The sequence below is a fragment of the Pelodiscus sinensis genome, chromosome 14, assembly GCF_049634645.1.
Source record: "Pelodiscus sinensis isolate JC-2024 chromosome 14, ASM4963464v1, whole genome shotgun sequence".
Lineage (NCBI taxonomy): Eukaryota > Metazoa > Chordata > Testudines > Trionychidae > Pelodiscus > Pelodiscus sinensis.
The window spans coordinates 6,581,467-6,827,331 of record NC_134724.1 but is presented as its reverse complement, the minus strand read 5'-3'; the positions used below and the strand labels follow the sequence as shown (position 1 = coordinate 6,827,331).

The 245,865-nt window shown below is 46.4% G+C and overlaps 4 protein-coding genes, 2 long non-coding RNA genes and 1 other non-coding gene across 11 annotated transcripts; 4 read left to right on the top strand and 3 right to left on the bottom strand.

Moving 5' to 3' along the window:
* Nucleotides 1-14,635: 14,635 nt before the first annotated feature.
* Nucleotides 14,636-21,177, bottom strand: LOC112546825 (uncharacterized). The gene is made up of 3 exons (XR_012895697.1): nucleotides 20,489-21,177; nucleotides 18,973-19,919; nucleotides 14,636-14,869 (listed from the first exon to the last, which is right to left on the bottom strand). It is a non-coding gene; the product is annotated as an uncharacterized LOC112546825 (long non-coding RNA).
* Nucleotides 21,178-21,495: 318 nt separating this feature from the next.
* Nucleotides 21,496-79,078, top strand: PLEKHO2 (pleckstrin homology domain containing O2). The gene is made up of 6 exons (XM_075896920.1): nucleotides 21,496-21,792; nucleotides 37,096-37,248; nucleotides 47,417-47,533; nucleotides 61,124-61,228; nucleotides 66,591-66,689; nucleotides 72,435-79,078. Exons 1-6 carry the CDS (start codon nucleotides 21,784-21,786, stop codon nucleotides 73,653-73,655), a joined length of 1,704 nt encoding a protein of 567 aa, XP_075753035.1. The 5' UTR covers nucleotides 21,496-21,783; the 3' UTR covers nucleotides 73,656-79,078.
* On the bottom strand, nucleotides 33,239-46,043 carry LOC142818292 (uncharacterized). The gene is made up of 2 exons (XR_012895698.1): nucleotides 45,039-46,043; nucleotides 33,239-37,385 (listed from the first exon to the last, which is right to left on the bottom strand). It is a non-coding gene; the product is annotated as an uncharacterized LOC142818292 (long non-coding RNA).
* A 34,982-nt stretch (nucleotides 79,079-114,060) lies between the features above and the next one.
* Nucleotides 114,061-114,458, top strand: LOC142818369 (small nucleolar RNA snR86). Its single transcript, XR_012895873.1, has one exon. It is a non-coding gene; the product is annotated as a small nucleolar RNA snR86 (small nucleolar RNA).
* A 6,909-nt stretch (nucleotides 114,459-121,367) lies between these two features.
* On the top strand, nucleotides 121,368-168,586 carry ANKDD1A (ankyrin repeat and death domain containing 1A). Of its 3 annotated transcripts, XM_075896914.1 has the most exons (15): nucleotides 121,370-121,827; nucleotides 136,676-136,779; nucleotides 139,090-139,188; nucleotides 139,721-139,819; nucleotides 144,217-144,321; nucleotides 145,448-145,546; nucleotides 147,624-147,722; nucleotides 150,596-150,694; nucleotides 152,394-152,492; nucleotides 153,738-153,836; nucleotides 157,613-157,711; nucleotides 162,013-162,108; nucleotides 164,601-164,802; nucleotides 166,811-166,942; nucleotides 167,373-168,586. In XM_075896914.1, exons 1-15 carry the CDS (start codon nucleotides 121,794-121,796, stop codon nucleotides 167,432-167,434), a joined length of 1,527 nt encoding a protein of 508 aa, XP_075753029.1. In that variant the 5' UTR covers nucleotides 121,370-121,793; the 3' UTR covers nucleotides 167,435-168,586. The 3 variants fall into 3 exon arrangements, with proteins under 3 accessions (XP_075753030.1, XP_075753029.1, XP_075753031.1); XM_075896915.1 differs by lacking the exon at nucleotides 139,721-139,819 and having other exon boundaries at nucleotides 121,368-121,827; XM_075896916.1 differs by lacking the exons at nucleotides 121,370-121,827; nucleotides 136,676-136,779; nucleotides 139,721-139,819 and having other exon boundaries at nucleotides 139,176-139,223.
* Nucleotides 168,587-168,870: 284 nt separating this feature from the next.
* SPG21 (SPG21 abhydrolase domain containing, maspardin) lies at nucleotides 168,871-186,764 on the bottom strand. Of its 2 annotated transcripts, none has more exons than XM_075896918.1 (10): nucleotides 186,606-186,764; nucleotides 182,435-182,635; nucleotides 182,227-182,320; nucleotides 175,676-175,837; nucleotides 174,095-174,175; nucleotides 173,189-173,334; nucleotides 172,472-172,580; nucleotides 171,486-171,593; nucleotides 170,309-170,449; nucleotides 168,871-169,539 (listed from the first exon to the last, which is right to left on the bottom strand). In XM_075896918.1, the coding sequence occupies exons 3-10, from the start codon at nucleotides 182,287-182,289 to the stop codon at nucleotides 169,417-169,419; spliced, it is 933 nt and encodes a 310-aa protein (XP_075753033.1). In that variant the 5' UTR covers nucleotides 182,290-182,320; nucleotides 182,435-182,635; nucleotides 186,606-186,764; the 3' UTR covers nucleotides 168,871-169,416. The 2 variants fall into 2 exon arrangements, with proteins under 2 accessions (XP_075753033.1, XP_075753032.1); XM_075896917.1 differs by having other exon boundaries at nucleotides 182,521-182,635.
* Nucleotides 186,765-197,095: 10,331 nt separating this feature from the next.
* On the top strand, nucleotides 197,096-244,816 carry CLPX (caseinolytic mitochondrial matrix peptidase chaperone subunit X). 2 transcript variants are annotated; one of them, XM_075896912.1, is made up of 14 exons: nucleotides 197,096-197,256; nucleotides 205,845-206,005; nucleotides 210,287-210,404; nucleotides 218,497-218,651; nucleotides 222,498-222,657; nucleotides 228,616-228,657; nucleotides 230,128-230,304; nucleotides 233,705-233,869; nucleotides 234,215-234,303; nucleotides 234,893-235,057; nucleotides 237,043-237,342; nucleotides 239,321-239,413; nucleotides 239,709-239,815; nucleotides 243,591-244,816. In XM_075896912.1, the coding sequence occupies exons 1-14, from the start codon at nucleotides 197,187-197,189 to the stop codon at nucleotides 243,679-243,681; spliced, it is 1,893 nt and encodes a 630-aa protein (XP_075753027.1). In that variant the 5' UTR covers nucleotides 197,096-197,186; the 3' UTR covers nucleotides 243,682-244,816. The 2 variants fall into 2 exon arrangements, with proteins under 2 accessions (XP_075753027.1, XP_075753028.1); XM_075896913.1 differs by lacking the exon at nucleotides 228,616-228,657.
* Nucleotides 244,817-245,865: the final 1,049 nt, after the last annotated feature.

The window sequence follows — 245,865 nt, the reverse complement described above, 5'->3', positions numbered from 1 at the left end:
TCCCCCAGCTGGGGCAGGTCCAGGTTCGTCTGCCCCCTGCGCTCCCCAGCCACAGTGAGGAATGCAGGAAACTGTGCGCTCCATTATTCAGGAATGTGGCCCAGCTCGCCCAGTGCTTGGGCCCGTATTTCCAGTGCTGTCCCATCTGTAGAATGGACCTGGGCAACCACCCTAGGCCTTGCACTTTGGAGAACCCGTGCTTCAGGGGATGCAGGGTCTACGGCAGCCTGCGGGGTTAGCAGGGGACATGACACCACCAGCACCGAGCAACCTAGTCCTAGCCCGCCCACTCCACCCTGCCCCCACTCTGGCTTTGCCCCACCCCAACCCTGACTCTTCCTGCCCCTCCTCCATCCCCTTCCCACCCTCCATTCCTCCCCTTCTCCCAAGCCCCTGCCCTCCTCTTTCTGACTTCTGCCACTTCCCCTTGTGATGCTGCGAGCTAGTGGGGTGGAGTGGACCAGAGCAAAGCAGGGGAGGCAGGGACCAGGAACCCCTGCAAGCCCCTCAAGCCAACCTGCACCCCATGTTCCCCTGGAGCATGGGGCCCTCCAAAACGCAGGGCCCAGGACAGCTGCCCCATCCATCCTATGGATGGGTCGACTCTGCTTAGACCCATTCTGGACACCACCAAAATTATGCAAACCTGGCACCTATGAGGAGCACCTAGAGGCCCCAGCCAAGCTCAAGGCTCTATCCCAAAGAGTTTAGACAAGATGGATGAAGAGTGAGAAGTAGCCCTTAGGTGGGAAGTGAGTAAGTACCAGAACTGGAAATAAAACCCAGTTCTCTTAGCTGTAGGCACGCGTCCAGTGAAGTACTGCATGTGGGCACGTGCCATCAGGCAAGCTAGCTTCAATTTAAAACACCAGGGCAAAACAATGTTATGCAACCTTTCCGGGAAATTCACTCCTGCAAAACACATTGAGGCTCGTTGGCCTTGCCAGCTCACGATGGACATTCCGTGCAAATCAAACCACAGCCACTGACCTGCCCAGCAGCAAAGCACCCTCATTCCCCTTACGTCATGTAACCTCCTGACATTCTATAACCTCAACGGAGCATCCTGGTAGCTTGGAGACCAAGCTCCTCCGTGTCGGTCGTGTTTAAAAAGTCACAGGGCACATCCTCTGCTTCATTTTACTAGATTTCAGCTCGCCAACACCCTGTTAAGAAGTTTCTTCACAAATATCTTTCAAGAACCTACCCATACTTTCAGGCTAAAATTAAATATCTGAGACGGAGAGCTGGGACCTCGACGCTTGGATTGCACACACTGCAGATTGAGAAAAAATAACCACAAACTCTATGCATTGTCAAATTGCAAGACACTCACTTCCTTTGCTATTTTTTTTTTTTTTTTGGAGGCTGCATTTCCTAAATTAAACGCTTGTAATAATGTTCACCGCCATGGACACGCTTTGAGCAGCTCATGTGAAAGTGGTTTTGATACAGAAAGAACTTTCGTGTGAGTGCTTTTCTATGATCTCCTGTAAATTTGGCAGGCACTGGATTGTACAGAGACAGGAGCGGCGTTCAAACCTGACACTCGTAGCTGTGGTTAGCCAAAGTCACCTTAACTTTTCTCTTTGTTAGTCTCTCCCCCATGAAGTTTGGGTAAAGCCTTCATTGCTCTGAGTACTAGGAAACCCCTCCCCCTGCAGACATTGTGGGATTATTTATTTATTATTAATAAACTGGACAAACTGGAGACGTGGTCTGAAGTAAACAGGATGAAATCCAATAAGGACAAATGCAAGGTACTCCATTTAAGGAAGGACCAGTAACTTGCACACATACAAAATGGGAAATGAGTGCCTAAGAAGGAGCATTGCGGAAAGGGTTCCGGGGGTCAGAGTGGATCACAAGGTAAATATGAGTCAATAGTGTAACACTTGCAAAAAAAAGTAACCATCATTCTGGGACGTCTCAGCAGGAGTGTTGTAAGCCAGACACAAGAAGCAATGCTTCTATTCTACTCCATGCTGATGAGGCCTAAGCTGGAGTTTTAGGTCTAGTTCTGAGCACCACACTTCAGGAAAAATGTGGGCAAATTAGAGAAAGTCCAGAGAAGAGCAACAAAAATGATTAAAGGTCTAGAAAATATGGCCCATGAGGGAACATTGAAAAAACTGGGTTTGTTTGGTCTGAAAAAGAGAAGACTGAGGGGGAGACACGCTAACCAGTTTTCAAGGCTATAAAGAATTGTGACTAGGAGGTAGGAGACAACATGTTCTCCGTAACGTCTGATAATAGGACAAGAAGCAATGGGCTTAAGTTGCAGCAAGGGTGGTTTAGGTTGGGCATTAGGAGCAACTGCACAACTATCGGGGTAGAAAAGCTCTGGAACAAATTGCCTAGGGATGTTGTGCAATCTCCCTTGTTGGAGGGTATTCGACAGTGGGTCAGACCAACACCTGTCAGCAGGGCCGGCTTTAGGAAATGCGGGGCCCAATTCAAACAATTTCAACGGGACCCCACAGCAATTTTGGTGGAGCAAAAAAAAAAAAAAAAATTCACACAATAGTTTCAATAGGGGGGCCCAGAAAAAAAAACCCACACACAACTCACACCTCCTGTGGCGCAGGCAGCCACCACACTCCTCCTCCAGGGCTGACGCCCCCTCCCGCAGCACGCACGGCACACTTCCTTTAGGCGCGGGGGAATTGGACAAATCGGCCTAAGGCCGGTCCTGCTTGTCAGGGATGGGTTATAATACTTAGTCCTGCCTTGAGTGCCAGGGGCTGGACTAGATGACCTCTTGAAGTCCCTTCCAGTCCTACAATTCTATAATTCATTTACCAACCCTGTAAATGAAACCTGAACCGTGGATTCCTGGCTTTGGGACATGCTCTTGCTCAACTCACCTGCCATTTTGGTAGCATCCAGATTGCGTGGGATTCTGAGGAAGCGATCACAAGATCCACTCTATACGAAAATGGGAGAGGGGTAAGAGAAAGAAAGCGAGTCAATAGGTGACTTTTTTTGGCAAAAAATCAAGTGCTACACTGCACATGGAAATGTGCATCCCTACAGTAATGCTCACACAGCACTTGGCAATGAGCAAATAAATATCATTCTCCCATGTTGCCGATGGGGAAACTCAGATGCAGAGAGATGAAGTGACTTGTCCAAGCCCACACAGTATGTCAGGGAAATTGTTGACTGCAGAGCTCAGGTGCCCAGACCTCCTCCCCCATCATCCTGCCCTGCTGGATCTAAACCCTTCATAGACATTTTCCAAACATGTTAGAGAATATACTTTAAAGTTCAGGCACAAATATAGGCATACCCACAGCACAGTCACCCAGACAAATTTCCTCTCGGGGTACATGGCTGGAAGGGGAACGATGCCTCCTTTCACTGTGACAAGGGAGTGGATAAACCTTGGCACATTTGTACATTTTCTCAACCATCCTAGGTCCCAGGCTTCCTGCCACCGATGTCCATGGTGGCCCCAAATGAGCACAGATCTCCCTCTCTCCATAACACTGTTCACCTGCCCTCTAGTCCTGCTAGAAACAGGAGCAAGATCCCCCGTGATCCTGCCACACAACTAGCTGTGCTGGAGAGAAGGGTGTTTGTATACAACTGCACCCGTTTGTGTCCCTTTCCCGGGAGCTCTTGCACAGACAAGACCCTTTGATTCTCAGAACCTGTGGGGCTTTGGCTTCACTTTGGAAAAAGGCGTGATTTTACCATGGGATAGCTTCCCTCGTGCAGAGGTTTTTCAGCCAAACGTAGTACAGAAAGAGCACAAAGTGGCCAAACGAAAGGAGAGAAATGTCTTGGCCAGGAGAGGTGGTGGTGGTCCAGCAAAGAAGGAGAAGGAAAGGTTTAAGTGATGGAAGAAAGTCACAAGAGTGGAAAGTTCTGAGAAATACAAGCTGGTAAAAAATGCCGAGAAAAGCCCAATTGCAGAAACTAAAGTCAGACTCTGAAGGCCTACTAATGAAGAAATATTAAATTAGGAATATACAATGAAGGAATGTACAAATTTGACAGGTTTAGATGAAGAAGCGCAGAGGGCTTGGGAGCTGTGAAGTGTATGAGGCACTGAGACGGCTGAGAAAGGAGATGAAGTTTGCTCTACAACCTTTGCAATGAGGAAGTTGGCTTTTCGCTCATGTGAAAAAGGCTCACGACTTTAGCCCTAAAGGTTGCAGGTTCACTCCCAACGACTGGGACCATTGGCTTTAAAAGTGGAGGCTCAATCAGGATGAACTGCATGCGTGTTTGCCAATAGTTGAGTTGGCAATAGAGCCAGGGAATCCAGCATACTCCTCTTCTGTTTTAACTGCTAGCAACACTAATTCCCTCTGAGGTGTGGGAGCAGCATCACAGACCTTGGTAAATGATTTTAAATGAAATTGAAAAACAGCCCTGTGCTAATTCTCTCCTCTGTCCGCTGGCATCTTACATTCTTAGCTGGGGCTGCATTTCCATGTGTTGAAACACTGTCTTGTACAATGGGGTCTTGACTGGAGGCTTTCTTAGTCACATAATCAGCAAAGATAGCAACCTATGCCAGGGATAGATCCAGCTCGCCAAGCATTTCTCTCTGGCCTCCCCAGCTGATTAGCAGAGCAAGCAAACATACAGCCGGCAGCCTGTGTTTCCCCTCCGCCCACCTTGCTCATCCCAGGATTCTCCTGCCAGCCGTGCAGAGGCAACACAAGGGCTAACGTCAGGATGTCTCTCTGCCCCATCTCTGCAGAGCAGAGGTGGGGGAAAGGGAGACACGCAGCAGAGCTGCCCCAATCTAAAGCATAGATGTTAAGTGACTCAGTGAAGTGCAGAGCAGGGGTAGGGGGACACAACAGACCAGGACAGATTTCCCTTAAAGGGGCAGAGCATGGCTTCTGTCAGAAATGTACCAAGCACACATGCTCTGTGTCACTGTCACACAGATAACTGCTACCAGACAGATTTGAACCTAGGCCCTCTGGAGCTTACTGTAGGAACCTCTACTGCTAGAGCTAATAGTCAGTGGGTACTTAGCCTCTATTGTAGAGGTCTCTTGTTCTTATCTGTTGTGGTCTAAGTGCCACTGTATGGGACAGCAAAATAAGTGTGTGGGCTACACATACACACTGCCACACACACTCGCCCACTCTCTGTGCCGCACATACTCAATCTGTGTCACAAAGTCCAGCTCTCATACACAGAGTGCCTCTCTTTCACACTCACACACTTTCTCTCTGGAGCCCCCAGCGCCACCTCTTCTGCCTAAGGCCACGCCCTTTCTGGGGGGCCCAGAGCCGGCCTATGACCATATACCAAAATTTGGGAAGTGCCCCCCCTGTGAAAAATGTTCCCCACCCCCCATCGAGACTACTATACTGCGACCTAAACTAAGGTAGGAGAGGCAAAAAGACAAAGTGATCAGCATTGCACCAGTAAAGGCCTTTTCTCCACGCCCCTCCCCACCAGGGAAAGTTGCAGGTGGTGGTTTGTAATAAATATGAACAAAGTCTACGTGCTGCGCAGGGAGAGAGGCACAGCTGGAGAGGGAAGTGTTGCATTTGGATCAGACAGCATTGTTAAGGGTGCAGCTGAAACCCACACAAAGCCCGGAGCTATAAAAATGACCAGCCCAGCAGCAGCACGCGTCTCTGTCACACTCCACATCCTGTGTGATTTCTGCTGTCCAGTGCTCGACGGGCAGCCGCGCCTTCAGACAGAAAACACAGGAACAGAAAATAGAAATGACTCCCTAGGGGCCATGCTGCGGAGCTAGGGCTGCAGCTTAGCTGGGCTGGTTTCAAGGGGGAGGCTGCTGGGAGCCTCACGCCAGCTGTCCCTACGCAGCCCTGGGGCCGGTCAGAGAGGCTGCGCTGGGCTCTCTGCGGCCTATTCTGGTGCTAGCTGTGGTCAAGAGAAAGTTTCCGGCTGAGGTCACCGGATCAGGTCCCAGGCCTGGACTTTGCCAAGCAGCTGGACAGCTCCCGTAGGCGCCTTTGGCAATCCCACCTCGGCTTGGAATGCCCAAGACACCTGCAGCGCCTGTTCCGCCCGGCGTTAGCTTTAATCTCACACTCAGTTAAGAACTGGTGCCGAGTTTCAGATTTCCAGAGGGTTTGCTCCAGCTCCGGCCAGGGAAGCCTGGATAGAACAGTGTGTACCACCACGGGAAGGTGGCCCTGCCCATCGCCAAGGCAACCGCAGGGTCTTTGCTCAAAACTGTAGAAACCATTTCATATTTAGCTAGAAGCCATCTTGTATAACAGAAACCATTTCAGCTTTTCTCTCAAGCACGGAGACCAGAGTGAACTTTCTGTCACCCTGTGAGAAGAGGCCTGCAGGATGGGCTATTGGAATGTGTTAATTGGGCTGGCTGGGACAGGAGATGTACTCCCTCGTACCTGTCCGCCATCTTGCTGATAAAGCTTTGTTATTCCAAGTTTAATTGAGGATTTCTGTAATTGGATGCCCTGACGTTGGACTGTTTGGTTAAGGGTATAAAGATACTGGGATTGATTGTATTAAGCAGCCTTACTGGGCCTGGCTTTGCTGGGACCACGTTTGGCTCATGCTGTGCTTTATTCATTAATAAAGCTGTTGGTTAGCTGCCTAAACAGAGAGGAGCGTTTTTGCTTTTAGAGAGAGCCCCAACGGCTGAGTGAGTTGCGAAGCCCCTTCTGTGCGGACCTGCAGAGGGGAGGCGCTGTTACAGCCCCATCCTTGGAGAAGGTCTAGAAAACACCCTGCCTAAAACACTGGCCGCATCTCCATCTGTCCCCAGAGCCTGCAGTGTGTTGGCTCTTTCACTCCATCTACAGGCATTCCTGCTTTCAGCTCTGGAGATCCCTGGTGTGTTGGCCAAGCTATCCCCCGTGCAGCGATAATTTCAGCTCCCAGTTCCCCAGGGCATTAGGACCCTGTGAAAAGAAAACATGCTTCGCACCTGTAAGCACAGGGTGGTCACCGCCCATGCTCATCCATCCAGGGATCTAATTGGGTGTGAAATTACACCTTTGGGAGGTTGCTCCCTGACCGACTGGCCTAATGTTGGGGTTTAGGACAAGCAAGTGGTACAGATACCAAAGGGATTCATCCGGCATCTGTGGAGTCCAAAGTGCACTCCCCCCCCATTTGAATAGGGGTCTTTCCCTGACTTTCCCCACTGCAGATGCTCTGGGGACAGATGGAGATGCGGCCAGTGTTTTAGGCAGGGTGTTTTCTAGACCTTCTCCAAGGATGGGGCATGGTGGTTCAAAGGCCAATGGCTGGTGCTCCTGTTTGGAGAAGCTACCCTGTAATGGGGGGAAAGTGTCACAAAGACAAGGACTTTGAGGGTTTGTATTTACGATGGGACCCGGCCTGTGCTCCCAGGCGTGCTGCTCAGAAACAAGGGCTCTACAGTGCTTAGCATAGGTGGGGCTAAGGCACGCACAGGGCTGGCTGCTCTGGCACAGGGCTGGCGTGATAAAGGTTTTAGGGGAGGGAGAAATACAGCAGAGGGAGGAAACCTAGGAGTCATGGATCAAGGAAAAATAAACCGCCGTGCCGAGGAAGGATATGGAGAGAGGACGTACTGACTTTCAAAGATAGAAAAACTCAGTTAAAATAACATTGTACATTTGAAACAGCGTCGGAGACATAGGAAATTCATTAATTCGGAATTGAGTTTGCCCCAGTAGGTCCTTTCCAGTTCCTCTTGGTGACAATGGGAGTTGGCGATTAACTTCTCTGGGAGCAGGACTGGGCCCCTCTCCCCTAGAAGGGTGTCTTTTTGCATCAGAGATTGGACAGAGGCAGCCTTCTCAGCATATGAAACCAACCTCTATTCGTGCTCGGGTAAAGATCTCTTTCCTGCATCTCTTGCCTGCCTGATGCCTCATGTATTTCCAGTAAACCTGCGAGGACTAGGCTTTTTAGATCACCTACTCAACACATTGGTAAAAAACCAAGAGGCGGCTGTACACTGCAGCACACACAGGATCAGATGGTGCTTGCGGATGGGCCTATCACACTGATGTCCTCGCTTGTGAAAACAGCAAGAATGGGCGCTCTGAATCGGATTTCAAAGGAAATCTGACGCGGACAGTAGCATGTGTATTTGGGATAGGTCCTGCCTTGGGCAGGGGGCTGGACTTGATGACCTCCTGAGGTCTCTTCCACCTCTAGGATTCTATGATGTAATAGCCAGGACCTTCTACTACAAGCAGGGCCACTGACCTACAAGGTAAAAGGAGTAGTTGCCCCAGGGCCTCGTGATGTAGAAGGGCCAAGGGCTCCAGGCCACCACTGCTGCTACCACGGCAACAGCAGCAGCCGGAGCCCTGTGCAGGATGGTCTAGGCGGCTGGGCTGGGGAGGCTAATCTCAGCCCCGCCTCTCCCACTGCAGGCCCTGCCCCTTTTACGGAGAAGGGGGCTTGGATCTAAGATCCCCCATCTTGCCCGGGGCCCAGCAAAGTCTGTCACCAGCCTTGACTACAAGGGTGTATATATGGGGACCCTGAAGCAGGTCAGAAACAACAGTAATCATCCACTGGACAACACCATCACCATGTTAAGGGTTCCATGATCTTCATACTTTAAACAAGTATTTCGCTGATCTGACATTTTAGGGATTTGTGCAGGTCCCTCTGAGTGACAGACGTGTTGTCTTCATGGCTACATTGAGGCTGGAGCTTCATTTTAGATTAGAAACGAGGCTGAAACAGGAAAATTCCCTTTGACGACTTGAATTCCAATGAACGACGACTTGAATTTGGTTATGATGGTGCTGATCTGCACCTCAGACACTGAGTGACAGAATAAATGAAAACGGAATTGCAAGAGAGTATTAGAAAATTAGAAAAGAGAAAAACTCAAGTGTATTGATTTACACTCCAGTATCAGTTTATTCCGTTTATTACTTACACGGTTCCCAGTGTATTAGGCTAAATGGCAGTATAAAATATGGGTTGGGACAATTTAAATGGTCAGTTTAGCCAAAATATTTATGATCAACACTTCCAGCCCAATTACCATATGGACCAGGTGGGGGTACGCAGAGATATTCCACAGGAACCATCAACTCTTCTGGATATTTGCCTATTTTACAAAAGGCTACATAAAAAGCACTAGCAAAGTCAGTACAATCTAACATTTCATATGGACCATGACTTATTTATACCGCTCAATATCCTATATACTGAAATATAAGAACAATATTTGCATCCCATTTGATTGATTTTATAATTATACTAGCAGATGTACCCAGCGTTCCTCGGGTCCTTAACTGTAGTAAATGTGGGTTTTGGGGGGAAATCAAAAGGAAAATATACCTGCTGTATTTAAACGATTGTATAGAGGAGGGAGGGGGTGGAGTGGGGAGCTTAGGGCAAGGGGTGGGGTGCAGGAGTCAGGGCAGAGGACTAGGAGAATTGGAGGGCTCAGGGAAGAGGGTGATGGGTGAAGGAGTTGGGGCAGGAGTTGGGGGGCTGAGGGCAGGGTGTGGGGAGCAGGAGTCAGGGAGGGGTAGGGAACTCAGGGCAAGCGGAGGGGTGTGAGGAGTCAGGGAAGGGGTTGGATTTGTGCATGGCTCAGGGCAGGGGTAGAAGGTGGAGGCAGGGGCTGGGGATGCAAGGGTCAGGGCAAGGGGCTCGGAGGTGTGGGGAGGCTTAGGGCAGGGAGTGGGGGTGCAGGAGCTGGGGTAGGGGTTTGGTCATGGGAGGACTCAGGACGGGGTGAGGTGGAGGAGCCAGGGCAGGGGTGGGAGCTCAGAGCAGGGGGTGGAGGCACAGGAAGTAATCAGGGCAGGAAGGGGGGCTCAGGGAGGGGGCTGGGAAGTGGGGGTGCTTACTGGAGCTGCCGATGGCTGTGAGGGTAGTGCAGCCCTCCTTCCCAGGGGAGCCGCAATGGCAGGGTCACTGGCCAGTGGTATTCCCCCACCCCTCCTCCATCTGGCACTATGACCGGGGGAGGGGGGGTTTGGCATGAGGTTTTCGGGAGAGGGGCCACTTACCTGCTAGTAGCTGGCCACTCTCTTACTGGTGCAGCCACCCCCTGTGGTCACTCTGCAGTATGACTGTCCCTTGTGCTCGCTGCCACCTATGGTCATTGTGTCCCTACTCTCAGACCCCTCTCTTTCTGTGTTAGGGAAAACAGTTCCATTCCAGGCACATCCTATTTTCCTGGCACAACCAAACCCTGACCTTGCTTTAAGTTAGGATAAGAGGAAGCTGTATACCAAACTTAGTGGCCTTAGCTCTTACGTTTTGAAGGAATTCTTGCTCAAACAGACTCATGGACAGACAGACAGACTGACTAATGGCAGATAGACATGTACAAACTCTCTAAGGGTACGTCTACGCGGCGGCGCTATTTCAGGATACTTCCAGTATCCTGAAATAGCTATTCCAGATCTTTTAAGCAAGCTCGTTATTTCGAAATAGAACAGACTCGCTAATTTGATGTCCTTGTAAACCTCATTCCACAAGGATTAAGGGACCTTTTGGAATAGTGGTTTAGTTTGAAATTTGGCACTGTGTAGACAGCGCCAAATTGCGAGATAAGCTATTTTGAAATTGAGTTGAAATAAGCTACTCAATTTGCATTGCTCAAATTGCGTAGCTTATTTCAAGCCAAGGGTGCAGTGTAGACACACCCTAAGATAGATAGATAGATAGATAGATAGATAGATAGATAGATAGATAGATAGATAGATAGATAGATAGATAGATAGATAGATCATCAGCACTTTTTCAGTAAGTGTGGCTGTGATACTTTGGTAATTTTGTGTCTGATTTTGTAAGCAAGTAGTTTTAAGTCAACATGAATCTTGGGGCAAGCAAGACAAATTGGGCAAGGGGTGTAGTAATCTGGAAAGGCAGAGGACCACTGACACAGATTATTCAGCCTCCACATCCCTCCCATGCCCACTGAAATCAGTGAGATTCCTGCCTGTAGAAAAGCAAGAAAGTTTCCATTTGTTAAGCATTGTATGCTGTGGGCCAAACCCTCCTCCAGTTTACACAGGTGCAACACTATTGACTTCACTGAAGCTGCACTGGTGTAACTGAGAGTGGAATTTGCCCCGGGCATAGAGAGCTGGAGGGTGGACAGGCTGGTGTGAAGACAAAGGGAAGGAGGCTTCACAGTGAACAGAAACATACGTACCTGCTGTAATAGTATCTCAGTGGCAGAGTCATACTATCCGAGCTGGGCAGTGTCGCTTATGCCAAATTGCACTTTAAGTGAGGATTTTCTTCTTGCAGTGCCAGCCAGAACTGCCTTCCAATGGCATTATGACTGGGAACATTGCAAAACAGCTCCCTCCTTTTGCTACGGCTTGGAGAACCTGCAATTGCACAATAAGAAGGAAACCGCATATACCTGCTCTTCAGACACATTCCGTATATGCTGTGTACATGCTGCGCCTCCTACCCAGTCCTCATCCTTCGCTCCCTCCCTGCTAGGTTTTGACGCTGCCAACCGGCACATTCTCTTCTCAGCTTCCTATGAGCCTTTTGTGATATTGTCCTCTCCTGGTTCTCTGCCTCTCTCAGCACTGCCTGGCTTCCCCTTCTCCATCCAACCTGGCATCTCAGACCATATGCCCAACTCTCCTCCCCTTTTCTCTGTCATTTTGGGCTGTCATTTCCCGGGGATGGGGCCCAGACTCTCCCATATGCTCAGTGCCCAGCTGCTGTGGCAATGCCAAGAATAAAGACAATTGTTTTTCTCTAGAGAGCGGGCCTGGCCAAGAAGCTCAGAGGAGAGCTACCGGGAAGTTTTGCGAGTGACCTGTGTTATGCAGCAGGTCAGACCAGGATCTTCTGGCATCAAAGTTAGGAATGTATGCAAAGGAGAGACACTGCTTTGCAGACGATACAAATATAAACTCCTGGGTTACTTCTCCAAGGTCAAACACTTAGCCCAAGAGCGGGGAACCTTTTTTGGGTTCAGAAGTCACTGACCCGCAGAAAAATCAGTCAGGGGCTGCACACGAGTGGGAAAGACACAAAAAAACCCAACCCCATTCACTGGAATGGGCTCCCCAATACTAGGGGGGAGCCCCAAACCTCAGGGGCCAGATCCAGGCAAGCTGGGGACTTCATCTGGCCACTGAGCCTTAGGTTCCCCACCCCTGACTTAGCCTAAGGAACAGCCAGAAGCCAACTGCCTGAACTATAACCTTCCTCTTACCTTGCCAGCAGGTCAAACGATGCCTCTAATTTGTGTAGAATGGATCAGCTTGTACCTCCACCTGCTTTCATAGGGGGTACAGGGCAACCTGAATGGATTATGGCATCTAGGCAGCTCAGATGAAGATGTAACATTCTACAATCAAGCCTGCCATATCTGCAGCCAGGGCCGTCCTTACTCCTATGCAAGACTATGCGGCTGCGTAGGGCATCTGAAAATGTGGGGCACCGCTGGGTCTTAATGTCCACCCATCTGCCTCTTCCTATCCCTTGTATGCGGGTCTTCTTCCTCCGGAGAGGATCTTGTTAACTTGCAAGTGACATAGCCTGACAGAGCGATTAGCAGCACACCGGACCTGGGAAAGAGCCGTTCCAGTGGTAATGAAGCCACTTAACAGGCATTTGCCAACTCTAAGTAGATACTGTCCGGTTCTCAATTTACTGTGTTAGTTTACAGGAGCCGAGTTTAAAAATGTGCGTTGATATATTGCATTAGTGTGCTGCTGAAGATGATGAAATAACATCTCTAAAAAACTGTCACATCCCCCTCCTTGGGTTGCCATGGCACACAGGGGCACCAGTTTCATAGTAAAGCCGAGGGCCCCGTCCGTCCTGAGAAAGTTCCTGTCTGCAGCTCTGCGGATGATGCAGACGGTCACCACAGTCTTGCGGAGCAGTATTTGGCCATTCACATAGTGTGGGTTATCTTGTACATGTGAAGTAATATAGTTGGAATGATAAACTGACCAGAAACCACTTCTCTGTGCATCTGTGCTCCCAGTTCCACACTCATGTTCCTGGCGGTATCCCAAAATACCTATTCCGCCTCTTTTGAGTGCGCCCGTAATTTTGAAATAGAAGGGGCTCACTATTCCGCCGTCCCTGTCAATCTCATTCCACGAGGAGCAAGGGACGTTTCGGAATAGCACTTTATTTTGAAATAAGTGCTGTGTAGACAGCCCCAAATTTCGAAATAAGCTACGCAGTCTGCATAGCTCAAATTGCGTAGCCTATTTCGAGCTCCGAGTGCAGCGGAGATGCACCCTTAGAGAGCCGTGTCATTAATTAACATGCTCTGGTTAAACCCATGTGGGAGATGTCCGAGGCATCCCCTGGAACAAGTGTTGTTCATTAATTCTCACCAGGATCCATCTTCATTCATTCGTTGTCTTGGGGCCACTCACACGTGGCCCAATTCTGAAAGGTGCTGTCACCTGCAGGATGCACAGCAGCAGGTAATGACGGTGGAGAGTGCTCAGCACTGCACCAGACTGGACTTTGCTAGGCACCAAATACACCGGCAGTGCTTTGGCACAGAAGGGGTTAAATCAGCACAGGGCCATTTCCCTTGCAAAGTAACTTCCTTGGTTTTGTGACTCACCTTCCTCCCCCTCCCACCCAGCACAGACACATTAGCCTCCCTTGTAACTGCATTTCAGTTTATTGAAGAAACATTTACATCATGTATATCAATGAATAGGACAAGAGTCTGGAAATATAAAGGGCAGAGAGCACTTCCCTGCCTGTCTAAAAGTCTGGCCTAGGAGCTCCTGGCTGTCTCAGGATGTTGCAGGGAGTAATTAATATTTATAACGGCCTTTAAAGACATATGTATTATTATTGTCACACCCCCTCTCAATTTTCTTGCAAACTATTAAACACTGGGGCCTATGCACAATTATGACCAAATATACATAGATCTTTCCTCCCACAGGTTTGCAGTGCAAGCAATGCCATATCTTACGCTTGGGACAGTCTCCATCTTCATGTGACCACATCAAATATGCCTTCAAACTATCGTTCTTCCAAAAAGTCTATAAAAAAATAGCCACTGCTAAACGTCTACCATCCCCCCCCACTCGTATGGACGTCCAAAGTGCTGTCTCCTTGGCTTAGTCTGTGCCTGTCTACAAACTTCTGGGGGCTGTGACTTCAGATGTTTGCAGCAGGGGTGGTGCTCCATAAATAATAACGTAGCCGTTGCAACATAGAGTATGTCTCGCATACGGGAATATATGCAACGGGGGAACCCACGCACTGAAATAGCTCATGTGCAAGTCTCAGCAGTTGCACGCATCCACTGACAGCGTGCTAAAAGTACGCTGCACTTTTTCACTGATAATCATTTCCCAGGAAAGCCATTGTTATCGCCAACCCTCTATCTTTAAGGTCAGTGAGCCTTTATACCTTATCAGTTAAGCAGCAGTGTAAAAGACTCCACTCTTCATGATATGGTATTTGGTGGGATTGATTGATTGTTTGATTGGCACAATAGCAGGGTGGGTAAATAGAGATTATTTTAAAATAATTAATTGTATGATAGATGCCTTCTTGCTTTATCTGAGCAAACTGGCTGCTCAGCATTTTGTGCATTCACCGCTTATTGGCCTTTCATCATCCCCAAAAGAAAGAAAACTGGAGGTGAGTTGGGATTGTTCTAACTTTATTGTCATGGTTAAGAAGATTCAACAAACAGAACAGTCCACAGGTCCTGAGCCAGCTCCAATCTGAGATTACGCAACGCTGAATTAACCTGTATGTGGTTAGAGGAATGAGGAGTTACAATGGCCATCCATAGTTTCCTGGCCCCATCTTTGAGGCGTGCATGTTGTGAAGGGCGTCTGAAAAATCTTAAGCTCTGGAATGGTCACACCAAGCGAATGCATCTTCCAAGGATTTCATTGTAGTAGTGTCTGCAGTGGCAACACAACGTTGTCTTTGCACTGTTTCACTGAGAGCATTGAAAGGAAAGCATAAGAAATAGTCCATAAAATAGTTTATATGACAGAGAAACTGAGTGGCCAGAAACTCGCCCATCTGCTAAGTTGTAAAAATTGGAAGCCACCTTCCATTACAACACTGCTTACTCATTACAGGTTGAACCTTCCTGGTTCGGCATCCTCGGAATCTGACTGGTCCTGGACCAAGGAGTTTGCTGGACAAGGGGAGGTCAATGCAACGGGGTCTCCACATTTCCTTCCAGCCACCCCGCTACCACTTAGGGCTCTGGTCTCCCTGTGGGGGGATGGACTCTGCTTCCCCCACCAAGTTCCTCCATGGCTTTGCTGCCATCCAGAATTCCACGGCTCTGCGGCCCCCTGAGGGGGGGGATGTCCCTATACTCTCCCTAGCAGCCCTGCTGCAGCTGGGGACTCCACACTGCACCTGCCCTAGTCTGGCAGTGCTCCTGGCTCAATGGGGTCACCCCAATGATGCCAGACCAGGGGTGTTGCTGGACTAGGGAAGTCTGGATTACAGAGTGTCAACCTGTATTTGTATTGTAGCACAGCAGGTCCAGTCATGGACCAGAACTCCACTGTGCTAGGTGCTGCACACACATAATAAAAAGATGGCCCCTGCCCAAGGAGCTTCCAGTCTAAGGGTCAGACAAGAGACAAGTAGATCCAGGTAGGCAGATGGGGAAATGTAAGGCAACAAGGAGACAATCTTGGTTAGCAGGCGAGGCAGAGGTCTGAGCACACTAGCTGCCTAACCACTGTCAAGAGTTATGTAGACATCATGGAAAAGGAGAGTTTTAAGAAGCAATTTGAACAGGGTGGTGAGTATTGAAGGCTAGGGAGGTTAAGTCTCCCCTCACCTAGTCTGTCCTGCCCATGCTCTGCTCTGAGGCCCCGCCCACGCTCCCCCTCTCCTGAAGTTGGCAGGGGGTCAGCTCCAGCAAGAGCTTTGGGCTGGTACTCGGGCCAGCCAGAGGACTGGGATTGCTGAGTCAGCTGGCTTGGGCTGGCCAGAGCGCCTCTGGCCATGTAGCAGGGGTGGGATGCGCAGGGCTCAGCCAGGGGGAGAGGGGTGCTTTGGGTGAGGGCGGGGCCAGTGGCTGGCCTCCCCAAAGAGGGGTTCACCCACCACCCCTGAATTTGAAGGTGGACAATACAGTAGCTTGCTGAGGAAGCTCATATCATGACTATACCTAGTGCCCCAACCAGCACTGGATCAGCTGGAGCAAGAATTCCAAGGACAGGGAAGAATGGCCTACAGACCACCAGCAGGGCCAGTGCCTCTGGGAGCAAGAAGTTGCTTGGGACAAGAATGAGGGACCGAGCTGATGAAAGATGACAAGCTGCGTGAGAAGGTTTTTATCTGAAATACTTCAAGAAACTAAAACCGCCAAGAGCTTATATTAAAATCAGCCCTCGTGTCACACGGAAGTCAGGATGGTCTCCAAAAAGCAAAAGGGATTTTCCCAGTCTTGAGGAAATCTTGTCAATCTGTCCAACTTCAATGTCATTTTTCTGAGTATTTTTCTTTTATTCCACAGATTTGAAATCCACAGAGTAAACGTCCTTCCTGCACCTTCTGCAGTTACGCGTAGGGAAAAGCATACACAGGAGTGAAGCAAAACGAACTCTCCTGAATTAAACATAGAATTTTGGACCCTAGTGTCACTGGACCATAAAAAATTGGTGCAAAAATAGGAAAGGGAGAAAGATCAATTGTTTAAAGGATCTAGCTGGGCTTGTCTTGAAATGATCAGTCCCAATTTTCATATACCAGTTCCTCTGTGCTTGGCACTTGAGCTAAGATGTGTTAATGGAGTATTAACAGGGGTTTCCCTACTCCAGGGGGTCCTCACTATAAGTCCAAGATACATTCCAAAAAACGTGGACTTATAGCAAAACAGCTTAAAGCGGGGAATTTTTTTCCCACAGATAACTTCCATTTAAGCAAATTGGGGGGAGCGTTTTGCACGACTTATAGTGGGGAATGAGAGGACTTACAACGCATCAGCTCCTACAAATGTCAACGACTTTAGTGTGGAATGGATGAATACCGGAGTGACTTATAGTGGGGACCCCCTGTACAGGGAGAAAAATGTGGCTTTGTGGTCTGAGTATAAATAGGATGCAGGATTTCCTCATTTCTCACCTGTCTCTGACAGTAACTCCCTCTGGAGCCCTGACCAAGTCCCTGCAAACCATACCTCACAGAGTCCATTTTCTTTGCAGCCACCTTCTCAAGATGATCATGGAAGGTGAAGGTCCAGTCAACTGTCACTCTGCTGCATGGTGGGGCATTATCATGTTGCACCTTTTAATCCCAGAAAACTACATTCAGGGTATTTTTGGGTCTCCTAATAGCAAGAGGAAATGGTGCATCCCTTTGTTTTTCCAGGGTTTGGTTTGGGCTTCCATTTCCAGAAGTAGTGTTCCATAATCTGACGGTCCTCAGCTAATGCTTGTTCAATGTCGTGAAAGTTAGGTGCTTGGATTGTCATGGCAAGATTAACACATATCTCAATGTAAGTGATTTAGTTAGAAGCATGTCACTTATGTAAATACCAGCAGCTGTACCTGGCCCCTTAACGCTTTTTGGGGGAGGATGCAGGTGTCAGGGCATGGTGTGGAAGGTGTAGGAGTCAGGACGGGGGCTTGGAGGTGTGAAGGGATGGAGGGCAAGGGGCGGGGGAGAAGGAGTCAGGGCAGGAGTTGGGGATTCTGGGTTGGGAGTGTGGGTACAGGAATCAGGGCAGGGGTTGGGGGACTAGGGAAGAGGGCTAGGAGGTGTGGGAGCTCAGGGCAGGGTGTGAGATATGGGGAGCTCTGGGCAAGGGATAGCAGTATAGGATTCAGGACAAGAAGTGAGGGGCTCAGGGCTGGGAGGTCGTGGGGGGGCTCACTGGGACCACTTGCAGTGGCAAGGGTGACGGCGACTGCCCAGGGGCCCCAGGGCCATGCTGCTGAGGCAGTGGCAGCACGCTGGGCTGATGGCAGCAGCTCCCTGGGGCACCCAAGGGTGGTGGGGGGCCATGCAGGCCTCCCACCAGTGCTCCCCGGGACCAGACAGGAGGCCGGGACATGCAGGGGCCAGCAACTGCTCCCAGGGGCAGGCTAGGGTTTTCAGTGCTGCCAGCCAGTGGCGTCCACTGGGGCACCTGCTGCCCCACTGTGATCATGCCACAGTATAACTCTTCCTGCTCCCAGACCCCACCCTTTCCATTGTATGAGAAACAACCGAACTCCAGGTCCATCCCAACCCCTGACCTTGCTTTAAGTGATGATAAGAGGAAGCTGCATACATATGTGGGGGTCCTAGCTCTTATCACTTAGGAGGTGTTCTAGAACAAACGGACTCGCAGATGGACAAACAAACAGACGCACATTTCTAAACTATAGACATAGGAGACTGAAAGGAGTTGGTGCAAGTACAGAGCCTTGTGGTGGCCTATGGTATATGGTACAAGGTAGGTTGGGTCTTATTAACTAGGTTACCTGTAGGCATCTGTTACTGGTCATGGTCCACAGCAGGCAAAGTGTCTGGTAGCAGAATATAATTTTGCAAGTTTCAGCATCGTGCCCTTTATCCATACACCGATAACAAGGTGATAAATATTGTGTGGGTTTTTAGTTTTTTCTGATTGCCACCCTCAGTGTAAATTGTGAGTGCCAGAACTCGGCTGCAACAAGTATGTTTTGGCCAGAAGTCTGCCTGTCTGACAGGGAAAACTGGCTCAGTACAGTAACAGGGCGTATTCTTTGGAGGATGATATGGTCAAGAAACGTATAGGTTGCGCTTAGTAGAGCAAACAGCCTATAGCCTCCTGTTTCATTTGTGGGCTTCTCAGGCTTTGGAGTGGGACTCACCATTGCTGCAAAGACTCATTGGAGCCCTTAAATTGACTTAAGCACCATGGCAACCGCTTCTACCATTGTTCCCCTACCAATCCACTGATCTGCTGTGACATTCCATCTTCCTGTCCACCAAGACTTGGACAACACTACCCCCAACATCTTGAATCCTGCGAGGCTTTCTGGGAACATTTGTTTAGCCTTGTGCAATCAAGTCTGGGCTAAACAAGAGTTAAAAAATTAGTACCTTGTGCCAGATCCCATGCAGGGGGTTCGATTTTCCCTGGACATCTTGGTCAACTCTGAACTGAATCCGAACCAACCATGGTAGATGCAGACATCGAATGCACCAACGGAATATGAAGCACTCCCTGGGGTACAAGTGTGACTCCCCCGACGGGCCATCAAATAAATCACACCAGCCGCTGCCCAATTTATAAGTTTGAAGGAGGCATCACTGCAATGAATTCTGCCACTTCAGGGGGAGCCATTGGACTCGATCAACGTCAGGTGAAATTGTAGTTGCTGCTCTACACCAGCCGGCCGAAAGAAGAAGTCCATCTGCAAACAAGGTGAAACACCTAAGAGGGCATGTGGTGAGCAACGTACCAGGAAATCAATGATCATTTCAGCACCGATCCCAGCAAACATGTTCACACCACAAAAGCTCCCCTGGAAACTGGCGCCTGGTCTCATCACAGAAGCCATGGATGGGTTGCGGGCTGGTGACTGAAGTGCTGGACCATCAGGAATACCACCAGGCCCTCAGCTGGGGTTTACAAAGGAGCTCATATTGGCATTGCTCATGCTATGGGTTAAAAAGGGTTTTATTTTCCACGTCCGTCAGCCCAGCATTTTTCACCATCACTCCATTCACACAACAATGAGCCAAACTGTTATTTAGGGGTTACTGTCTTTGTATCTTGGGGGTTGCTGGAAAGAGGGGCCAACTTTTCCAGGGGATGACCTACATCCCAAACTCCAGCAAGTCACCCCATTATACGATAAAGTCACTCCTGCATCGGTTCAGTGGGTTGTTTTATCGAAGCAGTCAGAAAGCCCAGGAGCTGTACCGTCTGCCCAGCTCAACTCCAAGGGCTCAGCCCAATAAGGGTGCCTCAGCTCCTGTGTTTGGTGACATCTGCTCTTTCCAAGTGCTGTGTCTGGACCTGACAGGCGCTCAGCACCATTTCTCTGGTGAAAATAAAAATAAAATTATTTGTAACCAATCAGTTAACAACTGCCTGCATGTCTCTGTGGACATGCAACAGAATTTCTCCTGAGCTGCTGGCTGTTTCATGGCTCACATTGCTTGATGGCACTAGGCCTTTCCATCTCACCTTCTCCCCCGTCTGTTTCCTCTAGTGACTGGTGCTCCATTAACTCATACCTCTGCATAAGGATGGAGGCTGAAATCATCTTTGGTTAGTAGAACCTGTTTTCTCTCATTGTTTCCAGCATTGGAATGGACCAACTGATGTCATTCCCTTGTGTACTTTCCTCCCCACATTTGTTATCTTCTCTGATATGAGTCATGGAGTTACCCTGCAATATGGCCGATCCTTTTGTTCCCCTTGCTGGAAACAAAGGCCTGCATCCACTTTTGCTTTGCTCTTTGCCTTCAAAATAGCAGGATCTGCTTTTCTCCTTCCCTGAAACTATACCAGCCCCAATGATGCAGCTCTGAAGCTTCACAAAGCGAGATCCGCCTCTTCCCCGTTATCTAGAACTTCCCTGAGAATAGGCAACTATTTCAACCCTACCTTTTGCTGATCCATTTGATTGTGGATGCCCTGGCCTTGCAGTGGGATGCCAGATCTTGTATTTATTATTTGTCGTATTACAGTATCTCCTAGTAGCATTAACCCAGATCGGATCCTCACTTGGCACCCTTTAGCACAAAACATTTTGTTAGCCAATTCTTTGGGGGAAAGGGGTGTCTCCTACTCAAACCGTTTCCTGTCTGACCTCATTTTGCAAAGATGGCTTGGATCCTTTTCCCAGTTCTACTGGCTGGCTCTGGGAGGCCCATAGGGTGGGGCTGGAGAAAAGAGAGTGACAATGACAATTATTGGGTGCACTGGGGCAACTCTTAGGAAAGGCAATCAGGAACCAGCTCCCTTCAAGGTTAGGTGCAACATGTGCACACACACACACACTCTCACATACAGCCAGTCGCAGCCTGGGTTCCCTCTAATTTTTTCCATCCACGTGCAGAATAAACATTGTTATGTGCACCAAAGCATGTGTGGATGTGCACCACCACCTGCTGCCCACTCTGTGGGCTGTGGGGGAGTGCTGCCTAAGGGCTCAGCTTACAGGGCACACGGGTCTCTGCCCCCAAAGAGTTGCCACAGGGGGGGGGGGAAAGGGGGGGCTTTGGGATCTTAGCCCAAGCACCAGTTACAAGGAGGAGGAAGAGAAATTGTTCTCCTTGACCTGTGAGGATAGAACAAGAGAAGGGAGGTTTAGGTTGGACATTAGGAAAAACTTCCTGCCTGTCGGGGAAGGGGTTAAGCACTGGAATAAGTTGCCTGGGGGGGCTGTGGAATCTCCATCGCTGGGGATATTTCAGAGCAGGTCGGACAGGGATCGAGCTGGTGCGCGGTCCTTCCATGACCCCGAGGTCCCCGCCCGTGGTAGGAGCCTCTGATTCCCAGGGCTGGGGGGCGGCTAGCCTTGACCCCTAGGCAGAGAGGCGCGCAGGGGCCCCGCCCTGCCCCCGGGGAGGCCCGCCCCGCGCAGGCAGGGGAAGCAGCTGGGTGGGGCGGGCTGGAGGCGGCGGAGCCCCCGGGAGGAGGGTGCCCGGGTCGCAGCAGCCGGAGCCACCGGAAACCCGCGCGGCCAAGTTGCTGCGAAGCGGCGCTCGGCGGAGCACGCAGGGGGCAGGCGCTGGAGCCGGGCTGGCGGCGCGTCCCGCTCCCCGGCCAGGCGGATCCGGACCCTCGCCGCCCCCCCGGCCCGGCATGCTGGCGCGCCCGGAGCCGGAGTCTGCAGCAGCCGCGGGGCGCCTGCCGGGGGCGAGCCCGTGAGCCGGGGACGCCAGCGGGCTCCGACCATGGAAGAGGTGAGGCACTTGGGGCGGGATCCGCCCGCAGAGCCCCACTTTGCAGAGGGCAGGTCGGGCTGGGGGGAGCCCTGCAGAGCCGCAGCCCGGGGGAGCAGGGCAAAGACCCCCCCCGGGAAGAGGGGGAGATGCGCCCGGTCCCCTCCCTCGCTGGGGCGGCACCAACTGTTGAGCCCCCTTGTGCCGCCCCGGGAAGTTGGCCCGGGCGCGTCGAGGAGCGGGATGGATGGAGGGGGAGGCTAGTCCCTGCCCCTTGGCCTCCCCCCGGCGGGCGGCTGGAACCCGCGGGGCCGAACAGAGGCAGCTCGGAGAAGGGCCAGGCCTGGCCTGAAGGCTTTTTCTTCCCCCGTCTTGTTTTTCTGGCAGGGCCGTGGCAGTGGGCCCGGAAAGTGGAGGGCGAGCGGATTGGGGGGTGGGCTTGGGAATAAGGGGTCAGGGAGAACTGGCTTCAGCGACAGCTGCTCTCTCTGCTTGGACTGTGCCCGTCCCCAGACCCTGGTCCAAAAAGGCACCTTGCCGGGCACGGTGCCTCCTGGCTGGCGCTGGAAGATGCTGGCCCCCTCTGCGTGTACCCCCAGAGCTCCCTGCCAAGGCCAGGGTGAACGCTAAAGAGGAAACCCCACAGGGCGCCAGGCATGGCAGCTGCCCAACAGCGCCTGTTATCACATGTAACAGACCTGAGAATGGCCGCCCCACCCAGACAAGCCCAACACTTAGGGTATGTTGCTGCTTCGGCTGTATCTGTAGGGTAGCAGGTGCAAGAGGTTCGCACTGCTGTGAGGAGGGCAGCACAAATGGCTACATGGATAGACAGTATAAAAGTCTCTGTTTTTTAAGTAAGAGTCTTGCTGACTTTGGGTTTCTCCGCCAACAAGTTACAGAAGAGCAGTAATTCAGTGCACACAGTTTTCCTTCTGGCTTTTAAATTAAGAGCAGCCATACTGGGTCAGATCAGTGTCCATCTAGCCTAGTATCCTGTCGGTGGCCAATGCCAGATGTACCAGAGGGAATGAACAGACCAAGGCAATTTATGGAGTGATCCATCCTGTGTGGAGCAGTTCCAGCCTCTAGCAGCCAGTGGCTTAGGGACATGTACAGCCTGGGGTTGCATCCCTGACCATCTTGGCTAATAGCCACTGATGGAGCTTTGTTTCAGGAACTTATCTAATTTCTTTTTCTGAACCCAGTTATACTTTTGGCCTTCACTCCGTGCCCTGGCCACAAGTTTGACGGCTTGACTGTGTGTTGGGAGAAGAAATGCTTCCTTTTGTTTGTTTAAAAACTGCTGCCTATTAATTTCATTGGGTGTCTCTGGTTCTTGTGTTATTTGAAAGGGTAAATAACACTTCCTTATTCGCTTTCTCCAGACCAGTCATGATTGTATAGACTTCTGTTGAATCCTCTCTTCATCGTCTTTTTTTCTAAGCTGCATCATTCCAGTCTTTTTAATGTGTCCTTGTGTGGAAGCTGTTCCATACCCCTAATCATTTTTGTTGCCCCTCTCCTGCACTTTTTTTATTTTATATATATGTGTGTGTGGGAGGGGTGTATCATTGTAACCATTTAAACAGCATTTAAACAGTTAAACAATAAGCACGAGTTTATCGGTTACCGTAACGGCTACACACCAGCTCCCAGGGAGCCGGCTCCCACCCTGTGCTGCTGGCTCTGTATCAGAGCCTGCAGTGCAGGGCAGCTCCTGGCTTAAAAGCTGGCTCCCGAGGAGCCAACTACCACCCTGCGCAGCATTGCAGCCAGCTCCCTGGGAGTAGGGCTGGGAGCTGGCTGCTGGACCTGTGTCTGGGGAGCTGGCTATGCTGCAGACTCTACATGAAAGCTTTATACAGTAATTCCTCATTTAACACTATCGATATGTTTCAGAAAATGATCGTGTTAAGTGAAAACGTGTTATGCCGGGTCAATATTCCCATTGAAAATAATGGAAAAGGTGGGGGTTTTATTTCAAGTGGTGGTGTCTGTTGAGACCGGGACATAAAGTTGGGGGAGAAAGTGGACTGGGTTACAGCAGGGAGGGGTGATGTTTGTCTCTGGGGAAGGGAAGGGAAGGGAAGGGAGGAGAGGGGAGGGGGATTGGGTTGGGAGTATGCCCCTGTGACGGGTCTGCAGACCCGCACTGCGTCCGGCGAGGGGGGTCGCCGGGGAATGGCACGGTGAATGGTGAACCCTCTGCCACTTTGCAGGGAGGCGGGGGAAGCCCCGCGCAGCCGCCGGCAACAGGCCGGTTGGGGATATCGTGTTATTCCAGGGACAGTTGTGTAATTCAAAAAACGTTCCCTAAAAAAAAAAATCGTGCTGTTGCGAAAAAGTGTTAAGCAGGCACGTGTTAAATGAGGAATTACAGTACTGCAGAGCCCACGTCACGTAGCCATGTAACCTCTACGATGTTGAATGGTTAGACCGTCACCTACTTAACTGCTTTTTAACATTCCTAATATAATATATGAATGTATGTAAAAGATCAGAACTGCATGCAGTATTCAAAGTGTGGGCATACCATGGATTTATTCAGCAGCACTGATATTTTCTATCCTATTATGTGCCCCTTATGGTTCCTAATATTTGGCTAGCTTTTGGGAACTGCTGCTGCACATTGAACAGATGTTTTCAAAGACCTTTCCATGATGACTCCAAGATCTTTTCCTTGGGCAATAACAGCTACGTGAGCCGCCATCATTTTGCACAGATCGTTGGAATTATGTTTTCCAACTTGTGTCACGTTTCACTTACCAACGTTGAATTTCATCTGCTATTTTCTTGACAGTCACCCAGTTTAGGGAGACCCCTTTGTAACTCTTTGCGGTCAGCTACTGAAATTGTCCACAGTGTTTAGATGACACCGGTCTATCCCCATTTTCTACCCATAGTCTAAGTAGGGGTATGGAGAAACCCAGTTGCTTAAAATGAACCCTTATTTATGCCATCTTGCTGCCCAATTCTTATTGTTTAAGGATTTTGTACTGGTGCCCATCGTCATAATGCCTGAGCCCCTGCCAGTGACAAAGTGTCTTGCAGACTTCATGGGGGCTTCTTATCTTCTTCCATCTCAGGCTCTGGGAGGTTCTGCTTGGGAAGGGATTGGATTGGGGGAAATGGGTGTGACAGTTGTTTCTCTTTCTATGCACTGTTGGTGTTAAGAACATTAGAACATAAGAACGGCCATACTTGGTCAGACCAAAGGTCCATCTAACCCAGTATACTGTCTGCCAGCAGTGGTCAATACCAGATGCCCCAGAGAGAGGGAACACAACAGGTAATCATCACATGATCCCTTTCCTATCATCCATTTCCAGACAAACAGAGGCTAGAGACCCAGTTCCTACCCATCCTGGCTAATAGCCATTGATGGACCTAACCTCCATTAATCTAGCTAGCTCTTTTTTGAACCCTGTTAAAGTCATAGTCTTCACCACATCCTCTGTCAAGGAGTTCCACAAGTTGACTGAGTACTGAGTGAAGAAAAAATTCCTTTTGTTTGTTTTAAACCTGCTGCCTATTAATTTCATTTGGTGATCCCTAGTTCTCATATTGTGGGAATAAGTAAATAACTTTTCCTTATTCACTTTTTCCATACCAGTCATGATTTTTAGACCTCTATCATATCCTCCCCTAGTCTCCTGTTTTCTAGATATCCTGAAAAGTCCAAGGTTTTTTAATCTCTCTTCATATGGGACCCGTTCCAAACCCCTAATCATTATTGTTGCCCTTTTCTGAACCTTTTCCAATGCCAATATATCTTTTTTGAAATGAGGTGGCCACATCTGTACGCAATATTCAAGATGTGGGCACACCATGGTTTTATATAGAGGCATGGTTTTATATAGAGGCAATGAGATATTCTCTGTCTTGTTCTCTATCCCTTTTTTAATGATTCCTAACATTCTATTTGCTTTTTTGACTGCTGCTGCACACTGAGTGGATGTTTTCCACAATGACTGCAAGATCTCTCTCTTGAGTAGCTGTAGCCAAATTAGGCCCCATCATGTTGTATGTATAGTTGGGATATTTTTTCCAATGTGCATTACTTTACATTTATCAACATTAAATGTGTTCATGCACCTTTGGCCTATTGCGTGGTAATCCATCTCTGCCAGAGCTATTCTAACACTGCCGACTTGCAAGCAACTTAAAGAAAAAGCATGGCTTCTGTTAAATCAACTGGCCACAGCATTACTTCCTCTTTTCCCAAATGGGAGGCTGCTGCCCTTGGTCCGGCAAAGTTTCTGTTGCTACCTGGATTGGGGGTTCACTCTGCTTGAGGACTTTGGAATTGGGCCTTTGATGTTAAACATTCAAGTTGTGCCTCCCTCTGCCCGTTAATTTCAAGCTACAAAACTGGCAAAGCCCAGGGTGTCTGAAAACTGGCAATAAGACAGCCCAAGTGGGTAGTGACGGCAAGTTGTTGTCCACTGGCCTACATGAAATGATTCCACCTTACAAAAGCTTCCTTCCAGCTGGCAACCTACTTAGCTGTGGGAGGCCTGAATGGGCTGGGGTACTGAATCGGACTGGGAATGGGTCACCCTGTTTCGGGAGTGAGGCATATTGGTAAGGTGCTGGGAGGACGGCTTTCACTCCTGCTGCCCAGGCTGTCCCTTCTGTATCCTCGTGACTTACATTTGCCATTCTGCTCGCTCTTCCCTTTTTATTAATGGTAAATGATCACAGACCACTTTTTCAAAGACACCCACTGGTAATTGTCAAACTAGTTTCATGAGCACGATCGACTGTAGGTGGCAAAGATTAGAGTCAATTGTCTAGTTACCTGTTTTGACACTATAGCTTTGACAAAGCACTAAATTAGAACAGTTCGGTCTGCAGTGTTTGATTTTTGTCAGCAAGCAGGTTTTCAGTGAGTGCCAGTGGGGGTACGCAAGACAGATCAGAGTCTTGAAAGGGGTACGGCAATCTGGAAAGGTTGAGAGTTTCTGCACTTGGGTATTCATCAGAAGGAGAAGGGACTAGTTCTTGTTATGTTACAGGAATACTTTTGATTAGTCATATTTAGTTACAGTTGCTATCTATGTGCTTCAAATGAGGTTTGTGAAACTGATCAGGGAACTTCAATTACTGTATGTATAGTTAGTTCATAAACCACCATAGCGACTTAAACACTTCTTTCTCAGAAGTAATGAAACTTGCGGTTTTGTGAGCCCAAAAATACTGGGAGAGGAGGCTCGGGGGAAGGGAGGGCTGGTTGCTTAATGTCTAAAAAAAATAAAAAGCATCTGAAGTTTACATCCTTGCTAAGTGTGACCAAGCTGCATACATGAAACTCGTGTTTCGCTGGTAAAGTGGCTATAATGTAAATTGTAGTAGTGTAATGCTGAGCATATGTCCAGCTCCTAGGGTTGATTCTCTTGATTTAAATTAGTGACAGAATTGCCAGATTCTTGTCTTACACTGGGCGTGGAGCCACTGATCCACAGAAATATCAGTCAGGGGCAGGGGGCGCACACAAGTGAGAAGTAACCCCCCCCCCCAAAAAAAAACCTCACTGTTGTGGCCCCTGTCTGAGAAGGAGACACACTGCCCACATTCTCCTCCCACATCAGAGCCCAGGGGGCCCAGCCTAGTAGATTTTGTGTGATCCAGCCCTGAGGTGGGACAGTGGGGGATTGGAGTGCCAGCACAGGCTCTCCAATGTTGGGGTCTCCTGAGCCTCGAGTGCCGGATCCAGGCAAGCCGGGGGCCACATCTGGACCTCAGGCCTGAGGTTCCCCACCCCGTCTTACACTATCAAATCTTGACAGATGTCAACGGAGTAGGGATGCAAAATCCTGTTTAATCAATTAACCAGTTAAATGTTACATTTAACCAGTGAATTGCTTACATGAGGGTGGCCGCTTCAGCCAGATAGGCCACTGGTTAACTGGTCACAGGTAAGCATCACCTGGTAAAAGTGATGCTTACCAGTTAACTGGTTAACCACTGACATCCCTACAATGGCGTTTCTCCGGATTTGCGAGAGGAGTACCTAGCACAGAAATCTCTTGGAAAGGACGCAACGTATCTTCCTTCAACAGACAAATACCAACATAACCCTGGAGTAAAACAGGAGTCAGTTGAGCCCAGTGAGAGCAAGATTTATCTTGCTCTGGTATTTTTATAACTTGTATTTTACTGTCTATGTTTCTTATGCTCCTATCCGAGAGCTGCGTACCAGGCCTGAGAGCTGCGTACCAGGCCTGAGGGTCCTATCCTGCAGTCCCTTGCTTTGACGAAGATCCCATGAACGTTATATTCTAATGTTATCTCTTCTGGCAAGGACCAACTTCATTGCCACAAAAATGTCAGCCACTGTTTCTGAACAGACCCTTCCCCTATTTCACTGCAACAAACAGGAATGTTTAGTTATATTGACTTTCATACCTGTACTATAGCTTGTTTCCTTTACTCATTTTCACCTCTCTCTTCAGACAGGGTAAGACTAGAAGCCAGATCCTGGGCTTGAATAACCTGGTTTACGCTAGCAAAGGATCACGCCCAATGGGTGTGAGTCTATATTCCTGGTGCAGACAGAACTCTTAGACCATAGAACCAAAGAGCTGGAAGAGCCCTCAGAAGATCATCAAGTCCAGCCCCCTGCTCTAGGCAGGACCAATCCCAACTAAATCAACCCGGCCAGGGCTTTGTCAAGCCGAGACTTAAACACCTGTAGGGATGGAGACTCCACTACTTCCCTAGGTAACCCATTCCAGTGCTTCACCACCCTCCTAGTGAAATAGTTTTTCCTAATATCCAGCCTGGACCTCACCCACCACAACTTGAGACCATTGTTCCTTGTTCTGCCATCTGTCACTTGAGGAGCCGTTCCTTGGGTCTGGTCAAGGTTCTCTCAATGCCGTCCTGAGGGATGGGAGACTAAGAAGTGACACAAAGACGATCAAACCCTGCTCTAAGGCTGATCTAAATTCTGCCAGTTTGTGATGGCTCCAAAGGATCCATTGGTGGGCTGGGGATTTCCAGAGGACACCGGCCCTGCTCCCTCACTGAGACTTGCCATTGACACTTGGGGGGCTAGGATGAGGCTAATGAAAGGCCTTATTTAGCCAGCTTGACTTCCCTGTGCACCACTGCGTCTAGACTGGAATGATTTTCCACAAATGCTTTTAATGGAAAAGTTTTCCGTTAAAAGCATTTGCGGAAAAGAGCATCTAGATTGGCACGGTCGCTTTTCTGCAAAAGCACTTTTTGTGGAAAAGCGTCCATGCCAATCTAGACGTGCTTTTGCGCAAAAAAGCCCCAATCGCCATTTTCGCAATCGGGGCTTTTTTTGCTCAAAACAAATCTGAGCTGTCTACCCCGGCCCTTTTGCGCAAAAGAACTTTTGCCCAAACGGGAGCAGCGTAGCATTTCCGCAAGAAGCACTGATTTCAGACAGTAGGAAGTCAGTGTTCTTGCGGAAATTCAAGCGGCCAGTGTAGACAGCTGGCAAGTTTTTCTACAAAAGCAGCTGCTTTTGCGGAAAAACTTGCCAGTCTAGACGCAGCCCCTGTGTTTAAGTTTTAGGAGAGGCCAAGGGGCTTGGTGGCAAGTTCAGGCCTAGATAATGTCCCTCCATATTAGCAAGGAAGGATGGGTCTCCCTGCCTGCTTGGAAGGAGACCTGGGGATGGCAGGCTGCACAGCCCCGTTCTACCACCTTTTTCTGGGAGCCTGCTCTGTAGGGTCAGGATCTGGCTGGCAGGGTGCAAAGCTGGCCCAGGGTTGGTGGGCACCACATCATCCCCTCCCGTCATTCGCTGGGGATTAGACAGAAACAGTCTCACAGCCCCAAGCCTTATTGCATCTGCCCCAGACGCTGCTAGCACTGGGGAATCCTATTTTAAGGGGGTAGGTCTAGTGTCCTGGATCCACTGTTCCACGTGGCCAGGCAGCGGGAGGTTGTGGTGCCAACAGCCAGACGCCAGGATGACTCCTGCAGATCCCCTGGGCAATATGTAGATCCTGGACGCTCTGCAATGTAGAGGCAGAACCATATTTGTCTTATTCTATCCCCTGCGCGACTGGAGGGGAAGCTCCACAAAGGAGTCCTTATAGGAGTCGTCTTCTCTCATATTATCTCCCTGTCCTGAAATGGTAAAGCCGTACAGTGAATATCACCGAGGATCCACAGGGAGCACGTAGGATCAGGACTGGTCCTAAATATAAACCAAGAAAGAGTACGGTCTGCAATGCTATGGCTCTTACAGTGTCGTCTCAGCGCCAAGATAGCTTTGCACTAGGGATGTTAGAGTTTAACCGATTAACCGTCAGGGGCGGTTTCGCTGCAGGCTCTGCAGTATAAAGCGTATTTAACGATGTAACCGCTAAGATTTTCAGGAGGGAGGGTGCAGAGTGTGGCCAGAAGGGAGGGTGTAGGAGCAAGCTGGGGATGTGGAGTCTTGGCAGGAGGAGCAGGGAGAGTGAGGGGAATTGCAGTGAGGGGGTCTGAGCACAAGGGGAGGATGCTTATCTGGCTTTGTGCCCTGTTCCCATTGGCCGGTGGTTTGCAGAGAGTTGCTTCCTTTAAGACTGTGCTACCAGTAGCAGGAACTGCTCCTATAATATATTGCTACCAGAAGCAGCACAATCCTACAGGCAGTTGTTTCTAAACGGAAAACCAAAATTATGGTTTTCTACATAAAGGGTAAAATTTCTACCCTTTTCAGTGCTGGGGGGGGGAGGGGGCTCCTCTGTTGTCCTCTGTGCTGGCTTTGTTTTTATGGCCACCTACATGGTACCTTGTCAGCACAGGAAATCCTGAGATTCCAGATAAAGTTTTTCACGGTGGTACAGAGCAAGCCAGGGCATGGGGTGCACTGGGCACAGTGCAATGCAGAAGTGTTTCTCGGTTCATACCAGCTCTTCGGTGAGGGGTGAAGATGGGGGACAGAGTCCCCTCATAGTCCTGCTCCCTCTGGCTGTACTCCCCCCCACCCTCCCGCCCCAACCTACACCGGAGACAAGCAGCCCCCTCCCTACAGAGCAGCCCTCCCCGCCTCAGAAATGCAGTGGCCTGCACTGCCGAGTGGAAGGCAGGATGAGCAGGAGCCCCAAGGCCTTTCCCCCTTGGGACCTCTGGATGCTTCTCCAGCCCTGCAGTGCAACAGTGCCAGCCCTGCCACTTCAGGGCTTCGCCAGTGGCTGGCACAGCCCCTCCCCCCGCAGTACAGTAATTACTCGTTTAACACGTGCCTGCTTAATACGTTTTCGCAATAGCATGATTTTGGGGGGGGAACGTTTTTCGAATAATGCGACTGTCCCCGAAATAACACGAAAATAATCAAGCGGCGGACTACTTCACGCGGCAGTATAAGTTGGCGAAAACAGTGGTAATACGCGTGAGCGGATGAACACACATGGTCACAGCGCTCCTCCGCTCACTCACGTGTTTGTCTTTGTGCTTTAACAAACCGCGGCAACGTGTCTTGCTAGAGATCTAATGTTGACGTTGACCACCCAGCACCAACAAAAAATTGACTTTGCCACCACCACCTGAAACTCAACCTCCACCTTTTCCATTATTTTTAATGGGAAAATTGACCCCGCATAGCATGTTTTCGCTTAGCACGGTCATTTTCAGAAACGCATCTATCGTGTTAAATGAGGAATTACAATACCTGGAGGCAGCAGAGCCCGCAGGCAATGCCAAGGCACGGCACAGGGAGACGGAGGCCGATCTCCCGTCAAGAGGAGCCAGCTCCCTGCGGGTGGGGGTGGATGCCAGGCTGTGGTGGCGCTAGAGAGCTCGTGGCAGCGGTGCGGCGTGCAAGCTGCTGCTGCTTCCCTGCTGGGCACCGCTGAGCCTCCGGCTAGCTCGTCATCGCTGCTGTTACCTCAGCGAGGTGGGGGGAGCTCGGCTCTGTCTCCTCCCCCACACAGCAGGGAGGTGGGGAGATGGGGAAGGAGGTTGAGCTCGAGCTGCGGACCACCTAAGAGGCAGCCATAGACCACACTTTGGCTACAGCTACACTGTAGTCTTCTTCCAGAAAAGCTTATGCAAATGAAGCACGGCGGGGAATATCACCGCGCTTCATTTGCATCATTAATTAGCAGCCGCTCTTGCGCAAGACGCTTTTGCACAAAAAGGAGCTGTGCAGACGGCTCCTTTTTGTACAAAAAAACCCTCGTGCGCAAGAGCCGGTCTTCCTGAAAAAATGAGGAAGACCGGCTCTTGCGCAGGAGGGGTTTTTTTGCGCAAAAAGGAGCCGTCTACACAGCTCCTTTGTGCACAAAAGCCTCTTGTGCAAAAGCGGCTGCTAATTAATTATGCAAATGGAATGTGGCGATATTGCACACCGTGCTTCATTTGCATAAGCTTTTCCAGAAGAAGGCTACGGTGTAGCCGTAGCCTTGGAGAACCACTGATATAAGAGATCTCTTGATCATGAAAATGAACTAAAACATAAGGGGTAACAGGGCTGGCAGGTTTCTAGGCGTATAAGCTAATAGTGTATGTTTTTACATTGACTACTTTTATTTAAAACCACAGAAACAACAGGAAATGGAGAGTTTTCACTCTGCAGAGCTAAATCAGAGGTCTGGCATGTACATCCTGATCTGTATTTCCTGACATTATTTCTGCCATCTGATGGGTTAAGTGGAGATGGTGCCTGCTGTAATATTCTCATGCAAAAAGCTTTTAGAACTATTCAGATTTTTGTAAATTTAAGCTCTTGGGCCTGACAGATTCCTTCCTCCCCCATATAAATCCAGAGCCGCTCCAGTGAACCCAGCAGAATTACCCCCGTGTACAACTGCTGTCAGTGGGATTGGTAATAGGCCCCAAGGAGCTATGAATGACATCAAAAGGCAGCTCATTCAGGAAACCAGCATGTCTATATTTGTGCACTAGCTGGTGTTTGCTGAAGTGGCAGATCACAACTTCCTGGCAATGAAAAAGTTAGGTAAAACAAACAAGAGCTACTATACTGCCTCATTTCCATGAAAAGCTTTGCATGCGGTGCTACCCTGCACTGCAGCATTTTCTGTCGCTATTTAGTGTGATCGAGATGGCACCTACCTAGTGACCCAACCATCACAGGTAAATCGCTCTATAAATGTATGCCGAGATACATAATTTTTTAATCTTGGTCTGCTCCAAAAGCCCATTAACATGAATAGGAACCTTTCCAGTCACTTCACTGGGCATTATATAAGGCCGTATATACAGAACTCAGTCACTTTCTCTGCCTCTCTTTATTGGCCTGGCTGCCTTCCCTGCAGATCCAATTCAAACAAATGGCAGTACAATCCAAGGGTGTGTTTGTTGTGAGTTGGATGCATGGAAACAGCGTTGTTATCCAGGCTCACCCTATCTGACAGTGAGCTTCATACTCAGTTTTTGGAACTCCTCCTGCGCTAGCTCTATCTTTAATCCGTTCTGGCCATAGGGATGCCTGCTTTTGATGCCTGTCACTGCCCATTGAATGTCCTCGTTTGGAAAAAAAAACAACAACTGGTGGCCAAGTGACAGTTTCTTTGATGAACTTCTTTCCTACAAGCAGAGTTGCAATCAGTAACTAATCAGGACCATCTTGGGAAGGTTTGGGATTCTGCCTTCATATTACATACTACGTACAGCACAAAGCTTCTCATGATTTACCTAAGCCAGAACAAGCCTCATGTCTCAATAGAGTTTGGATGTAACTGAGCCTGTGTTTAAAGTGTCATTCTTTGAAATACACCTGGAGAGTTCGGGGTCAGCCTGCTGGAGCTGTCACGAGTTTGGTGAAGCACCGTTTACAGGGGAGTTGGCTCAGCTGGAGGTAGAGTGAGGGAGACTCTGCCTATTCCTGAAGAAGAGCGTTATAAAAGCATCAGCACTCCAAAAGCAGCATAGATGATTGACATAGACATTGTTGCAAAAAAAAGCAAACATGATTCTGGGAGGCATTAACGGGAGGGTTGTGAGCAAAACACGAGAAGTCATTCTTCCGCTCTACTCAGCACGGATTAGGCCTTCATTGGAATATTGTGTCCGGGCACCACATTTCAAGAAAGATGTGGAGAAATTGGAGAGGGTCCAGAGAAGAACAACAAAAATGATTAAAGGTCTAGAAAAAAAATGACCTATGAGGCAAGACTGAAAGAATTGGGCTTTGTTTACTTTGGAAAAGAAAAGACTGTGAGGGGACATGATCAGTTTTCAAATACCTAAAAGGGTGTTACAAGGAGAAGGGAGAAAAATTGTTCTCCTTGACATCTGATGATAGGCCAAGAAGCAATGGGCTTAAATTGCAGCAACGGAGGTTTAAGTTGGACATTAGGAAAAACTTCCTAACTGTCGGGGTGGTTAAACACTGAAATAAATTGCCTGCATAAGTTGTGGAATCTCCAGCACTGGAGATATTTAAGAACAGGTTGGTTAGATCATCCCTGGTAGATGTCTAGCTGGTGCTTGGTCCTGCCATGAGGGCAGGGGACTGGACTTGATGACCTCTTGAGGTCCCTTCCAGTTCTAGTGTTCTGTGATTCTAAGAAACAGTGAAGAGCATTGGGGAAGGATGGATTCTGTTTGTGTGGAAGCCTCATCTTCTGTTGCACTCATTCTTGAAGTGCATGTCCTGATGTTTGAAAAGAGCTTGTGCTGGATGTGTTTTGTATTTAAGGGGAATTTGCTGACCACAGCTTCTTTGTTTCTTTCTTCCATCTGAAAAGATGATTGGCATCGGATACGTTTCACCTTATTTTTTAAATCATGAGCGTCGTCTGTCCCGCCACTGTGAGTGAAGCTGGAAAACGATGGGGATCGATAATACAAAATGTGTGTTCCTTGTAGCTCCCCTGCTGGGATTCTCCTCAATGTGCCTGCAGCGAGCCGATGGCTGTGGGACCTGTCCCCCCCAGCCCGAGATTTTTTGAGATGATCCTAAAACCAGTGTTCCCTCTAGTTCCCTCTAAACTGCGCAGCTTCACAGATGATTAATCAGCCCTGCCCAGTCAGCCAACTCCTTGCATGGAGCCCTGAGCCTCTGACGGGGCAGGGCTGACTGTGAAGCTGTGCTGCCTGGCACCTTAGAGGGAACACTGCCTATGACCCTCAAAAACTCCACTTGAGACAAAGCAGGGGTAGTTCTGGGTGGGCTATTGTGCTGCAACCTGTGTATGAACTCTTGGGCAAGAGGCTGGGTTCAAAGCCACGGTCCTGATTCTGCTCTCACGCCCCGCAATGGGAATCAGGAGTAACTTCCCTGTGACCAGTGGAAAGCCACTCTCGTGCGTGGGAGATCAGAGGCAGGCCCTGGAGCAGAGCAGTTCTATGTCTGATAAACCCCTGCAGCCAGCAGCTGTCTGGGAGCCGCCTGCACTCGCCTACCGTAGCATCTGCCTGTCTAGCCAGTGGATCATGAGGATGGAAACCAAAACCAACCTGGGGAAGGAGCAAAAACCAGAAGATGAATGTAGCAGCAGGGACTAGAGAACGGAAACTGATTGGTTCACCCAGTTTGTGCCACGTTACTGAAACAAAGCAGGGCTGCACAGCCAACATTGGTCACTGATTTTCCTCTGCTATAGTCTCAGCTCCTTTGCCGAGGATGGGCTGTTAACTGGACAGGCCCTTATAGTCAACTCCCAAATGACATCAAAAGCTAAGTATCGAGCACTCACAGACCACCCTATTGGCCTCATTTAGCACGGACACTTTAATTGACAAGGTTTTGTTGTTTTTTTCCCCTTTCCCTCCCCATCTCCCCTGTTTTTCTGCTATTTATTTGTACCTCTGGACCCCTTGCTCCGTTCCTCTGAAGAAGTGGGTTGTGCCCACGAAAGCTCATAATATCATTGGCATTTTTGGTTAGTTTCTTAGGTGTGGCAGGACCATTCCTTGTTTTTAATTTTGTTTCAGTTACAGACTAACACGGCTATGCCTCTGAGCTCCTTTGCATGGACTTAACCCCCCCCCCCCCCTGCTTTCCACAGTTTCAATGCCAGGACTCTGACTGACAAGGAGATTTGCCTGACACCAGCTTCCCTATGATGCTGTGTTGTCTTTGCAGCATATTCTGCTGGGGACTGTCACGGAGACAACGGGCAGTCCCACGGAGGACTTCCATGATGCCATGGAGATAACTGGCTTTCCTCCTTTTCCCTGTGGGCGGGGGAGATTCATGTGCAGAGGGTGCTCTCAGGATGATCCAGGTCCTTGAAGCCGCTCCAGCAATGCACTGGAGGTCTGGAAGCGGTGGCGAAGGGGAGAAGAGGCTGTAGGAGAGGCCAGGGTTGACAGTTAGATGAAGACGGGGTGGGGGAGGGAGACAGAAGACTTGGCTTGCGACAGCTATAAACGTCCCAAAGAAAAGGAACTGTTGCTTTAAACTTCCTCCTTTGCCTGCTAGCCCTTTCCACTCAAGTTAAAACCAGCACCCTGCAGAAGTTGGTGTGAATGCAGGGACTGAGTCGGTGTGAGGGACAAGAGAGCGCAGAGAACTGAACCCGTAGGCCCTGCTACCCTCCCGTCATTCGGTGCAATTCAGCCTAGCATGGATAACACAGAACACTCTGCCCAGCATTACAGAGGGGCGCAGGAGTCTGTGGCTTACAGCCCAGAGGTGACAGCATCACGTGTGTCGAAGAAATGGCCCAAGTAGGAATAACACTGGGCCTGGCAGATTCTTCCTCGGGGTAGCGGTGACCTGGATCCTGGGAGTTGTGGCGCTGACGTCAGTGGGAGCAGGCGTATGCCCAGGAGGTTTTCCAGGTTTCCCAGAGCGGCTTAGGAGCAGAGCTGAGTCGCACGCCCGTCGCACTCGAGACGGGGGTGATGTTTTTCAAACGCTGTGGTGCAGGATGCCCCAGCGATCGTGGGGCTCTAAAAGGGGGCCCAGGAGTGCAGCAGTAAGGAAACCCCAGCGGCGCGGCTACACCACTAGGCCAAAACACGGCAAGCACTCCTCAGGCCTGGTTCTGAAGTGCATTCTGCCGAGCCCCTCCCTGGCGGGGTGCTGCATGAGAGGACCCTGGCTGAGTTGTCCTTTCCTGTGCAGAGGCTTTCCCTGCGAGGGGGAAGAGTGACCCCAGTTTTTTTCTTCAGAATTGGCAAAGGGTGAGGAGACGATGTGTCTGGCCAGATTGGGAATCCCAGTAAGAGACACATGTGACTGGCCAAACTCAAACAAAGGGATTGTAAGAGCTCACGTGGGCCTGGGCCCTACGTCCTGCCAGTGGCCTCAGGGCGAGAGGCGGGCAGCCCCGCACTTCTCCTCCGCAGGCCCTTGGGAATCCGTCGCTTCTGACGGGGTGTGGGAAGTGCAACCGACACTAATCTTCCTTCCCTTTGCTTTCCGTGGTGTCTCTGCAGGGTGTGAAAGAGGAGGTCACGGAGAAACCAAAACGCGCTCCGACCGCAGACAAAGCCGGCTGGGTAAAGAAAAGCAGCGGAGGGCTCTTGGGATTATGGAAAGATCGGTACATCCTGATATGTAAAACGCAGCTGCTGGTGTTTGAAGATGAGGTATGGTCTCCTGAGGCTTTCCTGAACCAGGGCCCTACCCTGCATGGTGTGGCATGGGATCAGGCCTGTAGGTGACACAGGAAGTTTGTCTCTTTCCTCCAATTCATTCAGTTCCATTTAGTTTCTCAAGAAAAACCCTGAAAGGTTAAAAGTAATAGAGAGGAGACAGCTGGTGAGTTTAAGAGTATACTATAAATATTTGCACCCGTGACAGGAAACGGCTAAAGCTGTTGCCAAATTTGGAAAAAAAATAGGTTCTTTAAGAAACGGAGCAGCTTATCAATTTAGGAGCAAGGGGACAGGATGGTGGGACAGCGATTTTTTTTTTTCTGTTTAAATTATAAAACTGGATTGCAGCCGTCTGACTTGCCACCTGCTACTTAAGTGAATGACACAGCCTTGCAGCTGTTTGGCAGCCTTCTGATATCTGGCCTGCAATGTTTCTAGCTCCTCAGGGTTTCACTTACCCATTCATGGGTGTGGAGTGTTTTTGTGAGTGTTTGCAGTGATCCTTAAATGCGGGCACAAGGCAGATTTTACTTGGCTTTTCCCTTCTATTTGATCCAAAGCAGGAATGAATTGCACTGGAGTAGGACTGATCCTTCAGCCTTACTTCTGGGAGCCATTCTGTGCCCTTCCCTGGGATTACTGGCATGTGAAAAGTGATCAGTCGAGGCTCAATTTTATTATTGTTTTCAATCAACTGAGAAGTTAAGAGCCAAATGAAACCTGCCTTGCCTCTGCATTCAGTGAGGATTATAAATGTATGAAAATATAGGGTCTTTTCCCGCAGGGCTTCAACAAGACTGCATCCATGATAGTCCAGAAGTATAAGAAAATAATAACACAGAATCTACAAAGTCTGCATGTGTTGTGTCAAGGGCCCCAGAATGGGGAAATACTTCACTAGTTGCATTATTGTGCTGATTTGAGGAAGAGCAACCCTGACACATACTTTTGGTTCTCTCTCCTCCCTCCCCCTCAGTGTTACCTGATGGAAAAGGGTTAACACAAAACAGTCAAATCAAATGCCACTGGGCACGGCCCCCAGTAGTCACCACTAGGGATGTTACATTTAGATTAATTGACTAATCGAATAGTTGATGGGATTTCCATCGACTATTCGATTAGTCTATAAGGGTGCCTCTGCCTTTGAAATGTAGCAAGAGCAGTCAGCATGGGGCTTCCTTTTGAAATGTACAAGAACCCCAGTAGGGCTCTTGTACATTTCAAAGGCTGAGGTGCGGCAGGGAGCCCATTTGGGGGTATTGTATATTTCACAGGTAGAATCGCAGCAGAAGCAGCGCAAGCGGGGACCGCGTCAGTCCCACTCCCGCCACGTCCACTGGGCCTCTACTTCCGCTGCCCCCCACAGAGATGGTGCTGGGGGGAACCACCAGCTCCCCCCAGCACCGACTCCTGCTCTCCACCCTTTGCTGCCTCTTTCTGAGCAGGAGGTGGGGGGAGCAACTAGTCACATCACTTCTGCTTGTCAGATAGTCGACTAGTCTTTTACATCTCTAGTCGCCACTGTCCCTTAGAGGCCATTTGTCCTGGGCAGACCTGGCCAAGAAATGCAAATCCACTCCTGTAAAAAATGACATGTCTTTAAAAGACTGTTCATCCCAAACGGGGTGGGTGGGAGACACATTCCAAAATGTGAAAATATTTACAGGAAGGGATTTATTGAAAAACATCCTTTTTGAGAGAACCAAATCTGAATTTTTTGGCTGGCTGGAGGCGGAGGACCTCCATTCTCTGCCTCTTCTCAAGCTTAGCTGCATCCTCCCGGAAGACTCTTGGCAACTTCCCGCCCTCTCTTTATGGGCCAAAAGGGAAATTGCCAGGAGCCTTCCAGGAGGGAAGCTGAGGAGTGGGAGCCACCATTTTGGCTGGGGAGCCTGATGGAAAACAGAAAAGTTATTCTGCAACATCGAAATTTTCTCATGGGGAATTTTGATTTTGCAAAAAGGGCATTTTCCATTGGAAATCCAACTGGATGTGAAACTACCAGGTAGCTCTGAAACTGCCAGCACCGTGATGTCCTTTTCTGAGCATTTAAATTAGGAGTCAAAATAAAATGCTTGACGACAGCTAGGAAGTTAGGCATACGTTTATTAGCTTGAGTATAGAGGGGAGCCCCTAGGCCTACAGCCACGTGGCAAGACATGGGACCAATTCTACAAATTGCTGAGCCTCTTCTGAGAGTTGCAAAGTACCCCGGACTCCTGTTGACCCCAGATGAAGTTTCAGATGCTCAGAACCGTGCCAATTCAGGGCTATGAGCAAAAACAGAGGCTTTAAAATGGGGATACCTTTAGAAACTAGATATATTGAGGTTATCTTCACGGTAGGGAATGAGGCATTTTGAAGTAAGATTAATCTCCACAGACATTCAGGGGAAGGAAAAACCCCAGTCATTTAAAGAGGTATTTTATTTTCTCCACAGGGAAAATGACATTTATAACAACCAGGCACACTATTTTCTGGTAGTTTGCCGGTTGTGTTAACATCCTGTAATAAATTGCATGTGTAAGCTGGTTAGCTGGCTCGTCCCACTATTGTAAATACTGGGTCATGGTATAGGCTATTAAAATGACATATAGTGGAAATCGCTGCGAAGTTCTGGTAGGGTAATAAGACTGCATATGCTTGTGCAGATTTGCTGCTGGGGTACTGAAGGAAATGGATATTTTTAGCGAGGCACTTATAAAATGGTCCCTATCCCTGAAGCCCTCCCTATGTGTGGTCTCCACAGTGACCCTGTGAAATAGGGAAGTGGTATTTTCTCCGTTTTTGAGAGAGGGAACCGAGTCCCAGAGAAATGAAATGATTTGCTCAGGGTCACACAAGAATGCTGCAGCACTGGGGGAACTAAACATGCCTCTTCTGCTTCCTAGTGCCCAACCTGAACCACAGTGACAACCTACATCCCTTTCCAGTAGCCCTCTCTGCAGGCTTAGAGAGGAATGCAGCGTCCCTGGCTCTGTTCTAAATGGAATTGTTTGTGCTTTTGAAAGGTGGCGTTAATGGCCTTCGGAGTTGAGGGCTTCTCCTCACAGGCCTGTGCAACAAAAGCACACAATTCCTTCCTGATGTGTCCCCAGCCTGACCCGAAGGGAGGTCAGCTTCCAAGGCCTCTCTGCTCAGACTGCTGACAAGGACACGGTTTTAGGATGGGCATGGCTATCTATAAAGCAGTGGACTAGGTCCCACCAGTTCACTGGACTTGAACTAGTGTCCACGAGACAAAAAGCACCATATCCTACTACCAGCCTCCCACCCCTCTCTTGCCCTGCAGGAAGAGATGTCAGCAGCGGGCTAGGTTTTCTAATGCTGGGCCCTAACTCTTGCTACCTCTGTAGGTCTGAATGTCACACTCGTTTTTCCAAGTGCCAAAGTTTGCAAGCTGAACATGGAAACATTCTTGTGTACAAAGTTAGTGCATACACAGTTGGAGGCAAGGCTAAGAGCAGCTTAAAATCTAGCCACATCAGATTGTATCATTGGCAAAATATAGCATAAGACTGGCACAAATACTGTGTTAGCATAATTTGTGGTTATCGTCTATAAATCGTCTTAGATCAAGATTTTTGGCAGTCAGGACTTGCCAGTCCACATGTTCATTATCTCTTAGCCAGGCTTTAGGGTTGTTTTAAAGGGCAGTGGTCTATCCAAAGCAAACTGTAATTGGCTATCGTATTACACTGAGCAGATGGTTGGTGAAAATCTTTGGAACTTTTAATACGCTTCAAATTCCCTTCAGTTGATGTGGTAAGAAGTTTGGTGTATTTCCTATACTCCATTTTGGCTTCACCTACTTTACCACAGAGCCTAATCCTTACAGGAACTAAAGAATCATAGAATCATAGACTCATAGGGTGTGTCTAAACTACATGGCTCCATTGATGGAGCCATGTAGATTAGGCTGATTGGCAGAGGGAAATGAAGCTGCGATTTAAATAATCGTGGCTTCATTTAAATTTAAATGGCTGCCGCGCTGAGCCGACAAACAGCTGATCAGCTGTTTGTCGGCTCAGCGTGCTAGTCTGGACGTTCCCACACCGACCTGAAAGCCCTTTATTGACCTCCCTGTTATGCCTCGTAGGATGAGGTTTACCAGGGAGGTCGATAAAGGGCTTTCATGTCGACAGGGGAGCGTCCAGACTGCCCCAATCTGCCGACAAACAGCTGATCGGCAGAGCGGGGCAGCCATTTAAATTTAAATAAAGCCATGATTATTTAAATCGCGGCTTCATTTCCTTTTGCCGAACAAACAAATCTACATGGCTCCATCGTCTAGACGTACCCATAGGGTTGGAAGAGACCTCAGGAGGTCATCAAGTCCAGCCCCCTACCCAAAGCTGGACCAACCCCAACTAAATCATCCCAGCCAGGGCTTTATCAAGCTGGGACTTAAAAATCTCTAGGGATGGAGATGCTACCCTGCAGTACCTGAGATGCATTTATAGTATGTAGGGTGCACACCCAACAACTGTAACTTTGGCTGCACACATACTTATACTAATATACAGGGCTTGACAGATAATGTAATCTACTCACATGTGGCGAGTAGATTACAACCCGGAAGAGCCAGCGCAGAACCGCACGGCTGGCGAGCGGGGCTCGCTGCCGCTTGGCAAGCCCTACTAATATATACACATATATAGCACTCACATGCTACAGTGATAAACACGGTATAAAAGCCTATAGAGAATAGAATAGAGTTGTTATGAGCTAATGGTTCTGCCTGGCTTCAAGAGAACTGTTTATCCTCACCTGAATGAAAATGAAAACTCAGAGAATTACACAGAATATCTGAAGAGCAAGGACTCCTGCCCAGAAGGAGGTTAAACATCAACATTGGTACAGTCCCAGTACTAATTAGACAGAATCATTCACTCTTGAAATTACCTCTGATCCTTTTTGGTCCAAAGTAAGGGAACTCATTTTAAAGGTTGGTTAGTTATGTTATTAAATGCATATAATTTAAGGTATCAAGGAACGTAATCCAGGGTGGAAGGAATAGGATTGGAGTTCAGGTCACCTGGATTCTCTCTCTGGTTCTGCAGTAGACTCTCTGTGTGACCTTAGTAAAATGCTTACCTTCTCTGCCTGAATTTTCTCCTCTTGTAAAGTGGAGGTAATGCATTCCCTATTCAAGGCTTAGTTAATTAAATTAATTGGAGAGCCTCAGAAATGGAAATTATTATTACAGCCAATATATCCATATAGTTAGTGCATAGCCACACCTGGCACTGGTCAAGATTTTACAATCTACACCTTTATTTTTATTTATTTATTTTTAAACGGAGAAATGGCATTGTCAGCTTCATGAAAATTGTTATGCAAAGGGACAACTTTTGTAGAAACGTTTTGATTATTATGTTGGAATATCATAAAACCAAACTGTTATGGTTTCTCAACTGCCAAACTAAACACAATTTCAGTTTTTGTTTTTTCAACAAACATGCAAAAGGTTTTTTTTGGGAGGAGCCATCAGTTTTCCAACCAGCTGTACCCACATTATTTTTTCATGTACAGTGCTTTGAATACGTAGATTAATATGTACAAAAGGGTCCTAGTTTTCTATTTAAGGCCCCAATCTAGCAAAGCACTTAAAGATACATGCATGCTTAAACAGTCAGTAGTCTAGTACAGCCGGTCCCCGAGTTGCGAACGGTCGACTTATGACCGTTCGCAGCTGCGACCAAAGCTGTCGTAAATGGCAGTACCCGATTATCCGCTCTTACGAACAGCACAATCGCGTGTAACTCAATGGGGTCCAACTTACGAACGAACCGAGTTACGACCAATTGCTTGGTCCGTAACCGGTTTGTAAGTTGGGAAGAGGCTGTACCCGACTGATCAATGAGTCTGTTTTCATGCTTTAAGATACACACATGCATACTAGCTTTCGTGCATCAGGGCTTTAAGGGCATGTCTACTCCATGTGGAAGATCAACACTCCAAAGATCGATCTTCTGGCATTCGATTTTAGTGGATCAAGTATGGACCTGGACATCAGACGCTAAGGGCAGCTCCAGCCAGTATCCGGTACTCTTCCTTTTGTGGGGAGTAAGGGAAGCCGATGGAAGTGTTTTGCTCCCGTCAGCCTCCCAGTGTGTGGATGGTGCGGAAATGTAATTAACAAAGCTGGAGTTACATATCTTATTTCAACCTTCCACTGTAGTGTAAACCAGGCCTGAGGTGTTTTATTAATACCCCAACCCTAGCCAGAGAAAAGTGATTTAACGAGATGTCAAGAAAAACATAGAAAGAGGACCGAATAAAAGTCACAATCTTGCTGTCACCTCTCCACAGTTCTGTGTAATGCTCCTGGACCGATAACTGAAGAGTATTTGAAATGTCATGGGACTCTTCACCCCTCCTCCCCCCGAAACAGCTGTGCTACAATATAAAGTGAAACCCTTGATGGCCCACTTAGGCAGCTGCTGAATTAAACCTTTGTATCTTAGCACAATCTAAATGATTATTGTAACTCCCTGTGACACAAGAGAAGACCAGAACCCAAGCAGGTGCGGGGACTGACTGGCGAGTCCTGTGTATAAGAGCAGGCCTGCAGAACTCAGAGCTAAAGTTATAGCTGAAGATACAACTTTCGTTATAATAATTTACTGGGGAAACGCCAGTTTCTGAAATCCCCTCTCCGCCATGAGGGCATGGCCTAGAAATCAGGACTGTGTCGTAGGACAGGGCTTGTACACAGGGAGTCAACCCTCCTGCAGTCCTCTGTGAATCTCAACAGTACTGCACTGGAGGCAGATGTATTGCCACATATTCCCTGGCTGGAAATAGTGAGGGTTAAATGCTGCAGTGAGCAGCATATTTCCAGCGCTTTAAGGAGAGTGAGCATCTGGTCCCTCACCTACCATGTCCTTCCACTCCCTCCCTTCACCTCCCCCAGATCCTCATCACCACCAACCATTTTTAAAAAGGAGAAGGGCTTCTCTGGGGTCTGGGGAAGGGTGCCTGTCAAACGCTTGAGTCAGGAAAGAAGGATGGAAGTTTTGAGGAGTTTTACATGGACCTGAGAGACATGCCAGGAACACAGCGGCTGGCATGCAGTAGACCCAGACCTATTGCCAACAGGCTCTTTGAGCAAACCTCCCTGCAAAGCTCTGCCAATCCACCCCGGTCTTCACCCACCACAGAGGCGACTGACTGGGTGGCAATTTTATGATGTGGGCAGCTGTCCCCTAACAACCGAGCTGGGATCACCCAGCATAAAGGCACATGTGTGTGACCTCATTCTCCTCGGGCATTTCCTGGCTTATAGGGTTTCTGAAACGTTCTATTTCCATCCCGTACACGTTTGTAATTATACGGCAAGGAAAGGCAGCACGAGCCCTGTCAGAGTGCATGCCGCCTGCCACACAGACAGCAGGGCTTGCACGAGTGCTTCTACTGAGTGCCAGGGCTGAGCCCCGGCACCTCTGGGCCTGGCCGTTCAGGGCCCCGGCACCTCTGGGCCTGGCCGTTCAGGGCCCCAGCACCTCTGGGCCTGGCCGTTCAGGGCCCCGGTACCTCTGGCCTTGCTGCACTAGTTGTGAATGTACAAAAAATTGCTGGATCCTCAGCACCTCTTTCATAACAAATTAAGCACTGACTTGACCCTGCACATTTGGAGTGAGTTGGTTTCAGTGTGAGCGGGAGCAGGGTCGCGCTGCACACCAGACCCAGAGGCATGCGCTCCCCGTTCTCCCCTTGCACTCTTCTCCTCTGTTCAAAAAAGGGAAAAATGTTACTTGAATTTTAAAAATCCAAACCTGAACTAGGTCCTGGCCCCTTCGCGTTGCTCGTCCCCAGCACTGCAGCTCAGCTAGGGCCTCGCTGGCAAATCCAAAGCAATGAAAGAAATTGCAACACTGCCGGAGCTGACCTAGAGACTTAAATGTCAGATGGTAAACCAAGGAAATTCCCTTCAGCCCACTTCCTTGTGACTATTCCCTGCTTCTAAGAGTTCAGCAGCTTCCTGGCTAGGGCATGTAGCCCACACCCACCACTCCTCCTCTGCACTTTTCCCCTGGCGTTAGCTATCCAGAGGAAGAGGCAGGTCTGAGCCATAAAGCGCAGAGCTGAGACTGAACCTCGCAATTTGTGAGTTTTAGTGGAGTTTTAGTTTGGGCCAGTGACTAGGGTTGCCAGATGGTTTCAGAAAAAATACCAAGGTCTAGGTTCTTGTCCCTGTTCTGCCAAACTCCGTCTCTTTGTGATCGTGAATAGTTGTGGTCTGTGCCTCAGTTTCTCCCTGGGTAGAACAGGGATAACATTTCCCTAACTCACTGGAGGGCTGTGAGGCTAAGTTAAGGCTTGTGGAGTAAGGCTTTGAGATCCCAATAGAAAGCACTTCAACCAAAATAAAAAGCACAACAACCAAAATAAACCGTGCCAAGAAAAAAAGTTTGTTGAGCCAAAAAAAGCACCATGGCTCCTTTAAAAACTACGTGTGAGGCTTTTTAACAGGCTGCCAGCGGCCACCTGCCATCTTGCCTCCCTGCGCTGGGCTAGACAGCTCCCCTGCGGAACCCAGTAAGCACTAGGGTTGCCATCCTGCCTCCGTATTGAGTCAGACAGCCTGGGATTTTCACCTCCTGGCTGGGAAGAAATGAGAAAGTACCGGACATTTTAGGTGTCTGGTATTTTCTGAATTTTTTTACCAGACAGGAGGTGAAAGTACGGAACTGTCTGGTTCAATACCGGACACCTGGCAATCCTACCAGTGACAGAGACAGGCCTGAGCCACAATGTCGAGATCCGGATCCCCACCTTCTGTAAAGTTCAGGGAAGTTGATGGCCAAAGCCCATGTCCAAGTAGAAGACCGCTTGGTTCGCATCTGAGGGCATGTCTACACTAGCAAATTATTTTGAAATAATAGCTCCTGAAATAACTATTTTGAAATAAGCTTATTCCCCAAGGAAAGCAGGAGTTGTTATTTCGAAATAACCAGCCCCCTTTCAAAATAACGGGCTTCGTAGTGTAGCTGTTCCGTTTGTTATTTCAAAATAAGGAGAGTTATTTCGAAATAACTTCCTAGTGTAGACCAGGGCCAAGAGACCTCTGTGTTGCTTCTCTCCCTCCTGTGGCTGTCCTGGTTTGCTACCCTGTTTTCCACTTCTGTACCATCAGGATTTGCAACAGTAATGTGAGAAAAGATCAATATATATATGAACCCTGAGCTAACTGTGAACTCTTCAGAGAAGGGATCCCTTCCTCCAAACAGGCATTTGGGTCCCTGTATGACACTGTGGTATAAGCAATAATAATATCCCCTCTATGTGATGCTGCATTCCCTACCAAATGGACCAGTTGAAAACGATGCTGTTTCTATGTGACTAGGTTGAACTGTGGCACTGTGTGCATGAAATTTTAGCTATGCCATTAGGAAGAATGGGTCAAGTTCATCTGCTTGAAATAATCACTGACTTCAGTTGTATTACCCTGGGGATAGATAGGCCCCTAACGAGGCACTGGCATCGATAGTGCTGCTTTGTTTGTAAGAAAATGATTCCGTTTTTGACAGACCAAACGTGCAGACAGGAAAAAATGTGCTTAAACGTGGAAGTTAAAAATAGGCTACGGCCACCACTGACTTTGGTCTTATCGAGAGGAAGAGTGAAATGAGCTCGTAGCACAAGAGATCCTGGAGATCTAGGTTCTTGTCCCTGTTCTGCCAAACTCCGTCTCTGTGTGATCATGAGTAGTCATGGTCTGTGCCTCAGTTTCCCCATGGGTAGAACAGGGATAACATTTCCCTAACTCACTAGAGGACTGTGAGGTTAAGTTAAGGCTTATGAAGTGCTTTGAGATCCCAATAGAAAGCATTAGTGAAATGCAAAGTTTTGTCATGTCTGCTCAGAGCAGCAAGACTCCCCTGAGTTAGCGCCTTTACTGATTGACCTGTAGCCTACAGGGCAGCGGATTTTCTTCCATGAGGTGTTGTCTGATCTCTGGAGGCTGGCTCCCCATGTAACTATAATTGCACATGGATTGTTTTAAAGGAGAACCAACACTGGGATCACTTAAAGGTGGGATGAAAATGCAGACATTATTGGTATGCATTTGATTTAGAGGTATAACGTTACAGATAAATGTTTCCTTCCCCTCTTCTCTCCCTCGCCCCCTCTCTCCCCCCGTGATCTGCAGGAAGAACAGAAGTGTTTAGAAACAGTGGAACTGGAGAGCTATGACAGGTGCCAGGATCTGCGTGCACTCTTGAAAAGGAAAAACCGTTTCATTTTAATTCGATCGCCGGGTAAGAAGGTAGGATTATCCTCTTTCCCTTAAACGCCACTGCCTATGAAAGTATCGATGTGTATGCGCACACCTAAGGACACCAAAATCCTCATTCTGGTGTTACAGTGATTTACAGTAATGAACTTGCTAATGTGTATCTACAATCCCTGCCCTGTTTTGCCCCTCCACCTGGACTCTCCTGTGTCTCATAGAGCCTAGATTGCTAACAAACAAGGGAGATTCTCCCTCGAATGAAATACCAACCTATGCTTTTGGAGTGGTAGGCTCTAAGGTTTATCCCCCAAAGAGCAGGAACGTTCTGAGCAGCAAAGGAACAACCAAGTATAACGTGCCTGTGAGTTCTTTACAAGAGGTGCGGAGGAGGGAATGCCCTAATTGTCTTACAGGGAAGTGAGGCAAGGTGGGGGAATTCTGTCTTCACTGCTACTTTTCCGCTGGAGAAGTGTTTCCTCATGAATTTTTCAGCTGTAGAGACTTCTGTTCTTCTGTCGCAGCTACTGTTTCATCAGTGGAGAATGAAAAAACCCGCTTCCTTCTGCATCCATCTGTTCTCCCTGGAGCCCTGATTTAGGACAGCACTTAATCTAAACCTGCGCTTGAATCCCATTGAAGTCAGTGAGAGTTAGGCATGTGGCTTATGTGTTTTCCTGAATTGGGGCTCTGGGTTGGAGCAATTTTTTGCCTTCACTGAAATAACAGTGCCAAGAACCAGGACTCAAAAGAGTGTCCTTAAAATAATTCACATATTTGAGAGAGTTTGTCTGGGTGTCTGTGCGTGAGTCTGTCTGTCTATCTGTCTGTCTGTCTGTCTGTTCGAGAACTCCTAAACAGTAAGAGGTAGGACCACCAAATTCAGTATGCAGCTTCCTCTTATTATAACGTAAACCAAGGGCTGGGTTTGGTTGTGCCAGGAAAACGGGATGTACCTGGAATGAGATTGCTTCTCATAAAACTATACAGAAAATAGATGGATTCACCGTGCAAGTGAAAGGGACTGGCTGGGAAGGGGCGCCTCCTCCATCCAGGACTGCCCCAGCCCTGAGCCTCCCTTCCCACCCCCCCCCGGCGCCCTATAGGGAGGGAAGAGGGGGCTGAAGCTGCTCCCCACTCCGATTCTTACAGGAACATTTCTGGCTGTTTCCCCAGGGGACAGCACAGGCTGTTGCATTCCTCACTCTGGCTGGGGCGTGCTGGGGGCAGATGAACCTGGACCTGCCTCATCTGGAGGACATGCACCCCTCCCCCAGCTGTACCTGCAGCAGCCATTGAGGTGCTTCTCACCTGGCCTCAAGCTGCTGCACTGAGAGAGGGCTGAGGTGGTCCTCTCTCCCCTAGGCTGCTTGCATCCTGAACCCCTCCGGCCCAGCCCCCCCATTGTATTTTCCGAAAAACAAAAATAAATTGAGTTAAGGACCTGAGCCACGTCGGGTAAATCTTCCAGTCTAGTTTTATATACACAGGAAACAAAATGGCTGAGTGGCCAGAGATTGGACAGGGACTCCAGTTATCTAGATTCTATTTCTGGCTCTGCCATTGACCTCTGTTTGATGTGGGGCAAGAAATTTCAGCTCTTCGTGCCTCTGTTTCCCCCTGTGTAAAATGGGAGCAATGATACTGATCTCCTTTGAAGCTAGTGTGATTTTGGCAAATCCCCCACACTCCACAAGCTGGAGTTCCTGTGTCATGATCTGGTTCTACCCAAGCCCTAATATCAGAGTAGGAGTCAAAATGCCTTTATTAATGTGCGGTCTCCCTGCTTGCCTCGCTCGCCCACCCAAGCCTCACTGCTTCCCACGTAAGACTGTTGTGCATAGGGAGAGCAGGATTGTGCCTCCCATTTTGATGTTCTCCTGTCATAAACATCACAGCTAGCTATTTTGTCCCCAGGGTTTCATTCAGCAAAATTCTTGGCACGTCACAGTTGGATGTATGAATAGGGATTGTTTTACAGTTCTGCTTAGGGGTTTACCATTCTTCCCTAGCCACAGGCGGCACAGTGAGATATCTTTATGGGACAGAACTTTGCTATCATAGAAATGTAGAGTTGAAGGGGCTTTCAGAGGCTTTCAGTGCCCACCCCTGCACTGAGGTAGGACCAATACACCTACACCATCTCTGACATGGTTCTTAGACACCTCCAGTGATGGGAATTCCACAGCCTTCCTTACAAGGCTCTTCCAGGTTAGCTGTCCTTATAGTTTTTCCTAATAGCTAATCTAAATCTCTCTGGCTGTAGATTAAGCCTGTTACTTTTTGTCCTGCCGTCAGTGGATTTGGAGAACAATTGACCATGGTCCTCTTTATAACAGCCATTAACATAGTTGAATGTTATCAGATTGCCCCCTCAGTCTTCATCTTTCCTTATATCCCAGGTGGTTTTAAACCTTTGTTGTGCTCATCTGGACTCCCTCCAGTTTATTCACTGCTGAGTGGGGGATTACCTCCTATGTCTGATATACGACACTCCTGTTAATATGCCCCAGAAAGATCTTAGCCTTTTTTGCAAGTGCATTGCATTGTTAACACATATTCCGTTTGGGATCCACTATAATCTTTTCACCAATACTACCCGCTGACCACTTATTCCCCTTTGTGTAGTTGTGCATTTGCATTAGTGTCTACCTCAGAGAAGTACTTTGCACTTACATATTTAAAAGGCAGAGCCACAGCTGGGTTAGCTCCTGGAACCAAGAGCTAACCCTGCTGCAGCTCCCCTGCTTATCGACTAATGGACTAGTCAATGGAAAATCCATTGACTAGTCAATTAGTTGATTAAACTATATTTAACATCCCTAATGCTTACAAATTGAATATGTAACTACAGGCAGTCCCCGGATTACGTACAAGATAGGGACTGTAGGTTTGATCTTAAGTTGAATTTGTATGTAAGTCGGAACTGGTACATATTGTAGGGGAAACTCTAGCCAAACATTTCTCCAGAGCTCAGTTTTATTCTCCCACACCTCACTTCCCTCAGTCCTTTATTCTCAAGCTGAGGTGTCTGCTGAGAAAAGCCGCTCCGCATCTCCCTGGTCTGCTGAGGGGGGGGGGGGGGGCGCTAGCTTCGCGTCTCCCTGGTCTGCTGGGGGGAAGCAGCTAGTGCGGGGTTGCCTCACCCCGTTTGTAGGTAGGGATTCGATGTAAGTCGGATCCATGTAACCCAGGGACTGCCTGTATTAGTTCCAGAATCTTTGTTTTGGTTGCATCAGGATAGCTCACGTCTATTTTTATTCTGTTTTCTAATTTTTTTGGCCTAAAACTGAGAACATGTCACTGAATTATGTCTCTGAGTTCAGCTCTGACAGGCTGGGGGAAGGAGGACTGACCAAAACAAATCATGCAGCCGAAAACATCAGCATCTCAGCTCTGCATATTTTACCTGAATGAGAACTGTTCATTCATTGTAAGGTTTTCTGCACACGCTCAGTATTTCTTATTGCAGCAGTGCTGAGAAATCTCAGCTGAGTTCAAGGCCTAGCAGCGCTAAATCCTCTACAAACATAGACTAGAGACAGGCCTTCCAGCTAAGAGCCTGCCTCCAGACCAGACAAAAGGAAGTATCGCTGTATTCATTTTGCAGATGGGAAGTGGAGATAGCGATTCACCCGTGACACAGGAACTCCATGACAGAGCTGAGCTCCTGAGAGCCACACCAGAGCTGCCTTTCTCTCTTAGTTGTGGGGTTTCTTGCAATGAATAAAATGAATAGCAGCTTAATCTAATATTTAAGGTCCTAAGACCCTGCCTCCATGAGGGGCTGTGCACCATCTGCTAAGCACCAAGCACCACAACTCCAGTTGCCTGGTCCCATTAGGTATTTTGGGCCATTCATTTTTAAGCCAAAAATCCCAACGGCAGGGAATGGAGATAAGTCTGCCTAGAAATGAAAGTCCGAGTAGGAAGCTAGTGCACATTATTTAGACAGTAAAGGGTCAAATCCTGCTCAATTTACTCATTCCAGGAGCTGTGTACATTTCAGCGGCACTATGTGCATGCATATGGGTGCAAGATGTAACCCCAGATATTTCATACCTTACCATAAGGGTCATGATTTCCACCACTGAAGGTTACTTACACACATCCCCGCCCCATTTCTCTGCCCTGTGTAATCCCAGGCCCCTCGTTAAATGGAGACGCAGAGAGAGACCACTTGTTAATAATGCTGTTTTGATAAATGAAAAGTTCACTGTTGGCAGCAGTTTCCCCTTCTTTGGCTGGGAACATAGGGAGGGTGTTGACACACAATATACTTTCACAGATGTCAGAATGGGCTTCTTCGAGCAGGCCAACGTACACAACTGTTGGCTTTCTGTTTTGAAATTGCAGATGGGGGCGATATTTATCGATGAAATATTTTCCATTTGGAAACCTTGCTGCCATCCCCCGTATGTGCAGCACATGAAAAACAAACACGCGCGCGCACGCACACACACACACACAATCTAGATCTTGGCACTCTTCAGGTCTAGCTCATTTTTCTTTGCCACGTTCTCTGATTGTAGTCTAAATGAGTGTCAAAAGTTTGACAGGGTGCTCAGTTTATGGGATCTGTGGGCTCTTGGCCCTACTGAAAAGAAATAACAGGACCCTTTTATTTAGAGTTATAAATATGGATTTTTGTGTTGAATGATAAGAGACCCATAATTGAACATCCTTGCCATGGTATCTGCAAATAGCAAATACCGGAATACTACCCGAGATGCTCAATTCGCTTTACAGACCATCCATAGCATGTTAAAGTACAGTGCATGCTGTAAACATTTATCATGGATCTATTGAGTATCTGTCAATTGGAAAAAAAACCCAACAACTATCCAATTTGTCCTGATTTTAGACACACACTTACAGTTCCTGCCCATTGCCTTGCTAGAGATAGGCCTCTTACAAAAATAACTTTTATTTATCCTGGTCTCCAGGACTGAGGCTGTGTTATTCTGGGAGAATGTTTGAGCATACACATTTTCATGCAGCCTTTACTCTCGTCTTGCTCTGTTGTTGGTTTACTTACTTATATGGAACTGAAACAAAGTACAATTAAAGAGAAGTGAGTCCAGCAGTTTGCTGAAGACTTGTGTCCAGGAGAGAGAAAGTTGGAAGCATGTGAAGAATTTGTTCTGTTTAGACATCGCCAAATGAGTCAACCCAGCCTCATCAGTTAAATTAGGAAAGTCAAACAGAGCTGAGCCTGTAGTTGAGGACAGTAACCTTGGAAGTCTCTGGGCCAAATGTTCTGGTGTAAAATTTGTCTGGTGTAGGTCACTCAGAAAGGGACTCTGCAAGGCAGAGTACAGTAACTTGCATCCGTTTAACGTTCAGTGGTTGTTAAAGCCTACCCCTCGGGGGAGGAGCGACAAATGCAGAAAGAAAGGCAACTACAAAGATGCAGCTACTGTTTCAGGTTATGTCTCTCTATTTCCAACACTACCAGGCTCCAATACAGCCCAGGCTCCATCCATTTAGGGCTGCTGCCAGAGCAGCCTCTGTCCACGGAGGAACCAGGCTCACTGCGGACAGAGACAGCTCCGTGGGATGCAGAGCAGCCTCTGTCCGCGGGGAGTTCAGACCCTCCCACGGACAGGGGCTGTTGCCACCCGTGCTGCTGCCTCTGTATCAGAGGCAGCAGCATGGGGCGGCAGGCAGCCAGTCTGCACAGGGAGCTGGTTTTTAAACTGGCTCCCTTTGTGAACCAGCTCCTTCCTGGCACCCCACGCTGCTGTCTCCGATACAGAGGCAGACGTGTCGGGTGCCAGGGGGCTCCCTGGGAATGGGGCCGGAGTGCACTGGCTGCCGGCCCCGCCCCTGGGGGCTATAGAAATAGTTGAGTAACCAATTAGAATTCATGCGGTTACTCGACGATTCAGTTACCCGATATCTAACATCCCTTGTTTTGAGCAGGCAGCCAGGCTAGGAGCTGCACCTCTCCATGATAAACCTCTTCCCAGGTGGCCTGTGCCTGCTCAGTGTCATTCTCTGCACGTCTTTCATATTCAGACTGGGAACAACTATCCCTTGACCTGCAAACACGCAGAGAAGCAACTCTGTTTGCTGTTCCTAGGTTCCACTTTAAAGTCTGGTGCCAGGAGCAAGACTAGATTATAGACCCATTTTTGGGGTCAGACTTAGGCTCTAAATCTCCCAGGATGACTCTTGTTTCTCCTCTTACCCTATTTTCAAAATGCAGGCATTGCAAAGTGCTTTTCTCATCAAAAATGGCTGGTCTTTATGTCTCTCTCAAAGGGCATGTCTTTGACAAATGCAACGCAGCTTAACACTCCAGCCTCCGATCTCTGCAGAGCCACAGGGTGTGTGGATTTTCATCAAGAAAACATATCCCAGGCAGCCCATCCTCTTCCTTCTGTCGGAGGTAGTCAGCCTTTAACTTTGATTTAAAACAGAGTTGTCAGGAACTCCGCTTCCCTGTGCTAAGAATGCTTAGGTACAGAGCCAGAAGGTGGTAACCATCTTCATAAGAACAGCCACAGTGGGTCAAACTAAAGGTCCATCTAGCCAAGTGTCTAGTGTTCCAGCAGTGGCCAATGCCAGGTGCACCAGAGAGAATGAACCAAATAGGGAATCATCAAGTGATTCCCTCCCCTGTCACCCATTCCCAGCTTCTGACAAACAGAGGCTAGGGAAACCAGTCCTTCCCATTCTGGCTAATAGTCATTGATGGACCTAACCTCCATGAATTTATCTAGTTCTTTTTTGAACCCTGTTAAAGTCTTGACCTTCACAGCATCCTCTGGCAAGGAGTTCCATGGGTTAACTGTGTGTTGTGCGGAGAAAAAAATACTTCCTTTTGTTGGTTTTAAACCTGCTGCCTATTCATTTCCTTTGATGACCCCTAATTCTTGTGTTATGAGGAGAGGTAAATAGCACTTCGTTATTTTTTTTCTCCACACCTGTCATGATTTTATAGACCTCATCCCCCATTCTTAGTCGTTTCTTTTAGTTGCACTGCTCCCACCCCCAGCACAATCTCGCAGCTCCCATTGGCCAGAAAGGAAGTGTGTGACGTCTCTCCCCCCCCCCCCCCCCCCTTCCCAGGGTCATGTGGCACAGAGATGCACATGGACACAGCAGCTGGCTGCTTTGAGTGGTGGGGGGGCACAGCAGGCAGGGAGCCTGCCTGAGGGTCCTGCTGAGCTGCTGGCCGGGAGCTGCTCATGTAAGCATCTCCCAGCCAGAGCCTGCACCTGGCAGCCCACCCTCTCCCTCTCCCAATGTCAGTGCCCTTGATCACAACCCAAACCCTCCATCATGCACTCCTGCCCCTGGTCATAGCTCCCTCCCTGACCTTGCATCTCTTCCTACACACCTCCCCAGGCCAGAATCATTTCCTTCGCCAGTGCTCCCTCCTGTACCCCACTTCTCTGCTCCAAACTCTCTTCTGCAGCCTACCTCCATCACAGACCCTGAACCACCTTCATTATCGTAGAAGAGTGTGGCCCGTGACCACTTACCAAATTCTTCAAATAACTCCCCCACCCCTCAATAATTATTGTCCACCCCGATTTAGAGCCTTTGGTGAGGGACCTAATCAAAGGCTTTCTGAAAATCTAAGTACACGAGAGCCACTGGATCCCCTTTGTCCTCAGGCGTGTTGACCGCCCCCTCTAAGAATTCTAGTAGATTAGTGAGGCAAGATTTCCCTTTACAAAAACAATGTCCACTCTTCCCCCACAAATTATGTTCATTTTTGTGTCTGACAGTTATGTTCTTTACTATAATTTCTATCAGTTTTCCCGGTACTAACGTCAGGTTTACAGGCCTGTAATTGCCAGGATCACCTGTGGAGCCCTTTTTAAAAAATTGGCATCACATTAGCTACCTCCCGTCATTTGATACCGAAGCTGATTTACATGATTATAGGCTACAGCTAGCCGTTCTGTAATTTCACAGAACCCTGCTCACGGCCCAGGTGATATTTATTCCTGTTTGGTTTCAGTTTGTTCCAAAACCTTCTCTATTGACACTTCAATCTGGGAAAGTTCCTCAGATTTGTCGCCTAAAAAGAATGGCTTAGGTTTGGGAATCTCCTGCATGTCCTCAGCCATGAAGACCAATGCAGAGAATGGTCATTTAGTTTCTCCATAATGGTCTTACCATCCTTAAGCACTCTTGATTGTCCATTGGCCCTGCTGGTTGTTGAACAGCTTCTGATGCACTCATCATAAAGAGTTACCAGGGAGACTTTACTTGTGCGGGGACCATTAAGTCCACAGTGCCTGTGAAAATACGTAACACCTACGCAGCATTGTGCCTGTTAAAGCCAATAGATAACCTTCAGCTACTCGGGGCATAAGGTACCTGTGTTATCTGGTGAGAAAAGAGTCAGTTCCCCGCACATGGCTGTTTGTGTTAAGTAAGGAAGGTTGGTCCAGGCATCGACTTATGAGTGGATGGAAGGCTAGTATAAATGGCTGAAACTCTGCCTTCCAAATCCATGTGCTTCTACAAGAAGGCCTATGACCTGACGAAGAGACCAAGGGCCATAAGAAGTATCATCTGTGTTAGTAGTGAGGATTCATGGTATTTTGGGATGAGCAGAATTATTGCAAATTCTTTAAAATACTTGCTACTTTTATGCAAGGATCTCAAAATGCTTTACAGATATTAGGGTGAAATTTACTGCATGTAGAGGGCCAGTCCAAGGCCTGTACATCACTCAACTTCCCAGAATAGGGTTCAGATGGGGCCAAGACTTTTTATGTGGGTCTCTGGTCATCAGTTCATGAATTTAGCCTTAAATCCCCCTGGGTGTGTCTAGACTACAGACTTTTGTCGACAAAACTATACTTGCGTCTACACTGCTGCTGAGTTCTGTTGACATAACGTCGACAGAACTCAGCAGTTTTGTCAACGGCTGCAAACCTCATTTTACGAGGAATAACGCCTTTTGTCGACAGAGTTCTGTCGACAGAAGGCGTTATTGCAGCTACACTGTCCTTTGCGTCTACACTGTCATGTCGACAAAGCGGCCTGCTTTCTCGACAGAACTGGATGCAGTCTAGACACTCTTTGTCGACAGAAGCTTTGTCGGCGGTATCTGTCGACAAATTTCTGTCGACAAAAGCCTGTAGTCTAGACATACCCCCTGTGACCACATGGGTTTTAAGGCCAAAAGGGTCTGTTGTAGTTATCTAATCTGCCCTCCTCTGAACAAGACTGCGGCAGGACCCTGTCTGACCCAGTCCAGTGTGCTACCCACAGGAGTACAAAGCTGGCTCTGACAATACGACCCCCATTTTACAAATTAGGGACCCCTAGCACAAAGCACGACTTGTCCCATATTACACAGCAAGTCTCTGGCAGACCTAGGGAGAAAACACAGGTCTCCTCCCTCCCAGTCTCTTACTGGAGCCTCATGGGCATCCTTTCGTAATCGCCCAACCCACCTGCGACAGGGTGGCGGGGAGGGGACTAGAATTGCTGTAGGTACCTGTGACTTTGAGTCAGCATTAAATGGTGCAACCCACAGTTACATACCAGAGGGCCACCTCCACTTCTCCTTAGCAATGCACAGTCCACTGATCCTTCTCTCAGCCCTGCCACACAATCACAGACTGACACCAACACTTCGTCACGCTCACTCTCGGAGCCATGGGGCTTTGTCAGAGACCCAGAAACGAGGCCCATCAAGCGGCAGTAGAGAGGGAAGCTTGAAAGCAGGGGATCCTTTCCCTGAAGAGCGTGTCCAGAGTTCTCTGTGCTCCCGGGGTAAGCTGCCAGGCCTTCGCCAGGCAGCCCAACAGCTGAGCTGTGCACAAGGAAATCTTTCTCTCAGGCTTTTCTAATCGCGGAGCTTAAGAGCAAAACTGTTTCCAAACAAAGAGGCTTTTAAGCATGCACAAAAATAGGCCCTTTTGGGCTGAAACAAAACCTGCCTGGCACTGCGTTTTGGAGACTTGTGCTCCGTGAGGTTCCCTGGTTAGCCTGACCTCTGGGCCTCCCGGACAGAGAGCTGTTTGTAAAAAGCTCGGGCCTTTACCTCTCAGTCGAGCTATGCGGGAGCAGCTCAACCTCATCACCGCATCTTTTGCAATGGTTTGCAGGTGGGACGCAGGGCATTCTGGGAAGGAGTAATTCCCTGTTTGCTAGGTGGAAGTTACGGGGCTTGGGCTGGTTACGTTCATCTTCGTGGCTTTGGTTAATGATGTACAAACTTTTAAAGGGGGGGGGGGCGAATTAGAAACCAAGGCTGGTGACATCCCATCCCTCATAATGAAGGGCTGCTACAGAGAGGAAGGGGTGATGGCCAAGTAGCTAAAGCTCAGGAGAGGGAAGGAGGAGGACTCGCTTGACGGCCTCTCAGCCTTTTTTATGACAATGAATGTTTCAGCCCTGGTGATCTGCCTAGAACAAGGCTGGGTAATAAGCCAGTGACGGTTCACCAGGGTTCGCCCCTTTATTTACCTGTGCATCCGCAGGTACAGCTCCCATTGGCCACGGATTGCCATTCACAACCAAAGGGGGCTTCAGGAAACAGCATGGACTGTGACACCATTTTCCGCAGCTCTCATTGGCCATGAACAGTGAGCCACATCTAACAGGATCTAAGAACAGCCACACTGAGTCAGACCAAAGGTCCGTTTAGCCCAGTGTCCTGTCTTCCGACAGTGGCCAATGCCAGATGCCCTAGACGGAGCAAAAAGAACAGGTCATCAACAAGTGATCCCTCTCCTGTCATCCATTTCCAGCCTCTGACAAACAGAGGCTGAGAACACCATTCCTACCCATCCTAGCTAATAAGTATTGATGGACCTATCCTGCATGAATTTATCTAGTTCTTTTTTGAACCCTTTTTAAAGTCTTGGTCTTTACAACATCCTCTGGCAAGGAGTTCCACAGGTTGACTTTGCGTTGTGTGAAGAAAACTTCCTTTTGTTTGTTTGTTTGTTTGTTTTAAACCTGTTCCTGCAGATGCACAGGTAAATAAAATGCTGGCATCCCACCACGAGCTAACCCTGGCGAACCATACTGTGATTCATCCGCTGCTTATTGTCTACCCCTAGCCTGGAGAGAGTTTGCCTGTTTGATAGTTACCTAAATAAAAAGGATCTGATTTTCAGAGGATGCCAAGAACCCATCTTTCCTTTTAACCTCTGTGCAGGTGGTGGGTAGTCAGAACATCAACCCCCTTTTAGGTGCCTCTGTAAGCATAGGTGGAATCAGTAACCCTGTGCGTTAAGGACGCCTAACACTTCTTCACATTATTAGAGAGGGAAAGATGCAGCATTGTTATCCCACTCCAAAAGGCAAACTCTGGGGGGATTTAGAGACTCTAACTTGGAGTCACACACACCACTCCAAGCTTTCCAGGCCAGTATCCGCTTTAGGCTGAATTTGCTTTAGGCATGCTTAAATTGCAGCAAGGGAGGTTTAGGTTCAACATTAGGAAAAACTTCCTACCTGTCAGGGTGGTTAAACACTGGAATAAATTGCCCAGGGGGAGTTGTGGTATCTCCGTCATTGGAAATTTTAAAGGATTGAGTTAGGCAAACACCTGTCAGGGATGATCTTGATGGTGCTTGGTCCTACCATGAAGGCAGGGGACTGGACTTGATGGCTTCTCCAGCAGTGTTCCCTCCTAAGCTCTTCAAGGAGCAGGCTGACTGGGCGGTGCTGATTAATCACCTGTGAAACTATTCTGCTGTGCAGCTTAGAGGGAACCCAGTTCTCGAGGTCCCTTCCTGTCCTATGATTTTATCATTTTTCAGCCAAAACAGTTCAACCATTGCCAAGAACGAGGCTAGGGAAAAATACCGGGGGTTTCCCTGATTAAAATTCTGGTAACCTGTCCTTTGAGAAGCTTTGCACCTCTAGGCTTTGCAACAGGGAGCTATGAAGTCAGGGCGCTTAGGTTCTGTTCCCAGCTCTGCTGTGTTAGATGAAGTCACTTAAGCTCTCTTTGCCTCAGTTTCCCTCTCTGTATGCTTGAGGAAACTTATTTCATAAGCTAACGGGATCTCTGTCAGGAAGCTTTTTCAGATACGTAGCCTAATTTTTTCCTTGCTTATCTTCCCCCCATTGCTCCTAACAGAAATAAAAACCCCACAGTGAAGAATGTCCATTAGGTCATTTCATTGTAGCCCAATTGGGAAACCTGAGTAATTCCTCCACAAACAGACAACTGTGTCATCATTTTAGTTACATTCCAACATCTGGATGCATGAGAGGATGTTTCATATGCCAATGGCAAAGGCCAATTTTTGAACAAATGCACTGTTTTAGAGCAGGCCTTAGGAGAATTTCCATGCCATATACTTTTAGCTGTTGCCAAGAATTGTCCCCATCGGGTTCATACTCATCATAATGTTTAATGAGGAAAGATATTTCTCATGCAGAGATCACAAAACACTGATCTTTCTGGCATGGACGTTATCAGGAGTCCATCCAGTTAAGCACAGAGTTCAGACCGTTGCTTATCCGTTCACTAGAGACATTACATCCCGCCTATGATTTCCTTCAAGAAGTGCTGTCGGGGGTTTGTCAAGGCAGAACACCGGGAATTCCTAGGAAAAGTCAGAGCTGGATGGGAAACTGGCACCCTCACTGCAGGCAATTTCAATTACAAGTTTTAATTAAAATTTTCTGAGGAAATCAAAAAGTGAAATATTCAAATGCGGCCATGGTCCAACATGGGAGTTGTAGTTTATATGCCTTGTGCACTCATTCTTCTCTATAGACTGGGCTCCCAGCTCCAACTACATCTCCCATGAGGCATCATAGCCTCAGCTTGTGGTAAGCAGAACAGCTGCATCATGGGAGTCCTTGGGCCTCATGCACAGTCGGAGAGAGGCACAGTCGAAAGAGAGTCTGTGTGTGGCTCTCCTCCTCTCCTCTAGGCTTCAGCACAGCCTTTCTCTGGCCATAGCAGTGCATCATATCTATACCTGGTACTACAGTTTCAGGGCTTCTGAGCCCCTTCTCTGTCACAGTGAGAAGGAGGGAAAATTATGGCAGGTGGATCCATGTGGCTCTACCATTTTATCCTTTTGAACCGTCATATCCTGTGCCTCTGGAGAACTCCCCACCGCCCTGTAGGCCTGTCTGTCCACTGGAAAGCCAAAGCATGCATATCCCTGTGCACAGTCCCACAACCCTGCCCCAGTCCTATGCAACTGCAACATACAAGAGCAGGCAGAGTTTGTTCCTCACAGATTTCACAATGATTTCTGCCTGCAGCACTGGGGGAAATTGGAGATACAGCATCTTATTGCACCTGAAAACACCACCACATGGGTTGGTCATTTGGGCAAGTCCCTTACGCGCAGTCCATCCATTCCCAAAGTAAAGAGGCATCTGTTGCTCCAGAAACTTTTCATCATTCATTGTGAGAGGAAGAAACTGTCACTTGCTTTATTAATTGAATTGCTGGTTGCAAAAATAAAAACTATAGCAACAAACTGTCTCGCATAACAAAGCTTGGTTCATTGCAGCTGGGGAGTGAAGTGCAGAGCCAAAGGGCAAAGGAATGTCTAGTTTAAACATGGGCTCAGCTAGAGATGAAGTTTAGAACGCTAATGACGTATAGGCTACTTGTCTGTCCTTGGCAAGCAACACTAAGATGAAAGCATCTCTCTACCCTTGCAGGTCCATGATATCAAATTTCTGGCTCAGAGTTTGGAAGAGAAAGAGTCATGGATGAAAGCCCTGAATGAAGGGATCGGCAGAGGCAAAAATAAGATACTTGATGAGGTAAGAAAAGTGGGTTTCAAGTTGTATGCGTTTGTATGTCAGTCCTTGTTTACTACCACCTAGAGTGACACTGAGATCCCCTGCTTCCCACACCCCCAGGCTTTGAGAGCATTCCAGGTCCAGGTCCAAGGTGTGCATCTGGAGTCCAGTACTGCTGTTGGGAGGTTCATATTATAGCAATACTCTTGATCTGGTGGCTGTGTGTAATGTGTTTTCCTTCCCTCCTACCCATCTACCTACCTACCGACCGACGTAAATACTACACAAAGGTCAAAGCAAAAAAAGAAAACTCTTGTGGCCAGATTCAGAGGTGGTGTAAGGAGGAGTGAGTTACACACCTGTTACCCGCACAGATTTCTCTATCCCTTCCGCAGTGTAGGGATACACATCTTTACCCAGTTCCTAGGGCTCAAGGTGCGACCCTGTTAATTTAAACACCCATCCTCACCGAATTCCTAAGGCTCAGGGTGCATCTTCCTGCGGGTTTAGCAGGATCTTTAGCCACTGAAAGAGCTGGCACAGTAATATCCTTATCCTCTATTTACTGACAATTCCCAAATAAGCAGAATACACATGCTAAGCACACAGTGTCAGGCTCACCAATCCTGCTACAGGCAGACTTCCCCTGTTGGCCAGGCAATATCAGTCTCTCTGGTCTTAGGCTGTCTCTCAGAAGTAAGTTCTTCCTTTCCAGGTCTTCTTCCTTCTTGGTGTTCCTGGTCTTCCAGCCTTTTGCTTCTTTCCTTCTGCTTCTGTTACTTCCGATCTTCTTCCTCCCTGTCTCTTTCTTGGACCCCAGTTTATATAATGAAACCTGAGTCTTGCTTAGTTATACCTTAACCAATTATTTTAGTATAATTTTACTAACCAATCATAACAGAATTACCTAACTAATCCTACCCCACCACCTTAATTGATTTACACCTAGCAAAATTAATGATAAAGCAGACAGAAACAGTTACAAACCAGACAGAGATCACACAGTCGAACAATAGGAAAGTGTAATGACAATGATCATAGGATGAGGATTCTATTGATATGCAGTTTCTTGCCAGGCAGAATGGTGTGACTTCAGTTTTATTTACCCATCTTGAGATCTGTTTCTTTATCTGGTGACAGTAGGGGAGCTATCAGGACAAAGCCCCCTCCTCACAGCCTGGTGTGACACTTTTTAATACTGTTTAGATGGATGTGAGTATGTCTCTCCAGGCCTTACAGCTAATGGCTGCTGCTCTTCAGTCTGGCTGCAGAAGGCGGCTTTGGTTCAGGCCTAGCACAAGCTTTCCAACATGGCTACAGAAAAGCAGTTACACCACTTATGATGCAAGGCTAAGGGTGTGTCTACACTGCACTGTTATTTCGGAATAACTAGCTTTATTCCGAAATAACAATGTGAGCATCTACACAGCAATTCCTTTATTTTGAAATCACATCGAAATAATGGACGGCTTATTCCGACTTCTGTAAACCTCATTCCATGAGGAATAACTTCTCTTCCGAAATAGCTATTTTGAAATAGCTGTAGTGTGGATGCTCCACTGGTGCTATTTCGAAATCGCTCCTATCCCATGGCCATTCTGAGTAATTTCTCCCCAATGATTCCTGGGGCTCTAACTCAAGGTAGCACGTCCACATTAAGGGAGCCTGCCTTGGACTAATTTTGAGGCTTCCCTGTAGTGTAGAATATATCTTCCGGAATAGCTTATTCTGAAATAAGCGTGCAGTGTAGACATACCCTTAGTCACAGCAGCTTGCATTCTGGAGCCAGAACATCTAAGAAGTTAAAGAAGCCGCTGGTTCACACCTTCTCGGGTCCTGCTGCCAGTTGCTTTTCTCCTCTGGGGCTGTGTATGGAGAGTGATAGGGGTATGTTATGTTGTGAAATGGGAAAGACTGTGATTTGGCATCATGTGCATGCAGAAGGGCCCAGAGGTGGTGTGTGTGACTCCTAAGTTAGAGTCTCATTGGCCTCCACCAGAGTTTGCCCCTTGAGGTGGAATAACAATGCTGCTCTCTACTAACGTACCTCTGAATAAAAACGAGAAGTCCTGTGGCGCCTCAGGGTATGTCTAGACTACATGGCTCTGTCGCCAGAGCCATGTAGATTAGTTTACTAGACATACCCAAATGAAGCGACGATTTAAATAATCGCCGCTTCATTTAAATTAAAATGGTTGCCGCGCTGTGCCGATCAGCTGTTTGGCGGCACAGCGCTGTCGTCTGGACGCTCCGCGGTCGACATCAAAGGCATTGGTCGACCTCCCCAGTAAACTTCATCCCACTGGCGACAGAGCCACGTAGTCTAGACATACCTTCAGAGACTAGCAAAAAATAATCTTGAGCATTTGTGGGCAAAACCCAGTGGCATTAGCGTAGCTCAGAATGTGGGATTTGTGTGTTTTAGCAGCATTTTATGGAATACTCTTTAGGATGATGACTCCACCACCCACGAGGTCCTGCATTTCCCATATACGCCATTTTCCCCCTGCCTATAATGCTGGGCTTCTCAAGGACAAAAGAGGGGAGTAGAAGAAATTGTCTGACATCCTGGGATTGGCCTGAGCTACAAAGCAACTAAGAGCCTGATCCAGAACCCATTGAAGTCAATGGGGGATGTTCTAGCGACCTGAGAAGGCTTTGGGTCAGACCCTAAATTAACCCACTGGTATTTCTATCCATCCCTGTGGGAGGAACTTGGGCTCTGGCGCTGCTGCGGCTCTGAGTGTGCTGAGTGGCCACTCTGCCCCATGGAAGGGCTTTTCCTCCCCTTCGCCCCCCTGGCTCTCTGCAGCACACAGTCATGTGACTTCCAATCCGGACACTCATGTGAGGGGACACAGTCCACCAGCTTTTCAGGCTGCCCAGAGAGACATCTAGTGGAAAGTTCACACGCGGCCTGTGAGCACGACCTGATGCCGCACCAAAGAGGCTTCAGGGGAGCCACCTCCCACACACTCCACATGCGCTCTGAAACGGCGTCCAAACCCAGACTTTCGACAAAGCAAGGACTGAAACCGCACAGCACCGGGTTCGACGTGGAGCTAACCTCAATCCCTCACCAGAAAGGGCAGTATCTGCTATGCGTTACTTCAGTAGTAGGAAGGAAGTGCATAAACTCCACCAAGCTAAGGAGAAGAAGCCATCACCAATGGCATGGGACATGAAGAAAAAGGAGTGGGAGTGACTTGGAAACTAAGAAACCCACACAATCTGATTAGTGAAAGACAGGCCAGCCATTAGGGAAGTGGAAACTAGAGCGCTTGTGTAACAATCTTTGAGAGAAAGGCAAGGGATAAAAATGCCTTTATCAAGTGAGGATTTTGCTTTTTCAAATCTCCCCAATCTTTATTCATTTAGGAAAATTGAACCCACGGGCCTGGTCAGTCTTTCTACTCCAGAGCACTCTGTTTTCTCTGGGGAGCTGGGACGGGTGAACAGAAAGTGATGCATTCACTTCATTGGCATTTCCAAAGCCCCTATTTGGTGCTGCCCCATGTGCCTTCAGACCCTGGAGAACTAATCCCTCACTGTGGCCAATTAATAGAGCCCTCTGTGGATACAACATTTTGTATCTACATCTGTATCTGCAAAAATGAACCACGGATATCTGCAGCCACCTCTGGATGCCGGTATAACGTGGATATCTGCAGATTTGCAAGGTTCTAAATACAAAATTTGTATCCGCACCTACATCCATATCCACAAAAGTGAGCCGGTATAACGTGGATATCTGCAGATTTGCAAGGTTCTAAATACAAAATTTGTATCCGCACCTACATCCATATCCACAAAAGTGAGCCGCAGATATTCGCATCCACAGATGCAGATCCCTGTGGGTAGAAAGTGGATATCCGTGGATTTGCAGGGCTCTACCAATGCACGCTGAGTGCAGCTGGTACAAGGGGGGATGCAAAGGAGACATTCATGGCCCCATCCCTGAGGGGTCAGCTCTGTGACGCGTTGGCTCCAACGTAGTTTACAGCAGCCCCAGGGACACCGAACGATATCAGTTTAGGCCAGCTGAGATCACTAGAACGTGGTAAGCTGCAGCAGCACCTCAGCATGCCCCCTTCACGCGGTAGGTGAAAGGGGTGTCAGGAGTGCTAGGCATAGAGCCAGAGTAGTAAAGGGGCTTAGCATTGGCTCTCATTTGCCATGTGCGAGGCAACAGATTTTAAATCGGATTCCATAAGTGAATGTGTCAATTCAGCCACTGTTGCAATTAATTCAGGTCATCGCTCGCACCTTCTGTTCAGCTCCTGAGAGCATTCGAGCTGTACAAGGAAAGGTCTGTTAACAAGCCCTGCTGATACAGTTCACCGTCAGGTCAGGATTATTAACGTGCCTTCACCTCTTACATTTGTTACACTGCATCTGGCCACATTCCCAGCCCTGCCTGGGTGTAGAACAACAAAAAGTCTCTTGTGCCCTCCTTTTCCTGCCCTGTAGGTACCTAGGGATTGGCAAACTTCAGAAAGCTTCATGGCTAAGCCAGACTCTCTCCATTTCACTTGTGGGCTTGCAGAAATAGCGCAGCGCCCTGTAGTTGAAGTCAATTCCACCTTCATATAGAGCCAACATGAACGTGCAGGCTGAAAACCAAGCTGAAAAGACAGAGCTAGCGCTGCATTCCCAGGGCCCCTGGCTATGGTTCTGAGTGCAGCTCGGCCAAATCACAACTGGATTTGCTTTGAAAACACTCTATAGATGATGTAGCCACGCAGAGTGATGTTTTGTCACTGTGCAAGTTCACGTGGCTGGCAGCCCGCAGTAAGGAATGGAGGATGGCGTTTAAGTCTTCCCCCACCTTTTAATTTTCCAAGAGCAAATCCTGCAGATTGCAAATGCGCGAAGAGGGTGAAGGAGCCTATTCCACTAATGTCCGCCTAAGAAAGCACTGCGTAACCTTCCGGCTTACATAGAAGAGCCAGAGTCGTAAAGGGGCTTAGCATTGGCTCTCATTTGCCATGAGCGAGGCAACGGATTTTAACTTGGATTCTGTAAGTAAATGTGACAACTCAGCAACTCTTTCGGTGCTCAAGCGTCAGATACGCACGGCTATCAATGAGGCTGCAGCATTGAGCTATACTGTTGGTGCTTCTGAAAGGCATTGCACATTTGAAGGCAATGTAATGGTGCTGGTGAGCAAAGCCCCAGGGAAAACAAGCATTAGAGCTTTGGTTTCAAGTCTAGGATCTGATTGTAAGGGTGACACCTTGAAAAGCCATCTTGGATACAAGGGCACCCTTGGCAAAAATGACGGAGAAAGACTCACATCTCTTTCCAGGGGATGGTTTTAGGCATGTACTGATAAGTCAGTGATGTTCTCCTTTTTCTCCCCCCATGATCCCTCCATTTAAAGGTGAAGGTAGATGAGAGCCTATCGCTGGAACATGTGACTCGAGACAGAGTCAGATTGGGTCATGGGCGCAGACCGCCTACGAGGATTCATCTGAAAGAGGTAAGAGTGCACCCCTGGGGCTGCATGCTGAAATCACACATAGGTGTATGCAATCTCCCTCTGGTCAGGGTCCCCGGCAGGCATTAGTGAGAGCAATTCCTAGCTGTGACGTCATGCTGATTCCATGCGAAACACAAGCCGCTATGTGACCACTCACAGGTAGAACCAGCTCGTAACAGGAGTAAGGGAAAGCAGGTTTTAATCTGGGGGAAGGTGGACAGCAGCTATTTGAGATTAAGCCTCCTACAGATCAGTAGTTGCTGCAACATAGTCAACTTGTGGAACTCCTTGCCAGAGGAGGCTGTGAAGGTTAGGACTATAACAGAGTTTAAAGAGAAGCTAGATAATTTCATGGAGGTTAGGTCCATAAAAGGCTATTAGCCAGGGTATAGAAATGGTGTCCCTGGCCTCTGTTTGTCAGAAGCTGGAGAAGGATGGCAGGAGACAAATTGCTTGATCATTGTCTTCGGTCCACCCCCTCTGGGGCACCTGGTGCTGGCCACTGTCGGCAGACAGGCTACTAGGCTAGATGGACCTTTGGTCTGACCCAGTACGGCCATTCTTATGTTCTAACATATTGTGATATAGTTGTTGAGCCTTTTGGTAGTTCTTGAGCTGCTTCCTTGTTTTGCCAGTGCCATTACTGCTTAATTAAAAACAAAGCAAATAACGAAGTGCTGAGCATGGGTTATACCCAGAGTTCCCTGTAAGCTGAGTGCTTGTGCAGCTGCTTGGGAGAGATTCCGATGCCACCCAGCTGATTAGCAGAGTGCCACAGCTAGGTTTTGTTTCTACCAGTGGTGCACATTCGCACATGCTTCAGTGCACACAGAAAAAATTATTTTGCACATGGATGGTAAAAACCCGCCCATGGATGGAAAAGATAGAGGGAACATTGGTTATAACTGTTTTTTTTCTATTATGGTTTTATAGAGCAACCTGCCTATTCTCAATTCTCAGTGGCTTTTCTGTAGCTAGCATGTAAAACAAACATATGTGCCCAAGGTTCTCTCATATAAGAACTGCTAATAAAATATTAGGATCCTATGAATTCTCAGGGAACTTCTGCACTGAAGAAGTATTGATATTTTAATGAATGGGTTTACGGCTAAACCTCTTTCTGCAAATATCATAGCTTGCTGACTCTGACCTTCTGCGCAGCTCTCAATGATCTTAGTGCAGACAAAATGCTTCAGTGCTTTTTACTTTCATGCACAGAAATCCTGCAGCATCCACTGGATAATCTTTAATAAGAGAAAAGAGGAGACCAAGGAGGGGATATAATAGAGATCTATAAAATCATGACTGGTATGGAGAAAGTGATTAAGGAAAAGTTATTTACTTGTTCCCATAAAATAAGAACTAGGTGTCACCAAATTAAATTAATAGGTAGCATGTTTAAAACAAACAAAAGGAAGTACTTCTTCATGCAACACACAGTTAACCTATGGAACTCCTTGCCAGAGGATATGGTGAAGGCCAACAGGGTTCAAGAAAGAGCTAGATAAATTCATGGAGGATAGGTCCATCAATGGCTATTAGCAGGAATAGCATCCCTAGCCTCTGTTTGCCAGAAACTGGGAATAGGTGACAGGGGAGGGATCACTTGATGATTCCCTGTTCAGTTCTTTCTCTCAGGGGGCATCTGGCATTGGCCACTCTTGGAAGACAAGACACTAGAGTAGATGGACCTTTGGTCTGATCCACTATGCCTGTTTTTATGTCAAATACACAGAAATCACTGGAGAGCCAGAAATTCCCTCCCTCCCCCTCAAAGATCACCGGAGATTTCTGGGAATTGTATCCACTAGTATTCCCCTTATGCCTTGTGAGCTGTGCCTGAAATCGGAGCTCTTGTTTTTGCTAGTGCCCTCCTCTTGAAGGGGACAATATTTAGAGCGTAATGAAGGTCTGCTGGGGGCATCGGAGGCAGAGGGTACACCTGAGTGGATGTAATTTTGGACAGAGACCCCGGGTACATGCCACACGGATCAGTATTAGGGGCAGATGTATAGGTGCTGCGTGAAAGAGAAATCACATGCAGTCATGCTGGGCAATCACATTCCTGGTGAATTAGCTGGCGAAGGAAGTGTTGACACATTTCACTCCCCAGAAATGTAAGGTCATGAGGCTGAACCAGAAGCCTGAAAAGAGCCATTTTGTCTGAGACGTCATGGGAACGGGTGTTGGTGCTGAATGAAGGCCAGAGCGCTTCAGCACTGCTGAACAGTGGCTGGCCACACAGCGCTGAAGGGAATAGGAAGGGAGATCTCTTGGGCTAGTTTCACACAGGAGACCTGGGGCACATACTGAGAAGTGAGGGTCTGGCGGCATGAGTGAAATTTGCCCGGGGTAGAGAGGTCTTTTGAAAGAACTCAAGTGGGAGGGAGGCCAGCCTCCTTGCATGGAGGGAGTGTCAGGCTACGTCTAGACTATGGGATTTTTGCGGGATACCAGAGGTTTCCCACAAAAACCCCACCGTGTCCAAGGAACGCGTTTGCTCTTCCGCTTTTTTTCACGGAAGAGCAAATGTGCTCTTTCAGGGAGCCCTGTATACCTCCTTTCACGAGGCATAAGGGCTCCTCCGAAAGAGGAGGCTTTTCTGGAAAAAAAGCAGAAAAAGTTATGCAAAATGCAGAGCGCACTTTGCAGAGCTTTTTCCGCAAAAATGTTGCAGTCTAGACCTAACCTGAGCCTGAAGGCATTCAGACATTGTCTGTCCTAAGGGCTCCCTCACAGAGAGACTCTCTCCTCATTGCTCCTTCTGGGATGGAAAGAAACTGTGTCTACACTGGCAGCTGAACAACAAAACTTTTGCTGTTCAGAGGATTTAAAACGACACCTCCCTGAAAGACAAAAGTGTTGATGACGAGAGACACGAGTCTGTCAGAGCTAGCACAGCTCATTGGGGGGTGGAAGTGCTTTGCTGAGGAACAGCAGCTCCCCTGCCCAACTTTTAGCAACACGGCTGTCGCGACTCAGCCATTACAAGATGCTTAGTGTAGACAATGCCCAAGGAAAGTGTGGGCTTCAGTATAAAAATAATGCAGTTTTGAGTGGCCATTCCTTCTAAGCCAGCCACTGCGGCTGAGCAGTTTTGTTTGGAGCTTGTGGTGTGAAGGACTTGCTAGCGGAGGCACAACCCAGCTAAGACAAATGACATGAGGAGGGTGAAGGAAGCTGCCAAAAGTAAGGGACGTTACATTAGCACCTCTGACTGAAGGATACAATAGATGAACTAACAGACTGTATGTTTTATCAGTCTAAGGAAATGCAAAAAGTTAGGGAAGGAGGGCAGAAATAGGCATGCCTATCCTTATATGTGTGTGTGGACGGGCTGCAACTTGAAGGGAATAAAATATTCCGGGGTACCTCAACAGCTGTTCCTAGGACATGACAGAACAAGATGATCCGTCTCCATAGCTCTAGTTTATATGCAGTGTTCTAGCCATGTCAGTCCCCGGGATGTTAGAGACAAAGTGAGGGAGGTAATTTTATTGGACAAACTTCTGATGGTGAGACAGACAAGTGTTTGTGCTACACAGAGATCTTCTTTGGGTCTCGGAAAGATACTTAGAGGCTGTGTCTAGACCGGCAAGTTTTTCCGCAAAAGCAGCTGCTTTTGTGGAAAAACTTGCCAGCTGTCTACATTGGCCGCTTGAATTTCCGTAAGAACACTGACGAGCTCATGTAAGATTGTCAGTGTTCTTGCGGAAATACTGTGCTGCTCCCGTTCAGGCAAAAGCCCTCTTGCGCAAATCATTTGCGCAAGAGGGCCAGTGTAGACAGCACAGTACTGTTTTGTGCAAAAAAGCCCCGATGGCTAAAATGGCGATCGGGGCTTTTTTGTGCAAAAGCGCATCTAGATTGGCACGGATGCTTTTCCGCAAAAAGTGCTTTTGTGGAAAAGCATCCGTGCCAATCTAGATGCTCTTTTCCGAAAATGCTTTTAACGGAAAACTTTTCCGTTAAAAGCATTTCCGGAAAATCATGCCAGTGTAGACGTAGCCAGAGTGTCACAGCTATATACAAGGTGGAGTGGATTGTTTCACATAAGTAGTTAGCACATGCTCTTAGGGACCATTCCAGGTGAAGTGGCCCATTAATAGTAAGGCCTTGTCTATACTAACTCCTTCCATCGATCTAATCTTCATCACTTCTCGTATGCTGTGACATACTTACCGCGGCATCGTGTGTGTGGTAAGGTCAGTGGAGGCTGCTCTCCCATCAATGCTGGCTACTCTTCTCATCCTGATGAAGTACCTGTGTCGATGGGAGAATGCTTGGAGATCAATTTATTGTGTCTAAGCAGACATGATGAATAGACGGCTGGTGAATCGATCGCTACAGCATTGATCCCCAGCATAGTGGAGACAAACCCTAAGATTGTTTACATAGAGGAGCTCTGTGTAGCAAGCTCGAAAGCTTGTCTCTCTTTCTCTCCAACGGAAGTTGGTCCAGTAAAAGATATGAACTCACCCATCTGGTCTCAACTTTGAATTTATCAGTTCAAAAACCATTCACATCAGAACTGTAAAGCTCAGTGATTATAACTTCTAAAGGAAGGACTTTTTGATAGATTGATCGCATGACAGCTTTGGACCAGTTCTTGAACTCTTGTGGTTATTGTCTTTGATGCTTTCCTGACTGTCGCTCTACTACTGGAGAGAAAATAACTCAGGCTATGTCTACACTTGCACCCTCTTTTGAGAGAGGGATGCAAATGAAGACATTCAAAATTGCAAATGAAGCTGGGATTTAAATATCCTGTGCTATTTCGAAATAACAGACCCTGTTAAGACACGGTTATTTTGAGAGAAAACCCTTCTCAAAATAATTCGTAAACCTCATTGTCTGAGGAATAAGGGTTATTTTGAGAGAAGGGTTTTCTCTCGAAATAACCGCGTCTTAACAGCGTCTTTTATTTCGAAATAGCTCTATTTCCAAATAGCGCCATAACGCGAGTATGCAAATGAAGCACAGGATATTTAAATCCTGGCTTCATTTGCAATTTTGAATGTCTTCCTTTGCATCCCTTTTTCGAAAGAGGGTGCAAGTGTAGACATACCCTCAGTGACAAGTACGTTTGCACTGAATTGTAGGCTAGTATAAAGCCCTGCAAGGTGTTAAGCTGAGTTAGAAGTGGGGATGCAGAGGAGAGAAAAAACCGGACGTGTTCAGTCTCATGTGTAAAAGCTGCCCTGAGGAGCACGAACTTGTCCATACTGTCCTTCATGTGGGACGAAAGATTTGTAGTCAAGATGCTGGACTCAGGGCTTGTCTACGCTACCCCTTAAATTGATGTAATTACATCGCTCAGGGGTGTGAAAAAGCCACCCTGCTGACATGACGTGACATGACACATTCCGTGCTGGCTGCTTCTGGCCCCGCCCTTTCCACCCATGGCCCTGCCCTTCGGGGAGCACAGAGCCAACCCCCCCTCCTGTTGTCCAGCGGCCCAGCGTGGTTGTCAGCTCCCCTGCTGCTGACATAGCTTTCACCTCTCACTGAGGTGGAGTAATTATACCAGTGAGAGAGTGCTCTCCCATCATCATAGCTCATCTCCACCAGAGGCGCTACAGCTGCAGCGCTGTAGCACAGTAGTGTAGACTAGCCCTCCACTTCTCCCCTCTATCCACTTCTCGATTTAAACGACTTGTCAAGACTGGTTTCAGGCCGGGGCAGTTCCGGGGAATGACAATGGGACGTATTCTAAAGAAATCTTTTTCACATTACTTTTCTTAGGTTGCCAAATCTACCTCCGATGGAATCTTGAGGCTGGATCTGGACGTAGTGGATAATGGCCCTCCAGACTTCACCATGACTGTCAGTGATAATGAGAACATCCCGCCTCCGAAGGAAACGCCAAAGCCACCGATGCCGCCCACAAAACCTAGCGGCTTGTCAGAGAAGCAGCATGCTGAGGAAAACGTTGCTGATCAAGAGCTTAAAAAGCCTTTGTTGCCTCCAGCTAAGAAGCTGGACGAGCACACGCCATCAGAGGACAAGGGGTCAGTCAGTCAGGGTGAGGATGGTGAAGAATACAAAGCATCCGCTGAGGACAATAAAGAGAACCTCATGGAGGTCAGCAATAGCAGCACGGCAAAGGCTCCGATTCCACCTCCTAAAATCTTATCAGACAAGCTGAAAGGGGTCAGCTGGGAGGAATCAACCCCTCACTCCGAAAGCACAAAAGAATTGAAACCTTCCAGGGATGACAGTAAAGAAAACCTCACGGATGTGGTCGCAATAGCTACTGAGAAACCTCCAATTCCACCTAAGATTTTATCAGAAAAATTGACAGCAGGTTTGAATTCCACCCCAGGCAGTCCAGAGGCGAAGAGTTCGGAAGGCGAGGAGCCCAGTGATTCAGACCTCCCTGGGGCTGGAATGGAAGATGGGGAAACGACAGAATCTGCTTCCCAAAATGTAGAGGTTGAAGAAGGAAGTGAGAGAGCTGCTGACAAGCAAAAGGAGCCACAAACAATACAGGGACAAACAAAGACTTCCTTAGAGACAGAGGCGAAGCAAGAAAGTACAAAGGTTCCTAGTAAAGAGAAAACACTTTTATCACCGTCCATAGTAAATTCCTTACCTCTCAGAACTCGCTGTGCCTCTCTCGGAGACCTGCTGGATGAATCGAAAAATGCACAAAAAGCACTTCAGGTTCCAGGCTTCCACAAGCCGCCCCAATCCTGCCTGGCTAAAATGGAGGCGAAAGTGGCCTGCGAAAGGGAGAAGACAGAGAAACTTCTGCAAAAGGTTTTAGGTGGAGAGTTAGAACAAGCCCAGAAGGGGAATGGTCCCCCAGTAGATGCAAAGACCATACTCAATGAAGCAGTAGAACAGCTTCGGCAAGCAACACAAGTCTTACAGGAAATTAAAGAACTGAATAAGGAACCGAGAGAGAAACAGAAAGGAAAGCAGAAGGATCTAGTGACTCTTTATAGGAGAAGTGCTCCCTGAGATGTACTTTAGAAGACACATTTCTTACAATCAAGCTAAACATTTGCTATTTACAATTTACACCATTGCTAGGCCAGTGTTAAGTAAGGTTACGTTTTGCAATGCACATGCTACCTAGGAAGAGCAGGGCATTTCAGCTGTAGGGTGTATTTTTTGTTTTGTTTTGTTTTTTTGTTTATTGTGTCTTCATGCCATATTCCCATCCCTGATCACAATAGGAAGTTAGAGGGCATTGAACATCAGTTGCGAAAATGTGAATATTCTTTAAGGTCTTGATCGAGCGCACATTGATGTCAGTGGAAAAACACCAATGGGCTCTGGATCTGGCCCTAAAAGAGGAAAAAAAAAACTCACAACACTGGTAATCAGACAAAAGGTCAGTTTTTCAAAGGAGGGCAATGGATATTCCAGCAAAAATTCATGCGTGCTAGGGATGTTAAATATCAGTTAATTCAATAGTCGATTAATCTAATCTAATGAATTCTTATCGGTTACTTGACTATTCTATAGTCCCTGGGGGTGGGACCGACAGCCAGTTTAAAAGCCAGCTCCCCTCATGGACCAGTGGCAGCAGCACAGGGTGGCAGCAACCCCTGTCCAGAGGGGTCTGAGCTTCCAGAACCGGCGCAAGCCAGAACTGAGCTGGGCTGCCTGCCCGTCCGGCTCCTAATACGCTTTAAATGCAGAGCTGCAGCAGGGCCAGATCCCGGACCTGGCACAAGCTGGGACTGAGCCGGGCTGTTGGCCAGCTTGCTAAAAAATTTACTGATGAGGCTGGGGGAAGGAGAAATGCGAGTAATCAATAGCATTAACTGATAACCTTTTGCTAATCAGTTAATCGACTACACTATTACATCCTTAATGTGTGCATGTATAAATTAGCATGTAGGACATGCAATTACCCAGTTTGCACTGGCACCCAGAGAGTTTTGCTGATGAAACCGTTCCCCTGGGGAATTTGGCCACAATGTATATAGATTTTGCTCTATTCACTTGCTGACAAGTTTTGAGGTCTTGGCCCAGTCACACTCTGAAACAAATGGTTAACAGAAGGGGAGCTGCCAGGATGGAGCTCAGCTCCTTGCTCCAGGAAGGGGAGGGCTGGGTCAGCCAGCTCCCCCTGAATGGTGCAGTAGCAGCAGCGCTGGCCGGGATCCCTGGGCCCTTTAGATTCACTGAGCCGTGGGGCAATTGCCCCATTTCCCCCTCCTCCCAGTTGGCAGGCCTGGTTAACAGTCTTGAAAGAAACTTCTTAAACACACCGAAATCCACACAAAACTGGCTCCTTGGTGATGGCAAGTAATTGTTTTCAGCTCTAGACCAGACTTAAACACAACAATCCCTCCATGTTCTAAGCACTGTTCAAGTATTAATTAAGGCTTAAACGACCACTGCCAAGCAGGTGTTATTTTGCCAGAGGGGAAACTGAGGCAGTGATGTGGCTTGCCCACAGAAAGAGTCCATTTCAGAACCAGGGATAGAATTTAACGATCCTTCGCCTAACCCTGTGCTCACTTTCCTAGACAGGGCTGCTGCATGTGAAAGCCCTACTCCTGGTGGAAGCAGCCCAAAATCTTCATTTTTAAGCAACACATTGACCTGGTTACTAGAGTTTCCTGTAGAAGTAAACAGTCAGCTGCTTGGAGAGTCAAAGGAGGGGTTGGCTCGAAAGTAGAGTCTCCCCCTGCTGTGAGCCAAGCCGTCTTGTCTTGGACTGTTGACTAACAACATGCATTATTGCAGCTGATTTTGATGGGTCATCTAATATCGTTTTAACAGGTTTTTGCCTGTCATGCTCTGTCTATTCTGAGAGCTGTTTGCTTGGCAGGAATGGCCCCTCTGTGAACAAATATTTAAATGGGTTGCAGGAAATGCATTTCGCATTTTAATCACCGGGGGGGGGGGGAGGTGGGTTGAATTCAACACTCTGAAAGAAGAAGGTTTTACTACATAAAGGCCCACGCTGGTTCCCATGGAAATCAATGGCAAAATTCCCCTGATTCTTGGTCCACCTGTTAAAAGCAGTTGCATCTGCCTAAGCATCCAGTGAGAGAGAAATGTGATAAATGGGAGTAGTCCTGGTGACAAAAAAAGCCTAAGCACCCTTTGTACCCGCAGACAACACGTGGATGTAACTAGGTCACCTCCGTGCCAGTCCAAGTTCAGTGATGCTCTGTTACCACACCAGGCCATAACAGGGTGCAGGTACCACCTTTGATTCCTCCTTTCAGAGTTTTGCCCTAACACATTCATTCTCAGTGGCCCCCACATCAACTGCCCAGGGATTCCAAGGGCCACCCAATCTCTTGGCTTTATCTAGGCATCAGCAGCCAAGGAAGGACTGGATCTTTGTATGCTGAACTCCAGGGGATGCAGCTGAATAGCTGAGACCTAGCAGAATAGGGTGAATTTCTGAGCCAGAAGGGAGAGTTTGACTTGGCAGTTTCCATTGCTAAAATATCTATACTGCCCAATAGTATGTGCCATCTATCCTTGACAAATACAAAGCCAGGACAATGGATGGTCTCCACCATCTTTATCTCAGGTTCCTTCTCCTTTAGATGACTGTGGCTCTGGTATCCCAAGCGACGTACATCTACCATAACAGCAGCAAAGTAAAACTCAAACTATTGTCTTTTTCCCCTCCTTCCTAGTTCAGCTGATGAGTGCTCCTTGCCTTCTATGGCCCAGTCCTAACCTAAGGCATTTCAGGAACTGAAGAATGGGAAAATATCCCAAATAAGAGACAGGTAGTCACTCAGCCAGACACTTCCAAATCACGTGCTTCCAAACCTTGCTTTAGCTGCCTCCTTTTCAAACCCAGCATGTCTTCACTATGGGCCGGAATGATGGGGCAGTGATTGATTCCATAGAGGTCAATTTATCGTGTCTGGTATAGACACGATAAATTGACCACCGATCGCTCTCCCATTGATTCTGGTACACCACCAGAATGAAAAGAGTAAGCGGAGTTGACAGCAGGTTTTTTTTCTGTCTAACCAGCTCGGAGTAGACTCTGCGGTAAGTAGATCTAAGCTCCATCGATCTGAGTTACACTACTAATGTAACACAAATTGCATAGTTTAGATCAACCTGTTCCTGTAGTGCAGATCTGGAGTTATATTGGAAGTCTCTCATTATTCCATCACCCATGGGCTACATCTACACTGGCATGATTTTCCGAAAATGCTTTTAACGGAAAAGTTTTCCATTAAAAGCATTTTTGGAAAAGCACATCTAAATTGGCAGGATGCTTTTCCACAAAAGCACTTTTTGCGGAAAAGCGTCTGTGGCCAATATAGACGCGGTTTTCCGCAAAAAAGCCCCGATCGCCATTTTCGCGATCGGGGCTTTTTTGCGGAAAACAGTACTATGCTGTCTACACTGGCCCTCTTGTGCAAATGATTTGTGCAAGAGGGCTTTTGCCCGAACGGGAGCAGCACAGTATTTCTGCAAGAACACTGACAATCTTACATGAGATCGTCAGTGTTCTTGCGGAAATTCAAACGGCCAGCGTAGACAGCTGGCAAGTTTTTCCGCAAAAGCAGATGATTTTGCAGAAAAACTTGCCAGTCTAGACACAGCCATGAAGTTTCTGCATAGTAGGATTTGCTTGACTTTCAGGTGCCAAAACATCCTGGGTTTTAGGTACCAGATTTCCAAATAGATAAGTCTATCAAGTCCCCTTGATGCAGGTCGGGATGAACTCTGGTTCTGCCTAATTTACTGCTGTAGATCAATGTGAACTGAGGTATCTTGTTTTTCTATGATGTGTACTTATAAGACAAGGGCTAACAATACAGACCTAGTCTATTCAGTGCCTACCAACTATCAAATATGTATTTTTTTGCATGTGCACTTTTGTTTACTGAACACTGTGCGATGTGAACATGCACTGTACAAACCTGGTGTGTACAGAATGTCTTGAGACATCAGCCTTCAAGGAGCAGGGGACACTTGTGAAATAAAATTGTACAACAAAGAATAAAGGGATGGCTAACGAAGATGCATATGTAATAGGATGTGCCCAGACCAGAACTCTGTGGACAAGAGTTTGGATGCAGATTCAGAGTCCAGTGCTGAAGCTGTCCTATTAGGATCAAACCAAACCCCTGCATCTGAATACCCTTGAACACCAGGGAAGGTCTGACTCCATCTCAGACTCATATCTGAGATACATGGATGCTTTTGATCTTAAAAGTATTTTGTCATCACAGTGTGCCACTGATTAACTATCTGCCTACTGTAGTGCTGATATCTATCCCCAATATCTATTACAGCAAAAATCTATAGGGGGTGTTTATATTTACTGTATTTTTTTAATTATACTGAATATTTTAATGAGCTGTCTGACATTTTACTGAAACCCCAGTAGGAATCTTAGCTGCAGATACCAGAATCAGGAGATGAGAGAGCAAAATCTTTTTACAAGCCAAGGCTAAATATTGTATGCACTAATGTCACTTACTTTTATGTACTGTCTTGTAATTAAGTATAACTTAAGAGAACTCTCTTTTTAACTCTCAGGGTATGTCTAGACTGCATCCCTCTGTCAGCAGGAGGCGTAAGGGATCTGTCGAAAAAGGCTTTCTTTCTCAACAGATCCCCCTCTAGACTGCTGCTTTTTGCCGACAAAATGCTGAGTTGGCAAAACGCAGTGGCCATTTTTATGCAAATTAGGCACGGGATATTTAAATCTCTGCCTCATTTGCAATGTCGACCTGCCTAATTTGCATCTCTCTGCCGACAGATGGATGCAGTCTAGACATACCCCCAGTGTCTCTATGGCTGAAAATATTATGTTAATTCAGAAAAAATAGCCCTTTGCATTTTTTTCCCCAATAGGTTTAGCAGTTAACATTTGAAAGTGATTACTCCACCTGGAATTTTTCAGTTGGGCTTTTATAATCTAAACAAAGCTATCTATCTTGTTTCAAACATTTAATTCTGAAGTTTTCACCCATGTTGTTCTTATTCAGGGCAAAAGCCAATATCTGCCTAATGAAGGAGGGCAGGTTGTTCCATAGCTATCTTCTGTGTTTCTTGCACTTTCCTCTTAAACAGCAAGTACTAGCCATTTTCAAAATCAGGTCTGAGTTGAAGGCGCATTACGTTGATCTTGCAGGACAGTTCCTGCCTTTTTACCTACCACCATTGGTAGGTAAAAGCCAGTTCCCCAGCTACACTAAGCTTGCTTTCTCATGTCTGAAGACTCTGTGGGCATGTCGAGATGGGGCATGACTCAATTTCAGATTTGTACGAGGCCTGCCAGAGCGGCATGCTTCAGACAGGAAGGAAGTAAATGTGCTTGCAAGCAGCAGTGAATGTATCTGAAAATCAGCTGTCATGGTAGGTGGAAAGGCAAAGCTGTCTTTTGCTTGTAAAGAGCTTTGAGATTTGGCAATAAAAGTCTCCTTTAAGCACACTCCGCTTCAGAAGTTTGTTGGGAACAAGAACCAAAGAGCTGGAATTGGGAGGAAGCACTAAATCGTTGCTCGGATAAGTTCCGTCACAGCCAAAGATGGTTGCGCAGACTCTGTCCAGCCTAGTCTCTGGGCTAGATCATGGAGTAACCAAAGAACAGCTGTGCTGGAGGGGCAGTCGCACCCCTGTAGCAGCAGCTTTCCCTCCCTCACCACAAAACACGGAGCTTGTGGGGGATCTCACACCTCTTCCTCTCCTGCACCGGTGCATCAGTCATGTCATGACACTGAGATTGTCAGTGTTGAATTATGGGAGCAGGAGCAGGTCCTAAATAGGGATGTTAAATTACGATTAATTGACTAATCAAATGTCGATGCAATTTGCATCGACTATTTGATTAGTCGATGAGGGCGCCTCCGCCTTTGAAGTGTAGCAACAACCCTAGGGCTGCTGCTACACTTCAAAGGTGAAAGCACAGCAGGGAGCCCGGGGCCAGGGGGACAGTCCCCTACTGGCCCTGTGCTCCCTATGGCGTTTCAAAGCAGCAGTACCAGGTAGAGCCTGGGATCAGCTGGGGACTCCCCTGCTGACCCTAGGCTCCGTGCGGCACTGCCTATTTGAAATGCCATGGGGAGCCCAGCATCAGGCTCCATGCGGCACTTCAAAGTGGCAGTGCCACACGGAGCCTAGGGTCAGTGGGGGAATCCTTAGCTTATCCTGGGCTCCATGCAGCGCTGCCGCTTTGAAACACTGCGTGCAGATTGGGGACTCCCCAGCTGGCCCCAGGCTGCACACGGTGTTTCAAAGCAGCAGCACCACGTGGAGCTTGGGGTCTGTCCTCAGCCTCCACGCGGCGCTGCCACTTTGAAGCACCCTCTCCTCTTTCCCCCACTTGCTGCCTCTTTCTGATAGAGACAGCGGGGGTAGGGGGAATGACTAGTTGACTACTGTGTTGACTATCCAATATGCATTTGCTTATCAAATAGTCGTTCACATCAAGTGTCTGATTTAAGGGCAGTGCTTCCTAGTGGTTGCAGCTTGGGATGTAAAAGTAATGGTTAATAGATAAGCATGAGTTTATCGCTTACCATAACAGTTACAAGTCAGCTTCCAACTCCACTCTCGGGGAGCCAGCTGTCACCTAGCGCTGCTATCTGTATCAGAGCACACAGCACAGGGTGGCTCCCTGGGAGTGGGGCTGGTGGCTTAAAATCAGGCTTCTGGCATGCATTGGCTGCTGGCAGTATTCATACTGCAGAGCCCACAGCGCATAACGGTACTACTGCTAAGATTTTTCACGGTTGCACAGTTACCTAATTAACCACTTTTTAACATCCTTAGTAGCAGCAGACACCAGAGCTTTGTTTTTCTATACCCGAGACTACCACCAATTATCTGGATTTCTTTGGGAAAGTCACTTATTCACCAAGCATTTTATTCAGTTATAAGAGTGACTATAACAGCTTCTATGATTCAGGATAGGGATGAAGGATTATTTATGAGGCACCCACCTGCAGGTCACTTTTTATTGGCAGCTGTCCACACACCAGTTTTCTTAAGCACTAGGGTTGCCAGATGGTTTAACCAAAAATACCAAACACCGCTTCTCCCACCCCCACCGCCCCCAAAAAAAAACACTGGGGAAAAAATTCTGCTGAGGAAAAAAAGGGGGGAGACCAAAGTTGTTGAGGGGAAAAAAAAAAGGACCCCAAGAGTTAAGCAAAAAAAATAAAACAGCATTATAACATCATGGCGCCTTCTTTAAGAAAAGTCTTTATGCTTTTTGCTGGTGGGCATCTTGTTTTCTTGATTGGAACCAGAAGGCAGCTTCCCTGCAGAACCAGGTAAGCGGGAGGGGGTCCAGGGTCCCCGGGGGGTGGGATGGGGTGGAGGGAGGAGGGGGAGGGCTGGGCCCGGTTACCAAGTGTATGTAGGATTGCCAGGTGTTTGGTATTTTCACCTCCTGGCAGGGAAAAAAAATCAGAAAATACTGTACATTTTAGGTGTCCAGTATTTTCTGAATGTTTTTACCAGACAGGAGGTGAAAATACCGGGCTGTCGGGGTCAATACCTCGCAACCTTATAAAAGCACTGTTTTTGGAGTACTGATAAAATAAAGCCGATCAACCTTTGATATACAACTTACTTTAAACAAGATTTAATCACTTCCTTCTTTAATAAGTGGCCTTTAACTGCATCACAGATTTATATATAAAATTGATGTTGGTAAAATTAAATATGTAGATTGAATGAAGTACGTGGAGCATGTCTTAATTATTTTAAATACACATTTAGACCAGATGTAGAATTGAAATATGAAATATTTCCTCTATTGCTGTTCCTTCCTTCCAATGGTGTAGATTTACGGTGCAAAGTAGATCTGAACAAAATGTTTCAGACAAAACCTTTCCCCTCTCCAAAGAAACACAGATTTGAATGCAGAAATATTTCCTGCAATAACACATTTATTTTTGATGAATAACAAAATGTTTTGTTCTGACAATTTCAAAATGAAATGTTTTGATTTTTATTCAGAATTGCCTGTCAAATTTTGCCTTAAGCCAGTTAAACTAAAAAAAAAAAAAAAAAAAAAAAAAAAAAAAATTATAGTGTTTCAGATTAAACAAACTATTGTTAGACCTGAAACAATTTTCTCAACTTTTTTGAGGTCACTGCCGAATTTGAAAAGTGTGCATTTGGGGTCAACCCAGGGGCGGCAACGGGATTTCTAGGCCCCTAGGCAAAGTGTGTGGGAGGGGGGCTGGGCCTGGGGTGGAAGGGAAGGGCTAGAGCAGCCAGCCTTCAGCACCACCTGGACCACACGGTAGACCTTCCCCCACCAGCCCTCAGAGGCAGCTGGAGGGGCTCCAGCAGCCATTATAAAGGGCCTGGGGCCTTTAGAATAGCCAGACCCCTGAGCAACTGCCCCCTTTGCTCCTCCACTCCCCTTCAGCTGGCCTGGGTCAACCTGAAACTATTTTTTTTCAATTCAGCCAGTGAACTGGAAAAAAAGTCAGTTTTTCGCACAGCTCTAGTCAGAAGGGACCATTATGATCACCTAATCTGACTTCCTGCATATAAACAGGCCCTGGGCTTCACCCAATGATTCCTACCAAGTCCAACAATTTGTGGAGGAACTAGAGCATATCTTTCAGGAAGACTTCCAAGCTCCAAGTGATGGAGAATTTGCTACATCCCTGGCTGATCTGATCCAACGGTTAATTACCCTCATTTTACTGTAAAACTAAACCATAAACTACAAAGTGCTCCAAGATTTTTCCTTTCAGTTCAAAGAAGTGTTGCCCCCCTCGGGCACTGTGTGCCGGCAACAGAAGGATCCAAGTTATTAACCAAAGGCACAGAACATGTCCACACTATTTGGAGACAGAAGAACCCTGTTTCATTCTGCTATGCAAGCCCACACACTTTGGAAAGCCAAGTTTTGATTTGTTCCTGGAAACTTAGTCACGATTTCCCCTCAGTGCTTTACCTCATGGCTATGCAAATTGCATTATTCTCGTGACAGCTGCTGACCGTTAATGGTTTTGTGTTTGGCAAGAGCATTCTTGCTCTCCGAGGAGCATCTAAAGTATTTTTAAGCAGTTGGTTTCCCACCCACCCTCCTGCCCTTAGGACCCAATTCTGCAAAATGGAACTAGCCCAGGATTAGCCCTGAAATCACCTGCTGTCCGTTTTATGGTTCTCTCTGGTCATGCTTGCCTGTCTTGCTAGTGTTTACAAGGCCAACAGTGGGAATCTTCTATGGTTCCATAAGATGTTGGCTGGGTCCCAGCAGCCTGGCTACACAACCCCACCCAACAGTCATCAGTTTTAAAATATTTAACCTTGTTTTCTCTCGCACGGGGAATTCAGAGGCCTGCATTGCATCTGGAGCTGCAGGGAGACAGTTACAACACAGAGCACCTCCACACTGTAGAAATTCCTCCCTAACCATTGCCTCCTGCCCCCATCTCCTGCACCTCCCGCTTCCTCAGCTCAGACCAGAGTCTTTCCTTTCCCACCTCTCGGAGTCCCAAGATCACCCCTTTTCTTCTGCTTGGAAAAGCCTCTATATTAATGTCCACTGCCTCCTATTCTCTCCACCAGACTCCCTCCCAAACTACCCACTCCCAAGAAGCATATCAATGTCCTATGCCATCTCGTGTGCCTATACACTACAACCTCTTTCAGGGAACAACACACAGAGAGAAGGACAGACAGATATACACTCAGGCTATGTCTACAATGCACTGCTCTTCTGAAAAAAGCTACGGAAATTGCAAACCGCAATTTGCGTAGCTTTTTTTGCTTCTTTTTTTCAGAAGAGGCTTTTCTAACATTTGGCCTGTCTACACTGGGCCAAATTTTGGGGAAAAAAAACTTTTTTGGAACATCCCTTTTTCCTCGTAAAATGAGGTTTACAGGGATGCCAAAAAAGCACGTCTGCTCTTCTGGAAAAAAAATTTCAGAAGAGCACACGCATTCCCTGGATGCAGCAGAGTTTTTCCAGATACCTCTGATATCCCGGAAAAACTCTGCAGTGTAGACATACCCTCAGCTTTGTGTAGAGAAAGTACCCGCTGATATAAATACATTTTTTTCTTCTGCAGCTGCCAGTTGTCCTCTTTCCTGTTCATCTCATCTGGATTCAAATAATTATGACCTCACCTCCCAGAGGTTTACATGTTGGAATGCACCCCAGAATTTGGAAGCTGCAAAGAAAGGAGATAACTTTTAAATGGTTTACTTAAAAATAAAGCAAGTGAATCAAAATGACCAGGGTTGGAAAACAGAAAGTTAAAACTCAGTCCCTACCAATGACTCTCATCATAAGAACGATGCTGCGCTCCTATAGCATCTTCCACATCAGGATCTCAAAGCACTTTCTGGACATTTACTATTCATTGTACTAGTGTAGTGCCCCCCGTTCCCAAAAATCATTGATCTCACCACCAAATCACCATTTTTAGCACAACAATAGTAGAGGGGTTTCCTGAAGTGTTGTATGATCCTGCTCAGTCACATTACAACAACTCTGCTGAACTGCGGAGACGGCTCAGCCAGCTGAGATGAGGCCTTTGGCTGGGCTGCTCCATCGGATTTGAGAAGGCATTCCCAGCCCTCCAGCCAGGATTCTCCCATTCCCCGCCACAGGCCCTTAAATCTCCCAATTGGCGGGCAGCAGGAGCACAAGAGGCAGCTATTCCCCACCATTACCCTGGAGCTCTCATGATACCCAGGCAGCTTCTTCCAGCAGCTCTCACATCTTGTATTGCCACTGGGGCCCCCAATCTTGCAGTGACCTCCAGATGGAGAGACCCGGTACCCACACAGAGCCCCATTAATGCCTACAAGTTCCACACAGACTTGGAGGGCTGAAAACACAAGGGCAGGGCCTCAAGCCTGGGCTACACCTAAAACTTTAGGCTATGTCTACACTGGGAAGGTTTGGCGATAGAAGTGCTGTCGACATGCAGAAGTCTCCAAAAGTGAAAACTAGTCAAACCAGTTTTTCTACCTCCCATTGTCAATACTACATGGCCACACTGGTAGCACCCTGTCGACAGAGCAAAGCACTGTGGGTGAGCATCCCACAGCGCAGTGTTGTGGGAAGGCAGAGCGGATCCCTGCACTTCTTGGGCTTCCCTCAGAGCTCGTGATGAGGAATGTCAAAACAGCACAGCCGTCTCTCCAGCCCTCCCGCTGTAGCTGCAGTCTGCCTGCTGCTGTGTTCCTAGCAGGGCAGAACAGGAGCATTCCAATGATTTGCTCTTTGTTTGTTCACCAATCGGAGCACCTCACTCATCTGTCAGATACTTCTTGGAGCTTTGAAATGGGAGGGCCACATGCCTGCAGAGCAGCAGAGATCACAAAACACTGATCCCAGCCATCAGGGCAGGCATTGTGGGCTACTGGTGGATGCCAGTTCTCTCGATGAAACAGACAACAGAGTCCACACTGGCTCTTTGTGAACAATAAAGGGAGTGGAAAAGACAAAAGTCTCTTGCAGGGGTGGAAGTTTTTTGTTGCCAAAACTGGGTGCTTTTTCCAACAAAAGTTGCATTGTAGTGTAAATACTTTCACTGTTTAATGCGCCAGTGTAGACAAGACCTAACTAGCTGCATCATTCAGGCCCGTGACAGATTTCACACCCTATAGTGTGACTCTTACATCAGCTCAGAATTCTTCTGTTGGCCTAGGTACTGCCTCTAGTGGGGGTGTGCTTACAACAGAGCTGGGAAAACCCCTTCCTTCACTGTCATTAACAGCTCTACAGCAATACAGTTGCAACAAATGTCACTGCAGTGCTCGTCACCCAGATATCCCCTCAAATTGTTACTGCTCAGAGGCACTCGGGATGCTACGATACCTTTGGTTTTTTTTCCTGCTCGCTTCAACAACTAACAAGAAGTGGGGGAGGTGGAACTGAACCATTTATTATGCTGCAGAGACAGTGTGAAATTGCATGGTCCTGATAAACCTGGCACAGCTAGAGTACCCTGAGACTAAGTTGCATGCTTCAAATTAGTACTGCAGTCATCTCCACCCAGCAGGCAGTGAAGCAAACAAGATCACAGAGCTTTCCCTTTTAAGGAGAACTACATTGTCGTGATGAAACCAACTGGCGGCGGCTGCCTATTAGGATGCTGGCCTCTCAGGGGCCCTGGTTGTAGTATCTGCTAACAGCTGATAGGAGCAAGTCAGCTGATGCTTGATGCTCAGAGGCTGGAGGAGCCCTGGTCTGCTTCAACCACACTTCCTTCTTCTAGTGCAGAGCAGCACTGTACACATTTGGCTCCAGCGTGTCATCATAACCTCCAAAAGGCCACATAGTGCTGGGCCAACCATCACCGTCCTGTGCAGGGGGAAGTAGAGCAGCGTAGAAGGACTGCACCCGGGTGACTGGAAATCAAAATAAACTCTGCCAAGCACTGGTCACCAAGACCTTGGATCAATGGGCAAGTTTCCCCAGAGAACGAGCAGGTAGCTGGGGTGTGGGCTGTTTTAGCCCAGAGCTTTGTGGTTTCTGAATCAAAACAAGGCTTTCTGCAGGCTGCTCGGGTGCGAAATATTTTCACATCTGACTGATGCTCACACGGCCCCCTCTGTTGCAAAGCCTGCCTTTGCGTTCTTGTTTGGGGGGTTGCTGCCACAAGCGAGGGAACCTTCCCTTCACTCATGAGAAGATACCAGCATGGCTCAGCAGGGAGAGGCGTGGGGGAGCAGGGAGGCACAGACAGGCCCACGAGGCAGTTTGCAGTCCAGAGGTTTCATTGAATTGCTGACGCCGGGGCTGCCACCCCACAAGGTTCAGCTGCCCCAGGAACTGTCTACTTCTTCCTGCTTCAGGCTAGTTCAGAAATACATGCTGGACTTCCCTGTACCAGCACCCTTGGAACCTGAGTGGTCCCAAACCAGGGAGTTTGCTGGACCAGAGGAAGTCAACTCCTAGCCCTTAGTCCCAGCCACTGGGCTCCACTGCCCGCTTTTCCATAGTGGTGTGAGGTACACTTCAGATCTCCTGCACTGCAGTCCAGCTGTGCCATCCTCCTTCCTACCTGCCAACTGAGAGGGGCAGTGTTTGGGACCACTCAAGCAGTGATGGCATGAAGCCAAGCCCCAGCACCATTAAGGATAAACACTCAGTGCCAAAGGGAGTCCAGCTTTCACTCAGCCTCCCTATCCTAAGGAATCCTCTGGTTTAGGCACAGATTGCACAAATTAACACAAGGATTCGTTCTCCTGGGCTCCTCCCCCTTCCTGGGCCTTGACATCTGTCTGCCCCCTTCCAGAGGTGTGTGACACTGCAGTGCACATGCTACTGACTGGGAAGGAGGGGGGATGACTATAACCTTGAATACTTTGCAGGACTTTATCAAGTTGTATTACACTCGCTCCAGGCTGTGCCAGCCCCTGTACAAACATATAAAATACATTCTCTGCTCTGATGTGTACCCCATGCCACTCTGGAAAGGCAGAAAATATTTCTCTCATTGGACAGAATTGAAGCCCAGAGACATTGGAGCCAGATTTCCAGAACTGCCGCACTCTAGCAAACCAGTGACTGCCGTGAATCTCCCAGTGCCCAATGCCTCAGGTGGTTAGTGACTTGTCCAAGGCAGAAGGAGTGAGTGTGCTGGCTGAGTACGCAGCAGCTCCTGGCTCCCTGGCCTGTGCTCCCACCACTCAACCGCAATTTATTGCAGCAATTGTGAAGTGACTGAAAGAGAACTATTAAGTTCATGCTTCAAGGGCAGCTGTAAAGATTTAGTGTACTTCCTCCGCACTTGGGTATAAAAAGAATTTCCTTTCTAATCTGTCTCTCCAAGACAGGGGAGGGGGAAAACTCCCAATTTCTCCTTAAACAGGAAAATCCTGTTAGTTCTGATAAATAGAAATACCATCCCACCAGACTAAGTACCAGGCAGACAGCAGAAAGGACAAGGAATATGGCAGTAAAGAGTGATACAGAGGTGTCTAAGGAGGCAAACTGTGATCATGTTAAAAAAAGAGAAAGTGCAGTGACAAACTGCATGGATCTCCAGTGTGTATGTGTATGTGTATGTGTGTGTGAGAGAGAGAGAGACTTCACATATGGATGCTAGCACTAGGAAAACCTGTGTGTGTGTACATGCAGAGTGTGTGCATGTATGTGACTTCATGCATGGATGCTAGCAGTAGGAGAAGTGTGTGTGTGTGTGAAAGAGAGAGATCTATAAATGATTGCATACACTATAAATACATTGCTCTGTATGCAGTGCAAACCCTGCCTTGAGGCCCAAGATCTGCAAGCCAGCCACGGCAGGGAAACCAGCGTGTCTGTGTGGTGGAAACATTTGATAAACATATGACATCTGTCTTCTGTATCCGGTGCTCTGTACAGAATTATCAGGCAGAAATAATCTCTCACAGCTTGGAGAAAAGTTGACTTAAAAAAAACCCCCAATCTGCTGAGACTTACTAAAACTCAAATCATCTCAGTTTGCACAAATCAGGTCAGTACCTTCTGAGTACTTTCTGGATTCAAGTGCTTTTTCCTTCATGAACTGAGCAAGATTCACACCCAAATAAATTCAAACCACCGGTGGAGGCGTAATTATTTTCCATCTGCACTTGCTGTGCCAAAACCCAGTATTCCCACTGGATTTCTGCTTCTCTGAAAGGGGTCATTTCTGTCCCAAAGGCCACAGAATTTAGCAGCAATCTTAAAAACCTGCTGGGCCACAATGAAAACATGAAATTTTGTACCAGTAAAGTTCCTTGCAGACCATACAATTCCAGATGCTGTGTGTTCCATCCCCCCTCTCTGAGCCCAAGAGCATGGAATTACTCATTAGCCCTGGAACAGAATCATTTCTGTGAACATGGCCACAGACAAAGACAGATGTGACAGACCGAAAAACAGAGTCAAAAGAAACACTTCCAGTGTTGCGCTTAAGCCTCCTTCTGACACAGGGTATTGCTCCTCATTAAACCATCCGTGGGCTAAAAGAGAATGATTTGCTAGAACCCATGCATCTTCTTTCATCTTATTTAACTTAGAGTCTATTAAATGCTAAGATACAGTTTAATTATTTTTTCTGCAAAATGTAGCATCAACTCTCGCCCATTACAGAAATTAACAAGAGCTTCGATGGATCCTGTCTTTTTTCAATGACTAACATTAGGCTTAAATTGCCATAAATGTGCATCTTATTTGTATGTTGTCCTGAAAAGATAAGTCTTTACAAGTTGTATTAGCCAATCAAGTCTCTCAACCATGCAGGTGTAGAGTATCACCCCTTTTTTATATGAAGTACATGTGTCGGCCAAGGCAGTGAATGTCTGACGGGATGAAGAATTTATGGAGCTCCTGAGTTTGGTATTATGATTACACCATTAAACCACACTCCTCCCTCTCAGATAATCAGATACAAACTCAGCTGAACTAAGGATACGTCTACACTGCACGGCTATTTCAGGATACCAGAGGAATAGCTACCCAGCGTCTTCACAAGCCGCCCAATATTTCAAAATATTTTTTGAAATAACGGGAGTGATATTTCGGCATCCCAGTAACCCTTGTTCCGTGAGGGTAAGGGATGTGCTGAAACAACGTGTTATTTTGAAATTTGGCGCTGTGTAGATGTGCAATATTATTGAAATAGCCCATTTCGAAATTCAACCATAATTTGCGTATCTTATTTCAAGTTTAGAGTGGTGTGGAGACGCACCCTAAGTGACTGAACCAGTGACTTTAGGAAGCAGAGCCTCACCAGGGCATGCCTTAGCAGTTTACTTTGTCACCATATCTCTGAGAGATCTTTGGTCTATATTTTTTCACACGGTTTGAGACACTTTCCTTAAAATTACTGATATTGGTTTAAGTGCATTGAACTTATGAGTTGTCAGCATTTTTAAAAGTGTCGGATTTAGCTAACATAAGAACATAGGAATGGACATACTGGGTCAGATCAAAGGTCCATCTAGCCCAGTATCCTGTCTTCCAATAATGGCCAATGCCAGGTGCCCCAGAAGGCATGAACAGAACAGGGAATCATCAAGTGATCCATCCCTTGTCGCTCATTCCCAGCTTCTGGCAAACAGAGGTTAAGGACATCATCCCTGCTCATCCTGGCTAATAGCCATTGATGGACCTATCCTCCATGAATATATCTAGTTCTTTTCTGAACCCAGTTGAAGTCTTGGCCTTCACAGCATCCTCTGGCAAGGAGTTCCACAAGTTGTCTGGCTACTAAAGAATGTGGTTCAGTATGGGACTAGGGCTGCTTTGGTTAGCTGGTTCTCACTGAAGCTGAGACTCTGGGCTGGGTGGTCTTTATGCGTGAGGTCAACAGACCAAACAATTTGATGGATTTCAATCACCTTGTGCAGATAGCTGGCCACAGAAGGTTGTAACAGGACTACTGGTTTTCCCTCACACCAGTTAGTATACTAGAGTTCCTCTGGGACGGATTTTACTGGGCAATTTTTGATTTGTTGTTTTCATGCATTCCTGAGGGCTGGGCTCATGATTATCTTTCTACAATAGAATATTACATTGTGTTAGAAAACATGTTAACTCATGCATGTCGACAACAGCATGAAACAGGGATGTCAAACTTCCTCCACCTCTCCCACAGCTCCTGTTATTGCGAGAAGCCAGAGGGGCCCGACTGATACTACTGCATGGTGCGAGGCTCCCCCCTCGGTGATGTCCAAAGCCATGCTCTTGGGAATGAGGGTGCGATGGGGGGAGAGGGCGGAGCAATGGCAGGAAGGGTCTGGGTTTGGTGGCTGGTAACAGAGAGATTTCACAATCATTCTCTCTGGGGATGACCCACAGGTCAGGAGTTCGAGACTCCTGGTGTAAAACACACATGGAAGACTCGGACTGTCATGATTACTGTGCCAGCGGGGGCATGGTTAACCCTTGTCACCACACTTAACCCTAGTCGCTCGAGGCATGTTTTCAGAAATAGCTTAGGCACCTGCGTTCCATTCATTTTCAGTGAGATTTAGGCTCTCAAATGCTTCAGCTATTTTTGAAAACCCTTATCACTTTTTACATGATGGAATTAACACAGTCCACGCAACGTCAGCCCTACAGAGCTGTTGTAGAACCACAGCCTTGTTCCTATTGGAGACTGTGTAAAAATTCATCTCCCGAGGACCTCGAGATCACTTCCGAGCGGCTTGGTTCACTGCCATGTGGGCCTGCTTCAGAGCTTAACTCCATGCCCTCGTGACAGATTAGGTCTGGGCATGGTTCCATTTTTGCTGGCCGTTCTGGTTTCAGAATAAGATGCTCCCATACAAGCGAGCAGCGCTTGTGTTTTTAAACCAGCCCGTTCGCTCAGAGCCACTGACACTAGCTACAAGCTGAGGCAGTCAGGCGAGTAGCACAGCAGGAGCGAAGTAAGCAGGCTAGGCTGGGCCACTCAGCAGAAAGGACATCTCATAATCTGCAGCGCTAGTATTTTGGATTCCTGCCAAGCCAAGATTTCCTTGCTTCAGGGGAGACTTCACACCAGCTGCACGGCCTTGCCTTTATCTGCAGTAGGGATTTCTGCTACAAGCTGCCATAAATTACAAAACCCCCCCGAACAAGATTAATTGGGTGTGAATTGACAATTATAGTGGCGAAGGACTGAACCGCATCTACTTTCCTATTGCATGCGTGTTTAGACAACTTTATTTATGGGGCAGCCACAGATGCTGTTCTGTGGAGAAACCTTGCTGCAGAGCGCGGAGGGGAAGGAGGGGGGAGCGAGGAGCAATTAGCACACACAGAGGAAATCTTTGTCAGCAGAGATCTAACTCAGCATCAGACCCACCCCCTTGTGCATTTGAGAGGGAAACTGAGGCCATAAAATGAAGGGCCCAGTCCTGCTCCAACTGAAGACAGGCAAGATGAATTTTCATATGGTCCCCAATAGGATCAGGCCCTATATGGGGAAGTAAAAGACAGAATCATAGAATCCTAGGACTGGAAGGTCATCGAGTCCAGCCCCCTGCCCAAAGCAGGACCAGTCCCAACTAAATCATCCCAGCCAGGGCTTTGTCAAGCTGGGACTTAAAAACCTCTAGGGATGGAGATTCCACCACTGCCCTAGGGATCCCAGCCCAGTGCTTCTCCACCTGCGTAGTGAAATAGTTTTTCCTAATATCCAACTTAAATCTCCCCCATTGCAACTTGAGACCATTGCTACTCTTTCTGCCATCTGTCACCACTGAGAACAACCTCTCTCCATCCTCTTTGGAGTCTCCCTTCAGGTAGTTAAGGCTGCTATCAAATCCCCCCTCACTCTTCTGTTCTGTAGACTCAATAAGACCAAATCTCTCAGCCTCTCCTCGTAAGTCATGTAAAAGCAGCCCTCTGATTACTGTTGTTGCTATATGTTGGACTCTCTCCACATCCTTTCTGTAATGGGAGGTCCAGAACTGAACGCAATACTCCAGATATGGCCCCACCAGTACCATATAAAGGGGAATGATCACTTCCCTAGACCTGCTGGCAATGCTCCTGCTAATGCATCCCAATATGAAATTAGCCCTCTTGTCTACAAGGGCACACTGTTGACTCATCTCCAGCTTCTCATCCACTGTAATCCCCAGGTCTTTTTCTGCCAAACTTCTGCATAGCCTGTCGGTTCCCAGCCTGTAACAATGCTTGGGATTCTTCTGTCCCAAATGCAGGACCTTGCACTTGTCCTTGTTGAACCTCATCAGATTTCTTTGGGCCCAAACCTCCAATTTGTCTAGGTCACTCTGGACCCTATCCCTACCCTCCAACATATCTACTTCTCCCCCTAGCTTAGTGTCATCCACAAACTTGCTGAGGGTACAATCTAATCCTCATCCAGGTCATTAGTAAAGATGTTGAACAAAATCAGCCCTAAAACCAAACCCTGAGGCACTCCGCTTGATACCGACCACCAACCAGACTTCAAACTGTTGATCATTACTCATCGAGCCTGACGATCTAGCCAGCTTTCCATCCACCTTACAGTCCATGTATCCAACCCAAACTTCCTTAACTTGCTGGCAAGAATTCTGTGGGAAACAAAGCCAAAGCTTTGCTCAAGTCAAGGTATATCATGAATCAGCTAACTGAACAGGGCGATCTCCTGTAACCCGAGTCCCTCTGCCACTCTAAAAGCCACACTGGATGGTGACCTGCCTTTAATGCTGTATTCTGTACGCCCATTTCTGTAGGGCCCAGGCTCCTCTACATGGACTAGGGCTGGTGATAGGCTTCTCTAGGTCCGGGGCAATGTGTGTGTGGGAGGCTCAACTTTGGACCCCCCCCAAAGGGGTGGGGCCTTGGGCAGAAGGGGCGGGGTGAGGGGCTAGCCTCCCCAGCCAGCCCGCAGCACTGGACAGCACCTCGCTGGGCTCTGGCAGTGATTTCAAGGGCTCGGGGCTCTAGCTGCTGCTGTTGCCATGGTAGCGGTGGTGGCCAGGAGCCCTGGACCCTTTAAAATTACCAGCAACTTCACCCTTTAGCCCCGCCCCAGCCGTGGCCCTGTACTGGTGGCTGTCACGTGCTGACTTAATCCCCTCCTCCATCCTCAGGACCTGAGCATGCCGCCCCCACAGGCTCCTAAGGTTGCCCACTGCCTTACATGAATCTAAACACCCATGCCCCCCTCCTCCATTCCCTTCCAAGGCCACGCCCCTTCTCTGAGGCCCCACCCCTGCTCATTCCTGCCCCCCCCCTCACTTTCACTGGAATGGGGCAACGCATGAGTGTGGGCTCTGGCCTGGGGCTATGGGGTTTGAAGTGTGGGAGGAAATCCAGGCTGAGCCTACAGCAGGAGGTTGGGGGGCAGGAGGAGTGTGAGGTCTGGGAGGAGGTGGTTCAGGACAGGGGCAGAGAGTTGAGGTCCAGAAGAGGGTGAGGGATGTGGACTCCGGCCAGGTGGCACTTACCTCAGGCAACAGTGCAGCAGAGCTAAGGCAGGCTGCCTACCTGCACTGGCCCCGTGTTGCTCCCAGAAGCAGCTGGCATGTCCCTGCAGCCCCTAGCAGGGGAAGAGGAGTGGAGGCAGATGTCTTTGCGCTTGCAGCTCCCAGCCAGTGTTAGCTGCGGAATCAGCATTAGGGGTGACACCACCAAACAGAGATCTCCTCCTCCTCCAAGGGCTATAGAGAGCCTGCTTTAGCGCCCCAGCACCGACGGACTGTGGCTGAAAAATCTCCCAGATTGGCTGCAGTAGCCTTGGGGAGGTTAAGCCTGATTCCAGGAGACTCCTGTTGCTATCATGAGCGTCGGCATCCCTACGTGCCCCCCCCAAAATACAACATAGTTCATATATTGAATTTACCATTACGGCAGAAGGTGGCTCATTGGAGCAGTTTGCCCGCAGCAGAGAGTGATGCTTGAAACACTAGAGGAGAGTTACCAAAAGCTGATTATGTCGTGGGCCACATGGCAAGAAGATTCTATCCTGATTTCTGTGGGCATCAGCTGATGGCTCCAAGCTCGGGGCACGAGGATTATCCACCAGCAACAGATGTGAGATGCAGAGTTTGGTATTCATTTCATGACCGGTGCAAAGGTAAGACTAAAAGTGAGAGGGAAATCACAGCAAAGATCATCCAGAGGACCTGAACCCATGATTTTAGACCCACTGGCTCAGGCTGTTTCTCAGTTTGAACCCCCCAATGGAAAGTCTCCTAAGTTCTAGGTTGTGCCAGAGGTTTTAGTCTAGGCTCAGCCCTATTTGCTATTGGTAACATCTATTAGTGTTCATTCGCTTTATTAGAGCATTAGCCTGAATGGGTTAAGCTTCAGCTTTTCCTCCGGGCCTTCATTTCCTTCTCTATTTTGTCCCTGGCCTTCTTCCTTTAACGTCATTCCTCTCCCCAGCTTGGTACTTGAACATGTTCTGTGCAAAAGGAAGGTGAATTATAGAACACTAGAACTGGAAGAGACCTTGAGAGGTCATCAAATCCAGTCCCCTGCCCTCATGGCAGGACCAAGCACCAGCTAGATCATCTCTGATATATGTCTATTTAACCTGCTCTTAAAAATCTCCAATGATGGAGATTCCACAACCTCCCTAGGCAATCTAGTCCAGTATTTAACCACCCTGACAGTTAGGAAGTTTTTCCTAATGTCCAACCTAAACCTCGCTTGTTGCAATATAAGCCCATTGCTTCTTGGCCTATCCTCAGAGGCCAAAGAGAACAATTTTTCTCCCTTCTCCTTGTAATACCCTTTTAGGTACTTGAAAGCTGCTATCATGTCCCCTCTCAGTCTTCTCTTTTCTAAACTAAACAAGCTCTTTCAGCCTTCCCATATAGGTCATGTTTTCTAGATGTCTAATCATTTTTGGTGCTCTTCTCTGGATCTTCTCCAAAGAAGCCACGCTAAGAAGAAAGCTGCCTCTTAAGAGAGCAGAGACACATGGATTTTTAAACCTTTTGTTGCAAATTTTCCCTCCCACCACGTGAGCGCTGAAAATCAAGGAGCTGGTTTGAGCCATGCATCTCAACCTCTACTAGCTAAACCGCTTAAAACTGTATTTACTCAAGAGACGAGCTTTTAGACAGCTGTAGCTTTCCTACCTAATGCTGAACCTTCCAGCACTTTGTGGCTTCTCAGGAGCCCCTATCTTTTGTAGAAAACCACATGGAATGAGAAGGTAGGTTTTGACTGAAGAAACCAACCTGTCCAAATGTGAATCCTGCAGTAGGTTGACTAGAGCCCTGTTTTGAGGTTAGTCCTGGGGGAATTCTGCAGTGGTTGCATTTGGAGCCATTGTAAAATTGCAGAATTCCCCCAGGACTGTGAGATGCAGACTCCAAATGATCCCTTATTTATTTATAACAAGAGAAGCTGGTTTTGATCTCAGAGACACTGGATACATCTGGAGTGGAGCCATTTCAGCCATTGGAATGATGCTGGATTTACACTGGTACATGTGATACCAGACCCTGGCCTGTGGTATCTCCCAGGAAAGAAAGAACATTGGGCTATTCATACAGAACACACGCAATCCGCATTCAAAACACCCAGTTTTGTTTGCTTCCAAGTGACCCGTTAGCAGGAGAGCCCTCCGAGAGTTTCTACTGACCTCCATGCAACCCTGTTCCCATGCAGCCTTAAATCACTGACCATGAGATGTCATGTAGTCCTGTCTACACTAGGGGACAGCTCAGGTTTCAGCATCAGTTCGGTGGAACCTGTGCTGAACGTGGCTTGCCCTTGTACATCCTTGCTGCTCACCCTGGAGCCAGCACCAGGTCAGCCAGCCTGACTGCAGCAGCAGTGCTATTTCCTAGCATAATCAAGGGCCTACGCCAACACTGGGTGTGGACAATGGAAGGTGCATGCCACAGAGCAGCTGCTCTTCCTTACTGGACTCCCTCTGGGTCCAGCTGCATGTGCATTAGCAATTGGTTTTCTAAGGAGCTGGATGGCAAAAGTCACACATGTGAGGCTAATGCTGCAGATCCCCTCCACTAGGCCTTCTAAGCCATTGAGCATTTTAGTGAGACGTGGCTGCACTTTGTGGCACACCAACCAGCCTCTGCCAGAAAATGTGCAAAAAGAGGAAGCCCCAGCAAAATGAAAACCCGTGCTGGGAAGTGCCTGTCCCTTCAATATTACTCTGCTAACCACATGCCTCAATATCGCATGGACTCATGTAATCCATTCAAAGTAGCCAGACATAAAGCACCCAGTATATCCGATCTACTAACATGGACAATAAAGTAAACAGATATATAGCGACCAAAGACTTCGGGACAGTGACAAGGCTACACAGGTCAGGCACTTGGAATTATGTAGGGCCAGCAGAGACTTGTTTGAGAGAAAGGGGCGTGTGCTTTGCAGATGGAGTCTCCTTTCGTTGTCAGCAGTATAGGGACAATGACACACAGTTGAATCATTCTGATCCTACCTAAGCAAAGGGCAATGACACAGAAACTACCCATTACATTTCTATTACACAGCAGCTACATCTGTGATGTTTTAAAATGCTGGGGTATAAGCCTGCCTCTGAGATGATCTTCATTCTAGAATCAAGTCTCAACTTGACCCATGCGCCATAATAATCTCCTGTCCCCATTGATTTTGTTGTTGACAATTTACATGAAAAGTCAGGACTCTCAGAATCATTTACAATGATCAGGGATTTGACATTTTGGGGCAATGCGTGCCCATCAGCTTGGATCTTTGTCACAGGGGCTACGTCTACACTGGCCCCTTTTCCGGAAGGGGCATGTAAATTTCACCAGTCGTCGTAGGGAAATGCACGGGGGATTTAAATATCCCCCGCGGCATTTAAATAAAAATGTCCGCCGCTTTTTTCCGGCTTTTAAAAAAGCCGGAAAAGAGCGTCTACACTGGCCCCGATCCTCCGGAAAAAGCGCCCTTTTCCGGAGGCTCTTATTCCTACTTTGAATAGGGCACTTTTTCCGGAGGATCGGGGCCAGTGTAGATGCTCTTTTCCGGCTTTTTTAAAAGCCGGAAAAAAGCGGCGGACATTTTTATTTAAATGCCGCGGGGGATATTTAAATCCCCCGCGCATTTCCCTACGACGACTGGTGAAATTTACATGCCCCTTCTGGAAAAGGGGCCAGTGTAGACGAGCCCATACTGTCTGCCACATCTGAGCCTTGCCAGGCTGAGGCTGTGTCCAGACTCCATGCCTCCGTCGACGGAGGCATGTAGATTAGCCAGCTCGGAAGAGGGAAATGAAGCCGCGATTAAAATAATCGCGGCTTCATTTAAATTTAAATGGCTGCCCCGATCTGCCGATCAGCTGTTTGTCGGCAGATCGGGAGAGTCTGGACGCGATGCCCCGACAAAGAAGCCTTTCTTCATCGACACAGGTAAACCTGGTTTCACGAGGCTTACCTGTGTCGATGAAGAAAGGCTTCTTTGTCGGGGCATCGCGTCCAGACTCTCCCGATCTGCCGACAAACAGCTGATCGGCAGATCGGGGCAGCCATTTAAATTTAAATGAAGCCGCGATTATTTTAATCGCGGCTTCATTTCCCTCTTCCGAGCTGGCTAATCTACATGCCTCCGTCGACGGAGGCATGGAGTCTGGACACAGCCTGAGAGATACAGCCACAGACTCCAAAGTAGAAACCAAGCTTAGATGCTCTTCTTCTTCCTCACCCCCCTCCCCCGTCCCAAAGCAATGAAGGTGCCAATGGTTCTTTGTCTGTATAGTATCTGGTAACAGAGATAGAGATGCAGCTGTGTTAGTCTGGTTTAGCTGAAACAAAAGACAGAACTATGTAGCACTTTAAAGACTAACAAGATGGTTTATTAGGTGATGAGCTTTCGTGGGCCAGACCCACTTCCTCAGACCATATTCTGAAAGCGAATTGGTGTGACCATTATATAACAGAGGGATACAATGAAAAAAGTAAAAAAAATTACAAACTGACAAATCAGCTACATAGAACAGAAGGTGGGAGCAAGGGTGACTAGGAAAGAGGAAATTGCTTACTGTAAGAGTCAATTAAGTGGCTAATCTGGGGTCACTACGAATATCAAAAGGTGGGGATAGCAGAGTTAGTCTAGCTCATGATACCATCTACATGGTAGGGAGGTTGTCTTTGTAATATATAAGATAATTATATAATCATCTTGATTAAGGCCTATTCGCAATGTGTCGAATTTTAGCATTAATAAAAGTTCTGAGGTCTCCCTCTGTAATTTGGTGTTATAGTCTCTTTGTTGCAAGAAGCATGTTGTCAGGTCTTTAAGGGAATGGCCAATTTGATTGAAATGCTGGCTGACAGGTTTGTGTGTATGGACATTTCTGATGTCTGATCTGTGAGCATTGATTCTTTGGCAAAGTGACGGACCAGTCTGTCCAATATACATCACAGAGGGGCATTGCTGGCACATGATGGCATATATCACATTGCTGAACAAACAGGAGTATATGCCCTTGATCGTATAAGTGACATGGTTAGGTCCAGTGATGGTGTCTCCAGAGTAAATATGTGGACAAAGCTGGCAACAGGGTTTGTTGCAAGGGAAAGTTCCAGGGTTAGTTTTAATGTGGTATGCCCTGTGGTTGTTAGTGAGAATCTTCCTGAGGTTAGGTGGCTGTCTATAGGAGAGTACAGGTCTGTCACCCAGAGCCTCTCGGAGTGTAACATCATGTTCCAGTATAGGCTGTAGGTTATTGATAATGCATTGGAGGGGTTTGAGTTGGGGGCTGTAGGTGATGACAAGTGGTGTTCTATTGTTGATTTTCTTGGGCCTATCTAGAAGTAGCTGGTTTCTGGGTATTCGTCTGGCCCTTTCAATCAGTTCTTTTACTTCTCCCGGTGGGTAACTGAGTTTTACGAATGCTTGGTAGAGATCTTGAAATTTTTGGTCTCTGTCAATGGAATTGGAGCAGATGTAGTTTTATCTAAGGGCTTGACTATAGAGGATGGATTGTTGGTACTTTTCTTCTCCAATTGCCTACTAATGGTTTTTATCTGCCTCTTTTGACTATCCAGTCTTGAGGTGCTTATAGACTATTTGTTTTTCCTGTTACATTCCAGTTCAGCTTTCCCCTTGATATTTTTATACCCACTGCCTCTTCTTGTTCCCCCTCTCTCCTCCCCCCTCCCCCCACTATTTATTTTAGTTCTGGAAATCCAACACTCTGGTCATCTGAAGAAGTTGGCTGTGCCCATGAAAGCGCATGATAGCATCTACATGTTTTGTTAGTCTTTAAAGTGCAACCAGACTATTTGTTGTTTTTTAAGTTTATCCATTTGTAGAGACAGTTGTCGTCCTGTATGTAGGTAGGTCCAGCTGATGTGCCAGATGCACACATGGAATGCACAGATCAGCTGATGTGCCAGATGCACACATGGAACACATAGGTTTAACTTGCCAAGATACAATAAGTTGCTGATCTATACCTGAGTTGCCCCTAAAAGCCTCAGCAGACTTATTTCTGCTTGTAATAAGAATGAGAGCACTCCAAGCTGTTGGAAAAGCTACATGGGCATAATAAAGTCTGGGGAAACAAACAACATGTTACTGAGTTACTTATGCAAATGGATTCTGATGAAGAACTGAAGAGTGTGTTTAATCCAGCCATCAGACAGTCTCCGCTTATCTAAACATTTGACTTCAAAACTAGGCTGGAATTACGACTGGCAAAGCTTTCAAGCTACCTGTGTCCCTTTCACAAGTTGTTGTTTTGGGAGAGACGGAGGTGAACAGATGAATGAATTCTTTGAGGAGGTTTCTGGATGAGCTCTGAGCCTGTTTGTAGATTCCTGTAACTTTCCAGCTTTCTGAAGTCCCAAGATGAGTGACTGTTAGCAGCTAAAAGCTGATGTTTGTGTGTATTGCTGTAATGCCCTTCAGGGTTTTCCGTTTTCCAGATTCCAACCAAACTTGTATCCCATCCTAACCCTGCAATTCTGACACACAATCAACTTCTCCAGAAACCATTCCATGAGCTGGGTTACAGCCGGCCCTTGGCTTGTCTGCACAAACACCTGGTGAAGGCAATGTACCCTTCTGGCCTGATGTGACCTAAAGTGATGGGCTTAGATCGGGCGAGCAATAATTTTTGTAGGGGGGGCCACTTCACCAACGTTGATAGTGGTTGTGGGCTGGTCCCAGAAGGGGCGAGGCCTCATGCAGGGGGTGGGAGGTGACTGCGTGTTCCTCCGTGGGGCAGAGGAGCACGGAAGGTCTCTCCCCCCTGTGCCTTGCCGGGGCATGTGGAGCTCAGGGAACCAGCGGTTCCCTCTGGTGCCATGTGCCCCTGGTGGGGGGTGGAAACTTCATGTGCTCCCCCACCCCTAGGCCCCAATTGGCCTGGAGGCAGGGGAGCATGCAAAGTCTCCCACCTCCAACCTGCTGGGGCGCGCAATGCCTAGAGAGAACCGCCAGCCGTTTTGAACAACTGGTGGATCCTTCCGGTGCCACGCCCCCCAGCAGGCAGGGGGGAGGAGACTGTGTGCTCTCCCCACCCCAGATCTCGATTGGCCTGGAGGCGGGGGGGCCTTGGGCTGGATGAAACGGCTTGGCGGACCATATCTGGACTATGAGCCTTATCTTACCTGGCTTAGATCCTGAAAGCTCAGTGCCCATATAGTTCACCCACAATAATCTCTCAGCCATTGGCACTGACTTCCCTGCTAGCTGAGGAGTGTTCAACCTCACCTTGGCTCAGCCCCTTACACGCCACCCTTTTTCCCCAAGTCCTGTTCCGTTCCATCCCATCCCAACCATTTCCCCAAACCCCCACTTCCCCATCTCCTCCCCCTCCCCTCTTCCTCCCAGAGTTTCCTGAATGTTGCAAAACAGCTGTTCACTCTAATTTTTCATTCACAGGCTGAGTACAATTTAAGACAAAATTTCTAAATTTTTTAGGTGAGCAAATGCAGACGCACAATGCAACTGCACAGCTAACTTGTGTGCATTATTACACATGCATGTTGGTAACTGGCTATTTTCAAGTCACTTGCACATACAATTCTATCAGAAGGCAATCAGCCAACCCAAATGTACTATTATTGGTTGTTAACTAGTCATGGTTCTTAGGCCACTCTCAATATTTGGGACTTGACTCATCACCTTGTAATACGAGTGGTTGGCAATTCTGTTAATAGCAAATGGGCATCTGCAGTCTCATTGACTGTGTGTGCAAGTTAAGTGTCCAGTGCCATCCCTAAGATGCATGGGCACAAGAATAAATGACAACAAACAGTCAATGAATGAGGTTTCTAGCTATCAGAGGATTGGGGCTCAGGAATAATAGTGGGGACAAAGAATTCAACAAGTTTTAGGGCGGAATTTAATAAGTGGATTAAAGGGGTTGTGTGACACACTTGCCTTGATGACCCTAGGGGGTCTTTTCTACTGTTATGTTCTTAAGTCACTTGCAGCCAGTTTTTTTAAATGCAAGACAATAAATATCACCTGATAGGATTGGCTACAATTACCCTTCAAGTAAGTAGGGTGCATGCAATGAGCCAAAGGACTATCCATCTCACCAAGTCAATGTCAAACATCTATTGCAAAGGGGATTGGTTTATCAGCTCACATTCTGCATTACTGTCCAATCCATTATCCCATGGTGAGAGCAGGACAGGGAGCAAGCACAGTAAGAACCAGCCTTTTACTAAAGGGCACACTGATTGCTATGCAAGTAGTAACTACTACAGGTTGAAACTCTCTAGTCTGGAAACATCCGTAGTCTGGAATGATTTTCATGGGTGTGGCCAAGTTTCCCATAAAGTTTGTTTCCAGCCACCGGTCCTGGCTCTCAGTGTTCTGTGCTGTTCTTTAGCTCTATTTACCCTTAAATGTCCTCTACCAGACTAGTAAGCAGTGAAAGTGTCGGTAATACTGCTAGACAATATTGACCTCCTATCATCCAGAAAATTCTTTGGTTCAGAACTGGTCAGGTCTCAAGGGTTCTGGACTAGAGAGGTTCAACCTGTAGTAGTAAACTTTAGTATCAGCAGAGAACTGTTAGAGTTTCCCTCTCCTTATTCAGTGAGGTCAAAAGAAATTAACTACATCGTTTTTTGCTGACTTCACTTGCTATCCAGGAACATCAGAAGCCTGGAACGGCTGCAAATTCTTACAGCATCTGTGGTCTATTTCAATCCATAGGTAAGGAGTAAGCAGCAGACAAGTGTGGGGTGAGCCATCTTTACTGACTTACATTTCAAATTCCAGAATGAAGTACTTCAGCATAGTGATAGAAATGCAGCCGTGTTAGTCTGGTGTAGCTGAAACAAAAAACAGGACTATGTAGCACTTTAAAGACTAACAAGATGGTTTATTAGATGATGAGCTTTCGTGGGCCAGACCCACTTCCTCAGATCAAATAGTGGAAGAAAATTGTCACAACCATATATACCAAAGGATACAATTTAAAAAAATGAACACATATGAAAAGGACAAATCACATTTCAGAACAGAGGGGGGATGCAAGGGGGGGGGGAAAGGAAGGTAAATGCCTGTGAGTTAATGATATTAGAGGTGGGGAAGGGGAGATGTCTGTGAGTTAATGGTATTAGAGGTGATAATTGGGGAAGCTATCTTTGTAATGGGTAAGGTAGTTGGGGTCTTTGTTCAGCCCCCTGCGGAGAGTGTCGAATTTTAGCATGAATGCCAGTTCAGAGGATTCCCTTTCAAGTGCAGATTCAAGTACTTCAGCATAGATATTTATAGCAACACATGAACTTGGCACTTCTGCAGAACCTTCCACCTAGGGTTACCACCTTTGCAATGCAAAAAAGACACACACAGGCAGACAACCCCCACAACCAACCACAAGTCAATTCCACAACCCCCCATTCAACAGTGACTTCTAGTATCAGGAGAGAGAACACAGAGATAAGACTGATAACATTGCACCTCCCTCACTCTTCCATGACTCAAGCCTTCTCTCTCACATGCATGGTGCGCTTGCATGGGGTAGTAGGGACAGACAGCTGCTGTATTTTCCACTGTTTGATCCTTTATCACTTAATATAAACATTGCAGCATCTTTAGCTGGACACAGACTTTTAACGTCAGCTGTCCCCATGCATTGTGATAGTCATGCAAATCTTTAAACCTCCATAAAAATGGCAGATCTTTTTCTGGCAACTGGCATAGCCATAAAAAAAACACAGCAAGGCTGGTCAAACACCGGACAAGGGGTAACCGTACTTTGATTGGATGATATCAAATCACTTATTCATGTTTTTTATGGGATATGCCTAGAGCTCCAGCTGAGATGGGGTATCAGTGTGCCAGACACCGTACGTATGCAGAGTAAGGGACAGTTTCTGCCCTGAAGAATTTACAATCTAAGACAGGGATCAGCAACCAGCAAGCTGGGCTGGTTTTGTCTATTGCACCCGATACCAGAGGAGACAGGAAGATGGTGCACCCTGGTAAGAACCAGCTGTGCTGAGGCAAGAGCCGGCTGGGGCACTCTGCTTGTCTAAAGGGCCAGGTGATGGCACTCTGTAGGGGTACGTCTACACTGCATCCCTAGTTCGAACTAGGGATGCAAATGGAGACAACTGAAGTAGTTAATGAAGCGGGGATTTAAATATCCCGCGCTCCATTAACATGATCTCGTCGGCGCGCTAGTTCGAATCATAGCTGATTCGAACCAGGAAGTGCGCGCCGGGACGCGTTAGTTCGGACTAAAGCCCTTAGTCCGAACTAATGTTACTCCTCAAAAAATGAGGAGCGCACTTCCTGGTTCGAATCAGCTGTGATTCGAACTAGCGCGCCGGCGAGATCATATTAATGGAGAGCGGGATATTTAAATCCCCGCTTCATTAACTACTTCGGTTGTCTCCATTTGCATCCCTAGTTCGAACTAGGGATGCAGTGTAGACGTACCCTAGGGGACATATGCACGTTCCAAGGTGGGATAGTGAGAGGAGCTGGTGGGGGCAGATGGCTCCTTCTGGCCACAGTGGCCTGGCTCCAGCACCCATCTGACTGCCAAGGTCTGTCCCCAGCCGCTGTGCTCCTGGGCGGACCCTGTGGCTCAGCCATGGTAGCCCCACAGCTGCTGCAACAGCCTGGCCACAGAGGCCCTGCTTGGGCTCCAGCCGTGGCAGCCTGACCAACAAGGCCTCAATCAGGGCCCAGCCCCCATCTGGCCTCAGTGTCCTGTCCCTGGTCCCAACCCTGTGGCAGGCTCCGCGGTCTGGCCTCCATCTGGCTGCAGGAAGGGCTGCTGGTGGCCCCCTCCTGCTGCGGCACAAGTAGGAGGAGAGGCCACGATCCAGATGCGGAGATCGTGGCCCAGCCCATCGTCTAGCCACTGCTGCCCGGGTGCAGCAGCCCAGCCCCGGCCAGGTAAGGTCATCCAGCCCCAGAGCCCCACACTCTTTCTACTGCCTACCTCCAGCACCGTGCTCTGATTCCTGCACCCCACACACCCGCCCTGAGCCCCTCATGCCCCCCAACCCTGACTCTTGCACCCCACATCCACAAACTCAACCCCAGCAGCAGCAGAAATCCCATGAACTAAAGCCTGTGAGCACCATGTTTCACTGATGCCATTATTAACCATCACGTCAACTATCAATAAAATTCAATTACATGTTTTCAGTCATGCAAATGGGCATTCTGATAGTGGCTCTTTATTGCCCCCTTGTTCTGAGTTTGGCTCTTTGGTTAGAAGCCCATGATCTAAGGGCTTGTCTACACAGCCCTGCAGTTCAAAGTACCAGGGTGTGAAAAGAAGATTATAGGAAAATGCTGCGCGGTCACTCCCCCATGTGGACATCACAGGCACAAAGGGTTGCGAGCTCAGGAGCTCTCTTCGGACAGGATCACGCGGGCTCTGCTCATCAGCTGGGTGGCACTGGAATCGTGCCTGAGCAGTCGCACAGCTTGCTGGGAACACCACTGGTAAGCGTTTCAGCAACAGGGCAGCCCCGCGGATGAGCTCAGGATTCACCCAGCGCGGGGGCCCCAGCTTACTCTGGGAGTGGTCAGAATGTGACACCCCACTCCGACGGAAGCCTCACTAGCACCGAGTAGGGCGGTTACCTCCAGGGTCTGACATAAGGCTCCTGTTCTTACACCTCAGAGCAGCTGCCTCACATGTGTGGGCTCATGGTCAGCTTGTGATCCCAGATTCTTTTCAGCAGTACCACCACCAAGCTAGTTACACTGAATTGGAATTGTGTAGTATTTGCATTAGGGATGTGCACGTGTAGCTGTTTACACAATTAACCAATGAGCCCACAGCTCATCCGTTAATCCTAACGGTTACATGCAACAACTCCCTCCCCCCACCCCCCACCCCGCCAGCTGCCTCTGTACTGTATCTTTGAAACTGACTACCCACGCATATCAGCTCCTGTGAAGCCACCTCTCCTCCCACCCCCCGCGCTGCTGCCTCTGTATCAGAGGCAGCAGCATGAGGGGGAACAGGCAGGAGCCAGAGCGTGTGGGGAGCCCTTGCACTGGCTGCTGGCCGGCTCTTCAGGGGTCTGTGCAGCCCCACCTGCCCTGCACTCAGCAGCAGCCATGGGGAAAAGTGCCACTAGTCAGCTCCTGCTCATTAAAGGAGCGACAGATAAATAGCACAACTTCAGAAAATAGCATTGGCACCCCCCTGTGGTCACTTTAGACACTCCAGACCAGCGGTTCCCAACCTTTTCCAGCTGGGGACCCATTTTGACAATTCAGGAAGACTTGGTGACCCAAGGCAATTCAAAAACAGAGAGAGGAAGGGGGGGGGGAAGCATTGCCATAACTAGCTAATTTTGCGCTTGAGGCAAGAATATAAAATTGTGCCCCCTCCTGTTTATAGATTCATAGTAGTTATTTCATAGAAAAACTGAAAATACATTAATAATAAAATAACACGACATTTATTTGAGTTGTGGTGGGGGAAAGACACTCATCCCCAAAACGCTCCCCCACCCCCTGGCTTACACCCCACACTCAGAGGCTGGAGGGGCTGGGAATTTCACAGGCACGGGACTGGGGGGCACACTCGCTCAGGGGCCTGAGAGTCACAGTCAGGGGCTGGAAGCACACTCTGGGGCTGGGGGAGGGGGGCTACAAAAACATTAGAAAGAGGCACCCTCCAGCCCTCTCACTGCAACCTAATTCCCCTCCACCCTGAACGTAGTCCCAGCCTCTCCCCGGGAGCCGCCGTCCCCCCATCCCAGTACAGTCCCACCCTCTCTCCGCCAGGCTCCCGAACACAGTCCCAGCCACCCCCACTCCTGCAGCTGCAAGCCAGCCAGGACTTTACCCTAGCCTCAGGAACCTCGCTCGGGGCAGCGGGGGACTCCCCTTCCCCGTGGTTGCAATGGTCCTGGCTGGCCAACGCCAGCCTTGGGGAACCTGGACCACGGTGGCTGGAAATCTGGCTCTCTGCCCCCACCTACCTGAGCTGGGTGCTGCTGCTTCTCTGCATTCCCAGGGTTCTAATTTATTTCCCCCAAAGTCCAGGGATATTTCCCTTGTCTGCTCTGAGTCACTGACATGGCATTCAATTCGACTGATTGGTTAAACTGCCTGGAGGATGTTAAACCAATTAAGCTGACTACCACTTCAGGCAAATGGCTCCTTCAGACTAAGCCAGCTGAGGACCTGGACAGAACAGCCAGGGACCTTTTCAAATGTGTGAATGGCTCCTTAAGAGGGCCACCTGGGCAGATACTGGATGACCCTTTTGAAATGTAATGGCAACCCTTATTTGGGTTGTGATCCATAGGTTGGGAAACCCTGCTCTATACACACCCAGTTAGCCCCTATCAAAAGGGATAGAGCAGAAACAGAAGTTGCCCAGAGAAGGTCCAAAAAAGACTGTTAGGTCCACAAAAGGCTATTAGCCAGGGGATAAAATGGTGTCCTTGGCCTCTCTTTGTCAGAGGCTGGAGAGGGATGGCAGGAGACAAATCGCTTGATCATTGTCTTCAGTCCACCCTCTCTGGGGCACCTGGTGCTGGCCACTGTCGGCAGACAGGATACTGGGCTAGATGGACCTTTGGTCTGACCCAGTACGGCCGTTCTTATGTTCTTATGTAGAAATTGATTAGACACTTAGAAAATCTAAGGGGAGAGAATAGTAATAGAGATGCAGCCGTGTTAGTCTGATCTTGCTGAAACAAAAGAAAGAACTATGCAGCACTTTAAAGTAACAAGAAACAGCCCCAAACAGGGAACCTAATGGAGGTATCTAAAATACTGCCATGGCATAAAGAGAAGGCAAATCAGGTGCTCTTGTCTGCCTCTGTGACGTAGCAAGGATTGTATTGCTTTGTTGTGCTGTGTGTGATTCCTGCTGTTCTGGGCACTGCAGCACTGTCTGGAGGAGGAGGGGGGCCTTTCACACCTGAGGGCTGGACATAGGAGATGATAACTCCTGCCCAGGAAGGGAGACAAAGGGCAGGCGGGGCTGACCCCAGGCTGGGGACTAAGGCTGGTTTTAGATGAGAGAGGGGTCTTAGAGACTATAGGTCTGTCTCCCAGAGCCTCTCGGAGTTTAGTATCCTGTAATACCTAGAAACCATCTACTTCAAAACAGACCCAAGAAAATCAACAATAGAACACCACTTGTCATCACCTACAGCCCCCAACTTAAACCTGTCCAACACATTATCAATAAACTACAGCCTATACTGGAACAGGATACTAAACTCCAAGAGGCTCTGGGAGACAGACCCATAGTCTCCTATAGACAACCACCTAACCTCAAGATGATTCTTACCAACAGCCATAGGACATACCACACTAATACCAACCCTGGTACCTTCCCTTGCAACAAAACCCATTGCCAGCTTTGTCCACATACTCACTCTGCTGATACCATTATTGGACCTAACCAAGTGAGTTATAAGATCAAGAACACATATTCCTGCGCATCCAGAAATATAATTTATGCTGTCATGTGCCGAAAGTGTCCGTCTGCTATGTACATTGGACAAACGTCTCAGACACTTCGCCAAAGAATCAATGCCCACAAAACAGATATTAGACAGGATCACAAAGAAAAAACAGTTTCTTGCCATTTCAACCAGAAAGGGCATTGTCTCAACGACTTGATTACCTGCATCCTCCTTCAAAGACCTTTTAACACCAGACTTGAAAGAGAATCCTCTGAACTGTCATTCATGCTTAAATTCAACACTTTATGCCTAGGTCTAAACAAAGACATTACTTCTCTCTCCCATTACAAAGTTAGCTTCCCCAATTATCACCTCTAATATCATTAGCTCACAGACATTTACCTCCCCTCCTCATCCCCCTTCTGTTCTGAAATTTGATTTGTCCTTTTCATATGTGTTCATTTTTTGATTGTATCCTTTGGTATATATGGTTGTGACTATTTTCTTCCACTATTTGATCTGAGGAAGTGGGTCTGGCCCATGAAAGCTCATCACCTAATAAACCATCTTGTTAGTCTTTAAAGTACTACATAGTCCTGTTTTTTGCTTCTGTTCTACCTGCTGGAGGAGAGTCACCTCAGGCTGCGGATGGGGATGCAGGGCCCGGGGATTCCCCCACACTTTGTGACAGCATCCTCTCATAATACAATGAGGCGGGAGGACATTAAAAGTCAACAAAACGTGTCCTGTGGAACTCACTGCAACAAGATATTGAAGCAAGGAGCTTAGTGGGATTCTACAAAATATTACACAATTCTACGAGTAAGACTATCCACACTGCATCATACAGAACATTATAATAGCTGAGATAAAAGTTAGAAAGTATGAAGAGTTTCTAGGAGATAACACTTGACTTCAACAGAAAACCCTTCCCTATGTACCAGCCCCACTGAAACAGGGGGCCAAGAGGACAACAGCCCCAGGGCCTGGCAATTCAAAAAGGGGTGGGGCTCCTGACCTCTATCACTGCATCGCAGCACTCTAGGCCCTTCAATCGCTGACAGAGCCCTGTGCAGCATGCTCCAAGCAATGCTGAGGGCTGCGTGGGGCAGACTAACCCTAGCCCCACCTCTTCCATCGCAGGCCATGTCCCTTTGGGGGCTCAGAGCTCCCCCCCCCCCATCTTGCCCAGGAGCCTAGAGAGTCTGTTAGCCCCTCCTGTGTATTTAATTGGTTCAGTGCCTGTTACATCTTTTTCTGAAGCATCTGGATCCGGCTGTTGTTGGAGGCAGAATGCTGGATTTACATAGGCCATCAGCCTGGTGTGGTAGGAAAATCCTTTTATTCCCTCAGGAATTCGCTACCAAACACTGAGCGCAGTTTCAGATCTGCCGCATCAATATTTTAGAAGACAGACAACCCTGAGTGCGTGTGCCCTTAGGAAATGGGGGAGGGGGAACTGTGATTATGCAATTTGATCATGAACGGAGTGAAATCCAGCACTCTTTAGTACGGCTAAGGACCTATCTGCCCGTCCTTACAAGTACCACTGAAGTTTTATCCGAGAAAGGGCCCATGCCTCAGTTCAAGATACCGAAACGCACGCCGAACGCCAGGCTAACGAAAGCAATGGGACTCACCGGAGGTAAGGAGAGCAAGACTGAGGCGGTGAGACGACAAAATCATTTCCCAAACTTGAAGCATATGAGAAATCCCATTGACTTTCTCTCACGCTGGAAGTTTATAATAAATCATAGTAGCACCTCACTTTTGTAAAGCGCGGTTCGCCAGTGGCTCTCCAAGCTCTGTACAAAGGAAGGCAGAGCCATGATGTCCATTCTACAAAGGGGCAGTTCCTGGCTTAATATCACCCAGCGGGCCAGCAGCAGAGCTGGGAAAAACAGGCAGGTCTCTACAGCCCAGTCTAACACCCTATTTGCTAGGCACCAGAACCTTGAATCCGCACACAGCCCCTTCGTTAGGCATATTTTGTCTGAATAAGCCAGTGGTCCCCAACGCGGTGCCCATGGGCACCATGGCACCCGCCAGGTCATTTATGTGCGCCCGCCTAGTGACCAGGGCCAGCCCGAGCCATTCTTGCGCCCTGGGCCCCAGGCACATGCACGGCCCCCACCCTGGGCACGCGGCGCATGCGCGGTGCCAACCTGGGTGCGCAGCTCATGTGCAGCCCCGCCCCCGGGCACCCGGCAGCCCCAAAAGGTTGGAGACCACTAAAAGCCTTACACAGAAGCTACTAGATCTTGCCAGCGGCTGCCTTTCTGGTCACAGTGGTCCTTAAAGTCGCTCTACTCCTGAACAGTTATAACTTATTTTACAGTAAAATGGTATTCCCCCTCAACACTGCACTGCAGAATTGCGAAATGAACACAGAGTGTGCTAGAAACTCACTGTCGTGCAGTGCACTAAGGAGATTTACAGCTAAGTTTTACTTGGTTAGTTCTCCCTGCTAGCATTGAGTATGCAAAAAGAAAAAGGTCTCTTATAAGACAAGCAAAGCCTGGTTAATTTCAACAGATCAGTCTTGAAATCTAACCTCTATTTATCATCTGTTTTCGGGATGTTAAAAAGTGGGTAGCTGGGTAAATGTGGAGCTCCTGAAAATCTCAGCGGTCATAAGGTTGTCTGCACCTGCAGTGCGGGGCAGCAGCCAGTGCACGCTCGGAGCTAGCTTTTAAGCTGGCTCCTGGCATGCCCTGGCACCCAGGGAGATAGCTGCTGCCCTGTGCTGTTGTCTCTGTATCAGAGGCAGCAGCGTGGGGCAGCAGCTGGCTCCCTGAGGGCCAGTGTTCGCCAGAAGTCGACTTTGAAGTTGGCTCCCGGTGTGCACCAGCTCCCACCTGCATCCCCTGCTCCCGGGGAGCTGGCTGCCACTCCCGCTTATTGGTTAACCATTTACACTTTCAGATCCCTAATCTGTATCAATGGCTCTCCATCCTTCTAGTCTACTTGTTCCACTTTCAGGAGTTGGATTTGTCTTGTGTACCTCCAAGTTTCACCTCACTTAATAATTACTTGCTTATAAAATCAGTCATAAAAATACAACCCCCCCCCCAAAAAAAGAGTGTCACAGCACACTAGTACTAAAACACTGCTGATGTTCTCATTTTTACTATATAATTATAAAAGAAATAAACAGGAATATAAATATTGTACTTACATCTCAGTGTAGTAGACATTTTAGTTTGTAATGACTTTGGTAGTGCTTTTCATGTAGCTTGTTGTAATACTAGGCACTATCTAGATATGTTGATATACCCCCGAAAGATCTTTGTGTATCCACACGAGTGCATATATCCCTGGTTGAGAATCACTGATCTATATGATGGGGAAATGTTTTTCTCCCACCCTCGGCCAGCCTTGTCTAAGTAGGACTGTGAGCTCTTTGGAACAGGGACCGTTTGACTATGTCAATCCAGCATTTAGCACAATGGGAGCCCGATCTTGGTGGATGCCTCTAGAAGCTCCTGTAAAGCAACTAATAAAAACAAAATCCCAGTGTCGCTTTTCTGGATTTGCAATACAGGGGAATGTCCCCTCCCAGCTCATAGGGAAAGCTGCACCCAGGCCTGCTGCCACTTTGATCCTTTAAGAGAGGGGTGGGCAAGAGAGCCTCTGTGGGCCACATCCAGCGTGCCAAACCAGTTGATCCAGACCATGGCCATCCTGCCGCTCCTCCGCCTCCAGGCCAATCAAGACCTAGGGATGGGGGAGTCCGTGACATCTCCTCCCCCTGGCAGGGGTGCGCAGCACCAGAGGGAACCGCCAACTGTTTTTAACAGTGTCTTTAACAGCTGGCGTGTCACTCTAGTGTCTGTGGGCAGGGGAGCACGGGAAGTGTCCTGGCTCCACCCTTTCTGCCTGAGCCCCCGCCCCTTCTGGGGTGGCCCAGGGCACGATCATTCCACTGTCATTCAGTACTCCAAAGCCAAAGGAGGCCATTTGCATGGAGCTACTGATATTGATCCACAGTGCCAGCTCTTACATCCTCCTCAGGACAGAGACCAGGTAAAGAACAGCCTTCTGGTTACCAGCCTCATCTGAAAATCATAACGTTACGAGAAATGGGAACATGCATTATCTTCTTTATACTTCCAACCGTGCACGCCCAAGGAGCATCCTGAATCCCAGCCTTGCTGGTATTTTAGAAGCAGAGGGTTTATTGAGAGGACCAACATTTTTGCTCTCTCTTCAGGGTCAGGGAGGTCAAATGTTGACAAGTGGCAGCAGCCCCTGGAAACAACAGAGCCATTCTGTGTCAGAGTTTCACTCAGAGCTTAGGAACGCAGACATCTGACAGTCAAACATCAGACTTTTGGGCTCTGTTTGGAAACAGATGCCAGATCTTTTGGGGGGTGTAAAAATCAATAGGTTTGGAATGGCCTTTTTGCCTTGGTGGTTAAGCCACCAAGCTTGATTCAGCCACATTACCCATGGACATGTTTTTTCCTTTTGTTTTGTAGTTTGGGACGATAAGGTCTGGTTGAGACCAGTATTATGTTTTGATATATATAACCTTGCTCTCTCTCTCCGTTCTGTAGCCTAGGAAACCAGATAAGTATGGGGCTTCTCTACCTTGTTGTGACTCTTACTTATCCTCATTGGATCTGCATAACATCTTTAGGGTCAACTTCCTTGTAATCTCTGTGATTTGTTAGTTTGTAGTATAACAGTGTTGATTTAATTAGAAAGTCTGTAAATAGTAAGTAGGGGCAGGTATAATTGTATTCATTATTTGCTTATTAATATTCATTGAATGGGAGTTAACATTACTAAATAAGGCTTTAGGAAAAGTAGTGATAGTCATGTGAATTAACATACTAAAATAGATCAAAGATTCTGACGACTGCCAGGTTGTTGCCCTCGGACATTGTGTTGACTGTCCGAGGTAAATGTGCATAGGCGATAAAACTGTCCCTTTTACTCCATCCGCTCCTGGGTCACCTGTTTCTTCTCTAACAAGATCCACGGCTCAGTTAAGTCCGTGGGCAGTTTCCCATTGACTTCAGTGGGCACTGGAATTTGCAGGGAGAAGTCATCCACCCAGTCAGGTCTGTTACCATTTCCCAGGTTCAGCAGCACAGGACTCAGTTCTAAACACTTTCCGTTTTAATAAATGCCGTGAGAGCTGAGGGGGCTCAGTGCCAGACCAGAGGAGGCCCTTGACTCCTTGCAGGATTAGGCCCATAAGTAATAATGTGGGACAAGGCAGAGACCCAATTGCACAGCCAGCCCTCTAGAGCAGTGATTCCCAACCAGTGGTACGAGAACCCTTAGGGGTACTCGAGAGAAGTCTGGGGCGGTACGTCAGCACAACTGAAATTTGGAGAAAACTGAATTTTTGTTCTAAGTTTTACAGAGTGTTATTATTTTTGTACTTTTTACACCCAAATATTTAATCATCCGCCTGGCTACAATTAAGTTGTTTAAACAAATGTGTTGCTATGGTAGAAAAAAATTGTGTGTCTGAAAACTGTAGGTACTGGGGGGACTTTATAAAAAAAGGTTGAGAAACACTGCTCTATCTTAGAACTGGACGAGACCTCAGGAGGTCATCAAGTCCAGCCTCCTGTGTTGAAATCCAACAAGCAGTCAGACAAGTTGCACTGCACTGCAAGTCCCAGATGGCGCCTGTAGGTGGATTTGAACTTAGCACCTCTGGAGCTTAGTGTAGGAGCCTCTACAGCTTGAGCTAATAGAAGCCAAAGCTGGTTTTATATCTTCCAGCAGGCTAGAGCATTGCCAGGAAAGGGCTTGGGGAAGACTCCCCTGGGGCTAGTGAAGGAGTTTATACCAATGCATTACAGTAATCCCAGAGCTGCCTGGACAGCATTTGTATTCCCCTGGAGCTCTGTACAAACATGAGGCTCCACTCCACAGTTAAAAGAAAGAGGCCACTGTTTGCACAAGACATCAGTAATCAATATGGGAGAAGATCTCCAGCCTCTGTTGGCTCTCATGGTGCTGCTGCAGGAAACCTAGCACATGCCCCAGGTTGGAGCTCAGGGAATGATCTGTGAATACTTCGTTCGGAGCACAAGGCTTTCATCCTGTCTACCCCAGACCTTTGCCTTCCACATGGCAGACAAGCAAGACTGGAGAGGACTGCAGTTACGGTGCAGATCCACCAGAGGGCCACAGGAAAGGGCTCATTCTGCCCTACCTTTTCTCATTCTATCCAGGGGAAGAAAGTAGTCACAACCATATATACCAAAGGATACAATTAAAAAAATGAACAAATATGAAAAGGACAAATCACATTGCAGAACAGAAGGGGAATGCGGGGGGGGGGGGCGTGGGAAGGGGGAGGAAGGAAGGTAAGTGTCTGTGAATTGCTGATATTAAAGGTAGGGAGAGTGGGATGTTTGTGAGTTAAACATCCCACTCTCCCTACCTTTAATATCAGCAATTCACAGACACTTACCTTCCTTCCTCCCCCTTCCCACGCCCCCCCCCCCCCGCATCCCCCTTCTGTTCTGCAATGTGATTTGTCCTTTTCATTTGTGTTCATTTTTTTTAATTGTATCCTTTGGTATATATGGTTGTGACTACTTTCTTCCACTATTTGATCTGAGGAAGTGGGTCTGGCCCACGAAAGCTCATCATCTAATAAACCATCTTGTTAGTCTTTAAAGTGCTACATTGTCCTGCATTTTGCTTCAACTACCCCAGACTAACACGGCTACATTTCTATCACTATCCAGGGGAGCGAGAGTGAAGACCTAGGAACAATAAAGGGGGCGACACACAGGTGGGGGCCCAGCTGTCTCCCAACAGGGTCTGTTATTGCAAGCGCGTCGGGATCTCAGGCAAATTTCAAAGCAAAGTGTTGGAAGGTCACTAACTCTGCAGACTGTCCCACGTCTGGGTGTATAGCTCACCAGGGCCTGAGCAGGTCAGTCATTGGGACGCACGCGGGAAAGCTCCATAGAGATGGAGAAGGAGAATCGTGCTCCCACCCTGTCCCGCTCCCCTCCCACATACCCTGTGGAGAGGTCTGCACTCGCTCAGGGAAGGAAAGAAAGCAGCTGCAGAGTGGCTGACTCTTCCCCCCATATGGATGATTCATATGCAGCACCCTATAGTTCAATCTCTAGTCAGTCCAGTCCCCAACCCCTCACTGCCTGGGATTCTGACTTGCTGGTTTGGACGACAGACTGTTCACGACAGGGACGCTGGGGGACACCCACATGTCTCATGCTGATGCAGGGACTGAGAAGGGAGACAGGTGTCGCTGACCCTTGCGTTGCCCTAATTTGCACCCTGGTTGCCACAGCCCCTACTGGTCATGCAGACAGTGAGAAATGATCCTGACACAGAAGCCCTTCAGTCGTGATTCCTCCTGCCTGTCTGGAGGCCAGGGGCTTTAGAACAGCCTTGGTCAGCTCAGCACCTACCCAGCCTTCCATTTGCTTTGCAGCCACTTTACTCCCGCAGTTCATCACAATTACAGCACAAGAGAGAATCTCCTCGTTGCTACCATTGCCCCATGCACACCACAGCTCCCATGCAAAGGGCAACCATCAATACAGCTGGGGGGTAGCACACATCAGGGCCCTGCAGGTTGCTTTCCTACTGGAGAAGGAAATGGTGCCATGAAGCCAGGGAACCATTTTAATGCAAGATGCTGCATTTATATGATGGAGGCCAGTCCTGGAACGCAGGTGATCACAAATGGCATGTGGGCAAAGCTCTGTCAGAAGCAAGATTCCCTGTGAGCTGCACGGCAGCCCGGCCGCGCAGCTGCTTAATGAGCCCCGCCCATGAGACAGAGCAGTGAGTCTCTCCCACCCGGCAGGGGCTCTCAGCTGTTCCCCTCAGGGACTCTCATGGACGCTCTGTGCTCAATGGGGAGCTGCTGCTGTAGCTGAGGGAGAAGTGCCCTTCCCCCAGATAGGCAGCTCCATGCACAGCAGCCCTCAGCCAGGCTCATTAAGAAGCTGCAGGGCTGGGCTATCGTGTAGCTTAGAGGGAGCCTTGGTCAGAAGTGTCAGCCAAATAATGCTCTGTTCCCAAGGAGCAACTCTGCCCCAAAAGTTACTCTAGAACAGTGGCTCCCACCCTGTGGTCCGCGGACCCCTGAGGGCCTGCAGCAGCACTGTAGGGGGTCCCAGGCAGAGCTGCTTACGTCTTTCAACCCATATTGCTTCCCATGGCTCCAGAAGCAGTGCAGGATGAGGGACATGCAGGCTGCAGGCTCAGCTATCTTGTGCGGGGGGGGGGGGGGGGTCTGTAAAATTTGAATCGATTGAAACGGGGTCCATATCCTCGAAAAGGTTGGGATCCACTGCCCTAGAGAGACGATGGCAGAAAGTCAGCTCCCCTAGTGCTTGTCAGAGCTCCCACAAAGACAAGCCTCACAAACCCACCCAGCAGCACTTCTCCAGAGACGACTCACTGCTTGCAGACCAAATAAAACAACCCGTCAACAGCACCATCTGGTGACTCCTGCCACAATCATAGATGCCATTGGATCGTCACTGAAAACTAAATCTAAAGCCTCACACAGGAGGAAGTTGTACGCAGCCTCGTCATGTCATTCTGCTAGTTTTTGTCCCGAAAACAAGTTATTCTGCCACTTCTCCCCGTTTGATCAGCGATCCTGAGAGTTTCCTTTGCTGTAAAACACATTACGATCTTTAGGACAAGCATTGGGAGTGTTTAGCTAGATTCTGCTTCAATCTACAGGCAGCATTGTTTCACCTGTTTCTGGGGGTGCTTATTAGTGCCGCAAGGAGTGGCTGCCCTGCGTAGCCTTGTTACCATGTGTTTCGCTTCAATACAATCTCACGGTTCAGCATCGCGTGCGAATGTCCCACGCCAATAATGGTTTTAGGTTTTACTTTAGCAACAGTGACACCTTATCAGCTTGATACATGACTCCAGTACCAGGAGCAGCATTTCCTATACGCTGGCTGGTACACTGCCAATTGGGTGGCAAGCAAAGGCTGCGTATCACACGCCACATTTACCAAAGTCTTCTCAGGGTGCAACAGGAACCGCCGTTGTCCTACACTCAATCCTGCGGACAAGGCATAGCAGTAAGGGCCCAATCCTGCAACCCCTGGCCCTTGTGACTAGTCTCGCTCATACAAGTAGGACCATTGGACCTGATTCTCTTCTCACTTACCCCACTTCTGGCTCTTTTCTCTTCGCTGGTCTTAGCCCTGGTGCTGCCTGGCTCCCTCCTGTTTGGGTTAAAATGGAAAAGCAAAGTAAAAGACAAAGCCACTCTGAGCCAGGACACACAACGGGAGGAATAAGCAGAGGGGACTCTGGGTTGGGCTGGTGTTCTGGTTTGGACGACAGACTGTTCCCCACACGGATACTGGGGGAAATCCATGGGTCTCGTGCTGAGCCTAGCGCAGGGAATGAGAAGGGAGACAACATGTGTTGCTGATCCGGGAGTCGCACTAACTTCCACACCCTCTGGGCTTGGCACCTACCTCCCAGGGAAATCGCTGGCTGCTAGGTGCCAAAATTCCCTAAGAAGCCTGTCTGCTTGTAACCAGTGAACTCTCCTGAGCACTGGTCACTTTCCTCTGGTCTCCTCTTCCCTTCCTCCCCATATTCCTTCCATCTCCGGCTTATTTTTTACTTCTCACCACATAAGCAATATGAGTTGGACTGTAAGGCTTCTGGGGCAGGGACAGAGGGTAAAACCTGCCCGCCACGAAGTCCACGTCAAGCTTCTATTGATTTCAGTGGGGCTTCTGTCTTTCATCTCAGTTCTCTGAATGCCTCTACTCTGCTGAGCTTGGATGGGCAAGGGCAGATTACCTTATGGGAGGAGCCCATTTCTTACCATACTCCCACCCAGACAGCTCCTGGCTGAATTCTCTGGGCCATCAGCAGCTGGGAGTGGGGTAGCCAGGTGTCCAGTATTCACCCAGAGAGTCCAGTATTTTCACCTCCTGTCTGGTAAAAAAATTCAGAGAATACCAGACACCTACAATGTCTGGTATTTTCTGAATTTTTCCCCAGCCAGGAGATGAAAATGCCGGGCACCCGGCAACCCTACAAACACTCAGTGCCCAGCCTTGCCCGGCCCCTCGAGCCCCTCAACGCCTCCAACCCCCATGCTTACCTGGTTCCCCAAGGCTGCTGGCACAAAATGGCTGCAGGCCAAAAGACTTAGGGGAAGCAATGCTTTTCCCTGGGTCTTAGTGCTCAACGACTTCCCTGTTCCTATCCCTGCACTCACTCTTAAAGGGGACATGCTGTTTTATTTTAATTTTTTTTTGGGGGGGGGGGGGTTAATAAGTCCTTGGAGTCCTTCCCCCCCAACAATTTTGGTCTCCCCCCTTTTTTCCCCCTTCAACAGAATTTTTTCCCTGTGTTTTATTTGGGGGGGGGGGGGAGAGTCGGTATTTTTGTTTCAAGCATCTGGCAACCCTAGCTGAGAAGGACTTTGACTTCACCGCTTAGCCAGCCCCTCCTGCTATCACTCAGCCTTTGGGAAAACAAGTGTAGCATTTCCGAGCTGTAAGGACATTCACCAGGCCAAATTCTTATCTACAGCGGTATAAATCCACAGTGTCCTCACACAACTTCCCCCTCCCGCCTCACCCCCACACAGTGCACCGCACGCCCTGTTCTTTCTTCAGTTTCCTCAGCAACCGCAAAACCATCCCCCACACGTGAAGCAGGCTAGCCTTAAACTCAGCCTTCCCCCTCCTGCTGCAGCTGGGCCTGTCTGGTCAGTGAGTGTTAACGAAATGCACCTGACTCAGCAATGGCCTCGCTGTGCACATCCAGGCTGGCATGGTGAGAAGTGTAAGAACATAAGTGTGGCCCTAGTGGGTCAGAACAGGGTCCTCCTGCCCCAGCATCCTGTCTCTGGCAGTGGCCAACACCGGAGCTTCAGAAGGAGCGTACAGAACAGGCAGGGAAGCCAACAGCTTCCGTGGGCCACTGGGCAAGATTGGGGGGGGGGGGGCAAATTTTGTGCTGCCGGCAGGGGTGGAGCCTCAGGTGGAGGGGGCGGGGCTAGTCAGCCAGCCCTCCATGCTACCCAGAGCACAGTCCCCTCCCAGCCCTCAGAGCTGCATAGAGCGCATGGCACAATGCTCGGGCAGTGATTTAAAGGGCCCAGGATTGGAGGCTGAGTGCCCTAAGCCCCTCTGAATTGACAGGCCCCGGGGCAGTTGCCTCTTCCCCTTCCCCCTGAGAACAGCGCAATTACCAGGAGATCCACTATTGCCAGGTGTCTGGTTTTCCACCGAACACCCAGTCGAAAAGGGACTCTCCCCAGCCCAGGGAAGATGAGCAAGAGAGAGAAGGAGGCGGACAGTGAGCAGAGGCAGGGGAGATGGAATGAGGGTGCTGGGGCCTCAGAGAAGAGGCGGGGCCTCAGAGAAGGGGCGGGGAAACTGTGTTCAGTTTTGTTCAGTTGGCAACCCGGTTAATAACAGCCTTGTTCTTCCAAGAAGAATCTTTTTAGATGCTAGGCATGAAACACAGCACTCAGGCAGGTGCTGATGGATTCCCAGGTCCTGCAAACACTGATGTACACAGGTTAGTAGCCCATTTAGCTCAATGGAGTACCTATTCTGGGCTCTGTGGGCAGACTCAGATGTGAAAGAGAAAGCGTGTGGGTATGCCTGACTTAATCTGATTTTTATCTCTTTATTTTTTTGACAGAAAATCCCAGTGTTTATTTTTAAGCTCTTTTTGTGATTTACATTGTCACAGTTGTGGGAAATTATGAGGGCGCTGTCAGGAGTCAGCTTTTGCCTGACAGTATCACTGAGATGTGTAACACTTAAAACAAAGAGGAGTCCTGTGGCACTTTAAAGACTAACAGATATATTTGGGCATAAGCGTTCTTTGCCCACAAAAGCTTATGCGCAAATCAATCCGTTAGTCCTTAAGGTGTCACAGGACTCCTCATTGTTTTTGCAGATGCAGACTAACTCAGCTACCCCTGAGACGTAAGCCACCGAACCATCGACATACCACATCAAAACAGACAAGCTGCTTGTCTTCATGGCCGCACTAAATCAGCGCCGCTGTCTTTGGTGAACATGCATTTTGCCAACGGGAGAGCGCTTTCCAGACAAAATGATTAGTCCACGCCTCGATGAGAGGGAGAAGCAGGAGAGCAACTCCCGCCATAGCCAACTCATGGCGGTGCAGACAGCGCTTTAAGTCGACGTAACTTCTGTTGCTCAGAGGAGTGTTTGTTTTTTTCACATCTCTGAGGGTACGTCTAGACTACATGCCTCTGGCGACAGAGGCATGTAGATTAGGCTACCCGACATAGTAAAATGAAGCGGTGATTTAAATAATCGCCGCTTCATTTAAATTTACATGGCTGCCGCGCTGAGCCGACAAACAGCTGATCAGCTGTTTGTCGGCTCAGCGCGATAGTCAGGACGCGCGGGTGTCGACATCAAAGGTATTTGTCGACCACCCACGTACACCTCATCCCAGGAGGTTTACCTGGGTGGTCAACAAATACCTTTGATGTCGGCAGGGGAGCGTCCAGACTATCGCACTGAGCCGACAAACAGCTGACCAGCTGTTTGTCGGCTCAGCGCGGCAGCCATGTAAATTTAAATGAAGCGGCGATTATTTAAATCGCCGCTTCATTTTACTATGTCGGGTAGCCTAATCTACAGGCCTCTGTCGCCAGAGGCATGTAGTCTAGATGTACCCTGAGTGACATAACTTAGTGACCTGTAGACAAACCCAAAATAAATGTCCTTATGTCAGTGTTGGGGAACCCGCCAGCGACATGTGGCCCAGCAGGGTTCTATGTGTTGCCTGTGAGACATTTTGTTTATAGGTGCCCACATGCAGGGTTGCCAGATTCTGCTGGTTTTCATGGGCATCATTTTTTCTCCTACTGGTGTTACTAAAGTGACCTGCACGTAAAGCGAGGGCACGGGATGTGAGGTGCGTGCTGGTTGCACGCAATATGGACTATGAGAGCCGTGCGCTCCCTCTGCATCCGATCACAGCGCTGCTACGGTTCAATCCGACGCCTTGCAAATTCTAGGTACGAGTGGGTCTGGCCCACGAAAGCTCATCACCTAATAAACCATCTTGTTAAGTCTTTAAAGTGCTGCATAGTCCTGTATTTGGTTACCACAGTCTTGCGGTCCGCTGGGATGGGGGAGGGCTGTTCATGCGGCCCGCTCGCTAGCCTAGGTTGCCCATCTATCGCTGCTCTAGATCGGGTACCAATGTGTTCTGGGTGCCACATGTTTCTGACCTTGCTTGTCAGTACATTGCGAGTATTATCGATGGAAACATCTTCCCTCCCGTTTGGGGGCAGGGGGAAGCCAGCCCTGACTCTCATTTACCACCCAAACCCCATCCTGGGCTCGCCCTGGGCTCTATTCAGCCTGCTGGGGTTTCAGGGTATCTGTGGCTGCTGGGGCCGCCGCCTACCTGGGCCACTTCCCGGAGCTTCGCAGCTGGGAAGGAGGCGCCGGCCGGGAGCGCGGGGCAGAGGGCGGGCCTGGGGCGTCTCTCCGGTGCTGGCTGGGGAGGAGCCCCCGGCGCAGCAGCGGGGAGCGCGGAGTCTGTCGTTTGGCACCATCTTAGCGAGGAAGCCGCTGGAGGCTCGCGGGGCTCGGCGCGGGGCCCGGATCGTGCCCGGGGCTGGAGGCTCGCGGGGCTCGGCGCAGGGCCCGGATCGTGCCCGGGGCTGGAGGCTCGCGGGGCTCGGCGCAGGGCCCGGATCGTGCCCGGGGCTGGGGGCTCGCGGGGCTCGGCGCAGGGCCCGGATCGTGCCCGGGGCTGGAGGCTCGCGGGGCTCGGCGCAGGGCCCGGATCGTGCCCGGGGCTGGAGGCTCGCGGGGCTCGGCGCGCTGCCGGCCCGGGGCCAGGGGCGGCCCGAGCGATGCTGCGGCGCTGAAGCCCAGCCCCGCCCCGCCCGGCGCTCCGGCAGCGGCGATGGAGGCCGGGCCGGCTGCCGAGGAGGAGATCTGTGAGTGGGGCCGGGCGGGGGCTGGAGCCGGCGGGGAGCGGGGCTGGGGCAGGGCGAGAGCGCCCGGGGGTGGCGCCCGGGGTCGGACGTGCGGGCGCACATGCACCGGCAGCAAGGTCGCTCGCAGGGCGAGACCCACTGGGCGAGCTCGCACCCGGCCACAGAGACCCACTGGGCGAGCTCGCACCCGGCCACAGAGACCCACTGGGCGAGCTCGCACCCGGCCACAGAGACCCACTGGGCGAGCTCGCACCCGGCCACAGAGACCCACTGGGCGAGCTCGCACCCGGCCACAGAGACCCACTGGGCGAGCTCGCACCCGGCCACAGAGACCCACTGGGCGAGCTCGCACCCGGCCACAGAGACCCACTGGGCAAGCTCGCACCCGGCCAGAGAGACCCACTTGGCAAGCTCACTCGCAGGGTGAGATGCACTTGGCAAGCTTGCACCCGGCCACAGACACAGACTCGGCAAGCTCGCACACGGATACAAAGACACACACCTTCATGTCCATTCTCTCACACTCAGCAAGCTCGCCTGCATTCAGCAAGCTCGCCCACATGCTGAGACACATGCACACATCAAGCTCTCCAAGCTAGCACATGGATACAGACATACTTAGCAAGCTCGCACCCATGCTGAGACACACACACACACACACACAAAACAAGCTCTCCTGCACTGGCAAGCTCACACGTGGATACAGAGATTTACATATTCATGTCCATTCACATGCACTCAGCAAGCTCGCACACATGCCGAGACACATAACAAGCTTGCACAGAGACCATACAGAGACCCACACCTTCATGTTCATTCTCACACAGCCAGCAAGCTGCACAGAAAAACACACTCAAAGTAAGTACCCACCAACACACTCAGCGAGCTCACATTTATGCACACACACTCAGCAAACTCACCCATTCATGCACACATGCGCATTCGGCAAATTCACATACACACAGATGCACTCAGCCAGCTCACTCACACACACACAGCAAGGTCATTGACAGACAATATACACACACATTAAATCAAATAAAAATGGCAGGGGAGACCCATCATTATCAGGAACAGCAAGTATTTTTAAAATTGTCTTAAATCCCATTTGGAAGGGGGATGTACTCTTTACTCCCAACAAACTATTATTAGTCTTTTAGTTAGCAACAGGAACTTTACCAAAGTAAAGCAGATGAAACTATGGAAATTACTTAAGAAATCGACCCTTTGGATTTTAGTCATATAGGAATGAGCATGGAAATAAGACCATGAATTGCTGTGCGAGTGATACCATGGTTGCTTATTATTTGTTCCACTTTGTCACTATCCTGTAGAAAATGGAAGTAAATAGTCATTATTTGTAAATCCATTGCTGAGGGTTTTCTAGAACACCTTTCATCATAGTATTTGAATGGGTGCCAGATAAGTTAGGTTTGCATTTGAAGTCCCTAAGGGTATGTCTACACTACAGAGAGGTTTTTTTTTTTTTTTGGAAAAACAGCGGTGTTTCAAAAAAAAAAACTTCAAATATATCCATACTGCAATCACATTCTTTCGAAAAAAAAATCGGAAGAACTGAGGGGGTTTTCCTACATTGGTAAACCTCTTTCTACAAGAAAGATGCCTTTTTCCAAAAGAGCTCTTTTGGAAATAGGTGTGTGTGGACAGGGAAGAAGGAGTTCTTTCACAAGAAAAGGAAAGAGGAAGAAGCACAGGTGTCTTGCTGGCCATTCCGCTCTTAGTAATCACAGCTTACAAGCGAGAGAGTGTCCACACTGCATGGACACTATGTGTCAATAAAGCAGATTGCTTTTTTGATGCGCTTTCAAAGTGTGCACATTCTCTTTCGGAAGAAGTTTTTTTTGAAGATTTCTTCCAAAAGAAGCCTACAGTCTAGACGTTGCCTAAGGGATTTAGGATGAGTAATATGGAGCAGGAGTTCCCTTGCAGTTCCTATTTTTGATAGTATTTGGCTCTTCAAACAACTTTGCCCTCATTTATGGGCACATAAATCTGAACTATTTCCTTTACACTCAATGGTGTGTAACTCTAGATGTATTGTAAACAGGGATGAGATAGAGCAATTTGGCCAATTGAGTGAAATCAGGGATGTTGTTTTATTTTTACAGGAAAAGTTAGAAAACCTGGCCCATTCTTATAGATGCAGCATACTCATTCTTGTAGAAACAGAGTGCTCCATACATTATTAATAAAGGGTGGCACTCCTTATTATTAAAGTAACATTCAGGATATAGCTGAAAGCCCCAAATGAGTAGACAGGAAATTTGGAAGAAATGAAACTCAAATCTTTAATTCACCCCAAAGTGGGAATTGGCTAAAACCTTTATATGAAATTGGATTGGTTTGGAGATCATTCTCAATGCACAAACAGCAAGGCAAGTGTTATTTGGACTATAGTTTTAAATTTCCTCACTCATATTAATAACACACTAGACAATTGAAACAGAATTTTCAGCATCTAATTTACTTTGCATAATTTCTTTACTTTATTTCTCTTAGTTTGGCTAATGAAACAAAACTTATCAATTTTCTTTTTATGGATAGCGTCAGCAGTTGGGTCTTAGGTTTCCTGTATAGCAGGGGATGGTTCGAATGAACTAAAGAAACCTCTCAAAATTCCATTCATATGTAGGTTTGTGGAGAGGGATCTTGTATGAGTTTTGTTTGTTATTAAATATGCCATTGTGCAAGTGAATGATGATTTACTGGAAATAAACAATCATCCTATTTTCTTCACATACAACAAGATGATCCCCCTAACCACAGAACAGAGTTATGACAACCCTCCAAAGCCAAAGCACCAGCAATATTTGATCTTCTTTGTGTTCCATTGATTTAAACAAAACAAAGACTTTTATTTTACTTTAACATCCCTAATGCTCAATGAGTGATTGAGAGCTATAAGATCATGACTGGTGTAGAGAAAGTAGATAAGGAAGTGCTATTTATGCTCTCTCCTAACACAAGAACTAGAGGTCACCAAATGACATTAATAGGCAGCAGGTTTAAAACAAACAAAAGGAAGTTTTTCTTCACGCAGTGCACAAGTCAACCTGGGGATCTCTTTGCCAGAGGATGTTGTAAAAGCCAAGACTGCAACAGAGTTCAAAAATAGATAAGTTCATGGAGAATAGGTCCATCAATGGCTATTAGGATGGGCAGGGATCATGTCCCTAATCCTCTGTTTGTCAGAAACTGGGCATGGGCAACAGGAGATGAATCACTTAATGAACAGAAGAGGTCCCCTCTGAGGCACCTGGCCACTGGCAGAAGACAGAATACTGGACTGGACTTTCAGTTTGACTGTGCATGGCCATTCTTCTGTTCCTATGGCTGTATATACAGCAGGGGAACATTTTTAAAGCTCGCGTTCTCTTCCGGGTGGATTATGTAGCTTTCACTGTGGACCCACACCCATAGCTGATGTAAATCAGCAGTGAAGTCAGTGGTGCTACGTCCATTTACCATCTGGCCCAATGTTTCTACCATTATCATCTGCCTGTGCAGTGGATTTGTCAGATCAAAAACCATCCATCCAGTTCTGCCATCTGTCCTGCTGTGCATCCCTTTGGCTTGACGATCAGTTCAAGAGCTTGAGGGCAGGCTCCTTATAAGTGGTAAGGTTTATCCAGAAGATATCATCTCTCCAGAAGCATAGCTCTGAAGATCACGTCGCTTCATAAAAAAAAAAAAAATCGTCCTGGCCCAAAATAAGCAAAACCAGAAAGCTGAAGTTCTTCAAATGCGAAACTGATTTGGAACCAATTTCTGACACATTTATAGTAATTGAGCTGGTAGGATGCCATCTGTCTCGATCATCTGTGATTTGGAAATCTCTCAAACTTCACCCTCAAGTGTTGTCAGACACTGAGTGTTTTGTAACTCTGAAACTGTCTGGTTATGGTTTATTTGTATTGCAGCAATGCCCAAAAGCTTTAACTAGGTTGGGTGATGTACAAAAGTATCAGATGACATTATCCCAGCACCCCAAAGAAAGAGTTTGTAATCTAGACTGTAATAAAGACAAGTTGCTTTAATAAATAGCTGGGAAGAGACTGGAAAGATGAAGGTAGCCATGATCGTAACAGATACACTGGCTAGAGGTCGCTTGCTGTTTTATTGCTATCTGTTTCATTATATAATGGCAAGTACATTTCCCCAGACTCCTGTTTTCATTGCATTCGTTGCAAGGTTCATCATATCTTTCTGTGAAAGGCAATATAGCTATCTTACATGATGTATGTAATGGTGACATATTATAGGTGATGATTGTTTATATTGTTTGACAACATCTGTTCTCTTACCTTTGTAACATTTCTGTTACATCACAGACAGCTATGGATAACTATTTAACAGAAATGATAAAAGCAAGAGTCCAAGGATTCATATCCATCCATGGATACATCGCTATGTATGACAGCAAGGAAGCTTACTGATGTTAAGAGCCGTAGATGAGTTTCTGGGTGACACCTAAATAAATATTGACTAAAATGAATCACAGATGATACTGTCCAGGTGAAATGCTGACATTCCCAATAACTAAGGAATAAGTCTTGGTTATTAGTTATGGGCAAAGTATAAATTAGATTTTTCTATTTCCAAAATACAATGCCCAGTTTTTCAAAGCAGGTCATGCATGAGTAGTTCTAGTACAGAGATAGTCTCATGACAGTCATTATTACCCAAGTAAAGGCTTCCGGGATGCATCGCTTGCATATTTAGGCTAACAGCTGTCTAGAATTCTCAGTTGGGACCATGCTGGGTTGTCTTTGGACACTGTCATTTATAGTTAGAAAGGTGATTGTTGCTGTCAGAGTTAAATGTGTGAATGCCGAGTGGCAGATGGATAGCAAGAACTAGAAATCCCCATTTGTATTTGAAAACCAGAATGAAGCAGATCATAGGTGTAAAGAGATATACATTCATAAATCACATAAGTAAAGTGTGAGTTAAAATCTGCCCGTGCTTAACATAAACATCTGGGGAAGGAAAACCCAACCTTTAGCAGGGTCTGTCAACCCATATCTTCCCAAAGTCAAGCTGGACACTTGAATTAGTTATGTGGTTCTTGTGCTGCACAAATGCACAAGAGAATGACTCACTCCCTTGGGTGGATTCCTAAACAGGCAAATATTGGCCTATCACTTCTTTGACTTCCTCTTTTTTTCCTGCTGAGTTGTGTGCCCTAAGCCAGGGCGTGCTGTCTGTTGTAAGGCGGCAGGGGAAAGTAGGTGGATATAAAGTGTAGTCCCAAATTCCAGGTTAAGCCCATTTGGAATGGCAGTCCAGGTCTGGAGCTGGGACATGTGGAAACAACCCAGAACATGTTCCTTCTGAGAAAAATCCACTGTGGACTCCCGAGTTAGTCAGGAAAATCTACAGCCTTGAGACGTGGTGTGTTCAGGGAGGGCTTAGGTTGGCCAGATCTGGATTGGGCAGAGATGTGGCTCTCCTAACTTCTTGCATATCCTGAGTTCCATGGGGAAATCCACAGGACTCAAGGGATCCTTGAGGACTGGGTGGCCCAAACACCCCGAGTCCCACATCCACTAGGACTTCTTCACTGGTATCTGGTCTATCCGGGGTGGTGGGGAAAAGGAAGCTGATGCTCATGACTGTCCCATCCCTGCTCAGCCAGTTAGTGGGACTCACAATGAAGAGTTCTGGAGAGGGGGCTTTGAGGGGAGGCTGCTGTACAGTAGATTTGAGGTGGATTCTTTGTCCGTGTGTGTCAGAGGGGATGAGCCAGCCTCTGATGAGCAAGTTCAGGAGGCAACATCTGTATTGGAAGTGAAAAAAGCAGCTCCCAGAAATGTGTGAATGCCGAGAGGCAGATGGATAGCAAGGTGGGCAGTTGAGACCTTCAGGCTTTGTCTACACTACGGGATTTGCCGCAAGAGCCTATGCAAATGAAGCACAGATAAGCATTTTCCCATGCTTTATTTGCATACTCTTTTGGTCCATTTTTATGCTAGGGGTTTGTGCACAAAAACAGGCAGTGTGGCCATGGCTGTTTTGCACAAAATCCCCTTTTTTCGCAAGATCCTTCAGCCTCTCCAGGACAGGCATAACAATCTTGCGGGAAAAAGGCGTTTTGCGCAAAATAGTCATGGCCACACTGCCTGTTTTTTGCACAAAAAACCCTAGAGCAAAAACGGACTGAAAGAGAAAATGCTAATCTGCGCTTCATTTGCATAGGCTCTTGCGGCAAATCTTGTAGTGTAGACAAAGCCTCACTGTATACTAAGGCTATAGCTACACTGGCGCGATTTTGCGCCAGAAATATGCAAATGAGGCTGTGTGGAATATCGCCAAACCTCATTTGCATATCTAATGAACCGCCATTTTTGCGGAAGAGGCTCTTGCGCAAGGAGGAGCGTCTATACTGCCCCTTCTTGCGCAAGAAAAACCCTCTTGCGCAATGCCGTTATTCCTGACTAAGCGTAGCGGCATTGTGCAAGAGGGTTTTTCTTGCGCAAGAAGGGGCAGTGTAGATGCTCTTTCTGGCGCAAGAGCCTCTTCTGCAAAAATGGTGGCTCATTAGATATGCGAATGGGGCTGGCGATAGTCCACGGTTAGCCTCATTTGCATATTTCTGGCACAAGATCGTGCCAGTGTAGACATAGCCTACGTGTTTTTAAGGAGCAAAAGTAGAGCAGTGCAGAGCAGCCAAAATGGATCCACAATCTGCTGCAGCAGGTTAAGTATCTGAATTAACAGTCTCTTAGGAGGAATTCCACTGGAAGAGCAGAGGCAGAATCTGATCAAGAAATAAAACCCTCTCGCTCTAGGTGGCCCAAACTGTTTCCTCAATGTGAATCCAGCTGTAGAGCCTCTCTGTCAAACATGCTGGAAAGAGGCAGAATCCAGAACTGGGATTTGATCTCATGTATTAGCAGGACGGTTTATTCAGTCAAGCAGGGAGTTGGTGTGAAGTGTTAATCCCGTGCCCCCTCCCCCCCCCCCCCCCCCCCGGAAAAGAAAAGCCTCTTAAATCGCTCCTACTGCTGTAGGATTAGTGCAGTTATTCCTGGCAGAACTGATGTTCACAATTAGGGTTGCCAGATAGACCCCGCTAAAAAACCGGACACACTTGTCCGGGGAGGAGGGGGGGACCGGCCGGGAGGGGGGCGGGAAGCAGAGCTGGTGGGAGGGTGGGCTGGGGGCCACGGGGCTAGACAGGAGGAGGGGGGGTGGGAAGCAGAGCTGGCGGGGGTGGAGGGTGTCCAGGGGCTGCAGGGCTGGCCAGTAGGAAGAGGGGGCGGGAAGCAGAGCTGGAGGGGGGGCCTCTGGGGGCTGGCTGGCAGGAAAGGGGGGCCCGGAGGAAGGGGGCGGGAAGCAGGTCTGGTGTGGGGGGGAATCCGGGGGTGGCCGGCAGGAAGAGAGGGCGGGAAGCAGAGCTGGGGGGGGATCGTGGGGCTGGAGGGGATGATGGGGGGGGGGGGCAAAGGAAGGGGCGGGAAGGAGACCTGGCGAGGGGGGAGTACAGGCACTGGCTGCAGCCGGAGTTGTTCCGGCTGTGCCACCGGCAGGCGCTTCCTTTACTTGCCAGCAGAACCCCGGGCGGGGGCGGGGTGGGGCTGGGAGTCCCAGCCCCCGCCCTGCCCCGCCCCACCTGACCTGGCCCAGCTTTTGCGCGTGACCACCGGGCTCCCAAAGCCAAATGCGCTCCGCCTCCCAGTCGCTCCCCTGCCCCCGCCAGGCTTCCGACCCGCGCCCAGCTGGAAATTCACAAAATATTTTCTGAATTTTTCTACCGGACAGACGGTGCAAATACTGGACTGTCCGGTAGAAAACCAGACACCTGGCAACCCTATTCACAATAACCAAGTCTATTAAGATATTTAAAACTTAATCCCTGCCCATACCTAGGAGTTACATAATGAACCTCTCTATACACTATGCAATGCTGCTGAAAAATCATGTTTTCCCTAAAGTAGTTAGGGGCCAGATTCTTGTTTACATTAAGGCCCCTTTACTTTGCTCTGGATGTAAAAAGACGACTTAAAGTGAACGCAACAGTAATTTACATTCACTTTGTCTCATTTACAGCAGTGTGAAGGGACCTAGGTGTAAATAAAAATCAGGCTCTTCATATTTTAATTACATATGAAAACAACATTAAAAGGTCATAGACCAGTTTTTAAACTAAGGGCTGGGGGAAAGCCGACAGATGCACAGCCGCACATGGATCGGACAGAAACATCTCTTAGGGGAGAGTCTATTAATAGAGATTCTCTATGTTCTGGTAAGGAGGAAACGATGGAAGATGATAAAATATGGGTAAGATTAGAGGAGAAACAATCAAATGAAAGCGAGTGCCATTCAAATACATCAGGAAAAGGCAAACAGCTAAATAGTGACAGATTTTTAAAGTGCTTCTACACAAATGCTAGAAGTCTAAAAATAAGATGGGTGAACTAGAGTGCCTCTTATTTAAGGAGGATATTGATATAATAGGCATCACAGAAACTTGGTACAATGAGGATATCAGTGGAACACAGTCATACCAGGATACAAAATATATTGGAAGGACAGAACAGGATGTGCTTGTAGGGGAGTGGCACTATATGCGAAAGAAAATGTAGAATCAAATGAAGTAAAAATCTTAAATGAACCTAAATGTTCCGTAGAATCTCTATGGGTAGTAATTCCATGCTCTCAGGGGCGGCCCATGAGGATAGAGAGACTCGGCGTCACCTAGGGTGCTGCTGGCCCGGGGTGCCCGATAATGACATCACGGGGCGCCCGGGCGCCCGATGATGATGTCACAGCCATTGATGGCCGTGCAGGCAGGGGCGCCAATCGCGCCTTCCGCCTGGGGCGCCAGCTGCCGCAGCCGGCCTCGGGCTGCTCCTGCATGCTCTAATAATAAGAATATAGCAGGAGAGGTATATTACTGATCACCTGACCAGGATAGTGACTGTGAAATGCAAAGGGAGATTAGAGAGGCTATAAAAATTACAAAAAACTCAGTAATAGTGGGGCATTTCAGCTATCCCCATATTAACTGGGTACGTGTCACCTCAGACGAGAAGCAAAGAAAGTTTCTTGATACCTTAAATGACTGCTTTTTGGAGCAGTTGATTCTGGAACCCACAAGAGGAGAGGCAATTCTTGATTTAGTCCTAAGTGGAGCACAGGTTTTGGTCCAAGAGGTAAATTTAACTGGACAGCTTGTAAATCGTGACCATAATGTAATAAAATTTAACATCCCTGAGGTGGGAAAAAACGCCTCAGCATCTCCACACTGTGGCATTTCATTTCAGAAAGGGGAGCTACTCAAAAATGAGGAGGTTAAACAGAAATTAAAAGGTACAGTAACAAAAGTTAGATCCCTGCAAGCTGCATAGAGACTTTTCAAAACGCACCATAATAGAGACCCCCAAATTAAAAAGAACCACAGTAAGAGAACCAAAAATGTGCCACCATGGCTTAACAACCAAGTAAAAGAAACCGTGAGAGATAAAAAGGCATTGTTTAAAAAGTGGAAGTTAAATCTCAGTGAGGAAAATAGAAAGGAGCATAAACTCTGTCAAATTAAGTGTAAAAATATAAAAAGAAAAGCCAAAAAGGAGTTTGAAGAACAGCTAGCCAAGAATTCAAAAAGTAATTATAATGCAAATTCAAAAAAATTCAAAATGTTTAAGTACATCAGAAATAGAAAGCCTGCTAAACAACTAGGCTGTGTCTACACTGGCGCGATCTTGCACGAAAGCAGCCGCTCTTGCGCAAAAACGTGCTGCCTGTCTACGTTAGCCGCATGTTCTTGCGCAAGTAAACTGACGTTCTAATGTATGAAATCAGGGCTTCTTGCGTGAGAACTCTGACGCTCCTGCTCAGGAATAAGCCCCTTTGCGCAACTGTTCTTGTGCAAGAGGCCAGTGTAGACAGGCAACGTGACTTTCATGCGCAAGAAAGCCCTATGGTTAAAATGGCCATCAGAGCTTTCTTGCGCAAGAGAGCATCTACACTGGCAAGGATGCTCTTGCGCAAAAGCACATCACTTGCGCAAAAGCACATGCCAGGGTAGATGCTCTCTTCTGGAACAGTTTTTGAAGAAGAACTCTTCCACAAAAAAGTTTTTGCGTGAGAACACGCCAGTGTAGACATAGCCCTAGTGGGGCCACTGGATGATCAAGATGCTAAAGGAGTACTCAAAGACGATAAGTTACTTGTGGAAAAACTAAATTAATTCTTTGCTTTGGTCTTCACAGTTGAGGATGTTTAGGGAGATTCCCAAACCTAAGCCATTCTTTTTAGGTGACAAATCTGAGAAAATGTCCCAGATTGAGGTGTCAGAGGAGGTTTTGGAACAAATTGATAAACTTAACAGTAACAAGTCATCAGGAGCAGATGGCATTCACCAAGCGTTCTGAAAACTCAAATGTGAAATGACGGAACTATTAACTGTGGTTTGTAACCTATCCTTTAAATCAGCTTCCGTACCTAATGACTGGAAGATAGCTAATGTGACACCAATATTTAAAAGAGCTTTAGAGGTGATCCTGGCAATTACAGACCAATAAGTCTAACATCAGTACCAGGCAAATTAGCTGAAACTATAGTTAAGAATAGAATTGTCAGACACACAGATAAACATCATTTATTGGGGAAAAGTCAGACATGGTTTCTGTAAAGGGAAATCATCAACTAGTGTCCTTTGAGGGGGGTCAACAACTATATGGACAAGGGGGAAACCAGTGAATATAGTGTACTTAGATTTCCAGAAAGACTTTGACAACATCTTCACCAAAGGCTCTTAAGTAAAGTTTGTTGTCATGGGATGAGAGAGAAGGTCCTGTCATGGATTGGTAACTGGTTTAAGGACAGGAAACAAAGGGTAGGAATAAATGGTCAGTTTTCAGATTGGATAGAGGTAACTAGTGTCCATCCTGGGACAGATCCTATTTAACCTATTTATAAATGATCTGGAGAAAGGAGTAAACAGTGAAGTGGCAAAATTTGGAGATGATACTAAATTGCTCAGGATAGTTAAGACCAAAGCAGACAGTGAAGAGTTTTAAAAGGATCTCACCAAACTAAGTGATTTGGCAACAAAATGGCAAATGAATTTTAATGTTGATAAATGCAAAGTAATGTATGCTGGAAAAAATAATCCCAACTCTACAAATGAGAGGGACTAATTTAGCTATAGCCACTCAAGAGAGATCTTGGAGTCAGCATAGACAGTTTTCTGAAAACATTCACTGAAGCTTTGTCTAAACTACATTCCTCTTTCGAAAGAGGAATGTAAATGAGGCCAATCAAAAACTCAAATGAAGCACAGATTTCAAATCTCATGCTTCTTTTGCATAATCATCTGAGCGCTTTTTTGAAGTTTTTTTTCGAAAAAGAAACCGCAGTCTAGAGGGGTTCTTTCGAAAAAACCCTTTTTTGAAAGAACCCATATACCTCATTTTTTCAGGAGTATGGGTTCTTTTGAGAGATGATTTTTTTGACTAGACTAGACTGCAGTTTCTTTTTTGAAAAGCTCGTTTTTGAAAAAACACTCTAATGCAGTTATGCAAATGAAGCACGAGATTTGTATGTCTGCACTTTATTTGAAGTTTTGATCGGCCTCATTTACATTGTTCTTTCAAAAGAGGAATGTAGTTTAGAAATGCCCTCAATGTGCAGTGGCAGTCAAAAAAGCAAACAGAATGTTAGGAATCATTTAAAAAAGGATAGAGAATAAGCATGGAGAAAGTAAATAAGGAAAAGTTGTTTTACTTATTCCCACAATATAAGAACTAGGGGTCACCAAATGAAATTAATAAGTAGCAGGTTTAAGAAACAAAAGGAAGTTTTTCTTCCCTCAGCGCAGTCAACCTGTGGAACTCCTTGATGGAGGATGTTGTGAAGACCAGGACTTTAACAGGGAACAATAAAGACCTAGGTAAATTCATGGAGGTTAGGTCCATTAATAGTTATTAGCCAACATGGGTAGGAATGGTGTCCCTACCCTTTGTTTCTCAGGGGCTGGAAATGGATGACAGGAGAGGGATCATTTGATGGTTACCTGTTTCTGTTCACATCCTCTGGGGCATCTGGCATTGGCCACTGTCAGCAAACAGGATACTGGGCTAGATGGACCTTTGGTCTGACCTAGTATGGCTGTTCTTATAGTCTTAAAGTTGCAAAGTCAAGCACTCAGGGTATGTCTAGACTACATGGCTCCGTCGACGGAGCCATATAAAGTAGTTTACCCGACACAGTCAATGAAGCGGGGATTTAAATAATCCCCGCTTCATTAAAATAAAAATGGCCACCGTGCTGTGCTGACAATCAGCTGATCCGGCATAGCGCGGTAGTCTAGACGCGGAATGGTCAACAACGGAAGCCTTTGTCGACTGCTCCTGTAAACCTTGTCGACCGATCCGCATCTAGACTGCCGCGCTGTGCCGGATCAGCTGATTGTCAGCACAGCACGGTGGCCATTTTTATTTTAATGAAGCGGGGATTATTTAAATCCATCGATGGAGCCATGTAGTCTAGACATACCCTCAGAGGTTAAGATATGCCAGTATGAAGGTTCCCTGTGTAATTCCCCCCCTACATGTGCATGAGACAAGCTTTGACTGCACGATTACATTAAATGGCATAGTCCTGACACCATGGTGACCTCCTACCCAGTGGCGGATATAGGGCAGGGCGAGCGGGGCGGCTGCCCCGGGCCCTGCGCTTCAATAGGCCCCACAAACACACCCCGCGCACGCTACTTCCGGTCGGCTGCTGCTGAGATGCATGCGCGAAATCAGCTGCTGCTGAGGTGCATGCGCAAAATTGTGCCTCCCCGGGCTCCGCAGCGCAGCCCTGGGCCCCGCAAAATTATCATCCGCCCCTGCTCCTACCAAATTCAAGGCCCCTGCTCCAAAGCATCGAGGCACACTAAAACGGTTGTAAGAATTTTTTGAACTGGCCAAAAATAGAGCGTTTTATGCATCTCATTCTCAGCGCAGCTGGACGGTTCTTGCTGAAATTTTGCCCAGTCCATATCAGCCCAAATGCTTAAATATTTGGCAAAGTGATAAGCAATTAGAAACAGGGTCCTTTAATGAGAAGTGTTACTAACAGGTAAGGTTACCTAATGCAGTGGTCCCCAACACGGTGCCCGCGGGTGCCATGGCGCCCGCCGGGGCATTTGTGTGCGCCCGCCGACAACCTGGGCCGGCCCCACCCCCGGCACACGTACACGGGAGGCGCCGGCCCCAGGCGCGCGACACGCACCGGCGCCGGGTGTGCAGTGCTCGGCCAGCCCCAGCCCCGAGGCACATGCGGGCGCTCGGGCGCGCAGTGCTCGAGCGGCGCCGGTGCCGGCCCCAGGCGCGCGGCTTGGGCGGTGGCACTGGCCCCGGGCCCACGGCACAAGGCGCTCGGGTGGCCCCAGCCCCGGCCCTGGGGCACATGCTGGCACCGGCGCCGGGTGCAAGGGCATCCACGTCCCCTGGCGTGCCCCCGGACGCGCGGCCCCGCCCCTGGGCGCCCGGCGCGTGAGTGGCCCCACCCCCGGGCGCCCGGGAGCCTCTAAAGATTGGGGACCACTGACCTAATGTGTTGAGGTGCATTTCCTGTAATAGGGAGAAAAGGAAGCAAGGGAGTCATAAGAGAGACAGAACTGGGAAGGGTGCTTATTTCCACCTCTGCCTCTGACCTGCTATGTGACCTTGGGCAAAATCAAATGAGTCCTCTGTGCCTCAGTTTCCCAAGCAGCAATAAGACAATTCCAGAGTGACAGAACGAATTACCGCAGAGGGAGAGCGAGACTGGGATGTGTGGGCAAGGGAGAAAGGGTGCATTGCCAGCTGAGGTTTGCAAAGAACGGGAGAGTCAAGAAGATAGAGAGGTGAAGCCTACCTGTTCTTCATGGTAGGAAATGCGGGAGAGAAGGCCCTTGCACCTACAGGGAGGAATTTATGTGGCGGTATAGCATGGGAGAGGGGGGAGTGCTGGATGACAGAGAGAGCCAAAGAGCAGACAAGGGAAAGTCTATAAGGCAGATTTTGAAAACAAGAAGGCAATTTCAGTCTGGCTCCAGAAATGGATGCGAAGTCGACGGAGCTAGAAGAAGACTGGGGTGACACAGTCATGCTTCTGAATGTACAGGAAGGCAGGGAGCAGCATTATATACACCCTGAACTCTGGAGGGCTAGGACTTTAGCCAATAATAGAGGAAGGATGTAAAAAAGGTTTTAAAACAGTAACTGTGTAACCATCACTAAATCCTAGCGGTTACATGATTAACCGTTTGGGGGAGGAGATCTACGGCTGGGTGGGACTAGGAAGGGAAGGATAGTGAGGGGTGCCCCTGAGGCTCTTGGGGAGCTGGTAGCTGCCCTGCCCTTCAAACTGTGCAGTATAAGGCTTATGCGGCAGAGCCTGCAGCGTGGGGCAGCAATTGGTTCCCCGGGAACGAGCCCGGCAGCTGGAAGAGTGGGGCTGGCAGACCCCACAGTGCTGGCTCCACTCCCAGGAGGGAGCCGGCTACCCTGCACTGTGGGCTCTGTAGTATAAGAGCCCACAGTAGACAAGATGGCTCCCAGCACACACCAGCTCCCAGGCCCGCTCCCAGGGAGTCAGCTGCGCCGCAGGAGTTTAACCGTAATGGAAATCGATATGCTGATACTTATCAATTAAATGATTAAACTCTTCCATCTCTATAATAGAGGAGGCAGATACCTAGCCAGCGAATTATCCTTTCTAAAACCCATTTCTAATAGAGAGAGAGAGAGATGGGAAACATTCAATGGGACTGGTGGTTCCTTCATGCTGCCACTCAGCACCCCCGCTTACCACCCTGCCGGTCTTGCCTTTTCTCCTCCTTCAGTGCTTCCTTCAGAAAAAGAATTCCACGACGCGGCAAAGCGCAACGACGTAGCCAGGATGCGAGAGCTCATCAGGAGAGGGGTTAACGTCAAAGTCAAAAACAACGTAGGTGCCTTTTGCTTTCCAGCTGTGGAGGGGACCCTCGGAGCTGCAGCCAGCACAGAAGGGTTAGCGTCCGCACTGCATCTCCAGGCGTAATGGAACCATTCCTCTCCTCCATAGTGGCCCCCCTGGGCACAGCGTAAAAGCGCCAACCCAGGGCCGAGTAGTCAATGGTAGAACATGGCCATCAACACATTGAAATCCAGGGAGTCGCATCTTATAACTAAGCTACTGCCCCATTGCAATGCCTCCTGATGATGTGAAATTGTAGCATCTTTGCCTCAGTTTCCCTCCTTCCCCCACAGTCCTTGGGACTACTGCAGCCTGGCTCTCCAGTAACAGCACTTTGCAGAGCACGGCCCCTGCTGGAGCCACGGAACCCTTCAGCGAAGTCCAACAAATGTGAACAGAACCAAATTTTTATCCCAGCTGGGCCCAGTTGACAGCTGCCGTGTCACAGATGTGGCCGCTACCGCTCTGTGCTTGGTTGCCTGGCTAGCCGCAGGCTTCTGTGTCCTGGTCAACCCCATGGCTCGGGGTGGGCAAACTCCTGCCCTCACTCCCTAGGATACAGCCCCTCAGAGCTGGCTCATGCCTGGAGTAGCCTGTCTGCTCCTCTCAGGCTTCCTTCAGGCTGCTTTCCAGGGGGGGGGGGGGGGGGGGGGACGGATGGGCCCAGCCTGGCTTGGCCTTCCATTATATTCCATTCTCGGCTGGCTGGACTCACCCAGCTATTGGGAGGCGGGGGAGGGGGAGCAGAGAGAAACAGTTCCTCCCTCACCTCAGCTGAGCTTTATCTCTAATTAGGCCTGGCCCATCCTCTGGGTGCACCAAGCCTAGTTAATTGGCTTCTCAAGTCCCTATTAACCCTTTCACTGAATGTGAGGAGCAAATCCTATGGCCTGAAAGGATTCGAGTGCCGCAAATGCTGCAGAATGAGAGGAAACGTTTAGGGTGATTCTGAGGGGGAAATAACTGAAATTACATTGAGTCTCAGGATGTTTGCTAACAGCGTCTCCGAGGGGGATGATCCACAGAGTAGGCTGCCATGACAAAGACAGGCTTTGATTTGTGCTCCTCACACGCTAAGAACTCCCCCCGTATTGATCGGCAGAGCCATGTGGCATTTGGGTGCCTGAGAAACTCTGACCTATGGCCATTCTTAAAGATTTGTTCCATCCGTTCAGGCCTCCTTAGTGCAGAATCAGAGCACCTTGTTCTTTGGGTGGTACCATTCCTTTTGTGGGCTGGCTTTTCAGCGACCCGTGTGTTTGCAGTATGTGCCCACCGGTGTCCTCTCATTTTTTCCACCCTTGAGCGGTTATGTGCACCAGTGTGGAGCTGACGTGCAACACCGCACCTTCCTGTTGGGGCACATAACAGGGGGTCTGAGTGTGAGGGGGAGCTCAGGCCTGAGGCAGAGGGCTGGGGTGCAGGGGGGTGAGGGCTCTGGCTAGGGATATGGGCTATGAGCTAGGGCTGGGGATGAGGGGTGGAATCCAGGAGGCGGCTGCAGGCTGGGGGGTAGAGTGGAGGTATTTGGAAAACAAGAGGAGGCTCTGGGTTGAGGCAGAGGGCTACAGTGCAGGAGGAGGTGGGGTTCAGATTTAGCTGGGCGGCTTCTGGTCAGCAGTCCTTGCCTTGCAAGGAGCTTTGCCTGCATTGAGATTCTGGCCCTGAACCTGCGAAATCCAGGGTGTCTTCTAGCCCTTTGTCCTCTGTTTCATTGCAGTACTGTATGGGGCATGCACTGTGGGGAGTGAATTAGGGATGTCTGTGTACAGTCGTGTAAACGATTAACATGCATCCTCCCCACCCAAACACTGCTCTCCCCCGCCCTTGCTGCCTGTATCAGAGACAGCAAGTGGGGGAGGGAGGAGCTGGTGCCTGTGGGGAGACGGCTTAAAAGCTTTACGGAGCCACCTACTCCTCCCCCGCTGCTGCCAGCACAGCCTCTGTCTGCGGAGAGCTCCAGACCCCCACGGACAGAAGCTGCTGCCGCCCCGTGTGAGCCGGTCTGTATGGGGAGCTGTTTTTTAAACTGGCTCCCCATGTGGACCGGCTCCCACCTGCCATCCCACACTGCTGCCTCTGATACAGGTGGCAGGGGGCTCCCCGCGAGAGGGACCGAGACTGGCTGCTGTCCCTGCACCCCAGGGACCATCAAATGATTGCTAATATCCCTACAATGAATACGCACGGCAGGTAACATCCTAGCCTGTTGGAGCATAGGAGTTTTGACGTTGACTCTGCTGTGCTAGGAATTCACCCTGTCCTTGTATCCAGCTTAGCTTTCCCTTTCCTCCATTCCAGACAGACAGGACCGCCCTGCACTGGGCTGCCGGAGCCGGGCACGAGCAAGCTGTGCGGCTGCTGCTGGAACACGAAATCCCGGTGGATGATGAAGACAGTGTATGAGTGTGACTCTCCTTTGCAGCCTGTTGCAGGTTGTCAGCAGTGGTTGGGAGGGTGGGATTTGGCCTAATTTCAGTGGAGAGCGGGTAGAAGGCAGGGGATCAGTCGCTCCGGAGGCGGAAGGGGCCTTAGCCATGCCAGCTTCCTTCTGACTGTGTCCCTAGGCACTGGGAGTGAGAGAGTCATTCTGATTCCATACAGTCCTTCACCTCTCTGGGTGCTACACAGCTGGACCAGCTCAGCTGGTGGTTTGTGGGACTCGTCCGCTAGGGAGCAAACTCGGTTCCAGATGGGAACAGCCATGCCAGCAGATAGGAACGACTTTCTGCCAGCGGGTGTGAGGTGCTTAGCTGTCCCTGATGTTGCTGGCCCCAGAGCAGAGGTCGTGGCGACGAGACAGGGAGTGAGGGCCAGGAAACATGGGCAGCATTTTATTTATTTTCCTTGGCCATTTTGAAGAAGGCCCCGCTGCCATGTTTGGTGGGGCAGGGCTCTCACTGGAGGCCAATGGCTCTTTGCTTTGACACAGTTCGGGATGAATGCCCTCCTCCTCTCTGCATGGTTCGGCCATCTGCGCGTTCTGCAGATCCTCGTGAACGCCGGTGCCAAGATCAACTGTGTCAATAAGGTGAGGCAGCTTCCTCATGGGCCCTGACGTCAGCTAGTTATTGCCAGTAAGTGACAGGGAGAGAGGGCAGGTGGAGGGGTGATTTCAAACTAATCTCCTGGGTGTAATTACAGTGGAATAACCTGGGCGTGATGAGAAAACAGGAACGAGGAAATGACTAGAAAACCCAACCTCGCGGGGCGTCTACACTGAGCAAGGAAGCTGTTGCAGGGGCTGTTTTTGACCACAGAATGCGTGTGCACGGAGCACAGTGGTTGACACGCCTTCTGAAGCCTCTCACAGTTCTAGCACTGTTACGTCTCCCCCTTTACGTGATCCCATTGCCGTCCGTGGTAGGAATGGAAAAATGTAAAAAAAAATTATTAACCGTGTAACCGATAGAATTTCTATCGGTTGCATGGTTAGCCACCACCCTCTGGCGGGTTGCCACGGCTCCTGGGGCTGCCACAGCTCCCAGTTCCACGGATCTACCGGAACTAGTGCTCTCAGAGGCCACACTCCCAGGGCCACAATGTTGCCAATGCCACCACGGCTCCCACAGCTCCTGGCAGCCCTATGAAGAACTTATCTGGTGCTGATAACCAGTAAGCATTAGCTTATTGGTTAACTGGTTACCCGGTTAAATCCATAGTCCGTAGACCTTTCACTCTTATAGTTCATTTTTGTAATATTATATAATGAATTTATGCATGGACTTGAGTTGAGTTCCACGCCTTCCCTCCCTGCCACGGGAAATAAACTCGTCCAGATCTCCCCACAGTCGAAAGGTGTAGCAAACCCAGGGTAATATGACTGTCTGACTTCTGAGCTCTATCTCTTGCTGCCGCCACATTCCCCAACACCCCGACTCAGGCCATCTGTATATGTGAAATTCCTGCTGAAGGAAGGTCCCTTCCCAGAAGAGTGCTATAAAATGAGCTCATGCTACATCATCTCACGGTGATGCTGTTTGCACCTTGTGGCTGCGCTGGTCCTGAGAGTGTCTGCATCTGATGTTCGACTGCCCTCTCTCAGGAGAGGGCGCTTCATTGCCAGGCTGCGAGGAAATTTGGGGATTCAACCTAAATGCGTTGACGTGGCTGTCCCAGTTTGGAGCTGTTCTAATCTGTCAGAAACCTTTGAAACTGGCCCGTCTGCGTGTTGGGAAGTTATATTTTTATGAGAGATGTCCACCAGCCAGCACAGCAGAGAACACAAACCTCTGACTCACAGTGAAATCAGAGGAATTGAAGCATTTTTATGGCGTCTAAATAAAACAGCAAGTGAAAGACAGCGAGTTTGAGGGACAGCCTCTTTATGGTCATTTTAAATGTTTTCCCCAGTCTCTGATCATAGAATCCTAGGGCTGGGAGAGACCTCAGGAGGTCATTGAGTCCAGCCCCCTGCCCAAAGCAGGACCAACCCCAACTAAATCAACCCAGCCAGGGCTTTGTCAAGCTGAGACTTAAAAACCTCTAGGGATGGAGATTCCACCACCTCCCTAGGGAACCCATCCCAGTGCTTCACCATCCTCCTAGGGAAATAAGTTTTCCTAATATCCAACCTAGACCTCTCCCACTGTAACTTGAGACCATTGCTCCTTGTTCTGCCATCTGTCACTACTGAGAACAGCCTTTCTCCATCCTCTTTGGAACCTCCCTTCAGGAAGTTGAAGGCTGCTATCAAATCCCCCCTCACTCTTCTCTTCTACAGACTAAATAAGCCCAAATCCCTCAGCCTCTCCTTGTAGGTTATGTGCTCCAGCCCCCTAATCATTTTGGTCACCCTCCGCTGGACCCTCTCCAATGCGTCCACATCCTTTCTATAGTGGGGGGCCCAGAACTGGGCACACAACTCCAGATGTGGCCTCACCAATGCCAAATAAAGGGGAATAATCACTTCTCTAGACGCTCCTCCTAATGCACCCCAATATGCCATTAACCTTTTTGGCTACAAGGGCACACTGTTGACTCATATCCAGCTTCTCATCCACTGTAACCCCCAGGTCCTGTTCTGCCGAACTGCTACTTAGCCATGCAGTAAACTCCAATGCAGACAAACACATGAGCTGTGTCTAGACTGGCAAGTTTTTCCGCAAAAGCAGCTGCTTTTGTGGAAAAACTTGCCAGCTGTCTACACTGGACACTTGAATTTCTGCAAGAACGCTGACGATCTCATGTAAGAAATCAGTGCTTCTTGCGGAAATGCTATGCTGCTCCCGTTCGGGCAAAAGTCCTTTTGTGCAAAAGCTTTTGCGCAAAAGGACCAGTGTAGACAGCTCAGATTTGTTTTGTGCAAAAAAGCCCTGATGGCGAAAATGGCGATCGGGGCTTTTTTGTGCAAAAGCGCGTCTAGATTGGCATGGACGCCTTTCCACAAAAAGTGCTTTTGCGGAAAAGCGTCCATGCCAATCTAGACGCTCTTTTCCGAAAATGCTTTTAACGGAAAACTTTTCCGTTAAAAGCATTTGCGGAAAATCATGCCAGTGTAGACGTAGCCATATAGTAAAGTCCAATGACTATGTAATGCAGGGAAAGGTCCCTTAGCCCCTCTTCTCAGCAATGGGTATTTTATTGTGATAATGGTTGGAGTGGGAGGATGGCAGTCTACGTTCCATTCCTGACTCTGAAGCTGTCTAGGGCTGGGTAAATTATTTCATCTCTTTGGATCTAGGTTCATCTGTAAAAGGTCTATAATAATTTTTGCTGCAGAGCTGTATTCAGCTTTATTGTCTCATGTTTGCATGGCACTTTGAAAGCATAAGATGGAAGGTGCTGTAGAAATGGACAGTCTGACTGGGAAACCTCGGGGTTACAAGCATCTTGGGCATGGAGGTTGTTCATGACTCTGAACAAAACCTTATAGTTGTTCTTTAAAAGTGTACCACTGAGTGTTGACTTAATACACCTTTACTGTGCAGAAGGAAAGAGCTGTTTCCCTCCCTTTTTTTTAGTAGTTTATGTTTAACACAGCACTGTTCTGTGTTTGCTTTTTGGGGGGAGGGTGTTGCTGCTGCTTCCTGTTTGTGCACTTCTGGTCCCAAATGAAGTGTGTGGTCAACTGGTCAGTTCCTAACGGTGGTGTTCAGAACTCTGAGATTCTACTGCATTCATCAATCAGCAGTAGATGTGTTTAAAAATCAACCTCAGGTGGGCCAGAACCAGAGCTGAAAGCAAGGCTGAGCGCCCTGGTGCGCTGCTCTGGCAAGAGGGAGCCAGCTGTCATGCCCCACCCCACCAGGAGTGCACAAGGGTTCCCCCCCCCCCCCCCCCCCCCCCGCCCGGTGCCCTTTAAGGAGGGCAGGGGGTTGAAGGCCTCTCCCGCTCTGAGATTCCTACCAGGACTCTGCTTGTTCTTCCCCTTCCTGTCCCTGTCAGGAACAAGCAGAAAGTGCCCAGTTTGTGGCATTCCTCACTCCTGGCAGCTGAGGGAAGAGGAGCCAGGCGCATTCCTCTCACTCCCTGAGAGTGACAGGAAGGGGAAGAGCAAACAGCATCCTGGTATGAATCTTGAGAGAAGGGGCTCAGCCTTTCTGCTCTCCTCCCCCGCATCCCCACACATCTACCCCCTGCCTTGAGTGCCCCCAGGCCCTGTCCTGACTCCTGCACCCCCCTGCCCTGAGCCCCCCAGATCCCCAGGCCCTGCCCTGACTCCTGCACCCCCCTATCCTGAGCCCCCCACACCCTCAGGCCCCTGCCCTGACTCTTGCAGCTGTCTGCCTTGAGCCCCCCATGACTGCTTCCCCTGAGTCCTGCACCCCTTTGCACATACCAACTCTCTGCCTTGAGCTCCTCCTCCCCCCAACCCTGATTCTGGCACCCCCCAAACTCAGCCCCCCACCCTAAGCCCCCACACTCGCAAGCTCCTGTCCTGACTCCTGCACCCCACCCATCCCCATCCCCCGCCCTGAGCCCTCCCCACACCCCCCACACACCCACCCTCTGCCCTGAGCCCCCTGCCCTGACTCTGGGATCCTCCTGTCCTGAGCCCCCCCACACACACCCTCAGGCCCCTGCTCTGAGCCCCCCACAGCCTCATGTCCCTGCCCTGACTCTTGCACCTGTCTGCCCTGAGCCCCCATAATCCCTGCCCTGACTCCTGTACCCCTCCACACACACCGGCACTCTGCCTTGAACCCCTCCTCCCCCCACACCCAGCCCCCCTCCCTGAGCCCTCCTAACCTCCTGCCCTGAGCTGCCCACACTCCACTTGTCACTTAAATTTCTTCCAAGTACTATTGTATCGCAACCCCCGCCCCTGACATCTCCAGCGCTGGGAGCAGCTGTCTGCAGCACAAGCTGACTTAGCTGCTGGGTGGTGCCAGGTGGGTTTTCTCATAGGAACAAGCTGTTAAAGAACAAACCGCAGGCAGTCCCGCTGCTGATGGAGTGAGCCAGTCTGATTCCCTCCCTCTGCAGAACGGCAGGAACCTGCTGCACTGCGCAGCGCAGCGGGGGCACGTCCCGGTGATGGAGTTCATCCTGGACGACCTGGAGGACATGCAGGTGGATAAGACGGACAAGGTAGGAAGACGCTGGACCACTGTCGGTTTCGTACGGCCTGACCTTGCTCCGCTGACATTATTGGGGAATGTTCCCATGGACCTCAACAGGAGCAGGACCAAGCCCCCTGGGCCAGATCTTACACTCAGAGGCTCCCAGAGGGCAAATCGGGGTTGTGGCTTGACGAAGAACGTAGCAGGGCTGACTCCTCAGTTCCACCCAGATCCTGATGCCTTTATTCACGTGGAAGAGCACCTCACTCTGCCGACACTCGTATGAAAGCAGTGACACCCCTCATGGAGTGAGGAGCTAGTCAGCGTGGATGAGGGAAGCCACGTGGCGTGGCCCAAAGGGCACTGGAGTGTGATTGAGGAGACCCGATGTCAGTGCCCGGCTCTGATCGGCTCTGCCATTTCAACCCAGGTTCCACTGGTTGAAGACTGCTCCTCTAACACATGTGATGCAGTGGGGCATGGGTAATAAGTGTCCTTTTCTTATTATTGTATCTCCCACCGGTGTTTTCCTGATGGATTGCTGCCGTTCTGTTCCCGCAGAGCAGCCTTTTTTCAATTTCAATCTGTTAGGAAAGAAAACACATGTGTTCAGCCCTCGCTGCTGTCAATAGCAGCCCTTTCTCCCCTGGACACCCCAGTTCCTGCATTGGTCCATTCTCTTTACTGCTTGGAAAAAAGTGGGCCAAACAGGCAAATTACCTTTCCCTGAGACTTTTATTCAGATAAATGACTCACCAGGTAATTGGCAATGCAGATCATTTTCCCTTTTGGTTTTTTAAACTTTCGTTTCCTTGTAATGCACCTTTTGCTTTTCCCTCTTCCTGTGAAATAAATATTGAGATTCGCTTGCCCTTTTATTGTGCACCTGACTGATAATACCTGGGAGTGGTTCAAATTAGCTTGTTTTTATAGGGTTGCCTCCAAATATGAAACAAAAACATTTTGCCACTGGCAATTTATATTCTTACTTTTAAAGTACCCAGCGCTAATAACTGGGAGTTGAAATAGAATTAGCCTGCCAAGATGTGGGCATTAACAGAGACATTATTTGGGAGCCGTTAGCAAAAATTGTGGTGTTTGTGCTTTCTCACTTTACCACATTTCTTTTTTTCTTTTTTTCCTTTTATCTAAAGATGGACAGGACGGCATTTCATCTGGCTGCAGAGCATGGGAGGTTAGAAGTGGTGGAGTTCCTGATTGGGTCAGGTTGTAGTCACAGTGTTAAAGACAAGGTATGGAAAGCAAAAGCCATAGAACAGGGCCAGGGAAATGTACCAAGAGACTAGAGAGCTTGAGGGATGGTTAGTGGGACACGGAGCAGGGTGGCTGGCTGAAATCCAGCACAGGAAATCAGATGGCTGAGCCAGAGAAAATTTCCCCAGCTAACAACCCAAGTACCTCACCCCAGTGACGTAGTGGGGCAAAGACAGAGGTGAGATTCTTTCCCTTGCTTTCTGGATGTTATACCTTTCAAATACATTATGATGAAATGTTGCAACCGGAATCTGCCAGATAAAAAAAACCCTTCCCATTTGCTGTTGGCAGGTGGATGGTAGGCTGCTGTGTGGGAGGACACAGAGGGATTTCTGTAGTTGGCTCAGACTGAGGCTGTGTCCAGACTCAGGGGTTTTTTCGGGAAAAGTAGCCTTTTTCCGAAAAAACTTCCCCTGCGTCCAGACTCAAGCCGCGTTCTTTCGAAATTAAATCGAAAGAATGCGGCTTTTCTTTCGATGGCGGTAAACCTCATTTCACGAGGAAGAACGCCTTCTTTCGAAAGTTCCTCTTTCGAAAGAAGGCGTTCTTCAATGTAAATAGGGCTTCTTCGAAAGAGAGCATCCAGACTCACTGGATGCTTTCTTTCGAAAAAGCAAGCCGCTTTTTCGAAAGTTCAACGTGCAGTCTAGACGCTCTCTTTCGAAAGAGGCTTGCAGTCTAGACATAGCCTGAGAGTAATGACAGAAAAAAGGATCATATGTGCAGTCATCTTCATTCCTTCACCCTGGCTACGTCTACACTGCAGGCTTCTTGCGCAAGAAGCTTTTTGTGGACGAGATCTTCCACAAAAACTTCTTGCGCAAGAGCACGTCCACACTGCAAAGCGCATCACAAAAGCGATGCGCGTTTGCGCAAGAGAGTGTCCACACTGCATGGACGCGCTCTCGCAAGAAAGCTCTGATTGCTATTCCCAGAATAGCCACCAGAGCACCTGTGCTTTTTTCGATTGGCTCTTTTTGCACAAAAACCCTCTGTTGCCCGTCCACACACCCCTTTTTGCACAAGAACTCTTGCACAGAAAGGGGTTATTCCTCGTAGAAAGAGGAATAAAACCCCTTTGTTCTTTTCATTTACTATAAATAAACTTGCACAAAAACGTGCTTGCGGTGTGGACGCACCGCAGGTTTTTGCGCAAAAACCGTGTAGTGTAGCCGTAGCCCCTGTGATCTGCTGAACATTATGGTGATGGGAGATGTCTCAGAAACTAGACAGAAGGGGCGGTGGGTATCACAGGCAGGGGAAGGCACTGCCTCCCCAAACCACCATCCTGGCCCCACCCATGCTCTGCCCCCAGAGCGGCTGTTGTAGGTGTACTGGGGGTGGAGTGTGCTCTGGGGCCAGGGAGGCTGGAGCCACGTGCCCTCTGCCCTCCCTGTGCTCTGGGGCGAGGAGGCTGGGGCCGTGTGTCTCCCCACCTCTCTTGGTACAGGGACCAGGGAGGCAGGGGCCATACATTGCCCATCTTCCCCATGTTCCAGGACCAGGGATGCTGGGCTTTTCACTGCCCCACTTCCCCATGGGGCGGGGAGGACTGGCTCCTGTAGAGAGGTGGGGCCTTGGCAGCGGGGGTAGGGCTGGGTGTAGGACTTGCCTCCCCCAGCCCTACCTTCACCCACCACCCATGCTAGATAGATAAAGAAGACAGAAGACATTTGTCCCGTTCAGAGAAGGTCCACTGAGACCAGTGTGCCATAGCTCTGTAGTCTGAAATCTGAGGCATTACTGACGCCGCAGTGATAACAAGATCCTACATCAATGGGGGACTGATGTATATGTTCCATAACAGTAATAATAATTATTATTATTATTAATATCTCAATATATTAAGAGTCTCCTAAACCTCCCTTTGATGCACTAAAGCAGCTTCTTCAGAATTTGATCTTTCTTTTCTTCAGGGATGATTGTTACATAAGAGAAAGACGGAGGGATTTCCTGTCAGATTAAATCACCCTGCATGTTGGTTTGCACAGAATTGCTTTGTCTGGATACTTGATCACGTGGTTTATTTGCACACAAAGCAATGTTTGTTTGCAGGAAAAAAACACAGCCCTCCATTTAGCTGCTAAAAATGGGCATCCCACGGTGCTACAGAGGATTATAGAAGCTGGACTGGACCTAGAAGAAAAAAACATGGTGAGTGCAAAACAAACCAGACCAGAACCTCCCTTCCTCTCTTCGGTTACGTCTGCACTTTGGAGCTATTTCAGGATATCTCTGATATCCCGAAAGAGATATTCTGCATCTTAAGAGCAAGCCCGTTATATAGAAATGTAACGGGCTTGCTATTCCAACATCCCTGTAAACTTCATTGCATGAGGGTTAAGGGACATTTCGGAATAGTGCTTTATTTTGAAATTACCTTGATATAAGCTACGCAATTTGCATAGCGCAAATTGCATAGCTTATTTCAAGATAAGGATACTATATCGACACACCCTTAGAGATGGTCTCCCACACCAGCTGGTTTAGCTAACCCTACTAGTCGGGACTGATGAGGAATGTGTCTAGATCAAGTTTTTGTAGCTAGCTGGTTTTATTTGAAATTAGCACGTTTACCCAGCATTGCTTGGGTCCTTAACTCAATGTACCTGCTTTATTTAAATGATTGTATTTTTCAAAAATTCAGGAAAAAGACATTCATATTAATAAAATAATTAAAGTATTTCAAAAGAACACTACTCCAGATTTCTCTGTTTTATCTCTTTTCTGTAAGGTTTATTGAGATGCAATCCTATTCCACGGTCATCCTATTTTTCTGGCTCATCTTGGTTCAGTCTCTTTCAACATTTGCTTAGTTATGTCAATTTTGAGGACTGAGTTTGATTTGATGATTCTGTCTCTTTTTCTGATTGAGCTCTTACCGTTTAGAAGGAGTTCTTGATCAATCAGACAAACAGACAAACTCTGTAAAATATAAGGTAGCTGCACTCATCTAAAATGCCTGGCATGTGTACAGAATATGGGTGACACACAAAATTCCCTTTGGCCAAGACCAAAATCCCTCAGTGTAATACAGATTTATCATTTGATTATCTTCTCAGCCCTGCACAGTCAGATACCTAAACAACTAATGAATTTTGTTGTAAAATAAATCTTGCTGAAACAATGTTGACTCAGCCACGGAACAAATCACCTTTTTGTTTGTGATCTGTACATCTGAACGCTGAAGTGTCTGTGATTGAAACCGGGTAAAGGCTTTTGGAGTATTGAGGTTTATTCATTTCATTATATTCTTAGCGAATTCTGAGTTTTGGGTAGATATAAAAAAATTGGGTGATTCAGGAATTTCTCTTTGTATAGAAAGTAATGAGTAATGGATAGTTTACCCATCGCTCATTACAGGAGTAGATTCTGTCATCAGCAATCTCTTTATAATGTTCAATAGTGCCCTTTAACATAGCAGTGCTTCAAACAACACAGTGTCAAAGCACACTGGGGAACCTTTAGTGCACACCAGCAGGATCTGCAGGGACCAATTCATGTGCAACACATTAGCATACTTTAGAAATCATGCTTTCATAGGCTGCGTTACTGCTCCAAGGACACAAGCCCTTAGATATGTGGAAGCATTTCTGTTTATTGGATAAACAGAAACAAAAAAAGAAAAAGAAATCAGCATTGGGGTTATTTTGTTGTTTAAAACTTAAAATCAGAAGATCCAAACATAATTAAAACCCTGGATACAAATAGTAAAGTCCTTAGCAATTGCATAGCAAACTGTTAATTCAGTTTATCAGAGTTCTTCTTATATCCTATTTAACACTCTCTTTGCAGAGTAAATTAAGATCCTGGTAAGATGATATGTGAAGGAAAAGGAAAACAATTTTATCTGTTACATCTATCAGTCTCATTGTGTCTTCTGTATGATTCCCTTCCTGAACATCTGTCCTTCTCACTGACAGTGACAATGAAAATAGATTAATTTCCTTTGGATGTTTCATAGTTGTTTCCCTAAGGGGGGAGTTTGGTACAGCAATTAGTAGAGAGGAATGGGAGACAGAATAGCTGGTTTCCCAGCTGAGCCACTGACTGACTGTGTGATTCCAGGAAAATTATTTTTCTCCCTGGGCCTCAGTTTACCTATTTGTGAAATGCATAAAGTTGGCTCCTCTGTAAAAATTGATATTGTGTTTACCCAGCTGCATACTCCTCCCCCTCTGGAGTATATGCTTTAATTGTTTTATTGCTTTAAGTGTATTTTTGTTGATGCACAGAAATATCTTGTTTGTGACCTTAATTAATCAAAGATAGCATATTGCAGGGTTAGGCATGGATTCCTTTCCAAACTCATTCTTTTGTGCCTAGGTAGAATTGCACTAGTTAGTACATGTGGTTCAAATCCCTTTCTTGTAGGCCCTGGGGCCACTGGGCTAAAGAACAGTGGATTAGAGACGACTGCTCGGAACATTTAGGGTACGTCTACACAGTGGCACTATTTCAGGATAACGTCTGTTATCCCAAAATAGCATTCTGTACGTCTTCACAGCAAGCCCGTTATTTCGAAATACATTTGAAGTAACAGGCTTCTTATGCTGGCTTCCTGTAAACCTCGTTGCATGAGGATTCAGGAAGATGCCGGAATAACGATTTATTTCAAAATTAGCGCTGTGTAGACATAAGCTATTTCAAAATAAGCTACGCAATTTGTGTAGCTCAAATTGCATAGCTTATTTCGAGGTACGTGCTACTGTGTAGACGTACCCTTAGAGTCCCATGCTGCATGCAAAACTCCCACTCGAATGAATACAGAGGGAGGCCGTCACTATATTGCTAGTGTTCATTTCCTTTTTCTAACAGTAGTTGAGGGAGAATGAATCCCTGGGCCTTAGTACTATGATTTTAACACATCAGTGATTGCAAAGACAAGCTGCCAAAGAAGTCCACATTGATGAATGGACTCTCCCGTGCCACAGCTGTAGCTTGTCGTTCCCTATGAAACGAAGAGTGACGCTGGCTTTATCAGAGGCTTGCGTGGCCTAAACAAGCTTCTTCCGTTGTGTTCCCAGGAAGGTCTGACTGCGCTGCACATGGCTGCGGAGGAAGGCCACTATGACTGCGTGAAACTCCTCTTGGAAGCAGGTTGTGACGTTAATACCCAAACCCAGGTGAGCCGGCACAGTGTGAAGAGGCCTCTGCCTCCCAGCTTTTCATAGGCAGGCGGCGGTGCACGCACAAGGCTAATTTCCATTCCCCTTCTGGAATGCTGCTTCTGTTCATAAAGTATCAATGCCGGGGGGAGACCCGGGGGGAGAGACAAAAGGGTAGACCTCAGATACCTGAATGGAAACCTCTTTGCCCAGAAGGTCATTGTACAGGCGGTGGATTCCCTTGCCTAGCCATGGGCAGTTGATAGGATATTTTGTCTACACGTACCCTGGAATTTATAGTAAAGTCTCAGCGTCACTCCCAGCTTTAGCTGCCTGTTATTCCGTCACCAAACACAGAGGCTACGTCTAGACTGGCATGATTTTCCAGAAATGCTTTTAATGGAAAAGTTTTCCGTTAAAAGCATTTGCGGAAAAAAGCGTCTAGATTGGCACGGACGCTTTTGCGCAAAAGCACTTTTTGCGGAAAAGCGTCCGTACCAATCTAGACGCGCTTTTGCGCAAAAAAGCCCCGATGGCCATTTTCGCGATCGGGGCTATTTTGTGCAAAACAAATCTGAGCTGTCTACACTGGCCCTTTTGCACAAAAGTTTTGCGCAAAAGGGACTTTTGCCCGAACGAGAGCAGCATAGTATTTCCGCAAAAAGCACTGATTTCTTACAGTAGGAAGTCAGTGCTTTTGTGGAAATTCAAGCGGCCAGTGTAGGCAGCTGGCAAGTTTTTCCGGAAAAGCGGCTGATTTTCCGGAAAAACTGGCCAGTCTAGACACAGCCACAGAGGCTAGAGACCCCATTCCTACCCATCCTGACTAATAGCCATTGATGGACCTAACCTCCATGAATATATCTAGCTCTTTTTGAACTCTCTTAAAGTCCTGGTCTACACAACATCCTCTGGCAAAGAGTTCCACAGGTTGACTGCAGTTTGTGAAGAAATACTTCCCTTTTTTTGTTTGTTTTAAACCTGCTACCTATAAGAATATTAGAGGGAAAAAATCACACACAGAAAGCTCTTTAAGGTTTTCTTAAGGATATTGGGGTATTTGGGAGATGGCAAAAAATCATCTGAATTTGGTGTCTTAGGGAAGACACTAAACAGGTCAGTCCTGCATTCCTTGTACCTCCTAAACTCCTGATTTCATTGAAGGCTGTGGGCAATCAAAGCCATTCAATCAAATAGTTGCATTCCCATGTGAACGTGGTTTTGGCTTTGGTTGTGAAGCTATCCAGTCGATATCTCTCATCCTAGTATATTGAGGTCAGGTGTACATTAGGCAGCTCCGCTTAAGGTATGCAACTTCAGTTATATAGAATACATAGCTGGAGTCAGCTTACATTAAGCCGAGCTTGGTAGCATCCCCAGAGCGGGAGCAAATGCTCCTGTCAGCTCTCCTTACTCTTGGCAAGAGCAAGAGTACCAGATGCTGGTGGAGGCACCCTCTGAGTTTGATTTAGTGAGTCTTAACTAGACTCGCTAAATCAAACTCTGTAAGATCGATTGCGGCAGCAGCACTCTTCCACGGAGTGGAGACATGGCCTAACTGTATGCATTGATTTCCTCCGTTGGCTCCCTAGTGGAAGGAATGCAGGGAGAACTGTAAGGCAGCTAGGATCAGAACAAGCAGAGGTCTTGCTGTCAGTTACTCCCTTTGGCTTGAAAAAAGGTCACGACTAATATCGGCTGTGTTGCTGTCTCTCAGAAAGCGATGACCTGCCTTCATTATGCAGCTCTCCATGGCTATGAAGACATGGCCAGGATTCTTATTGATGCAGGTGTCTACATAGATGCAGTTAATCACGTAAGTCCTATTACATGGTTTTAAGCATCGATAAAGAAATAGAGCCAAATTCCAGCTTTGTTCAGGCTTGGCCAAAAAATATGGGGCTCAGTTCAATGCAACAACTGTAGGTATTGCTGTCAGCCCGGATTGTGGCTAATCACAACACACCATTCCTCTCTGTCGCACAGCTACTGGCAGAAGCAGGATAATGTGTTTGAATGGGGGTGTGCAGCCTAGTTGATACTTATGTGTGGGAGAACGTTTTCTTTGATCCTGGGGCCTGCCTGACAATGCCCCTTGAGAGCTCAGTGTTGGAGTGCTTTCCATAGGGAGGGGTCCCTTCTGGTGGGAGGAGAGGCAAATTGGGTCGAAAACTGCTACCCCCTCAAGCCATGCTGACTCTGACATGGTCTTGCACATAGATCACCAGCCATGGTCAAGCGATCTGGTTTAAAGAAAAGAGTCCAGTTGCTGGCTGGATTCACACGACACCAGTAGCCACTAGCGCGTTCCCATTGACTTCAGCAAGAACAAGGCTAAGCCTCGCTGTGCATCCTTCCCTTGTAGAACCTGGAAGAATCCTGGCTGCAGCTGATAGGTTAAGCCAAAAATTGCATGAATGGAAGATACATTCCAGAAGGCGTCACTGTGTTCCATCCAAGATGCCCTTGGGGCATAGGCAGTCTTGCCTAGTGGGCAGAGCAGGCATGCAGGACAGGGAACGGAAATGAGGATAAGCATCAGGGCCAGGAATCAAATGCCAAAGACAAGGGTTAAGCCAGAAGGCCGAGCCAGGTTTTTTAGCCAATGGTCAGGAGCAAGGTGAAAGGGCAAGAACTGGAGAGTGGGAAGGATCAGACACAGAGCAGGAGAGAGGTGGGAACTAGGAGGGAGGAGAAGGTCAGGACCAGGCCTGGATCAGGATTGCAAGAGGCAGGGAAAAGCAGGGACCAATGAGGAGGCAGCAGCAGGAAGTCTGCACAGGTGCTCCGACAGCCCCCATGGCTCACTTCCTGGCTTAAGTTGCACTGGGGACTCTGATAGGCCATCCTGTGGTCATTGACTTTCCAGCTTTAAGAAGATGGTGCTTTGCCCAGCTCCGTTGGTGCTGAGAAGTGAGTGTCAGCGAGCCAGGGGCCCCACAACCTCAGGATCCTCACATTTCACCCCTGAAAGTCGATCCTAGTACTCCAGGCTGTGTGTGAACTAGAGACCCCAGCCTGTTTCACCCTCATATGTAAATAGCGCACCTTCTTTCCTCAGCAAAAGGCATCAGCTGTGCACATTGCAGTGCTGCAGAACTTCCCAGCCATCGTGAAACTCCTCATCGACACAGAGTGCAACCTGGACATCCTGGATAACGTAAGTCTGGGAATTCTTCTTTGATTTGTGAACCACTGTCACCCAGGTTTGAAATCCATCAGTTCCGAGCAGGGGCGGGAGAAGGAACAACACTTTTAAATGTGAAAAATATGGAAGTACAGCTCCAGAAACATGAAAATGGCTGAGCCGTTCTCATTTTCCATGCTACATGCCTGGCCCAACCCTGGAACTGCTCTCTAGGTGTGGGATTCCTGTTGAGTTCCGTGGGTGATTGATACGCAAAATTTGCTGATTCAGCTCCGCACTGCTGAGCTGTACACAATGGGTGAATCTACACAGCAGGGCTTAACTTGAAGTAAACTACACAAGTGGAGCAACGTCAATTGCGTATCTTATTTTGAAACAGAGCACTCTTCCTCCGACTTCCCTTACTCCTCGTACAATGAGGGTTATAGGAGTCCGAGTAAGAAGTCCTCCAGCTTGACAGTATTTTGACACTATTTCGAAATAACTGCCTGCTGTGGAGACACGGACTAAGTTATTTTGGAATAGCGCTAGTTATCTCAAAATAGCGTTGCAGTGTAGACGTACCCAAAGAGGAGGAATTTCAGCACAAAAGGATAAGAGACAGTTATGAAAGGCTTTTGAGACAGTTATGAAAGGCTGAAAATGGGGGAGTAAGGATGGATTTGGTTGGTTCTCAGTCAAAACTCTGGTATCACTAATGACGAGTCTGTAACACTATATAACACACTGTAAAAGAACTGTATAACCCAGCATCTGAGTTTCAGGTATGATTCATTCTACTCTTACAGTGATCTCAATGTTTGCTTGCTTGCTTGAAGCCTGCATCGAATTGCCACATTGTTTTGTCTGGTTTCTTTTAAATTTTCTGGGATTTTCTAAAAATGCTTCAGTATGAAAAAAAAAAAATTACTACCATGGTATCCATATTAACTCATGGCCTTAGGTGCTATAGAAAATAATGACTATTAGCTCTGGCTCCTTTTGGCCAAGGTATTTTGTTGCTGTGATTGTCATCATCTATAGACAGGTGTAGTGGGAGCTAAAGGCCCTAAGGCCAAAAAGGCCATAGAAAAGTCCTCCTAGCAGGCTAGAGTGGCTAGGAGGAAGCCAGCCAGTCAGGAGCCAGGAGGGACTATACAAGAAGCTGCAGGACTAGAGGCAGCTCAGTTACAGCCCAGACCTGGAAGGGAGAAGGTCAGGGATAGGTGGCTGGCAGAACCAAGGACAGTTCAGAGTGGGGAGCTGTTTAGGACACTGTCTCCAGGAGAAGCCTTGGAAGCACCACTCTCCTAGGGTATGTCTACACTACAATGTTAGTTCGAACTAACGGACGTTAGTTCGAACTAACATTCATAGCCGCTACACTAGCGCTCTGCTAGTTCGAATTTGAATCGAACTAGTGGAGCGCTTAGTTCGAACTAGGTAAACCTCATTTTACGAGGATTAAGCCTAGTTCGAACTAGCTAGTTCGAATTAAGGGGTGTGTAGCCCCTTAATTCGAACTAGTGGGAGGCTAGCCCTCCCCAGGTTTCCCTGGTGGCCACTCTGGCCAACACCAGGGAAACTCTATGCCCCCCTCCCGGCCCCGGACCCCTTAAAGGGGCACGGGCTGGCTATGGTGCCCGTGCCAGGTGCAAGCCTGCCAGCACCCAGCCAGCAGACCCTGCACCTGGCACGGCACAGAGCCACCCACCCGATGTCCCCCAGCCCACCCCCTCTTGCCGGGACCAGGCTGGCGGCTCCCGGGAGCTTGCCCTGGACCGCAAGAGGCGGGCACCTTCCTGGGCTAGTGCGGACATCGTCCACGATCTCCGCACTAGGCACAGGAAAGTGGCCGTCTAGGGCAGGAGAGCTGCCAGCCTGGCCACCCAGGAGCAGGTGTGCATGAAAATCAAGGTGGTCCACTGAGACCCCCGACCCTGAGCCATGAGCTTACAGTGGCCGTCCTGGGTCAGACCAAAGGTCCATCTAGCCCAGTAGCCTGTCTGCCGACAGCGGCCAACCCTAGGGACCCTGGAGGGGATGGACCAAAGACAGTGACCAAGCCATTTGTCTCGTGCCATCCCTCTCCAGCCTTCCACAAACTTTGGGCAGGGACACCACTCCTACCCCCTGGCTAAGACTACTCCATGGACCCAACCTCCATGACTTGATCTCACTTCCCTTTAAACTCTGTTCTAGTTGTAGCCTTCACAGCCTCCTGCAGCAAGGAGTTCCACAGGTTAACTATTTGCTTTCTGAAGAACAACTTTCTCTTACTAGTTTCAAGCCTGCTACCCATTCCTTTCCTTTGGTGTCCTCTAGTCCTTCTTTATGGGAACTCATGAAGAACTTTTCTGAATGCACCCTCTCCACCCAACCCCTGCTTTTAGAGACCTCTATCCTGTCCCCGCTCCGTCTCCTCTTTTCTAAGCTGAACAGTCCCAGTCTCTGTAGCCTCTCTTCATCTGGGACCTGTTCCCAACCCCTGATCATGTTAGTTGCCCTCCCCTCTCCCAGCCTTTCTCTTCCCCTCTCCCACCTCCTTTTCCCAGTCTCCCCCAGTTTTGTTCAATAAAGACAGAGTCAATGTTGGAAGAAACGTTATCTTTATTTTGTACATCAATAAGAAGGGGGGCTAGGGAAGGGTAAGTGGAAGGAGGTGAGGGAGGAATGGGGTACGAGCCCCCGATGGGGAGGACTGGGCTGGCTCTGCGGGCTTCTGGGGGTGGAAGCTCTCCTGCAGCCCCCCGATTACCCCCTCTCCCCAGATGGCAGCCTGCGGCAAGTGCAGCCGGGCTGATGGCCAAGTGGTGTGATGTGCCCAGTGTGGGTACTCCGGGCAATCCAAGCCAGGACTGCTTTGCAAGCGGGGCACCCCTTAGAACTGTCTGTCCGGGGTGGGGGTCGGGACCCTTTAAGCGCAGCCCTCGGCTAGCCTGAGACAGCATCTCCACGCTCTAAGTCCTCCTCTGATGCCCTGCCGGCACTGCTTCCGGCCATCCTTAAGCCCTGTTCAGAGTCCACTCAATGTGGACTTGCTAGTTCGAATTAGCAAAACGCTAATTCGAACTAGTTTTTAGTTCTAGACGTGTTAGTTCGAATTAGCTTAGTTCGAATTAACTAATTCGAACTAAGTTAGTTCGAACTAGCGCTGTAGTGTAGACGTACCCCTACTGAATAGAGAAACAGAGTGAGAGACTGGATTCAGAGGGACACTCTGCAGTGGGTATTGAGATGGGCCCTGGTTAGAAGTGTACCCCCAGAAGGGGTTTGTGACTTCCCACAAGGCTGTGTGACTCGGCCAGAGGCCTGAGTAGCCGTAAGGCTTTTAAGAAACTGAGGCCGTGCAGGACCCCACGCTTGGCCAAACGGGGGCACTCGCAGGAGATGCCAACCTCGTTACAACAGTGCTTAGAGCAAATTATCCATTTCCTTGGCATTCTTCTACTTGATTCTAAGGGTTTAAAAATCTTCCTTCGAAAAGTCCCAAAGATGCTTTATATAACATGACAGGTTCATCGCTCTTTAGGCTGAAAGTCGTACTGCTGAGGACTTCCTAGTGCCAGTGCCAGCCCAGACTGGTGATACTTTCTGAACGGCTTGCGGAGTTCAGCGTGGGCCCGTTTCTGCTGATGGGAGGGATACGTTGACACTGAATGGGCATGAGAGATAGCAAAATCTGCTCCTCTGTGCACACTTAGCATGGTCTCCTGGCACAACTATAACAGGCCGTGTTTCTTCCCATCATTCCTGGCCAGCATTTCCTCCCAGGTATTTCATCTTGCTTCTCCTTTCTTTTCATGCAGAGGCAGCAGCCACCACTCCACATTGCAGCAGAACATGGGAGACAAGATATAGCCGAGATGATTCTCATAGCAGGAGTTAATTTAAAGTTAACTGATAAGGTAAATGTCCCTAGGGATGCAACAGATGTGTGGGGATTGGAGGAGAGGCATGTTTAGTTTGATCTCAGTCCAAGAGTAAAAAGGATGTTATTAACATACAAACATTTTCAAGAATAAACAGTTAAAATAATACTTTTTTGGGGCGTGTTGAATTTTGAGGAGCTTGTGAATGATGTTTAGGGTGTGTCGACACTGCAGGGCTCAACTTGAAATAAGCTATGCAAATTGAGCTGCGGCAGTTGTGTAGCTTATTTCGAAATAGCTTATTTTGAAATTGGGAGCATCTACACAGCACTTATTTTGAAATAGAGCACTCTTCCTTTGACTTCCCTTATTCTCCATACAATGAGGGTTACAGGAGTTGGAGTAAGAAGTCCTCCAGCTTGACAGTATTTTGACACTATTTAGAAATAACCACCTGTTGTGTAGACGCGGAGTAAGTTTTTTCGAAATAATACTAGTTATTTCAAAATAATGTTGCTGTGTAGATGTACCCTTAGAAAAGTACAAGGTAGTTCATTGAACTCTTTGCTGTGCAAAATTCTCTGCCTCAACTCCTGTTGCTGCCCTATATTTTTATTTATACTAACTGAAAAATGTGATTCTATAGTGGTCATAAATAACAAATTACAGTGTTTTATAGTGCAAAGAAATATGTTAATGGGTAAAAAAAGAAGATCCAATGTGCATAGATCTGACATACTCAGCAATTCGTGCTTTGCTTGCTGGGGAGAAAAAGAAAACCACACAAGTCTAATTAGATGTACGATTTAGATATTGGCATAGAGAGTACAATTATTAAGTTTGCAGATTATACCAAGCTGGGAGGGATTGCAAGTGCTTTGGAGGACAGGGTCAAAATTCAAACTGATCTGGATAAACTGGAGAAATGGTCTTAGGTAAACAGGATGAAGTTTAATAAGGACAAATGCAAAGTACTCTACTTAGGAAGGAACAATTAGTTTCACACAATTAGTTTCAAGCGACTGTCTAGGAAGCAGTACTGCAGAAAGGGACATGAGTCAACAGTGTGACGCTGTTGCAAAAAAAGCAAACATGATTCTGGGATGCATTAACCACTGATTAAGCCCCAATTGGAGTATTGAGTCCAGTTCTGGGCACCACGTTTCAAGAAAGATGTGGAGAAATTGGAGACGATCCAGAGAAGAGCAACAGAAATGATTAAAGGTCTAGAGAACATGAGCTATGAGGGAAGACTGAAAGAATTGGGCTTGTTTAGTTTAGAAAAGAGAAGACTGAAAGGGAGAGGACATGATAGCAGTTTTCAAGTACCTAAAAGGGTGTTCCAAAGCAGAGGGAAAAAAATTGTTCTCCTTGGCCTCTGATGATAGGACAAGAAGCAATGGGCTTAAACTGCAACAAGGGAGGTTTAGGTTGGACATGAGGAAAAACTTCCCATCCGGGTGGTTAAACACTGGAATAAATTGCCTAACGAGGTGGTGGAATCTCCATCACTGGAGATATTTAAGAGCAGGTTAGACAGACATCTACCAGGGATGGTCTACGGTACTGGGTCCTGCCATGAGGGCAGGAGACTGGACTCGATGACCTCTTGGGGTCCCTTCCAGTTCTATGATTCAGTGACTATGATTCTAATTAACTAAATGAATGTTAAGAGCATTGGGTGAGTTCTGTTCTTTGTTCTGAGGCTATAGTGAAACATATTTTCATCTGTAGGAGGAAAACTCCAGAACATTCAGCCAACTAGTGTCAGAACTACAATTCGCATGAAGTTAAACAGCAAGTTTTATAAACAAAACCCAAATCCAACAACTTACCTTAGGTAGTGAATGAAAATAAATGTTTGATAGACAGGAATAAGATTGGAAATACATATCCATACACCTCCATATCTATCCATACACCCCCATACGCCTCCATAGGTATCTAGCTATCTAGCTATCTATCACAGTTATCAGAAATAAACACAGCATACCAGAGGAGGGATTCTGCATTGGTATAGGCTTTTTGGTAACAAAGAATTGCCACGCTGTACTAGGGATAAATGTCCTCAATAGAGCATACATGTTTTCCCTGTGCTGGAGACATTTATCCCCAATACAATGTGTCAATTCTTCTTTACCAAAAAGCATATACCAACACAGAATCCCTCCCCTGGGTATGCTTTGTTTATTTCTGATAACTGTGATTGATAGATAGATAGATAGATAGATAACTATGGGGGCGTATGGAGGTGGATGGATATGTATTTCCATTCTTATTCCTATCTATCAATGCACAAACACAGTTCATGGAATGTACGGTTCATACATTAATAGTCAGACCGACTTGTGTGTTTTCTAGGAGATGGTTTCTGTTCATGCGTGTACTGCAGAAATTTGTGGGATTTCACACATCAGCTCAGATTCATACATCTCAGTGAATCTGTTGAACAAAGGGCCACAGTTTGACTCAGACTTAAAATGCAGAGCTGAGTTGTGCCCTCGGAGTGTTCATTGCTGTGTGAATGTCCATAAAATGCTTTGTCTCCAGGCGGTGTGCTGAGAGACATTTAGAGCCAAGTGGTGGTTGTTCCTGCCTTGGGCGGAGGCAGCAATGCAGTGGGGAGCAGGCTATGGCTGCTGTCAGAGAGAGGCCATCGGGAACCTGGATCGGTGCGGAGCACAAGGCAGTCAGCAAAGCTAACCCTGGGCTCCCAGAGCAGAAGAGCAGATCAGCATTGAATGTTGTTTAGCGCTCTAATAGCATAGATAACCATTTGGGTTGGGAGAGAGGTAGCGGCCTGCAGGGCCATCCTTACCAGACACAGTATGCAGCTGCAAAGGGCACCCTAAAATTTGGGGACCACTGGGTCCTAATGTCCACCTACCTGCCTCTTCCTAGCTCTGTTCTGTGGGTTGGCTTCCTCTGGAGAGTTAACTTACAAATGCCAGAGCTATTAGCAGAACATGGCACCTGGGAAAGAGCCATTCAAGGGCAAAGAAGCCACTTAACAGACATTTTCCAACCCCAGGTCTGTAGTGTCAGTTTCTGAATTGACTGTGTTAGTCGACAGGATTTGAGTTTAAAATTTGCTTTAAAACATTTCATTCGTGTGTTGCTGAAAATCATAAAATCGCATCTCTGAAAAATTCACCATCCCCCTTTCCCCAGGCTGCCATTGGGCACAGAGCCACATAGATCCTTAAGGATCGCTCTGGATGCCTGCTGCTTGCACTTCCTTGTGCTCAGTGATGTAGCAAGTATCACTTTAAGACTCCCTTTAGCACCACCTAGAGGCTTTCAGTTTACACTGCAGAACGCAGATGGGAGCTACTCCCGAATAGGGATGTTAAATATCGGTTAATTGACTAGCTGCCAGTGCAATCCAGCCCCACTCCTGAGGAGCCCCCTGCCACTCCGTGCTGCTACCTTTGTATCAGAGGCAGCAGCGCAGGGATCCAGGCAGGAGCTGGTATGCAAGGGGAGCCAGTTTAAAAACCAGCTCCCCTCATGGACCAGCTGCCTGTCACCCTGCACTGCTGCCTCTGATACAGAGGCAGCAGCGCAGGGTGGCAGCAGTTCCTGTCCAGGGAGGAGGACTGAGCTCCCAGATCTGGCACAAGCTGGAACTAAGCTGGGTTGTCTGCCCACCTGGCTCCTAATACACTGTAAATGCAGAGCCACGGTGGGGGATAGGTCCTGGACCCAGCCTGAGCCAGGCTGCTGGCCAGCCTGCTAAAATATTTACTAGTGGGGGAGGGGGAAAATGTGCGTAGTCTATCGAATTAACCTATAAGCTTTTGTTAATTGGTTAATTGACTACACAATTACATCCCTACTCCCAAATCCATCTTGCTTATAAACGATTGCTGATCCCCTCATAAATCTTGCTCCTGTAACAACAAGGTACAAATAATTATGCTTTAACCATTAAAGAGCTGGACATAAATTAATGGCCTATCACATTTATCTGTCCCCAGTAACTGGGATGTTTGAACTCCCACATATGAGCTATCTTACCACTGCCCATTGAAGTGATGGAAGGATGGTCAAGGAGCTAAGGTGCTAGCCTAGAACATGAGTCCAAGGTCCCAGTTCCACACCAGACTTCTTGTGGGACCTCTGAGACATCATTTTTGTCTTTCTGGGCCTCGGTTTCCTCATCTGTAAACTGGGGATAATAGCATAATCCTGACCATAAAAGTACATTACAGTTTGTGAGGTGCTAAAAGATTCTGGTGACAGTGGGTACCTGTAAGTATCTAAAATAGACAAATGGTGAATATGTATTTTGCACACAATTGCTCATCAGAGATTTTTTTCCTTCTTAATTTCAGCAAGGAAAAACCTCCCTGGACGTAGCTGCCCGGGGCAACCATATCAACTTGGCGGACATGATTATCAAAGCAGATAGGTTTTACAAATGGGAGAAGGTAGGCAGCTTACATTGAATTTCCTTAAATAATCCTTTATACAGAGACAATGCTTTGTGTTAGCCGCTGTGCGCACTGGTCTGAGGAGGATAGAAATGCAGAAGATCCTCCGGCAAACAGCTCTCCATTTTCACCGCCCACTTAAAAACAAAGCAGCCCACAACTGTGCCAAATTGCTTGTTAATACAGGATTCCCTGATGTTAAATATGTCTGGGTGCACTTGGGGCATGGAAGCTGGATTTTCAGATATTTAGATACCTAATGATCCAGACTGGTGTTTAATGGGAGTTTGTGAAACAGCTAAGCAGGTTAGTTAAATAGCACCCATTGAAAATCAAAGGGCGTTAGATGCTGTCACAACTCCAATCTAGTGCCCCCTCTTGGTCACTCATCAGATTGCTGTAACAGGATCCAGCCCCTGCATTCCCAGATGTTTTAACCCTCTGGAGTCTAAACCGATCCCATGCGCTGTGCTTATCTTGGAATCATCTATTTAGCTGCCCCTCCTGAGAGCTGAGACCTCAAAGTCCAACTACTCAGTTCCTGGAACCAGCAGTGACCGCCAAGGTATGCCCAGAGCGTGACCACACTTCCTCCCAGGACTCCCGCTGCATGAGCATTTTGGCTACAGTTTGTCACTCGCAGGGGCACGTGCAAAGTATAGCAGATAACGTACAGATAAGTGACACAAGATCCTAATACATTATGATTTCTTTAATAGAGCACAAAGCTATTTTAAGAATGCTACCGGGATTGTCCTGGAGTCTCCAGGAATCAAAGATGAATCGTTAATTAAAGATTACATCATGTGATGGAACCTCCAGAAATAGGTCCATCCAGAATGAGCAACCCCATGCCTTCTTGCCTCAGTTTCTCCTCCACTCTAAAGCCTGCTGGGGAGTCTGAGGCCAATCCAGTGTCCTCCTATTGCAGTGCATGGCTTGGGTTCAGAAACACAGAGTCTCCTCCCCTACCTCACGATTTCTTCCTTGGCCAATCCATCCTCTTCCTTCTTCCCGCCCAAAACTTCACGTCTCTCTTTTTCTGAGAGTCTCCCCATCACCCCTCTGAATCTTTTACCTTTGCTTTTGTTATCCCCGTCTCTGTGGCTTGCTTGAAGAGTTTCAGCGCTCTGTAATCCCCCGCTTCCTTCAGACCAGAGGAGGAAGGATCTTCTTCAAAGCCAAACAGACCCAGTGGCTTAAGGTTCGGCACTCTGAATAGACCACAGCTGAGTTCTAATGGCTCAGCATTGTCCCTGGTTTGGGAGGTAGGCTTGTCAGCATGATAGATACACACCGACTGAGGGGCATTCATGAGACCGAAGCTCCATAGCAACACGATAATATTATCAGCCAGGTATCAGAGGGGTAGCCGTGTTAGTCTGAATCTGCAAAAGCGGCGAGGAGTCCTATGGCACCTTATAGACTAACTGAAGTGTGGGAGCATAAGCTTTCGTGGGCAAAGACCCACTTCGTAAGATGTAAGGTACTTGCATCTGACGAAGTGGGTCTTTGCCCACGAAAGATTATGCTCCAACACTTCAGTTAGTCTATAAGGTGCCACAGGACTCCTTGCCGCATTATCAGCCAGAGTTCTTAAGTTGAAATAGCTTCCCCAAAGCACCATCCCAGGCATCTAAGTTGCTTAGGCATTCTTGTAAATCCCAACAGGAGTTCTTGAAGGCACAGGAAGGAAAGATGGTCTTGCAGTTAAGGCCTAGAGTCAGGCTGTAGGATTCAATTTCAGGCCCTTGAACAGGCTGCCCATGTGGCCTTGGACGGTCACTTACCCTTTTCATTTCCTCACAATATTTCCCTGTATCACAGACTGGTGTGAGGTTTCATTAATGTTCCCGAAGCATGTCATTCAAGAGCATCAGAGAGAAGGCGCTGTAGAAATGCAAATTGTTCCCTGCGTGGGCTTTTGTAGCCCACATATCATGAACAAAATGTGTTAACCCCCGGAACTGGGCCAGGATGAAAGAGGACACTGAAGTGTGCGATGTGAGAAGGAACTTAAACTGACCTAGTAGCAAGGATGTGGGAACTTACAGATTGGTCTGTGCAAACAAAAGGGTGTTAGGCCTACTACTGGAAGAGCACATGGGGGTTTTAGACCAGGAAATGTTACAGCAGCAGCGTCCCCTAACCAGGGTCGGTCCTAACCAATTGGTGGCCCCGGGTGACTGCAAGATGGTTTAAAAAGAAAAAAAAAAGCTGGGGAAAATTTGTCGAGGAAAAAAACCAGCAGCATGTCGGAGTATCCTGCTGTAATCAGAGCATGAGCAAGTGGAACGCTAGAGCCCTTTAATCAGGTATGGCAAGAAGAGGGCGTATTCAGCACAGCACTGCTAGCAGGAAAGTTACATTGCCGTTTGGAAGTGAAGCGAGTCATCGTTCGGGGTTGTGATGTTTTGTTTTGTTTGTTTTTCTCTCAACTCAAAAGAAATGGGAAGCCTCCCCCTGAAACGCCTGTTTTAATGTTGTAGGACAATCTAAACAGCGACTCCGACTCCTGGGTGGCAAAGCACTTAACCTTTAAACAAGATCACAGGTTGGAAACACAGCACATCCGCTCAGTAATGTGGAGATTAGCTACTAAGTATCTCAAACCCAACGAATGGAAGAAGCTTGCACATTACTGGAAGTTCACTGATGCACATATCAGAGCCATTGAGCAGCAATGGGCAGGTATAAATCAAATGGTGTCTTATTTAGGCCAAATATATTTCCCTGCTTCCCCCTTTCCTTTAATCTGTTGCTAGTAAATAATTCTCCAGCCGTGGCACCGGGCCGCATGCTAAGGAAGCCAGCTGGTTCAGAGCCATGAGATTGCACTTGAAAAGCTTTAGGAAATAAATGTGTACTCTCCAGAAAATGGCTAATGAAGTCTGTAGCCCCTAAACAAGGGATCTGCTACTTCTCCTTGGCTACTCCAAGCCTAGAAGTCCTTTTCCCCAAAGGGAAACTTGATCCCTGTACGGGTGCGTCTACACTGTACCCGAGGCGCGAAATAAGCTATGCAATTTGAGCTACACAAATTGCGTAGCTTATTTTGAGTCCATTTCGAAATAGCTTATTTAAAAATGTGGCACTGTCTACACAGCACTTATTTTGAAATAAAGCGCTTTTCGAAACGTCCCTTACTCCTCATGGAATGAGGTTTACAGGGACATCGTAATAGCGAGTGCGTTATATTTCAAAATAATGGATGCACTCAAAAGACATGAAATAGCTATTTTGGGTTACCTCCGGTGTTCCGAAATAACGTTGCACTGTAGATGTAGCCTAAATGACAGAGATAGGAGACAGAGCTGAGCACCCTCCTCCTGATCAAGGACATTTTCAGGCCCATGAAAAAAGTTTTTTTTCTGCACAAGGAGGCCACGGACTTTAAATAGTGAGATTTTATTAACAGTGCCCTGGTCTTAAGGGGAGCCAACTTCCACCAAAGACCCTGGTTCCACGAGGTCAGTTTGTCCTGGGCTTGTCCCTTCAGTAATTAGGAGCAGATCTTGCAAAGAGTGCTTAGAGGGCCACCAAAGAGAAGCCTACTCGGTGACCCCAGCAGTAGACCCCTGCCTTCTCTTTTGGCTCAGTACAGAAGGCACCACAGGCACAGCTAAAAGGGTACGTCAGATCAGACTGTATTCTGAGCTGGGAAACATCCCTGTGTTTGCAAATCACAGCTTTGATTGGAAGCCTGGAAGAGACCAAAGTCTCCTAGTTTGCACAAAACATGCTCTGCCAAATTCAGTCATTTACCTGCAGGCAGCATTCAGAAAGCTTCCAGTGCAGGGCCCTGGCTTGCCATAAATAAGTTTTGTGAAGACCCATAATTTATTTTAGGTTTTGCAGTGTACTTCATTACATCTGTGCCCTTCTTTGGAGGTGGTACAAAGGCTTTTAAAGAGACTCTAAGTAATCCTGTTTTAATCCAATCCTTTCAACTAACTGTGATTTCATTCACTTTCTCCTGATGTCAGGGTCTTGTCTCCTGGTCTTGTTTTGCCAGAGAGCTGCAGTTGTGGATTAAGAGTGTAAGCAAGGACAGAACTGCTTTTAAATTCACACAATCAAGGTTACAGAAATGTCACTGCAAAGATATTTTCAGAGTAGTTGTAAGCCTGTCCCATCAAAATAAATCTACTATTTTGGAATTAGTGTTACTCCCAACACTAATGAAAAGCAGGAGTACAGATTTTGAATTCCACGGCCCATTATTTCAAAATAACAGGTTTAGTAGTGGGGACGCTATGCTTATAAATTCAACCTTTGGGGGGTTGTTTCAAAATAAAGTCCTAGTGTAGACTAGAGCTGAAAGACTGTAAACCTTAGTATGCCCAGACTGATCATTAGGCAAGTACATCAAAGTAGAGGCTATTATCTTTCTGTCTCCCCACTGAAAGCACAACCAGTGTGTTAGCATCTAGGCCATCCAGGTATCAGTGCGGGCAGCTGAGAGTCCAAATGGTTCAAGCAGTTGGAGTTGCTGTGGAAAGAGGTTTAATTTCCATACCAAATTGTTTGTTAAAAAAAAATGTGTTTGGCCAGCAAATAGGACTAAATTTAACTTCACATCCATTCACTCAACTCCCACCACGGCTGAAGGGGGTTCCACATGTATCAAGTCAGAATGTGATGCATACAGGTGCCCTAGAGAGGGAAATACATTTCATTCATGTATCGTTCTTACCAGGTACTAAAAGCTACAGGGAGCATGGCCACAGAATGCTGCTTATTTGGCTTCATGGTGCGATCATAGCAGGAGAAAATCCCATCAAAGGACTATACGAAGGCCTAGTGGGGATTTGTAGACGAGACTTAGCAGGTAACAATCCATTGCTTTCCTCAGGCTTAGAGTTATGCAAACAGCATTTGAATTGACCCGTAAATACGTTTCTCTTTAATTTCTGTATACTGTGTAATGTAAGTAGGGCCAGTCCTTTTTCAAAATATTCAGCATCTTAAACTATTAACAGCCTCAAACTACTCTTGTACTAGGGAGTTTAGTCTTTCCCCTTGTTTTAGGGGACACCCAGATTTACACATACAATTGGGACATTTCTTCTGCAGTTTAGTACCTCTCCATCAGGAATGTTTACTAGAGCAAAAATACCCATACCCAGAAGTACAGAACCGTCTTTAAGTATATCAGCATTGACATAAAGCAGCCACTCGGCCCAAGGGGACAAGTCATATTTTTCATTCCACTTCCCCTAAGGGGTTAAAGAGAAACAACAGTGGTTTTTGTTTTACAGAAAGCATTAGGAAAAAAGCAAACGCAGACTCTACTTCTCCAAGGAAGTGTACTGCAATGTAACAGCCGCAGAGGAAATGACTGGACCAGGCTGCCTCAGCTGATCTGTTCCTAGAACTCTATTGATTGAACCGGAGTTATTGAACTATTCACCAAAAAGTGGCCATAACGTTTAAGGGCTTCTTGTCATAAGAAGTGGCATTTCTGCTATTTCCACTTGAGATCAGGTACACAACGACTCATAATTTTAAATGCATCTTTATACCAGAGTGGGGTTTTATTTTTCTGGTGCATAGATGCTGGTGACTAATACAAGCTGGGTGAAAAGTTTCATTTGTGATACTGTGACTAGGATTTGGTCAGTAGCCACAGCCATCTGTTTCTACTGGTGGTGTACATCTGCACATGCCTTGGTATGTATAACTTTTATTCTGCACATAAATGGAAAAAAGTAGAGGGAACATTGGTTAGGACTGATATTTTCTTACTGTAGCTTGTTTACATCTCATTTTTTGTATGCGTAATTTTTAATTGCTTCTTTTGTAAGTTACAAAGGGGAGAACCTTTCTATTTAAGATGTAGTCAATGTTCTTTATCTTATCTGTGAATTAGTGGTGGAGAAATGCTCAAATGCTTAGTTGCTAGTGTTGGGACATTCATTGGAAAAAAATGTTACATGGACTCTAGAAACAGTCAAATTTTGGATTCTGAAGCCTCAACTATTTCTCTTTAGCTGACATTTGCAAAGCTACAAATTGCATAGTGCCATGTAACAATGTTATTTGAAATTTGCCCTTTCTAAGGTTAATGTCATACTATAGCTTTGAGCTGTCTTCTCACATACTGTTATTTTGGTTTCCCTAAATTATGTTTTGTTAGAAAGTCAGTACTTTTCCAATTCATTTTACTTTACACAGAACCACCACTTTGTGCTGTAAAACTGCACAACTCAAGTTGGAAAGTGAAAGGGATTTGAAGAGTCAGTTCTCTTTAGAACAGGACAGTTCCTAAAGGAAAAGTTACACAAACATGTTATCAGCATGTGGTTTACTCAGTTTTGGTACAGAAGAGGCAGTCATGTCTCATTAATACCTATCCCCATGAAGAGCACATTTTTGAGCACTAAGCAATTTGTCATGTGAAGTTTTGTATTTTTACAGTGGTTAAGGGGGACATAATCTGTTCTCCAATAAACTAGAATATTTTTCCCCGTAAGGCGATGGGTGATTTCTTTTAGTTCAATCTGTTTCACAACATACTTTTTAAAATTCACATCCATGTTATGAGAATACTCCTATCCACCACAAGTAAATCAAAATTGACTCTGATTCATGCTATTTTACTGTTTTACACCCTTAAAGCAAATCCAAGCGGAAGTTAACATCTGTCAAAGGATTGTTTTTCTGATAGCGCTGCACTTTGATGCTGTTTCTATCCACAGGCAGCTGTGGATGATCATGTTAGAATGATTGTAGCTTATTTAGAAAGAAAAAAGCCACTTGTTGAAAATGAAGATTTATTGAAAACCATTGTTACAGCTAGCAAGAAAGTTAAAAATTTTCATGCTTTTATTTCAGATAGAAATAAAGTAACTAACTCGCAACATAACATAGGAGGCAAAAAGTGATGGCAACATTGGCACTTCAGCATTTTTTTAATCCAGAGTCCACAAAACTATAGATGAGCTTTTAAGAAACAGAACCTACATGTGCAATATATACAGCTAAATGACAACGTTAAAAAAAAACAACAGGGTTCCATTTTTAAGAACATGATGGTGAAAACTTTGGTAGCAAAACGTATCTCAGTTCTTTAAAACTGGAGCCTTCTCAACGATACTTTCTTAAATTCCAAGGCTAAAACAAACACGTTTCCTGATACACTGCTGTAGATGACTGTTCTTGGTTGCATTTTACTGAATAATATCAACCCTATTGGCATTACACAGTGATAACCGGCTAACATAAGAAAAGGCCGATTGGAAACAGCGGATTATACAGGAAGACCACCAGATTGGTTTGCTGCTTTAACAGTCAGTAAGAGAGTTACTGCTGCTCTTGTTCGTTGCTGTTCTGAAGCTTGACTTTCTGGACTTCCAGTTCTTCTGCGCTAACCATAGAGGGGTCAATAGCTGCATATCGCGTACCGTGGAACTGCAATAAGTGTATCTGTTGGACATGAAAAGTGGTAACAGAGAATTATGGGTAAGGTACAAAAGGAAATCAGCACTGCCTCCCCTGCCAATCAAATACAGGAATGGTCCCCATTATTTAGGAGTGCACAGGAAGCCCCCGACTTCCACCCCCCGCACTCACACCCACTTTGTAAGTGTGGAAGGGGCTGAAAACCCACGACATACGTCCTCGGCCTGCATTTATGATGGCGCACGGTGCCTATCGTAAATGAGGGCTTGAGTTACGACGCCCCCCTCCCCCCCCAACTTGCGATGCTTCCCTGGGAACCAATCACATCTCAAGTCATGGGCCTCCTGTATTTCAAACACCACATATCATTAGCTCATGCAGCAAAATTTGCTCCACCCATATGTGCAGAGATAGCAGGCAAGTGAAAGGCACCTCTAACTCAGGGCTGGCAAGTGGGGCTGTTGCATAGCCACAAGCCCTCTGCAGCACTTGTGTTCGTAGAATACTACAGCTGAACACTAGAGGTCCCCTACCTACCCTCACGGCAGGACCAAGCACCCAATCTAGATCATCCCTAAGAGATCTCTCTCTAACCTGCTCTTAAATATCTCCAGTGATGGAAATTCCGCAACTTCCCTAGGCAATTTATTTCAGTGTTTAACAACCCTGGGTTAAGTATCTGCAGCTGCAGGAGGTTAGGGAATAGCAGCAGATGAGGGTAGGAGAGAGAGGGGAGGTTGCTAGGAAGTTTCTATGCACGTTGCTAGGAAAGGTTAGAATGTCAAAGGCTTACTTGGATGTAGAGATTGACTTCAGCACTTCTGCAGAGATAAGGGAAATTGCCTCCCGTTTTAAGGTGAGCTCGTCTGGCATTGGGGTAGAGTTTATACATTTCTTCTTTAGCTTCGGTTGAAAGTGCACTCGGATCAAACACCTTGAGAAAAATCAGAGCAAATCTGAGCCAAGCTCGATCTCCGCAGAGGCCACAGAACACTAGTGTGCCACCCTTCCAATTACTCTCCCCATCACCTCACTGCTTTCTAGTGTCTCTGTGGCGTGAGATTTGCCCCAGCGAAATCCATCTTTGAGAATAAAGCCCACAGTATTACTGTATCAAATAAACTACACACATCCTCTGCGGCCCACTGGACATATGTGAGGCTTTGCCCTCCGGTAATAAACCAAGGGAGTGATTTCCTGTATTGTTCACATCTGCCTCAGTTATCCCAGCTGGACCTCAACATGACACTGAACTCAATAGGGATGGAGAACATTCTTTAAGAGCTACTGTACTAACATTTGATAGGCACAGCCTAATCCAGAAAATGGAATCATGCTGCTCTTGCTTATAGCACCCTGCGTTCAGATTGTACTGTGCAGGATACCCCAATGACTACATTTTACATGCTGTGATGTAGTGGGGCATCTTGCTGGTTGCTAGGTTTGGGCTGTCCCTCACTGGCCCTGTCTGAGCATGGCCCAGACACTGCCCTGACCCGTTCTGACTGAGGGGAGGGAAGGAGGTTTGGAACAAAGGAAGTACGTGGGGAGAGGAAGAGTTAGTCTGGGGCTGGAAACATGGAGACAGCCTATGGAGGGGGCATGGAGACTAGGGCCTCAGGCACCCTGCCTTAAGGGGACTGGGGCATCCTAGCCCCCCTCCTATTGCCACATCACGTCTATGCTGTACTGTATTCTGGAAAAAAAAATCAATAATCCCCTCTCTATTCTGCTGGTTGGTGGAGACTGTTCTGGCTGCTGCGGGGGTACCCCAACTACACCGTCACACACGCGAGTCATAAGTGTTGCATGAGGAGTAGAAAATAACATATCTAGCACAACATTAGCTCTCCCATGTTTTGTTATGCAAAGGCAATTGATAAAGTATCAGAATTGCTCACAGAACAGCCAACTCCTACCCAATCTGGCCAGGTGAGGAAATAAGCGGATACAAAGAAAGAAAAACTTACATCCATAATAGTTACAGGAATGTCTCGAATTTTATGAGGTTCCACGTAGGAGTTCTGGCAGTTCAGGGTAAGTCTTGAAGCTAACTCACTCTGGCCCAGGCTTTCCAACTTTCAATACATGGAAATAAAGACCAGGTTCAGTTTTACTTTGGGAGGTTATTGTTAGCCTAGCAAAAGAACCAGGGGCACAACCCAAATTTTGCTGAGGAGAAGGACTAGGTTTTACCCTGAATTTGAGTGGTACTGCAGCCCCACGTACCAGGCTGCCACAAACACTTGCGCAGATTTGGTCCACTGCCTTTCCTTCATGACTTTGGGGGTGGAGAGGCTCAGACAGGTGGCCAGGCCAAATATGAATGAATGATTTTGCACCCTGGTGCATGGGGTCACAATGCCACTCATTTGTCCTGGCAGCTCCACCATTATCTGGTCTGCAGTTTGGGGGCTTCCCTCTCCCCATCATTGCACATTTGCAAATACATACAGTGGCTACTTGTCATTTTTAGAAGGAGCCCTGACCACCAATTCACTAAGGCGGCCTTACATTACAGGTTTACATCATTTCAGTATCCCCTTGAAGGAATGGAGGCAGCTGCATAATGATGGAGAGAGCCTGTTGGCCTCCAGTGTTCCAGATGCTGCTTCTCTAGAGGGCACTAGTCAATACACTTCCCCCTACATTAGCATTTCTCTCTGTAAATACAGCTTGAAGTGAACCATAGCTAGCTAGGTAAGTACCCCTGTTTGCCCGACACCTTGAAGTAGCAAGTGTCCCTAAAGGAACAGAAACAAGCCAGAGGTAGATCCTTAGTTGTGTCTCAATTGTCATAGCTCTATTGAAGTCAGTTCAGTGATGCAATGTAACGCCAGCTCTGCCACTTATTGTTCATCCTTTACATTGGGTAAATAAAGATGGCAGCAAAGTACCTATGGCATATATGCTTGACATGCCCATTACCAGAATTAGAAATCCAGCAGTCACTTACCCTGTCAACCATGAAATCAATTCCATCTGCCATTACAGGATCTAAAGGACCAGAAGCAAAGTTTCCAAGAACAATTTTCTTCAGCATAAATGCAGGCATTAGCCAAAAGCTGAAATGTAAACCAGGGATCACATGAATCTCTTCATGTTTAAAGACCTCGAAAAATTAAAAATTGTGTTTTCTGGTATGCTTCTCTTCCTCCTCCTCCCCCAAAAACATTTGAGTTTCATTTCAAAACAAGTGGTTTGTGCAAGACTTCCCCAGTGCAATCATTAGATAAGCTCTGAAAGATAACAGATGGAGAACTCCATGTAGAGGAATAGAATATGCCAACTATGTAAAGATTCTGACTTTACCCTGCAAGAGTGCGTTTTCAATATTCTGCACCACACATTGGTTTCATTCAAACTTTGCTGTATGTACAGTTTAATTTACTCACAAAGCAAAACAAAGATCTAATCTTGATTCAGTCCCTCTCAAGTCTTACTGTACCAGTCATAAAAGTTTGAGACAAAAACAAAGAGGTTTCTCTTCATGGTTAAATGTCCAGGTTTCAAAATTGTGAAACCATGCGCCTTCCTAGTACTGTGGCTTTTTAAAATATTTGCCACCGCTCAGACTACCAGTATGGAATCTGTTTCTTAAACTTCGTTTAAAATGCTAACGTTTTACTATAAAATGTAACATCAGTCTTTGAGTATTATCAGTATTTCCCACCTGTTTGCAGTCCATGTCTGGTTAAAGATGGTAGTGTCACAGAAAGCATTACACAGGATCAAAGACTGAACTCTGGGGGATTTGTGTGTGTACTCAGCAAATTTTTGAGCCAAAAAGCCTCCCAAAGAAGCCCCAAAAAGGTGAACCTAATTTAAAAATCAAACACAAGTACATGTTATGCAACTACTTAAATGTATTCTGAATATCCCTGTGTAACATTACAAAAAGCACAATGAATACCATTAACAACAATGCTATTCCTTTCTTCATAGTCTGGAAAACTGAAAGCTTAGCAAAAATTAGTTCACAATTTGGTTTTCAACAACAAAATTAAAACTCCCTCCCCCTCTGAAGTTAAAAAAAGATACATTACAAACTCAAAATAAAAAAGGAAAGGCAACAATTATTTCAAATTCAAATCAGGACTTTGGTAAATTTATCATGCCAAAATCAAGGTGCCATGAACATTCATTTTTACCTCTCTTTAATAGATATTTTTAAAATGAGGATACTGTGATGTGTCATGTACAACCATAGCTTATTACTAGTATTGTTTATTTGTATTGTTTCTGTTGCACTGAAGAGCCCCAGTTATGGACCAACACCCCAACTGTGCCAGGAACTGCCCCAAAGACCTAAGTCATGAATTAATAATACAATTAACTTATTGAGATTTTAGCTAAAAAACAAACAGAAAAAACCCACACTTGCACACATCTTTTTAAAAAACATGTCTTTAAATTAGTGACTAATCAATCAAACCAGGGCAGTTTTTGGATAGTGTTTGTATTTATTAGAATGATAGCATGGACAGTTTCTGAATGTTAGTTCTTAATAAACTCCAGGCTTTTTTACCTAACATTTTTATAGTAACCCCACGTTATTTGTCAATCTCAGGGCACTAACTTTATCCAGCTGTAGGTGGTCTAGTAGTTTTCTGAATCCATCGCAGAACTCAAGATGGTCCCAATATACTGGATACTGCAACTAAAGTAAAATTAAACTAAAATCAATAATCGAATCAATTGTTCTTTGAGCAGCTCCTCTGTCATATTTCCATGAGTACCTTTTGGCCTTCTGCTTAAAAAAAATAAAAAGCCTTGTCAAAAAGACACAGAAAAAACAAAAAACAGGACTATGTAGCACTTTAAAGACTAACAAGATGGTTTATTAGGTGATGAGCTTTCATGGGCCAGACCCACTTCCTCAGATCAAATAGTGGAAGAAAATTGGCACAATCATATATACCAAAGGATACAATTTAAAAAAATGAACACATATGAAAAGAACAATTCAAATTTCAGAACAGAAGGGGGGATGGGGAGGGGGAAGGTAAATGTCTGAGAGTTAATGATATTAGAGGTGATAATTGGGGAAGCTATCTTTATAATACATATCTTTGTAATGGGTATTATAAAGATAGCTTCCCCAATTATCACCTCTAATATCATTAACTCACAGACATTTACCTTCTCCCTCCCCATCCCCCTTCTATTCTGAAATTTGAATTGTTCTTTTCATATGTGTTCATTTTTTTAAATTGTATCCTTTGGTATATATGATTGTGCCAATTTTCTTCCACTATTTGATCTGAGGAAGTGGGTCTGGCCCATGAAAGCTCATCACCTAATAAACCATCTTGTTAGTCTTTAAAGTGCTACATAGTCCTGTTTTTTGTTTCAGCTACACCAGACTAACACAGCTACATTTCTATCACTATTCTAGATACAGATAAGGCATTCAACATGATTATAGGATGATGTGCAAAGTTCTCATTCTGTTGTATGGCAGAAATGGATGTTTTTGGGGTATTTCTACCATATCAAAATGAGCAGAAATAAAACCATAACTTCAGTCAAGATGTGGAAAGTCACTCAGAGCTACACTACTGCATAAACAAGGCTTCTGCTAAAAAATTCAGATGCTCCCTGTGGAATTCACAGCAGCAGAGGCATCAAGACAAGTATTACAAATACGTCCTTCAAAAAAAAAAAATCTAGTAACTAGAGATGTTAGCAAATGTTTATTTTTGTAAACATGTAACTGCTGAATTTTTACATTTTACACACAGGGGGCAGGTGAGCACCAGCTCCCGCCGTGCTCTCTGCCACCTGTGATACAGAGGCAGCAGTGGAGAGGGTGAGGAAAGGTGGCTCCATGGGAGCAGGTATGCACAGGGAACCGGCTTGAAAGCTAGTTTCCCGCATGTACCAGCTCCCGCACATGCCTATCAGAAGTAAATAAATAACACCCCATGCACCCTCCCCACAAATTTTTTTTGAACCCATCTGGCAACTCTAGTACCAGCACTTTAAAAAAAAAAACACAAAAAAGCACTGTACATAAGCATAAACTTCCTTGGAGCTCTTTGCTTTGATTCCTCCTAAAATTATGAGCTAAGCAGACCTTTACCAGACGCTTCTAAGACTCTGGGTTATTTACTGTAACATAAGCACTGAATTTTGATGTTGCATTGAGAATACTCACAGCAATAACTCTGTAACCCCATCCAGTGAGTGCCAAAATCTGCTGGAAAAACACATCTGCAGTTCCACTTACAGGTGGAAGAAATATGAGTGGGCATCTGATGTTCTTGGGTCCTGCATCATATAATGACCACACTTTACTGTCATCATCATCTACTATGATCTGGAAGAAGAGAATTTAGTTCAATTTGTATATGCCTGATACCAGATATCTCCCACTCAGTTTCTAGTCAGATTTTTCACAAGTTTTAATATATAATTAATGGTACAAGATTTTTCTTCCAAGCAAGTTTTCAGCCTTTGCTCTCCTTCAGAGTAATTGCTCATCACTTGGCTGTTTAACAAATGTGATGTTTGTGTTGTCCACCTACACACTCCTGGAGGAAGAACTTGTGATTGTGAAGTACCATGCACAGTGGCTTTTCTGTTTGAAACTGGAAAACTAAAACCACGCTGCTTAGAGACAGAGTCAGTAGAATGGTCACTGTTATGCAAGTTTGTGATGTTCTGAACTAGTGAAGTCCAGGGCACGTGCCAGAAGTAAATTATGTTACATTACCGAAACTGTTCAACACAAGAATCTTTTCCTTACCAATATACAAGTTCTATAACCTCAACTGAGCTAATTTTCGGTTTGAGTTTACCACTTTCCTGAAACGGGCACTCGGGTCCCTTGAAAGAGAGGAGTAATTTTAGGTCTGAAACTTGCCACAGTATTAATTGATAGGAACATCCCAATCTTGTTTACAAACATGTCTGAATCTTAGAAGAAGGGGCTTGGTCCTGCCATGAGTGCAGGGGACTGGATTTGATGATTTCACAGTCTCTGGGCACGTCTACACAGTAGGGCTAAACTCAAAATAAGCTGTGCAATTTAAGCTACAAAATTAGCATAGCTCAAGTTGAAATAATTTATTTCGACTTTTGGCGCTGTCTACTAAGTTATTTCAGGATAGAGCACTCTTCTCCTGACATCCTTTATTCCTCGTACAATGAAGGTTACAGGAGTCGGAGGAAGCAGTCCTCCAGCTTGACATAATTTTGATGTGTTGAAATAACTGCTTGTGTGTAATAGCTGTCTACAGTTCCAAAATTCAAAATAACTCGCTATTCCGAAACATCCCTTACTCTTCGTGGAACGACTGTAGAAACCATTTTCATGTTTAGCTAGAAGCCAGCTTGTATATCAGAAACCATTTCAGCTTTTCTCTCAAGCACGTAGACCAGAGTGAACTTTCTGTCACCCCGTGAGAAGAGGCCTACAGGATGGGCTATTGGTATGTGTTAATTGGGCTGGTTGGGACAGGAGATGTACTCCCTCGTACCTGTCCGCCATCTTGTTGATAAGGTTTGGTTTTTCCAAATTTAATTGAGGATTTCTGTAATTGGATGCCCTGACGTCAGACTGTTTGGCTAAGGGTATAAAGATACTAGGATTGATTGTATTAGCAGCCTTACTGGGTCTGGCTCTGCTGTGACCACGTTTGGCTCATGCTGTGCTTTATTAATTAATAAAGCTGTTTGTTAGCTGCCTAAACACAGAGGAGCGTGTTTTTGCTTCGACACGACGTTTAAAGGGACGTTGGAATAGCGAACCCGAAATAACGGGCTTGCTATGAAGATGTGGGATAGCTATTTTGGGATACTCCCTTGCGGCCTCTTTCTGATAGTGGAAGGGGGGAAGGAGCGACTCCCTATACAGGGCTATAGGCCAAAAACTCATGGCCATAAACCCCCAGATAATACCTACATTTTGCAACAGATGCAGGACTTCTCTATTTATGCATCTGAGATCCATTTTTAACTGAACTGGTAGCACCAAAAGGTTTCCCTCACGGTCATAGCAGAACAACCCCTCTATTGAGACGCTAGGAATGCCAGATCACAAATCCTGCCTGGCTGACAACAAATCTGTGGTTTACAAGAAAGTCTGTACTTGAGGTTCAGGGAGCATGTGATTATCACATTATCAGTCATTTCTGTAAAGTTTCCAAGAAACTTTAGAAAGGACTTAGTGCCAGGACTTCTCAGAGTCTTGCAACTGCGAAGGAACTCACATTTCCACTTTTACATTAAGTGAAAAAAAGTTCTCCTCTACTATGCAAGATTATTCATTGAATCTGCTCATTATGTCCACCTGCGTCCATGTAACAATAGCACATCTTCAGGATTCTGAAAATGAAACAGTTTACACTGTGTACTTCACTCAAGGATTATTAACAAGCGTTAAAAAGATGATTAAGGCTCAGTCTGTGTGATGTGGGAGAACAGAGGTCCCGAGAGACTGAATTCATTACTTTCCTCAATGCCAGACAATTAGTGGCACACAGAGCATGGAACGTGCGTGTTTCATTTGAGAAACAGGCAAGTTATACATAGTTTTGCTGTGATATGTTTGGGTCTGCTATAAATGTTGCACAGTTGAGTCAGGCTGAGGAACAGCTGATTCAGACCTTCTGCTCTGTCATACCCCACTTGAGAAATTATGAAATTTACATTTTGGGCAAAATCTGGCTCCAGTGAAATAAGTGCCACTGGGCGTTCTGCCATCGACAGAGCCAGAAGTTCATCGTAGGACTCTCTCAGAGCAGGATATTTTAGATTGTAAGACACAGTATTTTACAGATATCTAGTGTGACATTTTAAAGAGATGTAACACTCCACTCATACAGAACCGCATACCTGAGGCTCAAAGCACTTCATGAAGTTGAGTTAATATATCCTCTGCATTCTCCCTCTCTGTCCTTCCACTTCCCCCCAGCCCATTTTACATGGAGGAAATGCTGCTACATGCAGTTTAAAGGACTAGTACAGTGTCATACAGGAAACCCTTGCAAAACTAACAGAACACAAGGACTCATGACTCCAAGTTCTGTACTCTACCCACAAAACCAACCTTCTTCCTCACCACACACACAGATCATCTGCTAGTCACAACTTGTATCTAGCATCTTTCTTTGTAACACTGCATACTAACTACAGAAATGACTGCGTGTTTCTGAGATGCAGTCACCACTGGGGTGAAAGAGAGAAGCCAGTGTACACCAGACCTTTCTAGTCCTGGCATGCTCTGGTCCAGCAACATCTATGGTCCGGCATGATTTAGTTAGCTGGATGGCCACTTATGAGTGTGGCCAAGTTTGCTGCAGTCCCATGAAGTTCATTTACAGCCACTAGTCCCAGTTCGCAAGCCAGGTCCACACTAGACCTAAAAGGTCAGCTTAAGGTAGGCAACTCCAGCTACGTATTCTACATTAGTCAGCTTACATTAAGCCAAGTGTGGTGCCTCCCCCACTGTGGGAGGCTGATGGGAGCAAATGCTCCTGTTGGCTTCCCTTACTCTGCGCAACTGCGAGGAGTACAGATGCCAGCTGGAGTTGTCCTCAGCATTCAATTTACAGGTCTATACTAGACCCTCTAAATCAAACATCAGAACACTGATCTACAGTGCAGCAAGTGAAGATGTGCCCTCAATGTTCTGTGCTGTTACTTAGCTCTAACTTACCCCTAACTGTCTTCTAAGAGCCCAGTAAGCAGTGGAAGTGTTAGCAATGCCGCTAGAGAGTATTGACCTTCCATGGCGTGGCAAATTCTCTGGTTCAGCATCAGTCAGGTCTCAAGGGTGCTGGACTAGAGAGGTTCAACCTGTACTAATATTTATAAGGAGAGGAAATGAAGAGACTCACTTCTTCAGTTGGACCTGCAGAGTGAAGTTTATGGAAGTAGAAGAGTTTTCTGCACTGGGAATTTAGCCAATACTCCCCAGTAAGTACTCATCACTTATCCTGTGGCACTCGGTGAGCTTACAATCAGAGTCGTAACAAGTATGGCTATAAACAGACAGCATCACTCAAATTAGGATCAGAGGCAGAGTGAAGGGCAGTTTTTAAAAAGTAAATTTGTCAGTATTGCTCTACGCTCTTCTAGAAAGAACAGGTTTCCATCTATTTATAACCTTAGCAGGAAGGGGAAAAAGTAGCATCGACAACATTTGGAGGATGCAAGAAAACAAATGAGAGTCGGCCTAATACCTTCAAGCATCTCACCCCCACTGTTCCAGTAAGAACCAACCCCGGGGACCTCACTATGCTGATTTGGAGGCAGCACAAAACAGCAGGGAGGAGGAGGAAAGTAAAGTAATCGTGCTGTTTTCTTGTCAGCCCCCATTTTCCCTGCCTCTGCAACACAGAACTTTGTTAGTGATACGGGCAGCATGGAGAAGGCAATCATGTCCAAACTGGGAAAAGGTCTTATTCCTAGAAACAACCCCCACAATGAAGATCATTAAAATTGTTCTTTTCCCTTTCAGAGACCAAAACTGACTTTAGGTCTCACCCACTTCCCATTTCCATCACTGTGGTATTTTTGACTCTGCTTACTTAAAAATAAAAAGTGACCACCAGTAAAGAAAATTACACTCATATTTTGAGGCTCACCGATTACCCTGAGATTTATGTATATTTTCATTTAACTAAATCGACCATGATTGATTTACATTGCATGTAAACTCTTGAGCAAGTGGAGAGCTATATTTGCTCAAGAGTTTACATGCAATGCAGTTCCTGCAAGAAGTGGCACAGAATTCCACACTTACTAATTCTCAACAGCGCTCTTTCCATCTCATTAAATCCTCAAGTATGATGATACGTTGGCTAAATATGGCCTCCGGACACCTATGTTGTCTCTGTCTACAGTGAGTGTAATTACATGTGTACAAACCCATTTGGGGCATAAGTTGGAGGCAGTGGGATTGCACAGAACTAACGTGGCCTGCAGCACCTTTATTACTTGTAACAATGTGCGAGATGGAAAAAATCCACAGCTTGACTGTCAGAACCCACGATACATTTGGAAGTCGACAGCAGAAGTATTTTCCTAATAGCAAACCACATGAATTTGACATGGAACCAATCAGTGAGATATAGGGATGTTAAAACAGTTAATGGGTTGAACGCTAGCACTTAACTGGCTAACCGTTTTAACTTAAAGCCCGCTGCCCAGCTCTGGCACAGCCATGAGGTCTCGTCCACCAGCTCCTCCGGCCCAGGGTGGCTGGCTAACTCTGGAGTTCACCAGCAAGGGACGGTTAATCTGTAACCATATTGGTAAGCCTCATGCTTACCAGTTAATTGTTTAACATACCTAAGAGATGCAATGAGTACAGAAAGGGCAAAATCACTTTTCAAAGGAGACGTGCACATCAAAATTTGGGACCAAGTATAAGATTTAAGAACAAATTTAAGCAGTAACTGTGGTTTAGATATGTGGCCTCTACATAGTCTTGTGAGGTGCAGCCCCTAGCACGCTGGGCTGTAAGACCCTCTGAAAAGCACTGCTCTGTGGGAATCACACAACCACTCCTCTGTAGCATGTAATGTCCAGAGCAAAGTTCATACGAGATGTGCACATCCCAAACACTCGCTCTGGGCAGGAGGGGAAGGTGGCTGGATAGTGTGAATACATAGAAAGCTTTCAAACCCTCTTGCCCCACACCCAATTATCACAAATAGTGATTTTTTTTCCAGGGCAGCCCATCCATCTTTCCACTGTGAAAGCCACTCGACCCTGAGGAAAGTAAGCTCAGTTCAGTTCTGGGCACTGCATTGCAAAATAAATAAATAAATAAATAAATAAATAAAATATGTGGAGAAATTGGAGAGGGTCCAGAGAAGAGCAACGAGAATGATTAAAGGTCTAGAGAACATGACCTATGAGGGAAGGCTGAAGGAATTGGGTTTGTTTAGTTTAGAAAAGAGAAGATGGGGGGGGGGGGGGGGGGAGAGACATGATAGCAGTTTTCAGATATCTAAGAGGATGTCATGAGGAGGACGGAGAAAACTTGTTCATCTTGGTTTCTGGGGATAGAACAAGAAGCAATGGGCTTAAACTGCAGCAAGGGAGGTTTAGGTTGGACATTAGGAAAAACTTCCTAACTGTCAGGGTAGTCAAACACTGGAATAAATTGCCCAGGGAGGTTGTGGAATCTCCATCTGTGGAGATATTTAAGAGTAGGTTAGATAAATGTCTGTTGGGGATGGTCTAGACAGTATTTGGTCCTGCCACGAGGGCAGCGGACTGGACTCGATGACCTCTCAAGGTCCCTTCCAGTCCTAGTATTCTATTATAATCCAAAACAAAACACCACGTCTAGATGAGGTGACAAGACTGGAGGACTGGGCATGCATGTATGTGAATTGGGTAGAGCGGGCAAAGCCAGGGATAGCCCCAGCAATGAGGATACACGGCATCCCTCTCAGCTGCACAATCCTTCTTGCCATGGCTCCCAAAAGGTACTGCTTTCCAGAAGGCTCGCAAAGCTCAAGAGGCACCATGAATCCTACTATAGATATACCTCCAATGAGAATTACACCAGTATAAAAGTACTTGCCAGATACTCAAATACCATAATGGTGTGGGCCAAGACAATCCCTAGGTCTACCACCTCCTGTGACTATTTTCCATTACCCACAAAGGCCCATTTCTGAGAAAATTTCCACAACCCTTTGGAAATAAGATATCGATTCATAAACAGATGACTAAAACTGTACGTACCTTCTTCAGAGGAACCGTACTTCTGAACCAGTTATAGTCGGGAGAGACTTTAATCTCCCCCATGACGCTGAGATGAAACTGATGTTACATAAACCTAGAACCAAGACACATGATGTTTCAGATCAAGAATGTACGTTTTACATTAATGCAGTGCATAGAAGCCTCACTGTGCATACAAAGGATTCCTTGAGGATAAATTTGTTTTTACCTCTTCTCAGTTGACTCTCCTCCCTCGTCAGTTGTCAAATTTGTGCTGTGTTTACTTATCCTTAGTTTTAATTATAAACCACTTACGGATATTCAGAAAACGCAGCCTCTTGACTGAATATGACCAACCCTCTGATTATGAATTGATGATGTCTTATGCAATAAGAACTTTTCAAAACAAAGTATTCCACTGTAGCAGCCTCTGAAAGAAAGATAGTATTGAAGAGTTTCAGATGTTTTGGATAATAAATTATATTTAAAGGAAGGTAGCCTCTTTCAAATTGTTGTTGTTTCACTCAGTGTTCAGACAAGGGACTAAAAAGTGCTTATGTTTCATAAGTGGATATAATAATTAATTAGCGTCCTTCTAAAATGGGAGTATTATCCTGGAATAAAATTATTTTATTCCAGAATTTTCCTTTTGCAATCATTACCTAATTATAATTAATGACCATTTTTCTTAGTAGAATAGGGCTATTGCTGATTTTGCAACAGATTCTGATCAGTTTCCTTGAGGGCTTATTTAGATTGTGTATATTCTCCCTATATATATAAATACATAAATTCCTGCAGGACAAGTTGTCATCTGCGCCCTCATGCCGCCAACCGCCTCTGTCCTCTGCCGCTTGCTGTGGCCAGCCTCGGTGCCATCCCCTACAGTCATGGGCTGTTCCAGCTCGGGCTCCCACTTCACAACCCTGGGGGCTGCACCACTGGGAGGGGGGGCTGCTGGGTCTGGGTCTCCTCCACATCTGAGCCCCCAATCTCCTGCCCCACCCCCAGCCGCACCAGGTCCCCTCTGCCACCTGAGCCCGACTCCCCTCCTGGACCACGCCAGATCCCTTCCACCATCCGAGCCCACTGCCCCCTGGTCTCTTCTGCCATCCAAGCCCGACCCCTCTGCAGCCCTCTCACCCCTTCTGCCAAGACCCCACACTGCCAGTCTACTGTTGCCCCCTCTCCCTGGCCAGACACCTACCCCCAGAGAGAGGGGGATTGCTGAGCATAGCAAGCAGGAGGCACAGCCACCTAGTCTATCAAAAACTAAATTTGTTTTGCAACTGAACTAAAGGGTGAGTTACAATTCATTTTCATGTCTTTAGAACTTGGATGCTCATTCTTCTTCAGTTTTACGAAACATGAACACTAAAAGAAGGGAATATTTCTCCACACTGCCCCACTGAACATGAAAGAAAACATGCACCTCTTATCTACAGTCTTGCCTTTTCATTATAAAATAAATGTTTCCAGATTCAGTGATTTCCCATCCAACTATGTTGGCTGTCATTTCCATTTTGTCTTAATTACTATTTATGGCACATATTTTAACACTTGTTCTACTCTAGAAGAACACTTTTGTGGTATAAAAGGTATAATGGAGGCCAAACACCTCTTTCACTCAGCTGACTACAAAATGAAACAGGCTTAGACATTACTGGAATGGGAGGACAGCTGTGCATGAGAAAAAGAAGAGAGTAGTTCATTCTACTAATCCCCGGCACTTGCCAGAAGTATGGCTTACCCTGTTCACATATAAAACTGATGTGGGACGTGATGGTTCAATGAAGTACAGCAAAAATAGTAACAAGAAGCAAAATAACTTTATTCTTTTTACTATATTTATAAGCTTCAGGGAGTAGCCGAGTTAGTCTGCATAGAATAAACAACGAATAGTCTGGTAGGACTTCAAAGTCTAAAGAAACATGTAGATGGTATCATGAGCTTCCGTGGGCAGAAGTGGGTTGTGTTAAATTCGTTGTTTTTTAAGTTTATACTCTATTTATGTTAGAGTAGCAATCAGAAGCCCAAGTCAGGATCAGGGTACCACTTACATGAACACACGTTCGGAAAAGCTCACCAGACGCATTTAGTAAGTTTGCTAAAAGGAATGTGCTGAAGAATAATTTTGTTCACTGTAAAAAGACTAGAAATAAATTCCAGCTATAATCAGTTCTTTCCTCTTTTTCTGCCTATTGTTTTAGTACCATTAGAGGGGACCCCGGGGCTGGTGATGGGTGCCAGCTGCAACTTCAGACACAGGATTCTTTCACCCTGAGTACAGATGTGTTCAAACTTTCCCCCTCTGTGACTCTCACTGTTCTGTCAATATACCTCAACAATGACCAGACTGTTGGGACCCCCTCCCAGAGCTAATAAAGCATCTCAATCTCCATGCCCATTCAAACCTCTAGATCACCAGTAAGACTGGTGATAAAGATCTCAATCAGTGCCATTTGTGGAAAGTTTTATGCAGTGGACAGCAATCTATTAGCAAATGGACTGTGAGCGTCACAATCATGTCATGTAAGCAAGTCGTCCATCAAATGGTAAGTAGAGCCAACCACCACAAAACATTTCCACTTATGTTATTTTGTTCTGACCATGCCAATACCCCTTTTGTGTTCCTCTCTCAAGAGTGTTTGTGCAAATGAATTTCAATGGTACTAAATTCACTTTGTGAACATTCAAAGCATCATATGCAAGTATGCACAGAAACAAAATACTAAGTTCACACCAATAAATAGTTCTTCCGAGGCATGGAACAGAAACAATACCTTGAAATAGGGATGTAAAATCTCACTTAATTGGCTAACTAATTAAATATGATGTTTAACTGATTAAAGGGAGGTAGATAGGGGGCTAGGCTGGAGCAGTGCCCCTGCATGTGATGGGGTCGGGCCTGCTGCAGACAGTGGGGCTCTGGCCACCCACAGCTGCCCCTGCCTGTGGTGGGCCCCACAGGGCTGCAGCACTCCCCAGCTGGGTGGAAAGGCAGCTGCTCCAACCCCCATCAGTTAACCAGTTAAGGGTGATGCTTACCAGTCAATCTTTCACATCCATACCATGAAACATAACTAGGAAATCAAGTAACCAAAAAAAAAATGTAGCAAATGTCAAATACTCTCAGGCTGGCTAATGATTAAGCCAGTGTACATTTTTTAAACTACAGTTCCTATGCGTGGGTTGCCTGTTGATGTACATCTGATGAGCAGAAAGAGAGATTAAAGGTGTATGAGTCACAAAAAACTTCATTCACAACACTGCTCTGGTAAAAGCTTTTGGTCACTGACAGCCTGGACTGTTTTTAAGTCTATCACAGGAGCAAGAAAGCTGCATAGATTCTGTGAACAACTGCTTGAATGTCTGTACACCCAAACTGCATTTGATCTATAAGCAACAGCCCCATAAGCACTGCTATTTAACCCACCCATCAAAATGTTTGCTCTGCTGATGTGTCTTGCTGCATCGACCATTCTATTCCTGTGCCCAGGGACACAAAATCTGAATCAGTAAAATTGTGGGTCTAAAATGAACTGTGCATGTTGGTAAATGCAATGTAATCACAACAGCTACAGGTGCTTCAACTTACTGAAAGTGCCATTACAGGGAATTAAAACAGCAGCTTTTGGGACAGGAGATCACCGCCCCCAGCACTCTCTGCATTTCTGCTCCCTAATTTATGCCTCTACCCCAGCATGGGGGACTAAGAGCACTCCTCTTCCTCTGCCCCCCATTCACTCCCCCCAGCACGAAGGGGGGCAGACACCTCCTCCTCTACCCCCCATTAACTCCCCTCCCCAGCACGGGGGGGGGCAGACCCCTCCTCCTCAGCCCCCCCATTAATTCCCCTCCCCAGCACGGGGGGGGGCAGACCCCTCCTCCTCAGCCCCCCCATTAACTCCCCTCCCCAGCACGGGGGGGGGGGCAGACCCCTCCTCCTCAGCCCCCCCATTAACTCCCTCCCCAGCACGGGGGGGGGCAGACCCCTCCTCCTCAGCCCCCCCATTAACTCCCTCCCCAGCACGGGGGGGGCAGACCCCTCCTCCTCAGCCCCCCCATTAACTCCCCTCCCCAGCACGGGGGGGGCAGACCCCTCCTCCCCAGCCCCCCCATTAACTCCCCTCCCCAGCACGGGGGGGGGCAGACCCCTCCTCCCCAGCCCCCCCATTAACTCCCCTCCCCAGCACGGGGGGGGCAGACCCCTCCTCCCCAGCCCCCCCATTAACTCCCCTCCCCAGCACGGGGGGGGCAGACCCCTCCTCCCCAGCCCCCCCATTAACTCCCCTCCCCAGCACGGGGGGGGCAGACCCCTCCTCCCCAGCCCCCCCATTAACTCCCCTCCCCAGCACGGGGGGGGGCAGACCCCTCCCATTCGCTCCCCTCCCCCTTACCGGCTCCTCCCGCGCGGCGCTGCAGGGGGAGAAAGTGTCCGAGGCTCGTTCCCGCATCCCCCTCCCCCCACGAGTGAGGAGCGGACCCAAGAAAGCTCCCGCTTCCGGGTGCTGTCTGCGTCGGGGGGGGGGGGGGGGGGGAGGGACGGAACGTCAACCACGTGACCAGGAATGAGCGGTCGCAGCTGACGGCGTCCATAGCTACCGAGGCGGAACAATGGCGTCACGTGGCCTGGTGGGGCGTGGCCGCTGCCAGGGGGTGCGGGTCATATGACTTGTACCGCGGGTAGCACTTGGCGTTGGGGGCGTGCGGTTCCAGCTGTGGTTCCAGACACGTGACTCCCCTTTCCTTCCACGTGGGCCTTTCTCACCTCTGCCTCAGTCCCCAGCCCGCCTCTGTTCGCTCCCCTCCCCCCACCCCCATTTCCCTTTCACCCCCTGCCAGGCAGCGTCCTCCAGGGCTACCCTGAATGGTGCTGCTAACCCCCAGGGTTCAGACATCACACACCAGGCCCTCCCCCACATTATGAGAGGAGGGGGGGGGAAAGAATTGCCAGATGTTGTAAAAAAGGAAACATCTGGGGGGTGCATTTAGAGTGCACTTAGGACAAGTTTTAAAACTTTTCTGTGCCTCTGCAAGGGCTGGACATATGTTTAATGGAAGTTGAGATGCTTACATAATAAACATGACTCCAAAAGCTGGGACTTTAAATCACCATGACAATCATTGCAAAACTCCAGATAAAATATGAGAGTTGGCACTAGGCCTCAAAACTCAGCCCATTCCAGTGCCCCTTTACAGTGATTTTTTATTAACTCTAGCGAAAGCCAATGGACACAGATAAGCTTGTAGATATTTTTTATTCATATGAGGAAATGGAGAGAGGAAAATTCTGAAAAGTCTCTGTCATATTATAAGATGGCTGATTACAACAGCTGCATAATTCAAATTATGCATCACTGGCATGGCAAAATGTTTCCTTCGAACATAAGATGCATACGTTCTCTGAAAGAGGACAGTGAATTTGCATTCTCTTTGGGGGGGGCAACGGGGGAGAAATCCTTTGTTGAACATCAAGCAAGTGTATTTGCAGCTGTTGTGGTTTAAAACCAACAGATGGCTGTGTTTGGAAGTATTGCTATGTGTGAGAAAGGCAACTGAAGGCTGATTAAATGTATTTTAATAACTAGAAAAATAAGAATTCTTCCCTAACCCAATGCTGTAAAAAGAAGAAATATTTATTAAGAGAGTCCAAATTTTAGAAGGAACCAATTAAAGGTGACCTGTAAGTTGGAGGAGAACTTGGTTTGTGCCCTTTTTTTCTTCTTAATCTTCTTCAATTTCTCATTGAATTCTGGCATGCATCAAAGGGCAACATTTGAACCTTAATTTGTGAATTAGAAAAGCAAATTACCAGTAAAAGCTTTCCAAACCAATTTTTATTCTGGTTCCTGCAGGACCCCCACCTTTTATGCTTGTCAACAAGAAATAACTGTGGATGGCTGCTGCCATCTACAGAAAAGGAAGTATATAATTATTGTTCAATACAGTGTGCTACAATTTATACCCTGATCATGCATTTAACATGCTGACATCACAGGTGAGTAATTCCATTTAATTTTAACGGGACTTTGAGTACATGCCATTAAACATCTGTATATCTTGCTCCTCTAGCCCCAGAGCACACTGAGGCTGAAATCCCTGCCTAGAGCTTGGGCTTCTACTGGGCATTCAGCCAAAAGCCCATCTTCTGCTGACAGTGCTGTGCCAATTCCTAGTAGCTCCACAGTCAGGAGTTCCCATTCCCGGTTTGTTCTCCTACATTCCTTGCCTGCAAGAACATTTTGTCTAGGCCTCTTCCTCTTCCATGAGCCTCTGCTCATTGGAATAGCTTCTGAACCAGCTTCCCTGAGGAGCTTCTGCTAAGGAACATCTGGAGCTTTCTGAGTCCTAAGGAGCCAGTCTGAAATTTTGTCTCAAATGGTGTCTGTTAAGTTAGATCCCAAGCCGCCTTTCCCATTTAGTAGAATGAGCTGAATAACTGTAAGCTGCAGGCCTGTCTTGCCCAGCCCAGGAAGCACTAGTGCCAGGATCAAAGTCTGTTTGGGTCATTCCTTCGGAGCACAGTTTTATTTTTCACGCATAAGATTCACAAACACGGTTATGCAAACTGGCAACACTATCAGGTAACCAGGGACAAATTGTGAGGTGGCAACATTGGCAGATGATTCAACTACTTAGGATAGTTAAGTCCCATGCAGACAGTGAAAAGTTACAAAGAGATCTCACAAAACTTGGTGGGTGACTGTTAGAGTTGCCAGGTGTCCAGTTTTGAACCGGACAGTCTGGTATTTGTGGGTTCTGTCTGGGAAACAAATTGAGAAAATACCGGACATATAAAATGTCCGGTATTTTCTAATTAGGTAAGTTTTATTATTATTAGGAGTATCAGTACGTAGTTGCAAACTGCCTGGCTGCGTGAGTGTGTCTACCAGCCAGGCAGTATTAAACTATGCCAGGGGGTGGGAGGGAATCCCCTGGGCCGGACTTGCTCGTGCTTCTCCGGGACCGTGCGCGGGACGGGCAGCGCTCCAGGATCTGCATGCGCCTGGGTCAGTCCTGCTCCCCACTGGCTTATTCTCTCCCTCCACTCTCCCCCTCCCCTCCCCCACCAGCCCTGCTTCCTACCAGCCGGTATGTCCCCCTCCCCGCCTCCTCTCCACCAGCCCTGCTTCCCGCCGGATGGTTTCCCCTCCCCACCTCCTCCCAGCCAGCCCCACTGCCCTCCCGGCCAGTCCCCTACCCCCATTTGAGATCAAATGTGTCCGGTATTTTTTTTGAAGCCACCTGGTAATCCTAGTGACTGGCCATCAAAATGGCAGATGGCGCAACACATGGGGAGGCACAAGGGGCCACATGCACCCAAATGTGAGGTGGGGGGGCCCAGCTAGCCGATGGAGGGGAAACTAGCAGTGGAGGGGGCCTGGCATCTATAGGAGAGGTGCACTCACCCACAGCAGCAGGGGAAGATGAACAAGGCAGCCCCACTGTTTTGCTCTCCTGGCCACGTGACTCCACTCGCGCTGGAGAACGCAGGGCAATCCTCTCCTGTCTCCAGAGTGGCGCAGCTGGGAGGCTGCCTTGCCCCATGTGCCCCATCGTTGCCAGTGAGTGTGGGGCAGCGGGAGATATGGCAGACTCGCTATTCCCCCAGATGGCTTCAGTTCGAAGCACTTACTTCGAAATAGAGCACTCGTCCTCCAACTTCCCTTAGTCCTCGTACAATGAGGGTTACAGGAGTCGGAGTAAGAAATCCTCCAGCTTGACAGTATTTTGACATTATGTCAAAATAACTGCCGGCTGTGTAGACGTGGACTGTGTTATTTCGATTTATCGCTAGTTATTTCCAAAAAATGTTGGAGAGGCAGCCAAAACAAGCTAGAAGAAATGTTGGGAACCATTGGCAAAGGCATAGTTAATAAAGCAGGAAATAGCTTGTTGCCTTTGTATAAATCCATGGTACACCCACATTTTGAAGACTGTGTGCAGATGTGGTCACCCACCCCATCTCAAAAAAAGATACTGGAATTAGAAAAGGTACAGAAAAGGGCAACAAAATTATTAGGGGTACGGAGCAGTTTCCATCTGAGGAGAGATGAATACAGGCCCATACACAGGAATTTCTGGGGGTGTGTGCTTTTTTTGTAAATGTGGACTGCACCCTTTGCACACGCACATACACATACACAAACTCTCTGCTGCGTATGGGCTTGCACAACTAATATTAGCCCCTTTTTTCCTGGTTCCTGATAAAAGCCTTCTAATTTATAGCTACCAATATTTGTGGCAGGACTGTACTTTACCCTACCTATCAAACTGCAATCAAATGATTAAACCACGTGTCATTCAACTGTGGTCCATGGACTACAAGGAAGGCGGGAGGGTGTCCGGTGGATAACTAGGGGTATGTCTACACTACCACCCTAGTTCGAATGTAGTCAATCGAAGTTGCAAATGAAGCCCGGGATTTAAATATCCCGGGCTTCATTTGCATCTTGCCAGGCGCCACCATTTTTAAATCCCCGGTAGTTCGGACTCCGTGCCCGCGGCTACACGCGGCACAGAGTAGGTAGTTCGAATTATTTAAATCCCAGGCTTCATTTGCAACTTCGATTGACTACATTAACCACCCTAGTTTGAACTAGGGTGGTAGTGTAGACATACCCTAGTTGATTACATGATGACAGCTAGTAAAGGGAATTGAAGGACAGCTCAAAATGCTTCTAATAATAACACCATCACTTTCCCCTGTGAAGCATGACTGTACTTGCCGTGGGAATGTTCTGTGATAACAATGAGAAGGAGCATGGAAGGACACTGTCCCAAAACCACAAGCTTATCTGTTTTACCCATCTGAGAGGGGGAAGGGGCCTATACGGTCCCTGAAGGGATTCAAGTTCAGCTCTAGGCAATGGAGCCAGAGTACAGCAGGACCCCACCCCCTTACCCAAACAGCTGTGGTAACACCTGTCTCACACAGGAGCACAGCTGTCACACTCAGAGTAGCTTTGAGCCCTTTTGTACTAACAAGGCAGGAGCAACACCAAAAGCAGGACAGGCAGGATCTTACTGCACTTCAGATCCTTCCCGTGCCAGGTCAACCACTCCCGTGAGGGTCATTTCAGTCGCTCCCCCCACCACCACTGCTCTGTCATCCCCTGCCTGTTGTCCCAGAGCAGGTCCCTGCTGGACAGGTGCTTCAGGGACAATACTTGATGATGCGGGAGGAGACGTTGCTCTGCAGGTCTGCAGCAACGGCCACACCACCAAGGCGAGGTGCCGCACTAAGAGCTGGGAGCAGGAGAACCCAAGTGGGGAGTGGTCTCAGCAGGGGCTGCTGCCCCCGCACATCCCATGAGGAGCCCTGGGCTTGAGACAGCTGCCAAGGGAGCACAGGTGGCAAATACTTCACTCCCCAGGCCAGGAAGTGGAAGCGTTTCCTAGAAAGGCCAGGCCAGGCCCCTTCCCCACATAGGAACATTAGAACGGCCATACTGGGTCAGACCAAAGGTCCATCTAGCCCAGGACCCTGTCTGCTGACAGTGGCCAATGCCAGCTGTCCCAGAGGGAATTAATTGAACAGGTAATGATCAAGTGATCTCTCTCCTGCCATCCATCTCCATCATCTGACAAACAGAGGCTAGGGACACCATTCCTTACCCAGACTGGCTAATAGCCATTAATGGACTTAACCTCCATGAATTTATCTAGTTCTCTTTTAAACCCTGTTATAGTCCTAGCCTTCACAACCTCCTCAGGCAAGGAGTTCCACAGATTGACTATGTGCTGTGTGAAGAAGAACTTCCTTTTATTTGTTTTAAACCTGCTGCCCATTAGTTTCATTTGGTGGCCCCTAGTTCTTATATTATGGGAACAAGTAAATAACTTTTCCGTATTCACTTTCTCCACACCACTCATGATTTTATATTCCTCTATCATATCCCCCCTTAGTCTCCTCTTTTCCAGGCTGAAAAGTCCCAGTCTCTTTAATCTCTCCTCATATGGGACCTGTTCCAAACCCCTAATCATTTTAGTTGCCCTTCTCTGAACCTTTTCTAACGCCAGATGTGGGCATACCATGGATTTATATAAGAGCAATAAGGCATTCTCCGTCTTATTCTCTATCCCTGTTTGCTTTTTTGACTGTCGCTGCACACTGCCTGGACGTCTTCCCACCTCCCCTCCCCTCCCCACAACAGCCTGCTCATACAGGCCAGGAGCTTGAGCTCTGAGCCCTGGGCTCCCTTACAGCAGGCATCCCCAGCCCTTCCCCACTGGGCTGCATTGGGCCTGGGAGGTTGCAAGCTGGGAGATGGGTCGGCTGGAGACTGGGGGTGCGAAGGGGAAGCTGGTCCCTCACAATTATTTGGGAGACTAGGGGAAGTGCATTCGCACCCTTTGCACACCCCCTCTTTCACATACTGGCCTGTAAGAAGAATAGGACTTTTCAGTTTGGAAAAGAGACAACTAAGAGATATTTTGGCCTTGGAAAGGGTTCAGAAAAGGGCAACTAAAATGATTAGGGGTTTGGAACGGGTCCCATCTGAAGAGAGGCTGAAGCGACTGGGACTTTTCAGTTTAGAAAAGAGGAGACTGAGGTGGGATATGATAGAGGTATATAAAATCATGAGTGGTGTGAATAAAGAAAAGTTATTTATTAGTTCCCATAATACAAGAACTAGAGTATACAAAATGAAATTAATGGGTAGCAGGTTTAAAACTAATAAAAGAAAGTTCTTCTTCACACAGCACATAGTCAACCTGTGGAACTCCTTGCCAGAGGAGGTTGTGAAGGCTAGGGCTATAACAGAGTTTAAAGAGAAGCTAGATAATTTCATGGAGGTTAGGTCCATAAAAGGCTATTAGTCAGGGGATAGAAATGGTGTCTCTGGCCTCTGTTTGTCAGAGGCTGGAGATGGATAGCACAAGACAAATTGCTTGATCATTGTCTTCGGTCCACCCTCTCTGGGGCACCTGGTGCTGGCCACTGTCGGCAGACAGGCTACTGGGCTAGATGGACCTTTGGTCTGACCCAGTACGGCCATGTAGGGTAAATTGAGGCAGCTTATGGTATCTTGCTGAGAACTGACAAACTCAAATCTGAAAGTATTAGGCCAGCCCTGGGAAGCATACAGTACAGCAGTTACTGTGACCCTGGTTCCCCTGGCAACCACATTCCAAAAGGGCCTCACTTTGATAAGTGAAAACCCCACGCGGGATTGTTTTTCATTGTCTGCTTTGTTCCTAGAAAATAAGCTTGGATCCCAAAGATCGTGCCAAGGCAATACCACCCCCACAGGAGACGCATTATATTTCCGGCCGACAAAATGACCGTCAATATGCCTTTGTTTATGTTGGCTCATTTAGCTTGTTAGAAATAACTACTTGTATTAGTGATAATATGTTAAATTGGCAATGGGCGGAGATACTGTGTAACTTTGTAGCTCATTGGCTTATGTGCATATCTTACTTCCGCTGCTAGACCTATCAAATCACTTCTCCTCCGTCCATCTGCTACCTATATAATCTAAAGTATGTTTTGGTTAAGTTAGTGCTCACCAGGTTAACTCCTGATGGGTACTCCACCAGCTGTGTGAACCAATAAATCCTCTGCTTGTTTTCACCTGCACCCAGTGTGTCCAGAAATTATTCCCTACACTTATGTTATGTTCTAAAGGGGGGGGGGGTGTATTATAGACGTCTGTACAACCAAGATGGGTGTGGAGAAAGTAAATAAGGAAGAGTTATTTGCTCCTCATAACACAAGAAGGTAAGGCTATCAAACTTAATAATTGGCAGCAGGTTTAAAACAAACAAAAGGAAGTATTTTTTCAGCCAACACACAGACAACCTGTAGAACTCCTCGCCAGAGGATGTTGTGAAGGCCAAGATAGGGTTAAACCAAGAACTAGATAAGTTAATGGAGGATAGGTCTGTGACACCTTGAGACCCTTATATTCACCACGGTCATGTAATTAGGATATATTTTGTACAAAGTGTGTCTTGTGTGGTATCATTTTAAAATCTAGATCTGCTACACATTTGTATTTCATCCTACTGTATGTGTTACCATTGTATATAAAGTTATAATGTTTGGCTATATATGTGTTACTGAAGCATGTTGTGCGGTTGAAAACATCCACAAGCAGCCTTTCAGGTACACAGTAAACAGACCAAACAATGTTAATGGCTTATTGAGGAAACACACAAAAGCACAAGGATTAGCCAGGAACTGTGTACAACACAGACAGCACTACACAATGGGAACTATTTGATCCAGGTCACAGCAATAGAACCTTCTAGCAAGTGGTAAGAATATATAAAAGGGGGACAAGGGTGGGACCTCATTCATGGGCCGTGGGTGAAGAAGTAGGGTTGGGGGAGGCAAGTCCCCAACCCTACCCCCAGCCACACCCCCACTGCTCAGGCCCCACCCCCATGGGAGCCACGGGACCCTCTCCACAGTACCAAGGGGATGTGGGACGGCACACAGCCCCAGCTTTCCTGGCCTCAGAGCATGGGGAAGGTGGGAACTTGGGGGCAGCAACACTCCACCCCCAGTACACCTAGGTGTACTCGTTCTACTTCCATGCAGAAGAAGGAATCGCAGGGAGTGTAGGGAGGTATGACAGTGGCTGTCACACAGTGCCGGAACACCCTGGTGATCCCCAAAGCCGGGGGGGGGGGGTGAGGGAGGAGAGGGAGGAGCAATGGTGGGAAGGAGTGGGGTTTGGGGGCCAGTAATGGACTGCCCTCCCCCCGCTCACAGCCCACCAGGAGTTATGGGCCAGACTGCGCTATCGCTTCAGCTGGGACTGGCACACAGGCTCGAAGTCTGAGGACCCCTGCTTTGCTGAACTCTGCATCCAAGGGCTTTTCCCATGAACACTTGGGAGGTACAATCCAAAGGAGATACATGCTCCACGTATGGGACTTCAGCCCTCACCCTTAGGGGTAGATTATCATCTCATCATCTAAGTTATATGAAAAAGATTTACATAGAACCCCTCTGGAAGGGTAGGCAAAATACAGCCTGTGGGCTGGATGCAGCCCACCAAATTTTCAAATCCAGCTGTTATGCCTATAAGCAACACACAGGATCTTTTTCAGGGAAAAAGGCAATACACTGCATTTATTGAAAATAGTTTATGAAAAGCAGCATATTCGCAACAACCTAGAGAACTCTGATCACAACTTAAACTCCTGCACCCCTACTCCAGGTTACAACCCAAACCTCTGTATACACACCCCACAGCCCCATCCCAGGCCACAACCACCTCCTTCCCAGGGGAGCAGAGCCCCAAAAAGAGAGCTGGAGAGATAGCCAAATGTCCAGATTAAGACGTGGGGGTGACCCCAGCCCTGCCCTGCCCCGCCCCATGTAACGAGGACAGACAGGGCTATTCCTAGACATTCAGTACCCTACACAGCCCCCTGTTGCACTTAGGGCTGTCAGGCAGGAGCTGTGGGGGGCAGCCCCATGCTGTGAGGGGCAGAAACAGGGCAGGCAGGCACGCAGGGATAGGGCCTACACTTAACAGCAATGAGAAGTGGAATGATACGATTAGGAGCCAACGAAGTGGATAGGGCTGGGGATGCGTTGCTCCTCTTCCCGTCCCCCACCAGCAGTGAATGCAGGGGTGGCTTGATCCTGGGTGTGCGTGTGTGTGTGAAGGGTACGAACGCAGCCCCCCACTGTCCTTCTTGGTCTGCCATGGGGCCGATTTTGGCTGATCTGGGAAAGGCAGATGCAGTGTGCTGCCAGCCTCCCTTCTGTGTACTCTGGTCAGCCAAGGGAAAGCAGAGGCGGCATGCTACTCCAGCCTCTTTCCCCTGTGCTCTGGCTGGCTGGGGGAAGCCTGGGGCTGATTCCCACAGCTCGCACTTCCCCACACAGAAATTCCCTACCCAGTATAGGCACACCAACCATAACTTACCCTACACAGCTGCATATTCCGTGGATAGGTAAGTTATGGTTGGTGTGCCTATACTGTGCTTGCATGTCAGTGCTAGTCTGTAGCTGCAAAAGCAAGAGGAGTCCCGTGGCAACATAAAGACTGACATTTATTTGGGCCTAAGCTTTCGCAGGCAAAGCCCACTTTGTCTGTCGTTAAGGTGCCACAGGACTCCTCACTGTGTGTCAGCGTGCAGGGGGAAGCACAGTATGAAATGTCAGTTGGGACTGACTTTGCTGGTGCTTTTTATGAAGCCTGTTGTAAAACCAGGACAGTGTGTAGCTGCGCTGTGCCCTCCCTGGGAGAGCTCTGCATACGCCCGGGGTGCACACACGCTAGACCAGTGTTTCTCACCCAGTGGTACAAGTACCCTCAGGGGTACTTGAGAGATGTCTGGGGGGGTACGTCAACCCAACTGAAATCTGGAGAAAACAGATTTTTTTAAGCTTTACAGCGTTTTATTGTTTTTGTACTTTTTACACCCAAACATTTCATCGCCCGCCCAGCTACCAGTAAGTTGTTTAAACAAATGTGTTGCAATGGTAGAAAAAAAAAGCGTGTCTGAAAACTGTAGATAGTGGGGGTATTTATAATGTTTTTAAAGGGGTACTTTATGAAAAAAAAAGATTGGGAAACACTGGTCTAAACCAGCCTCCCTGCCCCCATCAGGGCTCCAGGTCCCTGCAGCGGCATTTGACTGGAGCACCGCAAGGCCTCCGCCAGCAGGCGGCGCCTCAGCACCCCGGTCAGCTGTTTGTTCCCTACATCGGCCAGCATGGAAACTGCGCCCTCTCCCCGCACTACAGCTCCCGGCCTGCAACGCTCCAGCCGCGCGACGCGTCACCCTTCGCGCGCCGGGCCTACGGGTCCCGTGATGCCGCGCGCGGCCCCGGCACGCCGGAAGCTGGAACCTCGCGCGAGCGGTGACGGCAGACTCGCGCCGAGCGTGGTGACGGTAGTTGCGGGGGAAGGGGAAGGAGAAGGGGGAGGGGCGGTGTTTACTCGGCCGCAGCCGGGCGGGGGGCGGCGGGCCTGAGGCCTAGTGAGCGGAGCGGGCGCGGGACCATGGCCGCCTGTAACACCTGCGCTGCTGCCGCGCGGCTGCTCGCCTGCTCGCTGCCCTCCGCGCACAGAGGTACCGACCCCGCCCGCGCGAGCCCCCCCCCCTCAGCCACTGCCCCCCCCCGAATGGCCCCTCCCCCCGCTGGGCATCGCCCCTCAGTGAGCGGCCCCGCGTAGCTGCTTCCTCTGCCCAGCCCTGGCCCCTCTCCCAGGGACGGGGCCAACCCCCCCCTCCCATGGATTGAACCCACCCGCCCCCCCCCCGTGCCCCTCTGCGGGCGCTGCACCGCCCCGGCCCCCCAGCCCCGCGCCCCGCCAGTGCCGCCTCTCAGCCCGCTGCAGAATCTGCCAAAACAAGCCTCCGCCGCTGCCCACTGGCTTCCCAGCGGCGGAGCGAGCGCCCCGAATCCGGCGTCTCGGTGCAGGGAGCGCCAGCGTAAGCGGGGTGCCCTGCTCCCGCCCCAGCTCCCCCTCTCTGCTCTCCTGATTCAGCAGTTCCGATGTCAGGGATCTAGCTGCGGAAGGGAGGCGTCGCGCCCTCGGGGCTGGGGCTGGACAGAATCGGTCTAACAGGCGGGCTCTCTCGTGGGTTTTGTTTCTTTGTAGAGCGCCAGTCGCTGGGATCCCTTGTAAAGAGCGGGCTCCTATAAAGCAGGTGGTGTGGGGGAAGTGGGGAGAGGGAGCTGGAGCTATACGTGTCATTGGAGTGCCAACCATGCTTATAGCACGAGTGGGTGGTTCAAGCATTGAAAGGTGTTTATAGGATGGTTCACTTTAAATTGATCTGTCATAGAGATCAATTTATGTACAGTAGATAAGAGAGGTTAATCTCCAGATGGTTTTTTTGTGGGTCAGTGCAAAAGCAGTGTTATTTTGGGGATACTCTTATTAATTTGTGTTCAGACTTACTGAAAGAAATTGCCTCCCTCAGTTTTATCATGTGCAATGGTGTTTCTGGTTCTTACTACCAGTGACATTTTAACAAGACTTTTTATGTTGCTCAATCTTTGTAGGTCTCAAAGGGGTAGCTGTGTTAATCTGTAATTTTAAAAACGAGTTGTCCTGTAACACTTTAGAGACTAACAAATATATATATATATAGAGAGAGAGAGAGAGTGTACGATAAGCTTCTGTGTTGCTCATGAAAGCTCATTGTGTGTGTGTGTGTGTGTGTGTGTGTGTGTGTGTGTGTAAGTATGTTAGTCTCTAAGGTGCTACAGAACTACTCGTTAATCTTTGTAGAGTCTTTAATCAATCACTAGTGTATTCTTTAACTTTTTTTTAAGTCCAAAGAGCCACTTGGTTTGGTGAGACATAAATGAATTATGAGCAGTTAGAAGAAAGTTTTTCAAAGCTAGTACTCAGAGAAAGACATTCAGGGAGACATATCTTCCCCCCCCCCCCCCCCCAAAAAAAACAACAAAATTATGAATAGGTTTTGTTAGGATCTAGACAATTCTCATCTGTGATAAAAGATTGTAACATTATGCTGATGAATGAATTTGTGACTGGCTAGCAAGAACTTTTGAGTTTATTTTCATAGTTTACACCTGAAGTGCAAGAATTAAGCAGCATACATGTTAATAGTGTACAGTGATGCTAGTAACACAGATAAGGAGTTTTAAACTTGCCAGTACCTATTTAATGCCTGTGTAATGAACACAGTGTTTTGTTAGCCGCAGTAACAATAGCCTACTGTGGTAGTTCAACAAAAGCGATTCTTTAAATTGCGTGATCCATTCCAACTAATTCCATATCTGCTAGTTTGGCAGACTCTTGTAGGGGCTCAAGAGGCAGTTGGGGTCAGTCTGGGAGGTTCAAATCAATATTTTCAACTCTGAATTCTCTACCTTACATGAACCCTTTAAAAGCAAATACAGTTTAAAAGGTAAAAAGTTCCAGTCAATATCTGAATCAAGTATTTTCTGTAAATAGTATATCCAGTGCTTTTATTTATGTAAAATAAATGTAAATTGAATCTATAAAGATAAATGCAATACTAGAAATTTCATAGTAACAACTGATTTTGAATTCAACTTCTCATACATACTGTAGAGCACATTTTTCTATTTTGCCATTTATTGATGCCTGCAACTCTTGCCCAATGTCCTCAGTACTTGTGGTTGGGACTTGATGCAATTATTGATGGATTTAATCCTGCAAATGGCAGAAAGTTTAGAATGCAAGAGTAATGTAGTGGTTAGGATTCTAGTTTGGCACTTGTGTTCACTCCCCTGCTCCATCATAGATTCCATGTGTGACTTTTTGTGTGTCTGTACTTCAGTTCCTCATCTTTAAAATGGGATAATAAATTTTCCTACCTTCTTGGGAAACTGAGGATAAATACATTAAAAGATTGTGGGGCACACAGATAGCATGGAATAGTAATAAGAACTGAGATAGCACATTATATAGCTGCTGTGGAATTTACAGCAACAGGTAAACTTGGCAATCACTTGAGTAAAAATTGTTTTAAATAAGTATACATACGAATTTAGCAAAACATACTCTATTGTGTATCAACAAGCAGTTTGATTTTGAATTATTTTTAACCAATCCCAAGTTTCTTCAAAATAAATTTTGCTATAAAGATAAAATGGAGATGGGGGAATGTTGAATCCCTCAGGCCTTTGACTGAAATGTGGAGAGAAGATAAAACCGTCATTTGACTGGAATGTTGAGTGTTCCTGGAAAACTTTGTGAATACTAATTTTGCGATTACTTACATCTTATGGAAATGTGTGCAGTAAATTTCTTCCTATTTTACTCTTTGGGGTATGCATACAATAAACTCTCTCCAAAATAACCAGTTTTGAAACTGTAAGGAGTTTCAGTATCATGAAAAGCTGCCTCCTCATCTAATTGACGGGTACTGATACTATCTGACTTTTCCTTCTTAACCTATTTACATCATCCTAATCCCAGCCTGTGTGAAAAGACAATTCTTGCGAGGTTCCCTGAAGATCAGTGATGTAGGTGCAGAAACTATTAGAGCAGTTGCTCTTAAACTTTCCCAACTACTGTATCAGGAGTCTGATTTGTCTTGCTTACAAAATCTGGTATAAAATACAAAAGTCACAGCATACTATTACTGAAAATGTACTGACTTTATCATTTTTAGCATATCATTACAAAATAGATCAATTGGAATATAAATAATGTACTTATATTTTCATGTGTATTATATAGAGCAGTATCAGTATAAACAAATCATTGTGAAATTTCAGTTTGTCCCGACTTTGCTAGTGCTTTTTAAATAGTGTTTTTTCATCTTCAGAGTGTTGTACAGATATTTTACTGAAAGGACATACAATTCTGTATCTACTGTTTTGGTTAGTAATCCCTAATGTTACTGCAATTGAAAGAGGAAAAATCATTTTTTTTCCATTTGTACATTTGACTGTGTTTTGTGTATACAGGCAGTCCCCGGGTTACGTACAAGATAGGGACTGTAGGTTTGTTCTTAAGTTGAATTTGTACGTAAGTCGGAACTGGTGTCCAGATTCAGCCGCTGCTGAAACTGACCAGCGGCTGACTACAGGAAGCCCGAGGCAGAGTTTCTCTGCCCCGGGCTTCCTGGAATCAGCCGCTGATCAGTTTCAACAGCAGCTGAATCTGGACGCCTGGGACCGAGCAGCTGGGGCGCTGCTGGTTGGTCCCGCAGCGCCGCTCCTCGGGGCTACTGGACCAACCCAGCAGCACCCCAGCTGCTCTACCCCAGGCGTCCCCAAGTCAGCTGCTGCTGAAACTGATCAGCGGCTGATTCCAAGAAGCCCGGGGCAGAGCAACTCTGCCTCAGGCTTCCTGTAGTCAGCTGCTGGTCAGTTTCAGCAGCGGCTGACTTGGGGACGCCTGGGGCAGAGAAGCTGGGGTGCTGCTGGGTTGGTCCAGTAGCGCCGAGGAGTGGCGCTGCGGGACCAACCGGCAGCGCCCCAGCTGCTCTACCACAGGCGTCCGAGAAAAGCCTGGTCTGCTGGGGGGTGGGTCCGAGAAAAGCCTGGTCTGCACTAGCTGCGCGCCCCCCCCCCCCCAGCAGACCAGGGAGACGCGGGCAGCAGGACCAAGACGCGCCGCGGTCCCACCGCCTGTGTCCTCTGCGGCTTTGCTCCGCGTCTCCTTGGTCTGCTGGGGGCCCTCCCCCCCAGCAGACTAGGGAGACACGGAGCAGCTTTTCTCGCCCTGGAGGAGGCGGGCAGCGGGACCGCTGCGCGTCTGGGCGGTCCCGTCGCCTGCCTCCTCTGGGGCGAGAAAAGCCCCGTTCGTAAGTACGGATCGGACGTAAGTCGGGGACTACCTGTAGTTAGATTCATGATTTCTCTTCGTCATTCATTTTTCTTACTGCAGCAGGCAAGAGAGAGAAATTTATTGGTAGGGATTAAGGGTCAGGTACAAACAAAACTACTTTAAACTTTTTAAAAAAAAAATATATATATATTTGAGTTTGTGTCTCTGAAAAATGTCTTAATTTCCTTAATAGATGCTAGTATATTGCCAGTAAACTATTTTATTTTAAAAAAAAAATCTGCAAATCTGTTTTGATTAAATGTCATGGAGTAGCAAATGTTGGTAGAGGGTTTTTCCAGACTGGCTCCTTCTTTAATGCTCTTCCTTATTATTGCCTGTTGTTATGTTATATTATAGTAAGGTGCCATTTTCAAAAGCCCTTCTCTCCCAACTAACACCATACATTTATACTGACAGCCCTAAGATTTAAGATATATTCTCTTATTGAAATGTGTGCATTAATGGAATAAAGTGTATATGTCGAGGGGGATTGTTAACTACTGAAAACCTTGGAAGATTAAATATTGTAACTAAATTACATGCATCTTTCTCTGACTTATTTTAACAAAATCCTGATAATGAGTTAAAATGATAGACTTAGATTTATGAAGAGTTGTCTTAGAGGTGACTGGAAATCATTTTCAGTCGCTCATACAGGTTGGACCTCCCTCGTCCCGTACCCTCAGGACCTGACCAGTCCGAACGAGGGGATTTGTTGGATCAGGGGAAGTCCCTTCCAACGTGGCCTGTGCTGTCCGCTCCATGGCTGCCACCAGGGCCAGAGCCCTGCAGCTGGTGCTCTGGGGTTGCTGCTGCCCTCCTCCTCCTCTGTTCCGGAAAGACCAGAATGTCCTGCTGCACTGCTCTCCCCTCCACACACCCCCAACACCCTGCCTCCGCACACCCTGGCTGAATAGCCTGCCACTCCTGCCCCATGGCCCAACATCCCTGTACCTGGGCTTTGTGATCCAGGAACATCTGTGGTCCAGCCAGAATCCTGGTTAAGGGAGGTACAACATGTAATGCAAACCAACTCGATTCCAAAGACTACTCGATTAGCTGATTAATCAAAATTTAACATCCCTAGCCCGGATGCCTGATCTCCCCTGATCTGGCAAATTCCCTTTTTTCAGGACCTTGCCAGTCCCGAGGGTGCTCGCCAAGGGAGGATCAACATGTAACTTCCTAACATGGAATCTTAAAATCTCAGATGTATCCTTGCTACTTGAATTTAGTACCATTTCTCGTCTTTTAATCTAATAGATTTATCTGGCGTTGCTTGGGTCTTTAACTCAATTAATATTTATTTATTTAAATCATTGCTCTGGGTTGGGGCTGTGGATGAGGGGTTCAGTATGCAGTCTGCCCTGCAGAGAGAGGGCTATCATGTGCATGTCCCCCGGTTGGGGCAAGTTTATGTTCGTCTGCTTCCTGTGCTCTGCTACAGTTTTCGCTTTGGCAGGAAACTGCATTTTCCCCTTGCTCTCTGACAACAGCCAGTAATGTTCTCATATGAATCTGGAGTGAGGGGAAGTCCCCACTCCCCTCAAGAGCATCTGGGGGTGGGAGGCTCCATATTGGAGCAGCCCTGAAGGCCTCCCCTCCCCCCCGCCAGCCAGCTCATTTCACCTCTCTGTTGATTCTATCTCTTTTATGTATGGTTTTCTGTGTCCCTGTACAAATTGGGGGTGAGGAGGGAGAGCGCTTCAGTTGCCTCCCTCCCCACCCCCCCGCCCTTCTTAAAAGTGACTTGTGGGGGCTGGAGGCTCAGGTCTGGGGCTGTCTGGGATGGGGGTGATTGTCTCTTTGCTGTATGGTTTTATGAGAAGCAATCCCATTCCAGGCATCCCATTTTCCTGGCACACCCAAACTCTTACCTTGCCTTTACATTATGATAAGGGGAAGCTGTATACTGAATTTGGTGGAGGAGTTCTTAAATAAGGATACATGAACTCTCTCAGTAATATAGTAGATGTAAAGGCTTCTAAAACTTTACAAATAGTGTATGGGGGCTCATGCTTAGTCAGGTATTTTTTCCCAGGCTATTGCAAGAGTATCAACAGTTTGGGTAGCTTAATGGATTAGTTTTTTCCATGTTGGGAATAAATCTTTTAAAACATCAGTGTTAGATATATTTTAATTTAAAATGTGTGCCCACTGTTTAGAGAAGATAGCCATGCTGCCAAATATAACAGTACTCCTTCGTTTCACCCTGTAATAATTTGTTTTTTCAAATCTGACCTTCTGAAAATTCCTGGAGGCTAACTTATGGCAATGTTTTACCAGTAAGCTTCAAGGATTTTGATTCTGCCAAATGAAGACCAATGTACTACATCAGTAAGACATTTACATGATACATTTCATGTGATTAGGAGATATTTCAAAGGTCATTCCATTATTATCTCTGCAGTTACCACATTTCGTAATATATGCTAAAGGTTGATTTTTTTTTTCCATCCTGACTGAGTTTTTTTGTAAGTGGGAAATTATTTCATTCACTAGTATGATATAACCTAAATGTCATCAAAGATCTGAAATACATTTGGATTTTGGATTATCAAAAAAATCTTTGATGAGACAGGTGTGGTGGTGGTGCTATGACACTATTTTAGATAACTGCAGTTTGAATATTGAGAGCTTGAACTGCAGTACTGTTTGCTAGCTAATCATTGATGATTTAGCCACATGCACATTACAGGCTTCTGATGACATAGGTGTGATCAGAGGTGTGAGGAGGTCTGATCTGAGGGCATGTCTATACAGCAACATTATTTCGAAATAACTAGCATTATTTCGAAAAAAACATCTGCATCTACACGGCAGGTAGTTATTTTGACATAATGTCAAAATACAGTACTGTCAAGCTGGAGGACTTTTTACTCCGACTCCTGTAACCCTCATTGTATGAGGAGTAAGGGAATTCGGAGGAAGAGTGCTCTATTTTGAAATAAATGCTGTGTAGACACTCCCAATTTCGAAATGGTTTATTTCAAAATAAATTACGCAATTGACTTAGCTTATTTTGAGTTAAGCCCTGCTGTGTAGAGGTAGCCTGACAGACCCAGCTATTCCAGCAAAACTCCCCAGTGTAAACACAGTTATCTCTGCAATACTGTTCTTCTGTTATAGCTTGTTTAGGTTATCTTATGGAGTTGAGTCTTGTGGGGAATGGGGAAGAGGAAACGGAATAAGCTATATCGGCAAAAGTGTAGTATAAGCTGTGCTATATGAGGCATTTTGGTGGTATAGGATACTGGTATAACTATAAAAGCAGTGCATTCCCAATAGGGATGTAAAGGTTACCCAGTAAGCATTAGCCCTACCAACATGCTTACCTGGTAGCCAGTTAACCGAGGGGCTAGGCCCAGCTGGAGCGAATTTCCTATCCATGTCAAAGCATGATGGGGCCAGCTGGCCGGAGCAACCTCCCCTCCCCCACATCTATGGTTGGCTGGTTAAACTATTATTTAATAGGTTAACTTTTTAAGTGGGTATTTACATCCCTAGTTCCTATTGTAGACATGGCTTTGATTAATCACTGTATACTTAAATCAAAATCAGGCCTAGGCTGGGGTAGGATACCATCAGGATTTAAAGGGGGAGCAATTTTTTTCTTGATATACTCCCAAAAATTGCTAATGTACTTTTTCATTGAAACTAGAGTTCACAATAAACTTATGAAAAACATTAAATAGCTTTGCTATCCCTGCCGAAGGGTTAGATGAGAGAATGTGTAATAGTATATTAAGTGGTTACTTTTGTATTGTGATTACATTTTGGGCACCCATCTAGAGGACTGGTTTTAACTGAATACAATAGGTTATTTGTTGTTTTACTATAATGCTAGTAAAAATCTTCATTACATGATGATGTTGTAAAAATGGGATCTACATTGTTACTTTTAATCTATAGTTTTCCACATGATCGTATATAATGTTGTAGGGATGTACATATACATAGTGTGGTATTTTTGGGATACTATTTAAACGTTAATACACAATCAGATGCTCATTGTATGTGAAATGTTTGCTGAACTAATCTGTTAATTGAAAATATAATAAATATGAATCACTGTGAAGACCTTTAGAAGTAGCATTCTGTGCTCAGTTGACATTCTTAAATCAAAGGCAGTTCAAGCTTTTATTCCTTCATCTTATGATAGCTCTTTTACTTCAGAAGGAAGTTTCAAATAAACCCTGTTTTCATTTGTTCTGAAATGCTGGTTACTTTTTGACCAAAAGAAGTGTCATATTACCATAAAACAAACTAATAATGGGTAACGTGAAGCATTTCCCCTGTTTTACATAAAGCTTTTGTTTGGGCTCTGGGGAGCAAGATGTGTGTCCCCTAGACTTACAAGATTTGTTTCATTTCTAGGTATTACTTGTGGTCGAACTTGTCTACCTGTTTTAGGAAGAATTGGGACTTTTGATACTCAGTCTGTAAGAAGGATTCCTTTTAGAACTTTTTCAGAAACACCAGCATACTTTGCTTCAAAAGATGGCGCGAGCAAGGATGGTTCTGGCGATGGCAATAAGGTAGTCTGCATAAGAACCTATTGCATAAAGGGATCTCTTAACTAAACTCTTTTCTGAAATTGTTACCCACTGTTACAAGTCACCTTTCAGATTACTGTAACTGAAAATATTAAGAGGAAAATATTTTCATTCTATGGTTTGAGTAGTATCAAATGCACAAATACTTTGTTTATAGTCACTTTCTCTATTGTTTGGGTCTTTCAAACAGCAAAAAATGAGAATTATTTTTCAAAATATTATGCAATATGGTTATAAAACCACAAACATCTGCAGGGACTAAGATTGAGTATGTGAAACTCGTAACACTTTTAGTTTCTTTAGAAAACCATAAAATGTTTGGTTTAATTTTCTGATATGTTGCTGTGGTACTAAGGAAGAATGCTTTGTAGAAAAGATTAATTGTAGTTTATATGTTTAATTGCTACTCTTATTAGGGACTTTTAATTCTGTTTTACCCCATTCTTTCACTTGTACATGCAATTAATAAGAAGATTCATCAGGTATATGATGACCTTATATATTGCTCCTTAGTCAGAAAGTAGGATTTTGGCAGGCGTGTGGGGTATTTCAATAATTTTTCCTTAGTGATATTTCCTGGCATGTAGAATAGTGATAGAAATGTAGCCGTGTTAGTCTGGTGTAGCTGAAACAAAATACAGGACTATGTAGCACTTTAAAGACTAACAAGATGATTTATTAGATGATGAGCTTTCGTGGGCCAGACCCACTTCCTCAGATCAAATGGTGGAAGAAAATACAGGCAGTCCCCGGGTTACGTACAAGATAGGGACTGTAGGTTTGTTCTTAAATTGAATCTGTATGTAAGTCGGAACTGGCATCCAGATTCAGCTGCTGCTGAAACTGACCAGCGGCTGACTACAGGAAGCCTGAGGCAGAGTTGCTCTGCCCTGGGCTTCCTGGAATCAGCCGCTGATCAGTTTCAACAGGCTGAATCTGGGTGCCAGTTCTTACATACAGATTCAACTTAAGAACCCCAGGCGTCCCCAAGTCAGCTGCTGCTGAAACTGATCAGCGGCAGATTCCAGGAAGCCCAGGGCAGAGGAACTCTGTCTCGGGCTTCCTGTAGTCAGCGCTGGTCAGTTTCAGCAGCGGCTGACTTGGGGACGCCTGGGGCAGAGCAGCTTGGGTGCTGCTGGGTTGCTCCAGTAGCGCCGCTCCTCGGCGCTACTGGACCAACCCAGCAGCACCCAAGCTGCTCTGCCCCAGGCATCCTGATTCAGCTGCTGCTGAAACTGACCAGCAGTGGCTGAATCAGGACGACTGGGGCAGAGCAGCTGGGGTGCTGCCGGGTTGGTCTAGTAGCGCCTAGAGCGGCACTACGGGACCAACTGGCAGCGCCCCAGCTGCTGTACCACAGGCGTCCAGAGCAAAGCCGCGGAGCACATGGGCTGCGGGACAGCCCAGAATCTCAGGCTGTCCTGCTGCCCGCGTGCTCTGCGGCTTTGCTCCGCTTTGCTCCCCGTCTCCCTGGTCTGTTGGTCTCCAGCAGACCAGGGAGACGGGGAGCAAAGCCTCTGAGGACGCCGGCCGCGGCGCGTCTGGGCTGTCCACTGCCCGCGTGCTCCCCGGCTTTGCTCCCCGTGTCCCTCATCCGGGGAGACGCGCAGGAAAGCCGCGGAGCATGCGGGCAGTGTACAGCCCAGACGCGCCACGGCTGTCCCGCTGCCGGCGTCCTCAGAGGCTTTGCTTCCTGTCTCCAGCATACCAGGGAGACGGGCAGCAAAGCCTGTTCGTAACTGCGGATCCGACATAAGTCGGATCCGCGTAACTTGGGGACTGCCTGTAGTCACAACCACATATACCAAAGGATACAATTAAAAAAAAGAACACACATGAAAAGGACAAATCAAATTTCAGAACAGAAGGGGGATGCGGCAGGGGAGGAGGAAGGTACATGTCTGTGAGCTAATGGTATTAGAGGTGGGAAAATTACCTTTCCCCACCTCTAATACCATTAGCTCTCAGACATTTACCTTTCCCCCGCCCCTCCTCCCGCATCCCCCTTTTGTTCTGAAATTTGATTTGTCCTTTTCATATGTGTTCTTTTTTTTAATTGTATCCTTTGGTATATATGGTTGTGACTATTTTCTTCCACCATTTGATCTGAGGAAATGGGTCTGGACCACGAAAGCTCATCATCTGATAAACCACATTGTTAGTCTTTAAAGTGCTACATAGTCCGGTATTTTATTTCCTGGCATGTGATTGACTAACCAAGGGTTGAGGGCATGGACAGATATCTTGGTTTTCAGAGGCTTGTGTGTGTAAGTTGATAGCTGTTATGATTGCAGCGGAAAATTTTCAAAATGTGAAGAGAGCATAAGCAATGTAATGATGTCTATATGAGTTTGCAGAGACCCTGAAACAATAGATTTGTGATGGGTAGAAATCCATTTGTTTCAATGAGTGCTAAGATGCTTTATTAACATTGTTAGCCATTTCATTCCTTATCAAAACATGTAAAAAGAAAGATTTTTATCCCATCCCAAAATTGTGGGATGTGCCTTGATAAACTAGTACAGGCAGTCCCCGGGTTACGTACAAGATAGGGACTGTAGGTTTGTTCTTAAGTTGAATCTGTATGTAAGTCGGAACTAGCGTCCAGATTCAGCCTGATCAGTTTCAACAGCGGCTGAATCTGGACGCCAGTTCTGACTTACATACAGATTCAACTTAAGAACCCCAGGCATCCCCAAGTCAGCTGCTGCTGAAACTGATCAGCGGCTGATTCCAGGAAGCCTGGGGCAGGAGCTTCCTGTAGTCAGCCACTGGTCAGTTTCAGGAGCGGCTGACTTGGGGACGCCTGGGGCAGAGCAGCTGGGGTGCTGCTGGGTTGGTCCAGTAGCGCTGCCGCTCCTCGGCGCTACTGGACCAACCCAGCAGTACCCAAGCTGCTCTGCCCCTGGCGTCCTGATTCAGCCGCTGCTGAAACTGACCAGCAGTGGCTGAATCAGGACGCCTGGGGCAGAGCAGCTGGGGTGCTGCCGGGTTGGTCCAGTAGCGCCCAGAGCGCTACAGGACCAACCAGCAGCACCCCAGCTGCTGTACCACAGGCGTCCGGAGCAAAGCCGCGGAGCACGGGGGCAGCGGGACAGCCCAGACGCGCCATGGCTATCCTACTGCCCTCGGGCTCCGCGACTTCGCTCTGCTTTGCTCCCCGTCTCCCTGGTCTGCAGACCAGGGGGACGGGGAGCAAAGCCGTGGAACACGCAGGCAGCAGACAGCCCAGACGCGTCTGGGCTGTCCGCTGTCCGCGTGCTCCACCGCTTTGCTTCCTCTCCCTGGTCTGCTGGAGACCAGGGAGACGGGCCCCGTTCGTAACTGCGGATCCGACGTAAGTCGGATCCGCATAACTCGGGGACTGCCTGTACAAAAGTTTTAGAAGTTGAGATAGCTAGGTCTTTAATAACATCTGATGAGATTGAAGGAGGGCACAGCTAGTTTAATTTTACCGAACGGGGTCAGCTTTCAAAAGATCATGAGAGGCCGTCTTAGAGGTTAGAACCTCACTTTTCAAAAGTGGCTTCTGATTTTGGAGAGCTTAATTTTTGAGTACTCATTTTGAGTCACTTAGAGCATTTTTTTTGAGAGGACAGGTACCTAGTACATCAGGAGTAGGACCAGTACCTAGTACATCGGGGTGGGCAAATTCCAGTCCACGGGGTTTGTCCTTGGCAGTCCCCCATGGTTGTATTCACCTGCGCTTTTGCAGTTATCGGACAATCACAGCTCTTGTTGGCTGCAGATCACTGTTCACAGCCAATGCGAGCTGCGGGAAGTGGCGTCCCTGTTTGTGCTGCTTCCCGCTGCTCACGTAGGCCGCAGACGGCAATCCACGACCAATAAGAACTGTGATCATCCGATACCTGCGAGAGTGCAGGTAAATATAGCAGCAGTGGCTTACCAGGGTTAGTCACTGGTGGACTGCCGCTCTTTTATTGCCCACCCCTGTGGTACGTTCTGAAAAACCAACTCTCTCCAACATTCTTTGGGTTGAGCATCCAAAATCCCTAGTTGCTTTTTAAAATGTAGATTTGTTGTGTGTCTTTTCTTGGCTTATTTATAGAAAAATGCCTGTTTTAAGCAAGAAATTTCAAAATCTGTTAGTCCCGATGTTTGGAATCTTTTTCAAATACTGAAAAATAGACCATTTTAGCTGCCTTTTTATTTAACTTTTTCATTCTGTACAGTGGCATGTATAACTAAATCTGAAATTCATTGTCTGGAACTAACAATTGAAATATTATTGTTTCTCATTAGAAATCTGTCAGCGAGGGAGGCAGTAAAAAGTCAAGTTCTGGAAACTCAGGGAAAGGAGGAAACCAGCTGCGGTGTCCCAAGTGTGGTGACCTGTGCACACATGTAGAAACTTTTGTGTGTAAGTGTTCTGATTTATATGGATGATTCCCCATTGTTTAAATAATTGCTAAATTAAATTTTAACCAATCTGTTCAGATAACTAAATTTTATTCTGAATACTGATCATTTAAATAGTTATGTTGTGCTTATAAATATCCTGCTATGATGATGATATTTCAGAATAATGTAACTGATGTAAATCAGGAGTAACTGCATGAGTATAATCAGGAGCAGAATTCAGTTGATAGTATGCAGAGCAATATTGTGAACAATGTAAGCTTATCTTAGTGGAAGAGGAAGGATGTTAAATGGCATTTAATCAGCTAATTTCCATCGACTACTTGATTAGTCAATAAGGGGAGAAACTACTGAGCTGCCAGGGACAAACCCCAGGAGCTAACCCCGCTGCAGCTCTGCCTCTTAAGTGTAGTAAGAGCCAACCAGGACAGCTGAGTCCCAGCTCTCACCCGGACCCCTGCTGCGCTTCTGCCTCCCCTAGCTGTCCTTCCCCTTCTTCCCCCCCAGCGGAGGTGGTGCTAGGGGGAACCGACTTTTAAGCGAGCTTCTCTTTTCTCCCCCCCCCCCCCCCCCGATCCGGCTCCTGCTCCCCTGAGAGGGGGAGGGGAGAAATGACTAATTGAGTAGCAACTCGACTATCCGATAAGCCTAGGCTAACTGGGTAGTTGACTACTCGACTAGTTGCTTATATCCCTATGGAAGAGGCGTTCATGTAGACAGTAGTACTTTGGCTTCTGACTTATTTTCTAATGAGCATGTGTGTGCTTTCTGATTTTTTTGCTTTTTTACCCTTTTTCTTAAGCAATAGGAAGAGCAAGATGAATTGTTGATTCGCTAAGAGAATCACCACTTTTTAGAATATATTAGTAGTAGTATGTTTTTTGGACTTTGTAGGGCAGAATAAGACCCATAATATAGTCAAAAGACTAATTAAGTTCCCAATGAATGGGGAGCGGGGAAGGACATCTTTTAACATCAAATGCCAGACAACCACTGATGATCAACCTTATTTTTGAAGTGTAGCCTTAGTTTTCCTGGCCACTTAGTATTCTGTACAGCAAGACTTTTAATACATGAAATTTAAAATATTTAGAATTCATTTTCTTTAAACAGTAGATTAAAGGGGTTGTTGCATACCAGAGAGATTGTATGGTGGAGCACTGAGGTGAGGAATAGAACTATCATTCTAAAGTAGTGATATTGAAAGCACTTCGGAAAGTTAAGATGAGGCAGTGGTCCAAAACAGCATGAATTCCATGCTGTAGTAGGGTCTACTAGTGTGAAGCACAATCTCTTGTTTACCTAAGAAATAATAGCAATCTCTAAAAATTGGGTTCTCAGAGCACAAATATTAATCAGCTGCTTTTGATGAGAATTAAGGATGAAGTCTCAAGAATAGCCTTGCCTGTGCTGTTAGGGGGTTAAAAACAAGGCTTATTTTATAGTCCCTATAAAGAATGCAAGGTAGGTATAATATCACAGATGCTTAAACTAACAAGCAGATTTCTGATGCTTTGTTCTGAACAAGCTGCAAATAGAGAAACTTTGATAGGAAGGTATTGCAGTAATCCAATCTTATTGTTCCAAGGACATGTCTTGCTGTTGCCAGAGAGTTCCAAGGTAGATCAAGGATCAGCATGAAAAAAAGAGACTGTTTTTTTTTTCAGAAGTGTCAAGCTCTTACAGTCTCTGCTGATTTCCATTAAAAAGTACATGCTAAGAATTTCTGCAAATCCAGCCTTAATTGCACAGCTGAAATAAACATTTGCTAACCTGTACACCACATTGGGTTTTCTATAAAAAAAAAAAAAAAGTGTAGTTGAAAGTGAGGAAAAGATTAACTTGACTCACCCTTTTTGAGACCTAGACCTAGAGATGTTCTTGACCTGTAAACAAGAACATCAGGGAACTGACACAGTTTCAAAATGACTCTATCTATGTTATCACCAAGACCGGGATTGATGATGAGTTTGTTTACATGCATCCAGTTGTAAATAGAATCTAAGAGCTGCATCAGAGCAGACCTCAAACTTGTGGGGTCCTTGGGCAACAGAGATGCACTTAGATATCCATAAGTGTCACAAAGATAATTTAACCTGTGACCTTGCCCATATGCTCAGACACTTATGGCATGGGAAATAAGCTTGGCTAAAAAGTATAATTTCAATTTAAAAAGAAGGCCAGAACCAGACTGAAACTGCACTAGGGTGTCATGGGGCACGAAGACTAAAAGCTCAATTACCTTTCTTTAGAAGGAGTGAGGCTGATAGAAGTTTGAGATCACTCAAATATCAAGATACAGTGAGAGGATGGCCTTTTTTGGGAAGTTGATTTATCCTAATTTCTCATCTCCTGACGAAGCTGGGCTTTAAAGCGTCTTTTTTAAAGTCCATTTATTTGTTGCAATGTTACATTGTATAACCTCTAATATCATTAACTCACAGACACTTACTTACCTTCCTTCCTCCCCCCCCTCCCCCCCCCCCACATCTCCCTTCTGTTCTGAAATGTGATTTGTCCTTTTCATATGTGTTCTTTTTTTTTTAATTGTATCCTTTGGTATATATGGTTGTGACTATTTTCTTCCACTATTTGATCTGAGGAAGTGGGTCTGGCCCACGAAAGCTCATCATCTAATAAACCATCTTGTTAGTCTTTAAAGTGCTACATTGTCCTGCATTTTTCTTTGTTTAGGGCTGGTTAGAGGGGTATAATGGAGGGAGAGCTGTCATTGGATTCCTAGTAACTATGATCTTTAGGAAAATCAGTTGTAGCTGCTATAATTGTTCAGATATTCCTTTAAGGCTTACATCATATTTTTTTCGTGAATCCATTGGACTTCTTACACCTTTCTTCAGTTCTTTTTCAAGCTGTTACTTTTCACTTTTTTTGTTACGAGTTCACTTTTCCTTTAATTAAATCTGTTCTTTTGTTTAATGACTCTTATTTTCTTTTCTGGGTTTATTTGCACTGTAGAATGCAGAATAGCTGTGGGGAAGCAAGCTGTATTCTAATCCTCCTTACATTATCAGAATCCCCATCCAAATTCCATTCCCAGAACACTTAATGGTTGGTTGTATTCTGTGAAACAAGCTGTAACTCAGTTTTTAACTAAACCCGTAATTCCACCAGTTTAAAAAGACAAAATAAACTTGTTTTTGACTTGTAAATTTTCAGGGCTCTAATTACATATTTACAGACTAAAGAAAACACAGTTATTTAGTTTGTGCCCCACACTTTAAACATCAGATTCACTCTGTACTCATCTTGAAATGATTAACACAGTGCTGAAATAGAATTGTCAGAGTGCTTCTTTATTCATGAATCAAGTTGCAAAGAGTCACTGAGCTTGACATTCCAGTGCAACTTGTTTGTAATTTGTTTGTTCATCAAATATTGCTATAAACCTTGCACAAGGGTTTTGTGATTCTCTGCTATTCCAACACACTCATTATCTTTCCTGGGATCTTTGAAGGTATTAAAGGGATCTTGGTGGTTCTGACTCATTTGCTCAACACTCCTGGTACTTGGCCTTAGGTTTCAGGCTGTGTAGAGGGGAATCCTATGGACATTGCCTACCTCAGTGACATAAGATTCATGCTTGAGATGTGACGTCAAAACCACCTGTACCTTTTAAGCCTGAGTATTGCTGACTAAAGTACTCTTCAGCTGGTGTTCTTTTTGTCATCGCCTCATTCTGCCAGGATGAACTCTCTGACCTGAGCCTGCTCCAAAGCAGGGTTTTCCTGTCATATTTTAAACCTGTTAGGAAATGAGTGGCTTAGCTGCCCTTTTTTCCTGGACACCTGGCTCTTTAGAGCAATTGCAACATAGTATCTATTTCTACCACATATTCAAACTTTAAAAAAAATACAATTGCATTGAGTTTTTGTACATATAGTGTGGATAGTGCTCTGCTATGGAATGACATGGCCTGCACCAGTTGGCATATACTTTGTATAGTGCCTTCAGCATGCCACGGGAGCTAAGTCAGCTGCTACGCTTCACTTCCTTTTCACTATCTGTTGTTGTGTCATGAATAGGGTACTACCAAATTCACAGTCCATTTTGGTCAATTTCAGTGTCATAGGATTTTTAAAATAAGTAAATTTAATGAGTTCAGATATTTAAATCTGAAATTTCAGTGTTGTAATTGTTGGGGTCCTAACCCAGAAAGGAGATGTGGAGAGGTCTCAAGGTTATTGTAGGAGGGGTTTGCTGGTGGTAGCAGTGCTGCCTTCAGAGACGGGAGATGAGAGAATGGCAACTGCTGCGTGGGAACCCTGCTCCGAAGGTAGAACCGCTGCCAACAGCAGTGCAGAAATAAGGGTGGCATGGTATGGTATTGCCACCTAAACTTCTGCACTGCTGCCTTCAGAGCTGGAGCTTCAATCAGCAGCTACCGCATTCTGGCTGTCCATCTTTGAAGGTAGCAGTAAAGAAGGGTGTCATGGTATGGTTTGAAGCAAAATGCAGGACTATGTAGCACTTTAAAGACTAACAAGATGGTTTATTAGATGATGAGCTTTCGTGGGCCAGACCTACTTCCTCAGATCAAATAGTGGAAGAACATAGTCTCAACCATATATACCAAAGGATACAATTTAAAAAAATTAATTGTATCCTTTTTTTTAATTGTATCCTTTGGTATATATGGTTGTGACTGTTTTCTTCTACTATTTGATCTGAGGAAGTGGGTCTGGCCCACGAAAGCTCATCATCTAATAAACCATCTTGTTAGTCTTTAAAGTGCTACATAGTCTTGTATTTTGTTTCAGCTACACCAGACTAACACGGCTACATTCCTATTACTACGGTATGGTTTTGCCACCCTTACTTCTATGCTGCCAGTGGTGAGGCACTGCCTTCAGAACTGGATGCCTGGAGAGCAACGACTGTTGGCCAGCCACCCAACTCTGAAGTCAGCACAGAAGTAAGAGTGGCAATACCGTGACATCCCCTCCCTTCCTTAAAATAAGCTTGTGAGCTTCTCCCCCACCCGCTGACAACTCTGTTTTGGGTCAGGGCCCCCAATTTGAGAAACACGAGTTGCCCCTGTGAAATCTGTATAGATAAAAGCACACACAAGACCAGATTTCAGCCTGTGATGTGACCTGTTTTTCAATGCAGAGAAGTTGGAATGGCCCTAATCATAAAACATTTGCAGACCTCATCATGCTAATGAAGTTAATTTGAAATTGGAATTATTTCAGAGAGGTGTGAGTACCTAATATAATATTATTGGCTCCGAAGATCTGCAGAGCTTCTTATACCTCTGTCCTGGGGAAACTTCTAAATGTTTCACCATCTGTGAAGCTGGGGATGTAAAATGCTCTGCCAGTTTCCATTGGCACTATAGTTCTAGAGAAGAAAATAAAAAGATTTGAAGTATATGTTTACAAAGGTGGTGACGCATCACCACCGTATTCTTTAGCAAAAAGAAAACCTCTCACGGGTTCCTACTGATTCTGGTGCCTTCCTCTTTGAAAATAAGTATTGCTGTTGACATTAAGTGATCTTATTCTCCACTGTCACAGCAGTGAGAGGGAGCATGAACTAGTGTTCAGAGCACAAAACTCTTAGAAGATCTTGGTGCTAATCCTAGCTCTGTCAGTAACTTGCTCTGACCTCAGAATAAATCACCATGATGCTGCATTTTCCCCTTTGCAACATGGGGGGAAATAGTTACTTCAGAGCGTTGTTCGGAGTCTTAATATTTGTAAAGAACTTTGAGATCTTCCAGTGAAAGCTGCTGTAAAATTGCAAAATATTATGCCTCATCATTTATTTTCCCTTTTTCTTCTGTGTTTAAGAGAGTCATCATACTTGTGTTTGCTCTCTGGTACAAGTGTTATGTGCTTGCACCATGTGAAGGAGAAGAATTCTCCCATGGTACTAGTGGTTAGGATGTTCTATGCTTGTGCAAGTGCACACACTTGTCCTTTGATATTGGCAATCAGTAGTACTATCTTGGGAGGGTTGCTTGCAAGTGAGTTACCTTTGCACTTCTCCCTAAGCTATGATCTCCCCAAGCTATCAGCAGTTTATGCTGTTACTACTGGAGTGTGCCATCTCCTCTATCCACTTGAAGGGACAGGGTTAAAAGGAAAGAGGATTCTCACAGTGCTACCAGATTTTTACTTTATGAAAATCTAATTTTATTTGTGCAGCCCCAGAATTTTGGAATGTATGCATCTTATCTGTTGGATGAATTTCTCCTGACATCTGCTCTATGGGAGGCATGAGCGTGATGTAAAAATATTTTGGTTCTTGTCATAAGTCAGCAGTAAAATTATACGGCATTTGGCTGCATAAGCTATTTTCTGGAGCCTTTTTTTTAAAAGTTCAGAGGATTGTTGTAGAATTCTTCACATGGTCATTTTAATAAAGAGTAGTTATTGGTTGAAGCAGGTCATGCTGCCCCAATTTGGCACATTTAACAGAGGGTATTCAAGTGTGGGAGCAGGAATTGAACACTTGTGGGGTTATGATTTTGTTCTTTGAAATCATGTAGAACAGATGCCATTTTCTTTGCTTTTCTGAAACAGTGACTCCAGTTCCAATCCACAAGTTATAATAAAGTATTTCAGAATTTAATTCTTTTGTCTTCCTGTGAAGTCTGAGTTGCTGCTGTTCCAAAAATCAATTTCCAAAAGCAACAAAATGTTTTAAAGAAAATCTATTATTTATTTTTGAGGATTTGTACTATGACATCTCAAAAATTAACTAATAGTATTCTAGATTTTTTTTAAATAACCAAAATGTTGACAATCAGAGGAGTAGCCGTGTTAGTCTGAATCTGCATAAACAATGAGAAGTCCTGTGGCACCGTATAGATTAACGACCAAATTGTTGCTTACTAAACAGAGAAAGTCATATTATACTTGGCATTTTTTTCTGTTTTTGCCTTCTCTTTTAAGTGTGAATGCTTGTATATTCTAAAAATGTTAATTGAGAAATTGTTACTGCTGATTTAGTATATTTGGATTGAAGTATATTGTCAGACTAAATTAAATTAAACTGAAATATCAGTTAGATATAAATTGTTAAACATTTATTAGAAATTGACCGTTAATGGAGTTTTGTATAGTCTGTTATTTTATGGGATATTGCCAGATCCCAAAATCCACCTTTTACAGAAGCTAGATTAATTCCATGCAAGGGGGCATACATGAAGAGGGCAGTACAGTGAAACCTTTGTTATCCGGCACTCTGTTAACGAGAAAACTTAGCTAACTGGCATTGCCCCCAGCCACAATACTATCACATCTTCAGGTGCACAGGCTTGGCTTGGTTTATCATGATTGGTTTAACAATTTTTTATTTAAGAAGTACTAATCATATTTAACTCAAAATATGTGAGACCAACTGCCTCACTACAAAACCACCAATATTAAAAACTTGAGTTTTACTATTATTGTCCATTGGTTTTTCCCAGGTACCCTCAGATAACCAGAATTTTTAGATAACTGGCATGCCCTAATCCCCAAGTGTGCTGGATAGCACAGGTTTTACTGTACTATTTTTTCAGCTTATAGGCTATGGCAGTAATTGCTGCCTCGGTCTGTGAATTTGGATTCAGTAGTTAGTAGGCTGTTCAGATCCAAATTATGTGCCTTCCCCGTGCATACTGGATTATAGAGCTCCCTGTGTATTTTATGCTCCCTCCACAGGGCTCAAATGTCATGAAAGGTATTGCCACAGTTGGGTGAATTTCATCCTTAGAATACAGTTGTTACTGAGAAGAGCACCAAGCTGGAAATATACACATGCCTTCTTTTCCCAGGTCTGTCAATGTCCTGTCTGATTTTGGTCAAGTTGTGTTGCCTCATTGTATGAATTTCACAAACAGTTAAATATATTGTAAAGGTTTTGAGATGAACAGATGAAAAGTGCTATGTAAATGTAGAGTACTTACTCATTTTTGTCTCTTGATCTTTTCCCAATTAAATATACCTTGGAGGCAGAGAAGGGAGTTGACTGACAGAATGTTTGTTATTACAGGTGTTTAAGTTCTGGGTATCATGATAGTAGAAAGTTGAATGAATGTTGTCTAAACAGTCTCTTGTCACTTTATTTTACTTTTTTCCCAGCTTCCACCCGCTTTGTGAAGTGTGAAAAATGTCACCATTTTTTTGTTGTGCTGTCAGAGGCAGACTCAAAGAAGAGCATTATTAAAGAGCCCGAATCAGCAGCAGAAGCTGTAAAATTGGCATTCCAACAAAAGCCTCCTCCTCCGCCAAAAAAAGTATGGCTCTTAATTTCACCCTAGTTTACTTATCTGCTTTATAGCATAGTTGAATGTTGTAATTGTAAAAATCAGTATCAAAGTTTAAAGTTCATTTGGGACATAAGTCCAAGAAATGATAAAAATTAATTTGCCAAGATTTAAACTTTTAATATTTGTATTCTACAGGACATAGTGAAGTATTATTGAAGGGAAATTTGTTATAGTTTTATAATCTTTTGTTGTATTTACATATTGGATATTTAATAACTTTTTTTGTTCCTATCACCAACTATGAAACAAAATTTAAAAACAAATCTCTTTAGATCAGTTAGGCCAATTGTACACTGGTAAAATACTGCACAGTAAATCAGCCCCAGTCACTGTAACTTTCTAGGTGTTCACATTGGCAAGGCACTTAGTGTGCACTAGCTCTGGAAGTGTGGAGGTTGCTGTGCTCTTGATACAGTGCTGGGGTGCCAGTGTGAACATCATGGTTTAGTACTGCATCGTGACTGGCTTCCGGCACCTTTCCCACAATGCCTGTTCTTGCCTCTCTGGTCATCTGTTTGAACTCTACTGCCCTGCTTTCAGGACCAGAGAGCCCTCAGACCTGCCCTTTGCTTTTTTTTTTTTAAATTTTGAAAGTCCTCTTCCTGTTTGGTGACGCGTCTTGTGTTCTTAGCGCATCTTTCCAGCTGGCCATGCCTGCTCCATGCATCAGGAGATACCCTGCTTGGAGCCATGCTGAGGTGCTGGACCTCATCAGCATTTGGGGAGAGGAGGCTGTCCAGTCCCAGCTTCGCTTCAGCTGTGAGAATTATGATACCCACGGGCACATCTCAAGATGCATGACTGAAAGGGGCCATGACTGGGATGCAGTGCAGGGTGAAAGCAAAGGAGCTGTGAAACGCCTGCCACAAGGTGCGGGAAGCAAACTGCCACTCTGGTGCTGCACCCACAACCAGTAGGTTCTACAAAGAGCTGGATGATAAACTTGGAGGTGACCCCCCACCTCCACTCTGAAGACCCTCGTGGATACTTCGGGAGCTCAGGGCCCATCCAAAAGTGGACCAAGATGGGAGGAGGAAGCTGTGGCTGACTGTGCTGAGAGGAAAGGGGACCTAAGGACAGAGAAGGAATCTGCATTGAGAGAGGCTTGCAGTCAGGAGCTGTTTTGTACCCCCGAGGATGCGACCCACTTGTAGCCTTGGAGGCTGTGGGTGATGTCTGGTAAATGGCTTGGGTCTCAGGAAGCACTCAAGCGGGTTGCCAGGAACAGAAGAGTTACAGAAAGGAGGTTTTTTGGTTTTGTGTGTTGGTGCTACCAGCACAGGGGCAGTCAGATAGAGAACAGACCGTTGATGCAATCTCTTACTTCATGGTAAGCTGCCTCACAGATCTCATTGGAAGTGTCAGGCAGTGGCTGTGCCACCTGTTTCCTCAAATTTGCTGGCAAAGCAAATGTGGTCTTTGAGCCCTGAAGGCTGACATTCCCTCAACACTGGGCGTCAGTGGCAGGAGAGAAGGACCACCCGTTGTTGCGCAGACAAGCCACGTGGAACCCGCAGTCAAGTAAGACCCTCCTTTGCTTAAGGAGAGCATGGAGTAGCTCCTAAGTATTATGAAGTGGCAAGTGGTCACACTGGAGGTGCTGTTAGCATTGCAGATGGAACAGCTGCATGACAGGCTCCCCCTACAACCAGTGTCCCAAAACGGTTTTTCGTATACTCCTACCCAATGCAATTTGGGCACCATCCTGTCTGCCAGCCACTGCATTCCACATCTGCCCACCCATCCCCTACCATGCAGACTCCCACAGGCTCCTGATGCACTCAACATGCATCTGCATGCAGTGTAGCTCTGAAATGCAGCCTCCCCCTGCACAGCACATCAGGTGGCAGGGCTGCATATGAAACTTAGATAAATACAAACCTGTGAACCTCTTGGGGCATGCCTCACCTCTTGCCTCTTCCATCCCCTCCCTCCCAAGCAGTTCAGATGTTTCATGCTTCACGTGTGTCCTATGTTTACTGTGTTTAATAAATTAAATAAATGTTTCAAAGCAATCTTTACTCCGTTACATGAAAGCAAGCAAGCATACCCCAGCAAAGCAATGGTCACTGCAGCTCTAAGTGCAGTCCACAGACCAATCAGAGTAACCGCCTAGCAATGCAGCCATTGCACTCCCATGCATGGCAACAAGTTCAAGGCATCCCTGATCCTTAAGGCACTGTTCTGTGTTCCTCTTAATAGCTCTGGTCTCAGGCTGTTCAAACTTTCATCCTTCCTATTGCAACGATAATCGTAGGGATGTTTGTCATCGACTAGGTTCAGCTTCCTGTATAAACAATGCCAACAGACTTTCAAACAGCCAAAAGTACACTCCACATTTGTTCTGCATCTGCTCTGCCTGTTATTGAACTGCTCCTTGCTGCTGTCAGAACTCCCATGTATGGTTTCATTGGGCATGGCATTAAGGGGTAGTCAGGGTCTCAGTGGGCATTTTCACTTCCCCCACAGCGATCTTCTGGTCTACAAAGAAAGTCACCGCTTGCTGCATCCTAAACAGGCCAATGTGAGCATCATGCTCCTTCCAGACCAGCTGGCATTAATGTCCATGAAGTGCCCACAATGATACACAAACACTTGCAGAATCATGGAGGAATACCCCTTATGGTAAATGTACTCAGAGGGTAGGTGGCCTGGTGCCAGAGTTGGAATGTGAGTGCCATCTATCATCCCACTGCAGTTTGGGAAGCCCATCCGAGCAAAGCCATCCACAATTTCAGGCACATTGCTCAGAATCACAGTCTTTTGGGGCAGGATGTGGTTGATGGCCCTGCATACTTCCATCAGCACAAGTCCAGCAGTCGACTTTCCCACTCCAAACTGATTGGTGACCAAGAAAAAAGTTGACTGAAGTAGCCAGTTCCCATAGTGTGATCACCACGTGCGTCTCCACTGGCATGGCAGCTCTCTCATTAGCGTATCCTTGCACCACAGGGTGGGGATGAGCTCAGAGCACAGTCCCATCCAAAAGTTCTGCAGCCATTGCTCATTCCAGGCTTGCATGATGATGTGATCCCACCACTCAGTGCTTGTTTCCCAAGCCCAAAAGCAGCGTGCCGCTGTTGTCAGCACCTCCGTGAACACCACAGGAAATCTCATGCCATACGTCTGATGCATGGACTCTTCATCATCACTTTGCAGCTCCAGGAATAACTCACATGCCTTTCGTGATGTGTTATGAGAACTTTCGGTGTTTCTCATCAACATCTATGGATCCATTCCCACAGACCAAGGAGGCAGGGTGCACAGCACTGAAGCCATTGAAAGATGGCGCAAAATGCAGACAGATGCGCAGGGATTTGTGAAGCGATGCACTAGGGGCCATTGGGACAGGACCCAGAATGCTCCATGCCTCCCCTCCGCCTTTCCACTAACCTCTGCAACAGAAGAGGAAGAGGTGCTCTGTGGGATAGCTGCCCAGAATGCACTGCTCCCTAAGGTTCTGCCAGCGCCACAATTGTGGTCGTGCTGCTGGGTTGGTGGCTGACAGTGTGGACACCCAATAGCATTTTCCCTGCTGCTCTGTGAGTGGCGTTGTAACTGCCAGCGTAGACATGGCCTTCGCATAGGCCTCCATTTATGGACCATGCACATTGTGATCCAGAGCCTTGGATTTCAACTCTTTTTATCTATTATATTTTCAAAATTTGATCTTTTAAACTCCTGTTTGGTTCAGTTTTAGATATCTGTAGTCTGTGTTATAGGATGCAACAGGCACAAATTAACACTTTTATGGTGCATGGGTGGCTTAGAAATGTAATTGTTGTTTTTATTAAGTTTAATTTTATTTTTCAGATATACAACTACCTCGACAAGTATGTTGTTGGTCAATCTTTTGCCAAGAAGGTGCTGTCAGTCGCTGTGTACAATCATTACAAAAGAATATACAACAATATCCCGGCTAATTTGAGACAGCAAGCTGAAGTTGAAAAGCAAACGTCTTTAACACCTAGAGGTTTGTACAGTGTTTCATATTTTTTCAATTATAAAGTGTATTATCTCTGTGGACTTTACTTGTGCTGCTTCAATATTGTTATACAGGCAGTCCCCGGGTTACGTGGATCTGTCTTACGTCAGGTCCCTACTTACGAACGGGGTGAGGGAACCCCGCACTAGCTGTGCCCCCCCCCCCAGCAGACCGCCGAGACGCACCGCGGCGGTCCTGCCGCCCGAGTCCTCCGCGGCGAGAAAAACTGCTCCGTGTCTCCCTGGTCTGCTGGGGGGGGGGGGGAGGGCGCAACTAGTGCACCCCTCCCTCCCCCCCCCCCCCCCCAGCAGACCCAGGCTTTTCTCTCCGCGGAGAACGCGGGCAGCGGGACCATCGAGACGCGCCGCGGTCCCGCCGCCCACGTCCTCCGCGGAGAGAAAAGCCGCTCCACATCTCCCTGGTCTGCTGGGGGGGGCGCAGCTAGTGCGCCCTCCCCCCCAGCAGACCAGGCTTTTCTTGCCGACGCCTGGGGTAGAGCAGCTGGGGGGCTGCCGGGTTGGTCCCACAGCGCCGAGGGGCGGCGCTACTAGACCATCCCAGCAGCACCCCAGCTGCTCTGCCCCAGGCGTTCCCAAGTCAGCCGCTGCTGAAACTGATCAGCGGCTGACTACAGGAAGCCCGAGGCAGAGCTGCTCTGCCCCGGGCTTCCTGGAATCAGCCGCTGATCAGTTTCAGCAGCGGCTGACTTGGGGATGCCTGGGGTAGAGCAGCTGGGGTGCTGCTGGGTTGGTCCAGTAGCTCTGAGGAGCGGCGCTGCGGGACAAATCCAGCAGCACCCCAGCTGCTCTGCCTCAGGCGTGTCCGATTCAGCCGCTGCTGGTCAGTTTCAACAGCGGCTGAATCTGGACGCCAGTTCCAACTTACATGCAAATTCAACTTAAGAACAAACCTACAGTCCCTATCTTGTACGTAACCCGGGGACTGCCTGTATCTGGATCTGTAATAAATTTAAGCATCCATTGTGTGTGTAAAACTTTGGATGAATTTAATGGTGTGTGATACTGGCATGAAGATTTCATTATTGGCTCCTTAAATAATTTTGTCAGTGTAGACAAATATCATAGAATCATAGAATAATAGGACTGGAAGGGACCTCAAGAGGTCATCGAGTCCAGCCCCCCGCCCTCAAGGCAGGACCAAGCTCCACCTACACCATCCCTGACAGATGTCTATCTAACCTGTTCTTAAATATCTCCAGAGAGGGAGATTCCACCACCTCCCTTGGCAATTTATTCCAATATTTGACCACCCTGACAGTTAGGAATTTTTTCCTAATGTCCAATCTAAACCTCCCCTGCTGCACTTTAAGCCCATTACTCCTTGTCCTGTCCTCAGAAACCAAGAGGAACAAATTTTCTCCTTCCTCCTTGTGACACCCTTTTAGATATTTGAAAACCGCTATCATGTCCCCCCTTAATCTTCTTTTTTCCAAACTAAACAAGCCCAGTTCATGAAGCCTGGCTTCATAGGTCATGTTCTCTAGACCTTTAATCATTCTTGTCGCTCTTCTCTGTACCCTTTCCAATTTCTCCACATCTTTCTTGAAATGTGGCGCCCAGAACTGGACACAGTACTCCAGCTGAGGCCTAACTAGTGCAGAGTAGAGCGGCAGAATGACTTCACGAGTTTTGCTTACAACACACCTGTTGATACAACCTAGAATCATATTTGCTTTTTTTGCAGCAGCATCACACTGTTGACTCATATTCAACTTGTGGTCCACTATGACCCCTAGATCCCTTTCTGCCATGCTCCTTCCTAGACAGTCGCTTCCCATCTTATATGTATGGAACTGATTGTTCCTTCCTAAGTGGAGCACTTTGCATTTCTCTTTATTAAACCTCATCCTGTTTACCTCTGACCATTTCTCTAACTTGCTAAGGTCATTTTGAATTATGTCCCTATCATCCAAAGAAGTCGCAACCCCACCCAGTTTGGTATCATCTGCAAACTTAATAAGCGTACTCTCTATCCCAATATCTACATCATTGATGAAGATATTGAACAGTACGGGTCCCAAAACAGACCCTTGAGGAACTCCACTTTGTTATCCCTTTCCAGCAGGATTTAGAACCGTTAACAACAACTCTCTGACTACGGTTATCCAGCCAATTATGCACCCACCTTATCGTGGCCCTATCTAAGTTATATTTGCCTAGTTTATCAATAAGAATATCATGCGAGACCGTATCAAATGCCTTACTAAAGTCTAGGTATATGACATCCACCGCTTCTCCCTTATCCACAAGGCTCGTTATCTTATCAAAGAAAGCTATCAGATTAGTTTGGCATGACTTATTCTTCACAAACCCATGCTGGCTATTCCCTATCACTTTATTACCTTCCAAGTGTTTGCATAGGATTTCCTTAATTACCTGCTCCATTATCTTCCCTGGGACAGACGTTAAACTGACCGGTCTATAGTTTCCTGGGTTGTTCTTATTCCCCTTTTTATAGATGGGCACAATATTTGCCCTTTTCCAGTCTTCTGGAATCTCCCCTGTCTGCCATGATTTTTCAAAGATCATAGCTAAAAGCTCAGATACCTCCTCTATCAGCTCCTTGAGTATCCTGGGATGCATTTCATCAGGACCTGGTGACTTGCTGACATCTAACTTTCCTAAGTGACTTTTAACTTGTTCTTTGTGTATCCTATCTTCTAAACTTACCCTCTCTCTGCTTGTATTCACTACGTTAGGCACTCTTCCAGACTTCTCGGTGAAGACCGAAACAAAGAAGTCATTGAGCATCTCCGCCATTTCCAAGTTTCCTGTTACTGCTTCTCCCTCCTCACTAAGCAGTGGGCCTACCCTGTCCTTGGTCTTCCTCTTGCTTTTAATGTATTTATAAAAAGTCTTCTTGTTTCCCTTTATGCCTGTAGCTAGTTTGATCTCATTTTGTGCCTTTGCCTTTCTAATCTTGCCCCTGCATTCCCGTGTTGCTTGCCTATATTCCTCCTTTGTTAGTTGTCCTAGTTTCCATTTTTTATATGACTCCTTTTTTATTTTGAGATCGTGCAAGATCTCCTTGTTAAGCCAAGCTGGTCTTTTGCCATATTTTCTATCTTTCCTACACAGCGGAATTGTTTGCTTTTTGGGCCCTTAACAACGTCCCTTTGAAATACTTCCAACTCTCCTCAGTTGTTTTTCCCTTCAGTCTTGCTTCCCATGGGACCTTACCTACAAGTTCTCTGAGCTTATCAAAATCTGCCTTCCTGAAATCCATTACCTCAATTGTGCTGGTCTCCCTTCTACCTTTCCTTAAGATCATGAACTCTATTATTTCGTGATCACTGTCCCCTATACTGTCTTCCACTTTCAAGTTCTCAACTAGTTCCTCCCTATTTGTTAAAACCAAATCCAGAACAGCTTCTCCTCTGGTAGCTTTTTCAACCTTCTGAAACAGAAACTTATTGGATAGCCTGTGCCTCGCTGTGTTAGTTTCCCAACATATGTCTGGATAGTTGAAGTCCCCCATCACCACCAAATCTTGGGCTTTGGATAGTTTTGTTAATTGTTTAAAAAAGGCCTCATCCACCTCTTCCACCTGGCTAGGTGGCCTGTAGTAGACTCCTAGCATGATATCACCCTCATTTTTTACCCCTTTTAGCTTAACCCAGAGACTCTCTACACAGCTATCTCCTACATTCATCTCCACTTCAGTCCAAGTGTGTACATTTTTAATATACAAGGCAACCCCTCCTCCCTTTTTTCCCTGTCTGTCCTTCCTGAGCAAGCCGTACCCTTCCATACCAACATTCCAATCATGTGTCCCATCCCACCAGGTTTCTGTAATACCAATGATATCATAGTTGTATTTATTGGTTAGCAATTCCAGTTCTTCCTGCTTATTACCCATACTTCTCGCATTTGTATATAGGCATCTAAGATACTGATTTGATCTTGCCTCCCTGTTGTGCCCTGACCCTCCTTTCTCCTTGCCATTATAGGCCGTAGTCCCCCCCCATTTCCAACCCATCTCCCAGTCCCGCACATGCAGCACTTATGTTAGGGAAAAGCAAACCTTTTAAAAAACTTATTAATGTGAATACCATCATTAATATATTTCAATAAAAAAGTTTGCTTTTATTTACATTTTCTGAAATGTTTATAACTACTTTTTCATATGCTGCAACATTGTACGTGCATGAGAATCAGTAAAAGTGAATTGTCTTGGTCAAGCTGAGTAATATGAAAAAGTAAAGATGCAACATCAATGATGAAAAGTAAACTAACTTTTAACACTCATTAACTTAACGTAATTTTACATTTTCTTATGTTCTGTGTTAAAATGATTTTTAACCACACAATGTGCCTTTACCTTTTGACTAAATATAAATTCTATAGCAATTATTTAAATATTCAGCATCTGTTGGTGGCACTTCTTTAGAGGAATCTGATATTTTTTCTGAAGTGAACCTATTAACATCTTTTTAATTTACTTCTCTACTTGAGCAGCTGATTCAGTGTTAAGATGCAGGCAAACAACTAAGGGGGATATGTAAGACAGAAATTGTATTCTATGTAGTGTAACCTAATGAATAAATAGCTACATATTTTTGCTTCTAATTCAACAGAAACGGTTGGTCAGCTTAATATTGTTATATAGCCAACAAGTTCATATGAGGTTACTTGTTGGCAGTGCATTAGCGGTACACTAGTTATGAAGTACTATCAGTTGACTATATTTTTAGAAGTGAGATTAAACGTTGGCAACTGATTCAAGGCTCAGTTTGATTTATAGCAAGGGTCTCAAACTCATGGGCAGTGTTCCTTCTAAATTGTGGGGCAGCACTGCTTCACAGGTAAAATTACTCAGCCCCGCCCAGTCTGTCAGCTCTGTTCATGGAGCCCTGAGCCTCTGTGAAGCTGTGCTGCTGAGCAGCATAGAGGGAACATTGCCCATGGGCCATCTATGGCCCAAGCATTTTCACGATCTGGCCCGGAAGTCCCTGTGGCCTGAGGGGTAGTGTACCCATCCTCTTCCCACCTCTTTCTACACCCGCCCTACCCCGAACAGAGCCTTCGGGATTACCGGGGGGCTTGGCATGGGGCAGCAGCAGGGGTTGGACACCTCCCACCCCCCCGCAGTGGCAGGAGTTGCATGTGTTCTGCTTCCCCACAGCTCCCATGACCATGGTGAGTGCAGTAGAGTCAAATCCATGCTGCTGCCCCACACTAGGCCCCCTTCGTAATCCCTGGGCTGTGTCTCTTAGGAGAAGGGACATAATGGAGGAGACAGAGCAAGGGGAAGGGGTGGGGTTTGGTGGATGGGTATGGACATGCTCCTTCCAGACTGCAGGGATAGCGAAAATATTCGGGCAGTAGATGGCCCTGCGAATCATGTGTTTGAGACCCCTGATTTATAGAGTTATTCTCATTTGAAATCTTAAATTTTAATATGCTAACTGCATACAAAAATGCTTTGATCATGTTCACACTGTTTGCATTGTATCTTAAAAATGTCTCTGATTTCTAATTGTATTATCATTTATATGTATTGCAGTTGTCCCTACACTATTAGTCACAGACCAGGGTCTTGTGCTAGCTGCTATGTGAACACAGAACAGAGATACTTCCTGCCACAGAGAGATTAAAATTAACAATTATAATTGAGTCTTTCTAAATATGTAGAATAATTTTATCTCAGATTAATAATACAGATTAAATGCAGTATGGTTTTGTTACTAATTGTCTCGTATTTTAAGATTTTGATTTATAAACAGCTAATTAATTATAATTAAGAAGACGCATGTAGTCAATTTTAGAAGACTAAATATTCCCAAATAGAGACTAACAGAAATAAAATTGAACATGGGGATTTTTTTGTTTAATACGCTGATTACACCATGAAATGTATTCAGAAGAGGGCAAGAGGTGGAGCAAATATAATCTTTTATATTACTGTTTTCATCCTCTCTCTTAGAATTAGAAATAAGAAGACGGGAGGATGAGTACAGATTTACAAGTAAGTGAACTCTCCTCATGTCCTCCTCTGCAATATCTACCCTTAGAAATTAACATTAGAATAGGAGTTTAGTGGTGATTTGGTAGAAATGTATGAGCCAAATCCTGTTTGCTTTTATCCAGACAAGCAATCCATTGATTTTTTTTTTTAAATGAGCATTTCTGACTGAAGTGAACAGAATTTGACCTTGTATATAATTCTACATAGAGGGCAGGTAAAATGTTAACTCACAAGTTTCTAAATAAGCATTTGTACAAAGTAGTAACCTTGATAAAGAGAGCGAAAGTTTAGACTTGTTTACTAAGTTTGAGCAAGGTATGCGTCCTGTCAATTTCTATCTGATATGAACTGTATGTGGCAAAGGGAAATATGAATCTCTGCCTAGTAGGTAATGCCTAATGTCAGTTTTTGTAGCATTAATCATGCAATTAATACATTAATATATTAATCATGCGATTAATACATTTGCTACAATGTAGCTGTACTCTGAAAAGTGTTTGTCAAAATAGCATTGTCTGGTTCCAAGTTGAGGCTCATTGACACCTGGTCACATTTGCTCAGCTCACAAGTAAATTTTTTTTTTCCCCCCTAATTGCAAACTGACTTTCAGACTAGGTTCTTTCTGGCTCTTGCACCGTCCTTCATAAGTAATAAGGCTTCTGCAATTTATAATCCTGATTACACCCGGTCAATTTGATTTTCTTAAATTACAAAATTCTATGTTGCAATTGGAACTAGTTACAATTATTTTGATGGATGAGAAGAAATGAAATCCAGCTTACTCTTCCATCTCTCTGTTGGCACTGCAGTACTAATGAATTTTAAAAAGGTTTTAAAAAATAAAGACCTCAGTTTACCATTAAATATTCACAGGCAGGTCATATATTATTATTAGGAGTTTTTATTAGGGATGTGACCGGGCCACTGGTTAACAGATAAACATCACTGCTTGCCAGTTCTGGTTAACCAGTAATCAGTGGGGCTGGTCTAATATGGGCCTGCTGTGGGCGAGGGATGCTCTCCTCCAGAGCAGTCTCTGTCTGCAGCAGGCAAGGGCTGTTCCAGCGGGGCTGGGAGCCAGCAGCCAGCCTCACCGTGTGGGGCTGTGGGCAGGAGCCCTGGAGGCTGCTGCAGTGGGCTGAAGCGGTCCCTAGCCCAAATCCCACTTTAGTCAGATCAGTTAAACATTATACGCTATGCACTTTGTTTCTGTTTTAAGTATCTTTTCAAATATGTAAAAATTTGCTTGTGGAACCATATGTGAATGCAGCGCCTCCCCTCCTCCCTCCATTTTTGTTTATGCTATATTTCATGGAATCCTGTACTTTCATAGGTAGGTTCGCAGAACAAAGCACTGAGATTACAAGAACCATCAGTTACAATTTTATTTATGTTCTGAGCAGTAGTGTTGGACCTTACCAGTTCAAGTTAAACCTAGTTCTCAAATAGTGCTCCTATTGCTAATTTCAGAACTTCTGCAGATTGCTGGAATAAGTCCCCATGGCAATGCTTTGGGAGCATCAATGCAGCAACAAGTGAACCAGCAGATGCCTCAGGAGAAACGAGGAGGCGAAGTACTAGATTCAAACCACGATGATATCAAGCTTGAAAAAAGTAATATTTTGCTGCTTGGACCAACTGGGTCAGGTATGTAACTTAACACTTCTGTAGAGCTGAGTACTTTGGGAACAGAAACGCTAAAATATTTTGTTACCAGTTGTGTGAAGGAAAGCATGGCATAGAGGCATAGAAATGTAGGAGGGTGCAGTGTCCTCAGAAGGTCATATAATCCAGTCCCCTGTACTTAGGCAGGGCCTAGTGTTGTCTAGACCAGTGGCTCCCAACCTTTTCCAGCAATATGGACTCCTTTATTACTTATCCCGTGGATAAGGAGAACAAATTTTCATCCTCCTCTTTATAACCGTCTTTTATGTACTTGAAGCTATGATGTCCCCACCCTTACTACAGGACAGTAGAAATCACATGTAACACAAAAAGGGGAATAAAATCCTGACTTTGTTACAGCTTGTTTCCCACAGGATCTTACCTATCAATTTCCTGGGTTTGCTAAAGTTTGCTTTTTTGAATTTCATTGTCTTTATTTTGCTGTTTTTCCTCTTACAATTCCGTTAGAATCATGAATTCTAATTTCATAAAAACAATGAGCAATCCTTAGACACTAATAAATGTATTGGGTCATGAGCTTATCTGATGAAGTGGGTTTTACTTAATAAGATTGTCAGTCTCAAGTGTACCACAGAACTGTCATTGTTTTTAAAGTTACACACTAACACAGCTACCCTTCTGAGACGTTCTATCATTTCACGATCACTTTCACCAAAGAGGTTTTCCACTTTCAGATTCTCAACCCGTTCCTCCTTATTTGTCAAAATCAATTTAGAACAGCCTCTCTGCTAGTCACACTCTCCGTATTCTGTAATAAAACATCGTCTCCAACGTGTTCCAAGAATTTGTTAGACAATGTGTCTCTGCAGGCTTGTTTTCCCAGCAGATGCCTAGATATTTGAAGTCCCCTGTTATTCCAAAGTCCTGTGTTTTGAATGATTTTGTTAACTGTTGTAGTTAAAAGGAAGATATCTAAAAGGGGACAATACATGTAATATACTCTACTTGAGAGAATGAGGCAAGTTGTAAGGATGCCACAAATAAAACTTGCAAAGCCTTCTGCATAGCTGACTAGCAAGCTTGTCTGAATGTTTCAGTTAAACACAAATCTTTTCTCTAAAGGATTAAGCTTCATAAGAATAGTAGACTCCAAAGGTGTTCATAAGACACAGTATGCTATATGAACATACCTAATATGTTGTCTTATGAAGTAACGTTTTTGTGGGTGGTGAAGGTGTTTAGATGTTGGGGATTTTTAGATACTTGATGCTTTTACATTTTGATTACTCAGTGGACCCAAATACAGAAATTGTGGCATTGTATAGGCAAGACATGTGTGTGTTAAAACACTATGGCCAAAACCATCTCTAAATATTCTGTAACATCTTAAAATAGGTGTCCATTAACAGACATATTGTTTGGCAGCACATGAATCTCAAAAGTCAGATTAGACCTGGGGATTACCATGAAGTAACATAAATCTATTGGTAGAAAAAGTGACTAGTAGGTTTGAAAACATTTTTGTTTTCTTCCCCTCACAATCTTTTAGACTACCACAATTCCATATACTCCTAAACTCCAACTCCCATAAATGGGCTTGACTTCCATCTATGTGGCGGAAGTTCTTGTCCTAGTCCTAGACTTAAAACCCGTCAAGTGATCTAAATATATCCTATAGAGGACTAGCTTGTATGAAGCTTCTCTACAGGGGAAAATATTGTATCAAATTCCTGTTCTTTATGGAGCTTGACAAATCAATACAAAATCTCTTTTATGGAGCTACAAAAACTTGACACAATTATTTTAGAACAAATATTTACAAAGGGTTCTTTTCAGTTAATTTATATATAATAAAGAAGTCTGGAAGCTTTTCATTTGACACATTTTTGAGGATGCTCATCAAATACAATTCTACCATGGCAGTGGATGGCCAAATTAGATCTCTAAAATTTGTAATTTTATATCCCTCAAACCCAGTTTGAGTTCCTGTTTTAAGAAATTCAGTTTCTTGTGATTCTTTTGGGCAGCTGCAGCTGTTAACGGGAAAAACAGCAGGATATAACTATATGTGTTTGTCCTAAACAAATGCTATGCATCTATATTGAATCATGCTGGATTTTGAAGTTCAACTAAAAGTAGATGGAAATAGGTTTTCTTCATTGACTAAAGTTGGGATTTAATTTTGCCCTTCAGACCTGGATACTACCAGCTTATGTTTGAAGTAAAAATTCACATTACACAGGTTTAGAAGAGAGGCTCTGTACATCTGGCTGATCCAGTTTGCTTTCTACTGCACTTCAGATGCGTACAAGCATCTATAATTTCTTTCAAGCACAGGATAATGTTGACTGTAATCATTATACTAAGAGACAAAAGTACCATGAACAATTTGTATGTTCTGATAATGGTGCCTGCAAATCATATTTTCAAATGTCTTTAAGTCCAAGAATACACATGGCCATCTGGTGTTACCCACAGCTACCTCCATAATGTTTATTGTGAAATGTGGTGTGGCTCATTTTGGTCAAAAATCAATTGTACTATAAAGCTTAGGCAGTTTTCCAGAACAATCATAAAAATACTTTCATAAGGCATAGCTGGCATAAGGTGGGTAAAAAGGAAACATTTCAGTTTTGACTAGGGATGTAATAGTGTCTCTGGTTAAACAATTAACTGATAAGAGAATGCTTATGGGTTAATGTCATGGGCTACACGCAACCCCCTTCGCTTCTGCGGTTCTGCATTTTAAGTATTTTGACAGCTGGCGGGCAGGCATGCTGGCTTAGTCCCGGCTCATGCCAGATCATGCAGCTACCCCCACTGCAGCTCTGCAGATCCTTTCTATGCAGAGCCGCAGTGGTTGATTGTGTAACCAACAATTTTTGCCGGCTACACGGTTACTGAATTAGATGCTTCCTAACATCCCTAGTTTTTACAGTCTCTCTCACTTGTCTGTGTAAACATGCATAAAAATACAAACTTAATAGGATATTGCTTAGTACTCTCTGAGTCAGTGTGGCTAGACCACTGTACCTGAATAAACAGATGGGGTTTGCACAGTGCCCTGAAAATTAACAGATGAATGGCAGTAACTTAATATTTCATTTATACTGACACACTGTGGCAGTATATAAACAAATGTCTGCTAACTTCAGTTTATATATCATAGGGGACCATAAGCAAACTAATAGAATGTCATTAAAATGCATGCAGCTTGGCAGGATCAAAATATGTCAGCATACATTGTTTGACAAAGCTAGCTTATTCAAAAAACGTTAAATGACTATATTAACATATTGGCTTCAGTTTAGCTGGTTGATGATGATGTACACCATGCTAGTGAGAGAAGATGCTTGTCTTATATACTTCCACAGAAAGAATTTATGAATATTACAAAACAAGTATTTTCTTTTAATTTTAGGTAAAACGCTGTTGGCTCAAACTCTAGCTAAATGCCTTGATGTACCTTTTGCTATCTGTGACTGTACTACCTTAACTCAAGCTGGTTACGTAGGTGAAGATATTGAATCTGTTATTGCAAAACTACTGCAAGATGCCAACTACAATGTAGAAAAAGCTCAACAAGGTAACTTGGACCATGTGTTTTCTGCAGTTTGGCCACAAAATATGCATTACTCAATTAAATACTGTGCAAGTTGGTGCCAAAAATCATGTTAATAGTTGAGCATTCTTGGGACATATACTTGAATTTTATTTCTGTTTGATAAGAATTTTAAAAACGTACTAAATTAATTTTAAAAATAGGTGTAGCAAGTTATTACTTATCCATCAAGTTGCTTATGTAACATACAGCATTCTGTAACATTGCAATAGCAATCTCTTCTATTTAAGATAGCAGTCTTCGCTGTACTGGGATTATATTTCTGTCTTATAAATGGCATCTTTCCTAAATATATTCCTTGTTCTTCAGGAATTGTTTTTCTGGATGAAGTAGATAAGATTGGCAGTGTGCCAGGCATTCATCAGTTGCGGGACGTAGGAGGAGAAGGCGTCCAACAAGTAAGAAAACAGTTATTTTGATTTCAGCATTGTCAGTCAAATCGGTAAAGTACTTAAAGTCCCTGATTTAGTCTTGTAATGTTGCAGATACTGTACGTGTATAGACTTTTTAAATTCAATTCTAGGGTTACTTAAAAGCTTCTTAGCCCTGTTCTGCTCTCTGGTCCTCTAGCCCCAGAAGATCTTCAGTGGTATTGTTTGATTAGAAAGCAGATAAGGTTGATTTCAAGTATGAAGTTACATAAACTGGAAAACACTACATGCTGTTTTTCACTTTTTCAAAAACTCTTCATACTGATGCCTTATGGAGAAATTTTGAAAACTTTTAGAAATAGTTTCTCATATGGGAAGTGGTATATAGAGGATGAGTGATTTAGGTTTTATTTCCATCTCTGCCAACAAATCTTGATGTGGCCTTGGGTAAAACTCTCAAGTACTCTGGATCTGTGGAGAAAGTCCTGTTTGTCATGTTCAATTGGTCAGTCTCATTGAATCCACTGAGAGTAGATTACAGGATTTCATATGCATTTTGTTCAAAAATTATAATGTGGAGTCTGTGTACTAGTTTTACCTCTTTGTTTTTACTTAGGGCTTGTTAAAGTTACTAGAAGGTACAATAGTAAATGTTCCAGAAAAAAATTCCCGTAAACTACGTGGAGAGACGGTGCAGGTTGATACAACAAATGTCCTCTTTGTAGCTTCTGGTGCCTTTAATGGTCTTGACAGAATCATCAGCAGGAGGAAAAATGAAAAGGTGAGAACACATTGCTTTAGAATAACTCTTCTTAGTTGTATTAAAACAGTTCTTAGTCACTGTCTTCTTTTTGCTAATGATTTTGGGAGGATTATATGTATTTTTCGTGTCCTCTAACTACACCTAGAAAACTGAGTGTTAGTGCTAAAAAGTGAATTTTCAAAGTGTTGTATTGTCCCTTAATTTTTGAAAACTGGGTACCTGTGTAGTTGGGGACCTGTCCTACCATCACATCTCTGCTAAATGTAGGATACTGTAAGATATGTAAAAAGCTTGAAGCAGCACAATCACTGGAAACTTACGGAAAGTTTTTGCTGGTCAGTCTGCCAGCCATACATGCCAGTTATTACTTTTAGATGCCACACATGCACACTCACACTCCTTGATTATATTGAGTCCTCCTTACTTATCAGCAATACACAACTTTGCTCTTTTTTGAATCACATAATAAGCCTACTTTAGGGCCATATTTTTGTGTCACTTTGTTATGCTTATAAGAAGCACACAGGATTTTTTTCACGGGAAAATGCAATACGCCACATTTACTGAGAATACAGTAGAAAACCAGTTAGCAGATGCTTTATAAAGACAAGGTGCCCCCACCTCCCCCCCCAGTCTTGTCATTGCTTAAGGTTTACCAGTCTGTTGCTCTCATAAACTTACTGGCCAGGCAAGTTAAATGCGAAGGGGAGGAGCGGGCCTTCTCTCGATCTGGATTGACGCTCTGATGGTGACAAGATGATACCCGGAGATTCATGCAAAATGCTCCATCTTTTATAGGACTTTTCTCCCATTCAGGTTTATGCATTTTGCTTTGTCAGCTCTTAATCAATCACCATCTGTTCTGCTTAATATCTGTTTATCTGGGAGTCATTCTTTACTCTGACATCAGTATGTTGGTGTCTCCTTCCCAATGTTATTTCAAGGCTGTCTTGTTTGTAACAGAGTGCTTGCTTCTTAGCACTCCAAGGCCGTCCATATGTCCTCAGTCAGTCTGCTTTGCATTAGGCCTCAATTTATGGTACCTTGACGCCTCTGAGTCTTCTAGCCCCACCTCACCTCTTCCAATGTGTGGACTCTGAAACTGTTGGGCCTACAAGTTGTTATCTCTCCAAACACTCACATTCCATTCACTCCCCCCTCCCTAGGAACTACACAGTCATTCCACACATTGGAAGAGGGACACAACTGTTCATACAAAAGGTATCCATCTAATTCCTAATACAAAGCTTCTATTAATACAAACTTTTCATTCATTCATTATATTTTCTTTATAACACAGTCTGTATTCTAATTACTCCTAAGAGCAACAGTGTGATCATGCTGACTCACAAAAATTCTGATCTTTTTCGCTTTTGACATTAGATGCAATCACAAGCAGTTTTCCCAATGGATCTTTATTAAGGGCCTAGAAGACTGTTCTTCCCTGCTCACTAGAGAAGGGCGGTCAGCAGAGTTAGTTGTTTAACATTTTTTCCCACTCTACTCATTAAGCACATTACATAAAACATTATAAAACTCTGTTGTCTACAACTTTCCTATTTGCAGCAGATATTTACACTTCCAACTCCCACTTGCTTTGCTGGGTAATTTGTAAAGCTTTTTAATGTCACTTTTTATTAGAGGTTCATCTGTTTCATTTTGAAAGAGAATTTTTATTGTTGTTAGAAGGTACTCATATCACATAGCTACTTCATAATCACATTTTAATTTTGAAAAATGTATAACTTTTTCGGAGCCTATCATTAGTTCTCCCTATGTTTTAATGTCTTGCTGAGAGATCTAAATGTTGCAACAGGTTTCTGTTAATTCATACAACATTAAAATTAAAGCTCTTTATACTATATTCTTTAAACAGTTAAATTATAATGAGTGGATCATTTCAATGTATTGTCACTGGTGTATTCCAATATGCATATGCAACCAGATTTATGTGAAGCAAGTACATACCTATAGCTTTTTTGTAAACATTCAATGTTTTTCAGTATCTTGGTTTTGGCACGCCATCTAATTTGGGGAAAGGCAGAAGGGCTGCTGCAGCAGCTGACCTCGCTAACATAAGTGGGGAGTCCAATACACAACAAGATATTGAAGAAAAAGATCGCTTGTTGCGGCATGTGGAAGCCAGAGATCTCATTGAATTTGGCATGATTCCAGAGTTTGTGGGACGTTTACCTGTGGTGGTTCCCTTGCATAGTCTGGATGAGAAAACACTTGTACGGATTCTTACTGAGCCACGAAATGCTGTGATTCCTCAATACCAGGCATTATTCAGCATGGATAAGGTTTGACTTTTTTGGGGGGGTCTTTTGGTATTCTTGTTATGGATTTAATGTTAAAGATTTTTCAGTATAAAGATATACTGCCTGCTTTATGCTTTAGGGAAAATATTCTCATTGTCTTATCCAAGAATGGTAAGTAATGGGAGTTACAAAAAATCCCCACTCATTTAGAGAATCCATATACATTGCCTCGGAGACTACTTTAGTTTAGTTGGTTTGGTGCCAGGAGTTTTAATTTTCAGTGATAATGAGGTTAGCAATAACTTAATACATTTATCAGGTGTCTTTTAATGAATAATGTGTACACATCTTTCTATATAGAAAAAAACCTTTTCCTGCGGGACAATAGTGACGTCATCATGTCACTCTGCATCCCACCTGTTTCCTCCCTCCCTCTCTTGCTTTTCCCCAGTACTCAGCTGCCGCTTGGGGCCTGCGAGTCCTCAGAGAGAGGTGGGGGGAGAGCCTGGCCTGGCGCACAGCGGCCAGGAGAAAAGGGGTGGGAGGGGTGAGAGAGGGCCCGGGTGGGTAGGGATGGGGAGGTAAAAAGGGCTCAGGCTGGTGGGAAGAGAAGGGGCCTGGGGTGGCTCAGCTGGGGGTTCGGGAGAAGGAGTCCAGAGGATTTGGGGGTGTGAGGGAGAAGGCGGCAGGGCTGGTGTGGGCAGAGAGTGCGAAGGGGCCCAGGCTGATGGAGTGGGGTGTGGTGTGATCGGGAGGAGAAAAGAGGAAAGCTGGTGGGGCAAGGAGCAGCAAGGGATTGGGCTGGTGCGGGTAGAAGGAGGAGAAAGTGTCCAGGGTGGCCGGGGGGGCGGGGGGGGGAGAGAAAGGGCCCGGGCTAGCATGGCTATAGCTTGGCCCTCCCCCAATGGCCGGGGGGAGAGCTGGGTTGCCTACTCCCTGCAAGAAGGGAGTTGGTGATCCTAGCAAGCAGGGGCCGCCACCCCCTAGTGCAGGGCTACTCAACACGTTTGTTTGCAGCCTGCGGGTGGGAGCCAAAACAAAAAGTTGTCAATATAATGGTCTTCTGTTGATATGCGTTTTAGTAGTTACATTTCTGGTCTGTCATTGCTCACGAAAAGTGCTGTCATATGGGTGGAAATTGGGTAAATATCGCATTTTATTAATATCAGCAGAACTGACCTAGGACGCAACCGCGTCGTGTTGCCAGTAACTTCCATCTGAGGCCCTGAGCGTCAGTGTAGCTGCCGCTGTCATGCTGAGCGGTTGCTGTATTGTTTGTCCTGTGCTACATGTGCTGGAGGTGGTCCACGAAAATTTTTTGATTGGCCTGGTGGTCCGTGGACTGAAACAAGTTGAGAACCACTGAGTTAGCCGGATGTCCATTTATCATGGGTGTGGCCAAGTTTCCCAGGGTCCTATAAAGTTTTTCAGCCACCAGTCCTGGCTCTCAGTGTTCTGTGCTGTTTTTTAGGTCTAGTCCAATAAGCAGTGGAAGTGTTGATAATGCTGCAAGACAATTCTGGTGTCCTGTGGTTCGGCCAACTCTCTGGTTTAACACTGATCAGGTCCTGAGGGAACTGTACTAGAGAGGGTGAGGGAACTGTACTAGAGAGGGTCAACCTGTACTTAAAGATTTTTATTGAAAATTCAAACAAACTGAAAATTATCTGCATACCATAATATTGTAGTCAGTTCATGACAACACAGCCCTGAAAACTAGGTGCAGATTTGTCCTGTGCTTGTTTTTAATACACATTAGCATTTATATAGCCTTAATTTTCTTGTTTTACTTGCACAATCCAAGATACCTGTTAAAAGAAAGATGGAAAGTACAAGAGCAGAAGATGAGACATTTCCCAAAGATGAATAGAAGTGCTACTTAATGAACTAGCTATTTAAATAGTAATTTTATTAAATTATTTTGCAAAATGTATTTTTGCTAAAATATGGGCAAATCATTGATTTAGGAACATTACAAATGAAATATTTAATGAAGTTTACTATGTTCTTATGTACATAGTGTGAATTGACTGTTACTGAGGATGCATTGAAGGCTATAGCCAGACTGGCGCTAGACAGAAAGACTGGGGCAAGAGGTCTTAGATCTATCATGGTAAGTGTGCAGCCTTTTTTAGGGGGTATTATCAGACTCAGTTAGTGTAGATAATGTATTTTGAATGTAAGTAGTGTTCTTGGCAACACAACTTATGCTTTAAAAAGAATCTGTAGATGGGATGTTAAGATCTACAGAGTAATTTTCTTCCTAATGACAATGGCTAGTCAGATTTCTTCTAGTACAGTATCCACTATTATGAAGGGAGACTCAGAACTGCTTGTGTGCAAGTCATTGTATACCGTCTTTTTTGTTTTTGCTTTTGTGTGTGTAATACTGTTCTCTTTGCTTGTAGGAAAAGTTGTTGCTGGAGCCCATGTTTGAAGTACCCAATTCTGACATTATATGTGTGGAAGTTGACAAAGAAGTTGTGGAAGGCAAAAAAGAACCAGGATACATTAGGTAACATAGGAACTGCAATTACAGAACAGATTAATAGTCTAGACAGTTTTCTTTATAGCTGTCTGTTAGTCTTTGCTTCATCCAGGTGTTTTTTTTAAACAAAATAAAATTCTCCATACATACCTGTTCCAAAAATAATCTTCTGACTTCGTGTTGTATACCATACATAGTTGGTAGGTACAGGGCACTTAATGGATATTCTGTACTACTGATGTTTTATTTTTATTACTATTGTTACATATTGTATTTTAAATCTAAAACATTATTTTGTAACTTAAATTTAAATGTATTACATTATTCTTAACTCTTCCCACTGTGTGTGTGTTTCTTTAGAAACAGAACAAAAAGTACATGATGAGTTGTGAATATATCACTAAGGCTATTTAGATGAGTGGGGGTATGGAATTTGGTTGGAAATAGCTGAATTTGATTAACTAGGAAATAGTTTCGTGTTTCAAAATATATTTGATATAATTTTTCACATGGCAGAGTATTGTTTGCCAACGTGATGAAAAAAGTGGCATAAAAAGTGGTCCTGCAGGTAGGTGGCTGATTGGCTACATTTCCGTTGGAAATTACTACTTTAATTCTGCTAAGATTTAATGGCTTTATTAGACCTGGGATTTTTCCTCTTAGTCTAAATAGATGATATGACAAAGGGAGGAACCGACAGTCTTGTGTTTAACATGCAGGACTAGGAGTTAGGTTTCCTGGTTCCTGTTTCTGGTAAGATTCCTTGTGTGACCTTCAGGAAGGTGCAGAGCTTCTGTACCTCAGTTTCCTTTTCTGTGTAATGGAAATATAACACAGCACTAGTAGATTTCCCTCTAGCTGGACATTTATTAGGTTGCTTTGTTGAGCCTTGTGCACTGAATCCATGTGTTCTAAAGCTTCCCTTGGTCTCTAAGCAGCAGCACAGTTTCTCTTGTTGGCTTCTTGACACCTTTCCTGTGTACACATTTTTTGTTACTCCTTGGAAATGGGATCGTGTGGCCAAGTTGTCCTAGCCCAGTATCCTGTCTTGCAATGATGCTAGATGCTTCAGAAGGAATGAACATAACAGGGCAATTATTGTGAGATCCATCCCTGTTGTCCAGTCATAGCACCTGGCAGTTGCAGGTTAATGGACAGCCAGAGGCAGGAACCAGATTGCATCCTGACCATCTTGGCTATAGACACTTATCTAATTTGAAACCAGTTATAGTTTTGGCCTTCATAACATCCCCCGGCAAAAAGGCAAAGGCGTAGCAGGGGGCTGCTGATTCCCGGTTCGCGCCCGGTCCCACATGCTGCACCTCTGCTTTTTAAATGTATTAAGAGCCTGCTGGCTCTTAAAAGTCAGAGCTGCAATGGGGTTAGCTCCTGGGCCGGGAGCTGACCCTACTGCAGCTCTGCAGTTCCCCCCCTTATTGACTAATTGAGTAGCTGATGGAAATTCCATCAACTACTCGATTAACTGATTACCCGCAGTTTAACATCCCAAGTTGCAGTACAGATGGCTGTGGACCCCACTATTTACCTCTCCACTCTGAAAACTGACTATTTATCCTTACCCTTTGTTTCCTGTCTTTTAACCAGTTACTGATCCGTGATGGGACCTTCCCTGTTATCCCATTGCACCTTACCTTGCTTAAAAGCCTTTGGTGAGGGACCTCGTCAAAGGCTTTCTGAAAGTTCAAGTCCGCGGTATCACCCTTGTCCACATGTTTTTTGACCCCTTCAAAGAATTCTAATAGACTGGCGAGGCATAATTTCTTCATAAAAGCAATGTTGTCTCTTCCCCAAAAAACTGTTAATCGATGTGTCTGATAATTCTGTTCTTTATTGTATTTAGATTTAATTGCAGGAAAAACTTCCTAACTGTGAGAATAGTAAAACAATGAAACAGACATCTTGGGGAGATTATGGAAGCTCCGTTGCTGGAGACTTTCAATCGGAGGCTGGATGGCGATTTGTCTTGGATGATTTAGACACAATAAAGCTTGCATCTTGGCAAGGAGTTAAACTAGATGACCCTTGCCGTCCATTCTAACCCTATGATTCTATAGTTTCAACCAATTTGCCTAGTACTTAAGCTGGGGTTACCAGCCTGTAATTACAAGATTGTCTCTGGGGCCTTTCTTAATAATTTGCATTACATCTAAGTTCCCTGAGGCCACGCAGTTGCCTAGTTAAAAACATTGTGCAGATACCCAAGGCAGGAAAGAGGGCTGCCTCACCCCCAACTAGCCTGGCCGCCAGCCTGCTGTGGCAAGGGGAGGGATGGCCTTGAACCCAGCACTTCTCTCCTGGCCCAAATGCAACTGCGACCTGGCCCATGACCCCTCCTTCACCCTTCTGCACCCCACCTTCTTCTGCAGCTTACATACCACATTTGTTAGTTCTACAATTTCATATTTGAGTTCCTTCAGAAAATGTGGTGAATACAATGTGTTCCTGGTGACCTATTACTGTTTAACTTATCAATTTGTTCCAAAACCATCTCACATTAACAACTTAATCTGAGGGACTGTCCCGGATTTCACACCTGAAAAGAATGTTGGGTGTGGGAATCTCCTTCACATTCTCTGCAGTGAAGAATTCATTGAACTTCTCTGCAATGACTTCCCCCAGAGTACTTTAGGTACTGTGGTTTTACAAGTCGCCCCTTCAGGGACATGTGAGAAAAACAGACCCTTCCACAGGCTTTATATGGGTTTGTAAACACAATTACTTTTTACTTGGATGGAATGAGAGGTGGATCTAGACACTATAATCTGTATGCCTTTCCCTGTCTGTTTCCTCTCCACTCTAGAGCATTCCTAGGCTTAGGACAGTTTTCTGGGGTATTCTTCTACATGTGGCTTCTCAAAATCATAGTGTGTCATTCTTCCCCACCCCCCTAAGGCAGCTAGCTTCCTCATCCTCAGCAGATCCATCAGTAAAAGAGGGCCCTCTGCTACAAAGGCATGCCCCTGTCCATTGCTTTGTCCAAAAGCCTGCCCTTGGTTCTACCTGAGAGTCCTTTTTAAACACCTGCTACGTCACCCCGATATCTGTCATCTTTGGGGATTTTCCACTTGCCTTTCACTGCAGAGAAGTTTAGTCAACCTATTGTCCCACTTGAATGGGCACCCCATTAAGGTTTTAGGAGCTGAGCACCATCACTGATGTAGCATGTACATGACTCTACCAACTCTACCAACTGATGTAGCATGTACATGACTCTACCAACTCGTGACTGACTCATTACACCAACAGTTTGAGCTCTGGGATTTGGAGCTGCACCATCAGCCAATGCCTAGTATGCAGAGGATGCCATGTTGCTTCACACAGCATGACCTGGCATGCCTGGTATGAGTGAAGTCAGGCTGTGCTGAGATCACTATTTTGCTCTTTCAAAATGGCTGTCTGGGATCCCAAGGAGAAAATTATTTAATTAAAGAGCATGACATCTTCAGTAATAGTTACATTAATAGAAAATGTCCTGTAAAATAACTGGCAGCCTGTGATGTTTATTGGAAAGTTAAACTTCACCCTGTAGATCATTTCTGGTTGTTGGATTTGTGATAAGGAATGGCACAGAAGGAAAAATTATCAAGCAAATAAAATAGGGTTTAATCAGTGAATTACCTTCCCAAGAGACTTTTGAGAACAGTATTTAAAACACCACATTATGTTCTATCCAACTTGAAATAATGCTTTATGGAGTACTGGTCTGTCAGGAGCCATGGTAATCCTACCTGGATGCTCCTCTCAAAGTGGAAAATATGTGATCAATTCTTTTTAATTGTAGGGCTCCAACTAAAGATTCATCTGAAGAGGAGTATGACTCAGGAGTTGAAGAAGAAGGCTGGCCTCGTCAAGCAGATGCTGCAAACAATTAAATAGTGTCAGTGTTCTCCTGCATATTGTGTGCTTGGTCATTTTTAAGATCATTATCTGGCATTCTAGTCTGATAATAAAAGCGTTGGAACTATCCTGGATATATAATACATGGTCAAAAAACTTGGATTTTTAAAAAATCAGATCATGTATTTTATTGTAACATCACATTGATTTATTCAGAGGACATTATTTGGACTTTAATAGCATAATGTTCAAATATAAATTGTACATTATGTTCAGTTTTTAAATGTGCTTTAACAAAAATTCTAGAATACAATAAAGATGTTACTTAAAAAATGCAGGTGTCACCAATCGTTAAATTGTACAATAATGTTACTCTATAAATGGGCAAACAAGTTTAATATAAAATAGAGGATAACAAAACTATTAATTTTGCATATATTTCACTCACGTGGGTTAAGTTCATTCACTGTAAATGCCAGTGTTAGGTTTATGTCCATTTGGAACCCAAATGGATGCTGGAGAGACTTGTTACATTGTCATGAAAAATTCCCCAGAAACTGGATTTTGAGAAAAAAATACACATGTTATGCAACTAGGCTAAAATGTAACACTAAATTGTTATAATAATTGGCTGCAATACCATGTCATATTATTTACTTACCTTAGCATCACATGTAGGTTTTAATGGACCTTTCAAATACTGAGAGCAAGTGGAACTAGAAGTCTGAATTTCTTTTGGAAGGAAACAATTTACAGGAAGTAGTAGACCATGGATTCAGATATTACAATGTTGGCCTAAAAATTTAAATATTAATGTTCTATATAGTACATTTTGTTTGAAGTATTGGAACTATCATGCATCAGTTTTTTGGTGCCAGATATTTGCCCACCTATCTTATAACATTGAGAGAAAAAAAAAGTGAATGTATAGTATTTTTGATGTAATCAATAGTGACTGTTCACATGACAGTGCTTTTTTAAGTTATATGCTTAAATGCTGGTGTTGCTTCTTGTGTTCTTTGTCGCTTGGTTTTAGAGTTTCAGCAAAGCAAAAAAGCCCTAACTTTGTTTTACACTCTAATTAACTTGTTCCTTTAGGAAAGTATTTGTAAAGCACTAAAGGACTTGTATGTTTTTGATTATTTCAGAAATTAAAATATATGACAACTACATCAATGTTTTGTTCTTCCTAGCAATATGTGGCTCTAAATTATGGTGATTTCTGTTAATTTTTTAGTCAAACTAGATAAATTGCATTAACACTTACAGTTTTTAGTGTAGGAATACTGTGAATGTTTTAGATCAGAATGGGTACAGTTATCTTGGTCCCATGCCTTCATGTCTTCATAGTTCAAAATTAACATGGGTTTAAGTCAGTCAGGCAGTATGTGCATGCTTGTATAGAACAGATAAAATACATTGATTTTAACCAGATGCAACTGAATTGATGTTGCAATTTCTGTTTTCTTCTGGTTAAACCAATAATGGTTCAGGAAAGGCTGCTCTCAGGGTTCAGGAGACTTCCAGGAAAAGCAAGCGTACTTAGTTTACTGTAGATTCTCATAGAGAATGATCAAACTTCCAATTTTCGTAACTTTATTTTCCTTTTACAGGTAGTAGACTGAAAATTCAAATAGCTTTTAATTCTGTTAAATCATCTTTGAAATGATTAAGGAATATTTTTAGTGAAAGGCATTGAACAACTTAGTTTAATATGTAATCAAGAAATGTTTTAAAACGTGTAACTACGATTTGTACTTCAAAAGTAGGTTTGGTGTTTCAATAAAACAAAGCAAATAGTCATGAATTACATATGTTTCTGTAGATAAAGCATGAGACTTAAGTAATGGCACAAAGTAATTAACCATTCGGAAAAATGTTTTGAGTTATGGTCAGGATCTTCATTAAAAAGCTGAATTAAGTTATATATGTATATATTGAGCTTTTTCAGTTGTCTATTTTAAGACCATATTGAATATTCCTAATAGAATGGTGCTTTGGAAACTATGCAAGTTAATCATGACTTTTCATATTCTTAGAATGGAAAGGTACATATAATAAAAGTACAATAAAAAGCAAAATAGCTATAACGTGGGCGAATGAAATGCATTTTGCATAAATAGCCTGTGGTGGTTATTGTCAGATAAATGCTTCCACTAACTCAATTAAAAAGTTACCTAATTATAGTAGCTTCTGAAGGGCCATCCTTTTGCATCTTC

Excerpts from the sequence above, each read along its gene's own strand:
- PLEKHO2 (XM_075896920.1), top strand. Across the intron at positions 37,249-47,416 it reads TGCTGGTGTTTGAAGATGAG|GAAGAACAGAAGTGTTTAGA; the intron begins GTATGGTCTCCT and ends CGTGATCTGCAG. Across the intron at positions 61,229-66,590 it reads AAAATAAGATACTTGATGAG|GTGAAGGTAGATGAGAGCCT; the intron begins GTAAGAAAAGTG and ends CTCCATTTAAAG.
- ANKDD1A (XM_075896914.1), top strand. The coding sequence starts at position 121,794 with ATGGAGGCCGGGCCGGCTGCCGAGGAGGAGATCT. Across the intron at positions 139,189-139,720 it reads CGGTGGATGATGAAGACAGT|TTCGGGATGAATGCCCTCCT; the intron begins GTATGAGTGTGA and ends GCTTTGACACAG. Across the intron at positions 162,109-164,600 it reads GGTTTTACAAATGGGAGAAG|GACAATCTAAACAGCGACTC; the intron begins GTAGGCAGCTTA and ends TTAATGTTGTAG.
- SPG21 (XM_075896918.1), bottom strand. The coding sequence starts at position 182,289 with ATGGGGGAGATTAAAGTCTCTCCCGACTATAACTGGTTCAGAAGTACG. Across the intron at positions 170,450-171,485 it reads TTCCTGTAACTATTATGGAT|GTGTTTGATCCGAGTGCACT; the intron begins GTAAGTTTTTCT and ends ATTTTTCTCAAG. Across the intron at positions 169,540-170,308 it reads AAGTCAATCTCTACATCCAA|ATACACTTATTGCAGTTCCA; the intron begins GTAAGCCTTTGA and ends CATGTCCAACAG.
- CLPX (XM_075896912.1), top strand. The coding sequence starts at position 197,187 with ATGGCCGCCTGTAACACCTGCGCTGCTGCCGCGCGGCTGCTCGCCTGC. Across the intron at positions 210,405-218,496 it reads ACATGTAGAAACTTTTGTGT|CTTCCACCCGCTTTGTGAAG; the intron begins GTAAGTGTTCTG and ends CTTTTTTCCCAG. Across the intron at positions 239,414-239,708 it reads GAGGTCTTAGATCTATCATG|GAAAAGTTGTTGCTGGAGCC; the intron begins GTAAGTGTGCAG and ends CTTTGCTTGTAG.